The sequence below is a fragment of the Procambarus clarkii genome, chromosome 3 (assembly GCF_040958095.1).
Source record: "Procambarus clarkii isolate CNS0578487 chromosome 3, FALCON_Pclarkii_2.0, whole genome shotgun sequence".
Taxonomy (NCBI): Eukaryota; Metazoa; Arthropoda; class Malacostraca; order Decapoda; family Cambaridae; genus Procambarus; species Procambarus clarkii.
This window is the reverse complement of record NC_091152.1, coordinates 17,648,296-17,900,795: the sequence shown is the minus strand read 5'-3', so window position 1 is coordinate 17,900,795 and position 252,500 is coordinate 17,648,296. Positions and strand designations below refer to the sequence as shown.

Genomic DNA, 252,500 nt, shown 5'->3' with positions numbered 1-252,500 from the left:
AGTGATCTGCCTAATGTCTCTAACATTCTGAAACCTATTTTGTTTGCTGGTAATACTACCATCATCTACTCTAACCCCAACCCACATACACTAAATGGTGTTGTTAATAATGAACTAAAAAAAGTCCACTTATGGATGTCAACCAACAAACTATGTCAACAAGCAATTCAGCTTCAGATAGACAACATTAACATCAGTAATAAAAATGATGGCAAGTTTCTTGGCCTATTCCTAGACAAGAGACTCAACTTCAGTACCCACATACAACACATAAGTAAGAAAGTCTCTAAAACAGTTGGTATACTCTCCAAAATCAGATATTATGTACCTAACTCTGCTCTCATCTCTCTATATTATGCACTAATCTATCCCTATCTTAATTATGGTATCTGTGCATGGGGTTCAACCACTGCAAACCACCTCAAGTCCATCATTACCCAGCAAAAATCTGCTATCAGAATAATAACAAATTCTGCTTTCAGACAGCATTCAGCCCCCTTGTTTAACTCCCTAAACATGCTAAACATAATCTCACTCCATAAATTCTCTTGTGTCAACTACATTTACAAAACCCTGTTCTTAAATGCAAATCCTGCTCTGAAACTCTCCCTGGACAGATGTAATAGGACCCATTATCACCACACCAGAAATAAATATCTCTTTGATATCCCCAGGGTCAAACTTAATCTGTGTAAACACTCTATGCAAATAAAGGGACCCAGTCTATGGAACTCACTCCCTATTGAATTGAAAAGCTGTCCAACTTTTGCGTCATTCAAAAACAATACTAAAAAGTACCTAATTTCATCTTCATAGTTTTTTACCTTTTGCTTTAAAATTGCACTGTATCTATTGCTACCCAATCTCCCAATCTTTATGTACCCAATCTGAACATCTTTACCATTGTGATTATTGCTGTCTTCTTACATGTGCTGTCAATCTGCTGTATGGTGCCTATTAATCTTGTTTAAATTACCAATCAAGCTGTCAATGTAATCAATCAGAGCTTTAATATAACAATGTGCTTTAATATACTTACTAATCTCTCTCATCTCATTTTTTCTTGCAATGTATCTGTTATCATTTTATTAATTCTGCTAGAATTTACCTACTTAAAATTATCTGTTAGATTAAGGACCTGCCCGAAACGCTGCGCGTACTAGTGGCTTTACAAGAATGTAAATAATAATAATAATAATAATAATAATCTTTATTTAGGTAAAGGTACATACATAAAGAGATTTACAAAGTTTGTTGGCTTTATAGATAGAGCTAGTACATACAATGCCTAATACTATGCTATGTATTCTCTCTAACCCAATGTACCTTCTTGTATATAAATAAATAAATAAATATATAAATAAATAAATAAATAAATAAATAAATAAATAAATAAATAAATAAATAAATAAATAAATAAATAAATAAATAAATAATACACATGAGAGAATGTGCAGTGACTTAATATCTAACATATTCAGAGATTTGAGTAGGGGTACCGAGTGATGTCTGGGGCCAGAGTTGGATATTGTCCTAATAGCGGCTTTGTGTTGAGTAATTAGAGGACGTAAATGATTTTGGGTAGTAGAACCCCAAGCACAAATACCATAGTTGAGATAAGGATAGATAAGGGAGTAATAGAGAGTCACCAGGGTAGGGCGAGGTACATAATATCTGATCTTAGAAAGAATGCCCACAGTTTTTGAAACTTTTTTTGATATATTTAGAATGTGTCCCTGGAAATTCAGCTTGTGGTCAATGAGAATGCCAAGGAATTTGCCATCTAATTTGTTACAAATTTGGGTATTGTTTATTTTGAGATTTATTTGATTAGAGGATTTATTGCCAAACAGAATATAGAAAGTTTTGTCAATGTTAAGGGTGAGTTTGTTGGCAGTTAGCCAAAGATGGACTTTATTTAGCTCAGTATTTACTGTGGCATTTAGAGCAAGGGGGTCAGGACTGGAGTAAATGAAGGTTGTGTCGTCAGCAAATAGAATTGGTTTGAGGTATTGGGAGGCATTTGGAAGGTCATTAATGTAGATGAGAAAGAGGAGAGGGCCAAGTATGCTGCCCTGAGGAACACCAATGTTGATGGGTAGGGTGGGAGAAATTGAATTATTCACAGAAACATACTGGAGCCTGTCAGTAAGGTAAGATTTGAGGTATTGCAGGGAGTGTCCTCTGACTCCATAATGATGTAATTTAAGAAGAAGGTCTTGGTGGTTGACTGTCAAAGCCTTACGCAGGTCTCATATCAGATATAGACAAAAATACAAGTCACAGCTTCGTATCATCTTTTGCAGATGACACAAAAATCAGTATGAAAATTACCTCGGCAGAGGACATTGAAAAACTTCAAGCTGATATTAATAAAGTTTTCGACTGGGCATCAGGAAATAACATGATGTTTAACAGTGATAAATTCCAGGTACTCAGGTACGGTAAAAATGAGGACCTTAAACATAATACAGAGTACAAAACACAATCAAATGTACCCATAGTAGGAAAACAGCATGTAAAGGATTTGGGAATAATAATGTCTGACGACCTAACGTTTAAGGAGCATAACCAAGCAAATATTGCGACAGCCAGAAAAATGATAGGATGGATTACGAGAACTTTCAAATCCAGGGATCCCATCACAATGGTTGTACTCTTCAAGTCACTTGTGTTGTCCCGTCTTGAGTACTGCTCAGTACTCACTTCCCCCTTCAGAGCAGGAGATATTGCTGAAATAGAGGGAATACAGAGAACATATACGGCACGCATAGACGCAATAAAGCACCTAAATTATTGGGATCGTCTCAAAGCCCTCCAAATGTACTCACTAGAAAGAAGACGAGAGAGATATCAAATCATATACACCTGGAAGATACTGGAGGGCCAAGTACCAAATCTACACAGTAAAATAACAACGTACTGGAGTAAACGATATGGAAGAAAATGTAGAATAGAACCAGTGAAGAGCAGAGGTGCCATAGGCACAATCAGAGAACACTGTATAAACATCAGAGGTCCGCGGTTGTTCAACGTCCTCCCAGCAAGCATAAGAAATATTGCCGGAACAACCGTGGACATCTTCAAGAGGAATATTCCTCCAAGGAGTGCCGGACCAACCGGGCTGTGGTGGGTATGTGGGCCTGCAGGCCGCTCCAAGCAACAGCCTGGTGGACCAAACTCTCACAAGTCAAGCCTGGCCTCGGGCCGGGCTTGGGGAGTAGAAGAACTCCCAGAACCCCATCAACCAGGTATCAACCAGGTCCACAAATAACCCAACAGGGAACTCATTTTTATCAAGAGCTGCATGTATCAAGTTATTCATACTAATAAGTGCATCGTTAGTGCTTTTTTTGGGTCTGAAGCCATATTGACAAGAGCTAAGTGTATTGTGTTTGGCTAGATAAGAGTAAAGCTGCTTGTAGATTAGTTTGTCAAATATTTTTGACAAGTTTGGCAGGATTGATATAGGTCTGTAGTTGTTAACATCTGTGAGATCACCACATTTGTGGACAGGCGTTACTCTCGCGTTTTTTAGAATATCTGGAAAGGTTTGGAGTTCAAGTGACTTGTTGAAGAGCAATGCAATAGCCGGGGCTAAAGATCTGGAGGCTTTTTTGTAAATTAAAGTTGGTATCTCCTCGAGGGCACTAGACTTGGTTTTAAGTGAAAGGATTATCTCATTAACATCAGCGGAATTTGTAGGCTTTAGGTACAGAGACTGTGGATAGTTACTTGTAAGATAGTCCTGAACATCAGTTTTATAATGGAATATCATTTGCAAGGGATGACCCAATGGAAGCGAAGAACCTATTGAACTCAATAGCAGAATCAGAGGCTGAAAGCTGACCATCGTTATTGGACAGGAGTGTTGGTTTGTTATTTAAAATCTTCTTTGATCCCAATATTTGTGAAATTGTGCTCCATGTTTCTTAATGTTGCCCTTTGTTTGGTTAAATTTATCTTCGTACTATTTAGTTTTGGCTCTTCTAATTATTTTTGATAGCAATAACGAGTAATTCTTTGAGAATTCTTTGGAGACTGTTCCTAACCAATACTTCTTCTCAAGGTCATGTTTTTTATTAATGGATTTAAGTATTCCCTTTGTAAGCCAAGGATTGTTTAGCATTTTGAGATATTTTTTTTTTTTTTTTTTTTTTTTTTTTTTGAGATATATACAAGTGTTGTTACATTCTTGTAGAGCCACTAGTACGCGTAGCGTTTCGGGCAGGTCCCTGGAATACGATCCCCTGCCGCGAAGAATCGTTTTTTCATCCAAGTACACATTTTACTGTTGCGTTAAACAGAGGCTACAGTTAAGGAATTGCGCCCAGTAAATCCTCCCCGGCCAGGATACGAACCCATGACATAGCGCTCGCGGAACGCCAGGCGAGTGTCTTACCACTACACCACGGAGACTGTTTGGTTTGACTTTTTTTTGGTTGTGACTTGTTTCGTTAGCATATGACAGTGGGTGTTATAAAGGCTGAGAGTTTTTTAAAGAAAAGATTGCGCTGCTAGGTTGATGTCCCCTATGGTACCTAACTCGGACTCCCAGTTGACATTATCAGCAGCAGTTATAAAATTCCTATAACAGTTTCATTGTGCAGCCTAAAGCTTATCTCCCTTGTCTCTAGAGGTGGTTTGTTAATGTTAGGAGAAATGTGGGGTAATGGTCTGTAGTGCTATCGGTGATTATCCCTGAAGTAAGCGGAGAGATATATAAATGAGATTGGGTAGATATAAATAAGAGCTGCCTCGTATGGGCCAATAGGCCTTCTGCAGATACCTTCATTCTTATGTCCTGACCATTATTTAAAATTGAAGGCGCAAGAGACATAAAGATGTTTGAGAGTGAGGTACAGCCAAGCAACATGTACTGTAGTACACTCTACACACAAACAAGGTAAAATGTGCGAAACCTTCGTGAGAGCAACTTCCGAGTAGCTGACTCCACAACAACAACAGTCAGAGCAGCTTCCTGTTCTCCACAAGGCCACGATCTTGAGCTCCTGAGACACACACGTGCGCGTACACTCACACACTCGCGCGCGTCTGCACACACACACACACCGCCCTAGTGTGACCACACACTCACAACTAAGTGAGTACACACGCGCGCGAACACACACACACACACGCGCGTGCACACACAATATTCGCATGCACAGACATGAGTTGAGAAGACATATAGGAGGAGGGGGAGGCAGTGTAATGAGATGCGCACGTTGAGTGTGGCGGGACCTGCCCCTGGCCTACACCTGTAACAACCTCCTCACTACACAACACAACCCTCCCTACCTCTAAACACACACACACACACACACACACACACACACACACACACAACAATAAGACTAACACGACATGACTGAGTGTATACAGAGAGTGAGTGAGTGAGTGAGTGAGTGAGTGAGTGAGTGTGTTGAGTGTGGCGGGCGATGAGTGTGGCGAGCTCCGCCTGGCGATGGTGAACCCAACTACCACCTTGCCAAGTCTACACACTCACACCACCACAACACCTCTTCACACTGCCCACACCCTCACCCTACACCACCCAAACACCAGTTGAGCACTATGCCGTAGTTGGCGCCGCAAGTGTGGCGAGGTGAGGATATAGGGCAGCGGGAGTAGGGAGGAGAAGAGTGGCGACGGGGTAACCTTGGCACACCAGCAGCGGGTTAGTCCTAAAGATGGCGGCATGTCATCAGTGCTGTGCTGTGCTGAGGTAAGTTTTAAACCTTCCCCCGCCGCTGTAAACCCTGGCCCTGGCTCCCTCCTGCCTCACAGCCACGAGGGCGGCCCCTCCCGCACCCCGGGGAGGTGATTATGATGGAGGAGGAGGTGCGAGGAGCGTCTTAAGGAGGTGTTAAGCCAGACGTCCACCAAGACGATAGCAATGTTTTTGTGCTCATCTGCCCACAGGTCCCTGGCTGACATTTCTGAGACGCCAGGGGCGCCTTGCAGGGCCCTCCTCACCCTGCCCCTGGCTGCCAGGGCCTCGGGGACACACACACACACACATACACCAACCACCTAGCAAGATGGGAAGGTTCTAGGCCTACCAAGGTTAGGGAGGCTGGGGTAGTTACCTACACCATGGGGGGGCGGGGGGGGGGGGGTTAAGGGGGGGGGGGGGAGGTGTCTAGAAGGTGGTAGTTCCCGTGAACGTCTTGAGGACAACTTACTCCTCTTAAGACGTATTGGTCCTCCAGCCCTGGTGGTCCCTATTGTTCATATTGATTTTTTTTTATTGGTCATTAATGAGTTTTGTGGTGATGGGTTGTGGTGTAGCCGGTGGTGGGGGTTGTGGTGTAGCCGGTGGTGGGGGTTGTGGTGTAGCCGGTGGTGATGGGTTGTGGTGTAGCCGGTGGTGGGGGTTGTGGTGTAGCCGGTGGTGGGGGTTGTGGTGTAGCCGGTGGTGGGGGTTGTGGTGTAGCCGCTGGTGGGGGTTGTGGTGTAGCCGCTGGTGGGGGTTGTGGTGTAGCCGCTGGTGGGGGTTGTGGTGGGGGTTGTGGTGTAGCCGCTGGTGGGGGTTGTGGTGTAGCCGCTGGTGGGGGTTGTGGTGTAGCCGGTGGTGGGGGTTGTGGTGTAGCCGCTGGTGGGGGTTGTGGTGTAGCCGCTGGTGGGGGTTGTGGTGTAGCCGCTGGGGGGGGGTTGTGGTGTAGCCGCTGGGGGGGGTTGTGGTGTAGCCGCTGGTGGGGGTTGTGGTGTAGCCGCTGGTGGGGGTTGTGGTGTAGCCGGTGGTGATGGGTTGTGGTGTAGCCGGTGGTGGGGGTTGTGGTGTAGCCGCTGGTGGAGGGGTTGTGGTGTAGCCGCTGGTGGAGGGGTTGTGGTGTAGCCGCTGGTGGAGGGGTTGTGGTGTAGCCGCTGGTGGAGGGGTTGTGGTGTAGCCGCTGGTGGAGGGGTTGTGGTGTAGCCGCTGGTGGAGGGGTTGTGGTGTAGCCGCTGGTGGAGGGGTTGTGGTGTAGCCGCTGGTGGAGGGGTTGTGGTGTAGCCGCTGGTGGAGGGGTTGTGGTGTAGCCGCTGGTGGAGGGGTTGTGGTGTAGCCGCTGGTGGAGGGGTTGTGGTGTAGCCGCTGGTGGAGGGGTTGTGGTGTAGCCGCTGGTGGAGGGGTTGTGGTGTAGCCGCTGGTGGAGGGGTTGTGGTGTAGCCGCTGGTGGAGGGGTTGTGGTGTAGCCGCTGGTGGAGGGGTTGTGGTGTAGCCGCTGGTGGGGGTTGTGGTCGAGGTTGTGGTGTAGCCGCTGGTGGTGGTTGTGGTCGAGGTTGTGGTGTAGCCGCTGGTGGGGGTTGTGGTCGAGGTTGTGGTGTAGCCGCTGGTGGTGGTTGTGGTAGAGGTTGTGGTGTAGCCGCTGGTGGGGGTTGTGGTCGAGGTTGTGGTGTAGCTGTGGTGGTGGTTGTGGTCGAGGTTGTGGTGTAGCCGCTGGTGGGGGTTGTGGTCGAGGTTGTGGTGTAGCTGTGGTGGTGGTTGTGGTCGAGGTTGTGGTGTAGCCGCTGGTGGGGGTTGTGGTCGAGGTTGTGGTGTAGCCGCTGGTGGGGGTTGTGGTCGAGGTTGTGGTGTAGCCGCTGGTGGGGGTTGTGGTCGAGGTTGCGGTGCAGCCGCTGGTGGGGGTTGTGGTCGAGGTTGCGGTGCAGCCGCTGGTGGGGGTTGTGGTCGAGGTTGCGGTGTAGCCGCTGGTGGGGGTTGTGGTCGAGGTTGCGGTGTAGCCGCTGGTGGGGGTTGTGGTCGAGGTTGCGGTGTAGCCGCTGGTGGGGGTTGTGGTCGAGGTTGCGGTGTAGCCGCTGGTGGGGGTTGTGGTCGAGGTTGTGGTGTAGCCGCTGGTGGGGGTTGTGGTCGAGGTTGCGGTGTAGCCGCTGGTGGGAGTTGTGGTCGAGGTTGTGGTGTAGCTGTGGTGGTGGTTGTGGTCGAGGTTGTGGTGTAGCCGCTGGTGGGGTTGTGGTCGAGGTTGTGGTGTAGCCGCTGGTGGGGGTTGTGGACTAGGTTGTGGTGTAGCCGCTGATGGGAGTTGTGGTCGAGGTTGTACTACACTACTACAGAATAATGGTGAAGCTGGAGGCCCAAACAAGACATTATCTGATTTGGTTCAGTAATATCTATTACTGAATCATAGCATTTGATTTTGTGAAGTAAACAAATGTATGTTTGCATGCTGTGGTAGATACCCGTCAACAAAAAATATTTAATTTTTACCATACGAGAGACGTGCCATTATGCAGAAAGAATGTTATGTTTGATTATCTTACTCTTTAAGATAATTTAAGTTTAAAGCCATGAAATAAAAGTAAATATTCCAATGCTAAAAATGATTGTGGATTTCTTGATGGGCTTTGTTAGTAATGAGAGCAGTCTCCGTGGCACAGTGGTAAGACACTTCTCCATGCTAAATGGGGTGAGAATAGCTTGAGCTACCTTATCCCTTTGTGTATATTTTACCTCAATAAACTTATTTCAATTTCAATTTCTCCGTGCTATTTGAGCGATTTGGCCTGGGTTTGTATCCTCGCCGGGGAGGATTGACAGGGTGCCAATCCTTAACTGTACATCTCTATTGACACAGCAGTGAATGGGTACCTGGTTCAACGATTTGGTGGGTCATATTCCGGGGAAAATTAGAATTAACACTTTCGCGCTCTCCGCAAAGGTCACTCAGCCAACCGAATGTGCGCGCTGCGTTTTTATCGCTTAAGCGTAAAAACAAAAATGTGTATACTCTTTTTACTCTTCTGACCTTAGTTCTCATGCTACGTATTTCATTTTGGTACCAACGTGTTCGCAATAAAATTCTCTAGAAGAACATTAGTAAAATAAGTCACGAAACATATAGGGATACCAGCACCAAATAAATAACTACGTAGATGACTCGCCGTGAGCGCCCATCAGCAACAAAATGTTTTTACTCTTGGGATTGTAATCACCTCCACACTTGTTCTACAGCGTTAATTTTGGTATCAATGGACTCGCAATGAAATTCCCAACACGGTGATATGAATATAAGCGTAGAATAATGATGCAGCCCGCCCGCAAGAGTGTGGGAAGTGGTGAAATTGTTACCCGGTATCGGTGACGGGACGACGCACGGCGCTTTGAAAGTTTATACTTATTTCACTCTCATGACATTAATTTTCTATGTACGTCATTCATTTTTATGTCAATGTGTTCGCAATAGAATGTTCTATGTGCCCATAGGTAAAAAATATCAACAAAGCGTAAGTTAGAATAGCGACAAATATAAAACAACGCTGGAACATATCAGTGAGCGTCAAACACACACGAAATATTTTTACTTTTGTTATGTTTGTCAAGATTATACTTGTTGCACACAGTTATTTTTGGTTGTATATTGATCGGAATAAAATTCCCTAAACAGACATATGCATATAATACATGATATGGGGGAAGAATTACCAGTATAAACGGCTAAAGTCACCCACCTGCAACCCGTTTGGGACAAAATACCATTTGATCGAAGTTATCCACACCTTTCATGAACTTATTGTACCATGCAGCCTAGTGGTGAGAAAGAGAGCCTCATAGCGCGCAGTTTGAAACAAACCCAAAGTAAATCGGATAAAAATTGAATTTTATACAAATATTTTAAAAGTTGACATAACTTTATGTCCACTATGCGTTTACGTTAGACGAAACCGAACGCGCCGGCGCGTCCAGATAGCGCGAAAGTGTTAAGGGCCTGCCCGAAATGCTATGCATGCTTGTTACAAGAATGTAAGAACTCTTGTATATACAAATAAAAATTATTCGTCAAAGGTGCACAATGTTTCATTTTTTGTTTTTAATTTTGTGTGTGTTGTATGGAGGAGCAGATAATTATAATGTTAGATTGTTTGATAAAAATGCTTGATCAAGGAACCTGGCTGGTTGGTGCTTGTGTAGTATAACCCTTGAAGTTTACTACTACTTGACTGACCTCATCTAACTGGGGTTGTTGGGTGGGAACGTCACGGTGGTTCGTCTGCTGTCGTAGGATCAGGTGGTGCTGCTGCTGTAACCGTGGTCGTAAAGTGTATGACGGTGTCGGTGGATGTGCTTCTGGAGCAATATCTGGGGCAGCGTTGCAGTGTGCTAGTTTTAGGCAATCGATGCAGACATTTTCCTGCATGCCTTAGCACTTGATGGTAAAGTGTCAGTGTTTGAGAAACCACTTAAAATTGTCCCCTGTAAAGTTACTGTAGAGAATGGAGGACAGCATAGATTTTTACGAACACATGTTCAGCTGTGTGGAGAATGTGGGGCACATGTTGTTGGCTGGTGTGGTGGTGGTGGTGGAAGAATGTTTGTTTGCCATAGCCGCTTGTAATTTCTGGACAAAAGTGGGGTCCAGGTGTGTTAAAAGTAGTGTCGGCATTAAGAATATACCCAGAAGCCACAGGCTGGACCCCACATACCAAGTCTGCTGCCGAGAATCCACTGCCCTCCTTTGGCCGAATGGATGCCGAGCAGCACTAGGGGAAGATTGTTGAGCCAATCTTCAGGGCATGCTTGAGCTCTTAGGGCAGCTTTCAGTTGTCTATGGAAGAGTTCTACCATTCCTTTCGACTTGGTGGTAGGCTGTGGTTCAGTGTGTGGTACCGAGGAATTCCACGAGTTCCTTCAAATGATTTGATTCAGATTGGCATCCATGATCAGCGATAGGGACAGGGGTGACTGCCAAAATGGGTGACCTGTCCAGAGAGGAAAGCCATGACCACAGACTCCACTATGATGTTGACTAATGGAGTTGCCTTATGCCACCTTGAGAATTGATCGATGCAGGTGAGTAGAAAATAGTCTAACCCCTAGCCGACGGTAATGATTTGACCGTGTCCATGTGCACCACCTCAAAACAGTCAGTAGGTAACAGGAACTGTAAAAGAGGGCTCTGTGTTACAATGTTTTTTTGCCCTCTGGCACTGGAGACATGTCTCCATCGTCGAACATCTGCATTAATTCCTGGCCATACAACATTGCTCTTGTTATATTCTGGGAAGTGCGCCTACCCGGGTGTGCTAGGGAGTGAAATGCTGAGAATGTTTTCCCGTGAAACTAGGCAGGACTGTAGGGCCATAGTTTCCGTCTGGGAGGTGTCACAGGCTATTATACCGCCACCTTCCTTGGGAATATAGATGAAATGGAGGGCTGTATCAGATGTTCATATTTGCTGCAGCTCTGGGTCTTCCCATTGGGCCCTGGGGATTCCAAAATAGTCCACATAAGCAGAGTTTTGTAGGACCTGGCTTATGGTGGACAGAGACAGTGCATCTGCTATGATGATAGTTCCTTTGATATGGCGGATGTCAGAGGTAAATTTTGAGGTTAATCCCAGCTGGGGGGTGGCTACTAGAGGAGAGCAAGACTCGCCCTTGGCCGTTAGCACGTACACGGGGTTTGTGGTCTGTGAGGATGCAGAATTTTCATCCCTCGAGAAAGTGTTGGATGGCTGTGTAGATGGCGAGAAGTTCCCTATTGAAAGTGCTGTATGTCTCCTCTGAGGGTGACAGCTGGGTTGAAAGGAATGCAATTGGATTCCATTCTCATTCTATGAGCGTTTGTACTATGGCACCAGTACCTGTGTTGGAAGTGTCATTAGAGAAGTTGGTGGGAGCTTCAGACATTGGGTGTTAGAGTAAAATGAATTCTGCAAGCTTGAGTTTTACGTCGGTGAATGCTATCTTCAGTTGGGAAGTCCACACCAGTAACTACCTAAATGTAGTTACAGGATGAGAGCTACTCTTATGTTTTCCCATCTTCCCAACTCTGTCATACAGTATAATGCTTTGAAATTACTGATGGTTTTGGCCTCCTCCACCTTACCTAACTTGTTCCATCCGTCTATCACTGTTTGTGAAAGTTAATTTTCTTATATTTCTTCAGCAGCTTTGTTTAGTTAGTTTAAATTTGTTGACCTCTTGTTCTTGAAGTTCCAGGTCTCGGGCATTCTTCCCTATCAATTTTGTCAATTCTCATTACTATTTTGTACATAGTGATCATATCGCCTTTTTTTCTTTTATCTTCGTGTTGGCATATTGAATGCCTCTAACCTATTCTTGTAGCTTTTGTCCTTCTGTTCTGGGAACCATTTAGCTGCATGTCTTTGCACCTTTTCCAGTTTATTGATGTGCTTGTTAAGATATGGGCACCATACAACCGCTGCATATCCAGCTTTGGTCTAACAAAAGTCGTGAACAGTTTCTTTAGTACTTTGCCATCCATGTATTTAAAAGCAATTCTGAAGTTAGAACGTGTAGTACAGGCTCCTCGCACGGTGTTCTTTATGTGGTCCTCATGTGAGTTTTCAATCTAGAACCACCCCTAGATCTCTTTCTTTATCAGAATTCTTTAAAGATTTCTCACATAATTTATAGGTTGTGTGGGGTCTATGGTCTCCAATTCCACATTCCATAACATGGCATTTAGTCACATTAAATACCATTTGCCAAGTGGTGCTCCATGTACTTATTTTGTCCAGGTCTTCTTGAAGAGCATGACAATCATCTAAGTTTATCTTCCCTATTATCTTAGCATCATCAGCAAACATGTTCATATAATTCTGTATTCCATCTGGTTGATCGTTTATGTAGACGGTGAACTTTACCGGTGCATGAACTGAACCCTGTGGTACTCCACTCATGACATTTCTCCAGACCGATACATTGCCTCTGATTACTACCCCTCATTTTCTGTTTTTCATCCATATAAGCCTACCTGTCACTCCTCCAATATATTCTAGTTTCCAGAACAACCTCTTATGTGAAACTGTCAAGCTTTTTCAGGTCCAGATAGATGCAATTAACCCAATCATCTCTTTCCTGTAAAGTCTTTGTGGTTCGATCATAAAGAGTAAATTCGTTACACAGGATCTTCCAGATTGAAAACCATACTGTCTGTTATTATAGTGTTTCTCAGTTTTTCTCGGGTGTTCTACCCATATAGTTTTAGTTTTCCAATATTTTGACTAAACAATTGTCAGTGATGCATGTCTATAATTGTGGCGTAGGGGGGGGGGGGGTGTGTCTTCCCCACTGCCACTTTTGTAGATTGGAACTATGTTAGCCTTTTTCCACACATCTGCTCAAACTCCTGTACACAGGGATGTCTGAAAAATCCGTTGAAATGTAATGCTGAGCTCAGGTGCACATTCTCTCAGAACCCATGGTGACACTTTATCTGGGCCAACTGCTTTGTTCTTGCATAGCTCCTTGAGCATTTTTTTTTTTTTTTTTACTTTGTCCCTAGCCACCTCTAAGTGCTCTGTTGTTCTTTGGAAATCTTATTGTGTTTGTACAAAATAAAATCTTCAGAGAACCAAACACACTTCGGAACTTTTCGTCTAATGTTTCACACATTTCCTTTGCATGTTCCTAGAATCTGTTTCCCATTTTCAACCTCTGATTATTATTCTTTGCCTGCAATTTGTTGTTGTTGAATCTATAGAATAGGCCTGGTTCTATTTACATTTGTCCACTATCGCTCTCAAAATTTATTTCTGCCTTTCTCCTTACTGTGGTGTAGTTGTTTCTCGCATCTTTGTATCGCTGGTATGTTTGGGGGTTAGGCCTCTCCCTATATCGATTCCATTTTTGTGTCTTTTGGTGTATGGCTCTCGCAATGTCTGTTGAGCCAATCCTATTTCCTTGTTCTGCATCTCTACTTTGGTATAAATTTTGTTGTGCTTTATCATATACTGTATTTCACAAAACCTGACATACATCTCATTTACTTCCTTGCCTAATAGCAAGGTTTTTCCATCAAATTCCTTAAAGAAATTTCTAAGTTCCCCATAATGTCCTCTCCTGAAATCAGGTTTTTCAACTGCTTCAACCTACTCATTTTCTTCAAGATTATAATGTATTGCATACTTTATTCCCCAAAAGACATGGTCACTTTTACCCAAGGGAGGAAGGTACTGAATTTCAAATATCTCTTCCTCTTTCCTGGTAAATATCAGATCCAGCACGGAGGGAACATCCCCTTCCCTCATCCTCGTAGCTTGTTTAATGTGTTGATATTTGAATGTTTCCAGGATGGAGTTTACGAATTTACAGGTCCAAAAGTCCTCTGTTCTAGCTTCATATGCCTCCCAGTCTATGGATTTAAAGTTGTTCACCAACCACCACCAGTCGTGATCTATCTTTATCCGCTCTCGCTATAATCTCTCTCATTATTGTTATAAGACCTTCTCGTTTATTGTCCAGCTCCTTCCTCCTTTGTCCATGTGTTGCATGGCAGTGACTATGCATTTATGATTAAACTTATTCGTTTATCATCCTGATTGCAGATTTAAAGTGCTATTGTCAACTTCTAGTTGATTGACAATAATTATTTCGCTTACCTTTAGGCATTTTTACCAGCACAGCCACACCACTGCCTTTCCTAATTTTTCTGTCCCATTTCCAAACTGAGTAGCCCCTTGGGAATTTGACCTCGTTAAAAATATCAAGTAATTACCTAAGTAATTACCTAAGTGTAGTTACAGGATGAGAGCTACGCTCGTGGTGTCCCGTCTTCCCAGCACTCTTTGTCATATAACGCTTTGAAACTACTGACGGTCTTGGCCTCCACCACCTTCTCACTTAACTTGTTCCAACCGTCTACCACTCTATTTGCGAAGGTGAATTTTCTTATATTTCTTCGGCATCTGTGTTTAGCTAGTTTAAATCTATGACCTCTTGTTCTTGAAGTTCCAGGTCTCGGGAAGTCTTCCCTGTCGATTTTATCAATTCCTGTTACTATTTTGTACGTAGTGATCATATCGCCTCTTTTTCTTCTGTCTTCTAGTTTTGGCATATTTAATGCTTCTAACCTCTCCTCGTAGCTCTTGCCCTTCAGTTCTGGGAGCCACTTAGTAGCATGTCTTTGCACCTTTTCCAGTTTGTTGATGTGCTTCTTAAGATATGGGCACCACACAACAGCTGCATATTCCAGCTTTGGCCTAACAAAAGTCATGAACAATTTCTTTAGTATATCGCCATCCATGTATTTAAATGCAATTCTGAAGTTAGAAAGCATTGCATAGGCTCCTTGCACAATATTCTTTGTGGTCCTCAGGTGATAGTTTTCTATCTAGAACCACTCCTAGATCTCTTTATCAGAATTCTTTAAAGATTTCTCACATAATATATAGGTTGTGTGGGGTCTATGTTCTCCTATTCCACATTCCATAACATGACATTTATTAACATTAAATTCCATTTGCCAAGTGGTGCTCCATATACTTATTTTGTCCAGGTCATCTTGACGGGCATGACAATCGTCTAAATTTCTTATCCTTCCTATTATCTTAGCATCATCAGCAAACATGTTCATATAATTCTGTATACCAACTGGTAGATCATTTATGTAGACAATAAACATCACTGGTGCAAGAACTGAACCCTGTGGTACTCCACTTGTGACATTTCTCCATTCCGATACATTACCTCTGATTACTGCCCTCATTTTTCTATCAGTCAGAAAATTTATCATCCATGTTAGAGGCTTACCTGTCACCCCTCCAATATTTTCCAGTTTCCAGAACAACCTCTTATGTGGAACTCTGTCGAAAGCCTTTTTTAGGTCCAGATAGATGCAGTCAACCCAACCATCTCTTTCCTGTAATATCTCTGTGGCTCGATCATAGAAACTGAGTAAATTCGATACACAGGATCTTCCAGATCGAAAACCATACTGTCTGTCTGATATTATATCATTTCTCTCCAGGTGTTCTACCCATTTAGTTTTGATTAGTTTTTCCAATACTTTCACTATTACACTTGTCAATGATACAGGTCTATAATTGAGGGGGGTCTTCCCTGCTGCCATTTTTGTAGATTGGAACTATGTTAGCCTGTTTCCACACGTCTGCTACGATTCCTGTAGACAGGGATGCCTGAAAGATCAGGTGAATTGGAATGCTGAGCTCAGATGCACATTCTCTCAGAACCCATGGTGAAACTCCATCTGGGCCAGCTGCTTTGTTCTTACTGAGCTCCTTGAGCATATTTTCCACTTCATCTCTAGACACCTCTATCCGCTCTATGTTGTGCTCTGGAATTCCCATTGTGTCTGGTTCTCGGAAGATTTCATTTTGTACAAACACACTTTGGAACTTTTCATTTAATGTTTCACACATTTCCCTTTCATTTTCCGTGAATCTGTTTCCCATTTTCAACCTCTGGATATTATCCTTTACCAGCAATTACCTCCAAAAAGTTGGAGCCGGGACGTGTTTCTGACCCCATAAGAGGTCGTACAAGTGTCACTAGATGTCCAAGCAATGTGGGATAAATCTTGGAGTTCAATTGTAAGTCAGTCATGCAAAAGGGTAAGAAGTAGCCGGAGGTGTAGCAAATGTTTTGTCGGTGATTTACTGGCCACCAGAAGATCGTTGATGTAGGTGTAGCAAAAGGGAAGAGCCTTAATTACTTGATCGATGGTGTTACGTCGGTGTTGCATTACATAGACCGAAAGGCATACGGATGAGTTCAGACAGGCAACAAGGTGTTGTGATCCCTGTTTTCGATTTGTCTGCCGGTTCCACCAACATCTGGTGACAGGCCCTCACAAGGTCAGATTAAAAAAATAAATGATTGTTACTCAATCTCCGAGAGATATCAAAGAGTCCTCTCAAGGACGCCACTCCCCTGGAGGCTTTTATGGAACTATATGGAGAGATGAAACCCACTGACTGATTGAAGGGTGGAATATTCCTGCCTCCAGTAGTTTGTGGAATTCAGCATATGTTAACACAATCGTTCCTGTACCAGGCGGCATGATCTAGCAAAGGTAGGCGATATGACTCAATCACTGGAGGTAGGCGATTGAGTTATATCGCATCGCTTTGTTGTCTAAAGGGTTTGGGAAGGATGGGGGAGGTAGAGGGATGGGGAGGTGAAATTCTGGAAGAGGATGCGGCTGTAGAGAGAGGTGGGGTTTGAAGGTTTGGTGGCCTGTCCACCATGGGTTGGCATGTGTGTGTCATTTGTTTGGGTATGTGGTGTGTTGGGTTGTCAGTACATTGGCTGGGTGGCTAGTGTTTGTGTCCTAGCTGGTGTCTGGAAACCCTAAAGCTGTTGGAGTTGGCTAAAGGAGATTAATCTTGGCAACATCAAGGTAGTTACCCTTCTAGTAGCACAAAAGTTTTTTTGTTATCGTTGATTTGTATTTTTATTTTGCTGATTTTTTTATTAGGTATAAATCGGGTCTGAGATGGGCCACTTACCTGGGTCGTTTGGCAGATCACTTAGTATTTGAGGACTTGGGAAGGCCTGATCATGGATATGTCTGATCACTTTTTGCTGGAAAGTGATTCTTGTGGTTGTGTGCGGTGGTTCATGGATCTCGGAGTCACTGGTGGTGTTTACTGCTTCGTGGGGTTCTTCGGGGGTCTAGGACATACACGTGCTTCATGCGGTACTGCTGCCTTCTGGCCAGGTAGCCGAGCCTGTGTTCATTGATATGATGAGTGTCTCGTGGATCTGGTCTGTTCTTACCCTGTCTGCCAGCGACAGGCCCGCCGTGAAGCGAGGTGCTTTGGTTTGGACCCGTTGGATCTTTAACATGTTGGTTTTGTTGGCGATATTCAGGGGGGACGTACGGGTACTCAAGGCTAGGTCTTATAATCATTCTGTACAGATGGAAGTTGACGTGGGATTTTCATGGTGGATGATCTAGATTTTATTTATAATAGTACAGTACCTCAGTTTTGTAATCATATCTCCAGATTTGTAGAAAACTATGAACTTCACAACCCAGGTCAGCATGGATTTAGAGTAGGAAGATCCTGTCTTTCACAGGTACTCAACCACTATGACAAAATCATAAGCATTAGAAGAAAAACAATATGCAGATGTATACACAGACTTGGCAAGGGCATTGATAAGTGCGACCATGAAGTGATAGCCCATAAAACAGCTATTATTAAGGATTGTGACCCCCTCCATTTTTGGTGGGAAAAGTCAAATCTCAAAACGCCATTTTAAGGGTTTTTCATGAACTTCTCCATAAGTTTTGGTCAGTTTTTGATGAAATTTTCACACCATACACAATTCAGCAGACTATATAAATTGTTGGTTCCCCCCCCTTCTATTGTGAGGTTGGTGAGCTTCACCAACCTCCTTTGGTTACCTCCCCCAAAAATTGGGATGGGGGGGGAGGGGGGTTAAATTCTTTGACTTCAGCCGTCTTTGTTCTTTCTGGCAAAGAATGCAGCTTGGTTTCTTTGGCCAAGGTTTTTATTGTTCAGTTAGGAAGGTTTAAAGGTACAATACTTGCATACCACTCAGAGCCCTTGGTTACCTGGTTGATTGGTTACCTTGTTGATGGGGTTCTGGGAGTTGTTCTACTCCCCAAGCCTGGCCCGAGGCCAGGCTTGACTTGTGAGAGTTTGGTCCACCAGGCTGTTGCTTGGAGCGGCCCGCAGGCCCACATACCCACCACAGCCCGGTTGGTCCGGCACTCCTTGGAGGAAACAATCTAGTTTCCTCTTGAAGATGTCCACGGTTGTTCCTGTAAGTCTTCCCTTGGGAAGACTGTTTTTGTCAACCCAGTGAATTTGGCTCCTTGTTCCTGGGCCTGGTTGTTTCAGGTTGTTTGCAGGGTGGTTCAGTTAGTCAGCCTGCAGTCCATGCTGCCCATTCCCGCCTTGCTATTCTTGTGGTGGTTGTGTTTGTATTTTAAGTGTCGTGCATGTGATGGGGATGGCTGGCTGGGACCTGTTGGGTCCCTGGGGCCACCATCGGGAGGCGAATGAGTGTTCTTAACTAGGCGTTGGTCGTTGACAATCATTATGTACATAAAGTACTGTAGTTCACATTGAGGTTGCAATTGTTGGCACCTCTTTCCCCATCCCCCCTTCCACCCTCATCCCAGTTGTTTGTTTTGGTGCACAACCTTTCTGGTAGTCTTTCCTTCAGATTACTGTTATGATAATGTATCTGCCAACACTCCCTACCTACTAGAGTCTGGTCCTGTTCCTCAATAGGCAATTGTGGTACATAAGACACGAGGGGCTCAACAGAAAGGTGGGCTTCATTACAGTCAGAGAAAGTTACTTTCAAATATTAGAAAGTTCTCTTTTGCAAACAGAGTGGTAGATGGTTGGAACAAGCTAAGTGAGGTGGTGGTGGAGGCCAAAACTGTCAGTACAGTAGTTTCAAAGCATTATACGACGTACTGGAATTATACGGAAGCATTATATGGAATACGGAATTATTATACGGAAGTATATTATGGAATTATCAAAGCATTATACGACAGAGTACTGGAAAGGCAGGACAACATGAGCGTAGCTCTCCTCCAGTAACTACACTTTCATAATTTTAATAGTTAAACTTTTGTCTTCAGATGACAGCCTGTACTATGATGTTTATTTGCCATGACATGTCAAGGTCATGGCATGATTGTCTATCAATATATACAGGACACTTGTTTTTTGTTTTATGCAGTTTGACAAGTGTGTGTGTCTACTGAATTAAGATATCGTTTCCAAACATGAGTATTTTTACAGGTAAAGGGTTAATGGCATTTACTGTCGTTTTGTAGGCTCTGAGAATATGTTCTCTTTATTTCATTGAAAGTTCCTAATAATTTGTATTTTTGTTAAGATATTTTTTCTTGTATGCCGTATTTAGACTTTGTCTTATGTTTTTTCTCTTTATTTTTTCAGTAGAGTCTGAACATCTCAAGACTTGAATAATTAACATCAACTAAACAGCAGCCAAGCCAATTTAAATTAGTTTAGAAGTCCACAAGTTCCCAGTAATAAGTCAAGCCTACCTAGATGTAGCAATCTACAAGCAACCTCTGCAAGCCAACCCAAAGAAGCACAACTGCCAAGTCCTAGCATTCATTACGGTAGAAGGAAACTGCTACAATTCTTGTCAAGTTCCAACCCCAAGCCTGGCCTGCACCATTGGCACAGCGAAGCACGGCACAAGCAACTGAGTGACATCTGAGGACCACCACCCCCATACAAGCCAGTTATCACCGCCAAACTACTACAAAAGTCTTCTCTTACACAGCCTGGCACAAAAGAAGTGCTATTTTTCAAATGCCGCCCCCTTCTATTTATTGAGCATTTTGTAAACCGGTCTCGTCGCAAGAATCTGTGTTACGTAGAATCTTTGTTGACCAAAGTCAGTGTTTGTTAGATGTATTGTTTATCCTGAAAGTTGTCTTCTGGTCACGTATACCTTTTCTGTTTTTCTTTTTTCTTTTTTTTCTTTATCCAGTTATATCGGTGTGAAACTTATTTTGGACTATAAAGTTTTGTGAATCTGACAATACTCCTAATCTTATGCTTTTAAACCTATGTGAATCAAAGCAGTAATATAAAAAAAAAACTGACCAAGCGTCCTATGTAATGGTTCATCTCTGAAGCATTTTACGTAATCCTTGTTCCTAAAAAAGAAAGTGTGAAGATAACAGGAGCCAACATATTTTTTAAGTGTTCAAAAAGTACTGTTGTAGAAAACACCAACCATGGATCCTCAGTGGAATCTTTTCCAGCCGCCAATCTCTGAACCAGCAGTACTGGAATACAACGGGGGAAGCCTGCAACACCACAGTCGATACAATGGTTTTTATGATTCTCCACTCTCCAACCACCACCAGTCTCGCAGCAACATGGCTCCGCTCTCTCCTAGCTTTATATGTCCCACGCCACAACACAACGTATTTTCCTCCCATATGAATAATCACCAGTCGAGTCAACAGTCCAATCAGTCTGTTCACCAGTCAAACCACCAGTCAAATCATCAAGCTAATAACCATTCACAGCAGCATTCTCAGCAGCATTCACAGCAGCAGCAACAGTCACAGCAGCAGCAGCAACAACAGCAGCCACAGCAGCAGCAGCAGCAACAACAGCAGCAGCAGCAACAGCAGCAGCAGCAGCAGCAGCAGCAGCAACAGCAGCAACAGCAACAGCAACAATCACAGCAGCCACCACCACCACCATCTCAGGGTCCTCCACGTTCCCCACAGCTAACTTCTACATCCAATTACTATAACTCTAATTCAAGTTCACAATACACTCCTCCTGTTGCTGATTTCAAAATTGGAACTTTCACCCTCAATGCCAATGGGTTCCCATCAGAGTCAAATAGCCAAGACTCCAATAACTCTTACTCGCATAGTAATGGAATTTCTAGCAACAATAGCCAGAGTGTGCGAGAAACTGGCATCATTGAAAAATTGTTGGTAAGTGTTAAGTAAATGTAATGTCACTACTTTTGAAATATAATGTATATACTGTACTTAAGTTGACTTAAATATCTACATTTGAGGTGTTGGTAATGTATTAGCCATGGGTTGTGTTCCAAGGTAGGGGGGGGGGGGTGACTGATAGACGAGCTCTCTGCTGCCCTGTCTGAACGTATCATTCCTGTCTTGATATTGCCGTTCCATATCCACCGTCTTCCTCCACACCGTGCTCATGTTAATTAGGATTTAGACCTTGGGCAAGCTATTGGAACTCGTTAGATTATTCTATGCCTTATATTGAACACACAAATATACTTATTTCGTATATAAAAAATTAACATTAAATTCCCTTTTTAAAATTAGCATTCTTCCCCACCACTTCTCTGAGTACAGGATTATACCAGTCATGGAGAGTCGCAACTGTGGCGAACAATGTTTGAGGGAAAAGTTTGTTTGTTGAACTACCAGTCAGCTTGCGGCAAAATGGCTTGTATAAATAATGGCTAAAGACATTTACATCCATCTTGAAAAGCATAGATTATAAAAGATTTACAACACGGCTTTACTTTAGGGCTACTCATGCTTGAACTTTGGGTCAAATCCTAAGTCAAATAAAGACAAAGTTATTTCAAAGGACACAGCGTAAATAAACTGAAATCTGTATTGAAAAACATTGCAAGTGGAATGCCTCAGGGCTTTGTCTTGGGGCATATGTTAATTATCATATACAGTATAGAAATGTTTGACACAGGATTGACCAGCAACATTGGCAGTTTTAAAGATAATATAAATGTAGTGGTAAATGTATTCAGCAAACTCAAAATTCCAATAAAATGACATAGGCCTTTGAAATAAATGAAAGATTGGTAAATTCAGTTTAATAATGACAAATGTAAAGTTCAAACTTTAAGCCCAGATGATCTGAATAGAATAACCAAATATAAGCTTAGTCATCTTCTTGAGGTTATCTTGAGATGATTTCGGGGCTTTTTAGTGTCCCCGCGGCCCGGTCCTCGACCAGGCCTCCACCCCCAGGAAGCAGCCCGTGACAGCTGACTAACACCCAGGTACCTATTTTACTGCTAGGCAACAGGGGCATAGGGTGAAAGAAACTCTGCCCATTGTTTCTTGCCGGTGCCTGGGATCGAACCCAGGACCACAGGATCACAAGTCCAGCGTGCTGTCCGCTCAGCCGACCGGCTCCCTTACCCTCCCGTCATGATTACAAATGCAGTATAAAGTCATGATTAGTAGGGCCTGTGAGCCAAAAAGTCATTGTGCAGTTTAACTGTTGAAATTAAGACCTGGGTAAATACTTGTTTGGAGAATTGGGGTGTAGATTTATGAAACAAGTTACTGGGTAGTAATAGGCCTGGGATAGCTGAATTATTTCAAGTAAAAGTTAGACATGGGTGAGTTTGGTTGGATATAAATAGGAGCTGCCTTGTATGAGCTAGAGACCTGTAGTTTATACTTATGATCTTGTGTTCTTTATTTCAGCAAACGTATGGCTTTATTCAGTGCTGTGAGCGACAGGCAAGACTCTTCTTTCACTTCTCACAGTTTGATGGCAACACGGAGCATCTCCGCATTGGTGATCCTGTGGAGTTTGAGGTGACCTTTGATAGGCGTACAGGCAAACCTATTGCATCTGCAGTTACTAAGATTTCACCAGAAGTGGTAAGTTTTCAATCCCATAATATCTTGAATCTTGATTAAATGGTCATAAACAATCATCTTGAGCAATAATCGCTTAGCTTTTCACTAACGAGGTTAGTATATAATTCATTTTTTATTGTTATTGTGACATTTCTCACTTTTGGGACAATGGCGTATTGTCCTCCCAAAACAATATTAAGGCTTTTGAGCGAGCCAAAATCACTAGTATATTGTTATATACTAGTGATTGATGAAACCCCACTCGATTGCTGCCTTGGGCATTGTCTTAAAAGTACAAGACCTAGTGACAGCCAGAGCAGGGGCAACCTTTACTTCCCTAGGCAGCAGAGATCTATGCAAACGTCCTTACTTTGTAAGTGGGATTAGGAGGAGATTGGATATTTCCCCATCCCAATTGACCTTCATTGGGTTCGTTTATCTTCACTCCAAGACTACTTCTAGGAATGCTAGGAGAAATATTGCACTGTACTACACTACACTACACTACACTGCACAACAAACGGGTATTTCAGGTATTTCATACCTCCATTTCATGGAGGTATGAAATATGGATAGCAAAATTGGCCGATTCACTGGACAAACATTTCACGAGGCAATGAATCAGACTCCAAGGAGTGCCGACCAATCGGGCTGTGGTGGGTATGTGGGCCTGCGGGCCGCTCCAAGCGACAGCCTGGTGGACCAAACTCTCACAAGTCAAGCCTGGCCTCGGGCTGGGATTGGGGAGTAGAACCCCCAGAACCCCATCAACCAGGAATCAACCAGAGTTGACAAGAGGTGATGCCCCACCCAGCTGAAGGTGGTCTGGTGTTGACCACAAAATGAGGCAGGTGCAGAGAACTTCAATTACCAAGTGCCAACTGGAGCCAGTCACCACTGATACCTTGTGCTCGGTTGTATACAAGTGAAAGATGGAGTCAGGCCAAGAACTAGTTGAAGTTTTTCAAAGAATTCCAACTGGAATTTAAGTTAGTCAACTTAGTCTAAATATGGAAATGTCTCCAGTTTTGTTTTTGTCTTCTCTGTAATAATATTCAATAGTGTGTCTTTTGAGAAATTTGTGTATGGAATATTGGAATGCTTAAATATATTCATGTCGGTATTTAATGAAGATAAATTATCTTGCACTTTAGGAAAAAATGAAAAAATATAAACAGAAACCACATACAAAACGGTCAAATTATACCATAGAATGTAAGAGAAAGTAAAGAATTTGTGTGTGTAATCGTGGCAGAAGACATTACCTTTAATAAAGAACACAGTAAAGTAGCCGCCACAACTGCAAGAAAAATGACAGGTTGGATAACAAGGACCTTTCAAACAAGAGATGCTATACCAGTGATGTTACTTTTCAAGATGCTAATGTTCTCTAGAGTGGAATACTGTTGCACAATAACAGCCCCTTTCAAAGCTAAAGAAATTGCTGGCCTGGAGTGTGTGCAGAGATCCTTTCATGCTAGAATCTACTCAATAAACCACCTAAATTACTGGGAACATATTGGAGAAGACTGCAGCCAAAGTCACGTACTTGCGAACATCATGATCTAGAGGGTAGATCATGATTCTTGAGGTTATCTTGAGATGATTTCGGGGCTTTTAGTGTCCCCGCGGCCCGGTCCTCGACCAGGCCTCCACCCCCAGGAAGCAGCCCGTGACAGCTGACTAACACCCAGGTACCTATTTTACTGCTAGGTAACAGGGGCATAGGGTGAAAGAAACTCTGCCCATTGTTTCTCGCCGGCGCCTGGGATTGAACCCAGGACCACAGGATCACAAGACCAGCGTGCTGTCCGCTCGGCCGACCGGCTCCATGATGTTCGCAAGATAAGATTTAATGATACTACAGATTACCTGGCAAATGCTAGCCTTGGAAAGGGGCCAAGGTCAACCAAGAAGGCATCCACCAAGGAAGAACCAGCGACACACGGGTACCGGTAAAGAGCTGCCACCAGACAACAAATGACACACTCCCAGCATAAGCAACCGAGCATCAATCACTTCTGGAAGCCCACAGGCTCATTCTTTACGAGAAAAGAAGGCTGCAAACAACAGAACTCCTGTGACGGATGTGACCCCCCATTAAAGTGGGTCAATATTAGAGAGAGAGAACTTAAGGGAGCCACCGGGGCTCTACCAGAATGAAGACATTTTATTATATTCAATACTGGGTTTTTCACCTTGAGTCTGCTTATGTTCTTCCTGAGCCTTCTTGTCTATGGTTAAAGTTCTGGTTTTTCTGTCTTCAGTTCTGTCATCCCTTCAGTCCAGGATTACTTCTTTAATGCTGTGTTCTTATGGGCTATTGATGCTTGTGCGACGTTTTGGGTGACTTAATTTTTATCAATCAATCAGTGCTGTGTTTTTGCTGTCTTGCTTTTGAATATAGGTTTAGGGAGCTTTGTGCTCTCCTCTGAAAGCAGGGCTTCTATACTTTTGGCCTGAGCGGTAGTTTCCTTCATTTACGTCACCCTCCGTATTTTCTGGATAAGAATGAGACCATAAGTTTCTGGAGGGGCTCCTTTGGAGATTGACATTTGGTTGGTTTGGTTGCAGCCATTTTCCGTTATTGCTGCACCATGCTCTGTGGATCCGGTGTTCCTGGTCCCTTGTTCCAGGACCCATTTGTGTCAGCTTTTCCATGGTATTAAATTTAGCCAGCCTGCAGTTTACTCTCGTGCTCTGTTTTTTTTTTCTAATGTCGTGGGCAGATATTTGGGCTCTGAGGTATTAGCAATTCAACAGTGTTGGTGGCTTGATGACCATGCCTGGTCCTCAGTGGACTTGTGTGGATTTGCAACAGTAAACTTTGCTTATTCACTCTCTTGTGGGGATTACTGTCTGTAGTTCTCCTCTGCTCTGGGTGAATTCCCCTTATAATTTTGTTCTGTGTTGACATAGCACCAGGAAGCCTCCATAAGTGCCTTCCAAGAAAATCGGCATTGAATGTAATGAAATAATGGAAGTTCGTGGAGGCTCCCTGGGCCCCTTCCATATCTATTTCAGGCTTTGGTTCTACTTCTTTTTGGCTAAATGTCTTAACATGTCAGTTGGGGGGGCCAAGTAGCTAGCTGCACAGGCACCTGGTGGAATGCAGCTATTACTAAGAGTTTGTTGCCTCGCAATCTGATGAATCATTTCAGGGTCTCGATTTCCACGTTATGGTTTACCTTGCTGTTGTCTGTGTTCTCTCTACCTTTACGATGACCACCTCCTGATATGAGAGAGAGTTGGCCAAGTTATGGTTTCTGGTCCCCAATAGGTTTATAATGGGTCACAAGGGCCTGATGTTTCTCAAATTGGGTGGATATATCCAGGTAACCTCCAAGGTCTCACCAGAAAGAGACATTTTTATTACATGGACACTTTTTTTCTTTTTAATTTAGACAAATCCAATTTTATATCTATAAAAATGTTGGATAAATAAAATATTGGTTAACCTAGACATTATTGGGCCAATATTCTGCCACAAGGTGTATAAAATTGAGAAAATCTGCAGATTTTGATTAATTGACCCTAACCATTCTATTTTAAACTTCACTGTAGACTTCCTTAAGATACCATCAATTTTCAATTAGTGTAATCAAATTTAGCTTGTTTTATGTTAATTGTTAATGCAAATTTATTATTGTGATGGTGATCAGGTTCTGAGCGAGGAGAGAGTGATAGGCATCGTTACGACGGAGCTGCGTAGTGAATCAGGAGGAGAGCATCAGGGACGAATCACTTATGAGAATCGTGGAGAGTGTTTCTTCCTTCCGTATGGCAAGGAAGATGTTGAGGGCTATGTAACTCTTAAACCCGGAGATAAAGTCAGCTTCCAGATTGCTACCAACCAAAGGTATGACTTCAAGTTTGTGTGGTGTTTTAAAATGACTTTGTGAATGAAGTTCATTTATTAGCTATCTTGTCAAAAGATCTTGGACAGGGTCAAAATTTGTGACATTTTAATTTTGAAAAAAGTTGAAAACATTAGTAAAATAAGTTATAAAAAAAAAGATTTGGGAACTGATCTAGATACTGTTAAGGCATTTTGAATTTGGCCCCTGACAGCTATTGCAGCTGTTTTACAACATGGCTAAAAGTGGGTATTAATTATTTAACTGACTGACTATCCATCTAGAACAGTGGTTCTTAATCTTTTAAGTCTTGCACCCATTTGAAACCCTGATGCAAGCTTTGGACCCCTTCCCTAGAAAAAATGCACATATGATATCTTGTATATATATACTGTATTGACAAAAACAACAGCTTGATATCAAAATATAGTGACTAAATGTTAAATTTTTATTTGATTTTGCTGGACCTCCCTCAAACCCATCTATGGACCCCAGGGTAATAACCCCTGGTCTAGAAGGTGGATGTGAAGGCATTGTTTACCTGCTTTCTCTGCAGTAGTACCTGGGTGTTAGTCAGCTGTCACGGGCTGCTTCCTGGGGGTGGAGGCCTGGTCAAGGACCGGGCCGCGGGGACACTAAAAAGCCCCGAAATCATCTCAATGTAACCTCAAGGTAATCTATGCCAGGCCTGTTCACCTGGAGAACAAAGCACAATCAAATCTGCCCATACTAGTAAATCATCATCTAAAGGATCTGGGAATAATGATGTCTGATGACTAACGTTTACGGAACATAATCAAGCAAATATAGTGTTGGCTTGAAAAATGATAGGATGGATTAAGTGTCTTCATATCTAGAGATCCTATCACAATGCTCATACTATTCAAATCACTTGTGCTGTTCTGTTTTGAGTATTGCTCCATTCTCACTCCTTTCTTCACTGCAGGAGAGATTGCTGAAATAAAGGGAATAAAGAGAACATGCAGCATGCATAGACACGATAAACCCCTAAACTATTGGGATCGTGTCAAAGCTCTCAAAATGTACTCTCTAGAAAGAAGACAAGAGGTATCGAATATATACACTGTACATGGACATACTGGAGGGCTGCATGGTAAATTTGCTCGGTAAAATAACATACTGGAGTGAAAGATATGGAAGGAAATACAAAATTGAGCTAGTGAAGAGTAGAGATGACATTGGCACAATCAGAAAACACTATGAATATCAGAAAACCATGGTTGTTCAATATCCTCCCAACCAGTATAAGAAATGTTGCTGGAACAAAAGTGTACGTCTTTATTTAAAAAAAATTGGACAGGTTTCTGGGGGGAGCCCCTTTGGCTTCCTGGAGCTATCCAGGCTGATATGCTAATGTCAGACATTGGCATCAGTCATGTGTATGGAGCTCTGTGGGCCTACCGGGGACCACAAGCCAGAACCTGGCCGCCTCAGAAGAGGCACAAGGAGCAATGGCCTATAGAAACCCCCGTATGGTTGGAAGCATTCTATGTCTGCCATCGACCGGGTCAGGTACCCAGAAAGGTTAGCATCCCAAAACAAACCCCTATTGTGGTGAAAATTGCTACAAAAAGGCGAAAAAGTGTATAGAACTCCCCAAAAAGAAACAATCAAACGATCATGACGTCACTCGTCGCCACGCCGCTGTCTGCGCAGCTCCCTCCTCCCCGGGAGGGGGAAGGGGGAGCCCCAGACCCTTGCACCGGCCATCCACTCATCAGTATTAAGGCTGATGCTAGAGGGGGGCCTAGTTGGGTCCTGTGTCACTTTGGGTCGGCGGTTGCAGCCAGTTGTCTCGACTTCGTGTTGAGGAGTGAGCGCCGACTGCCTCCCGGGTAGGTTATCTTGAGATGATTTCGGGGCTTTTAGTGTCCCCGCGGCCCGGTCCTCGACCAGGCCTCCACCCCCAGGAAGCAGCCCGTGACAGCTGACTAACACCCAGGTACCTATTTTACTGCTAGGTAACAGGGGCATAGGGTGAAAGAAACTCTGCCCATTGTTTCTCGCCGGTGCCTGGGATCGAACCCAGGACCACAGGATCACAAGTCCAGCGTGCTGTCCGCTTGGCCGACCGGCTCCCCCGACCAGTAAGTCCCTCTAATTTTCCTCTGTGGGTAGTTTGCTCCTGGGAGCCGAAGGGGCTCTGTAGTTTGCTCCTGGGAGCCGAAGGGGCTCTCCTCCAAGAAAACCAGCGATGAATGTAATGAAACGCCATTTTCTGGGTGACGCTCGGAGGCTACCCGGCATCCCTCCCTCCCCACGGTCAGCAGTATTTCGTGTTTTGATGTCCAGCCTCAGAACTGAAGGGTGGATGGCCAGCACGGGGTCTGGGACTTCCCTTCGCCCTCCCAAGGAGGGGAGGAGCTGCACAGACAGCAGCGTGGCGACGTGTAATGTCATGATTGTTTGCTCGTTTCTTTTTGGGGAGTGTTATACACTTGTTCGCCTTTTTGTAGCAATTTTCACCAGAATAGAGGTTTGTTTTGGAACGCTTGCCTTTCTGGGTGCCTGACCCGGTCAATGGCAGACACAGAATGCTTCCAACCACACGGGGGTTTCTGAAGGCCCTTGCTGCTCATGCTTCTTCTGAGGGGGCCAGGTTCTGGCTCGTGGTCCCCGTTAGGCCCACAGAACTCCATACACATGACTGATGCCAAAGTCTGACATTAACCTGGATAGCTCCGGGGAGCCTCCGGGTTTCGCCCAGAAAATGGCGTTTCATTATATTAACGCTGGTTTTCTGCAAGAAAGGCTGGACCAACTGGACTGTGGTGGAATGTGGGCCGCTCCAAGCAACAACCTATTGGACCAAGCTTTCACAAGTAAAGCCTGGCCCTGGGTTGGGCTTGGAAAGTAGAACTCTCAGAACCCTATCCAGGTACAATCTAGGTAACTGACCTTCCAGCGCAGCACGGGGTCAGCTTTTATTGCTCAGGCACATAAGCAGAAACTCATCATGAAAATAAATGATGGCAGTTTGCAATATGGATTTAGAAAAGGACATGTGTACATGAGAAATATAAGAGGGACACATACCATGACTGGACTATGTATGCAGATTGCATCTTCCAAAGATGCCGAGTTGTGTATGTGATAAACTGTAGCAACATCTTCGATGAAGCACGGACCTGACATTCCTGACCACAAATGAGATGGCTTTAGTCGAGACTCAAAGTTGAAAATTATTAACCAGTAGTAGTTTGCATATAAATTCTGCAGAACAGTTAACACTATCGCTCACCGGGCAGGCGCGCGGTCGACTTAGGGGTCATGCACTGAGCGTGCGGGTAAGCGCGCGGTGACACTTAAATGTGTATACTCGTTTCAGCTTTCTCACCTTAATTCTCGTGCTATGTCGCTCGTTTTGGTATCATTGTGTTCACAATTAAATTCCCTACAGATGTGTATGAATATAATGTACAAAAGCCTGGAGTGCCTCCCCGCAGAAAAGCCTAAAGATACCCGTGAACGAGCACCAATTTGTACACTGCAACTTAATGTGTATACTCGTTCAATTTGATAACATCAAATTTCGTGTTACGTCTTTCATTTTGGTATCAAATTGTTCGCAATAAAAAGGCGCGTATTTTAAAACTAGTCCCATAATAATAGAACAATAACTGGAATTTTAACAAATATTTTAATTCTGGACGCTAATCATCACAAAATTATTTATATCTTTCCAGTGTTTTGACATAAATTTTTGTGTTACATCTTTCATTTTGGTATCAAATTGTTCGCGGCGTAAAGGGGCGCATTTTAAAACTAGTCCCAAGATAATAGGATAATAAATAGAATTTTAAAATATTTTAATATTTTGACCAAAAGCATATTTATAATCTTTCAAGTGTTCGGACATCGTTTCATTTTGTATTAAGTTGTGCGCAATCTAAAGGCACTTATTTTGATACTATCCCGAGGTCGATTGGATAAAAAATGAATTTTATACAAATATTTTTTGTAGTGGACGCAAGTCCGGTCCAAAGTTAGGACTCGGGAGAAAAATAATGGACGCATGTCCTGTCCAAAGTTACCGATAGTGTTAAGCACGTTGATAATGTCATTCGTTGCAAAAAAATGGTATTTGGAAACCCTCCTGCAATGACTACTAGCAAAGAAAAACTCCTAACTACTTCTGTGAAGAAAGACATTGGGTTCTACTTATGCCTGTACATTGGTTGCTTGTCATCATACCCTTTCCAAGTGCTATGTAGTCATTCCATTTCACCTGGGGTCTAGAGACTTGAACCATGGACCCCATGTGTGTGAGGCCGAAGCTCTATCGACCAGGCTGTTGAGTAGTCTTCATAAGGAAAGTTTCCCGAAGCAGCATTCTGCTGCCAAACTGCAATTTTTTTTACTTTTTCCATGTGGACTTTCCACACACGTAGGGCTACAGTTAGTCTCCTAGAGCCCAGTTATGTGGAATGTTTATTTCCACGGACATTCTGGATTTGTCCCATCTGAACACCTAGGTCTTTTGCACATCCTTTCGGATGACGACTGTCCCAGGTTCGGCTGCTTTTGGAGCTGGGCACCTGGATGGTGTCCCTGGATCTTCAGGACATGTATTGGCACGTCCCGATTGACAGGATGACAGGATTATTCGGTCCGGCCATCCTGTGGTCTATTCCCATGCCCGCGACGTTCATAAGTTCGCGGTTTTGGCTGATGTTTTTGGTAATATATCCTGGGCTGACATTCAGGCACAGGGCTTTTGGAGGTCAAACAGGGTTCTGGCCGCATGATACCTCGTTAATATTCCTGGACCCTCTCGGGTGTGTGTAACCTTGGGTCGAAGGTTGCAGCCAGTTGTCTCTACAGTACTTCGAGTTGAGGCGCGAGTGGCAGCCACCGCCCGGGTAAGTCCCTCTTTCCCGTTATCTTTGGTTAGGTAGCTCCGGGGTGCCGATGGGGCTCTCCACAGAAAACTAGCATTGAATGTAATGAGACGCCATTTTCTGGGTGAGACCGGAGGCTCCCCGGCCTCCCTCCCTCCCTCTGGTCAGTTTTTTCATGTTTTTTATATTCAGCCTCTGAACTCTGAACATATAATTGTGGTGATGATCATCATATTACATTTCACTAGACATCTCACTACGCAATCAATTACACTTGGGAGAGTTTTTATTGGAGTATTATGGCCTTTTAATTTCATGTGGGAATATGGTTCCCAAGATAAAGATGTCTTCCTCTGGCACCTGTAATGTGGGAAATGTGCCACTTATCTTCTCCGACTCTTAAGACCTGAGGACGTGTACAACTGGCAATATTGAATATTTTATTTATTCATTGAAAATCTGAACCTAATTGCTAATTTTGATCTCAATTTAAATTAGTTTGTTTTAATTGTTGTACCTTTTAAACAGGACAGGCAACCTAGCTGCTCGCCATGTTCGCTTGGAGAACCCTGCACAGCCAGTCAAGTACCAAGGTGTAGTTAGCACCATCAAAGATTCGTATGGCTTTATTGAGCGAGCAGACGTTGTCGACGAGATATTCTTCCACTTTTCTGAAGCTAAGAATATTCCTGGAGGGCTGAAGCTTGGCGATGATGTGGAGTTCTACATCCAGACGCGCAATGTAAGTTGTTTGTTTGTTTTAGTCCTCCATCACTACCACCGCCATTGTCACCCGATCTCTAGCACGGCCATTGTCACCCGATCTCTAGCACGGCCCTTGTCTCCCGATCTCTAGCACGGCCATTGTCACCCGATCTCTAGCACCGCCCTTGTCACCCGATCTCTAGCACGGCCCTTGTCACCCGATCTCTAGCACGGCCCTTGTCACCCGATCTCTAGCACGGCCCTTGTCACCCGATCTCTAGCACGGCCATTGTCACCCGATCTCTAGCACGGCCCTTGTCACCCGATCTCTAGCACCGCCATTGTCTCCCGATCTCTAGCACTGCCCTTGTCACCCGATCTCTAGCACGGCCATTGTCTCCCGATCTCTAGCACTGCCCTTGTCACCCGATCTCTAGCACTGCCCTTGCCACCCCTGTCTGCCACACCCTTGCCACACCCCATCCCTGCCACTGCCCTTGCCACCCCTGCCTCTGCCACCTGTTTTCTCTGAGCATTAGTGCATCTTGGTGCTGCTACATAGCAAACAGCAATTCGATCCACAACAAACCCTTGAAAGTCACTGTAAGCCTACTGGGGACCAGAGGCCAAAACCTGGCCCCCTGTTAAAAGGCAGAAGGAGCAAGGGTCATAGATCACCCTAACCAAGAAAATACCACCTGACAAGTGGGTGAAGCAAGGTAAACAAAGCATAGAAAACGAGTGAAGCTCTCCGAGAGGAACGAATCGCCTGGTTGTAAAGTGGTTCTTGTTGATGCCACCTGTGCACCACCAGGGGTATGTACATCTTTCTCTTCTATCATCTCGTCTCGGTGCTACTGTCTATGATGTTCTCTTGGGCATCATTTGCTGTCTAAATACCTTTCCAATTCTGGTTTTTTAGACGAGTATTGGCCATCCTGGACTCTTGTTTTGGTCACTTGGATGCTATTTGCTTGCATATTTCTTTGTTACTGCTTGCATCATGGTGTGTGTAAATTTATGCCTCACTCTGTTAAACTGTTCACCTTATTTTGTATGTGCTTAGTGATTGTCTGTAACTGTTTGTTGGTGTTATCTTGAGATGATTTCGGGGCTTTTTAGTGTCCCCGCGGCCCGGTCCTCGACCAGGCCTCCACCCCCAGGAAGCAGCCCGTGACAGCTGACTAACACCCAGGTACCTATTTTACTGCTAGGTAACAGGGGCATAGGGTGAAAGAAACTCTGCCCATTTTGTTTCTCGGCAGGAATCGAACCCGAGCCACAGGATTACGTGTCCAGCATGCTATGCACACAGCCATTGGTGCCCTATGTGCCCTACCTGTTAGGTAGGGGGAATACATTCCACCCCGAGTCCTGTGACGTGGTCATTAGTTCTCCGTTTTAGTGAAGCTGCCACCTATCAACTTGCCTTATCTGGTGCTTTATGGGCTGGGTTTGTCCGTATTCAGAGGTCGCAGCTTAATGCCTGGAGGCATGTGGTTGCCTCAGGGTCTGGGTTTGTGCATATTCAGAGGTCGCTGCTTAATGTCTGGAGGCATGTGGTTGCCTCAGGGTCTGGGTTTGTCCGTATTCAGAGGTCGCAGCTTAATGTCTGGAGGCATGTGGTTGCCTCAGGGTCTGGGTTTGTCCGTATTCAGAGGTCGCAGCTTAATGTCTGGAGGCATGTGGTTGCCTCAGGGTCTGGGTTTGTGCGTATTCAGAGGTCGCAGCTTAATGCCTGGAGGCATGTGGTTGCCTCAGGGTCTGGGTTTGTGCATATTCAGAGGTCGCAGCTTAATGTCTGGAGGCATGTGGTTGCCTCAGGGTCTGGGTTTGTCCGTATTCAGAGGTTGCAGCTTAATGCCTGGAGGCATGTGGTTGCCTCAGGGTCTGGGTTTGTCCGTATTCAGAGGTTGCAGCTTAATGCCTGGAGGCATGTGGTTGCCTCAGGGTCTGGGTTTGTGCGTATTCAGAGGTCGCAGCTTAATGTCTGGAGGCATGTGGTTGCCTCAGGGTCTGGGTTTGTCCGTATTCAGAGGTCGCAGCTTAATGTCTGGAGGCATGTGGTTGCCTCAGGGTCTGGGTTTGTGCGTATTCAGAGGTCGCAGCTTAATGTCTGGAGGCATGTGGTTGCCTCAGGGTCTGGGTTTGTCCGTATTCAGAGGTCGCAGCTTAATGTCTGGAGGCATGTGGTTGCCTCAGGGTCTGGGTTTGTCCGTATTCAGAGGTCGCAGCTTAATGCCTGGAGGCATGTGGTTGCCTCAGGGTCTGGGTTTGTGCGTATTCAGAGGTCGCAGCTTAATGTCTGGAGGCATGTGGTTGCCTCAGGGTCTGGGTTTGTCCGTATTCAGAGGTCGCAGCTTAATGTCTGGAGGCATGTGGTTGCCTCAGGGTCTGGGTTTGTCTGTATTCAGAGGTCGCAGCTTAATGTCTGGAGGCATGTGGTTGCCTCAGGGTCTGGGTTTGTCCGTATTCAGAGGTCGCAGCTTAATGTCTGGAGGCATGTGGTTGCCTCAGGGTCTGGGTTTGTCTGTATTCAGAGGTCGCAGCTTAATGTCTGGAGGCATGTGGTTGCCTCAGGGTCTGGGTTTGTCTGTATTCAGAGGTCGCAGCTTAATGTCTGGAGGCATGTGGTTGCCTCAGGGTCATCCTCTTTGTCTTTTCAGGATCTGGGCTTGGAGCAGTTGGTGTTTTCTACTTGCTCCAAATTTACATATCCATCCCTTTTCTCTATGTACCTGATTTTGTTTGGTGAGCCCATGGGCTTCCCCGTTTCTTTCTAGGTTAGAGATGTTTGAGGGTTTTGGAGTCTGGGGGTGATGATACTGTAGGTATGTTTAGCCCTTCTCTGGCATCTGTCCTTTCCACCTTGACAATTGAGATATTTGAACGGCTGCTTCACAATGAAAATCGACTGCCTTCTGTTTCTTGGGACTTTTATGGTCATGAATCATTCCCTGTGGTTAGAGATTTTCCTGTCTTCTATGTCAGGTGAGGATCTTAGATCCTCACCTGACACAGCTTCACTATAGGTGATTAGTTCCTTGCTTCACTATAGGTGATTAGTTCCTTGCTTCACTATAGGTGATTAGTTTTAGCTTCGCAGTCTCATTTTCCATGCTTCGTTTACCTCGGTGTTGGTATATTTTGGTTTGTCCACTTTCCTGGTGGCGTTTCCTGGGTTTGAGGGATGTTTTTCCCCCTGCTCCTTGCACTTATAGAGAGGGGGCCAAGTTTTGGGCCCCTGGAGCCCCAGTAGACTTACAATGACTCATGAGGACCTGATGTGGATTGAATTGGGTCAAGCTTGTCAGGTAGCAGCACAAAGGACCAACCAGAAAGGGATATTTCAGCACATTCAATGCTGTTTTTTTTTTTAAGGTACAGTATGTTTTGAATACATTTTAATTCATCTTGTCTTGTTTATCTTGTCTATTCCTATTTCGTTGCGATGCACAGTAGACAGAATTCAATCTTTTTCAGTATCAACTCAAAATAGAACACCAAGTGAGGGATATACATTGGATAAGTTTAGATTCAGGAAAGACCTGGATAAATACTGGTCGATTTGTTGCACAAATTACTGGGTAACATAATAGATGTGAGGATCCTGTGATTGTTTTGAGTGTAGGTTACACACAAATACTGTGTATAAATGAGTTTGGGTGGATATAAATAGGAACTGCCTTGTACAGGCCAATTGGCTCTCTGTGGTTTCCTATATTCCTGTGTTCCAATCCAATTTTCCATTTGATCTAGTTCCATTGGACCTTGATTTCACTAAATTCCAGCAATATAAATAGCTATCTGTATACTAGCTGCACAATATTATAATTGAACATTTTAGCAATCATGTTTAACACTAGTACTGTTTAGGGTAAATAATACTAAGAGTAATAATTATAATTATATATAATAATAATTATTTATAATATTTACAAAATAATAATAATTATTTTGTATTTCATATTTACAGGGTAAAGAAGTTGCAACTAACATGGTAAAATTAAATCCTGGAACAGTTGTTTTTGAGGATATCAATCAGGAGTTAATAAGGGGTCAGGTGCTGAAGCCAGTGGAGAGGAACCCCAGACATAACCAGAAGGACCCACTCACTGGTCGCATACGTTACAGGGGCAAGGACCGCTCGGAGGTACGTACACCTTGCTTGCTGTCTCCCAAGTTAGCTGTGATAACTTGAAAATATACGGTAATAGTGATAAAGTGATGCCTATGCATGAAATTGTAAAGGTGGCAGCACCAGTCTTGAGCAGCAGCAGCAGCCTGGGTGGCTGCTCACGCACCCTCGTGGAGCAAGACACCATACCTTCCTTGTCGGCCAATCGCAATATACTGTGTAAATCTAGATAATAGAGGTTTCCCCTACAGGCTACCCTGTTTCTGGTGTAACGTCTAGAGTCTATATGTTATTTTTAAAAATGAGAAATGAGTAAGTGATATAAAAATTATAAGAGTTTGAACAAGTTAATTTGTAATGACTGAGAATTGATAGGACAGACATCAAGAAATCATTGACATTTACAAATGTGTGCTACAATTTTGTAATTTTAACTTGCAGGTTGAAGTTAAGTTTGGAGAGCGAGACCAGAAAGGCGATTTCACATTGCGTCACGGAGACTGGGTGCAGTTCAACATAGCTACCGATCGTCGCGATCATTTGCAAAAAGCTACCAATATTTCCCTTTTGGATGACAGGTATAACATACATTGTGGTGATGGTAGCAAGTATATTTTACATGGTTTACAAAATTTATAAAACTGTTCCTTCAAAGCTTGATGTATATCACCAATTCCTTACTCCGTCATGTGAGCTCCCCGTCGCTGGGTGGCCACATGAGGAGTGGCTCCTGGCATCTTTTATAACCATGCAATTTTCACATTTTCACTTGTGCTGCTTCTCCACATTTGTATATATTGTTCCCCATTTCTTTACTCTGTCAAAGATCCACTAAACCTTGTCTGTCTTGCCTCTCTTTATAACAACAAGGTGAAATTTGTCAATAAATAGACAATTTTCTAGATGAAAGTTACCAGGGGGGGGGGAGAATGTCATAAAACTTGTGTAAGTGAAAGAAATATAAAGTATTTTGTAAACAGTATCAAGTAGAAATTGCTAAGATTCCAGTAAGTTTCCAGTGTCACTTCATTTGCAATTGCTGAGAAACATACTAGAATTGAGATGCCCACTCTTGCATGTGCAATAATACCTCTCAATCCATGGACTGGTGTGAAGTGTTCAAACATTCCTTGCACTCATTCCTGCTCGTCTTTTATGGCATCTAAGACCATGCCTTGTTGGTCTATTAGTTGTGAGAGGCCAACCCGTTCTCGCAAATTTAATAAGTCAATATTGACTTATTAGTTGCGTGTATAGGTGACATACTTAACATAATAGTTTCCCTTGAAAAGCTTCATAGAAAACACCGACCTTACCTAACCTACTTAGTATGTTAAAATAAGCATCTTATAGCTTCGTAATTACAATTGTTACTTAACCTATTATAGGTATAGGTTAGGTAATAATTGTAATTACGAAGCAATAAGATGCTTATCTTAACATACTAAGTAGGTTAGGTAAGGTCGGTGTTTTCTATGAAGCTTTTCAAGGGAAACTATTATGTTAAGTATGTCACCTACGCAAATATTGACTTATTAAATTTGCGAGAACGGGTTGGAGAGGCAGGAGTGTCCTGTTCTGAGCCCATGTTATCCAGGGTTACGGAGTCATTGTGTGAGAGGTAGGAGTGTCCTGTTCTGAACCCATGTTATCCAGGGTTATGTAGTCACGAGAGGCAGCTTGTAGGGTGCCATTAGCAAGCATTTCCTCGTGACACACCAAACTGTCATTGGGAGGAATCTGGGTGTCCAGACTTGCACTTCTTATGGCTCTTCTGGGTCTTCACAAGAATGTTTCCCAGACCCACTCGACCGTCTCTTCCGATACTGGTGGTCGTCCAGATCCTTTTGTCCTGCACAAACAACCTTCCTCTTGGAATTTGTTTGTGCGTTGTCCTAATCTGCATTGCAGTTGTTCTTTTTAACAAATTCTCTCGTGCATGCAGCACAGTCTTGTTCAACTGTGTTCGAGCATACTCTTAACACAAAGCCCTTTTTCTTTTCTAGCCTCAAGTCTACTTTCTATACCTGAAAAGTATTAATGTTTATAGATATGAAATTATATAAATTTTTCTGAAATGCCCCTGTTCAGTGTGGTTGAAAATCAAGAGAGTCCTCTGTCACAGTAATGATTAATTTGCTTTAAGTTTTTTGTTTAATATTGTTTGGTAACAAACAATGCACAAATTACTCTTTGTTTATATTCATCAGAATAAAGTGACTTAATTGTCATACTTGGGTAGGTTCCATTATTATTATTTCATGTTTGAAAGCCGAATATTTATTTCAGCTTTAATGTGTCTGGTGAGAAACGTGAACATGGCGTCATTGCTGCTCTGAAAGACGGTTACGGTTTCATCAAGTGTGCCGATCGTGATGCTCGTCTGTTTTTCCACTACAACGAATTGTTGGACCCAGAACATGAAATTGCCATTAATGATGAGGTCATGTTTACTGTTGCTCAGGTGGGTTCAAGCTTGCAATACTACATTCAAATGAATTTGTGATTCCTTGCTAATTTGCCCTGCTCATGAGTACCATGTATAGACAAGGTATCCATGGACACATCGTCCTACCAGTATTAACTCCTATAATCTTCTTTATCTTGAGTTATCTTAAGATGATTTTGGGGCTTTAGTGTCCCCGCGGCCCGGTCCTCGACCAGGCCTCCACCCCCAGGAAGCAGCCCGTGACAGCTGACTAACACCCAGGTACCTATTTTACTGCTAGGTAACAGGGGCATAGGGTGAAAGAAGCTCTGCCCATTGTTTCTCACCGGCACCCGGGATCGAACCCGGGACCACCGGATCACGCGTCCAGTGTTCTGTCCGCACGGCCGCCCGCTCATTTTAGGTGTGGGATTTAATGGTTGCATTCTGCACTGTGACTTGTTATAAACACACATTGTTTAGGTCTTGTGTGCAGGTATAGTTCCCAAGGTGATTGATTCTCCTTAATAAATCCCCAAGATAACATCTTTTCTACTCGCAAATAAAAAGGTATCCAAAGAAAAATTGATAAATTCCACAAGTAACGAGAGGTTGGGTTTGCTGTCAAACCCACCTGTCACATTTATAGTAGTACAGTACAGTCAATAACTTACCATTTTAATTTTGTTATTTTTTTGTTTGTAAAAGCAAAAGAAAATTAGATATGTGATTGGCCATGATTTTCCCCAGTCAGAACAAAAAAAAAGTTCAGTCCTCTCTTTCTGGACATTAATAATTAGTCCAGTAGTAAAATCTTTTCATATTTTTTAAAATTTTCTCTATAATAAAGAAGGGTTTTGAAGTCACGGTGCTGTTTCCCCATCCAAGTGTGTCAGTGCTTGTGAAACTAAGCTTTATTGTTAACTAATTATATATTATGAAATTCTTTAATTATAGGAATATAATTTGTGTAGAAAGTTAATACTGGTGGTACCAGCAGCCAGGAGGCATGGTCAGGGACCGGATCTACGAGACATTGATCCCAGAAGAGGTAGATTCTTGAAGAGGTAGTCAAGAAGTAAGGTAGTGGCTGAAGGACAAGTTACAACACTGGTTACGTTTGAGCTTTGGCATGTTGTTGTTGTTTTAGATTCGGCTACTTGGAACAAAAAGTTCCAAGTAGCACGGGCTATGGCGAGCCCGTAATGGACTTACCTGGAACAGAACCGGGGCTGTGGAGCTTAGGCAGGTGCATTATTTATGTTGCTTATACTTTATATTGTTTAAAATAATTTTTTTTTGTTATTGGCAGGATACAACAAATCAGTCGCCAAACCGGCAGAGTGCAATCCGTATTCACCGGGTAAACTCTGGCACAGTCAAGTTTGAAGTGCTCATTACAGAGGGTGTGAATGGTCAGGTGAGTTTTCTTCAGTTACAAAAGTAAGATACTCGGAGTAACAAGTAACATGCGAGATATTGTTTAACCACTGTACTGCACATTGTTTACTTTTGACAATTGCCTTGTGCGCATAACACAAAAAAATAATTTTCACATTTTTTATTCATTATAATAGTTAAAATGCATTCTCTGATCATGAGGAACTAAAACAGAATATATGGTATGTGCCATACTTTGACCGTGATGGGGGGGGGGGAATATATGGTATGTGACATACTTTGACCGTGATGGGGGGGGGATATATGGTATGTGACATACTTTGACCGTGATGGGGGGGGGATATATGGTATGTGACATACTTTGACCGTGATGGGGGGGGAATATATGGTATGTGACATACTTTGACCGTGATGGGGGGGGAATATATGGTATGTGACAAACTTTGACCGTGATGGGGGGGAAATATATGGTATGTGACGTACTTTGACCGTGATGGGGGGGGAATATATGGTATGTGACATACTTTGACCGTGATGGGTGGGGGATATATGGTATGTGACATACTTTGACCGTGATGGGGGGGGGATATATGGTATGTGACATACTTTGACCGTGATGGGGGGGGAATATATGGTATGTGACAAACTTTGACCGTGATGGGGGGGAATATATGGTATGTGACATACTTTGACCGTGATGGGGGGGGAATATATGGTATGTGACAAACTTTGACCGTGATGGGGGGGGAATATATGGTATGTGACGTACTTTGACCGTGATGGGGGGGGGAATATATGGTATGTGACATACTTTGACCGTGATGGGGGGGGAATATATGGTATGTGACGTACTTTGACCGTGATGGGGGGGAATATATGGTATGTGACATACTTTGACCGTGATGGGGGGAGGAAGTGTGGCAACATTCAGGGGTTGACAGAGTACTCGCCAGTGGCAGTGTGGTGGCAGTTGCCATAAGTACATTTTTACTTAATTATTTCAATATCTTTGAATATTTTTTTATCTAGTTATTTTTTATGGTAATATTATTTAATAGTGTTTAATATCTTAACTTTTAATTGCGATACAGTATCGAGATGAGATTCTCAAGGGAAATATTTGCATGTTTTCTTAACACATGAAATGAATGTTATTGAATAAGCTTCCTGTATGGCCTTATTATTATGCATTTCTGGACTTGAAGAAATTCATTACATTGGAGAAGCTAACTGGATGCTGCATTTAGATCTCTGCTTAGAATAGGTAATTACAGAAATCTTTAACCCATAAATGGCTCACATCGGCTCTTTAAATCGGCTATTTAAGCCTTGCATAAGGTGCACGTGACAAAAAAAAATAGTTTAAAAAATTAAATGTAAAAAATCACATATGGCAATTTGAGCACCGGAGGAAATTTTTAAATTGCAATTGGAGCTGTGAAAGGGTTATGGACTTGCCTGAAATGCTATGCTTACTAGTGGCCGTACAAGAATGAAAGAACTTTTGTGTATATAAATGAAAAAAAAAAAAAACCCGCGACTTGTATCATGTCGTGGTGCAGTCAATTAAGGCGCGTTTGGGATCATCCTGGACGTAAGTTCGAACCCTCATCACAGCCCTTGTGGATTTGTTAACAATTTCTTTATCGAACACACTTGACAACCATCATTTCACATTTATCTACCAATCTCGTATTTATATTGTAGTCGATGACACAATCTGCCATATACAATTTTCCGTCTTTTCCAAATCATGCTTTGCCACTGTCAAGCATTTCACCAGTGTGAATAGTTGTCAACGTACATTTAAATGTATAGCTTTCTCGTATTACACAGATCACAATATTACTGTACTGCAAAAATCTAGATTTAAAAAACATTCAAAGACATTGAAATAATTATGTAAACTTTTGTTTTTTCTGCACAGCAGTGACTTGTCATATTAAACTGCGGAGCAGTGCAGTGTTCAAGGGACCCCTGGGCTTATTTAGTACTTATTCTTGTGTTGAGTATGTTGCATTACTGCTGAATGGGATATTCCCTCTTGGCCAAGAGGCTAACCTACTCCCACAGACAGTTTTAATTTAAGCACATTTAATCTATAGATGTTTAATTTTACCAGATGACCTATTTCCTATTTTTTCATGTTTGTTTTGTAGTACAGTATTGTGTACCAATTATCTTGCTTTCATGGTTCCAGAGAAATGAATAAACTCCTTCCCTATGTCTTTGTTTACAGATAATGGTTGAAGCTCCAGCAAGTCCTCGAAGTCCAAACAAGAGTAATGGGCAGTCACCTGAAAAGACTGAAGAACCAGGGCTTATATCATATGTTCAGGATGGCGTGAAACAGTCAATCAACTACTATGCTAAAGGCTGTGATAGACCCCCACAGGTGGGGGATAAGGTACAGTATATTAGAGGCATCTCTTTAATGTATGGCATCTCTACAGTATGTTATGGCATCTCTATAATATGTTATGGCATCTCTATAGTATGCTATGGCATCTCTCTAGTATGTACTGTAATGTTTACTACTCATGAAACACGTTAATGTTCACATGCCGCCTAAAGAAAAAAGTATGCATCTATTCAGTTTTAAGAAATGGCATAAAGCTTCAACTCGTAGGTAAGTATTTTAATGTCATAAAAGACCAAGTTTATGGACTATCGGGCAGATGACACTGGAAGCCCTTTCCAACTCTTGCTTAGGCATCACCATTGATGTGAGGTGCACCTGACCAACATCAGGAAGAAGTTCGCAGTGCTTGGTAATTAGACTCGCTCATATTCAGAATGCCAGTTGTCCGTTTTAATATTTTGGCATTTTTTTCTACTATTTTCACTGAAGCAAGCATTCCTGATTTTCAAAGCCAAAGGGTTTAAGTATGTTGTGAAGTTTCTAAGTTTGCATCTATATTGTGATGTGATTAACGCATCCTCGGCCAGATTACTGTATCCTCTTGAACTAATATAATCTTGATTTACTAATGGTTTTAATGCACTAAACAAAGTCAATGATTACATTAATAAGATTGAAAACGTTCGTCTACACATTGTTGCTTTTGCTACAGACTTTGCAGTTAGTTGCATTTAGATAGTGATTGTATTGATGTATGGGGGAACCACAGCAATTTGGTTTACTGTATTGATGTATGGGAGAACCACAGCAATTTGGTTTACTGTATTGATGTATGGGAGAACCACAGCAATTTGGTTTACTGTATAATGTTCCAGACCCAATCCTGATTCCCTAATTTTTTTATATTTTTCCCCTGCCCCATTTATCATAAAAGTTTCTTGATTTTTCTTATGGCAAGTGATAAATAATTCTGCATACAGTATTAAGATAAACAAATTGTATAAACAATTATTTTGGTGAGGTGTATTATTTGTAATGTATAAATGTGCCCCCCCAAAAATTAGTGACAAATATTTCAGAGCAGAAACTGCAGTGGTAGCAGAATATAGTGTGTTAGCTCAGTATTAAAATCAAGGTTTGTATCAGGAGGTATTTTGGGATATTAGGTCGGTGGGAGAGATTTAGTGGGATATCGGGTTGGCAGGTGGTATGAAGGGATCGGGTGGGCTGGTGGAGGGATATCGGGTTGGCAGGTGGTATGAAGGGATCGGATGGGCTGGTGGAGGAATATCGGGTTGGCGAGTGAGAGGGATTTTGCTGGCAGGCAACAGGGATCAGGAGAGTTGGTGGCTGACTGACAAGTGGGAGGGATTAAGGATGGGAGAGGGATGAGGAAGTATTAGATATTGTATGTGAGATTGAGGACTATAAAGTTTGTAAATCTGTATTCAATAGAGTGCAGGTAGGAGAGATGCATAATAATTTACTTCTTGAAAATGTTGGAGGGACAGCTCCAAATCTGCACGGAAATAACACTACATGAGATCCAAAAGTCATGGCTGGAAATGCAAAATAGCCCTGTTAAAAAGCAGAGGTGCAATAGGTACACTTGAGAGAATGCTATCAACATTGAAGGCCCAAGACTTTTCAGCGCTCCCTCTAAATATAAGGGACATAACCGGCTGACCTCTCACATATTCAAAAGAGAAGTTGATAAATGCCTCCAAAGGATTCCTGATCAACCAGGCTATTATTCATATGTCAGCCTCTAAGCAGCCATGGTCCAAGAGCCTAGTTGACCAGACCAGCGTTCAACCTGTTCACGTCTTCGGATCGGCAAAAAATGGGAGAAATATTTTGCTGACCTGTTGACAGCTCAGACAGACATATAAACCAATGTAGATAGTATTTTATTTTTTAAATCTTAGTACTATAAATTTAAAAATATAATTAGTGCAATATCTGCTGCTGCTTCTTTGTTAGAAAATTACATATACTTGACTGCAGCATTGTTTCTGAGAGGTGAAGCATTAACATCCATTTCATTTCCCTATTTGGTTTTTATTACTACTTGGCTGAATAAGGCTTTTCACACAAATAGGAAGTCGAAAAAATGCCCAACAATTTGACGGCTTTATAACTGAGATGGATATTCTTTTTCGAGTGAAATCCAAAATTGAAACAATGATTGCATTTTATGTCTGGACACCAGATTGACATCAGAAGACAACTCGACCAATTTTTCTGTTTCGCGTGGATCAAGTGCGCATGATGTTATATGTTCCAAGAAGAAATGATTAATCTGGAGATTATATTTTCGAGGATCTTCATTTTCATGGAAATAATTACAGTATTAAAGTTTTCAGTAACACCCTTAAATGCTGACTTATTTTGTTGAATGACTTGCTGGTTAACATCAGCAGCAATCGGCAAATTTCCCAATAGTGGAAACGTTTCTGTATCTTCCTCTTGTACCCGACTATTACAGAAAACCAGCTTCAATTTGAACGCATACATTTTATTTCTGTGTAAAAATATTTTTACAAGACCCCTTAATATTTCTCTTAAGTTCATAAAGAAGGCTAAACATGACCTCCATATACGCAAGCTTAGCCATCCATTCCTCATTTAACCAAGGCTCTACTAGGTCGAATTTTTGCTCTCGCAGAAACTGCTGCACCTCTTCTCTCCTTTGGAAAAGGCATGCAAGAGCCCTTCCTCTGGGTAACCACCTTACTTCTGTATGATGATGGTGGTGTTGGCGAGTCCATGTAAACAGCCTGGAGTTCACAGCTCGACTGAATTCCATTAATCTTCGCTGCGTCAATCATCACAGTGCTTAGCTCAGTTGAAAGCTTCTTTGCAGCTGGGTGCTCCTGGTGGATCATACAGTGAGTGGACAGCTGGGTGCTCCTGGTGGATCATACAGTGAGTGGACAGCTGGGTGCTCCTGGTGGATCATACAGTGAGTGGACAGCTAGGTGCTCCTGGTGGATCATACAGTGAGTGGACAGCTGGGTGCTCCTGGTGGATCATACAGTGAGTGGACAGCTGGGTGCTCCCGGTGGATCATACAGTGAGTGGACAGCTAGGTGCTCCTGGTGGATCATACAGTGAGTGGACAGCTGGGTGCTCCTGGTGGATCATACAGTGAGTGGACAGCTGGGTGCTCCCAGTGGATCATACAGTGAGTGGACAGCTGGGTGCTCCCAGTGGATCATACAGTGAGTGGACAGCTGGGTGCTCCTGGTGGATCATACAGTGAGTGGACAGCTGGGTGCTCCCGGTGGATCATACAGTGAGTGGACAGCTGGGTGCTCCTGGTGGATCATACAGCGAGTGGACAGCTGGGTGCTCCTGGTGGATCATACAGTGAGTGGACAGCTGGGTGCTCCTGGTGGATCATACAGTGAGTGGACAGCTAGGTGCTCCCGGTGGATCATACAGTGAGTGGACAGCTGGGTGCTCCTGGTGGATCATACAGTGAGTGGACAGCTGGGTGCTCCCAGTGGATCATACAGTGAGTGGACAGCTGGGTGCTCCCAGTGGATCATACAGTGAGTGGACAGCTGGGTGCTCCTGGTGGATCATACAGTGAGTGGACAGCTGGGTGCTCCCGGTGGATCATAGTGAGTGGACAGCTGGGTGCTCCTGGTGGATCATACAGTGAGTGGACAGCTGGGTGCTCCTGGTGGATCATACAGTGAGTGGACAGCTGGGTGCTCCTGGTGGATCATACAGTGAGTGGACAGCTGGGTGCTCCTGGTGGATCATACAGTGAGTGGACAGCTGGGTGCTCCTGGTGGATCATACAGTGAGTGGACAGCTGGGTGCTCCTGGTGGATCATACAGTGAGTGGACAGCTGGGTGCTCCTGGTGGATCATACAGTGAGTGGACAGCTGGGTGCTCCTGGTGGATCATACAGTGAGTGGACAGCTGGGTGCTCCTGGTGGATCATACAGTGAGTGGACAGCTGGGTGCTCCCAGTGGATCATACAGTGAGTGGACAGCTGGGTGCTCCTGGTGGATCATACAGTGAGTGGACAGCTGGGTGCTCCTGGTGGATCATACAGTGAGTGGACAGCTGGGTGCTCCTGGTGGATCATACAGTGAGTGGACAGCTGGGTGCTCCTGGTGGATCATACAGTGAGTGGACAGCTGGGTGCTCCTGGTGGATCATACAGTGAGTGGATGGATCATACTCGGCTTTTGGATGCGTGACAATTTTCACAACTGCTCCTGAGCGACGATAAGTTATGCTCGCAGCACCATTTGTACACACCGACGCATTTGCTCCAGTCTAAACCCTGCGCTCTAATACTCGTCAAGAGTATTAAATATCTCTGAACTAGTGGCCCATCCAGGCAAGTCACGACAATAAAGAAAATCCTTCCCTCAAGTCTTCATCTTCACTATACCCCAGGAAGCAACATACAGTATATTGCTTCAGGAGGTATATACTGTATAACTTACAAAGCAAGATATACCTCACGCATTGCTATATGTCCCGAAGCAATGCGGGATGAGCATCATGTCCGCCCTGAATATTCAAATTATGTGAAAAGGCTTTAAGGAACTGGTAGAGGCTCTAGATAGAAAACAGTCACTTGACGACCAAGTAAACATTGTACGAGGATCCTATGCTGTGCTTTCCAACAAAGCTACCTACATGTTGGAGATTTCAGTGATCATTGTAGAGAATTTTATTGCGAGTTCAGTGATATAAAATTTAACGCTGTAGGACTAATGTGGAGCTGACAACAAACAAAAGAGTATGAACATTTTGTTGCTGTTTGGGCGTCACGGCGAGACGGCGAGTGATCTACATTTTTATTTATTTCGTGGTGGAATAGCTAATGCTTTGGTTACATTTTATACATATGGTCTTGTAGAGAATTTTATTGCCAACACATTGATACCAAAATGAAATACGTAGCTCGAGAATTGGTGTCAGGAGAGTGAAAAGATTACACACTGTTTGGTGTTTACGCTCAAGAGCCCAAAACGCCGCGCGCACAATGCGCAGTGTTTTTTTTTCATGGGGATCGCGCGCATTAAAGTGTTAAATTTTTAAAAACTAGAAGATAGAAAGAGGCATCATGATCCTTACATTCAAAATGAAAATAAGAGTCGACAAAACTGACAAGAATTCTTGACTCTGGCAACTTCAAGAACAAGGTTGTAGACTGAAGCTAAGAAAAGAAAGCTGCCATAAAACATTAGAAAGCTCACTTTTGCAAGTAGAGTGGTAGATGGTTGGAGCAAGTAAAGTGAGGTGGTGGTGGATGCCAAGACTCAGTAGTGTCAAAGCAACACATGACAGAGTTGCAGAAAGACGGAACACCACGAGTGTAGCTCTCCTCCTGTAACTACTTATGTAACTACATTCACACACCTATTTTATTTTTGTGCCCATCTGTTGAATATATTTAACATAGGAAGTAACTGCGTGTGGTTGTTTAGATGCGAGTTTTTGTTAATATGAAATACACCTGAGCAGAATATTTCTGCTTCAAATCCCTCCCGTCTCCTGTTGTACACTGATTAAATTATGTGGGGTGATACATGTTTGGGAACCTTGAGGTGTGTGTATATTCACCTAGTTGTGTTTGCGGGGGTTGAGCTCTGCTCTTTCGGCCTGCCTCTCGACTGTCAATGAATCAATGATAATTTTTTTTTATTTCTCCTCCCCCTCCTCCACCAGGAAGCAGCCTGTAACAGCTGTCTAAACTCCCAGGTACCTATTTACTGCTAGGTAACATGGGCATTAGGGTGAAAGAAACTGCCTATTTGCTTTCTGCCATCGCCGAGGATCGAACCCCGGTCCCCAGGATTACGTGACCCGAGTGCTGTGCACTCAGCCACCAGACGCCCTAATGTGTGTTGCTACCACTTTGTGCACTGGTGACCATATGAAAGGTTTTGGGAAGATATTAATCTTCATGAATGTGAATGTACAGTACCATCTGTTTGTCATTCTATGCCATTCTATGCTAGGTAGAGTTTTTGTAATGCTTACTTAGCCGTTTACTGCAGGCACATTTGAAAGGTTCCCTGTGGTGTAGGTGTCTAGTGCGTCAGTATTTCTGGGCATATGATACACCACATACCTGGCTTAGTGAACAGTGAAGTGAGAGTCAAGTTGCTTTTAATATTCTGAGCCTTACTTTTAGTAAGGCTCAGAACTTAGTAAATGATTTTTCTTTTGTAATTTTAAATAGGTGCCAAATTTAATTGTAGTAGCTTACCACTTAGAGATAACGGTATCTGAAAATTGTCACTTTTCAGGTGGAGTTTAATATCTACCAAGTTAAACGCACCAAAGAGCTCATAGCCATGGGAGTGCAAATACAGCATAGCCAAAGTTTTAGCCGTCGGCTGAAGTTTGTGATTCCTACTGCTGCAGGGTTCTCTGCACCAGCTGCCCTGCCAAACACTCCAAGGTTGGTGGCATCTTTTCAGTGTTTTTGATGTGCAACAATGTTTGAACCCGAACGTAAATGTTTGTGTCGTAGTAGAGTATAGTATGCAGAGATGTGTGGTTAGCACAAGCTTTATTATTAGATTTTAATAGATGTTAAATTTAATCTGTTCAATTAAGGAAAGTATTGGGGTCGGAAGATATTATAGTTCTTGTTTACTCTTGTGAATGAAATGTGTTCTGCCAGATGCGTTTATTTCCATTACAAAATTTGAGTCGACAGTGGACAGTTTTGTCAAATGTTTAGTATGAATTGACTCATGTTTTTTATAGATACCAGAACTTGTAGGATTTCCTGGTTTACTTAAAAGTGCTAATGTGTCATAATAGACTATAACTCCAAGTTGTTCATTTCTTCATTCATAACCATTACCCCTGTGTTCCATTTGGGTGGGGTAGAAATAGGCCAGATAAGTTAGAGAGGACAATGTTGTAAAAGAAGGAACTTGTATGTAAATCATAGGAAAATAGGTTCCCAGCCCAACTTCACTAGCTGTGATGCCGATTGCTTTGGGGAATTAGGTGTGAAATGGAGTTTGGAAACCATGTTGATCTGCCACAGTGTGTCTTGGTGATTTTAGGCAAGAAAATAAGTACAGTATATACTATTACACTCGTCAAAAATGTGTAGTCAGTAGGCCTGTATTGTTATTGTAATACTTAATTTTATCGTTAAAAGTGAGTTTCTTAATGCTTTTAATGTTGGATGTTAATAGTTTACTATTATCATAATTAGCTCAACTAGCAACAGCAACTCTACTGAGAGCAGCAGCGGTGGTGGTGGTATCAGCAGCAGCAGCAGCAGTGGTGGTGGTGGTGTCAGCAGCAGCAGCAACAGCAGCACCACCTCCACTAATACCACCACTACCAACACCAGTAACAACAACAGTAGTGGGACTGTCACCACTACAGTCACTATCAGTAATGGTTGCAACAGTAGCAGCAGTAGCAGCAACCATAACATCAGTATTAATGGTAACAGCAGCAACAGCAGCAGCAGTAGTAATATGAATGGGACTGGTTCTTCAGGACGACCATCAGCCACACTGCATCAGGGCTTCGTGGCTGCACTTAAGGATACGTTTGGCTTCATCGAGACTATTGCACACGACAAGGAGATTTTCTTTCACTTCAGGTAATGGAAGCACTAGTTAAAAAATAGTATGTAGCCATCTGTTTTTAATTATTATTCTAGATACTGTGAATAGAATATAAGATTTTATTGTAATTGGCTTTAGATAATTTTTTCTCCTTCCCCCACCCCTTGAGGTGCTTCCGGGGCTTAGCGTCCCCGCGGCCCGGTTGTCGACCAGGCCTCCTGGTTGCTGGCCTGATCAACCAGGCTGTTGGACGCGGCTGCTCGCAACCCCATGCTTAGTTGCCCACTTAGTGTTACATTTTTATTGTTATTTTGGTCAACTATAGTTCATGTGGAAATGTCTTGTGTTTTACAATAAAAAAGGGCTTCCTATATTTTGTCGTTTACATAGTGGAATAATTGGATGTGACCAAGGAGTGCTTCATGAACTTGAGTGGCTCCTTGCTCACTTCCTGTACCAGTATGTATAAACGGGTTTAGGTGGATATAAATAGGAGCGGCCTCGTATGGGCCAAAAGGGTTTCTGCCGTTTCCTTGGTTCTTGTTGTTTTTGATAACTACATACATTTATTCTTTCATTCATTATTAACAGGCACAATATAAATTTCTATAAATTCATTAAAAGCAAGCTGCATGTGAAGGATACAATCCAGAGATTGAGAACAGGGAACAGAACTTCTGAGAATGAAAAAGAAATGTGTGAAATGCTAAATGAACAGTTCCAAAGTGTGTTTGTACAAGATGATTTCAGAGAGCCGGACCCAATACAGATTCCAGAGTACATAGAATATATAAAGGTATCTCAAGACAAAATGGAAAAATTACTCGAGGGGTTAGGAAGAAATAAAGCAGTTGGACCTGATGGAGTTTCACCTTGGGTGCTGCGAGACTGTGCAGCCGAGCTGAGCATTCCACTACAATTAATATTCCAGACATCTTTGTTCACTGGAATCTTTGCAGATATATAGAAAAGACAAACATAGTACTGTACCAGTCTATAAAAAAAATGGTAGTCAAGAAGAACCGCACGAGGCAGAAACAAATGGGCAAAGTTTCTTTCACCCTGAATGCCCCTGTTACCTAGCAGTAAATAGGTACCTGGGAGTTAGTCAGCTGTCACGGGCTGCTTCCTGGGGGTGGAGGCCTGGTCGAGGACCGGGCCGCGGGGACACTAAAGCCCCGAAATCATCTCAAGATAACCTCTAAATTATAGACCTGTATCATTAATAAGCATGGTAGTCAAAATGGTAAAGATAGTGTTAACTTTAAAATAGTTAAAGCCAAATGGGTTGAACACCTGAGAGTAATGACATAATAACGGACAGACAGTATGGTTTTGACAGCAAGATTCTGCGTACCAAATCTGCTTAGTTTTCATGATAGTCAGAGATACTACAGGAAAGAGGTGGTTGAGTTGATTGTATATATCTGGACCTAAAAAAGAGGCGTTTGATAGTCCCACACAAGAAGCTGTTCTGGAAACTGGAACATGCTTCCAGCTTCTAATGTGGATTAAAAATGTTCTAACCAACAGACAGATGAAGGCAGTAATAAGAGTGTGTATATGACTGGAGGAGTGTTACTAGCGGAGTACCGCAGGGTTCAGTTCTTGCACCGGTAATGTTCATCATCTACATAAACCATGTACCAGAAAGAACACAGAATTATACGAACATGTTTGTGGATGATGCCAAGATACTGGAGAAGATAGGAGACAGACAATTGTGATGCCCTTCAAATTGATCTAGATAAAATAAGTGCTTGGAATATCAAGTGGCAAATGGAATTCAATGTGAATAAATGCCATGTTATAGAATGTGGAATCAGAGAAAATAGACCACACGCAACTTAAAAATTATGTGGAAAGGCATGACAGAACTGTAACAAACATCGAAACCTAGGGTGGTTTTGGATAATAAGCTGTTGCCAGATGAACACATAAAGACCATTGTGGGAGGAGCATATGCGTTGCTTTCCAACTTCAGACTTTTTAATTATTATGGATGGTGAAATACTAAAGAAACTGTTCATGGCTTTTGTGAGACCAAAATTGGAATTTGCAGCAGTTGTATGGTGCCCAAATTTCAAGAAACACACAAACTGGAAAAGATAAAACGGCATGCTACAAAATGGCTTCCAGAACTGGAAAAAAGTTACGAGGAGAGACTAGAGGCATTAGCATGCCAAAACTAGAAGATAGAAGAAAAAGAGGTGATGTGATCACTACTTACAAAATACTAACAGGAAGTGACCAAATTGACAAAAGGAGAATTCGTGAAACCAGCAACTTCACAAACAAGAGGACACAGATCCAAGATTTCATCCTGTAACTACACTTCAGTTACATTAAGGATTAATATGACTGACAGAAATCTATAGCCGTCTTGCCTAGCTACGCATTCCTGGAGTGTTTAAGGCAGGATGTCATATATTTCCACCATGTACTCTAGTTTGGAACTTGGAATAGAAAAGTGAGAGAAGTAGATTGTGGTCGTGGTTGCCATTAAGCCACAAGTCTGCGGAGCCTGTTAATGAATGACTGGTCCCACTGTACTGGTGTCTTGTGTTTGGGGAGCTGCTGAGGGACTGTACCCCCGGACAAGCTGCCAGGGAGCCGGTCGGCCGAGCGGACAGCACGCGGGACTTGTGATCCTGTGGTCCCGGGTTCGATCCCGGGCGCCGGCGAGAAACAATGGGCAGAGTTTCTTTCACCCTATGCCCCTGTTACCTAGCAGTAAATAGGTACCTGGGAGTTAGTCAGCTGTCACAGGGCTGCTTCCTGGGGGTGGTGGCCTGGACGAGGACTGGGCCATGGGGACACTAAAGGCCCGAAATCATCTCAAGATAACCTCCCGACCCCATAAAAAGTGAGGAATAAGAGGATAATGTTTGCATGCATATATATTAACCACTGCAATGTACAGCTATTAATATGACTGGCTCTCCATGCACAGAAAACAATTATTTCCCAAATTTTGTTTTACTTGTATTAAAATACATTTTTTTTATCGGGGTGGGGGGGGGGGAGCTGAACAAGATATTGTTTTGTGACATACTTTGGCCATAATGGGCCGAGAACGTCTGGCAATATAGTACAGTGCATTCACTTGGAGAGATACCTCGCCAGCAGTGGTGAACTTCGGCCAAGGAGAGTGGTGTGGGTTGCCGCAAATATAATTTTACGTAATTATTTCAATGTCTGAATGGTTTTATAAACTTTTTCTTTTTTCAGTAATATTATTCAAGAATGTGTAATTTGAGGAATTTATATAGTTTAATGTGTGGAACCTTGCTATGCTGAAAAATATGGTGCCTATATCTTATGACACACATTATATTATTAGATCAATGAAACAGTGCTTTTGCTGTTATTACACTCCATACACATGTTATATACACCTATCTATATTTCTGTAAAGTATTATGAACTAATAAGTAGTTCTGGTGTACATTGTGATGAAATCTTGTTCAGTATTGAGCTATACACTGTGTCCAGCTGACTAGCAGCCGGTGTCACCTAATGGCTAAATATCCTGAAATATACTATGCACATCACTATTATTACTTCAGCATTGCTATTATTATCAGGTTTCTATCACTAAGTTATGAATACGCATCATTTTCCGCAATATTATCCTCTAAAGGAAGATGAGGTCACGATGCATAGATTCACAAACCTCCGCTGTGAATGTCTGCCTCCTGCTGTAAACATAACTAGCAATGTGTTCACTGATATCTGAACCTTGTACAGAATTTTTATTACAATCAGGATTATCTATGATAATGGAAAATAATTGCAGTTACTTATTTTTTTCCTGATTATTAAATGGTGCTGTTGCCCCGACTTGCGCTGCTGTGCTGTGAGCTTGGTCACTCAGAGGCTCTCAAAACCAGGAGGGATGCAGACATTTTTTCATTATGGCTTCTGTTTACTGGAGTCTTGAGAAACAGGGTGTGGGGCCCCGTGTACCTTCGGGAGTTTTGAATCGTACTGTATGTGTATTAAGAAACGTCTTATGTAGGGCAGCCTATGATATCATGGTTTGCACAGTACAGTGGTTAAAAGGTTACTCATTGTGATTATATTTTTCATTCGTCATTTATGTTCATATGATTAATTTAAATAATTAAAGATTTATTTGGCCATTTTTTTTTTTTCTCAGTAATGTGGAAGGAGATGCAAGTAGTTTCGAGTTGGGTCAAGAAGTTGAATATACGCTGTCATCGCGCACTGGACCTGGAGGCAAGGTGTCTGCGGAGAATGTTCATGTACTCTCTAAGGGGACTCTTCCAATGCCCAAGGTAAGGTTATTTATTTATGGTAATAACAGTAATTTATAGATTGTTGATGCAGAAATTCTTAAGGGATAGTAACATTAGATATTAAATAATTTACATAAGTGCAGCAGTGGCTTATGTGGGGGTTACCTTACCTTGCGTTGATTTTGGGGCTCAACGTCCCCACAGCCAGGTCCATACCCCCGGCAGTAGGACTGACCAGGCCTACCTCCACGGGTAAATCAAATACCCTTGGCCTTTGCTCCTCTCGTCCCCTGGTATAGCCCATTTATTTTCTGTGTGGTTTGCTACAGGAAGCCATTGTAAGGGCTCTCTCCAGAAAACCAGAATTGAATGTGATGGAAATGCCTTTTAAAGTGGTGGGGGGGGGGGTGGCAGAGGGCCTAGTCTCATTCTGGACCCTCCCCCTTAATTCCAGGTGTGTTGGTAGAATTGTGAACATATGACTCTGTCATCTCTGGTGGTGCTGCCACCTGGTGGTGGTCAGCTGCTACTAGGGGGGTGTATCACCTAATTACTGGGAGGATAATTGACTTGCATTTTGTTTACTATCTATGAACATTCCACGTGTTTGTTTTGCATCCCATCCTTTCTCAAGATGTGTTTTTTGAAGAGTGTGATCATGATTTCCCTGCTCCCTGTGCCTCTGTAATGTAGGGGTCGGGGAAGCAGGTCTTGGTTTCTGATCTCTGGTAGGCTATTAAGGTCACACAAGGGCTCGTGTAACTTCCATGTGTTGAGCTATTTCAATGCAACTAGCTATAGGGAGCTGTTATTGAGGGCTGTCCATATAGTGATGCTTCATTACATTTGAAGTTGGGTTTTTTATATTAATTTGTTGATAATGCATTGTTTTGATGTATTTGCATATTGTGCACACTTGCAGTTTTGACCAAATTGCCCAAAGATTAGAGTTACTGAGGTCAGAATCAACGAGTTGTCGGTGTATTTAACATTCTTTAAATGTAAAACTTTCAAAACACGTAACGCTTAATTCTCATATCAAGAACCATCAAATCATGTTAATTTCACTTGTGTGTTGGAGCAAGTGCACCAAATAAAATTAAAAGCTAAGCATTATACATTTACCTTAACATTCCGATTTGGATTTCCTTTAGGCGATATATTAATGTATATGATGTCCCCTTTAATGTAAGTTTTTTTTTTGTGTATTCAAGGTCATGGCTGATATCTTTGAAGGGACTGTGCTTCGATCCATGCGCTCCATCAACCCAGACCAGCAAGAGTATTGTGGTCTAGTCTGTGTTGGCAACGAAAGTAAGTTTTCATGTGGTTGTGACATTATTAATACTCTAGATCAGTGCAGTACTTAAATTGTTTACATACAATATAGTTGAGTTTCTTAATAAAACTACAGTACAGTATCGAGTTTCTACATGGCTCATTCTTTTAAAGATGCTGCATTGCTTGAAGATGATAACATTCTCATTCTTTCTCTTGTCTTCTAGGGTATTATTTCCTGCCTCCTCCATCTTTTTTTGTACTTTGTTGTTCCTTTTATCTTGATTTATAATGTACTACTGTACCAATAACTCCCCCCTTGATTAGATGAAGGATTGCCTCAGTACGAGTTTGGCATCACTGGTATTGTCAACAAACGGGAACTGCTGCAGCCGGGAGATCAAGTCACCTTCCAGCTGGACGAGTCCCGGCGTGCAGTCCTCATTCGGGCCATCCGCAAGAAGCTTATTGCTACTGTTGATGCTGTTAAAGGCAAGTTTCAACGTGTGTTGAAGATGGGTTGTTAAGAGTTCTCTTCAAGCGAGAATATGATAGGGTACTAATATTTTAGTTGAGGTATGAATGCACACGCAATAACTGAGGTGGTGTCCAAGTGCCTATCTTGCATACTCTAGATAATGTTAGATAAGCACTGGATGTGTTATGCTGTCAGGTTATTGGATGGGAAGTAAGGAATTGCATAATTGAACTCTTGTTCAAAATCCAAGATGGTGCCAGCAAGAGTAAAACTCAACTCGGCTGGATTTTTGTGATGTTAACAAGGACAGTACGACATGTTGGCAACATTAGAGATTATTGTAAACTTTCATGTGGAAATAATCGGAAATTTGAAGGACAGTAATGAACACTTTAGTAGCCAAGTATCAAGTCTTGAGGAACAAATAATGGAATTATGCCACGACAAGACTCGCTGGAAGGCAAACGTAAAGGCCTGGAGGAGCAAAGTAAAGTATTGAAAATGGCTTTCGACGAAGTTAAAGCAAATCTAAACGCGAGTGAATAAAATAAGTTTAGTAAGGAAATTCAACAGGAAAGATATTTTGCCAGTAAAGATAGAGGAAGTCACACAGAGAATGAAACACTGCAAGAAGGATATACAACTTCACTATGCACAAGTGGCCAGCGAGTAGGAAATAATACAAGAAACAGTAAAGGAAGCCAGAAACAGCAGCAAGCGGGGAAAAATTACACTGGAAATTAGAAAGGAACCGGCATAAAACCCAAAATTGGTGCAAAACAGTTGATCAAAGTAAGTCCCTAATAATTGTGGGTTGCAAAGAAAAGGAGATAACATCTAGGTTATCTTGAGGTGATTTCGGGGCCTTAGCGTCCCTGCGGCCCGGTCCTCGACCAGGCCTCCTTTTTGTTACACACTCCCAGGAAGCAGCACGTAGCAGCTTTCTAACTCCCAGGTACCTATGTACTGATAGCTGAACTGGGGCATCAGGGTGAAAAAACTCTGCCCCCTTTTTTTCCACCTCCACCGGGGATCAAACCCGGAACCTTAGGAGTATGAATCCGAAGCGCTGTCCACTCGGCTGTCAGGCCCCCTGTCAGATCAGAAAGAGCCACAGAAGCAGCAAAAGTAGTGAATCCAGTTGTTAGGCTAGTGGAAGGTCTTACAACCAGTGTGTCTGTGACTACAGGAGAATTGTCAGGTACGAAAAAGGGAAAGATCGACCTTTGAGGATCCCCCCTAAACGGAGCTAAACAGATGGAAGAAGTACAGTACTCAAGAATGTTAGGAAATTAGTGATAAGGAAGGGGGAAATTATGGTCATTAAGACTAGATCTTTTAAAGAAAGCCAAAGAAGCTGAAACACAAATTTTTTGAAGCAAAATGACTAAATGAGAGCAGGTACGAAGAAGAAATCTATTTTTTTTTCTAGGTTATAAGGATAGATAAGCCTGTGAAATGGTATAAAAAGACAAACTGACAAAATCACTAGAGAAAAGGTAAGTAAAAGTTTCAAGGGAAGAGGGAACATGTTAAAAATTTTATCTACTTACATAGATGGAGGGAGATAAAAAACAAAATACTGTAGCTAAATGACCTAATGAAGCTTAAGATGCCAGATATTGTCAAATTAACAAAGATGAAACACAAAGATGGTATTTTACATGAGATTTCTAGGGGACTATTCAGTTTGGAGACGATACAGAAGAAATTAAGGAAGGTGGCGGCGGTGCCGTTCTGGTGAAAGAACACCTAAAGATTGACAGCCCACCGGAAGTTGACATGATGGCACTGGAGATTTTAATTAGGGTGACACTGATAATCATAAATACGTACAGTCCACTGGCATGCACCACACGGACATAGGTGGTGCTGGATGACAAACAAGAGGGGCCTCATAAGGATCTTGAGAGAGATTAAAGCAAGTGCAGACAGAGGTAGATGACGACTGTTGGTACTTGGTGACTTAAACTTGAAATCCATAGACTGGAAAATGTACACAGCAAGAATGGAGGCCTGTTCAACTGGTAGATTCGTAAACCTCATCCTGGAGGCGTGCATGTATCAACGCGTTAAACAAGCAACGATGATGAGGGAAGAGGCTGTTCCTTCAGTGCTGGATCTGATATTCACCAGGAAAAAGAGAGATGTGACATTCAGTACCTTCTCCCTTTGGGTAAGTGACCATGTCCTTTTGGCAATAAAGTTTGGAATGCATTATAATTGAGAAGAGAATGAGGAAAATGGAGCCGTGGAAAAACCTGATTTCAGGAAAGGACATTATGAGGAACTTAAAGTCCTTCAATGAATTTGAGTGGGAAGACATGCTGTTAGGCAAGGAAGTAAATGTGATGTGTGTAAAGTTTTGTGAAATATATGATGATGGCACAACAAAATTTATATCAAAATAGGGATGCAGAAGTAGGAAACTGGATTGGTTCAACACAAATTGTGAGAGCACCAGAGACCAAAAAACACACACATGTTATCAGTATAGGAAGAAGCCAAACCCTCAAACAGACCAGCAGTACAAAGAAGCAAGACACAACTACATGAAGATGAGGAGGAGTCAGAAAGAAATTTTTAGAAAGCAATAGTGGACAATTGAAAAGCAGAACCAGGCCTATTCTACAAATTCATTAAAAGAAAGTTGCAGGTAAGGATAAAGTTCAGAAGTTGAAAACGCGAAGCACATTTACGGAGAATAAAAAGGGAATGTGCGAGGCACTAAACGAACAGTTGCAGAGTGCATATGGGCAAAATGAAATTTCAGAGAACCAAACACAAGAATAATTCCAGAGATCATCATCCAGCACACAAGGGTGTCTATTTGCTGTCTATTTGCTAATATTACTAAGAAGTAATATTATAAATCACACGGAATCACAAGATTTACATAATCCTGGGCATCACTTGTTCAGAACAGGGTGCTCCTGCCTCTCACAGTTGCTAGATCACTGACACTTAGATGCCATGGAAGACGAGCAAAACACAAATGTAATATACTCAGACTTTGTAAAAGCTTACGACAAATGTGACCATGTTCAGAGAGCTGAGCGGACAGCACGCTGGACTTGTGATCCTGTGGTCCCAGGCGCCGGCGAGAAACAATGGGCAGAGTTTCTTTCACCCTATGCCCCTGTTACCTAGCAGTAAAATAGGTACCTGGGTGTTGGTCAGCTGTCACAGGCTGCTTCCTGGGGGGGGAGGCCTGGTCGAGGACCGGGCCGTGGGAACACTAAAGCCCCGAAATCATCTCAAGATAACCTCAAGATGTTGTTATTGAGCACAAAATGCATGCTAAAGGAATTTCTGGCAAAGTAGGGAGATGGATATTCAACTTCCTAACAAACAGAATCCAGAATGTAATACTCAACACAGTAAAATCTGGATCATCTACTGTGAAAAGCTCAGTTTCCTAAGGTACTGTACTTGCTCCAGTACTTTTTCTCATCCTCATATTCGGACATAGACTAGGACAAACTACAGTACTGTATCATCATTTGCAGATGACACTAGGATTTTCATGCAAGTAGATAGAGGACACGGCAAACCTCCAATCTGATGTAAATCAGGTCTTTCAGTGCGCCACAGATAATGTGATTAATGAAAATAAGTTCCAGCTCATGAGCCACAGAAAAAAAACGAAAATATAAAAATGGAAACCATATCTTAAACGGGATCAAATTATAGAACGAAAAGGCAGTGTAAAGGATCTAGAAGTAATCATATGAGAAGATCTTGCCTTTAAAGAACACAAGAAAGTAGCTGTCACGACTGTAAGATTGGATAACAAGGACCTTCTAAGCAAGAATGCAATACTATTGATGATAATTTTCAAGACACTAGTGCTCTCTAGGGTGAATATTGTTGCACACCTTCAGCCCCATTCAAAGCTGGATAAATTGCTGACTTAGAGAATTTGCAAGACCCTTAACTGCTGGAATCCACTCTATAAGTCAACTTAATTATTAGGACATTAAAACTTCTAAATCTGTACTCTCTAGAGCGCAGGCGAGAGAGGTATTGTACATAATAATCTACGTGAAAAATATTAGAGGGACTGGTTCCAAATCTGAACATGGAAATTACATCACATGAAACCAGTGAACATGGCAGGATGTGCTGAATAGCTCCATTGAAAAGCAGAGGTGCAATAGGTATGTTGAGGGAGAACTGTCAACATCAAGGACCCAAGACTTTTCAACACTTCCGCTACACATAAGAGGCATAACTGTCCGGTCTCATGGAGTTCAAGAGAGAACTCGGCAAACAACTCCAAAGAATACTTTATCAACCAGGCTGTGATACAGATGTCAAGATGTGAGCAGCCACATCCAACAGCCTGATTGACCAGACGGCCAACCAGGAGGCCTGATCGGAGACTCGGCCACAGGGCCATTGATCCCTGGAACTTTCACAAGGTAGCCTAGCCACAGAAGGCGCAATGCAGGTAGACGGAAACCTCTGAAAATATGACTAACTCAGAGGTGCCAAACAGGACCTGGGGTTGATCCCAAGAGAACAGCCAAGCAGTCATACTATTATATGGAATGGGGATCAGAGAAACTCTCCCCCAGACACTATTAAAGGCCCCTGTGCAAAGAGGACTCCAGTGTACAAAGGGCTAAAGGTCACTACAGAACTTTTGTGGCTGTTTTAAGGTGCCACCAAGGCGGGGGGGGGGCAGTTTTAAGGTGCCACCAAGGCGGGGGGGTCAGTTTTAAGGTGCCACCAAGGCAGGGGGGTCAGTTTTAAGGTGCCACCAAGGCGGGGGGGGGGGGGGCACTTTTAAGGTGCCACCAAGGCAGGGGGGGCAGTTTTAAGGTGCCACCAAGGCAGGGGGGTCAGTTTTAAGGTGCCACCAAGGCGGGGGGGGGGTCAGTTTTAAGGTGCCACCAAGGCAGGGGGGTCAGTTTTAACCCTTAAACTGCGCATGGCGTATATATACGCCCTGAGTAACATGTCCCATGGTGCGCATGGCGTATATATACGCCATAGGGTGCCAGGCCTGATTCAAATGGCCCGCGGCTACACGGGGTTCACAGTAGCTTCCTCAGGGCTCTTGTAAACAGATGCAATTTAAAAAAAAAATCGTGGGCAATATTCTCAGGTGTGAGAGGCACAGTACTGTTGGAGCAACCAAGGCCGGCGCACGCAGCATGAGCGAACAGCATTGATGTTCAGCTTGTGACCACAGCATCGCCGAAAAATGTCAAAATAAATATATAATTGTTATTATTTAGCGATGACAATATTACAGATGACCAATGACTGTGATATAAATAACCAGGGTTGTGATAATAGCAGGATTGTTGTAATAATTAGCGCTGTGGGAGGAGTGATGCTGAGAGACGGAGGGAGATTGCATCGTTTACTGACTGTGTGGTCACCTGTTATTGTCTGCATTCACCATACCAGCTCAGTGGTTCTCTATGGTGAACACAAATGTAGATACTTATATATAATGTGTGTATTAGTGTAATAACAGCAAAAGGATTATGCAGGGAGGAGCCATATGGGTGACGGAGGTGACGTCATCTGCACGATTTGTCTAGCTGTTTAGAGGGTGGCCACTATGCTCTTTGGGCGCACTACATGCTTACGTGTACAGTTACGGTGCATAAAACGTGTAGATATTTATATATAATATGTGTATATAGGGTAATAACACTGCAAAAGGTATTGTTGGGGGAGAAAGTTTAGTGCGTGTGACCTTGACAGAGTGAGGGAGCCGCCAGCCGCCATCTGTGTATAGCGACGACTCTTGGTGCCTGAACTAACTATATCAGCTTAGCTGTACAGTTGTGGTGAACAAAATATATACATACTTATATATAACGTCTGTATATAGTGTAATAACACCACAACTGGTATTGTTGGGGGAGAAAGTTAGTGCGTGTGTTGAGGGAGTGGCAGCAAGTGGCTGGCTGGTGTGTGGCGGTCACTCCTTGTTGCTTTTCGACTCTCAATACCAACTTAGTGGTTCATTATGGTGACCAAAACATGCCAATACTTATATATAACCTGTGTATAGAGTGTAATAGCAGCAAAACTATTTGTTTATAGTTTTATAAACATAATAATTGAATCACTAATATGCACATCATACTTTTGAGTATAGCGATTATTAACCACTTTTATTATATAAATATATTACAATACACACTATTGAATAATATTACTGCAAAAAAACTAAGAAAAAATCAATCGGAGACATTGAAACAATTGGGTAATAATATCTTTGTGGCAACTCCCATCTGTCAACGCGGGTGACGCTGACCGGGTCTGACGACCGCTCTGTCAACGCCCACTTTTTGCCAGACTTCCTCGGTCAATTGCGCCCAAAATATGTCACCTACGATTTTTTTTTATTTTTTCCGTGCTCAGGGGACACAAATTAACATGTTTAGAAGACGGAAAAAAAATTTTGAATTTTTTTTTTTTTCTTGCGCACTAAGGTATAAATGTCCCAAGGACCCCTGAGCAGTGTAAGGGTTAAGGTGCCATCAAGGCGGGGGGGGGGGGGGCAGTTTTAAGGTGCCACCAAGGGGGGGGGTCAGTTTTAAGGAGCCACCAGGGGGCACCACCAGAAAAACATTACATTTGCATTGCCATTTATGTTAAATTCAATATGAACAAATTATTAACAACTGTTGCTAAGTTTATTATATATATATAATGATAAATTGATGGAGAACCTTCACATCATCATCTGAATGTAACCAATATTTAAATAATTATATAAGAGCACGATGCTTCAGAGAATGCGGACATTCTCCGCCAGGGTTCACGTGGGCTGACTGCCTCGGGCAGTACACATGGTTCACCCAATTGATTTACTACTCAAATGCCATAATGCACCACATTCACACTATTGCAAGACAATAGTATGAAGACTGTTTACATATGGAGTCACTTCAATGTGTTATATTTTATATCTGTTCTTTTACCAGGTCAGTACGGATTCCTGAATTATGAAACAGAAGAAGGGAAGAAGCTCTTCTTCCACCAGTCAGAAGTGAAGGATGGGAACTCCTTGAGCCCAGGTGATGAGGTGGAGTTTGTCATTATCACCAATCAGAAGACAGGAAAATCCTCGGCTTGCAGCATCTCTCGCATTATGTAAGCTATATTTGACACGCATTATTTGTTGCATGTTGTGTACTGTACTTCTATTTCTAGTATTAATTATCATAACCTTACAGTGGCATTACTTTCAAAATTTCAATGTTTTGAATTGCATTTTGGTCTATATGGCAGGCTTTGATCACCTTTACTTTCCTCAGAAACAGCACTTGTGGAGTAGGTATACTCCAACTGATTTTGATTGAAACTTGGGTAGGGGGGGGGGGTTCTTAACGCCGTCCTCGGCACGGCCGCACTCGCTCGATTCCTTCCCGTACTGATGCATATTGAGCCTTGTTTGGTCCCGCTTTGTGGGCCAAATACTTCATGCTAACGTCTCTTGTGCTCGTGTGTTGCGCTCTCTCTCCTTGTCCTTCCCTCCATCCTCAGTCTCACAACTGTTTCCAGGCCTTAGACCCAGTCACGCCGCCTCCTCTGTTCCTTTGAGCTCTATCCCGAAAGGTCCCCCCCTCCCCATGGCTCTCTGTTTGGGGTTCCCTTCTTTCTACCCGGTCTGTCTTGTCTCCTGTGTCTTCTTCCTCGTCTCCCTCTGATCCTTCTTCTCCATCTCTTAGCTCTCCGCGCCGCCTGTCAGTGCAGGCTGATGTCCATAGCTTTCCCAATGGCCATCATGTTTGCTCTCGTTCTGCTTCTCCTGTTGAGATGCCTGAATCTGTTGCCCAGAACATTGTTGCTGAGGCTCCTAACTCTTCTGCTCTCTTGATTTGCTCTGATGCTCCCTTTGTTCCCTTACGTTTTCTATCACCTCTCCATTGTTCTGCTGCCCGTATCTTTGTGAGGAAACGGTACATTTGTTTGTTCCATGGTTAACGTTTGTCTGATGTTCTTGGAACACTATCACCACCTCTCCCCTTCTCATTTTGGTTTCCGCAAGTGCCGCAGCACAACAGATGTCCTGGTGAACTTGGAGGTCTATATTCGTACTGCTTCTGCTGCGAAGACTTCCGTTGTTGCTGTCATTTTTGACCTGGAAAAGGCTTAAGACACCACCTGGCGCTATCATATTCTGTCCCAACTTCATTCTTTTGGCCATCGTGGTAATCTCCCTCTTTCTCCAAAGCTTCCTCTCTCGTCGTTCCTTTCTGGTGAGGCTTGGTACCGCTCTCTCTGCCTCTTTTCAGCAATACGAAGGTGTACCCCAGGGTAGTGTTCTGAGCACTACTCTTTCTGGTTGCCCTAAATGGTCTTGTTTCCTCTCTTCCTTCTGGTGTCTTCTCCGCTCTCTATGTTGACAATCTTACCCTTTGCCGTCGGGGTGATGATTCACCTCTTCTTCAACGCCGGTTTCAACTTGCGATTGATGCCGTGTCGTCTTGGGCCACCGATCATGGCTCCAGGTTCTCTACGTCTAGGACTTGTGCTATGACTTACTCGAAAGCGTGTCGTTCTTCGTCCTTCTTGTCGTTTTATGGTGACCCCGTTGTGTACAAAGATTCTGCTAAGCTTTTGGGGTTGATTTTTGACACTCGTTTGTTGTCTTGGTCGCCCCATATCTCTTACCTCCGTGTTGAATGCTCTAAGGCCCTTACCCTCATTCAGGTGTTGTCCCATACTTCTTGGGGGGCGGATAGGCGCACACTCCTCGCTTTACATCCCTCTCTCTTCCTGTCTAAACTTGATTATGGTTGCCCTGCTTACTAGTCTGCTTCTCCTTCTACTCTTCGCCATCTTGATGCGTTGCACCATACTGGGTTGCACCTCGGATCTGGTGCCTTCTCGTTCGACTCCCGTCCTGAGCTTGTATGTTGACACTGGCTTCCTGTCTCTCCAGGACCGCTGTGATCACTACTGTCGTCGCTGTCTTGCGCGGTCCTTACAACATCCTTCCTCTCGCCTCTGTTGTGCTATAACTTTTATCCCTCCTGCGGTTCCTGTTCCTCTTCACCACCTCCCTCTTTCTGTCCGGTTATCTCACTTACAGGATTCTCTTTCAGTTCATATTTCTAATATTTCTCCTCGTGTTGTTCCTTCTTTGTCCCCGTGGAGAGTCCCCCTTCTGCAGTTTTGTACATCCTTAACCCGCATCACTAAAGCTTTTACCCCTCCTACGGTTCTGAAATGCCTTTTCCTTGAGCACTTTTCTTCACACTCCTGCTCCGTTTCCATCTTCACCGATGGGTCTAAGTCTGCGGACGGTGTAGGCTATTCCTTTGTTTTTCCTGACAGCACTTATGTGTCGCTTACCTCCAGAGACTGGCATCTTCAAAGAGAAACTTTATGCTATTCTCTCTATTCTTCATCTCCTGCTTTCTTGTCAATTTTCCTTTGTAGATGTCGTTGACTCTCGTAGTGCCCTCATAGCTCTCGGGTCCTTTAATCCAGTTCATTCAGTAGTTGTCGAGATACAGCATTGGCCGTTTCTTATTGACAGTAAATTTAAATCGGTTGAGTTTTGCTGGGTTCCCTGCCATATTGGTGTTTTTAAATGAGCGTGCGGATGCTGCCAATAGGGAAGCTGTTCGCTCTTGTCCCATCTCTCATAAAAGTATTCCTTATTCTGATTTTTACCCAGTTATTCATTCCTCCATCCTTGCCCGTTGGCAGAGTTGTTGGTCTTCTGTTACTGGAACAAACTGCGTATAGTACTTTCTTAAAGAGTTGTGTGTCCTCGTGGCCGTCCTCCTACCACTGTTACCGGCGATGGGAAACGGCTCGGGTGAGGATGCATATTGGCCGTACTTGCTTAACTCATGGTCACTTAATGGAGCGCCGCCCTGCTCCTTATTGTCCAAATTGCATTGTTCCTCTTACGGTCGTGCATATCCTTGTTGAATGTCCTGACTTCTGGGATGAGCGTGTCTCTTGTTTTCCGACCGTCCCCCGCGGTCGCTTGTCCCTTGGTAGAATTCTTGGTGAATCTGATACTTTTGATATCGTTCGCCTTATGGGTTTCTGTTCTCGTATTGGCATCCTTGGTAATATTTAGCGCCCTCTGATTATTCCGCACATTTGATGGTGCTACAGAGCCTTCTCGGTTTGGTGCCTTCTTTTGATAATTACTTACTTCTTTCCTTATGTTCTCAATACATGCCAATTCTGGGGCATACAAATGAGTATAAAGCCACAAATGTTCAATACAGGCAAACCTGGCCTGCAGTGCAGCAACGACCTGATAAACATTCACATTAGTTTTAGTTTATAAGCCAGATTGAATAAAATAGACTAAGGGCACAAGTACCACAGGACTCTGTCAACTACCCAACAGGCAGTAAGGTGGAGGTAGAAATAATGATTATCACCATACAGCAGGTGAACAAACTCGCCTCAAACATGTAAATAGTGAGAGCAGGTTTGATGGGCTAATCCGTGGGGAAGGCATGCTGAAACACTGCGCGGGAATTAACAGGAGCCTGAAGTTAATTCGCTATACGGGACACCTGGGCACGGGATACTTGCTGAAAGAACAATTTTCTTGCATAGCTACCAAAGTCAGGGCTACACAGGATGACTGCAGTGTGCCATATGGATAATCATGCCCAGTGTACCCAAACCCAGCCAAAAATGAATGCCCCCAACCGAGGGCCTAAACAAAGAAGCCAAAGACTTGAAATACTCAAGGTAAGGCCTGCTCCTGGGTAGCCTGGCACTCAAAAAGGCGAACACTCAAACTTACCAGAGAAATAACCAAGTGCAGGGAAAGCAGTAGTGGGCAGCCATGGAAGGAAACCCTGGGCTCGTGCAGCCTGAAGCACTAAAAAAGTCAAGCCCAAACAACAAGCCAGGTAGAGAACACTTGTGAAGCAAATGCCGAAAATTGAAATACATAAGGTAATGGTCCCTTACAGGACAAAGTACAAGGATGGCTGGCAATTGGCTTAAAAGCATAAGGACCTGCCTCTTCTGATGGCATCCTACACACACTACAACATTGTGTATAGTCCTCATCAGCTAAAGAACTGACTTTGGAGTATTGGCGGGGAAAAGGGGGGCACAGGCTCCTGGCCACCTAGGCAGGTTATTGGTTACCTTACCGTGCGATGATTAGCATGTGGCGTGACTTAGACATGCGTAGCTTAGCATCCCCATGGCCCGGTCCTCGACCAGGCCTTCTCATTGCTGGACTAGTCAACCATGCTGTTGGGACGCCGCTGCTCGCAGCCTGACGTATGAATCACAGCCTGGTTGATCAGGTATCCTTTGGAGGTGTTTACCTAGGTTCAAGGTAGGTACTAACAGGTTCAAAATTATTTTGAATGTATCAAATTGTTCTTTTGAATTGTTTGGAGAGGTGTTTGGTAGTTTCAAGATTTTTTTTTCTGTGATGCATGTAGTTGTCTAATGTTGTGGTGATTGGATGCTTTCCCATTGGGTTAGCAGAATGGCACGCACTCTGCGACTCCATGTGGGGGGCCAGGTTCTGGTTCCTGGTAGGTCAAACCCTTCCTCTTAGGAGCAATCTCTGCGAGATAGCTCAAGCAGTCACCAGGGGCCAGATTCACGAAAGCACTTGTGCAAGCACTTACGAACGTGTACATCTTTCCTCAATCTTTGACGGCTTTGGTTACATTTATTAAACAGTTTACAACCATGAAAACTTCCCATTCATCTGTTATTGTTATAAACAGCATCCTGGTGCTTCGGAGCTCATTAATTGTTTGATAATTGGAAACAAAGCCGCCAAAAATTGAGAAAAGATGTACAGGTTCGTAAGTGCTTGTGTAAGTGCTTTCGTGAATCTGGCCCTAGGGGGCTACCCCAGAAAATACGATCTTCAAAGCGTTAATGCTGTCATGTACAAGAATCTTTAAAGGCTGTATTAGCTGTTGACATTCTCACAATTCCTTTTACATCTTGATATACAATATCATTGTTTTATTTAAAGATATGAGATTCATTAGGTTCTCTGGTATTGTTCTAACAGTGCAGTCTCTCTCTCTCTCTCTCTGACTACTCATCTGTTTTCCAAATGTGTTGTGTGGAAATTACATTAACGGAATCTATATCCATCCACATTTAGTTTCTTAGTTTGAAAACTTTCCCTTGAATATACAAGGAAGAACATACACAGCAGAGATGTGCGTTAATGGAGAAGTACAGATGTTATGCTTTTGGTGAGAATAGTGTGTGTGTGTGTATGTAATATATATATATTTATATATATATATATATATATATATATATATATATATATATATATATATATATATATATATATATATATATATATATATATATATATATATATATATATATATATATATATATATATATATATATATATATATATATATATATATATATATATATATATATATATATATATATATATATATATATATATATATATATATATATATATATATATATATATATATATATATATATATATATATATATATATATATATATATATATATATATATATATATATATATATATATATATATATATATATATATATATATATATATATATATATATATATATATATATATATATATATATATATATATATATATATATATATATATATATATATATATATATATATATATATATATATATATATATATATATATATATATATATATATATATATATATATATATATATATATATATATATATATATATATATATATATATATATATATATATATATATATATATATATATATATATATATATATATATATATATATATAAAATACAGTTTTGAAGTTTGAATTTCACTTTACAGTATTCTAAGAAGCATGTTTAATTGAGTACTTATTTTTATTGTATAAATCTTATTTTATGTTCCATCTTATTTTAATGTGCCCCCTGCAAGTCGAAATGAATACAGCCATGTACAGTACTTAATTCTTTATGTAAACAATGCCTGTCCCCCTCCCTCACACATTACCTTGCCTTAACCAGCAGGCGTCCATACCATAATGTAAATAACAATAAATATATCTTATTTTCTCTCCTTTACTTGGGAATGGAGAATTATTGATAGATACAGCCACTAATAAATGTAGTGATGTATTTATTTATGATTGTTCATTATTAATGTAAAACTATTTTAAGGTTATTACTTTATGTACCAAAGTTTTTTTTTTATTTTTTTTTTTTTTTTACAGGTCTAAAACTGTTCCAACACAACGGCCTGATCGTCTCATCAGTAGACTCAAGAACTTGCAATGCGACAATAGTAAGCCACGCATGACTGTTTTACGCCAACCAAAAGGTCCCGATGGCACCAAGGGATTTATTTTAGAACGCACAATATCCGAAACTGTGCCCACTGAAGAACCTTAACTCCCTCCCTTTTCCCCTCCCTCCCCCTTCCCCAACCAGTTCCATCCTTCCCTCGCCTTCCTACCTTGATATATTATTACAAGACTATAGCAGAATGGAATCAAACATCCAATACAATTTTAAATTCTCATAACATTTTTGGTGAAGTCTGTCTGTCTGTCTCGTATTTGAAATGGAAGTTTGTAGTTTGTGTATGTATGCATGCATATGTATGTACATGTATATGCATATGTATGTTGGCTTTTCAAAAACTTTGCCAAGACCTTGAGGCAAACAGTTAAAGATCAATAGAGAATAAGTGGTGTGGAAGAAGGAGATTGAGTAAGAATGTGATTCATTCATTGAAGGAGAAGTAAGTAATGGCTGGGAGTTTGATGTTGGTGGTGGTGTGGTTGGTGCTGGAGCCGAGAGCACTTGCAATGTCACGTTGTAACCCAGTATTGCTGAATTTGTTGGAGTGAGTGTAACGAATGTGTTCGCAAAACGTTTTCCTACTGGAGGCCACTTAGGGTGATAATTTTTCCCTTGCTTTTGTTGCTTGTTCTGCATCTCCATGTAGTTTAGTGATGCTTAATAATAGAAAAAGGTCATCATACTTTGCAAACTTTACCTGCAGTGATTGTCCCCCAAGTGAGTGAATGATGTCAGGGAGAGTGAATGTTGTGTGAGCACTTGTTGTTTAACTACCTAGATTGTCACAACTTGGAGCTTAACAGTCTCATTTTCATTGTAGTTGTAGGTGATATTTTATGAGTGCAGAACAATCCCCAAATGACATTTGATTGTGTATATGACTTGCCAAAATTTCTTATTATGAATCATTATTGATGAATGTAAGCACTACTTAACCACTTTGCTTAAGATTTCAGTGTTATTAATTAATTGTAGGGTAGAGATTATAGCAGTCATCAAAAACATACAGGTATTGGCATATCTCGTTGTCCTTGGATATTTTGGCCAACTGATAAATGATGGTTTACTTTGATATGGTCGACAGTTGAAAATACCGTACTTTGGTTCAAGCAGGAGTGATGCAGCTGTCGGGTGGCCCCGCAACATTCTGCCTTGGTAGGCCATTTCTACCCATCATGTCAAAATTATATCGATTTAAGTCATTTAAATTTAAAGCTGTGAATTTTAATTTTAAATGACTTTGAGGCAGGATAGTGGAATTGTTACATGACATGGCATCATATATGCCTGTAATTGTGGCTTTCGAGTATATACTGTATGTATGTGTTATAAAAATACCTACATAATGTACATAATCACAAACCTATTATACAAGCAGGTAAAAATACAAAGCTTCCATTCATCCATCATATCCATGGGACGGCTACTGCTCAGCAGCCCTAACACAGTTATTGTTACCTGGTCAGGGGACCTGCCGTTATCCCTGCAAGGGCAATGCATGACTTGGTAAGAGGTTGTGTATGGTGTTGTGCAGTGTAGCACTTGATGAAATATTTATAAACTTAAGAAATTGATGCCATTATATCCAAGGAAAATGTGATAGTCTGTTTAAAGGTGAGAGCAACAGTTTTGAGCTCCTTGATTTCATTTAGGCTTTAAATATGCGTATAAAAACCTGCTTAAAATTTCAGCAATTGATAGACATGACAAATTTTATAATGACTAGATATACATCTATATTTCATAGTTGTTGAGTTGCAATGTTTTAAACTACTTGTGGTAGCAAAATTGGTTCATAGTTTTTTTGGGAAAGTGGTGTTAACTACCCGAACATGGCAGCTTCTTTTCAAAGAATCTGGAGAAAAAATCCTCAGATTCTGAATAAACATTGCCATTCTTTCTTCAGATTCTTTGGTGGTTAAAATCATTTTCTGTCGACTCAAATAAAAAAAAAGAAGGCTCAGAACTGATGTTCTTTCACAAAGGAAAATGATGATCTGCAAATGAGTTTCCATAATTATACCTCAACTATAAGGCTGTGTTAAAGTCTGTGATCCCACGCAACTAAGAGGGATAAATACGCAAAATAGACGTATTTATACATAATGCACTCGAAGGTACTGTTGTGTTGACAATGTTTAACCTTACCTGTGACACCACAAGTCTATGCCCAATAAATCTTCATACTGCTAGTTCTTTACCATTTGTCTGGCCTACTCAAAAGCATACGAAGTTTAACTACGTTGTGGACTGGTCAGTGTGTGGATGCCTGTGACCCATTTTGATACCGTTGTCGGTAGGTTATTGGCAGCAGGAGCCTTGAAACCTAAAGTACACTACCTTCCTGCTTCCAGTGACCTCACTTGCTGGCGTGTGTGGAGGATGGACAGTCAGTCATTGTGCTGGATGGCTCTTATTTTATTTACTTGACAACATGCTAACTTTGCTGATGATACAGAAATACTATTTCAGGGGACTGTTGTTATTATGTCATTTTTTTTTATTATTATTATTATTATTATTATTATTATATGTAAAATGTTTTAACACCTTATTTCCACATGTCATTGATGTTGACAATTTATTTTGTCATACTTGGCCATTTTGGTTATTGAGACAATTTGGAAATGTTTGGTCAATATACGGGTATGTCAAAAGAAATGTGTGGATTTTTTATATTTTGCCAAGTACAGTAATAATGCCAACCCTCCGCTTCATATGTAAAGATAAGTGTTTATTATTAACCATTGGACAAGAGGAACACTATTCTCTTATGAAAATTGAATTCAAATCTGAGCATTCCATCATGGCAGCTTAAAAACATTCTTTTCATAAAATTATATGTACTAATAGAGAACAATGTGTTGATATATTTGTTTGTGATATACTTTAGCCTTTACTGTTGGATGTGCCGAAGTCTTGACATCCTATGGATGATGTGAACAGAAAACCCAATATTAACACCAAATTTTCAATATTTTCAATTTCAATAGTATGCTCTTTGAGCTTGATTTATGGAGCATGTTTCTTTGAAATAGTTTGACAATTGGCACAGTTGTCATCTGTCTTGTCCATAATGAAAGCCAAGACTAATCTTCACTCTTGGAGAGGGTTGGGAGATACAATTATGGCTTCATAATTATCCTGAATAATGTAATTGTCAAAATTTTAAATCCCAGAACTTCTTTTGGCAGGCTCTGTATAAAGCTTTAGTTGGTAATTTTATTAAGAAAATCTGTTGTTACTTTTGAATATCCAAAAATTAGATGGTGGAAGATTATAGTGATATGGCTGGATATTTCATGAGGTCCACGGTTGTGTTCCTACTTGTTTAAGTCACTGATTATTGTGACTTAAAACATTGATCTTTATAAACCTATCATAACAGGTAGTCAAATGATCTTAATAGGTAAACATCATTAAGTTTGGCAATTTCCTCGATATATATTAAAGTTGATGGTATATACGAGTGAGAAGTAACGTGGCTGGTGTGAAGTGATCCCGCTCAGAGATCACTCTGTGTGGTAATGGGAGTTTATTAATGTGTGTCCATTTGTGTAAAGGTTGTTTATTTACAGTCAGCATCTTAAGAACTGATAATAACTTTGTATAGATAAATTGAATCAAAAATTTTAAAGTTCTATAGGTATTTTTTTTTATATATATAATTTCACTGTGAAATTGAGAGGCAAGTCCAGATGGATATGTATGGTAAATTAAAGAATGTAATGTCCAATAAAACTCGCTGTGTCTTCTTAATTGTGCCATGAATATACTCCTAATTATGTAAACCATTTAAGAAATTATGCTGTAAATTTCAAATTGAAGCACCCTCATCCTCCGAATGAAAATATTCACTGTTGCCTCAACATTTAACACTGCAATTGTGAATATTTATTGTTCGTGTGCCCCTCAGGAGTGGGTGCAAGCATTCATTTCCGCTCTCAATACCATGCAGACAAAGGTTGTGAGCCATTATAATTCTTGACAGTAATTTGAGATGTTCCCTGAAAGTGGGAAAAGTTGTGCTGAGTAGCCTTACTACATGCATATCAGGTCACTTGTGTGTACAAGGATGCACCCTTTTAATGGTCAGAAGCTTTGGATTAATGTTTTATCACCTGTTTTATTATTTTTTGTATTTTTAATGGTTTCCTAAATCAATTGACACTTCACAACTTTGCTCTTTAAATAGCTTACTACTTTGCACTGTTGGATATCTTGCTGCTACCTGTTCCCTCTTGTCACCATTTATTGCATGGCAAAGATTATGTATTATACATGTGCAATCAAACCATAAAATCAGTTTTGCTTGAAAAAAAAATTGATACTAAATTTTTTTTTATGTAAGGCCAACTAATTTTCTTGAGTACTGTACAGTACATTACTGACAATTTCCTGGATGTGTAGTGGTCATCCTCTGTACACAAATTTTTCTTCTTGCCTTAATTTTTATTTTTCATGTGGCATTTTATAACAAAAAACATACACCAAAGCTTTTGTATAGTCATAGTAGGCACCAGTGTGAATAAAGTGTAAAGGGATTGCTTTGCAAGACCGATATGCAAGTATTGCATTTTTTCCCCTGGATCATGTTCTGAGTGTAATGTAAAGTGTAAGTTTTCTCTCATATAGGCAATTCCTCTTAATATAAATTAGTAATGTTTTGGGTTATAAGTCAGCCAAATGTTCTGTAGGTTGGTGCAGACTGTGTGTTTAACAAATCCAAATGGAACAAAAAAAAGAAAATAGTGTAAAAGACTTTAAATCTTAAGGTAATTAGATTTTTTTTTTTTTTTTTAGCAGGTGTGAGGATGTTGAATTGTTCACCATTCAAATATCAGTTTAAATCTCCTTACATTTGTGGCATTAAACGTAAGTTGCCGAGTAACAAAAAATAAAGCTACTTGAAAAACTTTCCTTATCATGTTGACCATGATTGTTTTTTAAAGCTACTTGTAAAAAAAAATCTAAAATGACAAAATGCAAAAAACTAGTGTACGTGTGCTTAAATATACAACTTGATTTCATTTTTATATTACGCTAAGTGGCCTCATTGCTTATGGTAACAGGAATGGAGAATGATAAGTTTTGTATCAACTCGAAAAAGTAATAAAAATATGCAAATTTAGGTGTTTTTATCTAACTTTTAAGATAGTTACAATACTTTTTGAGTGGTATAAAGGCAAAGTGTATTATATACTGCTCCATATAGCTTGTGGTGCAGGGGCTTTGATGTGAAGGGCAGTCGAGGGCGGCTTATGATACTGCTCTGCTGGTCCAAGGTTAGCAGTGATATACAAATCCGACATGTTTCAAACGGCCAAGTCATTGAAGGAGGAAATAAAACAGACGCCAAAAATTATAGCCTGATAACACTAACTTCACACAAATTTTTGGAAACAAAAAAATGCTAATAAGTAAGAAAAAATGCATGGAATCACAGCAGCTACTTAACACGGGTTCACAACGGGATGGGAGGGGGTGGTTGTTGTTGCTCATAATTACTAGACCACTATGACATTGCCTTAATTGCCATGGAAGTCAGAAGATGAGCAAAACACTAATGTAATATACTAGGCGCTTCATGAAAGCTGTCAAATGTGACCATGATCACATGAAAGTCATGGTCACATTTGTTTAATTCCTGCACACGCAAGGAATTATTGATAAAGTAGGAAGATGTATCTTTAAGGTCCTAATGAAGAGAACCCAGTGTATAATAAAGTAGAATCTGAATCACCCACCATGAAAAGCTCAGTCCCCAGTCTGTGCTTACTGCAGTACTTTTTCTCATCTTCATTTTAGACATGAGCAAGGACACAAATTATAGTACATTTCATATTTTGTAGATGATACTAAGATTTGTACAAGTTGACAATATAGAGGACACAATCAGGTCATCAAAAAATGAGTAATGAAAATAAGTTCCAGCTCCTGCAGTATGGAAATATATAGAAATTGAAAGCACATTATCAAATGAAAGTATTATGAAGGGTTTGGGCGTAATCATGTTGGAATACAGCACTTGATTCTTAATGAGCACACTAAAGTAGCTGTCACAACAGCAAGAAAAATGACAGGTTGACAAGACGCTTTAAAACGGGATACCGTACCATTAATCTACGGCCAAGACACTAGTGTTCTCTAGGGTGGAATATTGTTGCACAATAACGGCGCCATTGAAAAGCTGGGGAAAGTGATGACCTGAGAACGGATAAAGCTCGTTTACTGCTAGAATCCACTTAATAAAACAATTTAAATTACAGTATTGGGAATGCTTAAAATGTTTAAATCTGAGTTCCCTAGAATGCGGGTGACAGATACATAATCATTTACGCTTGGACAGTATTACAGGGGCTGGTTCCAAATCTTTACACAAATTTGAAGGCATGGTAAAATGTGCAGACTAGCCCCCCATTGAAGAGCAGAGATGCAATTAGATATTCTGAGAATGAACTCTTATCTTGGAGTTGAATGGCGACCACCGGTCGGGTCGGACGCTCCTGAGGTGTCTCCGCTAGTATTTACGTTGGTCGATTGCTGGTTGGCCTGCTGGTAGTGGTTTGCCACTAACAGGGCGATATTTGGTTTTGCCATGGGGACTTCTCGACCTCCAGTGAAGAGGACATTGTCGGCTGGTCTGGCGTTTATGGTGCCGGTGGACCATCCGTTGGTTGAGGTCGTCCTAGTGGACGTGCTTCATGTGTAGCTGTTGGTCTTAGTGGGCATCCAGCTGCTTCAGGGCAACAGTGCTGTGGTCAAGTTCCACCTTCAAGCTGCCTTTCAGGCGTTTCTCGAGGGGCGTGTTTACCCTCTCCCTGATACTGCTGGTTCTGTTAAAGTGGTGAATCTTAGTGTCGCCTTGACGCATGTGGCGGTGCATGGTGCCCCTTCGAATTTCAGGACGAACTTTTAACCTCCTGTTTTGAATGATTTGGGACAGTGTTAAGTGTTCGTTGGTTGCCGGGCACTGTGCTGGGATGCTTGACGGCTCCCGCACTCTGACGATGTCGCTGAAGTGTAGTGTACCGTTGTTGATGTCCGTGTTGGGTTACACGCTCCGCTGCCTGTATCGGGGGGGGGGGAGAACCGCGCACCTGTTATCGGTGTGGTCACGAGGATCATCTGGCTGCAGCGTGCGACGTGGGAGCAACTGGTAAGGTGCATATTTTTCGTGAAGAGGATTTTCTGCCCCTGTCGCATTCGGGCGGTACTGAGGATGGAGTAGGTAGTGAGCCTGAGGCGCCTGATTGCCTGTCTGCTGTTTCGCCTGTTGCGGCGGGTTCTACGGCCTATGCGACACGTCTGGTGACTGCTGTGGCCCCTGGGGTTGTTGAGCCGGTGTGTGTGGGTGTTGGGCCGTCGCCTGCGCTGCGTGTAGTGAAGGATGTCCCAGTGAAGGTCCATGTCCCGCCCCCGCCTGTGTATGTGGTCCCGGCTCCCGGGGACGCGGGTTCTGCTGTTTTGGAGGGGGGTGCTTCGGCAGGGGGAGGTGCCTGCCGTGCCTGTGTGTGTCGGCAACTGTACTTCTGATGCTTTCATCCCTTTGCAGAAGCGTGCGCGCCGGTGTTCTGAGGCTGTTTCCCTGGATGATGTGGACAGTGCGGGCGATGTGGACAGTGCGGGCGATGTGGCCTCTGTGGACTCTTCGGACGGTGCGGGTGTGAAGATGGTGGCTGTGCCTGCGGAGGGGCCTGCTGGGAGTGGTGTGGTGCGGCCTGTCTCGAAGCGTTCGTGGCGGGCTCAGAGTGACTCCCCTTCGTGGTGTGCCTTGGGAGGCGGTGGGGGAGAATGGTGTTCTGACGCCCCCGCCGTAGATGACGGGAGTTGTGAGGGGGATCAGAGTTGCTTCCTCTGCCCCCCCCCCCCCCTGCTGCTGGATCCCCGCAGTGGGGAGTTGCCCCTGATGAATGGGGCCTCGTCTTGGTGCTGAAGAAAGATGTGCGCCAGGGGGCGTCGATGCCGCGCCTGCGTCCCCTGCGGTTCCCCCTCCTTCGTTGCCCCTGTCTGGGGGAAGCCTTATCCCGGCTGCCGGGGTCGTGACCTGTGAAGGTCCGGTGTTGGGCCGTTATCGGGATGCCCGGGGGCCTCCGATCCCGTGGTGCTCTTATACTATCTGGGGTGCCGCGGGTGAAGGAGTTTGTTTATAGGGTGCCAAATAGGATGTCTTAGCCAAAGGCGCCGCCTAGTGGCCGGGTGTCCTTTGACACGTGGATGATTTGGGAAGCGTACTGCTTGCGCTTTCCGATATACAAGTTCCAGGAAAAATATTAGTAGATGTCTTTCACACAACGCTACGCCATGGAACAGCTGTCGCCACGAACTCGACGTCCCGCTCTACGGTGCGCGCGGCAAGTCTCCCTCTTCCATCCATCTCTGTTTTAGTCGCCGCTCCTCTATCTACGGCACTTTCTAACTTCAGGCTTGCTGCCGGGCCATCAGCTGATCCCTTCGCTGTCAAAATGCTCTTCACCTTCTTCAAAAGGTCTCCAGACCTTTGGTGCGTGATCAAGAATCTTGTTGCACCACCTTTTGAGCTCAACTCGCCACTTATAACCCAAATCTGACGGATTTTCACGTGCGCGCCAAGATTAGGTCCTCCCCGTACGAAGTGTGACTAGATAGTGAGCCAAAGGAGCCCGGATGACGTTACAGGTTGCTGGTTGGCCGAGCACCTGAGCCACCACCACTCGCCCATCTCGTTGTGCGGCCCTAAGGCATATGTCATCGCCCTGCATGAGATCCCGGATGTCTTGCTCCCAGTCCGGGCGCCATTTTGCTTCACAAATTGTAACACTTTACCTCCTTTAGCTAAATGGATCCTAAAATTGTGCAAAAGACGGTTCATAATTAACTTAAACTAATGTTTTGGCCGTTTGCGATCTTCCTAGCTGGGAAAAATGACTCTTGAGGCCGTAGAGGACTTATTGGACGGCAATCATAACAGTATGTATTCATGGCCGAACATCTTCCAACCCTAGTTACCAGCCTGGATGTACTCACCTAGTTGTGCTTTTGAGTTTTGCTGGGTTCCCAGCCATATTGGTGTCACTTTAAATGAGCTTGCGGACGTTGCTGCTAAGGAAGCTATCCGCACTTGTCCCATCTCCCGTAAAGGTATTCTTATTCCGACTTTTACCCAGTTATTCATTCCTCCATCCTTGCCCGTTGGCAGGGTTGTTTGCCTTCTGTTACTGGTAACAAACAGCGCACTCTTAAGAGTAGTGTGTCCCTGTTGCCTTCCTCCTACCATCGTAACCGGCGGTGGGAAACGGCTCTGGCAAGGTTGCGTATTGACTATACACACTTAACTCACGGACACTTAATGAAGCGCCGCCAATCTCCTTATTGTCCCTCTTACTGTCGTGCATATCCTTGTTGAATTTCTGACTTCCAGGACGAGCTTGTGTCTTACTTTCCGACCGTCCCTCGCGGTCACTTGTCTCTCGATAGAATTCTTGGTGAATCGAATACTTTTGATATCGTTCGCCTTATGCGTTTCTGTTCTCATATTGGCATCCTTGGTGATATTTAGCGCCCTCTGATTATTCCGCACATTTGATGGTGCTACATAGCCTTCCCAGCTTGGTACCTTCTTTGATAATTACGTACTTACTTGCTCACCTAGTTGTGCTTGTAGGAGTTAAGCTTTGGCTCTTTGGTCCCGCCTCTCAACTGTCAATCAACTGGTGTACAGATTCTTGAGCCTACTGGGTTTTATCAAATCTACATTTGATACTGTGTATAGAGTATGCCTCCACCAAATCCCTGCTTAATGCATTCCACTTGCTAACTACTTTGATACTGAAAAAATTCTTTCTAATGTCTCTGTGGCTCATTTGGGTACTAAGTTTCCACCTCTGTCTCCTTGTTAGTGTTCCACCCGTGTTAAAGAGTTTGTCTTTAACCACCCTGTCAATTCCCTTGGGAATTTTGTAGGTAGCTATCATGTCTCCCCTTACTCTTCTATTTTCCAGGGACGTGAGGTTCAGCTTTCCTCGTAGCTCATACCTCTCAGTTTCGGGAATAGTCCTGGTGGTATACCTCCGAACCTTCTCTAACTTTGTCTTGTGTTTAACTAGGTATAGACTCCAGGCTAGAGCTGCATATTCCATAGGCGGTATACAAGGTCCTGAACGATTTCTTACAGAAGTTTCCAAAGGCAGTTCTTATGTTGGCCAATCTAGCATAAGCTGCTCATGGCATCCTTTTGATGTGGGCTTCTGGGAACAGGTTCGGTGTGATATCAACCCAGAGATCTTTCTCTCTATTTGACTCTTGCAGGATTTCACCTCCCAAATCGTATCTTGTGTTCAGCCTTCTGCTACCTTCGCCTGATTTCATTACACTTTCCTGTATGTACGTATGAATTTATACATAGCGGAATATCTTCCTACCTTAGTTACTGTTACGTCTTGTTCGACCCGCTCGTTGAACTACAGGGTCAATAAAATAGGGTGTTATCTAGGGGGGGTCATTGGGAGTTAACACCTGTATCAAAAAGGCGTTCAGCCAGGGTGCCTCATCAGTACGTCACACACAATAGTAATTTAAATGATTTCACCAGGTTATAAATCAATTCACATGTATACAAAACATTTGTATAATAATAAAAATGCATAAATCATAAATAATATTATCCTTCAGGTATAACAGTAATCAGATGGCCTATTAAATAGTATAATATAATAACGTTTTGCTCGCCAGATAATTGTAACTACTAAGACAAACACATAATGTAAAACAGACAACTTATCAGAATCAGACCAGTTGACTGGATGGCCGCTCTCAGCTACTAACTCAAACTGGCGTTGGAAGCCGCTCGCGATCCTCCACAACATAACGCATGGTAAATTTATATAAAATTATCTTACTTAAATGAGAAACATAACTGGGCTAAGGCAAGCATTAGAATAACTTAAATATGAATGATTAGATTGACATGCATCAACAGAGGTAATGTAGTTTATATAAAACAAATATATTTATTTAGAATAATAGAGGAAACTGCTGGCAGCTACACAACTGAACAGGATCAAAATTTATAATCATGAAATTCACAGGTCCTGGGGCCGGATTCAGGAAGGTACTTACGAAGGTTTTTCCTCTTAGCTAAGAACGTTTTCCCTCTTAGCGCCTTCGTGGCGGCTACGTCCGTATTCAAGTAGCTACACTAAGTGGAAAAACCTTCGTATAGTTCATTCCGGGATTTAAGTGCTGGACGTATGACTAGAGCAAACCCGCTCCTCTCAACTGTTGCCAAACTATACGACACATTATAAATATATATACATGCCTTCATGCAAGAACAAAACATAATTAATATTATATTTTTCATTAATGTGAGTATTCCTTAAATAGGAAAACGTAAGTTACCAGCTTGGCTGTATATAAGTATGAATGTTTACATAGCCGAATCTTCCTATATACCTTAGTTACCAGCCTGGCTGTATATACGTATGAATGTTTACATAGCCGAATATCTTCCTTCCTTAGTTACCAGCCTGGGGTATTCAGAGCCGAATATCTTCCTACCTTAGTTACGAGCCTAATGTATTAATGTATACATCGCTGCATATTCCTTAGTTACCAGCCGGATGTATATACGAATGCATATAAACATATCTGCATATTCCTATCTTACCGTTCTGATGTATACACGGATGAATGTATACACAGCCGTATAGTTACCAACCAGGGTTTCCGCTACAAGTTTCTTTTCGTCATTTAATCTCCCCTCAGCTGCTCTTGTATAGTTCATCATTGTAAACTTCAACATGAATGATCTTACACATGCCTTATCAAGTAAAACATCTGTAAATAAACCAAATATTTTAGGATTTTTATATAAAATAATACACAACTTTGGAGAAGTATTTTAGGATTTTAAATGAAACAATAATACACGACTTTGGCCAAAATTTTAATATTCCTATCTAGCACAAACATTGCAACATAATGCAAGCATATATAATAACACAGTTTTCCTTTAATATATTATTGATATCACATTAACTCAACCCAAATCAAATAGAACAAAATCGGTGAACAAAATGAACGTCTATCCCTAGGTCATTTATTAACATGAGAACACTGTCATTACAGACAATAATAACACTACTATAGATACCAGAACATGACCTGTTTCAGGCACTAGAAACAACTCAGCGTGACAAACATCAACTCCACATGTGACCTTTCATCAATGAACTAAAATTATATCAATAGGCTACTATTATCCTCTCATTTCAGCAATAAAAAGCTTTATTTACGAATTAATTATGTGGCTTTATATAATAAAGAGGTTCTTCAGTGTCTTCCAATATAAACAGACAAGGAACAAAATAGAAAAACAATTAATAAAGGAAAAAATATAACCCACACAGGTGATGTTGAGGCTAAGGAAAGCAGTAGACGGTGGTGATGAGCAGCGTCAATATTAGGCTCCCATAGACAAGTTTACTCGTAAGTCTTGTAGTACAGTGTAGTACCAACACCGGGTCTTGTAGTACAGTGTGGTACCAACACCAGGTCTTGTAGTACACGCACCGGGTCTTGTAGTACAGTGTAGTACCAACACCGGGTCTTGTAGTACAGTGTGGTACCAACACCAGGTCTTGTAGTACACGCACCGGGTCTTGTAGTACAGTGTAGTACCAACAGCGGGTCTTGTAGTACAGTGTAGTACCAGCAGCGGGTCTTGTAGTACAGTGTAGTACCAACAGCGGGTCTTGTAGTACAGTGTAGTACCAACACCGAGTCTTGTAGTACAGTGTAGTACCAACACCGGGTCTTGTAGTACAGTGTAGTACCAGCACCGGGTCTTGTAGTACAGTGTAGTACCAGCACCGGGTCTTGTAGTACAGTGTAGTACCAACACCGGGTCTTGTAGTACAGTGTGGTACCAACACCGGGTCTTGTAGTACAGTGTAGTACCAACACCGGGTCTTGTAGTACAGTGTAGTACCAACAGCGGGTCTTGTAGTACAGTGTAGTACCAACACCGGGTCTTGTAGTACAGTGTGGTACCAACACCGGGTCTTGTAGTACAGTGTAGTACCAGCACCGGGTCTTGTAGTACAGTGTAGCACCAGCACCGGGTCTTGTAGTACAGTGTAGTACCAACACCGGGTCTTGTAGTACAGTGTGGTACCAACACCGGGTCTTGTAGTACAGTGTAGTACCAGCACCGGGTCTTGTAGTACAGTGTAGTACCAACAGCGGGTCTTGTAGTACAGTGTGGTACCAACACCGGGTCTTGTAGTACAGTGTAGTACCAACACCGGGTCTTGTAGTACAGTGTAGTACCAGCACCGGGTCTTGTAGTACAGTGTAGTACCAGCACCGGGTCATGTAGTACAGTGTAGTACCAGCAGCGGGTCTTGTAGTACAGTGTGGTACCAGCACCGGGTCTTGTAGTACAGTGTAGTACCAGCACCGGGTCTTGTAGTACAGTGTAGTACCAACACCGGGTCTTGTAGTACAGTGTAGTACCAGCAGCGGGTCTTGTAGTACAGTGTGGTACCAGCACCGGGTCTTGTAGTACAGTGTAGCACCAGCACCGGGTCTTGTAGTACAGTGTAGTACCAGCACCGGGTCTTGTAGTACAGTGTAGTACCAACACCGGGTCTTGTAGTACAGTGTAGTATCAACACCGGGTCTTGTAGTACTGTATGGTATCAGCAGCGGGTATTGTAGTAGTGTAGTACCAGCAGCGGGTCTTGTAGTACTGTATGGTATCAGCAGCGGGTCTTAAAGTACAGTATAATACCAGCACCCGGGGCATCAGCAGCGGGTCTAGTTTCTGGTAAGCTGAGGCAGGTCCTATTTCCACCAGGTACTCTCCGCTTCTTGCTCAATTACGTCTTTGTCAGCAGAAAAGTTTCTCTCAACAAGTTCTGTAATTTCTTCACTTCTTCCAGTAGGTAACAAAATTCCATCCTGAAAAATAGATAAAAATCTTATATAAATACAGTATGTATGAATAAAGGCAGAATTATCTAAGTTGGCGATGCCAAGATATGGTTACCCGGCATTCTGCGTACATCAACGTGGTACCTTTTCCGTGATGCTATGTTCAAACTGTATGTGAGAGGATGGATTTTACCAATTGTCTTAATGTATGCAAAGTGAGTGCTCCGCGACAGTTGAACTCTCACGAATGCACAGTGTGTGTGCACGAGGTCGAGTTTGGTCAATTCAAGACTTAGCTATGCTTTGTTGGGTATCTGAGAAAAGTTCATGTCACCAGAAGGCCAATGTTACTGCGAGGGCCGTCGCGTACCTAGCCGTTTATTAATTACAGCGAGAAGTGATGTATATCAACTAGCTAACTTCAGTGATCCAGTATCCAGAAACAATGCCAGGGGGAAACTTTAAGAGTTTGCGATCATTCGGATGCCAGAAAGCCCAACTGACAACGTGAGCACTAGGCCCCCCCGCCATGACGTAGTTATGACATCACGACCTCTCGCCACCCGGAGGGAACTGTCCTGATTGGTGTAGGCCTCAGTGCCCAGTGCCTGATTGGGTAATTTCATATATTTAGCACCTGCCACCCTGTGTCAACTGTATTACTCGCATGTCACCACGTGCGGTCATTGCGTGAGTTGCACCTGCCACCCTGTGTCAACTGTCACTCGCATGTTATATTATTTTCTCATTGATTATTATGCTGCGTACATCGCAGTGTTGTACGTGTGTGTATTATCATACAGAGTTGAGCATAATTATTGATCTTGGTTTGAGTGACAGTGGGTTTAATGTTAAGTAATAATTAAATTGTTCAATGATTTGTTGCAGTCCTTAGTGACAAGTGTTAACTTAATTTGTTGTTTGGTTGAAGATTGTCCAAGTGACAAGTATCTCTTTGTGAGAAGTTGTTATTTTGTTATTGTTATGTGAGAAGTTGTTATTTTGTTATTGTTATGTGAGAAGTTGTTATTTTGTTATTGTTATGTGAGAAGTTGTTATTTTGTTGTTATATTACCATCATTGTTGATTGCCACTGCAAGGGTTGAGCCCAGTTGAGTTCGAGTGTTTACTAGTGTTCACTTAGTTGACTTTGTTTCTTTTGGCCGTGCCAGGGGGGGGGGGCTAGAGACTAGGTCTAGTGATTACCAGTCAGAGTTGTGGCACCGTGTCTTGCTCCAGCTGGTACTGTTTAGCTGTTGGAGTGACACTCTGGAATTAACGTAACGTAACTTTGTTATTACCGTGAATTAATAAGTAAGTTTGTTGAATAAATTGTTGTTATTGCAAAAGTGTCTTTTCGTCAACAATCTTTAATGAGTACTTCCCGTTATTATGTTCTGCTAAAGCTACTTCCGAATTCTTGAATTAACAGGTTTAAGCTCTGGGATCAAGCCCACAACTTCAAACACTAAATATTCAATTTTGGCTTAAGAAACCATTTGTTACCCTCTACATTGATTATTCAACTGAGGAGCTAACGACCCAGTGACAGGAGGAACAAGTAGTTGGAGCTCGGCGTTTGCTCTTGCCTCCTAAATCATCTTGCACCCAATCTGGGCCTAAGACTTGTGCAGGGAAAATTGGTACTATCACACTGCATAAATGTGCTCAAAGTGGTTTTGAAATGGGGATTAAATATCAAATAATGATGTCCGTAGCCCAGTCGGTTCATAATCAAAATACAGGTTGGGCAGAGATATTTGTCCATGTTTCCATACTTCCTGTTCACTTAGCAGTAATAGGTTACCTTACCTTACCTTGAGGTGCTTCCGGGGCTCAGCGTCCCCGCGGCCCGGTCGTCGACCAGGCCTCCTGGTTGCTGGACCCCGGAGTAGGTAGGTACCCAGGAGTTTGACAACTGCTGTGGGTTGCATCCTAGGGAAGATTAGTAGCTGGCCTAAGTGGACCTCGCTAAGCATGCCAGGCTTCCTATTCCCTGACATTGGGAAACCATTTAGTTCCTGGATAGATATAAGTTACTATCTGCTATTCTGTTACAATTTCAGCTGTTCCACTCAACGTGTAATAATTGTCATCCTTTTTTGGTCTACTTCAGTACAATTTCTTCAGTTCTCAATTAGTTTTAGGTCTTAGTTTAAAAAAATCTTACATCTTGCGGGAAACGTAGAGCGTATTAGGGGCTTTAGGCAGAGTACATATTAGTTCTTCTTCTTAAATAATAAATAAATAAATGTTTATTTAGGTAAGGTACATACATAAAGAGATTTTACAAAGTTTGTTGGATTAATAGATAAAGCTGGTACACACAATGCCTAAAGCCACTATTACGCAAAGCGTTTCGGGCAGGTTCTTCTTGATAGTAGGTGCAGTATACATGAAGGGTTAGTCCTCCCGATGACTGCACCAGTACAGATGTAGGGAGACGCGTGTATGTTGAGAATAAGAAGAGTGACAAAAGTGCCTGTTGCGTCGAGCCGTAAATAGAGGAGCGGCGACGAGAACACAGGCGTATTTGAGAGGGACTTTAGCCTCATTTAAGTAATTTATCTACTGGAAGCGAAATATGGGCACAGATCATGGATTTCAAATATTTTATATATCGTAATTAGATAGTTTGCCATTTCATGCAAGCTTGAACTTAAATTTATCTGTAAATAGCTAATATTTTTCATAGCCTAAGATATAATGCTTAGGTGTGTCCCCTGTCTTTGTCCATACACTTTACATTATCTAGGCCTCTGTACAAACCCAACTTTTTTTTTTTTTTTTTTTTTTTTTTTTTTTTGCGATATATACAAGAGTTGTTACATTCTTGTACAGCCACTAGTACGCGTAGCGTTTCGGGCAGGTCCCTGGAATACGATCCCCTGCCGCGAAGAATCGTTTTTTCATCCAAGTACACATTTTACTGTTGCGTTAAACAGAGGATACAGTTAAGAAATTGCGGCCAGTAAATCCTCTCCGGCCAGGATACGAAGCCATGACATAGCGCTCGCGGAACGCCAGGCGAGTGTCTTACCACTACACCACGGAGACTGTAAACTCTCACAGATACCTGTAGCCAAGTCGTATTCGAGCTGTGACAACGTCTGTTAGTCTGCTGATTTTGTTCCCTGCCCCCATACACATTACAGGCACATGGAATAAATGGAAGAATACTAACGAGCGCTATGTCATGGGTTCGTATCCTGGCCGGGAAGGATTTACTGGGCGCAATTCCTTAACTGTATCCTCTGTTTAACGCAACAGTAAAATGTGTACTTGGTTGTAACAAGGATTCTTCGCGGCGGGGATCGTATTCCAGGGACCTGCCTGAAACGCTACGCGTACTAGTGGCTCTACAAGAATGTAACAACTCTTGTATATATCTCCAAAAGAATGGCTAAAACAATGGTTAAAACAAAGAAAACAAAGTGACGTGCAAATGACAATGAATCTGACTGGAGAAATGTGGTGAAGTGGGGTACCACAGGGGGCCATTTTGGGGCCAACCCTTTTAGTCATATACATCCATGGCATAGATGGGAATATTACAAACCACATCATCAAATTTGCTGAGACACTAACGAAAAGATTTATGGTAAAGTGGGACATGATAATGACGTTGAAGCCTTTCAAAGAGATCTACATGAACTCCACAACTGGTCAGAAGACTATTTTTAATATTAACAAATGCAAGACTCTGCATGTGGGCCATAACTACCCAGGTTATCTTGAGATGATTTCGGGGCTTTAGTGTCCCCGCGGCCCGGTCCTCGACCAGGCCTCCACCCCCAGGAAGCATCCCGTGACAGCTGACTAACACCCAGGTACCTATTTTACTGCAGGTAACAGGGGCATAGGGTGAGAGAAACTCTGCCCATTGTTTCTCGCTGGCGCCCGGGATCGAACCCGGGACCACAAGATCGTGCAGTACAGCGTGCTGTCTGCTCGGCCGACCATCTCCCTCGCCACAATTACTAAATTAACAACATTACATTACATCAGATTGATGAAGAAAATAACCTTGGAGTCAAAATCCACCACTCAATGAAAGTTGCACAAGAGGTAGGGACAGCAGGCAAAAAAAGCTAGCCAAATCCATGGAATAATCAAGCGTACCTTCGACTTTAAGGAAAAGAAGATAATGATTTATTTGTATAAATCTATGGACTGGATTGCATTTGGATTACTGAATCCAAGCATGTAGACGACACCTTCAGGACATAGCTGCTCTGGAGAAGTGCAACACCGGGCAACACAAATCAGTCCAGAGCTGAGTCAACTCACGTATCTGGAACGGTTGAGGGCCACAGGGCTAACAACACTGCAAACCAGGCATGACGGAGCGGACCTCATTGAAAGGTTTAAAATACTGAACAATTTGGAGGATGTTGATCCGGAAAATTTCTTCACAACGTCAGATATAACAAACAAGAAGCAACGGTTTCAAGGTTTCAAGCTAAACAAGCCACAATGTAGAACTGAGAACAGGAGATGCTTTTTCACCCACAGGGTTATTAAACCACGGAACCGCTTACCCGCCGAAGCTGTAAATGCCAAAACTATGTTAACTTTTAAATTACAACTGGAAAAGGCCTTTATCAGCCAATACCTGCTAAAGGAACATATATCCAGAGCTGCATTATATCAATCCAGCAGATGCGAAGTTGTATATACTCACCTAGGTGTGCTTGCGGTGGTTGAGCTCTTGGTCAAGAGATGATCTATCTTGAGGTTATCTTGAGATGATTTCGGGGCTTTTTAGTGTCCCCGCGGCCCGGTCCTCGACCAGGCCTCCACCCCCAGGAAGCAGCCCGTGACAGCTGACTAACACCCAGGTACCTATTGTACTGCTAGGTAACAGGGGCATAGGGTGAAAGAAACTCTGCCCAGTGTTTCTCGCCGGCGCCTGGGATCGAACCCAGGACCACAGGATCACAAGTCCAGCGTGCTGTCCGCTCGGCCGACCGGCTCCCTGTGATGTGTGTGGATATCCAATGGGCCAGACATGTGCACCTGGACAATCAACAAATTAGTCAATCATTTTAAATTAACTAATAAATACATAAATAGCTATGTATGGCGCCTACCTTTTCGCTCCTACGATGATCATCTTGTTGACAAAGTTATCTAACTTGGATTCCTCGTCGTTTACCCTGTCGTCTGAGTCGCTCGAATATGTTGAATGGTTATCGACGGTGATGAGCATCCTAACGTTGACCTGGTCATCTGAAGCGGAATCCTCTTCACTCTGTCTCTGTAGAATTATTAAGGCAAAATATGAATACATGTGAAGCTGTATGTCAAATATTAACAATGAGTGAATGTTTGTGTTTGAAGGACAGAGAGAGGGAGAGAGCAACATTGCAAGTACCTTCAGCCAGGTATTTATATATTTATTGATTTATATATATACAAGAAGGTACATTGGGTTTGTGAGAATACATTGGATAGTACAGTATTTACATTCTTGTAAAGCCACTAGTACGCGCAGCGTTTCGGGCAGGTCCTTAATCTAACAGATAATTTTAAGTAGGTAATTTCTATCAGAATTGATAAATGATAAAGATACATTGCAAGAGAAAAATGAGATGAGAGAGCTTAGTAAGTATATTAAAGCACATACGGTATACATACGGCATAAGTAAGTATATTAAAGCACATACGGTATACATACGGCATACGTAAGTATATTAAAGCATGTACGGCATGGCGTGCAACACTAGATACACCTTAGCAGAGTTACTGCTATGTCTAAGGCCAATGTTCCCAAGATTCCCCACCTGGTCAGACTCCGTGGCCAACCACAAGTTTACAACAACAGCACAAGGAGCTCAGCCATCATCAGCCTCATACTGACTGTGTAAGTCTGAACAACATCTTTGCAAAAGCGATAATTCATTCTTGGGCTGACTTCCATCTGAATAATGTTCGCTTAACTCAAAGATATGCATTAAATTCTGTCAATCGACCACATGTAGACCTACAGTTGTCTACATGTGGTCGATTCAACTGTATATATATACAGTTGAATGCAACTTTTTGTCTAACACGACTTCAACTTTATATTAAAATATAATTTATTCCTAATAAGAAAACTAATAATATGGTAAATGTAAAGTTTCTAGAGGGGGGGGGGGGGTCAGGTTTCAAATGAGGTTAAATAAGATCGAAGCTCTTATATAGGTTACAGTGTCATGACGAACATCAGCACCATTCCTTATGAACCCATCATAGTTTGGAAAAAAAAGAGAATGAATTTTATGTAACGTGTTTCACAAAAATAATGGCTAGCGTCAAATTGTTGATGTTTAAAAAAATACTACCAATGTTATTCTATATTCTATTCATCCTGCTGTTTCTACCCGTGCTTTTTTGTATCACAAAATTAACACTAGCTGTACGAGCTTGCCGCGAGCTCAATACAAAGAACACACTTAGGTATACATACATACTTACATACTTATATACATACACACATACACAGGTATACATACTTAGAACATACATAATTACACTTAGGTAATTACACACGTAAATTTACAATCTGCGTGGTGTAGTGGTAAGACACTCGCCTGGCGTTCCGCGAGCGCTATGTCATGGGTTCGTATCCTGGCCGGGGAGGATTTACTGGGCGCAATTCCTTAACTGTAGCCTCTGTTTAACGCAACAGTAAAATGTGTACTTGGTTGTAACAACGATTCTTCGCGGCGGGGATCGTATTCCAGGGACCTGCCCGAAACGCTACGCGTACTAGTGGCTCTACAAAAATGTAACAACTCTTGTATATATCTCAAAAAAAAAAAAAAAACTATCAGAAGAAGACACCAAGCCGGGAGACTATGTAGCACCTTTAGTGCCGCTACATATTCAAAAGGCGCTACATATCACTGAGGATGCCAATACGAGAACAAAATCATATAAGGCGAGCGACATCACAGGATATTGCTTGGTGAATCCTTCATTTACCAAGGATTTTTTTCGAGGGACATTAGGAAAGCAAAACATACAATACTGCAGAAAAACTTGCACATTCCACAAGGAGATGTACGAGTGTAAGAGAGATAATTCAGTCTGGACAATAAGGAGCAGGGCGGCGTTCCATTAAATGTCCATGAGTTAATCGTGTATGACCAATACGGAACCTAGCCAAAGCCGTTTCCCATAGTCTTTTATAGAGGAAGGAGGAAGGCCAAGGGGACAGGTTACCATTAAGAGTGCATAGTTTGTTACCTGTAACCTCAGACCAACGCCCGTACCGGTGGTCTCATATTAAGGAATTAATGGCTGGGTAGAGATCTGAATAAGGAATGCCTTTTTGGGAAATAGTACAAGCGCGGATAACCTCTTTAGCGGCAGTGCCCACACGTTCATTTAAGGTAATACCAATATGGGTGAGACCCCAGCAAAACTCAACTGTCTTAAATCATCTGGAGATAAGAAACAGCTACTGATGATTTTCGACTACCACATGATGGATCAAATTCAATGACTCCTTGGCCATGCGAGAGTCAACCACTGACAACGGAACATTGACGTTGGGAAAACAGTTGACAAAGTGCATAAATATTGCATAAAGCTCTGCCGTGAGGATGTTAGTTCCCGGGGCAAGCGGCATATACAGGTGGGGTCAGGAAAGACAATGGAGCAGCCTATACACCATCGGCAAACTTAAGACCCATCTGAGAAGAGGACAATGGAGCATGAGTGCGAAGAAGTGTTCAAGGAAAAGGCGTTTCATAAGCGTAGGAGGAGGTAGAAGCCTCTACCATGTGGGTCAAGGTCTTGCAAAACTTTGCAAGTGGGACCCTCCATGGGGCAAGGATGGAACGACACAAGGATATTACTAACATGAACTGAGAAGGCATCTTGCAAGTGAGACATCCATACAGAAAGAAGGTGAAAGAGAACGGGGCCCACATAAGGGTAACAGTCAAAGCAGAGCATAAGCGAGAGTGAGGATGTTGCAAGGACCGTGCAAGGAAGCGAAGGCAGTAACGATCACGACAATCCTCTTGAGAAAGGACTGAGGTTTCAGCATACAGGCTCAGGGTAGGGGATGAACGAAAAGCACCAGAGCTGAGGCGTAACCCAATATGGTGAAGAGCATCAAGACTACGAAGAGTCGAAGCAGAGGCAGACGAGTGAGACAGCAATAATCGAGTACAGTGTTATGATCTCGGGCTGCCTGAGAAACGAGTCTACCCCCTTTGAGTTATTCAGCCAGACCAGACCTAACTGAAAGGTCGAAGAAATATGGACGTGGAAATATATATATTAAATATTTGATTATATTTGATGAATAGTTTAAAAGCATGGACAGTGAATAAAGTACACAAGCATATGACTTGACATGAGATATGGAGAGTTTGCTGGAGGTGTGAGGCTCGCTGGAGGCGTGAGGCTCGCTGGAGCTATGAGGCTCGCTGGAGGTATGAGGCTCGCTGCAGAGGGTCTTTACCTTACTCGAGTAGTGGAAGTCGTGGGAGCAAGATGCAGTGTGTTTAAGCTCCTGGTATCAGAGGAAGAATCTCTAGTTACATGCTCCGTCAAGAGGAGAATTAATCAGGCGTTCTTGTATGAAGCCTGAGGACGACTTAGTGCTCGAGTCAAGAAGGAGAAGAGCCTTGTGGAGCAGTTTAAACAGCGACTTTGTGGGCGAAGGAGCGTGCCACCGTCAGACGATGGGACCAAGACGCGCCCTGTGTACAACAAACTCTGTGGTTTGTCTGGAGGAAGGAGTTGCTGAGAGAACTTCGAGGCCAATAGAAGGAGTCAGTGGATGGAACTCCAAGGCTATTGAAGAAATACTGAGCTCTGTGGAAGAGCAGTCCCCACAGTGAGGAGCAGGTCCTCAAACTGTATGAGGAGAAGCAGTTGAGTGGAGTTTCACGTGTTTCTGTGGTACCAGTGGTGAAGCACCATTGCTCTTCAAGGAAAACTTCATGGTGTAGCAGCCGGAAGAACTGTGAAAGATGTTGACCAGACCACACACTAGAAGTTGAAGGGACGACGACGTTTCGGTCCGTCCTGGACCATTCTCAATCGACTTGAGAATGGTCCAGGACGGACCGAAACGTCGTCGTCCCTTCAACTTCTAGTGTGTGGTCTGGTCAACATACTTCAGCCACGTTATTGTGACTCATCGCCTGCAGCTGTGAAAGACCCTGGTAGACAATTCTGGGAGAACCTGAAGATGTTCAGGGGTAGTGAACCTCTAGATACAGGGAGGAGGTTCATATTGGTTACTCATAGAGTAACTATTTGCTTGAGTGTCATTTGGCGTGCAAGACGCAGTGAAAGGTGAGTGATTGGTCATTTTTGTATCAAGGAATATTTATATTGATGTTCATAGTGTTACAGCCTTAGGCTGCATTACCTGTATATGTATTTATATACATTCTAGGGCTGATTGTGCTATATTGTATTACAAGACTTAATCCACTTGGTGAGGTTGATTAAATAAGTGTTGAGCCAGGAGTTGGGCTGCCACTTGGTATAGACGGCAGATAGAGCCATAACGGTATTGGACTGTAACCAGGTTACAGTATCATAAAGTGTAGAGGTTTATATTCCTATGTATTGTATGTAAGTGTGTGTTGTGTATGTTCTTTGTTGTATTAAATGTTTATAATTAACAGGTGTTTACCCTTGTCCTAGTGAGGCTTCCCAGAAAGTAGAAAAGAGAAAGAGAGAAAGAACCACAGATGTGGACAGGATGGTACGGAATAATAATATTTCAGAAAAGGGGGATTGAGGAGATCATACCAACCAAGGAGAGTGGGGAGTCACGGCGGCTCGAGTTGAGTGTGTGCACAGGACAACGAGGCCAGTGTTGAAGGCGCACCCCTTATATGTGCGATGCTGAACCCCCTCTCCAAGATCAGGAAGCGTATAGGGTGATCTGGTCAAAACACAAGCACTCTACAGTTTTTGGTTGGTCGATCGTCGGTAGCGAGTGTGTGGCTGCCGAGGTCGTTTGTCTGTTCCGGCAGAGAGTGGTTGGGGGAACGTTGTTTACCTGTACGCAAGGAATAGCCTGGCGCAGTAGCCTCAGAGCTTTGGAGGTCTAAGCTCCATTAGCCCCCAACCCCCTCAGGTAGTCCGGGATCACGATAACAGACAACACGAGAGAAGAGTGCAGAAAGAGGAGGGTTCATCTATCAGCTCCCCAGGAAGCATGGGACTAGACTTAAAGTAAGGTTACCTTATTTACAAGGTAAAGTGACCTTAAAGCATTCAACTCAGAGGAAAGGCATATGAGGTGACCAAGACAAAAAAAAATTAAAGATCAGCCCCAAAAGCTTAGCAGAAGCTTTATACAGAAAGGGACTACCATTGAGCAACAATGAATGGTGGACAAGGAACGACCTGGTTCCAAGTAAAAGTCATAGTTGTAGAGAACTTAAAGCCATGTTTGGTGGCCCAGGATGACACGGCATCAATCACAAGTTGAAGCTCTTGTTAAGAGGAAAGGGGTCATCACCCCGACAGCAGAGCATCAACATTGAGGTCCGTCAAAATGTTAGAGGGAAGAGAGGAAGGCCATTTAGGACAATTAGGAAAAAAAGTAGTGCTCAGAACAATACGTTGAGGAACACCTTCATATTGACGAAAAGAATAAATAAAAGTGATACAAAATCTCACTTTAACGAACAACTAAAATGAAAGCTTTGAAGGAAGAGAGAGATTGCCACGAAGGCCAAAAGAGTACAGTTGGGACTTAATATTGTATTTCCCGGTGGTGCCACAAGCCTTTACCAGATCAAAAAGAACGGCAACAACGGAGGTCTTTGCAGCAAAGGTAGTACGAATTTAGACATCTAAGTCACTAAAACACCAGTCGTGCTGCGACACTCGCGAAAACCAAATTGAGAAGAGAAGAGGCGGTGATAGCGTTCTAAGAACAACCCACCAGATGGTCAATGACTATATGTTCGAAACGTTTGCAAGTGCAACTCGTCAAATCAATGGGGCGAAAATCTTCAGGGAGGAGGTCCTTTGAGTACCGGGTTTCCAAACAGGAAGAACAACAGCCTCAAGTCAGTCCTCGTGGACTGACGACGTCTCCCAAATACGGTTATAGATATTCAGTGACTACTGAAAAGTGCAATGAGGGAGATGACGGAGAATGTCATAACGAATGCCGTCTTAGCCTGCCACTGTAGAACTGCAGAGGGTCAGGGCAGACAGGATTTCTGAGAGGGAGAAGAGATAGATCTTCATAATGGGAGCTGTTGGAAAGTGAGAACCTGGTTCGTTGGCGACCAACACCGGATCTGCCACAACAGAACCATGGAGGTGAAGGACGCGCGAGATGTCGGGAACAAATTTAACCACAATCTTACAGATTTTCTTCCAGATCTGAGGGAGAGGGGGTGTCAGTCATCATGGTGGAGTTTGTTCTCACCGGGAGCAGCAACTTGTGAGTTAGGTTTACTGAAGGTGGACATGATACTGTACACTGTACTCAACTGAACTCACTGTACACTACACTCTAACGGTAGCTCATAGGAACTGCCTCGTATGTGCCAACAGGCCTTCTGCAGTTACCTTCATTCTTATGTTATGATAGGAAGATGTCCGGACAGGTTGTCACCATCAATGGTCTTATACCCACAGATGTGACCAGCTCCATCATCAATAAGAGTGATCAAAGTGACACCTTCCTCACCCATCCCATGACAGAAAGTTAGTTAATATGGAATTCATCATTGAAACCAGCATTATTGAAATTTTCTGCATCCATAATTAGGTATGCATTTTGTTGAGACACATCGGCGGTAATGTCTCCTACGACCATTATGATATGAATTAGCCAAATGGGATATTTCAGTTAGCACATCTGTATAGTCATACGCAGTTACTATTGCTGGTGAAACGAGTAATATTCACGCAGATGATCAAATACTGGCGCGCACCATTACAAATGTGCGCCCTCATATTTTACTCACAACATCAACTTTATACTGCATGTTATTATCATGTCCCAGGATAGCACTGGCCAGCGACCTATACCAATATGGTGATATCATATCTTACTCACAACATCAACTTTATACTGCATGTTATTATCATGTCCCAGGATAGTACTGGCCAGCGACCTATACCAATATGGTGATATCATATCTTACTCACAACATCAACTTTATACTGCATGTTATTATCATGTCCCAGGATAGCACTGGCCAGCAACCTATACCAATATGGTGATATCATATCTTACTCACAACATCAACTTTATACTGCATATTATCATCATGTCCCAGGATAGCACTGGCCAGCAACCTATACCAATATGGTGATATCATATCTTACTCACAACATCAACTTTATACTGCATATTATCATCATGTCCCAGGATAGCACTGGCCAGCGACCTATACCAATATGGTGATAATATACACCATTGTTAGTGTACAAGACAATTGCATACTTACAAAGGATGAATTTTCTTCAACTTCTACGTTCAATAGCGTGCAATTGTCCCCAGAAGTAACGTCACTGTTATAACGGTGATTTAAATATGTCTTGTAGAATGTTGGTGATGGTCTCTGGTCACTGTTGATCGCACCCTCCTCAATGTTATACAGATCTTCAATTATATTAACGAAGCGGCCAAAGTACTTCAATTCAGGATCGAACACTCCTGATTGTAAGAAATCACATAAAGCGCCATGAACGCTGTGTTGGACATTAGGTACGCTGAAGTCTTTCTTTGAGAGCTTCTCGTAGGCCTTGCGTATATGTCCCAGAGACTTCTCTAGTAAGTCTACTGCTTCTTTTGACATGAGATGCTGCTTCAACAACTCTTGTATTTCATCATGAAGCTTCAGCGACAGCTTCAGTCCAATTTTCATGTAAGTCATCATATTTTGTAAGTACTGAAACTCCAATCCAACCCTGAAAAACATGGATATTATACGTTATTTACACAAACGTGGAATACTCTACATCGCTCACATCAATTCAAAGGTGCCACTGTTCTCATGTGTTATACCTGTGCCGAAAGTAAAGCGCTAGATATAGGCCTCTGCCCAAACACCAGGGGCCAGATTCACGAAGTAGTTACGCAAGTACTTACGAACGTGTACACATCTTTCCTCAATCTTTGACGGCTTTGGTTACATTTATTAGACAGTTTACAAGCATGAAAACTTACCAATCAACTGTTGTTATTGTTATAAACAGCCTCCTGGTGCTTCGGAGATCATTAACTGTTTAATAATGGTAAACAAAGCCGTCAAAGATTGAGAAAACATGTACAGGTTTGTAAGTGCTTGCGTAACTGCTTCGTGAATCTGGCTCCAGGCTTATACAACCCTACCGGACCCCCTTCGCTACTCACCGTTCAAGTTCCCATCTTATAACACTGGCCAATCTGTTTCTGAACTTCTCTTAGAAAAGAATAATAGCATCAATTCACTGAATGCCTGCACTAGAAAGATCCAGAATGATGACAAATATTAAAACATATCAATTATCATCAGACTACTTTTGATAGTACAAGTTATATAGGATTTTAAGCGATTTTGCTAAGAGTAAAACTTTGGGCCTTATCTAGAATTTCTGAAGCTGTAAAGTACTTAAAGAGTCAACCCACTGTGGCCATTACGCATGCAGGCTAAGACTGTTTCCCTTTTACGGTTCTGAAGATGCGAAAAAAAAAAGTCGAGAGAAAATCGTCTTTTCTGAAGATTTGGAATTTATAATGGATTAAATTCGACCCCCCTCCCCTCCTCCCTTCTCCCAATCTCTCTCCATAGTGTAAATAAGGCTGAGTGAATTACTGAATAGTAATCTGTGAAAGGAGTAGGTATTTAAAACAGGGGTTTGTTTACCTAACAAAATTTAACTTTTTTTCCTTACTCAAAATTAAATATACATGATCCATGTATATTTTTACATATATACATGAAAGAAATATATGAAACTGTACATGAAACCTTACTCATGAAAATTACAGCAATTAATTATGAGTTAATTGCATATTAAATAGTTTTAATATGCAATTAACTAGTTTTTTATCGTTTTTATTAAAAACAAAATAGTTTTTTACAATTGAAATTGTTTTTACAACTTAACACTACTTTATTAATGGAAAATCAATTATATCCTACTCTAAAATATTATATATCTAAGAGGCAAGGTGTAGTGTTCTACAAGAATATGTAAACTAACAGGGCATCTACCTTCTGGAAGGTAAAAAGAAACTCTGGGAAGGGAGGGAAGAAACTCTGCAAACTTATCCTGCCTTGCTTTCTATTTCCCACTGAGCTGACCAACACCCATGACCCCACCCGGTCAAGCTCACACTGAGGAGTTAACTACAGATATGCCCAGGATGCTATGGAACTTCACCCCCTCAGGCTCTGAAGCCACACCTTTGGGCCTTCAAAAAGCCACTCAACAGAATTAGGCCTATCTTGAAGGACCAGAGGGTGTGGGTTTTTTTACATCGGCCTAGTGCCTCTAGGAAACTGTCCTTGCGGGAAAATTCATCAACCGTAAACGAGAGATTATTCTCGTCCTGTCATAAACCATAAACGTCTGGGAGAGAAGATAGACTTGGGAAGGAGAGAGGAGAAAAGGAGAGAGAGAGAGAGAGAGAGGGAAGAAAGGAAAAGAAAGATGGCATGAGGAGAATAATGTAGAAGGATAATACAGAGATTTCCTTAGCCGTTACATGAGTATGGGCCAAAGAACAATCTAACAGAATGGCCAGGTTCGCCACAGAAAGGATAAAAAGACATCACTACTACTGTACACCTGCAGATTCTATGCCCATATTTCCACCACTTATTGTAGAGGCAAGGAGAATGTACAGTGCATCTAGCACCAGAAAGAATTACTGAAGATAGGAGGCCTCCACTATTAAGTGATATTAACAACACTAAGGGGATTATGACGTTGACCGCTCGGGGGTCGAGTGAAAATTTAAACTAGAATAGAATATCTTTGGCTTCAAAGATGTATTAAATGCCTTCGTGGCATTCTTTAGGGTCCTTGTCCTCCTGTTGCACTATTAAGCAAGAGGATGAATGCCGACACCGGCTTAAAAATGCACAATTTTGGAGACCTGACCATTAGCAGGGAATTTCAAGTTTTGGGTCCCAGTTCTCGCTAACGCACCAGAGGTTTCAGGGAAAATGTTTTCAGTTTTAGTTCCCACTTTCCTGTCACAATGTTTCGGGCAAAATTATTTCAGTCTAGTTTTAGGGAAATATTTCAGAGTCCATTTTCAGAGAATAGTTTATTAGGAGTTTGTTAAAGAAACCGTATTAGGAAAATTTAGGAAAAATGTCATCACTGTGCTCTTAAGGAAATCTTATTGGGGGAAACTCGGCGTTGTCACACTGTTGCGAGCTGATTTTTTTCAGAGTTCATTTTCGGAGAATAGTTTGTTAGGAGTTTGTTAAAGAAATATTATTAGGGGTCAAAGTCGTCTATTTATATAATAAATATGCATAATAAATTATTTACATAATAAATATAACTTAGGAGTCCCTTGATGAACTTGAAGTAAAAATTGTACAAAGCGCTTTAACACATCTAACAAATATCACTTGAAATGCATAAATTCCCATTTGAACATTTAAGCCTTGAAATAAACAGAACACTTATATATTACTTCCTGTGAAATGCTTCAGTACTCCATCTTTAATAAATACCCCTTGACAAGCATTAACAACCCCCTTAAAACAATTAACCCCTGAAATTCTTAAACACCCCATCTTTAATAAATATTCCTTGAACTGAACAAATACAAATATATAACAATTCCTTTGAAATGCATAAATACCCTATCTTTAATAAATAGCCCTTACATTCATAGAACCCATTTGAGAAATAACCCCTAAAATGCATAAACCCGTAAATGAGTGAACTAAGTATTTGCATAAGTTTTGTAAAAGTGTGTGTGTTTGTTTTATGTGTGCAAGCTTATGCATTTTTGTACAAGTTTGAGAACTTGAGTAAGTTACTGAACAGAGAAGTAAGTAAGTAATTATCAAAAGAAGGCACCAAACCAGGAAGGCTATGTAGCACCATCAAATACGCAAAATAATCAGAGGGCGCTAAATATCACCAAGGATGCCAATACGAGAACAAAAACGCATAAGGCGAACGATATCAAAAGTATCCGAGTCACCAAGAATTCTATCGAGGGACAGGTGACCGCGAGGGGCGGTCGGAAAGCAAGACACACGCTCGTCCTGGAAGTCAGGACATTCAAGAAGGACATGCACGACCGTAAGAGGGACAATGCAACTAGGACAATAAGGAGCAGGGCGGCGCTCCATCAAGTGACCATGGGTTAAGCGAGTATGGCCAATACGCAACCTCGCTAGAGCTGTTTCCCACCGCCGGTTACGGTGGAAGGAGGACGGCCACGAGGAAACACAACATTTAAGAGTACGTAGCTTGTTACCAGTAACAGACAACCAAGAAGCCTGCCAACGGGTAAGGACTGAGGAATGGATAACCGGGTAAAAGTCGGAATACGGAATGCCTTTACGAGAGATGGGACAAGAGCGGACAGCTTCCTTAGCGGCAGCATCCGCACGCTCATTTAAAGACACGCCAATATGGCTGGGAACCCAACAAAACTCAACCGACTTAAATTTACTGTGAACGAGAAACAGCCAATGCTGGATCTCGACAACTACCGGATGAACTGGATTAAAGCACCCGAGAGCCATGAGGGCACTACGAGAGTCAACAACAACCACAAAGGAAGACTGACAACGAGAAAGCAGGAGACGAAGAGCATAGAGAATAGCATAAAGTTCCGCTGTAAAGATGCTAGTCTCCGGAGGCAAGCGACACATATAAGTGCGATCAGGAAAAACAACAGAGTAGCCAACACCGTCCGCTGACTTAGACCCATCGGTGAAGACAGAAACGGAGCGGGAGTGAGAAGAAAAGTGCTCGAGGAAAAGGCGTTTTAGAACTGTAGGAGGGGTAAAAGCTTTAGTGATACGAGTCAAGGATGTACAAAACCGCGGAAGAGGGACCCTCCACGGGGGCAAAGAAGGAACAACACGAGGAGAAACATCAGAAATACGAACGGAAAGAGAATCCTGCAGGCGAGATAACCGGACAGAAAGAGGGAGGTGGTGAAGAGGAACAGGAACCGCAGGAGGGGTAAAAGTTAAAGCACGACAGAGACGAGAGGAAGGATGTTGCAAGGACCGCGCAAGATAGCGAAGACAGTAGCGATCACGGCGGTCCTGGAGAGACAGGAAGCCAGTGTCAACATACAAGCTAAGGACGGGAGTCGAACGAAAGGCACCAGAACTGAGGCGCAACCCAGTATGGTGCAAAGCATCAAGACGGCGAAGAGTAGAAGGAGAAGCAGACGAGTAAGCAGGGCAACCATAATCGAGCTTAGACAGGACGAGAGAGGAATGTAAAGCAAGGAGAGTGCGCCTATCTGCCCCCCAAGAAGTATGGGACAAGACCCGAAGGAGGGTAAGGGACTTAGAGCACTCAACACGGAGGTAAGAGATATGGGAAGACCAAGACAAACGAGTGTCAAGGAATAACCCCAAAAGCTTCGCGGAATCTTTGTATTCAAGGGGATGACCATAAAGTGACAAAGAGGGACGAAGAACAACCCGTTTCCGCGTAAAAGTCATGGCACAAGTCTTAGAAGTAGAGAACTTGAAGCCATGACCTGTGGCCCAAGACGACACGGCATCAATCGCAAGTTGAAGCCGGCGTTGAAGGAGAGGCGAATCATCACCCTGACAACAAAGGGTAAGATCATCGACATAGAGAGCGGAGAAGACACCAGAAGGAAGAGAGGAAAGAAGACCATTGAGGGCAACCAGAAAAAGAGTAGTGCTCAGAACACTACCCTGGGGCACACCTTCGTATTGCTGAAAAGAGGGAGAGAGAGCGGTACCAAGGCGCACCCGAAAGGAACGACGAGAGAGGAAGCTGCGGAGAAAGAGAGGGAGATGACCACGAAGGCCAAAAGAATGAAGTTGAGATAGGATATGATAACGCCAAGTGGTGTCGTAAGCCTTTTCTAGGTCAAAAAGGACGGCAACAACGGAGGTCTTCGCAGCAAAAGCAGTACGTATATAGACCTCCAAGTTCACCAGGACATCTGTCGTGCTGCGGCACTTGCGGAAACCAAATTGAGAAGGGGAGAGGAGGTGATGGTGTTCCAGGAACCACATCAGACGAACGTTAACCATACGTTCAAAGAGTTTGCAGACACAACTTGTGAGAGCAATAGGGCGAAAGTCCTTAGGGGAAGTACCCAGAGACCCCGGTTTGCGAACAGGGAGGACAACGGCATCGAGCCAGTCCTCAGGGACTGACGACGACTCCCAGATCCGATTATACAGACTCAGTAAATACTGAGACGTGCTCGGAGGGAGATGGCGAAGCATCTCATAATGAATACCATCGGAGCCCGCCGCCGTAGAACCGCAGAGGGCCAGGGCAGAACGAAGTTCAGAGAGAGAGAAGGGATCATTATAGGGAAGCTGAAGATGAGTGCAGAAATCTAAAGGACGAGACTCAAGGACAGGTTTACGAAGAAGGAAAGATTGGGGAAGATGAAGACCAGAGCTAACAGAAGAAAAGTGGGAACCCAGTTCGGAAGCGACCTGCAACGGGTCCGCCACAAGAGTATCATGGAGGTGAAGGACCGGTGAAACATCGGGAACGAACTTACCCGCTATCTTGCGGATACGCTTCCAGATCTGGGCCAGAGGGGTTTCGGACGTAATTGTCGAGACATAAGATGCCCAACATTCACGTTTAGCCGTACGGATGGCCCTACGGGCCACCGCACTCGCTTTCCGAAAGAAAAGAAAAGAATCGGTCGTCTGCCTACGGCGGTGCTTCTTCCAGGCTGCACGCTTACAGCGGACAGCCCGAGCACAGTCCGCATTCCACCAGGGAACGCACTTCCGTGGACCCCGAGAGGAAGAGCGAGGAATAGAGCGGAGGGCAGCGTCGAAGACAGTGTCATGAAAAAGGAGGAGAGCGCGAGAGAGGGGCAGAAGGGAGAGGTCAGAGAGAGTAGCACTGAGGGAAAATAGGGTCCAGTCCGCCTTAGCAAACTGCCACCTAGGGAAAGAGAGGGAAGGGCGAAAAGAGAAAAAGGAAACAAGGATGGGGAAATGATCACTTCCATGGAGGTCATCAAGAACCTGCCATGTGAAATCTAAGTAAAGAGAAGAAGAGCAGAGAGAAAGATCAAGACAAGAAAGGGTACGAGTTCGAGAGTCCAAATGAGTGGGCTCACCAGAATTCAGAAGAGACAGGGAAGAAGAGAGGAGAAACGGCTCAAGGAGGCGACCCCGGGTATTCGTCAGAACGTCACCCCAAAGAGAATGACGACAATTGAAGTCACCCAGCAGGAGCACAGGCTCCGGCAAGGAGTCTAGGAGGTGTTTCAAATCAGGAAGAGAGAGCGGGACACTCGGGGGGAGATAAATGGAACAAACTGTGTACCATTTCCCCACAAAGATACGAGCAGCAGAACAATGGAGAGGCGAAGGAAAAAGTAAAGGAACAAAGGGAACATCAGCCCGAATCAAGAGAGCAGAAGAATTAGAAGCCCCAGCAATGGCTAAGGGGGGGGGAGAGAAAGGAATAGCCACGAAAACGACCAGGACGAGCACCAAGCATCGGCTCCTGGAGACAGACACAAAGGGGCGAAAACCGCGAAACCAGAAGTTGGAGTTCGAGGAAATTGGCGTAATAACCTCGAACGTTCCATTGAAGAATGGACAACGACGAGAAGAGAAAGGACAAAAACAGAGAACAAGGAAGAAACAAAGGCGAAAGACCAACAGAGCACGTTAAAGAATATCAGGGTCGGGATCAGGGTCAGCAAAGTCAGGATTAGGGGGCATGGGTAAACTGAGCAAAGACGGAGGGAAGGAAACGGGAGAACAGATCAGAGGTGGGCGGGCAGGGTCCGGAGGAGGAGGAGGAGGAGGAGGAGGAGGAGGAGGAGGAGACAACGGAGAGGAGCAGCCAAGGACAGCAGCAGGAAGAGGGGGAGTAGAAAGAGAGGAGCGCACCCCAGCAAGAGCAGCAACCGAAAGGGAAGCAGGGGCCAAAGAAACCTCCATAGCGGGAACAGGGGGCGCAAGCACTGAAACGGGAGTGGAAGGAGCAACAGAGCCAGAAGGAGGAGCTGAGGAAGAAAGCGAAGCCTTCTTACCCGCCGGGGAAGAGGAAGGAGAGGAGCCAGGCTTACGCTTCTGACTTAAAGAGACCGGTGTCCCAGCAACTACGTACCGGGCAACGGATTCCAGTGTCTCAACAGGAGAAGCCGAACGAGAGCACACACGACGGCCGTTAGGAGAGCGATGGACATCCGCCCGCACCGACAGGCGGCGGGGAGAGCCGATAGATGGAGGAAGAGGATGGGAAGGAGGATCGGAGGGGGACGAGGAAGGAGACACAGAAGACACGACAGACCGGGTAGAAGGAAGGGGAACCCCAGACAGAGGACCAGGAGGAGGATCCTTCGGGAGAGAACCCAAAGGGACAGAGGAGGGGGCAGTGGGCGCATCAGGGTCCAAGGCCTGGAAACGGTTGTGAGTCTGAGGAAGGCGGGAAGGACGAGGAGAGGAAGAGCGCAACACGCGAGCATAAGAGATATTAGCATAAGGCGGGAGCCGGCGAACCTGGCGCCTCGCCTCAGGAAAAGATAAACGCTCCCGGTGCTTCAAGTTGAGGACGGCTGCCTCAAGCTTGTAATGGACACACGCACGGGAGAAGGTAGGATGGGCCTCACCGCAGTTGAGGCAACGAGCCTGGGGAGAAGCGCACTCCGACTTAGAGTGACCTTCGCCACCACACAAAGGACAGAGAGAGACAGTCCCGGAGCAGCGGAGGGCACCATGCCCAAACCTCCAGCACTTGTTGCAGAGCCGAGGAGAAGGAATGTACTCCTGGACAGAGCACCTGGCACCAGCAAGAATGACCGAGGGTGGAAGGGTCCTACCATCAAAGGTAATCTTCACAACCCGGAGGGGTTGACGGCGACTACCACGAGGGGGACGAGTAAACGTGTCCACCTGGAGAATAGAATGGCCCTGGGCAGCGAGGATATGTTGAATATCGTCGTGGCAGTCGCGTAGGTCCCGAACACCGGTCGCAACATGGGGCGGGAGCAAAATAGTGCCAACACTGGCATTCAACTGAACGTTCTTCGAGACCCGAACGGGGGTCTCGCCAAGGCAGGATAAGGCAGCCAAGCGGGAAGCAGCATCCTGAGAAGGAGCAGCAACGACACGCGTACCGAGACGAGTGGGGTTAAAAGTAATGGAGGCATCCACGGAATCAATGAGATGTCGATGAAGGGAGAAATCGTCAGGAGGCGCAGAATCAAGAGGGAGGAGATCAAAATATTTGGCCCACGAAGCGGGACCAAACAAGGCTTGATAGGTAGCAGAACTGGAAGGAATCGAGCGAGGGCGGCCGTGACGAGAACTGCGGTGAGAACCCCCAGAGAGAGAGGGGTTAAAAGGCGCAGTAGTTACAACTAGAGAAGGAGCCGCGCCAGGGGACGAGGTAGTCACCACTGGGGGCTTGGGGCTCGACCCAACCACAGAGGAGGGAGGGGAGCCAGGGGAAGGAGTCAGAGAGGCCAAAGGAGGAGCAAGGTCGGGGCCCAATGCAGCGGAGGCTACAGAGCCCGGTCTTCCAATACGGACCGACTCGGGGGCTTGGTCGCCCACCCCACGAGCCTGAAAAGGTAAGCCAGAAGCAGCCGAAACAGGGGTTATCATCTTGACGAAATGACGAATTCACTCACGAATGTGCCCCCACACCCACCATGGAGCCACAATTAGAGGCAGGACACCCAACAAGAAGCTATCGCCGATCTTGTCGGGGCCTCCTAGGGGTGCGTCGTGAGTATACGCCCCACAAACGCCACCTTAAGAAACCGACAGTCCGTCGAGATCGGGTTCAGTGACGAAGTGGGGATTGACAATAAAAGGTTCCCCTCGCTCTCGACGTCGGGTACTGCAGTTCTACGGGTGCAAGAGTATGCCTCCTCAAGCACCCGGGCATCAAAGTAGAAGAAGTCCAAGGGAAGAACCAGAACGAGCAAAAGGTCGGCAGGAAACGGCAAGCAGATAGGAGAAGAGGGGGGAGAAAAACGAAACAGAAGGAAAAGGAAAAGATGCCCAGCAGAATTGGAGAGGACGGCAGCAGGAGCACAAGGCTAGAAAAGGACAGAGGACTGTCCCAAGGAGCATCACACTCCGGCAGCCGCCCACTAAGCCCCCAGACGGCGACAACGAGCTGAGCGGGGAGGGGGCTGAACAGAGAAAATGTGTGCATGTGCAAGTTTGTTTGAGTATTTTCTTATGTTGTATAAGTTTGTGAATTTATTTATAAGTTTGTGAGTGTTATTGTAATCATTTGTATATGTTTGAGAATGTGATATGTAAGTTCTGGTGTGTATATCTGTAAGTGTAACAGAGTGTTGTCTGGGAAATTAAATGAAGACTTGATATACCAGAGAGAATAAGACGATGCTTCAAGTAAGATATGTTACGTAAGTTAAGTTTGGTAAGTTATATGCGCCTTCGTATTAAGTTGATGGAAAGTTTTGTCAGAGGTCTAATATAATGTAACTAAAAGTTATTGTATAAACAAGTTTCATTACAAGATATGTCTTTGGTAAACGTTTGCCTTACTAATATACATGACAGTCAGTCAACAGCAGTCTCCGTGGTGTAGTGGTAAGACACTCGCCTGGCGTTCCGCGAGCGTTATGTCATGGGTTCGTATCCTGGCCGGGGAGGATTTACTGGGCGCAATTCCTTAACTGTAGCCTCTGTTTAATGCAACAGTAAAATGTGTATTTGGATGAAAAAACGATTCTTCGCGGCGGGGATCGTATTCCAGGGACCATAGGATTAAGGACTTGCCCGAAACGCTACGCGTACTAGTGGCTCTACAAGAATGTAACAACTCTTGTATATATCTCAAAAAAAAAAAAGACAGAGAAAACCTATTGTTTAATGGAAGTTGCGTAAAGTTGAAATTTGATGGAAATTGAAGTTGAAATGATGGAAATGTTACAGAGAACTGAAGTATTTTTGTGAGTGACATGTTAGAAGTTAATAACAAGTTTTGACTGTAAATGTTTTAGTAAACTGGTACTACTACATAAAAGAAAGTTATTTTACTCATTTTTACATGACGCCTAAGTTTATTAGTACATAAAGCCATGAATCGTTACAAAAAAAAAATTGTACATGTTTAGTTTGATATATTACTTAAAGTTGTTATGCGACTACAAAATATCTTGTCTTAGTAAGATTAACACAAACTATAGTTTACACATGTTACAAAACGATGCTAGTGACTAATTATTTATTGAATGAAGAACAATGTTCGTTACAGTGAGAGTATTATTTGATGTACAACAAAAGTTCTAAAGAGTGATCATTTTATATAAAGACAGGTTAAAGAGTGCAACTATTAATTAACTTATATCGTAACGTATTTTTGCGGTCTTTAAAAGAATCTTTAAATGTACGAAGATGTTTAGTTTCTTTGATGCTTGAAGATGTCTTAGAAAGTTTCTTTGATGCTCGAAGATGTCTTTAAAAAGTTTCTTTGATGCTCGAAGACGTCTTAAAAAGTTTCTTTGATGCTCAAAGACGTCTTAAAAAGTTTCTTTGATGCTCGAAGACGTCTTAGAGAATAACTTTGATGACTCTGAGTGTACCCTTGATGTCTCTGATAATAACTTTGATGACTCTAAGTATAACGTTTGATGGCATGAATAGTATTTTTAATGTCTTTGTGTGTATTCTTAATGACTCTCAGTGTGTCTTTGATCTCTTTGAGTGTGTTATTGATGTCTTAAAGAGTATCTCTGACTATTTTTCTTACTCCACGAAGTATTATTGCTATATACGAAAGTATTGAAAGACTATTTGACTATTTTGAGTTGAGAGAAGTGTTATTTAGTTAAGATCAATGTCGGAAAGAATCCTTTGGCAATATTTTTTTAAACGAACGAGTTATTTTATTTAAGTAAATTTAAAAAGTTACACTTGGCTATTTTCAGTTGACTGACGAATGATTTTAGTTAAGAAACGTTAGGAAAAGATTGTCCTAATAAATTTGATACTGAAAAAACATTTTTTTTAAACAGTGCCGGTAAGAAATATTAAGTTGAAAAAAAAAATACATTGACATAGTCGATTGTAAATAAACCTAAGTAAATAACTAAATAAATACTGTGTAACTAAATGATTTGTAAATCTCTAAATAAATTGTAACTAAATATTTGAAAACTAAATGAAATTGAACTATTTTGTTAGGAGGAACAGTAATGCGGATGATAATAACTGTCAGAGAACTAATTACTGAATGACAGAAACAATTGTACATTTGATTTTAAAGAATATGTAAGAGAATATGTATTATATGTATAAATGAATATGTATATGTATTATATGAATATGTATTATATCAAAATATAAAAGTATTATATGAATATGTATAAATATGTATCCTGGCCGGGGAGGATTTACTGGGCGCAATTCCTTAACTGTAGCCTCCGTTTAACGCAACAGTAAAATGTGTACTTGGATGAAAAAACGATTCTTCGCGGCGGGGATAGTATTCCAGGTACCTGCCCGAAACACTACGCGTACTAGTGGCTGTACAAGAATGTAACAACTCTTGTATATATCTCAAAAAAAAAATGTGATGAACACAGTGAACATGCGAGGAATATGAAAACATGAAAAAAATATGCAGTATATGAAGGATGAACAATGAACTTGTGAAGAACATTCTGATAACGTGGAGAACATGAGTGGAATTTATAGAGCACATGAAAGAGAATGGCTAGAAGGTGGAGAAACAGGTGAAAAATATGAATTGAACTTGCAGAGAGCATGCTGTGAACATTTGCAGAACATGGAGAGAACATATAATTATGGAATGACTATGACAAGAGTATAATTAAGGAATGATTATGAGGGGGAGCTGGGGGGTGTATGAGAAGAGTGAGCGTAAGGGTGTGGAGGCACGGAGGAGAGATAAGGTGAGTATGGCCATGTGATCATTACCTGGTAAGTGATTATTTACACAGCTGAGTAAACAAGCCTTTTGAAGGAGAGGTTATGTTGACCAGACCACACACTAGAAGTTGAAGGCACGACGCCGTTTCGGTCCGTCCTGGACCGAAACGTTAACCCGAAACCTGGTTCTAGTGTGTGGTCTGGTCAACATACTTCAGCCACGTTATTGTGACTCATCGCCTGCAGAGGTTATGTTTCCTTGATAAGGTGATAGATGGGAGCTGGTCTGATGTTCTGGAATAACTAAGTTTGATGAACATTGAACTAAGGTGGAGGACAGGAGTTGGAGCTCGGTAATTGCTTTGATTTATTTTACTATGTCTCAAATATAGTGGGTTTAAATTTTAGAGGATTTGGGTAGATACTAACAAAGATACGACAGGGAACTAAGGCAGAGGACAAGAGCTGAAACTTGGTATTTACTTTGACCATATTTACTATGTCAGAAATATGCGGTTTTAAATTTCAGGGAAATTGGACTGATAGTATTGAATTTGCGAGTGATCTAAGCCGTGAAAACAGGAGCTAGAATTCGGTAATTCTATTATCTTTTCTTACTACGTCTGAAATATGACTGTTTTAAAATGAGCTAAAATTAGGCTACTAGTAGCGAAATTACCCTTATAAACGTATAGAGCTGGGTCCAAGAACTAGCATCGGGTACTGGGAATTACTTAAGAAACTCTCAATAATCCTATTTTCTGAAAATAGGCTTTGACATTCTTTTTTTTAACAAAACTGGACTTGAAAAAAATCGGTCTTAAACTGGGCTCTGAAAAAATTCTGTCTTAAAATAGACTCTGAAGATATTTGAATTTCCCCCATAAGAACTCTTTAAGAACCCAGAGACAACTTTGACCCCTAATAAGATTTCTTTAACAAACTCCTAATAAACTATTCTCCGAAAATGAACTCTGAAAAAATCTGCTTGCAACAGTGTGACAGAGCATCGAATTTTCCCCCAAAAGATTTCAGCAAGTACAGTACACGTACAGCAGTGACGTTTGCCCTGAATTTTCCTAATAAGATTTCTTTAACAAACTCGTAATAAACTACTCTTTGAAAATGAACTCTGAAATATTTCCCTAAAACTAGACTCTGAAATAATTTTGCAAGCGGGAACTAAAACTGAATTTTTTTTCCCTGAAACTACTGACGCATTAGCGAGGACTGGAACGCAAAACTTGAAAATCCCTGCTAACACGCCAACACCACTACTCCTGTCTGGGTGAGACAGAGTGAATCTACTGATACAACAAGGTATTTACCCATGTGTAAATCATCGGTAGCAGTAGAATATCAGTTACAAATACAAAAGATCTTTTCCATATACATATACACTATAATGAGAGAAAATGACCTCATCAGGATACTAGTACTTGGGACTTACGTGTCTGAGGAGCTCTCAGCATCGTTACTCAAGGCGTGGTCAACTTCACTCCTAGTGTGATCACTTTCATCACTCATGGAGAGTTCATCATCACCATCACTCGTGGAGAGTTCATCATTACTTGCAGTGTGGTCAGTATAATCACTCATGGTGTGTTCATAATCCTTACTATTGGTATGTTCACAATCGTCATTCTTCTTGGTGTGTTTAGTATCATCACTCTTGTTATGTTCAGTATCATCAATCTTAGTGTATTTAGCATCACTTGTGGCGTGTTTAATATAATCACACTTGGGGTGTTCAGACTCATCACTCTCGTTAATGTGTTCAGACTCATCACTCGTCGTATGTTCAGTATCATCACTGATTATGTGTATAGTGTATTCATTCTTCCTATGCTCCGTATCATCATTCTTGGCGTGTTCACTATCACCACCAACCTTGGTGTGTTGAATATCATCACTCATCTTGTGTTCTGTATCATCACCCTTCTTGGTCTGTTCAGTATCATCGCCCACCTTGATGTGTTCCGTCTCATTGACCATTTTGGTGTGTTCAATATCATCACCCACCTTGGTGTGTTCAATATCATCACCCATCTTGGTGTGATCTGTATCATCACCCTTCATGGTGTGTTCTGTATCATCACCCTTCATGGTGTATTCAGTATCACTACCCACCTTGGTGTGTTCAATATCATCACCCACCTCGGTGTGTTTAGTATCAACAAGCTTGGTGTATTCAGTATCATCACTCGTACTGTAGTCAGAATCACCACTCATGGTGCATTCGGTATCATCACTAATGGTGTTTTCAGTAGCATCACTCGTGGTGTTTTCAGTATCATCACTTGTGGAGTGCTCAGTAGTATTCGTGAGTACAGAATCATCACTCGTGGTGTGTTCAGTATCATCACTCGTGGTGTGTTCATGTTCGTCACTCGTGGTGTGTTCAGTATCATCACTCGTATTGTGTTCAGTACCATCATTCTTGGTGTGCTCAGTATCATCACCGTTCTTGGCGTATTCAGAATCATAAGAATCATCACTTGAGGTATGTTCAGTATCATCACTCTCAGTGTGTTCGGAGTCATCATTCATGGAGTGTTCGGTATCATCATCCACCTTGGTGTGTTCAGTATCTTCACCCACTTCGATGTGTTCAGTATCTTCACCCACTTCGATGTGTTCAGTATCTTCACCCACTTCGATGTGTTCAGTATCTTCACCCACTTCGATGTGTTCAGTATCTTCACCCACTTCGATGTGTTCAGTATCTTCACCCAGTTCGATGTGTTCAGTATCTTCACCCACTTCGATGTGTTCAGTATCTTCACCCAGTTCGATGTGTTCAGTATCTTCACCCACTTCGATGTGTTCAGTATCTTCACCCACTTCGATGTGTTCAGTATCTTCACCCACTTCGATGTGTTCAGTATCTTCACCCACCTCGATGTGTTCAGTATCTTCACCCACCTCGATGTGTTCAGTATCTTCACCCACCTCGATGTGTTCAGTATCTTCACCCACCTCGATGTGTTCAGTATCTTCACCCACCTCGATGTGTTCAGTATCATCACCCTCCTTGGTGTGTTCAGTATGTTCACCCTCCTTGTAGTGTTTCTTTTCACTCTCGAAGAAATCATACCATTCCTTGAAATCCTCGTCTCCTTCCTTATCCAATTTTCTTTTCAGAAATTCCAAGTGACCTGTTTAAGTGTTCAAAATAGTAAATTATTAAATATTAAATGATAAATAGTAAAAATTAACATAAAGAGTTAATTAACAAGCCATCACACCACTTTTTCACTGAAAAACAATTTCAAAGCCTAAATACACACATGAGAGAATTTTCTGCCTGCCTCACGTGAATGTATAAATATAGGTGATGACAACATATAATGCTGGTGATTTTCCAAAATGTTCAAAAACATTTTCAACATTTATGAAGATGATTACTTTATAACATTAATCGTTGCATAGTAAACGGTAATCAGTTACCATAACAACCTCTTAAACCTCACCACCATGGAATCTGAGGCCTTGCTCTGAATTATATTCGATCTTATCTTAGTGACCGACACCAATATATAGCCACCAATGAGATAACCTCCTCCCACTACCATTAACCGTAGGGGTGCCACAGGGCTGGATCTTAGAATCTCTATTTCTTATATACATCAATGACTTGCCTAATGTCTCTAATATTGTTAAACCTATACTTTTTTTACTGACGATACTACCTTTATTTACTCAAACCCCAACCCCCACACACTACACCACAAATACCCAACCTACACACTACACACACACGTCTTGGAAAGACTTGCTGTTAGGACATGAAGTAAATGAGATGTATGTCAAGTTTTGTGAAATATATGATAAAGGCACAAAAAATTTATACCAAAGCAGAGATGCAGAACTATGGAACAGGATTAGTTCGACAGAAATTGCGAGAGGGCCAGAGACCAAAAGACACAAAAATGGAATCAATACAGGAAGAGGCCAAACCCCCAGACATACCAGCGATACAAAGATGCGAGAAACAACTACACGTCAGTGAGTAGAGAGGCAAAAAGAAATTTTGATAAAGGGATTGCAGACAAATGTAAAACAGAACCAGGTCTATTCTATAAATTCATAAACAACAAATTGCAGGTAAAGGATAATATTCAGAGGTTGAAAATGGGAAACAGATTCACGGAAAATGAAAAGGAAATGTGTGAAACATTAAACGAAAAGTTCCAGTGTGTTTGTACAAAATGAAATCTTCAGAGAACAAGACACAATAAGAATTCCAGAGAACAACATAGAATACATAGAACACATAGAGGTGTCTAGAGACAAAGTGGAAAAAATGCTCAAGGAGCTAAGTAAGAACAAGGCAGTTGGTCCAGATGGAGTTTCACCATGGGTTCTGAGAGAATGTGCACCTGAGCTCAGCATTCAACTTCAACTGATTTTTCAGGCATCCCTGTGTACAGGAGTCGTAGCAGATGTGTGGAAAAAGGCTAACAGTTCCAATCTACAACAGTGGCAGCAGGGAAGACCCCTCAGTTATAGACCTGTATCATTGACAAGTGTAATAGTCAAAATGTTGGAAACATAATTAAAACTAAATTGGTAGAACACCTGGCGAAAAACGATATAATATCAGATAGTATGGTTTTCGTTCTGGAAGATCCTGTGTAACGAATTTACTCTGTTTCTATGATCGAACCACAGAGATTTTACAGGAAAGAAATGGTTGGGTTGACTGCATCTATCTGGACTTAAAAAGGCTTTTGACAGAGTTCCACATAAGAGGTTGTTCTGGAAACTGGAACTTATTGGAGGGATGACAGGTAAGCTTCTAAAATGATGGATAAAAAATTTCCTAACTGACAGAAAATTGAGGGCCGTAATCAGAGGCAGTGTATCGGATTGGAGGAATGTCACAAGTGGAGTACCTCAGGGTTCAGTTCTTGCACCGGTAATGTGCATTGTCTACATAAACGATCTACCAGTTGGAATACAGAATTATATGAACATGTTTGCTGATGATGGTAAGATAATAGGGAAGATAAGAAACCTAGATGATTGTCATGCCCTTTAAGAAGACCTGGACAAAATAAGTAGATGGAACAACACTTGGCATATGGAATTTAATGTGAATAAATGCCATGTTATGGAATGTGGAATTGGAGAACATAAGACCCCACACAACCTATATATTATGTGAGAAATCTTTAAATAATTCTGACAAAGAAAGGGATCTAGGGATGGTTCTAGATAGAAAACTGTCACCTGAGGACCACATTCAGAATATTGTGCAAGGAGCCTGTGCTACACTTTCTAACTTCAGAATTGCTTTTAAGTACATGGATGGAGAAATACTAAAGAAATTGTTCACGACTTTTATTAGACCAAAGCTGGAATATGCAGCGGATGTATGGTGCCCATATCTTAAGAAGCACATCAACAAACTGGAAGAGGTGCAAAGACATGCCACTAAGTGGCTCCCAGAACTCAAGAACAACCACACCAGATATAAATATCTTTTAGATATCCCTAGTCAGATTAAAACTGTGCAAACACTCCATGCAAATAAAAGGACTTAGTTTATGGAACTCACTCCATAATGAATTAAAAAACTGTCCAACCTATACTTTATTTAAATGTAAAACCAAGAAGTGCCTAATTACCTCCACATAGTTTCCTACCTTGTTCTTCAAACTCACACTGTATCTTGTGCTACCCACTTCCCCAGTATTATTACAGTACTTAAGGCATGCAGCATCACCAGTATAACTCACACTGTATCTTGTGCTACCCACTTCCCCAGTATTATTACAGTACTTAAGGCATGCAGCATCAACAGTATAACTCACACTGTATCTTGTGCTACCCACTTCCCCAGTATTGTTACAGTACTTAAGGCATGCAGCATCACCAGTATAACTCACACTGTATCTTGTGCTACCCACTTCCCCAGTATTATTACAGTACTTAAGGCATGCAGCATCAACAGTATAACTCACACTGTATCTTGTGCTACCCACTTCCCCAGTATTGTTACAGTACTTAAGGCATGCAGCATCAACAGTATAACTCACACTGTATCTTGTGCTACCCACTTCCCCAGTATTATTACAGTACTTAAGGCATGCAGCATCAACAGTATAACTCACACTGTATCTTGTGCTACCCACTTCCCCAGTATTGTTACAGTACTTAAGGCATGCAGCATCACCAGTATAACTCACACTGTATCTTGTGCTACCCACTTCCCCAGTATTGTTACAGTACTTAAGGCATGCAGCATCAACAGTATAACTCACACTGTATCTTGTGCTACCCACTTCCCCAGTATTATTACAGTACTTAAGGCATGCAGCATCACCAGTATAACTCACACTGTATCTTGTGCTACCCACTTCCCCAGTATTATTACAGTACTTAAGGCATGCAGCATCAACAGTATAACTCACACTGTATCTTGTGCTACCCACTTCCCCAGTATTGTTACAGTACTTAAGGCATGCAGCATCACCAGTATAACTCACACTGTATCTTGTGCTACCCACTTCCCCAGTATTATTACAGTACTTAAGGCATGCAGCATCAACAGTATAACTCACACTGTATCTTGTGCTACCTACTTCCCCAGTATTATTACAGTACTTAAGGCATGCAGCATCAACAGTATAATTAATTCAATCAATTTTTAATGTATCTTATGTTGAAATAAAAATTCTGCTACAATCTACCTTCTAATTACTCTTACTTTATATCTGTTAGGTTAAGTGCCTGCCCAAAACGCTGTGCCTGTTAATGGCTGTGCAAGACTGTAATAACACCAATGTTTTGTACTCTCAACCCAATGTACCTTCTTGTATATAAATAAATAAATAAATAAATAGGTATATAAATAAATAAATTAATAAAAGTTACTGATATAGCTATTAAGTAGCTGTGATGTAGATGTAGCTCTTTCCTTTAAACCCACTAACACCTCTTACAAAGAAAACTATAAGTAAATAAATAACCATTTACCTGTTGTAATAGTTATGCCCTTCATGGTGACATCATAATACTTCTTTAAAAAATCAACTCTGACAGATAATTTTCTGAGATCCTGTCTGCTGGACTCAAGGCATAACTCGAGGTCTTTCATCTGCAGAAAATAAGACAATGTGTCAACAACAAACAATGTATTATAGTCAGGGAGCCGGTCGGCCGAGCGGACAGCACACTGGACTTGTGATCCTGTCGTCCTGGGTTCGATCCCAGGCGTCGGCTAGAAACAATAGGCAGAGTTTCTTTCACCCTATGCCCTGTTACCTAGCAGTAAAATAGGTACCTGGGTGTTAGTCAGCTGTCACGGGCTGCTTCCTGGGGGTGGAGGCCTGGTCGAAGACCGGGCCGCGGGGACACTAAAGCCCCGAAATCATCTCAAGATAACCTCAAGAAGAAGATGGAAACGTATCGTGCGTAGACTTTATTTAAGCTATACTTTTTGGAGAAAATCATGCATAGTGCTCGCCAGGCAGTCTATGGGGCGTGAGATGAATTGGATCTAGCCTGAAAATGTTAGATTTCTTAGGGATTTCTATAATGAACGATCTATAAATATCTAAGGCAAAATTTAGCATATCAAGCTCATAAGCGGTATGAAGTGGAATATGGAGCCTGCTGTACCGGTATCTGAATCCAGTACTAGGCAGATGTAGTTAATTATGTTAGGAGGAAGTTAAAGGGAAGTCACATTGTGGCAAATTGTAACATTTAACCAATGCTGTACATGTGTCTAGTCCAGAGAAAAACATAAGACTGGCACCCAAGTGTTATGTCCTCTTTACGATATAATAACCATTGGTCTTATGTATGACCCTCTGTCCTGCGTGACAGTGAATACCAGCATTATCCTCACTGTAATAAGACTTAATCGAAATCCTCAGATTAGGCAAAATTGTAATTAATTTTGTCAATAAAGATGTTAATAATAATAATAACCCATTCTTGAGGTTATCTTGAGATGATTTCGGGGCTTTTTTTTTAGTGTCCCCGCGGCCCGGTCCTCGACCAGGCCTCCACCCCCAGGAAGCAGCCCGTGACAGCTGACTAACACCCAGGTACCTATTTTACTGCTAGGTAACAGGGGCATAGGGTGAAAGAAACTCTGCCCATTGTTTCTCGCCGGCGCCTGGGATCGAACCCAGGACCACAGGATCACAAGTCCAGCGTGCTATCCGCTCGGCCGACCGGCATTGACAGATAATTATCAGGAGAAAGTGCTAAGCCAATATGACTATAGAACATGGTAGGGATATGAGGGCAGGATACGAGCTGGGATATAATGACGGAGTGAGGGATATGAGGGCAGGATACGAGCTGGGATATAATGACGGAGTGGAGGAATGTTGTCTAACCTCTTGGACCGTCGAGATACGTACGCCAACCAGCAAAACGCGAGGTCGTCGCTGTACCGACCAGTCCAAGTGGTTAGCGTAGTGATCTGGGAATATATACAAGATTTTATTCTGAAATGCTTTGATGGCGAGGACTGTGAATATATCGATAGTTTTTGAATGCGAAGTTTTAGTATACAGTACACTGAAGAGCAGCAAGTATAGCAGAGTTAAACGGTTAATACTGTTGAATTCAAGTTCAAGTATGTTTGAGACAAGAAAAAAATACATCTCAAAGGGATTTAGTAACTTAGGCTATTTCTACCCCCAACTGTTGAATTGACTGGAATTAAGAATTACAACTGCAAAATCCACACCTGAAAATTTGAGTCGTCTTTATATAATTTTAATTCCACGCATACACTAATCCTAATACATCGTACAACTATGTGCTTCCTATTTGTGGATATTTTGTTCAAGTGTTCGTACTTAGTTTGGTATCATTTGAATGCAATTTTTTTTAATAAATTTGAAAAAAAAAATGAATACAATTTTTAAACAGGGTGACATTATTTTTGTTTAGACCTCTGTATGGGATAACAGATTTATCAACACTACAGGCTATCATATAATCCTGTTTCACTTCCTTATTAACTCATGGATATCCTTTGCAATGACTGAATAATTAATCTTCAATAACCTGAAAAATGAAAGCAAATATTTCGAGGATGGAACACAGCCTCCACTGAAGCAGTAATTATTAAGTACAGAGCAGACGGATGATTATACCTCTTTAGGAGATTCATCGCTGGCCTGTAGTCTTAATTGGCACTTTACGACTTGGTAAGATGAGATGCAAATAAAAATAACAAAGTAGCAGTTTAACGATAACTAGGGCGTGCAAAAGTCAGACATCTACCTACCAGTGAATGGTTCAAGGGACTGCTACCGCAGCGGGCCATGTCTGATAAAAAGTTTCCCGAACCCTGAAGCATCAGGTTTGGGGCCTGACAGCTGAGTGGACAGCGCTCGGGGTTCATAGTCCTAAGGTTCCGGGAAATAGGTACCTGGGAGTTAAGACAGCTGCTACGGGCTGCTTCCTGGGGATGTGTAACAAAAAGTAGGCCTGGTCGAGGACCGGGCCGCGGGGACATTAAGCCCCGAAATCATCTCAAGATAACCTTTAGTTATCCCAGGTAACGATGCCGTTGCTCACTCGTAGGACAAGGACCGGGTGAGGTATAATGTCTTCCAAACAGATTGCAACAAATGTTTTTTTTAACTTAACACTAAGCGACCAATCTGTTTAATCATATTCGTTTCTGCACTGATGACTATTATAAATTGTCAAAGTCAAGCAGGTAACCAGTTCCTTATGTTTTGTAAAGTGGCTACTATAACTCAGCATTATGCAGTTAATAATTTCTATTTTGCATCGAAAGGCTATTATTAACTTAACATCAAGCAGTCAACATGTTTTGCTAGATTTTATAGAGGCTATTACAACTGGTCAATATTTAGTCAACATACTTTAATTATTTTTGTATTGTGGGGTTATGCGTACGATACTTGTAGTTGTATACTTCATATTAATTTTATAGTTAAAAAAGAACAATTAATATAATTTCAAGAAAACATACTTCTGATGGACATATTAGCTATATTATTTAGTTATTAATCTACGATAGGGTAATTATTATGAGAAAGCGCTAAGCCAGACTTATATAGGACTTGAAAGAGATATAAGGGCCGAATAAGAGCTGGGATATGAAGACAATTAAGGAGCAGTGTCCATCTGTTTGGACCAACAGGAATTCTACATAGGCCCTGCAAGTAGAGTGGTTGTCGCAGTACACTACATACATACATACATACATACATATATCCTCATAAGATAGTACTTAAATGAACTGTTTGGTCAAATGCATGAAATGACTGCACCATTAAAAGTTCACATTTTATATTACTGAATTAGCCCAAATGGTAAACTAAAAAAAATGGAAACTGAACAGTCAAGCCTCACCTTACTTGTCCAAACAGCACTAGGCTTAATATACCCTACCCTAGGCCTAATACTGGACATATATATGCCATACTAGGCCTAGAAGGTTTTGTTTATGCCCCTCTACACTCTACAGAATTAGTAGTACAAAACGTGAACAGTGTTAGCCGCAACAGTCCAATTTTGGACGTTCGTCCAAGTAGTTTCAATAGGTACTTCATTAGGATGGGTTGGGATATCCCATCCCCCACAAATGACAGTACCTATTGCTACTGTGGACGGAGTGTTGAAAACATTCTACGTTTTGAGCTTTTCATATATTCCAAAAGTTCATAACAAAAACTGAAACTAGGTCGACACCTAACAGTTTACAGGCCGAAATAAAGAATCCTACGCCAAATAAAAGTTTGTCTTATCTTAAAAATCTTATCTTATCTATAAGATCTTAAATAAATCTTAAATAAAAACCTTGTCTTATCTTAAAATCTTAGGCCAAAATTAGAACATACATGTACTATACTAGGCCCTATACTAAGAGTTAGATTTGGATATTGCCTTTTATTAGGGTCATCTATAAAAATTAATACAAAATATGGAATTCATTATTATTTTTGGTGTGCGAAAATCCGTATTTTGTAGAATGCATTCACAGTCGCAATAGGTACTATATTTGAATGACAAGTTGGGGCACCCTGACAGTTACTCACCAAACACCAAAAGTGATGAGGCGTTAAGGGCGTGTATTACTCATCAAACACCACGAGTAAGGAGGCGCGTGTTACTCACCAAACTCTATGAGTAAGGAAGCGTTAAGAGCGTGTAGTACTCACCCAACACCATGAGTAAGGAGGAAGTACTCAGCCAACACCATGAATAAGGAGGTAGTACTCACCAACACCACGAGTAAGGAGGAAGTACTCACCAAGGCCAGGAGTAAGGAGGCAGTACTCACCAAGGCCATGAGTAAGGAGGCAGTACTCACCAAGGCCATGAGTCAGGAGGCAGTACTCACCAAGGCCATGAGTAAGGAGGTAGTACTCACCAAGGCCATGAGTAAGGAGGCAGTACTCACCAAGGCCATGAGTAAGGAGGAAGTACTCACCAAGGCCATGAGTAAGGAGGCAGTACTCACCAAGGCCATGAGTAAGGAGGCAGTACTCACCAAGGCCATGAGTAAGGAGGAAGTACTCACCAAGGCCATGAGTAAGGAGGAAGTACTCACCAAGGCCATGAGTAAGGAGGCAGTACTCACCAAGGCCATGAGTAAGGAGGAAGTACTCACCAAGGCCATGAGTAAGGAGGTAGTACTCACCAAGGCCATGAGTAAGGAGGCAGTACTCACCAAGGCCATGAGTAAGGAGGCAGTACTCACCAAGGCCATGAGTAAGGAGGAAGTACTCACCAAGGCCATGAGTAAGGAGGCAGTACTCACCAAGGCCAGGAGTAAGGAGGTAGTACTCACCAAGGCCATGAGTAAGGAGGCAGTACTCACCAAGGCCAGGAGTAAGGAGGTAGTACTCACCAAGGCCAGGAGTAAGGAGGTAGTACTCACCAAGGCCATGAGTAAGGAGGCAGTGCTCACCAAGGCCAGGAGTAAGGAGGTAGTACTCACCAAGGCCATGAGTAAGGAGGCAGTACTCACCAAGGCCAGGAGTAAGGAGGCAGTACTCACCAAGGCCATGAGTAAGGAGGCAGTGCTCACCAAGGCCATGAGTAAGGAGGTAGTACTCACCAAGGCCATGAGTAAGGAGGTAGTACTCACCAAGGCCATGAGTAAGGAGGTAGTACTCACCAAGGCCATGAGTAAGGAGGCAGTACTCACCAAGGCCAGGAGTAAGGAGGCAGTACTCACCAAGGCCATGAGTAAGGAGGCAGTGCTCACCAAGGCCATGAGTAAGGAGGCAGTGCTCACCAAGGCCAGGAGTAAGGAGGTAGTACTCACCAAGGCCAGGAGTAAGGAGGTAGTACTCACCAAGGCCAGGAGTAAGGAGGTAGTACTCACCAAGGCCATGAGTAAGGAGGCAGTGCTCACCAAGGCCAGGAGTAAGGAGGCAGTACTCACCAAGGCCATGAGTAAGGAGGAAGTACTCACCAAGGCCATGAGTAAGGAGGAAGTACTCACCAAGGCCATGAGTAAGGAGGCAGTACTCACCAAGGCCATGAGTAAGGAGGCAGTACTCACCAAGGCCATGAGTAAGGAGGAAGTACTCACCAAGGCCATGAGTAAGGAGGCAGTACTCACCAAGGCCATGAGTAAGGAGGCAGTACTCACCAAGGCCATGAGTAAGGAGGCAGTACTCACCAAGGCCATGAGTAAGGAGGCAGTACTCACCAAGGCCATGAGTAAGGAGGCAGTACTCACCAAGGCCATGAGTAACTGGCCCACACGGGCCTGGCCCAGCTCCTCCACGTTCTCCTGCTTCATCTCTACCTCGGTCCTGCTTTTGGAGGGAAATAACCCCATTGTGAAGTGACGACGTGGGCGTGGGCGTGACGTGGGCGGCGTGGGCGTGACGAGGGCGTGACGTGGGCGGCGTGGGCGTGACGTGGGCGGCGTGGGCGTGACGAGGGCGTGACGTGGGCGTGACGAGGGCGGGACGGAGCCCGACGCGGTGTGGTCGCGACGGCGGCCGTTGTGTCACTGAGGCGCCAATTTCTTGACTCCTCAAATTCTTTATAATTATTTTCAAAGTTAAGTAAGATGATTTATTTTTATTGCAATACACTTGAAATTTAGCGCTAATAGTATGGGAAATATATAATTGTGTGTCTTATGTAGTTAAGATCTGTTATTTCCTTTTTTTTATGTATTTTCAGTTCAATACAAATGTTTCCGGACGCAAAATGGTGGCAAATATTTAAATATAAAATTTCTTTGGGAACTGCTGTTGTGTGTTAGTATATCCACAGGTTGTCACTGCTTAAACTGTATAAAAACATTTATAAATATATTTAAATAAATAAACACTTCAAAGTTCAAACGATAATTACAGTTTGACGATTTGGATATTAATTTAATATATTGAATACTATAAGCACATAAATATTTCGTCACATTAAATAATCACTCTTTAGTGTTGATTATATAGTGAGAAATCAGTTGTATATTGCTCAAAATAATTACAGAATATGCTAGAAACCCGCCGTATCATATATCTGTAATTGTTTGAAGAGTTTGTCATTACCCGCAGGGATTAAAGGAGACTTGATTGATTTGCGTTTATTTGTTTCTTTAATCAATGATTGCACTGAGGATTAAAGGAAGATGTTTGTGACATATTGGCGGCAAAGCCATGAGCTCTAATATTTTTACTCTTGTCTCCTAACGTCAGTTTTTAATACTAGGCTATCTGTTACATATCTCTTAAGGCGAGTCAACCCTTGGTTGGTTTCTCATTAAGGAGAGTCAACCCTTGGTTGGTTTCTCATTAAGGCGAGTCAACCCTTGGTTGGTTTCTCATTAAGGCGAGTCAACCCTTGGTTGGTTTACCATTAAGGAGAGTCAACCCTTGGTTGGTTTACCATTAAGGCAAGTCAACCCTTGGTTGGTTTCTCATTAAGGGGAGTCAACCCTTGGTTGGTTTCTCATTAAGGCGAGTCAACCCTTGGTTGGTTTCTCATTCAGATGAAAATGTCGGCAACAGCACTGAAGGATGCTCCTTAGACTAGCTTACCACAGACAAATGTAGAAACCTGTGTAAGTTATGCCTTGAAGAAGGTGTCACCCCACAACACAAGCTTGAAAAGCGCCTTAGATCATAGTTTAAGACAGCGTTACTACAGAAGCTTGGAAAGCTTTCCAAACTTTCTAAGCTTGGAAAGCGGCTTAGGTTAGGTTACAGTTTAAAACAGAGTTACCACAGCATACAAACTTGAAAAGTAGCATTTCAAGCTTACACCGTATCCTAAGTCCCGGTTACATGTGTCTCCTCAAGAATCTGAGTAAAAATATGATTGATTTTGTATGGTTACTCACAGTACGCTGGGTATATGTGAGTGACAGCCCATGGTAGTTGGTTAGCCTCACGCACGATGTGTGGGGGCATGGCATGTCTGCGTGAGGTCATATATCATAGGGAAGTATAGTTAACATTTTATGATGTCATATGTCGTAGTGTCGTGTGATTTACTGTAGGTGTCATAAGTCGTGTAGGTGTCGTATGATGTAGGTGTTGTATGATGTACATGTCATATGATGTTGTATGATGTACATGTCATATGATGTAGGTTGTAGGTGTCATATACAGTAGGGGTTGTATGATGTAGATGTCATATGGTATAGGTTTTATACGATTTAGGTGTTATAAGCCGTAAGTATTATGTTGTCATCATATACTGTACGTGCTGTACGTAATGTGTGCCTTGTGCTGTATGTGTTATTTGCTATAGGCCTTAAATATTATTAATGACAGCTATAAAAAAATGTGGTAGAAGCAGAACTTGGCGTTAAATATAAATTATCTCTTCGAAGACTACTATTAATAATATTTTAGGGGGGATTCATAGCCTAGTAACCCCATCCAGTCCTGTCGCAATAATGGATGGAACTATCCATCAGTGACAGTACCTATTGCAACAATGGGTGGCCTGTACACAATATACACAGTTATATCCAAAATAAGTCCATTTTGTCCCCATTAATTTTGTTGAGGGCCTGAGAAAAAGGCAACAAAGTTAATTCTTCCAAGGTCTAATAGAGTACAGATAGGTACTAATTTGGGCCTAAGATTGCGTATGTTAGCCGAGGAAATTTTTGGTTAGATTTATGTTAGGCCATTTCAGTGTTTGTTATACGCCCTTTTGAATCACAGTCTTACGACACATTAACTTTGTTGCGTACGATAGTACATATTTTGTACGTTAGAGGAACGTACGTTCCCTACCAGAGGACCTGAAACAGAAAACGGGACAGTATACCACTTTCGCGAGTCGCTTGCATTTTCTAGCACAACAATTTTTGGCATTATTTAACGCATACGATCGGAAAGCGACGTTCTTTGCAGGACAGGTTGCTAAATATTATTCAAGTATTCATAAAAACACGGAGAGGTGACCCCGCTTCTTGGTCTATATACATTATTTTCCTTTTGTCCAGGACTAAAGTATACTTGACGACTGGTCACTAAGCCATTGTGAAGGCTTTAATAATCCTTCAAGAGGATGATAGGCCTTATAACCAACACAGCACCATGTTTGGGTGCTACGCTATCTCATTAGACACTGAAATAGAAAATGACAGCGGTCTGTGTGTTCAGCCAGGCTATCCGAGGTCGTGGGTCGCAATTTTACGATTATAATTTACCTGAATTTGTCTAAGGGCAACTAAAACTAGTGGCCTCGACGAGAACAGGAAGCCGGCGGCTTGTCGAAGGTCCCCCCCATATGCCTTGATAATGATCAAGGCTTTCATTACCTATTAATCTTTAATTTGTTTCTGTGTAAATAGTGTGCTTGAAACTTTGAAAGTTAAGTCATTATTGATTCAACTATCTATATAAATACAAATATTAAAGTTCGTTTGTTCAAAATCGCTAATCTCAGAAAGTTCTTCACCAATTGTTTTGAAATTTTCACACAAAGTTCATTTCGCATCCGAGCGGGTTTATATATACATATATAGATGTCACGTCTGTTATGGGAAAATACATGATTTTTTTTTAAATTGTATTTTTTCATGTGATTTTTCATGGGAGGGAAATCTTTGAAACCTCTTTACCGATTGCTTTGAAATTTTGACACAGCGTTGCATTCGAATAGGCGCGTGTTTTTATTTGATATACCTCCTATATGCATGCCACACCTGTGACATACCTCCTATATGCATGCCACACCTGTGACATACCTCCTATATGCATGCCACACCTGTGACATACCTCCTATATGCATGCCACACCTGTGATAGAAAAAAACATGTTTAAACAAAAAAAACAGCGCCATCTGTTGGACGTAAAAGCAACACACGCTGAAATCTCCGAAAGTTCTTCATCGATTGCTTTGAAAATTTGATGCAACGTTCCATTCGAATACGCGTGTGTTTTTATATACCGACTATATAGGTGCCACACCTGTAACATGTAAAAACATGTTTTTTTTTTTTTTAAACAGCGCCATCTGTTGAACGTAATAGCAACACACGCTATACTAAATATGTTACGATTTCATTTCAATGTTTCCGATTGCATTGATAAACTTAATTTTCATAAATTTCGATTTATTTTCATTTTGATTTACTTTATTTTGTGTGACATTGCATTGAAATTGAGCTGTGTTGTTTACCATACCGTTCATTTCCTGAGTATAGTTTATTTTTGTATTTTTTCATTGTTTTTCATTTCATTTTTTATGTTTTTCTTATATTTCAGGTGATGGGAACATTAGATCATTTGATGTTCTTAATTTTCTGATGAGGTCATTGGATCATTTGGGAATGCATCGAACGAGGGAGTGGGGAATGGTTGGGAGGACAAGGGGACGGGAGTGGGAGAGTTTCGGGAGGACGAGGAGACAGGGGGAAGGTTACTGACCCACAGCAACGCGTGGGCGGGTACAGCTAGTTTATGAATAAAAGCTTTTAGCTTGAAACTTAATTTACATTCATGAATATTGCATTGATACTAATGGGCTAATTGCAAACAAACATTCATGTTTCTCCTGTTCAGTTTAACACGTTACACATGCATACTATAATGTTTGGCATAACTGTGATGGCTAGCATACACCGTGGCTGGAGGTCAGGCCTCGTGTTGGTCGGGCAGGCCTCGTGTTGGTCGTACAGGCCTCGTGTTGGTCGGGTAGGCCTCGTGTTGGTCGGGCAGGCCTCGTGTTGGTCGGGCAGGCCTCGTGTTGGTCGGGCAGGCCTCGTGCTGGTCAGGCAGGCCTCGCGTTGGTCGGGCAGGCTTCCTTGTACTTGGTCGAGTAAGCCGCTGCACTGGCTGGGCCGCGTATTTTTTTCTACCACAGACGTGGCCACACATTTACAATACTAACCAACATATATACATTTTCGTCTGTCCTCCATGGACAGGGTTAGAGATGTGTTAAACATATAGTTCAGTGATTTATTGAACAATCAACCACAGAAGGTGATTGCAGTGCTTATAAAATGCGAATCTACCCTACATACAGAAATATATATATTCACAAATTTACGTCTGTCGTACATAAACAGTCCTTTGATGAGTCTTTATTACATAATGTGCGTTTACAGAGATTTAATGCAATTCTGACCAGCTTCCACATATCCTGTATATACACATTCATACACACATATATTTACCAATATACACATATATATACATGTGTGTAAATCACGAAAATTAACACGTGATGGAAAATGTGAGTGTCAGACCACGAAGGACGAATTGAAACAGGAATTTCCTCAAGTACTTTCGTATAGTTATATTAACATCGGCTGTCGGTGGAAACGAACGCGTTTTGAGGCAAATAAACTCACTGATAGCCTGACGTATGGGAGCCCAAAGAGTCCCTCGGGGATGCAAAAATTAACGGCCCCCATCCCACAAAGAGATCAGTGGGAAAGTAAACAAAGTCAGTGCAAAAGGAAGGTCCTCCTTAAATCATGCCCAGAAAAAGTAAAAATGCAAAAACCGCTTCCAGTGACCTCGGTAAAACTGGAGCCAGCAGCCCACCAACCACATAATAATAATAATAATAATATTAATAGTAATAATAATAATTATTATATTTCATTCAGGAAAAGTACTAACATAGATACAGAGTTACAAACATAATGTTGGATTTATAGATAGAGCTTGTACATACAATACCTAAAGCTACTAATACGCATAGAGCTTCGATCAATGGGGGTTTCATGGGCTTGTGAATACGCATAACAAGCCATTATTGCACTATGCTGTTGTTATTATTGGGCTACTGACTAATACATCATTAAGATATTGTTGATAATGAACATTTATCCACGATTGTACAGCCTATTTTACCAGAATTGTATTAAAGTACGTTGAATTTCCCCATTCATACTATGTAACACATGACGGATTATCATATCATTCTAACAGATAACAGGAGTTGGGTTATGTAAAGCATATATACTTATGTACATATCTAAACACATAAAGCTATATAGCAAAACATATTGCAGCACAATTAGAGGAGAATATTGAATATCGAATACCTAGAATATTCAATATCGTAACCATGATATATATGTGCTTCAGCCTACAGTTTATTAGACCTATTGTCTTATGTATGACCCTCTGTCCTGCGTGACAATGAATACCACCATTATCCTCACTTTAATAAGACTTAATCGAAATCCTCAGTCAGGTAGACTACCCTCTCACTGTTTTTTGGAACCATTCCATGTAGTCTCATGAAATATTTATGCCAGATCTATAATGAATAATGTCTACAACAAACCTAGTTTGTTACATGACCAATATACACTAGTCACAAGACAATGACCACTAGTAGTAGTAGGGATGGCGGCTTAGCGTCCCCTTTTTTGTTTTTAGAAAAGGAGATGCTCCGTTTTTAAAGGATTCTTATGGGGGAAATTCGAGGCTAAAAGAGACGCTGCATTCTTAAAGGATTCTTATGGGGAAAATTCTTTTTTTTTCAGAGTTCAGTTTTATGAAAATATTTCAAGAGTTCATATAATCATAGAAGTTTCTTAAAAAAAGAAATTGTTATAGAAAAAAATCAGGAGAGGCCAGATTTACGAAGCAGTTACTTACGTACTTACGAACGTTTTCCTTCTTAGCAGTTACGTCGGTATTCAGGTAGGCGTCTAAGTATGAAAATCTTCGTAAGTACACAGCGTTGCGCTAAGGTCGCTCTCGACCACTCGTAGCTTTACGTAAACCGGATATAACTAAATTTTTCTCTTCTACACAACACAGATTGATTTTATTATAAACAAACATTTTAGCTGGCGAGTCTCTTCAAGGAGTCCTTCGTGTTAGCTATACTGTATATGTATTCTCTGCTTGAATCTTGTAGTAAATATGTCTTTTTATGATATTAGAATTAGTTTCGTAATAGCAAGATATTATACCAGTAGTTATTAAGTAAATAAACACTGGTGAACATGAAATATGAGAGGTGATGATCCCGGGCTAGTGGGAGCATTTACTATCACCAAATGCCCCTGTTCACCTAGCAATTAGTATAGCTAGGGGGTGTACCTTAGCTATACATACCCATTTTTAATTTATTTTGTTTGGTTTTATTTTGAAATTAAATCTGGGTGAGACATAAAAGAAAAATATGCTGCACAAATGATGTTAGGTAAGAAGGGTAAAAACTTTAAAAACTTTTGTCATTGAATACTTAGGCCTATAATTATGACTTTATGGACTATTATGGCCTGTTAAAAAAGAGAGGGAGGAGCAGGGGTCCAAGACCTCTTCAATTACACAATTTAGCTGTGTGTAACAATAAGTAATTATCAAAAGAAGGCACCAAGCCGGGAAGGCTATGTAGCCAACCCGTTCTCGCAAATTTAATAAGTCAATATTGACTTATTAGTTGCGTGCATAGGTGACATACTAAACATAATAGTTTCCCTTGAAAAGCTTCATAGAAAACACCGACCTTACCTAACCTACTTAGTATGTTAAAATAAGCATCTTATAGCTTCGTAATTACAATTGTTACTTAACCTATTATAGGTATAGGTTAGGTAATAATTGTAATTACGAAGCAATAAGATGCTTATCTTAACATACTAAGTAGGTTAGGTAAGGTCGGTGTTTTCTATGAAGCTTTTCAAGGGAAACTATTATGTTAAGTATGTCACCTATGCACATATTTAATAAGTCAATATTGACTTATTAAATTTGCGAGAACGGGTTGCAGTAGCAGTGAGGTGAGGCAGCTACTTATTTGAGGAATGCTTATTTTATTTACCTTATAAGCTGAGGCAGTTTATTTTATTTGAAGAATACTCAGCTAATTCCTCTACATTTAGCATGGAACAAATTTGTGTCCAAGATCTCTTCCTGTTACACAATTTAGCTGTGTATAACAATAAGTAATTAACAAAAGAAGGCACCAAGCCGGGAAGGCTATGTAGCAGCATTGAGTGTAACACTAAGCCTAATTATTTTATTTTAACAGATAATGCACCTGTGAGTAAAACAAATGCTGTCAGCTGTAAATATATTGATCCAGTTATTTAAATAAAAAATATGATGCAACAAATATTTAATTGGTTACTATCATTTCTACTGTATATCCAAAGAAGTGAAAAATTGAGACACTGCACAATTTAATGATTTGAGATATATACAAGAGTTGTTACATTCTTGTAGAGCCACTAGTACGCGTAGCGTTTCGGGCAGGTCCCTGGAATACGATCCCCGCCGCGAAGAATCGTTTTTTCATCCAAGTACACATTTTACTGTTGCGTTAAACAGAGGATACAGTTAAGGAATTGCGCCCAGTAAATCCTCCCCGGCCAGGATACGAACCCATGACATAGCGCTCGCGGAACGCCAGGCGAGTGTCTTACCACTACACCACGGAGACTGTTCAAAAGAAACACAGTATTAATAGCATTGTCGTCGTCTTTTCATCTCCTAGTGTGTGGTTTGGTCAACATTACATATCAATATGAAATCTTAATGATCCATGGTTAACATTTATGATTTAATAACCATAATACTGGTAATAATAGATATTAGCCTCCAATAGCAAAATCTGGGTACAGCACAAGAATATCTTCCAATATTCCTGAGTGAAGTAATTACAGAGTTCAAAGTATCTCATTCTATTAGGTCTGAAGTCACTGATAACAGGACAATCACAGATGAGAATGTACAATGAATGTAACAACTCTTGTATATATCTCAAAAAAAAAAAAAATAGTGTTGGAGAGTAAGTCTTCTCAAGTAGGACTGACAACAGATGTTTTTTCACCCAGAGGGTTATAAACCCGTGGAACTGCCTACCCTCTGAAGCCGTAATCCAGCTAGAAAATATCATTAGGACAATTGGCAGGGCCTTTAACAAGCCGCTGGCTTTCTGTCCTCGTCGAGGCCACTAGATAATTAGTGGCCCTTGGGTAAATTTAGGTAAGTATACTTAAGGCAGTGTCTGGGATGCTCCCGGACGCAGGTTCAAATCCTCGTCACAGCCCTTGTGGATTTGTTCATTTTCAGGGTTTTATTCAGTCACATCCGTTCAAGACCAAAAGTATTTCAAAGAGTTCATATAATCATAGATGTTTAAGACAAAATTTTGAAGAGACCATTTTCATTGAATATTGTCATATAAGTTTTGTTAAGGAAAATAGACATCTTATCAGTAAGTTTTTACTTATATCCATTTACTGCTGTGTCACACTCGTTTAAGATCTAAATTATTCAGAGACCAGTTGAAGACCAAAATTAGTCAGAGATCATGTAGTTGTACTACATTGAACAACCTAGCCCCATTAATTAATGGTGCAGACCCTATTTTGGGTGTGAATTATACCAGTTCGAGTTGAATTGTGAGTCTATGATTTACCTAATTTATAATTGTTTACCTATAATCATTGCACCTTTGAGTGATTAATTAGTGTCTACACCAACCAGGGGTGATTTTGATGAGCTAACCTGATGGTTCTACCAATATTGACACTGGATTAGCACTCAAATTGATTGTATGATTATATATAATGTAAATTAATTATTAAGTGCTAACCTCTAGAATAGGTAGGATTTTAGCCTAGGACTGCAAATGCTTACCCTAGGCTACTACCATCAGTACTCGTTCAGCATTATGAGCTAAACAAGTACAAGCCCTGTAAATACCAATCAAACAGCCAGTATGGATACTGCAGGAAGAATGAAAAGGACCCTTATAGGTCTTAAGGGTCACTTAACCAGACAGATAAAGAAATGTGAGGATTTGTCACAACAATCTCCAGTTGATTATGCTGACCTGGAAAGATATTATCAAGCAGCTGCATTTTTTTTTTTTTTGAAGGGATATTCTTGCGCGGGGCCCTAAGCCTCTGCCATGACTGGCCCACTAAGTGTTGCTTGTTCCAGAACCTGTAAGCCTATTTTCCATGCACATGGGTATCCAAGCCTGATGCGATGTAAGTGTACTTCTGTTGTTCTACTGCTCCCTTTCATCAAACTAAGTGGTTCGTAGTTGGTTGAATTCTTGTACCAACCCGCAGATCCTGATATTGCAACTGCTGTGTTGTGGTCAATGCACATCTTTTGCATTATTGTTTCTAATTACTTTCTTAATCTGTGATTACTGCAGTATGTGGTACCTCTGTGGTATGTAAATGTCTACATTTCTTCTCTTTGTTGCAGGTAAATTTAACTAGCCTTACTAGGTAACTAGCTGCAGGTAAATTTGAGCAAGTCAAATGCCACATAGCGACATATGTGGCTGAACTTGCCAACACCAGTTTATCAGAAACAGAAATAGACGAAGTTATGGTTGATCTAGCGAGTTATGAAGATCACACTCAGGCAATGTTACAGCCTTTTGTCAAAATAATTGCCCAGAACAAGGCAACATCAATAGTTTCATCTAATACGAGTAAAGCTGAAACTCGACTCCCTCCAATTAATTTACCCTTTCTCAGGAAAAGATGAGGAGATTGGGACAAATATTGGAACAAATTCGTAGATCTTGTGGACACACAAAAAAATCTTTACCCAAGAGTAGTAAATTCTCTTATCTACAAGGTCAATCAGGTGAAGCTAAATCAGTAGTATCCAATCTGAGGTTAAATAACAACGGTTATGACTTCCCAGTACAGTTCCTCAAGGATAATTATGCTAATCCAGAAGAAAGAACATCACACTTAGTTCATGAGCTGTTACATTGCGAGAGAATGTCTCTCAAGATTCTCCCACAGCTGACTGGAATGGCTCATTGCTGTGCACAGTGCACTGATCTTCGTGCACAAGCCTATCTCTGTTAACCCTGGATAGTGACCTGGCATGTTGGGTATCTCCAGAATGCCCACTTAACCAGGAACACTTTCATAATACGGAGGCCACCGTATGTCCAGGCAGGAAGTAGATACAGGGAGTTAAGCATACTTGCCACCGAAGGGTCAGTGAGTACATGGCTGGTGCCCGCGTGAGAGACAGAGGGTAGACGCCAGACCGTCTGACCTCTGGGGTCAACCGGCGCGATGGACAATAACAGCTGACATGTTCATGACGTCACTCCAGTCTTTAAGTTGGAGGCAGAGTTCATGATCAAGGCCCTCAGCCTAACAGCCAATACAACCAAAGCCGAGTGAGTCTTGAAAATAATTGTCTAGAAAATACCTAGGGACATATTGAGACAAATGAGTGCTCATTACAATAAAAGTATTTTATCCTTAAGTCAAATATCAGAGGGTAATTCAACATTACTGAACAATTAATGTTCAGTAATTCAACAACAAACACATGACAAATTAAAACCAAGTAAGTAATTATCAAAAGAAGGCACCAAACCGGGAATTAAAACCAAGTCAATCTTCAGGAACTAATATTAGTAAACCAGAGTACCAAAGGTACTCCAGATAATTTTAAATCAATCTATTTCCACACCAAAGTGGAACCAAGGCAATGTGGGCACATATGCATTGCGACCCTCCAAGCCTATAGTTACTGTCACCCAAGACCGTGACTCTAAAGGGTACTGTAAGCTATGGATCATGTTTGTTGTCATGAGAAACATTCATTGTACCACTGCACCAATTTTTCACGATTGTGACACCCGTGTTGAACGACTCGAAGATTTGCAACGTTGCACAAGGTGCCTCAGGAAACACAACCTCCCCCCCCCCACTCGAATGTGAGACCCAATTACACACCTGTAATAGATTAACAAGGGTCAGCACCATGCAACATTGTGTGGAGACACCAAAACAAAGTCTCCAAACCCTAAGGTGGAAGATAACATTCCTACCACAGTACAGTACTGCAAGGTGCAACAAAGTCAGTGCCCTATTGACAAACACCAAAAATGCTATGCCTTTGCCTACTGCCCAAATTACCATCCAGAATAAGAGGGCCAGGGTCCACACCCTTGGGTTGTTTGACCAAGGGTCCCCGGGGAGCGTCACTAAAAAGGTGGCAGATGACCTACAATTAAGGCCTGTAAGACAGGCGACATTAAATATTTTGGGGTTTCTTGTAGATGCAGGACCTCAAGTCTACCAGGTGGTACAAACATCAGTACAATTAGACAGCTATGTCTGTCAAGTACAAACCATTGTGGTGGACACAATTCCAATAGACCTACATGTACAAGATCTAGGAGCTACTGCCAAATTCCTGAGAAATAGAGGAATAAAACTGGCAGATAAAATTAAGTCTGATCACCTCACCGACATTGGAATCCTTGTCGGTACAGACTACTACCGATTCATCAGTAGCCCTAGTAAATATCAGGGCATAAACATGTCAAATTCTGCAGTAGGCAAATAAATTACTTACAGGCCCAGTATTAAACCTGAGGAGACCTATGCCAATAGGTCTCTACCAATACCAATAGAAATCTAAATTTGTCAGCTGATTATACAACTCCAGTAGCATTATACTAAGGAGAATACAGCCGACTACAACATCAGAGGTTGATCTTGATATCATTTAAAGCTGAAGAGGAGTTCATTAGACCTCAGTGGCAAATCAGTGAACAGTAGCCAAAAACAGCTACAAGTCACTGAACCCACTGCAGTCTCAGAACCATACTTGACTTTAATGATTGATTATTCAATCTTCTGAATCAACTAACTAAATTAAACCAGATTTGTCAGCCAAATAGACTAGCAAATAAGCACAAGGGAGCATGACTGACTATATAAATCCGACGACTAATTTTGATACATTTATTATTTAATCAAGATGTATTCCATGGGCCTCAGTGTTTATATATCAGTGACCAGTTACCTGAACAATCTGTATGCAGAAAAATCAAAGAAACAATTTTAGGAATGGAACAGTAAAGACACATTCAATAAAAGGATACATATTTATTACAAAAGAGTAAACTGAACATGTACACAGGCTGTACATTGATGTAAGAGCTATTCATTAATAAACTGATATAGTTAATTTTAAAGATATTTTAGCATCAAATACACATGAAAAGCAATTCAGCTAACACTTTGCAATAAATGGTTGAAACTCTACAAGCCACTGAAAACTTGAGGGAACATTTTTATACCTGTATTTAATTTGTTGTGACATACGCACCTTGTTAAAATAGGTCATCAGCTTTAGCAATAGACGCTAGAAAGCCCCTAAAGTTGGCTACTGGAAAACAAAATCAAATGTTGTCAGTTACTGAGCATTCGGCATGAAATCTTTGAGGCGTGAAAGAGGCGACAAGTATACTCAGTGGCCTGTAGATGCCTTACCAAGCAAATTTCCTTTTATAGCTGGTACATACTTTCAAGCTGCAAGTTCCTGGGACACCTGGTTCAAGCAACCTTACGTACATACATACAAATCAATATAAAAAACACACTTAGAATACGAAACACTGAATCTTATGTGATGTATTTTATCTATTAACAGTCAAGAGCTTGATAATTTTGGTTGATGTTCAAAGAGAAAGCAGTCTGTATAATTCAAAATAATTTCCAAGTAGAAAATCTAACTACACATGGCAAAAAGTATTTCCTTTCTTGGCAGATGATTCATGCACTTCAAGGACACTGCTCTAAACACGACTTACTGGTGGAGCCACTTGTCTAGTTCACCAAATGAAGAAGAAACACTCACTTGGTATTGGTCATGCTGCGCTCACCAAACAGGTCATTTATGCAGCTAGGAAAGGAAATTTCTCTACAAAATATGTCAAATATTTAAGTCAATAATAAGCTTGAATTACATTTCATCTTTTGACTACTGTATATGAAAAAAGTGATATACTAGAACAAAAAGAGTACAAGAACAACTTATATTAACAAATAATTATACAGTAGTAATAAGTATTATCAATGGGACACCACGATCAATTTTGCTAGTCCAACGCAGTCTAGATTTAGCTGGCCCATACCCTATATATAAGAGCCTAATTCATTATACAAAAGCTTTACTCTAAATAATGAATAGATATTACATCAAGTCTGTGCAATATCTATCATCGCAATAAGTAATGAACATCTTTGCATCCAACCCACCTGGAAACCCCCGCCCAACATCATCAATTGAAGTGACACACAAAGACGCCACAACTCTAGTTCTCAGACTATGCCGCATTTACAATATCATTTACTGTGCTCATTGGCACAAGGTGGCAGCTTACTCTATAAACCATATGGGTTGGTCACGGTTGTGTGAAGCAACCAATGAATGCTCTATGCAGACATGATATATATATTTATGTTGCTCTTAACTATACACCTGGGGTGGTATTTCTCCCCCCATCCATATACGTATAAACAAAACCAGTTTGTGTACTAAAGTTTCGTAATTTCTTGTCTGGACTGAAACGCCCTCTCCTCGACCTGATCCCTTTACTGGATAATGAACACACAAGGAATAGCAATAACTAATTTTAATATAATTTACATTATTATTATCTGCTTTCCAAGGTGTTCAAGATTCCCAGAACTAAGTAAAAACTGAACTCTTAAATCGTGGGGACTTCCACTTCTAAACTGTCAATACAGTAATATTGTTATGCTGCCGACCTGGCATGCAGATGTTGTGCAACCGAATGGGAGAAAACTGCACATGGCCGTTGGTCACTCTGGATCCCAGGAAGACTGACCAAGCCAAGGCACAATAAAGGAAGGTGAGGCGAGGAGAGCCAGTACCAGCATTGGCCTACAAATGACACTCTGGCAGACTGCGTTGTACACTCCTTTCTCATTTCATCACTAATAATCTGCAAAGATAGAAAGACAAGGCTGAGGTGAAAAATATGTTGGAATTTCTTTGTATGCAAAGCAAGTTACACAAGAAGGGAGGACACCAAATAGTTTGAAGCTACACTGTAATATACTGTACTGACCAGCCTGCCACCCACAGTTCTACTGATGTTACACTGTAGTACAATGGAACCTCGGTTCTCGCAGTTTTCGGTTGTCGTAGTAAATTTCTAGATTAGGTTGTCGTAGTTTGCCTCAGGGAGGGGGGGGGGGGGGGTTTCCACAGTTTGTTTATACACGTACAGGTCCACTGCGAGCATGGCCTCGTAGCCTGGTGGATAGCGCGCAGGACTCGTAATTCTGTGGCGCGGGTTCGATTCCCGCACGAGGCAGAAATAAATGGGCAAAGTTTCTTTCATCCTGAATGCCCCTGTTACCTAGCAGTAAAATAGGTACCTGGGTGTTAGTCAGCTGTCACGGGCTGCTTCCTGGGGGTGGAGGCCTGGTCGAGGACCGGGCCGCGGGGACACTAAAGCCCCGAAATCATCTCAAGATAACCTCAAGAAGATGGCGCTTTAGTTTACCAGTGTCTCCTGCCTAGTGATGATCGCACTTCGATTCTTTGTGAAGAATTTCATTGTTTTAATGCCTATTTGGTTTCTGAACATAAAAGTTTTTAATACATATCATGCCATGGGTTCCAAGAATGTCAGTGGTAATGTTTTTTTTTTTTTTGTTTGTTTTTTTTTGTTTTGTTTTTTTTGAGATATATACAAGAGTTGTTACATGGTTGTAGAGCCACTAGTACGCGTAGCGTTTCGGGCAGGTCCCTGGAATACGATCCCCGCCGCGAAGAATCGTTTTTTCATCCAAGTACACATTTTACTGTTGCGTTAAACAGAGGCTACAGTTAAGGAATTGCGCCCAGTAAATCCTCCCCGGCCAGGATACGAACCCATGACATAGCGCTCGCGGAACACCAGGCGAGTGTCTTACCACTACACCACGGAGACTGCTCAACCTAAGTTCAACCTAAGAAAATAGTTGTGGGGATGACGATAGAGGCAAAACGAAATCATTCATAGTGAAAATACGTATGATGTCTCACAACAAACAAGTATTAAAACATAGGGAAAACAAGTGTCTATAGACAGTCTCAGTAAGAGAAGCAAGCAGTGAGCCACAACCAGGTCCTAGTGGTGTGCCTGCAAAACGTAAGAGAGGCCAGGTAAGAGTACCCCAGAAATGATACTGCTGTTATAATGGAAGTGGGGACTCCCCCCATCTAAACACTAACACCTCTACTCCTCCCCCCCCTTCCTCACTGTCTTCCATACGTCAGTAAGAGTACTCCATAAAAGGTTATCTTGTTATCTTGAGGTTATCTTGAGATGATTTCGGGGCTTTTTAGTGTCCCCGCGGCCCGGTCCTCGACCAGGCCTCCACCCCCAGGAAGCAGCCCGTGACAGCTGACTAACACCCAGGTACCTATTTTACTGCTAGGTAACAGGGGCATAGGGTGAAAGAAACTCTGCCCATTGTTTCTCGCCGGCGCCTGGGATCGAACCCAGGACCACAGGATCACAAGTCCAGCGTGCTGTCCGCTCGGCCGACCGGCTCCCGGCCGCGCCAAACCAGGTAAGGTACCAAAGAGTATTATTTTGTATAAAATGTATTTTTTAGTTAATACTTTTGGGGGGTGTGGAACGGATTAATTCAATATGCATTATTTCTTAGAGGAAAATTTGTTTTGGTTTTCATGGTTTCAGTTTTCGTACTGTCTCTGGGAACGGATTAACTATGACAACGAAGGTATCACTGTACACTGATCAGCCTGACACTCACAGGAAGAATACTTTATGACAGCCATAACTTTTCATATAATTTTGAAAATGTCAATTTGCTATACAAGGAAACAAAAATACTTGTTTGATTATTCATATACTAACCTTTACAAAAGAGTGCATTTAGTCTTCTTCTTAATCCTAACAGAGAGTGCGGCCTTGGTAGCAGTTTCAAACACTTCTCGAACTCCTTCCTTAGTCTTGGCAGAGCACTCCAAGTAAGCAAAGGCGTTGATTTTCTCAGCCATGTTGCGTCCCTCCTCAGGTTTCACAGGCTCTTGCTTCATCTTCTGCAGCTCTTTAATAGTTGTGGCATCATTTCGTAGATCCTGCAATGACAAAGTACATCATTATACTTCTGATGAAGGGGGAAAAACAAGGCTTTGATAAAATTTAATTACAATTTTTTTTTAGTTTAGATGGCAAAAATAAATCAATTAAACAAAACACATTCTGACATGTTTAGTATACATTTGTCATAAGGTAAGAAAGCACTTGTAGGAAAAGAAAATACTTGAAATATTATGCAAGGACAAAATTAAACTATATTTCATGAAATCGAACAAAACAGTTATATGTTTATTAACCCTTAGAGTGCGCAATACATACATATATGATTTGACAAAAAATAGTTTTAAAATAACTTTTAAAAACTTGCACAAATACTTTCCAATTTTTTGTGCATAATCAACTAGACAAATGCTCCAACTTTGTCTTAATGATCACAGCGTAACTTGAAAAACAAGAGAATCAAAATTAATTTTAAAATTGGATATTGAAAACTTCCGATTTTCAATTCAGAATAAAAAAATACGAACTATCATTAATTGTTCATTTAATGTTATTACTCTCTCAAAATAGCATATGATCTTTATTTTCATCAAATTAGAATATAGGTTTTCAGTATAGTTTACGGCAAAAAAATCGTCATTAGGGCATTTGAAATATGCGGCAAATTTAGACCAAAAAAATTATAACTCCAAGTGTATAAAGTTTATGAAAAATCCATTCTGATGGGATTGTAGAACAGACAGCTGAGCACACAATACATCAAAATAGTGAGAATCGATTAATAACTGGAATTTTAGAAGCCACTCAAAGTTGAAACTCTAGTTTCAGAGATGATGGAAGTTGAAGTTATCAACAATGAATAAAGGTAGTTTTAATTCACTAATTTAATTGAATGTTTTAATAAACATTGTTTGGCATTCGTACTCAAATAGTATGTGAAAGTTGTAGGTCAATATGTGTTGAAATGAAGTCAAGGAAAAATAACTCCCCAAAAACATAAAATATAGGGATAATTATAATGATTTAGGGGACATATTTAGGGGATACTCTATATTGAAAAAGCCCTAATATGGTCCCTAATCATCAAAAAACCTAGAGACAAAGAAAATAGTTTGAGTCCCAAGTTTTGCAAGTTGTTACTGATATATTTGTAGACCCATTTCATTCCATCTTCACATAGTTATGAAAACATTTACATTCTCCAGGATGTAAACGTTACAACAAAATCAGATAATAAACAAGGGAGAAAAAAATCTTATATAAAAAAAAAAAAAAAAAAATGGGGGGGGGGGGACATTGATGAAAGTAAAATATATTACCATTGGACAATGTATTTATATGATATATAACAAACTAGAGCATATTAACATAGTTATTCATTATTATTTGTGTTATTATGTATTACTCAGCAATGATATAAAGGCACCAACTGCATATCCACTTTGTGGACACTTCTTACTACTACTGTTCTTCTTCTTTGTGCGTCGGGCAGGTGCTTGTATCTCTTTATTACTGCATTACCCTTCAGTTCCAGTTATTAGGAGCTGTTCTCCTTATCAACAAAACGTTTTTATTTTTAACAAATTCGTCTAAAATCAATTTCTGAAAATATTTTGATGAAAGTTTCACGACACTGAAGCCAATAAGTTTGAGATTTGTTTAACATTTTTAAGTTATTTTTACATAATTCAAATATTTTTCGCAATTATGGCCCCTATATTTGCAGTAATATGAGCAGTCTAAGGGTTAAATGCACTTTGATTTAAGCTTCATAAAGTGTTGAAATTTGTGAAAAATTTGATACAGTAAGAAAAAAAGCGTTGAATGTAATGAAACGCCATTTTCTGGGCGAGACCCGGAGGCTCCCCGGAGCTATCCAGGCTGATATGTATATTATTAGACTTTGGCATCAGTCAGTGTGAATGGAGTTCTAAGTCTACCAGGGACCATGAGCCAGAACCTGGCTCCCTCAGATAGGTACCAGGAGCAATGTCCTATACAAATGCATGTGTGTAATTACCTAAGTGTAGTTACAGGATGAGAGCTGTGCTCGTGGTGTCCCGTATACTCGGCACTCTGTCATATAACGCTTTGAAACAACTGACGGTATTGGCCTCCACCACCTTCCCACTTAACTTGTTCCAACCGTCAACCACTCTGTTTGCAAAAGTGAATTTTCTTATAATTATTCGGCATCTTTGTTTAGTTAGTTTAAATCTATGACCTCTTGTTCTTGAAGTTCCAGGCCTCAGGAAATCTTCCCTATCGATTTTATCAATTCCTGTTACTATTTTGTATGTAGATCATATCACCTCTTTCTCTTGTCTTCTAGTTTTGGCATATTTAATGCCTCTAACCTTTCCTCGTAGCTCTTGCCCTTCAGTTCTGGGAGCCACTTAGTAGCATGTCTTTGCACCTTTTCCAGTTTGTTGATGTGCTTTGCTTCTTAAGATATGGGCACCATACAACTGCTGCATATTCTAGCTTTGGCCTAACAAAAGTCGTGAACAATTTCTTTAGTATTTCGCCATCCATGTATTTAAAAGCAATTCTGAAGTTACAAAGTGTGGCATAGGCTCCTCGCACAATATTCTTTATGTGGTCCTCAGGTGATAGTTTAATATCTAGAACCACCCCTAGATCTCTCTCTATCAGAATTCTTTAAAGATTTCTCACATAATATATAGGTTGTGTGGGGTCTATGTTCTCCTATTCCACATTGCCATAACATGGCATTTATTCACATTAAATTCCATTTGCCAAGTGGTGCTCCATATACTAATTTTTGTTCAGTGTCTTCTTGCAGGGCACGACAATCATCTAAGTTTCTTATCCTTCCTATTATCTTAGCATCATCAGCAAACAGGTTAATATAATTCTGTATTCCATCTGGTAGATCATTTACGTAGACAATGAACATCACCGATACAAGAACTGAACCCTGTCATACTCCACTTGTGACACTTCTCCAGTCCGATACATTGCCTCTGATTACTGCCCTCATTTTTCTATGTGAGAAAATTTTTCATCCATGTTAGAACCTTACCTGTCACCCCTCCAATATTTTCCAGTTTCCAGAACAACCTCTTATATGGAACTCTGTCGAAAGTTTTTTTTTAGATCTAGATCGATGCAGCCAACCCAACCATCTCTTTCCTGTAAAATCTTTGTGGCTCGATCATAGAAATTGAGTAAATTCGATACACAGGATCTTCCAGATCGACGTATGAGTCGCAGCCTGGTTGATCAGGAATCCTTTAGAGGTGTTTGTCAAGTTCTCTCTTGAACACTGTGAGGGGTCGGCCAGTTATGCCCCTTATGTGAAGTGGAAGCATGATGAACAGTCTCGGACCTCTGATGTTAATAGAGTTCTCTCTCAGAGTACCTGTTGCCCCTTTGCTTTTCAATGGGGGGTATTCTGCACATCCTGCCATCCCTTCTAGTCTTATGTGATGTTATTTCTGTGTGCAGGTTTGGGACCAGCCCCTCAACTATTTTCCATGTGTAAATTATTACATATCTCTCACGCCTGCGCTCAAGAGAATACAGATTTAGGCTCTTTAGTCTGTTCCAATAATTTAGATACTTTACTGAGTGGATTCTAACAGTAAAGGATCTCTGCATGTTCTCCGGGTCAGCAATTTCTCCAGCTTTGAAAGGGGCTGTCATTGTGCAGCAGTATTCCACTCTAGAGAGCATTAGCGTCTTGAAAGTATCATCATTGATATAGCGTCTAGTGTGAAAGGTTCTCGTTATCCAACCTGTCATTTTTTTGCTGTTGTGACGGCTACTTTATTGTGTTCTTTAAATGTAAAGTCTTCCGACATGAGTACACACAAAATCCTTTTCATTGCCTTTTCGTTCTGTTATGATTCGACTGCGTTTTGTACGTGGTTTCCGTTTTTACGTTTTCCTTTTTTCCGTAGTGCACGAGCTGGAACTTATCTTCGTTAAACACCATATTATTTTCTGTAGCCCAAAGCATGACCCGATTTACATCTGATTGGAGGTTTGCCGTGTCCTCTATGTTGTCTACTCTCATAAAAATCCTAGTGTCATCTGGAAAGTAGGTAGCTAGGTAGCCGGCACTTGGAGATTTGGGACTCCCCCCCTCTCTCAGGAAGGGGAGAGCTGCATGGATGAGCGACACAGCCGTGGAGTGTAATGTATGTTTGTTTCCTTGGGATTGGAGGGAGTTCTGCCTCTCTTTTCTATTTTTAGTTGTAATTTTCTTACCATACCTGCTTGATGGGGTTCTGGGAGTTGTTCTACTCCAAGCCCAGCCCAAGGCCAGGCTTGACTTGTGAGAGCTTGGTGGAGCCATGTGGAGTTTGTTTTGTTATGTCTACCTTTCTAGGCGCCTAACCCCAGTCGATGGTAGATAAGGAAAACCCTAACCATAGGGGGGTTTTCCAGGGCCACTACTCCCTGCAACTTCTAAGGGACGGGGGAAGGGGGGCAGGTTCTGGCTATGGTTATGGGCAGGTTTAAGGGAGCCAGTCGGCTGAGCGGACAGCATGCTGGACTTGTGATCCTGTGGCCCTGGGTTCGATCCCGGGCGCCGGCGAGAAACAACAGGCAGAGTTTCTTTCACCCTATGCCCCTGTTACCTAGCCGTAAAATAGGTACCTGGGTGTTAGTCAGCTGTCACGGGCTGCTTCCTGGGGGTGGAGGCCTGGCTGAGGACCGGGCCGCGGGGACACTAAAGCCCCGAAATCATATCAAAATAACCTCAAGATGGTCCCCAGTACCTGCTTGATGGTGTTCTGGGAGTTCTTCTACTCCCCAAGCCCGGCCCGAGGCCAGGCTTGACTTGTGAGAGTTTGGTCCACCAGGCTGTTGCTTGGAGCGGCCCGCAGGCCCACATATACCTGGTTGATGGGGTTCTGGGAGTTCTTCTACTGCCCAAGCCCGGCCCGAGGCCAGGCTTGACTTGTGAGAGTTTGGTCCACCAGGCTGTTGCTTGGAGTGGCCCACAGGCTCACATACCCACCACAGCCCGGCTGATCCAGAACTTCTCTTAGAAAACAGTCCAGTTTTCTCTTGAAGATGTCCACGGTTGTTCCGGCAATATTTGTTATAGTCGATGGGAGGACGTTGAACAACTGTGGACCTCTGATGTTTATACAGTGTTCTCTGATTGTGCCTATGGCACCTCTGCTCTTCACTGGTTCAATCCTATATTTTCTTCCATATCGTTCACTCCAGTACATTATTATTTTACTGTGTAGATTTGGGACCTGGCCCTCCAGTATTTTCCATGTGTATATTCGGTATCTCTCTCATCTCCTTTCTAGAGAGTACATTTGGAGAGCTTTGAGACGATCCCAATAATTTAGGTGTTTTATCTCGTCTATGCGTGCCGTACAGTAGGCTGAACTCCACAGACTAATGTCCTGGTGTAATAAATCACACATTAGCCCAATAGCTCTAAGGAGTCATATGGGCTCCCCACAGAAAAATCACTACTCTGGCCAAAAAAGTGAACATTGAAGAAACGCAGACTTAACATCAACTAGAAGAGCATCAGACGTGATCCCTGATTCATTTATTTCATCTGTGGAGGGTACCCAATTGTTATCAGCAGCAAAACTACCCCCCAAGAGACTAGTACAAAGCAGTCGCAACCGTGGTTGCCAGGATCGGGTTGAGCTACCATTACCTGTGGCCTGTGACTACATGTCCCCAGCCACACACTGTATGCCAACTAAACAAGAACTGGGGTCACGATCTCTTGCATTACATTATTGAATCATTAGTCTAGTCATTAGGCCCTTCAGATCTGCCAGAATGAGGTACCTGGAGCTTTGCAATTACTTATTCACTCATTGTGTTCACACATGGCCCTGCATGACTTAACCATCCTGCGAGAGGGGGATATTTTAGTATCACACAACCTAGGGTAGCTGCACAAATGCAGATGTACCTGTTTAAAAACATTAAATAATTAGAAACTAAGGACTGTAATGAAGTTTAAATACTGCCGGTTACATACCTTTTTGTTTCCTACTAGAATAATTGGGACATTTGGACAAAAATGTTTGACTTCTGGAGTCCATTTTTCTGGTATATTTTCTAAGGAGTCTGGTGAATCAATGGAGAAGCACATTAGTATGACATCTGTGTCTGGATAAGAGAGAGGACGAAGTCTGTCGTAGTCCTCTTGACCTGCTGTGTCCCATAGGGCCAACTCCACCTGTAATGGTTTCAGTGGGAGAAGCAATTAAATAAATACAATAATTCGGGAATAACAACATATATTGATAATTAAAAGACTAGCTAATTATTATACAAGTTTTTATATAAAACGTTTTTAAAATAAGTCACTACTGCAGAGGAAAAAGTAAAGCATTACAAGTAAAAACTTGAATTCATTAATATGCAATTGTTTTCTAAAATGGATGAAGCTCTGAACACATATTTGACTTTAATTTTTTTTTTAGAGTATATTCAGGGTTTGCAAACACTCCACTATTGCAAGACTGACCTTCCAAGATGCTCAAGTTTAAAAAAAAAAAAACAGGTATCTCAGGTCCCTGTAAGGCACATTTCAAAACAAACTACAATAAATAAATATACATTTATCACATTATTACCCAACCCTGTTTACATTGCTGTACTTTGGCTTTAAACTATTTAATTTTTAAACTCTCAAGACATCAGCTCAATATGTCGTGAAGCTCTTGGTTAGTGGAGTAATAAGCACCCCATTTGCTATGTTACATTTAATTCCTTTAAATATTAATTTACCAAGTGAATGACTACAATACTGTCCAGTACTGTTTGACATGATCATTCCCCCGTCTTAAGTCTCCACTCTGCTACCGTTTTATATAACTCTTGGAACCTATTGTCTGTTCGTTTGTTCAGTGTTCTGTCTGTCACTCCACAAGGATGTTCCTTTGTCTTCTTTGCCAGAATACATACCAGCATTCTGTTAAGCTGTGTGTGGCCAGGTAAGTGAATTTGCTGCTTCTTTGCTTTTGCTACTGTTGCTTTTAAACTGTTGCGCTGTTGATAGGAGTTCCTTTCTGTGACTATCAAACCCCCTGCTGACTTTTGTGCCCTGCTCCCTGTATATTACTGGCACTGCTTTTTCTTTGTGTTCTTGGTTTAATCTTCGTTATCCTTGGCTCAACAGTCAATGCAAGACATACTCGTGAACTTTCATCCTTAAGAGGGATTAATTGTTCGGGCTGCAAACTACATCGTATTTTGCAACTTCCCATTAGTTTTTCTCCCCATCAAAATTACTGCAGGTTGGCCCTTGGCCTCCTGGAGTCCCATTGTCAGTATCAGGCATTCTTCACTCTGCTTCTTGGCGTCATCCCATATCTTAGCTCTACTACGTAATCGAACACAAACATGAGTCACTGCAGCAGGCCAGTTGACCCATTCTGGGTAGTGCCCATCTAGGTCTAAAACCTCTCTTCTATTAAGCCTATTTCAAAAGCTAGATATGCCGTTTGCCTCAATAATGACGTCAGGAAACCTATTCCACTTGTCTACCACCCTGCTGCCAAACCAATCCTTCCTGAAATTGTAATGTCTCCAGCTTATAGCCATTGTCACAGGTTCTGATAGTTTAGTGTTTCACAACATCTAGCTCCTATCTCCCATTGATACACTTCATCCATTTGACCTCTCTCACATCTTCCATCCCCCTCCAACTCTACAGGGAGCGTAGACTAAGATCCTTTAACCTCTTCGTGTGCAGCACAGTGTAAGTGGGACCTGATCAGGGCCAAATATAATTAGAGAGCAGTATTCGTACATTTATTGGTGATGCATCCATTATAAACCCAAGCAGTCTATTTGCTTTGTTTTGCATATTCAAACACTGGTCACTAGGTCCTATGCCTCAGATTACAGATTTTGCTACAAAACTGCATCATTCAGCTGGTACATAGGGGTGTCCTTGTCACTTCCCAAGTACTTTGCCCTTATTAACACTGAACTTTTATCTACCACTTTTCTGGCCGTTCCTGCAATGTGATGGTCTTTTCCTTGCGATGCAATCCTCATTCAAGTAAGTTTACTATTAGTTCCTGGTTGATACCTGGTTGATGGGGTTTTGGGAGTTCTTCTACTCCCCAAGCCCGGCCCGAGGCCAGGCTTGACTTGTGAGTCAAACTAGGTCCTATGCCTCATTTGTTCCATTTGTGTCATCTCCAAACGTATTATAATTCACTGTGTCAGGAGACAGGCAGCCAGTTTATACACAGTACATGTTAGGCTTATATCAAATTACTGACCCTCCCCAGGACTCAACCCCACAACAAGCCGACGAATGCCTGGGTGCCTACTTACTACTAGGTGGAAAGGGGTATTAGGTGATAGGAAACACACCCAACCACATCTGTCCTGCCTGGGATTCAAACCAAGAATTCTCGATTGTGAGTCGAGAACGAACCCGACTGTACTACTGGGTAGACTGTACTACTGGGTAGACTGTACTACTGGGGAGACTGTACTACTGGGTAGACTGTACTACTGGGTAGACTGTACTACCTACCTCAAGGTAGGTAGGTACTACTGGGGACCCAAGACTAATACCAAGACTTCCTGATATTACTGTTCCCCATCAACATCTAGGCCATTAACATGTATTACAAACAACAATGGCCTCAATACAAGCTCTGGAGAACACCATTTAAGTAATTCTTTCCATTCAGACTTTGCCTTGTCAATGGGCTAACTCTGCTTCGTATACTTCAGCCAGACTGAGTCAACTGAGAACACACACTCCAATCCCGAGGGCCTCAACCTTCCTGATCAACTTCGTTGGATAGACTGCCTCACATACATTCCTGTAGATCATTCTGAAAGGACTGGCTTCCATCCAGAGGTCTATGTGTCAAAAATATTTGAAAACTATGTAGCTTACATTGAAATTGACGGAAAACAGAATATTGTGCCACAATACTCAAGCTTGACTAGCAACCAGTATCTGGATACTGGTCAAGCTTTGCAACCTTTTTTAATCTCCCACTATGGCCAGCCACTGAATCAACACCCACACGGTTCAGTGGTCATATACCAGCATTTGGATTACCATGGCACTGGTGTCCAGCCACTACACATCTGCCAGAAAACAAAAGCCTTTAATAGGCTACACGTATCAAGGGGGTTGTTTCATTAAATAAGCTATTATCGCAATGGTTGTCGACTCCTAGAAGTAAACTCGCTTATTTTTTCCTATTACCTTATTTTTGGAAAATGTCAGGTCTTGTGTTACTGGATAGTCTTCACTTGCTCAGCGATATGCTGCCTTAAGAAGTGTGTGCTGTATCTACCAGTTTAACTCAGTGTTTAATTACTGTCATGAGGGTTCCTTCATTTCCCCAGTACATTTCCATGTGGTTAAAATCTCAATGTATTATAATCTTAGCCCTCACTTCCCATGCCAATATGGGCACTTATTCTTTACCTTGCAGAAGTTTTCATTGTTTGTGCCTGTCTTCCCTGGGTCTTATAACCCTTCTCTCACTCTTTTGTCTCCACTGTTACCATCCTAAATTATGTTCCTCAAGATGCCCGTGTAACTGTAGCAGTGTTCAACAGGCACTCCTTGTGTTTTATATGTAATTCTTGATGAAGGGGTTAAGAGTTTGTGCCTGCTTTTCCTGCCATAGCAAGCAAGCTCATCACTGGTGACGAATTCAATTTCAACTCCACTGTTTTCTTAATTGAAGGGTCAAGACTATTATAGGAAAAGCATTGGTCTGCTTAACGGACAAGTTAATAGATCGTGACGTGACTATCAGTAACCACGGGGCAGTCAGTTACGTTGCTCTAGCAGCAGTTAAAGAGAGACATCGCTAAATTATGATAGAATAAAATGCACAACTACAAATGACTGTTGACTGCTATCTTTGAAGCATTCACTATACAATATAAAACTATAAATACTCACCTGTTTTCCATCAACTTCTATGTCAGCTACATAGTTTTCAAATACTGTTGGCACATAGACCTCTGGAAACTGGTCCTTTGAGAATACTATAAGGAGGCATGTCTTACCACATGCACCATCCCCGACTATCACCAGCTTTTTCCGGATGGCCGCCATGAATTCTGAAAGAAATGACATTAACCAATATGTATATTTAAGACCCAGAATATGTATAAAATTCATTAGGTACAATTTCATTATCAAGTGGCAAACAGACATTTATAATTTGGAAATACAGCTGACTAACAGATGTAGATTCAACCGCCCAAAAATTTTAAATATTCAATATATTTTTTTATACAAAGAGCTTGATAACTTATAAAATACAGGTACGACCTTTTAGAAGCTAAATGTAACACAAACGAATTTTTATTAATGAACTATAAATGCAAAACAAATTTAAGTCCTCGGCAAATTTTCTACACAGTTATCTTGCGGTTATCTTGAGATGATTTTGGGGCTTAGCGTCCCCGTGGTCCGGTTCTCGACCAGGCCTCCTTTTAGTTACACCCCCCCCCCCAAGAAAGCAGCCCGTAGCACCTGTCTAACTCCCAGGTACCTATTTACTGATAGGTAACAGGGGCATCAGGGTGAAAGAAACTTTGCCCTCTTGCTTCCGCCTTCACCGGGGATCGAACCCAGAACTTCAGGTCTATGAATCCGAAGTGCTGTCCACTCAGCTGTCAGGCCCCCTTCATCACAGTATTATGAACCATCTTTTCAAAGAAAATTACATATAATAAAACTACAACTGAGTATCTTAATTTGGACTGGCCAACCCCTACATTACATTAATATGTAAAGGAATTTCACGAGTTTCACTGGGACCATCGGACCCTCAAACCCACTTTCACCATAGCGGAATTCTGTAATCCTACTAACTGTATTATGAGCGCCCACAATGAATGAAATTACCTACAGTATTATGGTCTGCAACTTACATGAACTTCAGCAGTATAAACATTCAATGATGGTGCATCAGCACAGTATTTTTCAGTAGTGTTTTACTCGAGCTTTGCAACCTTTTTTACTCTCCCACTATGGCCAGTCACTGAATCAACACCCACACAGTTCAGTGGTTTGTTCCTTGGGAACCAATGAGCATTGTGACCCAATATTATTGTGCAAGGTAGCACGATGTGCCAGCATGCTATCAAGATGTTTTTAATTGCGTTGAAAATTCTTTGCTTCAGTACCCATATATCAGCATTTGGATTACCATGGCACTGATGTACAGCCACTACACATCTGCCAGAAAACAGAAGCAAAAACCAACCACTTATGTGAGATAATTCCACCGTCGTTGAAAACCGATTTATCTAACTTCTTTCTTTTAAGGTTCTATGTATATACCAACATATTCTTGGGGAATGTTTGAAGAATTCTTAGCATTTTTGTGGTTTAGTCATGTCCTAAAATGAAGGTGCTATGTTTATTTTAAAATACAGTTTAACGGTCACTCCGTCTGGTCAGACGCATACGAGCTTATCCTATCAAAAATTATTGATAAACAGCAAATATATCTTAAAAGTAACACATTTTTTATCCAACAAAAATTTGTGATGCCTATTTTTGGGTTCCATTCTAGGAAAATGTCCCATATCCCAGGGAACACTAGTTGGGTTCCATTCTAGGAAAATGTCCCATATCCCAGGGAACACTAGTTGGGTTCCATTCTAGGAAAATGTCCCATATCCCAGGGAACACTAGTTCGGTTCCATTCTAGGAAAATGTCCCATATCCCAGGGAACACTAGTTGGGTTCCAAAATGTTCCTTTAAGAAACCCAATGTACTAAGGAATGAAAAGTTGTTTAACAAAGTTGGTGCAGGGAAACCTTCCTGCACACACACACACAAGAGGCGGGACCAAAGAGCCAGAGCTCAACCCCCGCAAACACAACTAGGTGAGTACACTGCTAAATCATAAATTAATTACACATCTCGGTGATTATCAAGCCAATGTCAAGCAACTAAAGTGTACCGAGTCTCGTTTTAAACTCCTGTTCAAGGCAGACTACTTTGCCGAACAGACGATCTGGAATTTTCTCAGTATTTAAGATATTGAATACTTGCTAAGATAAGGATTAGATTGTGATAAATGTCCATATCTATGAATCACTTAAAATGGCCTCACTAGCATAAACACTAGCACTCACAACCAATAAGAGGCCTCGTAGCCTGGTGGATAGCGCGCAGGACTCGTAATTCTGTGGCGCGGGTTCGATTCCCGCACGAGGCAGAAACAAATGGGCAAAGTTTCTTTCACCCTGAATGCCCCTGTTACCTAGCAGTAAATAGGTACCTGGGTGTTAGTCAGCTGTCACGGGCTGCTTCCTGGGGGTGGAGGCCTGGTCGAGGACCGGGCCGCGGGGACACTAAAGCCCCGAAATCATCTCAAGATAACCTCAAGATAATAAATGCATTCCAACACCATGTAGAGTTTGTATCTTTTAAATAACAATGATTAATTATTGTGTTTTGGGGGACATCTCACTATTTTGCAGTAAAACTCTCACATTTTTTCCTATAAATCATAGTGAATCTTTAAATTTGAAAATTTAGTTAAATAAATGCTGATGTATTGATTTGATGCTCAAACTCGTTTAAAGAAAATATTCCAATACGAAAGTTAAAAACTTAATAATTAAGTGCTGGACAAACCAGGCTGTTTATGATATGTGGGCCTGCGGGCCACCCCCCCCCCCCCAAGCAACAGCCTGCTGGACCAAGTTATCACACGTCGAGCCTGGCCTCAGGCCTGGCCTCGGGGAGAACAACTCCCAGAACCCACTCCCGGTATGCACCAGGTAACTGACCTATTATAGCAGCATAGCCTTTATGATACCAACAATCTAGGTTATCAATCAACAATTTCAGTTTGGTTGAAATATGATACGTGACATCAGTGAAGGCATTTAGTGTGTGTAGTTTTATTATGATTTCCATCAAGTGTATGTTAAAGCAATTAAAAACAAAGCTGTCCTATGTAACCAACAATAGATATAGATAACCAAATTTAACCATTAAAAAAGTGCAGGAAAAATTTTACCAAGATAGCACATTATACCAATACAGTAAATACCATTATGTTGTGAGGAATAAGTGTCAGTTTCTCAACATTACCAAATAGCATTAATTCAATGCAAATTCAGTGAAATTAATGCTTGATGAAGTACGTTTTGGTCACACTTGCGCATCTAGAAAGATATCTCTGGGGAAACATAACTCCAGATGCAAAGTTGTGTAACAAGTAGAGAGTAGTGCAGATTATGGCGTGTATGATGTATTCAGTGAACACAATGAACACAATACAGTGTAGTCTTGTGACTAAATGTAGCGGAGTTGTAAGTAATTATGAGTAAGTGGTTATAGCTTCATGTCGTCAGGGGGCAGGGGGGGGGGGGAGGGGACAAGCCCTCAAGGCTTATCAAGGTCCCCCGGGCCAACAATTGACCATCCTTAAGGATGCAAACCCCACAACTGTTGCCTAACTCCTAGCTACTGTAATTTAACTGCTAGGTCGACAAAGGTGTCGCTATAGTAGTCGAGGTATTTGTAGGTGGTTAGATATGTCGGTCTTGGTGGTTGAGGTTGTATTGATGGATCTTGTAATTATCTAAGTGTAATTACCTAAGTGTAGTTACAGGATGAGAGCTACGCTCGTGGTGTCCCGTCTCCCCAGCACACTGTCATATAACACTGAAATTACTGACTGTTTTGGCCTCCTCCACCTTCTTGTGTGGCTTTCTTTGTAATGTTACTAATGTTAGAAGTTATAGTTGCAGTTTTTGCAGTGAAGTTTAGTGGGGATTGTGGTTGAAATGTTTCTAATAGTTGTGGTGTTAGTATTTATAGGAGTGGTGATTGTGATTGTTGATGCAATACCAGTCTAATTTGTAATGGTACCATAGTGTTGCCAGTTCTTTGCCCACGCAGTTTGCCATTCAAAACAACATATTGCCAAACAAATTGTAACCACCACCAATGCATACTAACATACTGTACTGTGCAATGCTATCTTGCACACTAATATCAGACCTTTATGCTCATAATTTGTCCGCTAGAGGTCATACCAGTGGTCGGCTATTTATAAGAAATTCCCTTTTTTTGTGGTGATATTTTGCTTTTTGAACATAAAACTAATTATTATACATCATGCCATGAGTTCCAAGAAAGTCAGTGGTAAGGTTCAACATATGAAAACCCATGTAAGGATGACCATAGAGCAAACACAAGAGATCATTCGTAAATATGAAGATGGTGTGCGGGTTGTTGAACTAGCTAGGCAGTACATATAACAAATCTCAGTCAACGATATCCACCATACTGGCTAAGAAAAAGGACATTATGAGTGCTAAGGTGGCAAAAGGCGTATCAATAATCACGAAACATAGAACACAAACACGATGTCGAACAGTTGTTATTAATTTAGATACACACCAAGGAGTTAAAGTTAGCAAATGTTAAAATGAAGGGAAAAACAAGTCTCTAGACAAATTTTTAGTGAGAAAAGCAAGCAGTGAACTACAACCAGGTCCTCGACCAGACCTCCACCTGCAGGAAGCAGCCTATAGCAGCTGTCTAACTCCCAGATACCTATTTACTACTAGGTAACAGGGGCATTAAGGTGAAAGAAACATTTTGCCCATTTGTCTCCGCCTCCACCGGGGATCGAACCCGGAACCTCAGGACTACGAATCCGAAGCGCTGTCCACCCAGCTGTCAGGCGTCAGGCGTGGCATGCAGGCAAAACGTAGGAGAGAGTGTACCCCAGAGAAAATATCACTGCCTGATGTGATAATGGAAGGGGACTTGCCTTCCAAACAGTAACATCTCTCCTCCTCCCCCCTCATCACCATACACCATCAAGAGTCCTCCATAAAGGTAAGATAAACATATGTACTGTATTGTAGTTAGAGAAAAAAATTGTATTCGGTATAAAATGTACTTGTAAGTTAATATTTTGGAGGGTGGGGAACGGATTAACTCTATTCCCTTTATTTCTTATGGGAAAAATCACTTCGACTTATGATACGTCTCTAGGAACGGATTACCATCATAAATCGAGGCCCCACTGTATCTATAACTAGAGTTTCAACTTACTTCAGTATCCAAAAATCTAGTTTTTGATCGATTCTCACCATTTTTGCATATAGTGTGCACAGCTGTCTGTTCTACAATTCCTAGAGAATTGATTTTTCATAAGCTCTAAACATTTGGAGTTATAAATTTTTGTTTCTAAATTTGCACACGGTACAATATTTCAAATGTCATATTGACGATTTCTTTTACAGTAAACTATACTGAAAACCTATATTCTAAATATATGAAAATGAAGATCATATGCTATTCCAAGTAATACAATTGGTGATATTTTATATTTTTGCAGCCGATTTCAAAACCTAAGTTTTCAATATTCAATTTTATAATTATTTTTTTATTTTCTTGTTTTTCAAGTTACGATGGTATCATTTGGACAAAGTTGGAGCATTTGCCTAGTAGTTTATACACAAAACATTTGAAAGAGTTTCAGCAAATTTTAAAAACTGAGCTCTATGTCTGACTTCATATGACATTTTGTGCACCTTAATTAAGGGTTAAATCACCAGACATGGCTCAAGGTAGGAAGTAAAATATTTTATAGACCAGTTGCACTATGTCCCATATGATAAAAGTATTTGAGAGTAATCAGGAGTCAGGTCACCAGTTTCATGGAGACCAATGAAGTTCACAACCTCATGGATTTAGAGTGGGAAGATCGTGCCTCTCAAGAGTTACTTGAGGTTATCTTGAGATGATTTCGGAGATTTTTAGTGTCCCCGCGGCCCGGTCCTTGACCAGGCCTCCACCCCCAGGAAGCAGCCCGTGACAGCTGACTAACACCCAGATACCTATTTACTGCTAGGTAACAGGGGCATAGGGTGAAAGAAACTCTGCCCATTGTTTCTCGCCGGCACCTGGGATCGAGCCCAGGACCACAGGATCACAAGTCCAGCGTGCTGTCTGCTCGGCCGACCGGCTCCCTAAATATTATTGCCAACAGCATTTGGTGTTCCCAGGCGGTCACCCATCCAAGTACTAACCAAACCCAACGTTGCTTAACTTCGCTGATCGGACGAGAAGCGGTGTTCTCAACGTAGTATGGCCGTTGGCCGGCCACTACTTGACCACTATGACAATCACCAAGGCAATAAAAGAAAAACAGAATGCAGATGTGGTACGGTATACAAGGAGATTGCAAAAGCATTCGATAAATGTGACTCTGGAGTAATACCACGCAAAATGAGGTCAATGGGAATAACAGGAAGAATGGGACAGTGGATATTCAAATTTTCTGTCGAACAGAACACAAAGAATAACAATCAACCAAATAATATCGAGTCCAAGAGCAGTTAAAAACCCTGTACCTCAGGGTACAGTCCTTGCACCACTGCTTTTCTTTATTCTCATATCAGATACAGTATAGACAAAAATACAAGTCACAGCTTTGTATCATCCTTTGCAATTGAGACAAAAATCACCATGATAATTACCTCGGCTACTTCCTCATCACAATTACTGTCTATCATCCTTTGCAATCGAGACAAAAATCAGCATAATAATTACCTCGGCTATTTCCTCATCACAATTACTGTCTCTACTTCCTCATCACAATCGACTTGAGAATGGTCCAGGACGGACCGAAACGTCGTCGTCCCTTCACCTAGTGTGTGGTCTGGTCAACAGAATGACTATTGCTCGTGTTATGTATTAAAATATTTGTAAAAAATTCAAATGTTATCTGATCAATCTGGGAGTGGTTTCAAAATGAGCACCTTTAGATTGAGCACAATTTGATACCAAAATGAAAGACCTAACATGAAAATTGACGTGAGAACACTGGAAAGATATAAATAATTTTGTGGCGATGAGTGTCCAAAAGTTATAATATTTGTTAAAATTCCATTTATTGTTCTATTATTATGGGACTAGTTTAAAAATAAGCGTCTTTATATTGCGAACAATTTGATACCAAAATGAAGGACGTGACACTCAAATTGATGTCAAAGATAATAAATACTTTTGTGGTCCAAATTTTAAAATATTTGCTAAAATTCCATTTATTGTTCTATTACTATGGGACTAGTTTTAAAATACGCGCCTTTATATTGCGAACAATTTTATACCAAAATGAGACGTAACACGAAAATTGGTGTCAGAACACTGGAAATATATAAATAATTTTGTGGTGATGAGTGTCCAAAAGTGTCCAAAAGTTAAAATATTTGTTAAAATTCCATTTATTGTTCTATTATTATGGGATTAGTTTTAAAATACGTGCCTTTATTTTGCGAACAATTTGATACCAATATGAAAAACGCAACCCAAAAATTTATGTTATCAAACTGAACGAGTATATACAGTCTGAAAGTATGCCAATTTGTGCTCATTCACGGGTAACTTGGACGACTTTAGGCTTTGCTGTGGGGACTCACGCTGGGCATTTAGACATTATATGCATATACCCCTATAGAGAATTCTATTGCAAATACTGTACAATGATACCAAAACGAACAGCGTAGCACAAGAAATAAGGTGAGAAAACTGAAAAGAGTATGCACATTTTACTGATTTTGTGCGCTCACGGGTAACTTTGCCGACTTTAGGCTTTGCTGTGAGAAGCCACGGTGGGCTTTTTGACCTTATATGCATATACCCCTGTAGGGAAGTCTACTGCGAACACAATGATACCAAAATGAACGACGTAGCACGAGAATTAAGGTTAGAAAACTGAAACAGGTATACAATTTTTCGGTGTCGTCACACGCTCGCCCACACCGAACAGCGCAAGACGTCATTTCTGCGGTGTGCACGAACGACACGCGATAGTGTTAATTGTTCAATAAATCCATTCGGTGCCTTTCTGAAAGCTTGACAGCCACTTAAAATATTCACAGTACAAAATTAATCGTTAACCTATTTAACCTCTTCAAATTTGGTGCATTTATCTCGTCAAATAATGAATCTCAAAATTAAGAGCAGACCTTTACACAATCCAGTCGCTGACCTGTGACTGATGTTTCTATAGCTGAAGTACATATTTACTATGATTTGTTAGCCCACAAAAAAATGTCAAGCAATATTTTTATAACAAACCTTTAATTCAAAAGAAATTTTCAGCTCAAACATATCTAATTCCCTCTTGAAAAGTTCAACAATTGCACTGGCAACATTTCTTAAATTAGCTGAAAATATGGTTGGAAACTTCCACCTTGGTAAATGTGTTCTAAATGAATTAATGACAACTTACACTTCATACTACAGTATATAGTATATTTTACCTTGGTGAGGTAAAATGAAGACGCTTTACATGCAGTGCTGCCCAGTTCTGTTGGCTCAAGTTGGAACTGCCTAGTGTCAACCTATGCACGCAACGGTCAGCACCCGCCAAAACTACGACGTTGGTACAACGTTCGAACAAGTTTTAACACTTCCTAACCAATTATAACAACCAATATAGCAAGTTGTAACATTCTAATACGCCATAAACACGTTAAGCCAAGATGTAATAACTTTATTACAAGGTGTAACAAGCAGAAAATAGAAACAGTTTCGGTTTGTGTTTCCAGAGCAATAGAGTCTGCTTGAAATCAATCACATCATGGCAATGGAAAACCCAGTACAGTACCTGAATTAAAAGTATCTGATGACTGCCTGCAAACTGCTGTTCAAATTACGTCAACAGCATCATATGTGACACTACACAGAAAAATAGGACCATCGGAGAAGTCAATTTTGAAAACTCCCATTGTAACCACTTTGCATATCTGCCCTATACAATGTGCTTCACACATTAATACTGAGAAAATATGATGTGCATCCTAACACAAAGCCTATGCCTTAGGCTCATCACTAAGTTGCGAAGGGCATGAATATTGACTGGGTACAAGTACCTCATCAGAAAAGGTGACTTCTTACAAAGAATTTAATACCTAACCAAACACGATGCATGTTACAATGTGAAGCACATTTTAGAAGGTGGAGGTATGAACATTATAACTTGAAATCAACAGTCAACACAAAATTTATGAACAAAAAGTCTGTGTACACCGTGACTGTTAGTACTATGGACTATTGTGTACACCGTGACTGTTAGTACTATGGAGTACTGTGTACACCGTGACTGTTAGTACTATGGACTATTGTGTACACCGTGACTGTTAGTACTATGGAGTACTGTGTACACCGTGACTGTTAGTACTATGGACTATTGTGTACACCGTGACTGTTAGTACTATGGAGTACTGTGTACACCGTGACTGCTAGTACTACGGAATACTGTACTCTGTACACCATGACTGCTAGTACTATGGACTATTGTGTACACTGTGACAGCTAGTACTACGAACTACTGTGTACACCGTGACTGCTAGTACTACGGACTACTCTGTACACCATGACTGCTAGTACTACGGACTACTCTGTACACTGTGACTGCTAGTACTACGGACTACTCTGTACACTGTGACTGCTAGTACTACGGACTACTCTGTACACCCTGACTGCTAGTACTATGGACTATTGTGTACACCGTGACTGCTAGTACTATGGACTACTCTGTACACCGTGACTGCTAGTACTACGGACTACCCTGTACACCCTGACTGCTAGTACTATGGACTACTCTGTACACCCTGACTGCTAGTACTATGGACTATTGTGTACACCGTGACTGCTAGTACTATGGACTACTCTGTACACCCTGACTGCTAGTACTATGGACTACTCTGTACACCCTGACTGCTAGTACTACGGACTACCCTGTACACCCTGACTGCTAGTACTATGGACTATTGTGTACACCGTGACTGCTAGTACTACGGACTACTGTGTACACCGTGACTGCTAGTACTACGGACTACTGTGTACACCGTGACTGCTAGTACTACGGACTACTGTGTACACCCTGACTGCTAGTACTACGGACTACCCTGTACACCCTGACTGCTAGTACTATGGACTATTGTGTACACTGTGACTGCTAGTACTATGGACTACTGTGTACACCGTGACTGCTAGTACTACGGACTACTGTGTGCACCCTGACTGCTAGTACTACGGACTACTCTGTATACCGTGACTGCTAGTACTACGGACTACTCTGTACACCGTGACTGCTAGTACTACGGACTACTCTGTACACCGTGACTGCTAGTACTACGGACTACTCTGTACACTGTGACTGCTAGTACTACTAACTACTCTGTACACCGTGACTGCTAGTACTAAGGACTACTCTGTACACCGTGACTGCTAGTACTAAGGACTATTGTGTACACCGTGACTGCTAGTACTAAGGACTACTCTGTACACCGTGACTGCTAGTACTATGGACTACTCTGTACACCGTGACTGCTAGTACTATGGACTACTCTGTACACCGTGACTGCTAGTACTACGGACTACTCTGTACACTGCGACTGCTAGTACTATGGACTACTCTGTACACCGTGACTGCTAGTACTATGGACTACTCTGTACACCGTGACTGCTAGTACTATGGACTACTCTGTACACCGTGACTGCTAGTACTATGGACTACTCTGTACACCGTGACTGCTAGTACTACGGACTACTCTGTACACCGTGACTGCTAGTACTACGGACTACTCTGTACACCGTGACTGCTAGTACTATGGACTACTCTGTACACTGCGACTGCTAGTACTATGCACTATTATGTACACCGTGGGTGCTAGTACTAAGGACTACTGTGAACACCATCCATTTACCGGTGACTTTGCACCAAGAACACAAAGTCTTTCACTCGAGCACCATCAATGCCCCGAACCATCAACATGCACCACCAACACTACCACAATCACGCACCACCACACCAACACCACTGCACTAACAACACGCACGAACACCACTGCACCAACACCACCACCACACCCCCAACACGCACCACCACACCAACACCACCACCACACCCCCAACACGCACCACCACTGCACCAACACGCACCACCACACCCCCAACACGCACCACCACAACCCCACTACCACACCAACACACCACCACTACCACACCAACACGCACCACCACAACCCCACTACCACACCAACACGCACCACCACACCCCCAACACGCACCACCACAACCCCACTACCACACCACCACTACCACACCAACACGCACCACCACAACCCCACTACCACACCAACACAACCCCACTACCACACCAACACGCACCACCACAACCCCACTACCACACCAACACACCACCACACCAACACGCACCACCACAACCCCACTACCACACCAACACAACCCCACTACCACACCAACACGCACCACCACAACCCCACTACCACACCAACACGCACCACCACAACCCCACTACCACACCAACACGCACCACCACAACCCCACTACCACACCAACACACCAACACGCACCACCACAACCCCACTACCACACCAACACACCACCACACCAACACGCACCACCACAACCCCACTACCACACCCCCACCACAAACTATGACAACAGCAGAGGGCCATAGGCCTATAGGCTGGTACAAGTGATCAAACCATGAGACCAAATCTTGCTAAATAATATTGTTGACCCACTAGACGTTGTGAGGCAGCCTCAGGGTCAAGCTTCAGCTCCTGGTCCCACGGGCGAGCCTCGGCCCCCACACACACACTCTTATTGACGTAAATCACAACAAAAGCGAGTTAATGAATTAAGATGTTGGGGGGGGGGTGTGGGGGGGACACAACACTAGGAACAAGACGAGGGGTGACTTAGAGAGTACTGTGACACCGTAGAAGGCGACGGTCACTGTCTTGAGAGACTGTGGTGGCGGCCCCGCCCAACACTACCCCTCACACACACCCTTCCTTCCCTCACAACGTCTGCCTCCTGCTGCCTCACACCACACCTCTGGGCCCCTCACACGCCCCCCACCGCCCCTCACACGCCCCTCACCGCCCCTCACACACCCCTCACAGTCCAACAGGCCACTGGCAGCCACCAACTCTCTTTGACTTTTCAAGTCTCGTATTTCACTTGCACTTTGTACGAGTGGTGGCGGGGGTGTGGGCGTGGTGGGCGGCGAGGCGGGTGCGGCGCCCCCTGCAGCGTGCCCCTGCCCCGCCCAGGGCAGCGGGCGAGGGCACGGGCGCCGGTATACCTCGGGAAAGACGGGTAGGGCGACGCGGCCGGGATCCAATATGGCTGCTGAGCCACACCTTCGGGTCCCGGGCGTGAGGGAGCAGGAATGTGTGACGTCACTCCCACAATGCTCGCCCGACAAGTGACGCGCGCCTCCCGCGCCTCATGCTCCTCTATGCTCGCCCCCTCACTCATGATCCTCTATGTTGGCCCTTCGTGATCCTCTATGCTCGCCCCCTCACTCATGATCCTCTATGCTCGCCCCCTCACTCATGATCCTCTATGCTCGCCCCCTCACTCATGATCCTCTATGTTGGCTCCTCACGCTCCTCTATGCTCGCCCCCTGCCCACTTCACACTCCTCTATGCTCGCCCCCTGCCCACTTCACACTCCTCTATGCTCGCCCCTCACTCATGCTCCTCTATGTTCGCCCCCTCAACACCTCACACTCCTCTATGCTCGCCCCTCACGCTCCCCCCCTGGCCCCCTAACGCTCCCCCCCCCTTGCCCCCTCACGCTTCCCCTCCCTCTATGCTCCCCCCCTCACGCTTCCCCTCCCTCTATGCCCCCCCCTCACGCTTCCCCTCCCTCTATGCTCCCCCCCCTCACGCTTCCCTCCACCCCTCACGCTCCTCTATGCTCGCCCCTCACATTCCTATGTGCTCGCCCCTCACGCTCCTGTGTGCTCACCCCTCACACTCCTCTATGCTCTCCCTCACGCTCCTCTCCTCATTTTAATCTGACATATAATTTTAAGAAGGTAATTTCTAGCAAAATTGAAAAACTTTTTACAGGTACATTGTAAGAAAGTATAAAAATACTTTGTAAGAAGGTATAAAGATGTATTGTAATAAAGTATAAACAAATACATTGTATAAGAAATTTGTCAGGATTAGTAGTAGTAAAAATGAGTTCCCTGTTGGGTTATTTGTGGACCTGCGTAAGGCTTTTGACATTGTCAACCACCAAAACCTTCTTCTTAAATTACATCATTATGGAGTCAGAGGACACTCCCTGCAATACCTCAAATCTTACCTTAGTGACAGGTTTCAGTATGTTTCTGTGAATAACACAATTTCTCCCACCCTACCCATCAACATTGGTGTTCCTCAGGGCAGCATACTTGGCCCTCTCCTCTTTCTCATCTACATTAATGACCTTCCAAATGCCTCTCAACACCTCAAACCAATTCTAATTGCTGACGTCACAGCCTTCATTTATTCCAGTCCTGACCCCCTTGCTCTAAATGTCACAGTGAATAATGAGCTAAATAAAGTCCCTCTTTGGCTAACTGCCAACAAACTCACCCCTCAACATTGACAAAACTTTCTATATTTTGTTTGGCAATAAATCCTCAAATCAAATAAATCTCAGGATAAATAATACCCAAATTTGTAAGAAAGTAGATGGCAAATTCCTTGGCGTTCTCATTGACCACAAGCTGAATTTCTAGGGACACATTCTAAATATATAAAAAAAAGTTTCAAAAACTGTTGGCATTCTTTCTAAGATCAGATATTATGTATCTCGCCCTGCCCTGGTGACGCTCTATTACTCTCTCATCTATGAACAAATCCACAAGGGCCGTGACGAGGATTCGCATCAATTAATGCATCACGCTATTGTGATTTCTGTGTGTCTCTCATCTATCCTTATCTCAATTATGGTATTTGTGTTTGGGGTTCTACTACCCAAAATCATTTATGTCCTCTAATTACTCAACACAAAGCTGCTATTAGGACAATATCCAACTCTGGCCCCAGACATCACTCGGTACCCCTACTCAAATCTCTGAGTATTTTAGATATTAAGTCACTGCACATCCTCTCATGCGTGTATATATATATATATATATATATATATATATATATATATATATATATATATATATATATATATATATATATATATATATATATATATATATATATATCAACTATGGTATTTGTGCTTGGGGCTCTACTACCCAAAATCATTTACGTCCTCTAATTACTCAACACAAAGCTGCTATTAGGACAATATCCAATTCTGGCCCCAGACATCACTCGGTACCCCTATTCAAATTCCTGAATATGTTAGACATTAAGTCACTGCACATTCTCTCATGTGTACTATACATATACAAAACGCTAAATTGTAATGCCAATCCTGATCTCAAAAGCTTCATAGAAGGTTGTAACAGAACCCATGAGCATCAAACCAGAAATAAATACAGTTTTGATATTCCTAGAGTACGACTTAATCAAACCAGAAATGCTCTGCAAATCAAGGGACCCAGAATGTGGAATGACCTTCCCAACCATGTTAAAGACTGTACCTCTCTCAACCAGTTTAAGATAAAAACTAAACACTACCTAATAAATTCCCTGTAACCTACCTCACTCCTCTATTGTCAACCCATGTCCGTTATTTTCTTTTTTTTTAATCAACACTGTTTGTCAACCTATTGTATTTGTGCTGCTTTTTCAGTCATGTTCCCCCTTTTTTTATCTTTATTTGTATTTGTTCTCAACACTTTTTATTCTTTATGCTCAATTAGTATTAAGTTCTAGATATTAATGTTTTTCTTGCCCGAAACGCATTGCGTAATAGTGGCTTTAGGCATTGTATGTACTAGCTGTATCTATATATCAATCCATTAATGTAACATCACTTGTATGTATGTACCTTACCTGAATAAACATCTGAATCTGAATCTGAATCTGAATATATATATATATATATATATATTGGTAGCAGTCTTTCCTGTAGACATATATTATTAAATATGACCGAAAAAGTAAGATTAATAATTCTAACACGAATTTTCTCAATCTTTCGTACATTTCTTTTCACTGTTGGAGGTAAATCAAAAATCAATTCTCCAAAATTCATTTTTATTTCTAGTCTGACGCGACACGAGCGCGTTTCGTAAAACTTATTACATTTTCAAAGACTTTAGTTTACAAATACACAACTGAATAGAACTTACGCATCTCCGATTTTATAACTACATTTGAGTGAGGTGGAAGGGGTGATGTGGCATTAATCAACACAAGACAGAACAAGAGGTGGCATTAATAGGGTATTAATTTCATCAACACAAGACAGAACAAGGGGTGGCATTAATAAGGTATTAATTTCATCAACACAAGACAGAACACGAAACAATGGGTATTGAATAGAAGTGTTTGTAGAAAGCCTATTGGTCCATATTTCTTGATGCTTCTATATTGGAGCGGAGTCTTGAGGTGGGTAGAATATAGTTGTGCAATAATTGGCTGTTGATTGCTGGTGTTGACTTCTTGATGTGTAGTGCCTCGCAAACGTCAAGCCGCCTGCTATCGCTGTATCTCGATAGATATCTCGATAGATACAGCGATAGCAGGCGGCTTGACGTTTGCGAGGCACTACACATCAAGAAGTCAACACCAGCAATCAACAGCCAATTATTGCACAACTATATTCTACCCACCTCAAGACTCCGCTCCAATATAGAAGCATCAAGAAATATGGACCAATAGGCTTTCCCAACCAACAGGATAGACCAATAGGACCAATAGGACCAATAGACCAATAGGACCAATAGATATCTCGATAGATACAGCGATAGCAGGCGGCTTGACGTTTGCGAGGCACTACACATCAAGAAGTCAACACCAGCAATCAACAGCCAATTATTGCACAACTATATTCTACCCACCTCAAGACTCCGCTCCAATATAGAAGCATCAAGAAATATGGACCAATAGGCTTTCTACAAACACTTCTATTCAATACCCATTGTTTCGTGTTCTGTCTTGTGTTGATGAAATTAATACCCTATTAATGCCACCCCTTGTTCTGTCTTGTGTTGATGAAATTAATACCCTATTAATGCCACCTCTTGTTCTGTCTTGTGTTGATTAATGCCACATCACCCCTTCCACCTCACTCAAATGTAGATATAAAATCGGAGATGCGTAAGTTCTATTCAGTTGTGTATTTGTAAACTAAAGTCTTTGAAAATGTAATAAGTTTTACGAAACGCGCTCGTGTCGCGTCAGACTAGAAATAAAAATGAATTTTGGAGAATTGATTTTTGATTTACCTCCAACAGTGAAAAGAAATGTACGAAAGATTGAGAAAATTCGTGTTAGAATTATTAATCTTACTTTTTCGGTCATATTTAATAATATATGTCTACAGGAAAGACTGCTACCAAAATATACATATATATATATATATATATATATATATATATATATATATATATATATATTAGTATATTTTGGTAGCAGTCTTTCCTGTAGACATATTTTATTAAATATGACCGAAAAAGTAAGATTAATAATTCTAACACGAATTTTCTCAATCTTTCGTACATTATGCTTCACTGTTGGAGGTAAATCAAAAATCACTTCTCCAAAATTCATTTTTATTTCTAGTCTGACGCGACACGGGCGCGTTTCGTAAAACTTATTACATTTTCAAAGACTTCACAAATACACAACTGATTAGAACTTGCGTTTCCCTGATTTTATATCTACATTTGAGTGAGGTGGGAAGGGTGATGTGGCATTACATTTGAGTAAGGTGGGAAGGATGATGTGGCATTAGAGGATATTAATAGGGTATTAAAAGTATCAACACAAGACAGAACACGAAACAATGGATATTGAATAGAAGTGTTTGTAGAAAGCCTATTGGTCCATATTTCTTGATGCTTCTATATTGGAGCGGAGTCTTGAGGTGGGTAGAATATAGTTGTGCAATAATTGGCTGTTGATTGCTGGTGTTGACTTCTTGATGTGTAGTGCCTCGCAAACGTCGAGCCGCCTGCTATCGCTGTATCTATCGATGATTTCTGTGTTGTTTACTAGGATTTCTCTGGCGATGGTTTGGTTATGGGAAGAGATTATATGTTCCTTAATGGAGCCCTGTTGTTTATGCATCGTTAAACGCCTAGAAAGAGATGTTGTTGTCTTGCCTATATACTGGGTTTTTTGGAGCTTACAGTCCCCAAGTGGGCATTTGAAGGCATAGACGACGTTAGTCTCTTTTAAAGCGTTCTGTTTCGTGTCTGGAGAGTTTCTCATGAGTAGGCTGGCCGTTTTTCTGGTTTTATAGTAAATCGTCAGTTGTATCCTCTGATTTTTGTCTGTAGGGATAACGTTTCTATTAACAATATCTTTCAGGACCCTTTCCTCTGTTTTATGAGCTGTGGAAAAGAAGTTCCTGTAAAATAGTCTAATAGGGGGTATAGGTGTTGTGTTAGTTGTCTCTTCGGAGGTTGCATGGCTTTTCACTTTCCTTCTTATGATGTCTTCGATGAAACCATTGGAGAAGCCGTTATTGACTAGAACCTGCCTTACCCTACAGAGTTCTTCGTCGACTTGCTTCCATTCTGAGCTGTGGCTGAGAGCACGGTCGACGTATGCGTTAACAACACTCCTCTTGTACCTGTCAGGGCAGTCGCTGTTGGCATTTAGGCACATTCCTATGTTTGTTTCCTTTGTGTAGACTGCAGTGTGGAAACCTCCGCCCTTTTCCATGACTGTTACATCTAGAAAAGGCAGCTTCCCATCCTTTTCCGTCTCGTAAGTGAAACGCAGCACGGAACTCTGCTCAAATGCCTCCTTCAGCTCCTGCAGATGTCTGACATCAGGTACCTGTGTAAAAATGTCGTCAACATACCTGCAGTATATGGCCGGTTTCAAGTTCACACTTGAAACTTGAAACTTGAACTTGAAACCGGCCATATACTGCAGGTATGTTGACGACATTTTTACACAGGTACCTGATGTCAGACATCTGCAGGAGCTGAAGGAGGCATTTGAGCAGAGTTCCGTGCTGCGTTTCACTTACGAGACGGAAAAGGATGGGAAGCTGCCTTTTCTAGATGTAACAGTCATGGAAAAGGGCGGAGGTTTCCACACTGCAGTCTACACAAAGGAAACAAACATAGGAATGTGCCTAAATGCCAACAGCGACTGCCCTGACAGGTACAAGAGGAGTGTTGTTAACGCATACGTCGACCGTGCTCTCAGCCACAGCTCAGAATGGAAGCAAGTCGACGAAGAACTCTGTAGGGTAAGGCAGGTTCTAGTCAATAACGGCTTCTCCAATGGTTTCATCGAAGACATCATAAGAAGGAAAGTGAAAAGCCATGCAACCTCCGAAGAGACAACTAACACAACACCTATACCCCCTATTAGACTATTTTACAGGAACTTCTTTTCCACAGCTCATAAAACAGAGGAAAGGGTCCTGAAAGATATTGTTAATAGAAACGTTATCCCTACAGACAAAAATCAGAGGATACAACTGACGATTTACTATAAAACCAGAAAAACGGCCAGCCTACTCATGAGAAACTCTCCAGACACGAAACAGAACGCTTTAAAAGAGACTAACGTCGTCTATGCCTTCAAATGCCCACTTGGGGACTGTAAGCTCCAAAAAACCCAGTATATAGGCAAGACAACAACATCTCTTTCTAGGCGTTTAACGATGCATAAACAACAGGGCTCCATTAAGGAACATATAATCTCTTCCCATAACCAAACCATCGCCAGAGAAATCCTAGTAAACAACACAGAAATCATCGATAGATACAGCGATAGCAGGCGGCTCGACGTTTGCGAGGCACTACACATCAAGAAGTCAACACCAGCAATCAACAGCCAATTATTGCACAACTATATTCTACCCACCTCAAGACTCCGCTCCAATATAGAAGCATCAAGAAATATGGACCAATAGGCTTTCTACAAACACTTCTATTCAATATCCATTGTTTCGTGTTCTGTCTTGTGTTGATACTTTTAATACCCTATTAATATCCTCTAATGCCACATCATCCTTCCCACCTTACTCAAATGTAATGCCACATCACCCTTCCCACCTCACTCAAATGTAGATATAAAATCAGGGAAACGCAAGTTCTAATCAGTTGTGTATTTGTGAAGTCTTTGAAAATGTAATAAGTTTTACGAAACGCGCCCGTGTCGCGTCAGACTAGAAATAAAAATGAATTTTGGAGAAGTGATTTTTGATTTACCTCCAACAGTGAAGCATAATGTACGAAAGATTGAGAAAATTCGTGTTAGAATTATTAATCTTACTTTTTCGGTCATATTTAATAAAATATATATATATATATATATATATATATATATATATATATATATATATATATATATATATATATATATATATATATATATATATATATAAGGTATTGTGTTATGTGCTTATGTGCCTTTCACAGGAAACTATGAGCAGCTGAGGTTATAGCATTTTCTTTCCTCGAGTGAGGCTTCGTACATGTCAGGATGGAAAAACATACATGACGATCCAAAGCGACATTTTCCTTTCTTAAGTATATTTAGATATTTTCTGGGATGGTGGTAGCTGCATTATAATCCCTTTATGTTTCCATAATATCTGTCTGCAAATGCTATTTACACAGAATTTGCAAATGTCTGTCCTTCTGGTCTGTCTCTCTATCGAGGACTGTTGTAGTGTCTGTACCTATCGAACTGTCTGTTACACTTTCTAATCTACTGTCATCTGTACCCGGCCATATTTAATCACAAGTTACAACTTCTTGAATTTATAATTCAGTTTCTTCCCTGTCTACAGCCTCGGCTCCTGTTCCATTATTCTGTATTGCCCACTCTCCATGGACGCCTGGTAGGCTTTCAGTAAATTACAATTATCGATCATGAATCGTTGTATCTAGAAGTTGTCTTAATATATTGGACGTTGGTAAATCATTATTGCATACTCAGAGTAAAGGGCCAGCGTTCAGGTCAGTGGTACTGTTCACCTCTGTACTCACAGTTCCACACTGGGACAACACTTGTAAAGGAAAATATTATACAGTTCAAGTAGAGGATTTCCTGGTACTAAGGGAAGCAAGCATGCAGAGGATGCCCTTGTTCAGGGTTTCTTGTGGAACTTGAAGTTAATGATTATTTTTCTATTATCGTATGCGGTATTTAATCTTTATTGTGTGTTGAGGGAAGACAGATAAAGCTAGAGATGGTTGCTACAAGCACCTGCCAACTTGCTTGCTTTGTGTATAGAGTGAGGGTCGCACACTTGGCCTATCTTATCGCCTTTCATTATTACCATATCCTTCCGTGCCTGGCTGAGGAGAGGGGAGGGTGAAGAGTTGAGACTTGTATCAAATGTTTCCCCAGTTATCTTGCCTTTCCCAGTTTTCCATCATGCGCTCCCTCGTCGTGGCTAGAGCTCTGTGAAAGAGCTAGAGCATCTCTGGTGTATGGGTTTCCCTCCATGCAAGTCCAAGTATTGTGGCAGTGGGTTTCAAAGTACGCAGTTTGGGGGTCATTGTAATAGGCCTGGTGTTTATTGTCACAAAGTTGTGGCTATCGGGTGGTGCGGGGGCCGGAGTGAAGGGTCGGCGAACATCTCAGTGTTAGGTACTAGATCATTGTTAAATGTGTGCACTGTGGAGGGACCATAGGTGCTCTACCTCTCTCACACACCAGCAACATTTTTTTTTTATTTTTTTTTTATTTTTACATGCAGAGCATGCAAATTAAATACAATAAAATTACAGAATACATAAAGGAAAACAATAGACCACCGGCCAGAAGGGCCGACAGCATAGCACAACAAAACACATACACAAGAAAAACACGAAAAATACAGCATACATCAAAGCACAAAACAGAATACAATGACAATCCAACAATCACAGTACAAAACAACACCTCCAGAAACAAAACATACAACAAGAGGCATAGCAGGAAACAGAACAGTGCAAACACAAGACTGTCCAAACACGTACAACTGGTAAAGCAACATAAAATCAATACATTAATAAAAAAAACACACACCAAGCCATCCGCCCCGTAAACAAAAGGCGAGGCCAAAACAAACAATAACAAACACGCACACCTGAAAACAAACCAGGCAGAAACACAACAACTAGCCTGAAGGACCAAGAATGCAACAACAAAGTACATCAAGAAACAAACAAATCATTACACAACCATATAGTCACTAAACACGGGCCTGAAGGGCCGACATCAAAAACACAAGAAAACAAGCGAAAAATACAACAAAACACCACAACACCACACCAAACACACACCAAACACACAGCAAACACACACCAAACACACACCAAACACACAGACTACGAAAAAATCTCATACTTGTCCGGCCACTCTTCCGCCGGGAAGCGAATACAATACGCCTCCCAAAGTAGCATAATGTCCTCCGAAACATGGTCACTATTGAGCGTACGAGGATCAGGCATTAACTCTGGCACACTCTGGCACACCACTATTGAGCGTACGAGGATCAGGCATTAACTCTGGCACACTCTGGCACACCACTATTGAGCGTACGAGGATCAGGCATTAACTCTGGCACACTCTGGCACACCACTATTGAGCGTACGAGGATCAGGCATTAACTCTGGCACACCTACAGTACACCAGCAACATGGTCGTCACGTCGACCACTGAGCCATGTGCATCCCTCCTCACCCCCCCGCACCCACGAGGCGGATGGTATTTCCGATACGTACAGCAGCCAATCTCGGTGATTATCTCATGATTCATGTGTTATAGGAGACGATGCGCACCATATGTGAGAGACGATGACGCCAACACATAGGTGTAGAATGCCTCAATATGCGAGGCTTCAAGGTCGCCCCATACTCTGTGCATCACTATGACTATTTAGGAGCGACACCAGTAGTTGTGTAGTCCTGTTAATGGGGCGAGAATTACCATGTCCTTGTGCTTGACACAGTAGCCACCTAGACTACCTAGAACACAGAGTGCAGGGTCCATATAATTAACCGCATCAGATTGTACACATAGATAAAATACTTTTTTTATTTTTAGTTTAGTTAATTTATTATGCACCCCATACCCATGCTGTGGGGCGGTAGTGTAAAGGGGTTACAAAGGTACATAATGGGCTCAGGGACTGAATGTCACAATTAATTTAGCTAAGTTGTAGTTTTGATGAGCTAGTTACAGCCTATTAATTTTGTTGACACAGTTTACATTTGGTCAGGTCTACATCAGCAGGTCGTGAAAATACCCAGAGATACCTATAGCAGAGTCTAAGCCGAGCAGTAGTAACATATAGCAGCCAACTGATGTTATTGGATGATTCATATATGTGTGGCTTCTCTTGCTTGACAGTATGATGATGATTGGAATTACTGGTGTCGATTTCCTTTGCCTCATACAAGGTTTTGTTGAAGTTCTTGGTGTACTATTGTTCTCACACTACTTACAGATAATCCAAAGTTATACTCAACTCCTTCGACGGCAGATTCTTTGGCTAACTTTGATTCTTTGAAGCCAAGTTTCCCGCGTAAATCCTCACTCCGTGATGTTGTTCCTCAGACTGTGTTACCCGAAGTGGCGGGGGGGGGGGGGGGGGGCAGAGTCTTATCTTGAGGTTATCTTGAGATGATTTCGGGGCTTTTTAGTGCCCCCAGGCCTCCAGGCCTCCACCCCCAAGAAGGAAGCAGCCCGTGACAGCTGACTAACACCCAGGTATCTATTTTACTGCTAGGTAACAGAAGGTGAAAGAAACATAGGCATAGCATAGGGTGAAAGAAACTCTGCCCATTGTTTCTCGCCGGCGCCCGGGATCGAACCCGGGACCACAGGATCACAAGTACAGTGTGCTGTCCGCTCGGCCGACCGGCTCCTTGACGTATACAGTTCAAGAGCTACCGTATGTATGCAGTACAAGAGTTACCATATGTATACAGTTCAAGAGCTACCGTATGTATACAGTACAAGAGCTACTGTATGTATACTATGCAAGAGCTACCATATGTATACAATGCTAAAGCTACCGTATGTATACAACACAATAACTACCGTATGTATACTGTGCAAGACCAACCATATGTATACAATGCTAAAACAACCAAAGCTACCGCATGTATACAATACAAGAGTTACCATATGTATACAATGCAAGAGCTACCGTATGTATACAGTACATGTAAGTAAGTAATTATCAAAAGTAGCCACCAAGCCGAGAAGGTTATGTAGCACCATCAAATGTGCGGAATAATCAGAGGGCGCTAAATATCACCAAGGATGCCAATACGAGAACAGAAACGCATAAGGCGAACGATATCAAAAGTATCTGATTCACCAAGAATTCTACCGAGGGACAAGTGACCGCGAGGGACGGTCAGAAAGCAAGACACACGCTCGTCCTGGAAGTCAGGACATTCATCAAGGATATGCACGACCGTAAGAGGGACAAGGCAGTTTGGACAATAAGGAGCAGGGCGGCGCTCCATTAAGTGTCCACGAGTTAAGCGCGTATGGCCAATACGCAACCTTGCCAGAGCTGTTTCCCACCGCCGGTTACGATGGTAGGAGGAAGGCAACAGGGACACACTACTCTTAAGAGTACGCTGTTTGTTACCAGTAACAGAAGGCAAACAACCCTGCCAATGGGCAAGGATGGAGGAATGAATAACTGGGTAAAAGTCAGAATAAGGAATACCTTTAAGGGAGATGGGACAAGAGCGGACAGCTTCCTTAGCGGCAGCGTCTGCACGATCATTTAAAGACACCAACATGGCTGGGAACCCAGCAAATTGGGTTGCAGTCAATGTTGAATCTCGACTACCACTGGATGGACTGAATTAAAGGACTCCAGAGCCATGAAGACACTACGAGAGTCAACTACCACCACAAAGGAGGATTGACAATGAGAAAGCAGTAGACGAAGAGCATAGAGAATAGCATAAAGTTCTGCCGAGAAGATGCTGGTCTCCGGAGGCAGGCAACACATATAGGTGTGGTCAGGAAAAACAACAGAGTAGCCAACACCGTCTACAGACTTAGACCCATCGGTGAAGATGGAAATGGAGCGAGAGTGTGAAGAAAAGTGTTCAAGGAAAAGGCATTTCAGAACTGTAAGAGGGGTAAAAGCTTTTGTGAAGTGGGTCAGGGATTTACAAAATTTAGGAAGGGGGGACCTTCCATGGGGGCAAGTACGGGACAACACGAGGAGAAATATTAGTAATACTAACCGAAAGAGAATTTTGCAGGTGAGACAATCGGACAGAAAGAGGGAGGTGATGAAGAGAAACAGGAGGGGTAAAAGTCAAAGCATGACATAGGTGAGAGTGAGGGTGTTGTAAGGACCGCGCAGGGTAGTGAAGACAGTAGCGATCACGGCGGTACTGGAGAGACAGGAAGCCAGTGTTTACATACAAGCTGAGGGTAGGAGTCGAGCGAAAGGCATCAGAGCCGAGGTGCAACCCAGTTTGGTGCAAAGCATCAAGACGGCGAAGAGTAGAAGGAAAAGCAGATGAGTAAGCAGGACAACCATAATCGAGTTTAGACAGGACGAGAGAGGAATGTAAAGAGAGGAGTGTGCACCTATCTACTCCCCAAGAAATATGGGACAAAACCTTAAATAGGTTAAGGGCCTTAGAGCATTCAACCCGGAGGTAAGAAACACGGGGTGACCAAGACAAACGAGTGTCAAAGATTAACCCCAAAAGCTTAGTGAAATTTTTGTACACAAGGGGATGACCATAAAATGACAAAAAGGGACGAAGAACAACTTGCTTACGAGTAACAGTCATGGCACAAGTCTTAGTTGCAGATGACTTGAAGCCATGATTGGTGGCCCAAGACGACACGGCATCAATTGTAAGTTGAAGCCGCCATTGAAGGAGAGGGTAATCATCACCTCGACAGCAATTGGTAAGATCGCCGACATAGAGAGCGGAGAAGATGCCAGAAGGAAGGGAGGAAAGAAGACCATTGAGGGTAACCAGAAAAAGAGTAGTGCTCAGAACACTACCTTAGGGAGCATCTTCATATTGCCGGAAAGAGGCAGAGAGAGTGGCACCAAGCCTTGCTCTAAAGGAATGATGAGAGAGGAAGCTTTAGAGGAAGAGAGAGGCCCTCGAAGGCCAAAAAAGAAGTTGGGACAGAATATGGTATCTCCAGGTGGTGTCGTAAGCCTTTTCCAGGTCAAAAAGGACGGCAACAACGGAGGTCTTCGCAGCAAAAGCAGTACGAATATAGACCTCCAAGTTCACCAGGACATCAGCTGTGCTGCGGCACTTCTGAAAACCGAATTGAGAAGGGGAGAGGTGGTTATAGTGTTCTAAGAATCACATCAGACGGACATTGACCATGCGTTCAAAGAGTTTGCAGACACAACTCGTGAGGGCAATAGGGCGGAAGTCCTTAGGGGATATCCCGGGAGACCCCAGTTTCCAAATAAAGAGTACAACGGCATCGAGCCAGTTCTCAGGGATCGACGACGACTCCGAAACCTGGTTATACAGATTCAGTAAAAACTGAGACGTGCATGGAGGGAGATGGCGAAGCATCTCATAATGAATGTCATCTGTGTTTGCTGCCATAGAACCGCTGAGGGCCAGGGCAGACTGAAGTTCAGAGAGAGAAGAGATCGTTATAGGTAAGTCAGAGATGAGTGCAGAAATCTAAGGGATGAGAATCAAGAATGGGGTTACAAAGAAGGAAGGATTGAGGAAGATGAGAACCGGAGCTAACAGTCGAAAAGTGGGAACCCAGTTTGGTCGTGACCAGCACTGGTCCGCCACAACAGTACCACAGAGGTGAAGGACTGGCGAGACATCTGGAATAAACTTACCCGCTATCTTGCACATTTTCTTCTAGATCTGTGACAGAGGAGTATCGGACGTAATGGTGGAAACATAAGATTTCCAGCTCTCATGTTTAGCTGTACGGATGGTCCTACAGGCCACCGCACTTACCTTCCTAAACAAAATGAAAGAATCAGCCATCTGCCGGTGTCGGAGTTTCTTCCAGGCTATCCAGGCTTCCGGGCTATCCACTTACAGCGGATAGCCCGAATGCAGTTTGCCTTCCACCAGGGAATGCACTTCCGTGTGCCCCAGGAGGTAGAGTAAGGAATAGAACGAAGGGCAGCGTCGAAGACAGTGTCATGAAAAAGGTGGAGGTCGCAAGGGAGAGGCAGAGTGGAGAGATTAGAGAGAGTAGCACGGAGGGTGAATAGGTTCCAGTCAGCCTTGGCAAACTGCCACTTAGGGGAGGGTGAAGAGAAAAAAAGGCAACAAGGATGGGGAAATGGTCACTGTTATGGAGGTCATCAAGAACCCGCCACGTGAAATCTAAGTAAAGAGTCGACGAGCAGAGAGACAGATTAAGACAGGAAAGGGTGCGAATCCGAGAGTACAAATGAGTGGGCTCACTAGAATTCAGAAGAGACAGGGAAGAAGAGAGGACGAACTGTTCGAGAAAGCGACCCCGGGTGTTTGTCAGAACATCACATCAGAGGGTATGCCGACAGTTGAAATCACCCAACAGGAGCACAGGCTCTGGCAAGGAGTCCAGTCTTAAGATCAGGAAGAGAAAGCAGGACATTTGCGGGGAGATAAATGGAACAGACTGTATACCATTTACTCACAAAGACACGGGCAGCAGAACATTGGATAAGTGACTGAAAACGTAGGAGGACGAAGGGAATATCAGTGCGAATCAAGAGAGCAGTAGAGTTATGGGCCCCAGCAAAAGGGGGAGAGAAAGTAATAACCACGAAAGTGACCAGGACGAGCACCAAGCATTGGTTCCTGGAGACAAACACAAAGTGGTGTAAACTGTGTAATTAGAAGTTGGAGTTCATGGAACTTGGCATAAAATCCACGAATATTCCATTGAAGAATAGACATTATCAAAAAGAGAAGGGACAGCAACAGAGAACAATTTAAAAATAAAGGTAAAGAAGAACACAGCACATTAAATAAGCTCAGGATCAGGTTCAGCGATATCAAGGTTAGGGGGCATGGGAAAACTTAGTAAGAATGGAGTGAAGGGAGCAGGAGGACAGACTAGAGGTAAACGGACGGGGTCCAGAGGAGGAGACAACAGAGAGGGGCAGTCAAGGACAGCAGGAGGACAGACTAGAGGTAAACGGACGGGGTCCGGAGGAGGAGACAACAGAGAGGGGCAGTCAAGGAGAGCAGGAGGACAGACTAGAGGTAAACGGACGGGGTCCGGAGGAGGAGACAACAGAGAGGGGCAGTCAAGGACAGCAGGAGGACAGACTAGAGGTAAACGGACGGGGTCCGGAGGAGGAGACAACAGAGAGGGGCAGTCAAGGACAGCAGGAGGACAGACTAGAGGTAAACGGACGGGGTCCAGAGGAGGAGACAACAGAGAGGGGCAGTCAAGGACAGCAGGAGGACAGACTAGAGGTAAACGGACGGGGTCCGGAGGAGGAGACAACAGAGAGGGGCAGTCAAGGACAGCAGGAGGACAGACTAGAGGTAAACGGACGGGGTCCAGAGGAGGAGACAACAGAGAGGGGCAGTCAAGGACAGCAGGAGGAGGGGGGGGGGCAGAAACCAGGGAGTGCACCACAGGAAGGGCAGCAACCAAGAGGGAATCAGGGGCTAAAGAAACCTCCATAGCTGGGACAGGGGCCTGACCACCGAAATAGGAGGGGACGTAGCGACAGAATTAGAGGTGGGGGGGGGGGCAAGGAAGGAACCGATGCCTTCATAGCCACCGGGGAGGATGAAGAAGAGGAGCCAGGCTTATGTTTCTGACTTAAAGAGACAGGCGTTCCAGCAACAACGAATTGGGCGACAGACTCAGTTGTCTCAACAGGAGAAGAAGAACAGAAGCGAACAACAGACTCAATTGTCTCAACAGGAGAAGAGGAACAGGAGCGAACAACAGACTCAATTGTCTCAACAGGAGAAGAGGAGCGAACAACATGAAGATTGCTGGGAGGACGATGGACAACAGCCTGGACAGACAGACGGCGTGGAGGGCCAAGAGACTGGGGGCAGGGTTGGAAAGAAGGATCAGGGCAAGATGGGAAAGAAGACACAGGAGACATGACAGACTGGGCAGGAAGGTGGGGATAATTGCTGAAATTGGTAATGTTTATATTATGGTTTGTGCTGATCAATGTGATGATTGTAATTTTATTAGATAGAGCACCTTTTTGATAGAGGTATGGGTTTATCGATTGTATACGTAAGGGTTTTGATACTAAGCCTCATTTTTTCATGGTATTAAAAACAAGCTTTATTAATTTACTTGTGCAGGGGGGGGGGGGTTAAAACTAAGTTTGTTGTAGAAATTATTTAAACATTTATAGAATCCCAGATCACATGGTCTGGCAAACTTTGAGTTTTAGAGAGTTAGAGTTTTAGTGATGGGTCATCACCCCAGAGATTAAGCACCATAGTACACATTCACAATATACAAGCTGAAAACAACATTGCACAGACAATATACACTGACGGATCACTCAATACAGCTACAGGGAGGGCAGGAAGTGCTGTTATTGCTCATCAGCCCGATGGCAGCACAATTCAAAGGAATATAAGAATTAGTAACTGGGCATCCACAATGCAACCTGAGTTGGTAGCAATACTGGTAGCACTCGAAATTATTGACAACACTGAAGTAGACAGATTAATTATTTCTGACTTCTTTTTCTTCACTGCTGGCAATAAATAGTTTGCAATCAAGTAATAACGTGCTTGTCTCAGACGCCTGGCATGGATATATAAGCATACTTAACAAGGGGGTAAATATATGAATATTTTCTCAACCTATTCTCACAGAATGAGTATGGGGTGCACAATACACTACCACTCACACGATGAGTATGGGGTGCACAATACACTACCACTCACAGGATGAGTATGGGGTGCACAATACACTACCACTCACAGAATGAGTATGGGGTGCACAATACACTACCACTCACAGAATGAGTATGGGGTGCACAATACACTACCACTCACAGGATGAGTATGGGGTGCACAATACACTACCACTCACAGAATGAGTATGGGGTGCACAATACACTACCACTCACAGAATGAGTATGGGGTGCACAATACACTACCACTCACAGGATGAGTATGGGGTGCACAATACACTACCACTCACAGGATGAGTATGGGGTGCACAATACACTACCACTCACAGGATGAGTATGGGGTGCACAATACACTACCACTCCTAGGATGAGTATGGGGTGCACAATACACTACCACTCCCAGGATGAGTATGGGGTGCACAATACACTACCACTCACAGGATGAGTATGGGGTGCACAATAAACTACCACTCATAGGATGAGTATGGGGTGCACAATACACTACCACTCCCAGCGTCCGCCTCAAGTTCAGTTTAATTATGGAGATGAGTGAGACGAAGGTCAAATGGGTGTGTTTGTGGGAGTAAGTGAACAGGATGATGAGTCACCTCGGATGTTACACTCACCAGGGGTGAGTCACCCCCCTGGTGTTATGGTTACTAGGGGTGAGTCACCCCGCTGGTGTTATGGTTACTAGGGGTGAGTCACCCTGCTGGTGTTATGGTCACTAGGGGTGAGTCACCCTGCTGGTGTTATGGTCACTAGAGGTGAGTCACCCCGCTGGTGTTATGGTTACTAGGGGTGAGTCACCCTGCTGGTGTTATAGTTACTAGGGGTGAGTCACCCCCCTGGTGTTATGGTTACTAGGGGTGAGTCACCCTGCTGGTGTTATGGTCACTAGGGGTGAGTCACCCCGCTGGTGTTATGGTTACTAGGGGTGAGTCACCCTGCTGGTGTTATGGTCACTAGGGGTGAGTCACCCCGCTGGTGTTATGGTTACTAGGGGTGAGTCACCCCCCTGGTGTTATGGTCACTAGGGGTGAGTCACCCCGCTGGTGTTATGGTTACTAGGGGTGAGTCACCCCCCTGGTGTTATAGTCACTAGGGGTGAGTCACCCCGCTGGTGTTATAGTTACTAGGGGTGAGTCACCCCGCTGGTGTTATAGTCACTAGGAGTGAGTCACCCCGCTGGTGTTATAGTTACTAGGGGTGAGTCACCCCGCTGGTGTTATAGTCACTAGGGGTGAGTCACCCCCCTGGTGTTATAGTTACTAGGGGTGAGTCACCCCGCTGGTGTTATAGTCACTAGGGGTGAGTCACCCCCCTGGTGTTATAGTTACTAGGGGTGAGTCACCCCGCTGGTGTTATAGTTACTAGGGGTGAGTCACCCCCCTGGTGTTATGGTTACTAGGGGTGAGTCACCCCCCTGGTGTTATGGTTACTAGGGGTGAGTCACCCCGCTGGTGTTATAGTCACTAAGGGTGAGTCACCCCGGGCGTTATGTATACTGGAGTGTCACCCTGGGCGTTATGTATACCGGAGCGTACCCCAGGCGTTATGTATACTGGAGTGTCACCCTGGGCGTTATGTATACTGGAGTGTCACCCTGGGCGTTATGTATACTGGAGTGTCACCCTGGGCATTATGTATACTGGAGTGTCACCCCGGGCGTTATGTATACTGGAGTGTCACCCTGGGCGTTATGTATACCGGAGCGTACCCCAGGCGTTATGTATACTGGAGTGTCACCCTGGGCGTTATGTATACTGGAGTGTCACCCTGGGCATTATGTATACTGGAGTGTCACCCCGGGCGTTATGTATACTGGAGTGTCACCCTGGGCGTTATGTATACTGGAGTGTCACCCCGGGCGTTATGTATACTGGAGTGTCACCCTGGGCGTTTTGTATACTGGAGTGTCACCCTGGGCGTTATGTATACTGGAGCATCACCCTGGGCGTTATGTATACTGGAGCGTACCCAAGGCGTTATGTATACTGGAGTGTCACCCTGGGCGTTATGTATACTGGAGCATCACCCTGGGCGTTATGTATACTGGAGCGTACCCAAGGCGTTATGTATACTGGAGTGTCACCCTGGGCGTTATGTATACTGGAGCATCACCCTGGGCGTTATGTATACTGGAGTGTCACCCTGGGCGTTATGTATACTGGAGCATCACCCTGGGCGTTATGTATACTGGAGTGTCACCCTGGGCGTTATGTATACTGGAGCGTCACCCTGGGCGTTATGTATACTGGAGCATCACCCTGGGCGTTATGTATACTGGAGTGTCACCCTGGGCGTTATGTATACTGGAGCATCACCCTGGGCGTTATGTATACTGGAGTGTCACCCTGGGCGTTATGTATACTGGAGCATCACCCTGGGCGTTATGTATACTGGAGTGTCACCCTGGGCGTTATGTATACTGGAGCGTCACCCTGGGCGTTATGTATACTGGAGTGTCACCCTGGGCGTTATGTATACTGGAGTGTCACCCTGGGCGTTATGTATACTGGAGTGTCACCCTGGGCGTTATGTATACTGGAGTGTCACCCTGGGCATTATGTATACTGGAGTGTCACCCTGGGCGTTATGTATACTGGAGTGTCACCTGGGCGTTATGTATACTGGAGTGTCACCCTGGGCGTTATGTATACTGGAGTGTCAGCATTGTCGGAAATCCGACACACAAAATAACATAAGTTACCCCTATAAAGAAAGAAAAGAGTGGGTTATCCTGTGCCGTCATCCAACAAGTCCTATATTTATACATCTCATCTCTTTTTAAACAACTGTTAAGTGTTTAAACTTAATAAAAAAGTGTTCACTAGGACTGAATATAATTTCCAACAGCAAAAGTACAGCTTGACTCCTTTGCTACTGCTAAATAAAATCAGAAGTAGAACCAAAACTTTGGCTAGAGGCGTCAGCATGTACACCCCACAACTTGTAAACAAACCAACGTGAGAGTACTGTTGAAGAACAGCTAACCCATATATCCCCCGCTTCCCAACCTTTCACTCGCAACCTTTCCTCACACGGGCTACAAATAACCTCAATATAGACCTCTCCCTACTTCAAAACTGTGAAACCCAACCTCCTGTTCCCCCTATTCCACCTTGGCTTTATACAACTCCTAATACAGCAATACAACTCGAAGACAACATTCTAAAGTCTGCACCAAACTCAGCCATAGCCTCAGTCTTTGTCTCAACAATGAAAAATTGCTACCCAAATACCACAGAGATTTACACAGATGGGTCTCGCATCTTCACGAACAACGTACCCTCGGTCACTAGCGCTGTATGGATACCGAAATACCATCTCAAGCAGGGATGGCGGTTACCAAACCAACTATCTATTATCACAGCGGAATTATATGCCTTGTATCAAGCTCTCCAAATCATCACAACATTATCAGTTGGGATATATACAATCTGTAGTGACTCCAAGAGCGCGATTCAAGCAATTTCGTACTCTTCGAAAACATGCAAGGAGATTGTCTACCCATGCCTTCAACTTCTTCACAAACATCAATTGAACGGTTATGACACCTCTATCCAATGGGTCCCTGCACATTGTGGTATTCTCCATAATGAACTAGTAGACCAACTAGCCAAAGCGATGCACGACACGCCTCACCTCACCCGTCATCCAATTCCCCATGTTGCACGTAAAGGAGCCTTCAAAGATACCATCTCCCAGGATTTTGCAACAAACTGGAGAACGTTATGCTCACCTTTGCACTATGGGTCCATTAAAAAGAAATGGGAAACTTGGAAACATGTCCGATATAAAAGCAGAGAAATTGATATAGCGATGACCAGATTAAGGCTGGGACACACCAAACTGGCAGCACACAGCTCTAAGTACAGAACAGACATCAACGAACTCTGTACTCACTGTCAGGTGCCTGAAACAGTCGACCACTATCTCCTACACTGCTTCCGACACTATAGTGCCAGAGTAAATCTCAAACAAGTCTTTATCGCACTTAAAATACCCTTCACCATCGAGCATATATTAGGAGGCGGTGACCACTCGTCACAAGAAAAATACCAAATAGTCAAAGCACTGGCTAAATATCTCCAGTCGACCAACAAATTGGGTCACATCTGACCCGCGCCACATTTATACCTGGCGCCACCAACAGCTAAACACAGAAAACAACTACCTCGTCGCAACACCAAGGATCAGCTGACGCCATAAACACAACACACCGCCCTACAGTGCGGCAAGTCTCCCTCTAACACACACCTCTGTTTTAGTCGCCGCTCCTCTATCTACAGCACAAAGCAACAAGCACCTTGGTAGCTCCGATCATCTTCAACATAAACGGGTCCAACAACATCAGTACTGGTGCAGTCATCGGGAGGACAAACCCTTCATGCAAACTGCACCTACTATCAACAAGAAGAAGAAGAAGTGTGACTCGAGTCTCCCACGACAGACACTTTACTCTGTCCTAAGGGGACCACCACAGTAGTTCTACCACCCAACAGAACACTAGAGTATCCGACTGCCTTATAACTTTTTATTGGGAATGTGTACTTGTCAATATTAGTTAGGTAGCCGGTTATAAGAGAGGTTTAAAGCTGAACCAAGTATGTACTGAACATTATACTTCCCTCTTATTCTTGTCATACCTGTGCCTTAATATGTTGGTGTGCTTTTACTAATGTTAAACATCCCAAACAGGTAATTGTGTGGGAAGTTACTGAAGCAGACAGTTGGCTCCAAACATAATTATAGAAATTTGTAACTCTGCGCTACATCATGCCTTGCAGGTCTCCAGATAGCCGCCATTACGTGGCACTCTGAGGCACAGGGCCACACCCTAATCTGATGCTACATAGTCAGCCTTAGCAGGCCCCATCTACAGTATCAGCTAAGGCCCCCCTTTTATTTTATCCTGAAGATAGATTAACTATAAGTATAATTACAGACACTCGCCTGGCGATCCGCGAGCGCTATGTCATGGGTTCGTATCCTGGCCGGGGAGGATTTACTGGGCGCAATTCCTTAACTGTAGCCTCTGTTTAACGCAACAGTAAAATGTGTACTTGGTTGTAACAACGATTCTTCGCGGCAGGGGATCGTATTCCAGGGACCATAGGATTAAGGACTTGCCCGAAACGCTACGCGTACTAGTGGCTCTACAACCATGTAACAACTCTTGTATGTAGTAGATTATTCCACCATATGTGGTATGATTTATAATTTATATTAAAGACTAGGTAAAAAATTTGTGGTTTATGAAGGATCTGCTTCAAAAGTGGTTTAAGCCACAAATTGTCCCCCCAATTATGTGTGCAGAAATATTTTAGCAGGTTCAATCAGAATATACAGTCCACTAACTAACTAAGAACTAACTCAGAAGAAAAGTAATATCATATTAAACTCAACTGAAAAATAAATTAAAGTAAATATTTGAATAAAAAATAGAATAAAAGAATTAAAGCCTGCTAGGATTTTCCCCACAACCATGGGTGTTATGTATACTGAAGCGTCACCCCAGGCGTTATGAATACTGGAACGTCACCCTGGGCATTATGTATACTGCAGCATCACCCCGGGCATTATGTACAGTAGACACAATACCACCAAATGAGACGCCCCACTCCCACAGCTGGTGGTCCAAGATGAGACACCCCACTCCCACAGCTGGTGGCCCAAGATGAGACGCCCCACTCCTACAGCTGGTGGCCCAAGATCAGACGCCCCACTCCCACAGCTGGTGGTTCAAGATGAGACGCCCCACTCCCACAGCTGGTGGCCCAAGATGAGACACCCCACTAGCACAGCTGGTGGCCCAAGATGAGACGCCCCACTCCCACAGCTGGTGGCCCAAGATGAGACGCCCCACTCCCACAGCTGGTGGCCCAAGATGAGACGCCCCACTCCCACAGCTGGTGGCCCAAGATGAGACACCCCACTCCCACAGCTGGTGGTCCAAGATGAGACGCCCCACTCCCACAGCTGGTGGTCCAAGATGAGACGCCCCACTCCCACAGCTGGTGGTCCAAGATGAGACGCCCCACTCCCACAGCTGGTGGTCCAAGATGAGACGCCCCACTCCCACAGCTGGTGGTCCAAGATGAGACGCCCCACTCCCACAGCTGGTGGTCCAAGATGAGACGCCCCACTCCCACAGCTGGTGGCCCAAGATGAGACGCCCCACTCCCACAGCTGGTGGCCCAAGATGAGACGCCCCACTCCCACAGCTGGTGGCCCAAGATGAGACGCCCCACTCCCACAGCTGGTGGTTCAAGATGAGACGCCCCACTCCCACAGCTGGTGGCCCAAGATGAGACGCCCCACTCCCACAGCTGGTGGTCCAAGATGAGACGCCCCACTCCCACAGCTGGTGGTCCAAGATGAGACGCCCCACTCCCACAGCTGGTGGTCCAAGATGAGACGCCCCACTCCCACAGCTGGTGGCCCAAGATGAGACGCCCCACTCCCACAGCTGGTGGTTCAAGATGAGACGCCCCACTCCCACAGCTGGTGGCCCAAGATGAGACGCCCCACTCCCACAGCTGGTGGCCCAAGATGAGACGCCCCACTCCCACAGCTGGTGGTTCAAGATGAGACGCCCCACTCCCACAGCTGGTGGCCCAAGATGAGACGCCCCACTCCCACAGCTGGTGGTCCAAGATGAGACGCCCCACTCCCACAGCTGGTGGTCCAAGATGAGACGCCCCACTCCCACAGCTGGTGGTCCAAGATGAGACGCCCCACTCCCACAGCTGGTGGCCCAAGATGAGACGCCCCACTCCCACAGCTGGTGGTTCAAGATGAGACGCCCCACTCCCACAGCTGGTGGCCCAAGATGAGACGCCCCACTCCCACAGCTGGTGGCCCAAGATGAGACGCCCCACTCCCACAGCTGGTGGCCCAAGATGAGACGCCCCACTCCCACAGCTGGTGGTCCAAGATGAGACGCCCCACTCCCACAGCTGGTGGCCCAAGATGAGACGCCCCACTCCCACAGCTGGTGGCCCAAGATGAGACGCCCCACTCCCACAGCTGGTGGCCCAAGATGAGACGCCCCACTCCCACAGCTGGTGGCCCAAGATGAGACGCCCCACTCCCACAGCTGGTGGCCCAAGATGAGACGCCCCACTCCCACAGCTGGTGGCCCAAGAGTCTCGATCTACTCAATGAAAACACAGTCCCACAATATGTATTCCTAGATGAAATACTGATCAGAAATACTTCCCCTTCTTGGAAAAAAATATAAAAACAAAATTTATAAATTTAAAATAATAATAAATAAGTAAATAAATAAATAAATAAATAAATAATAGAATAAAGATTCTTGATCAGAACATCAACATTGTGGGGGTTGAGCTCTGGCTCTTTGGTCCCGCCTCTCAACTGTCAATCAACAGGTGTACAGGTTCCTGAGCCTATTGGGCTCTATCATATCTACACTTGAAACTGTGTATGGAGTCAGCCTCCACCACATCACTGCCTAATGCATTCCATTTGTCAACCACTCTGACACTGAAAAAGTTCTTTCTAATATCTCTGTGGCTCATTTGGGTATTCCGTTTCCACCTGTGTCCCCTTGTTCATGTCCCACCCGTACTAAATAGTTTAGCTTTGTTCACTATCAATTTCGCTCAAAATTTTGTAGGTAGTAATCATGTCTTCCCTAACTCTTCTGTTTTCCAGGGACGTGAGGTTTAATTTTCGTAGCCTTTCCTCGTAACTCATATCTGTTAGCACTGGGACTAGTCTGGTGGCATTCCTCTGATCTTCTCTAATTTTGTATTGTATTTTCTAAGTATGGACTCTAGGCTGGAGCTGCATACTCCAGGATTAGTCTGACATATGTGGTATACAAGGTTCTGAATGTTTCCTTACACGAGTTTAATAAAGGTAGTTCTTATGTTGGCCAATCTAGCATATGCCGCTGATGATATTCTTTTGATGTGGGCCTCTGGGGACAGTTTCGGTATGATATCGACCCCCAGATCTTTCTCTCGATTTGATTCTTGCAGGTTTTCACCTCCCTGATGGTAGCTTGTATTCAGCCTTCTGCTTCCTTCGCCTAATTTCATTACTTTACACTTTCCTGAGTTAAACTATAGCAGCCATTTTCTAGACCATTCCTCCAGTTTGTCCAGGTCGTCCTGTAGTCTCTGTCTATCTTCATCTGTCTTGATTCTTTTCACATTTTTGGCATCATCAGCAAATATTGAGAGGAATGAGTCTATACCCTCTGGAAGATCGTTTACATATGTCAGAAACAGGATGGGTCCAAGTACTGAGCCCTGTGGGACTCCGCTGGTGACATCTCGCCACTCTGATGTCTCTCCCCTCACAGTTACTCGCTATTTCCTGTTGCTTAGATACTCCCTTATCCACTGGAGCACCTTACCTTTTACTCCTGCCTGTTTCTCCAACTTTTGTAACAGTCTTTTATGGGGATACGGTGTCAAAGACTTTCTGACAATTTAAGAAAATGCAGTCTGCCTACCCTTCTCTTTCCTACCTAATTTTTGTCGCCTAGTCATAGAATTCTATTTAGCCAGTGAGGCACAATTTACCACCATTGAACCCATGCTGGTGTTGTGTTATAAAGTTCCTTCGCTCCAGATGCTCTACGAGCCTTTTCCTCGCGATCTTCTCCATCACCTTGCATGGTATACAAGTTAAGGACACTAGCCTGTAGTTCAGTGCCTCTTGCCTGTCACCCTTTTTGTATATTGGGACTACATTAGCTGTCTTCCAACTTTCCGGTAGGTCTCCTGTTTCCAGTGACCTGTTATACACCATAGAGAGTGGCACACTTAGTGCTTCTGCACCTTCTTTTAGTATCCACGATGAGATTCTGTCAGGCCCAGCAGCCTTTGTCACATTCAGCTCCAACAGATTCCTTTTGATCTCATCACTGGTGAGGTCAAATTTCTCCAAGGTTGCTCGGTTTGCCTCCTCATTTAGTGCAGGGACCTCTCATTGTTCTATTGTGAAGACCTCCTGGAATCTCTTGTTAAGTTCTTCACACACCACCTTGTCATTCTCTATGTATCTGTTCTCCCCTTTTCTTAGTTTCATAACTCGTTCCTTCACTGCTGCTTTCCTCCTGATGTGGCTGTGGAGCAGCTTTGGTTGGGTCTTGGCTTTACTTGCTATGTCATTTTCAAACTGTCTCTCTGCTTCCCTCCTCACTCTGAGGTACTCATTTCTGGCCCTCTGGTATCTCTCCCTGCTCTCTGGTGTTCTGTTATTTCTGTAGTTTCTCCATGTTCTTTTACTCAGTTGCTTTGTTTCCTTACCTGCCTGATTGAACCATGGATTCTTCTTTTGCTTTTATTTTTTTTTCTTTTGAGCCTGGATAAACCTGTCTGCAGCTTCCTGGCACTTCTGGGTGACATAGTCCATCATATCCTGTACAGACTTTTCTCTGAGTTCTGTTTCCTATGGTATTCCCATTAGGAAGTTCCTCATCTCGTCATATTTTCCTCTTCGGTAGTTTAGTCTTTTCCCCTCCGCTCCCATCCTTGGATAGGTTATCCCTACCTCCACCAAGTACTCAAAGGTCAGTACACTGTGGTCACTCATTCCTATGGGGGCTTCAAATTTGACTTCCCTTATTTCTGACTCATTCAGGGTGAATATCAGGTTGAGTCTAGCTCGTTTGTCATTGCCTCTCATTCTAGTACTCACCTAGTTGTGCTTGTGGGGGTTAAGCTTTGGCTCCTTCGTCCTGCCTCTCGACTCTCAATTAACTGGTGTACACAGATTCTGGAGCCTATTGGGCTCTTGTGGGGTCCCTTGTCGTGTTGTCTCAGAATGTTTCTTGTTGTCACGTCCAAGAGTTTAGCTCTCCATGTATCTATGTATCTGCAGTTCCATGTGTTCTCCATTTCCCAGTCTATCTTTCCGTGGTTGAAGTTGCCCATGATTAAGAGTCTGGATCCATTCCTGCAGGCAACTGAAGCTGCTCTCTCAATTATATCAATGGTTGCCATGTTGTGTCTATTGAACCTCTGTCTGGGTCATCTGTCATTTAATGGAAGGTTGTAAATGACTGCTACTATTATCTTAGGTCCAGCTATTGTCATAGTTCCTGTAATGTAATCTGTGAATCCTTCACAGACCGGGATATCCATCTCTTCAAAACCCCAATCCTTTCTTATCAGCAGGACACTTTTTCTCTGCCTTCCCTCTCTTTCCTTACTATATAGTAGTCCTGCAGCAGCACTGCATTTGTTATGATGCCTGCCAATATTGTTTCTGTGAGTCCTATTACATCTGAGTTTTTTCTTGTGCCCTTTGGTCCAGCTCACTTGCTTTATTTGTAATCCCATCAGTGTTTGAGTACATTACCTAGAAGCTCACTTTCCTATGTCCTTTATCACATACTCTCCTCACTGGCGTAGGAAGCTGTTCCATAGGTAAGGCTATTTGGGTAGATCTGTCCTCCTGTGGGGTAAATACCAGGGGGTTTGGGGAGAGGTGGGGTGGGGAATGGAGAGCTTAGATCTTGTCTGGGCCTGCTTGGGACAGGAGGAAGACCTGGGGATAAGGAGGCAAGAGGTGCTCGGGGTGATGAGGGAATTTGGGTACCATGGTGGGCATTGTGTAGGGGGAAAGTTCAAGCATGGGGAGGGGACTCATATTGGGTGGCAGGTGGTGGTAGTGGGAGGTGCCTATTAAGTCGCAGATGGAGGGGAGGGGGCTCTTATGAGGAGGCAGGTGGGGGGGGGGGTTGCAGTTCTGTCTGGGGTTACTAAATTACTGGTTGTGGGTTCCCTACTCCCCCTCTGGGATTGTTGGGTTGGGGGACTGTTGTTCCCTGGTTCCCTTCCCTCTCCCTGTACCTCTTCTATGCATCTACTGCCTGGATTATCTCGTCCCTGGTCATGTCCCTCTGAAGGAACATCTCTGTAAACAAATCCGCAAAGGCCGTGACGAGGATTCGAACCTGCGCCCGAGAGCATCCCAGACGCTGCCTTAATCGACTGAGCTACGACATGGTCAAAAGGAGATGAAACCGAAGTTCTACTGAACTTACTGGATCCTGCAGCCTCTCTGAGGCACAAACCAGGGTTTTACACAACTCCCCCCATGCACTCGAGCTATGTCAACAGGGCGTTCTCCCTCTTCGCCCTTACTTCATTACACACGGAAATCACAATTGCATGATGCATCAAATGAACAAATCCACAAGAGTCGTGACGAGAATTCGAACCTGCGTCCGGGAGCATCCCAGACGCTGCCTTAATCGACTGAGCTACGACATGGTCAAAAGGAGTTACTTACCTAATTGTGCTTGCGGGGGTTGAGCTCTGGCTCTTTGGTCCCACCTCTCAACTGTCAATCAACTGATGTACAGATTCCTGAGCCTATTGGGGTCTGTCATATCTACATTTGAAACTGTGTATGGAATCAGCCTCCACCACATCACTGCCTAATGCATTCCACCTGTTAACTACTCTGACACTGAAAAAGTTCTTTCTAAAGTTCCTGTGGCTCACTTGGGTACTCAGTTTCCACCTGTGTCCCCTTGTTCGTGTACCACCCGTGTTAAACAGTTTATCTTTACCCTGTCAATTCCTCTGAGAATTTTGTAGGTAGTGATCATGTCTCCCCTTACTCTTCTGTCTTCTAGTGTCGTGAGGGGCATTTCTCGCAGCCTTTCCTCGTAACTCATGCCTCTTAGTTCTGGGACTAGTCTAGTGGCATATCTCTGAACTTTTTCAAGCTTTGCCTTGTGTTTGACAAGGTACGGGCTCCATGCTGGGGCCGCATACTCCAGGATTGGTCTTACATATGTGGTGTACATGGATCTGAATGATTCCTTATACAGGTTCCTGAACGCTGTTCTGATGTTAGCCAGCCTCGCATATGCCGCAGATGTTATTCTCTTTATGTGGGCTTCAGGAGACAGGTTTAGTGTGATATCAACTCCTAGATCTTTCTCTCTGTCTATTTCATTAAGTACTTCATCTCCTATTCTGTATCCTGTGTCTGGCCTCCTGTTTCCACTGCCTAGTTTCATTACCTTACATTTACTCGGGTTGAACTTTAGTAGCCATTTGTTGGACCATTAACTCAGTCTGTCTAGGTCATCTTGTAGTCTCATGCTGTTTTCCTCCTGTGTGTGTGTGTGTGTGTGTGTGTGTGTGTGTGTGTGTGTGTGTGTGTGTGTGTGTGTGTGTGTGTGTGTGTGTTTACTAGTTGTGTATTTGCGGGGGTTGAGCTTTGCTCTTTCGGCCCGCCTCTCAACTGTCAATCAACTGTTTACTAACTACACTAACTAATATTTTTTTTTTCACACCACACACACACACACACACACACCAGGAAGTAGCCCGTGACAGCTGACTAACTCCCAGGTACCTATTTACTGCTAGGTAACAGGGGCATTCAGGGTGAAAGAAACTTTGCCCATTTGTTTCTGCCTCGTGCGGGAATCGAACCCGCGCCACAGAATTACGAATCCTGCGCGCTATCCACCGGGCTACGAGGCCCCCGTATGTGTGTGTGTGTGTGTGTGTGTGTGTGTGTATAGATGTTATGCCACAATAGAGGTCATCCCAGGGTCAAATTAATAACCCTCCCCAGGATGTATCCCAACATCTGATTTACTCCTGGGTATCTATTTACTGCAAGGTGGACAGGGGCAATAGGTGATAGGAAACGCACCCAACCATTTGTGTCCCGCCCGGGATTCGAATCTGGAATTCTTGAGTGTGTGGTCGTGAACGCACCGGATGTGTGATTCCAGCACAGTTTCACCAGACGCATTGAGGCATATACATCAACATGTATGAATGATAAAGAATACATTGATGCAATAATGTAGACACGGAGGACGTGAGTGCGCGCATGCGTGCAAGACGACAGGGAGGGTGTGAGTGCGCGCATGCGTGCAAGACGTCAGGGAGGACGTGAGTGCGCGCATGCGTGCAAGACGACACGGAGGGCGTGAATACGCGCATGCGTGCAAGACGTCAGGGAGGGCATGAGTGCGCGCATGCGTGCAAGACGACACGGAGGGCGTGAATACGCGCATGCGTGCAAGACGACACGGAGGGCGTGAATACGCGCATGCGTGCAAGACGTCAGGGAGGGCGTGAGTGCGCGCATGCGTGCAAGACGTCAGGGAGGACGTGAGTGCGCGCATGCGTGCAAGACGACACGGAGGGCGTAAATACGCGCATGCGTGCAAGACGTCAGGGAGGACGTGAGTGCGCGCATGCGTGCAAGACGACACGGAGGGCGTGAGTGCGCGCATGCGTGCAAGACGTCAGGGAGGACGTGAGTGCGCGCATGCGTGCAAGACGACACGGAGGGCGTGAGTGCGCGCATGCGTACAAGACGACACAGAGGGCGTGAGTGCGCGCATGCGTATAAGACGACACAAAGGGCGTGAGTGCGCGCATGCGTGCAGGTGAGTGCCTGAGGCATGATAGTGGTCACTTGTTGGCGCCATGCTTGCTGCTCTTGCCATACGCCTCCCCGCCAATTTCTTGTACTGGGATTCACATACAGATATGACTAACCACGTGAGAGCCCGGACGGGTTTCATTAGGCAAGACTACTGATTGTTGCAAGGTGGGGGCCCAGGAGCTCAATATGTACTCGGATAAGTAGGTGAGCACACGGTGAAAGAACTAAGACACTTAGTGTCTTAGTTAAGTCACCTAGAACACTTAGAACTTCTAAGTGCAAATCCTGTTCTGAAACTCTCCCTGGACAGATGTAATAGGACCCATTATCACCACACCAGACATAGATATCTCTTTGATATCCCCAGAGTCAAACTTAATCTGTGTAAACACTCTATGCAAATAAAGGGACCCAGTCTATGGAACTCACTCGCTAATGATTCGAAAAGCTGTCCAACTTTTACCTTATTCAAAAATAAAACCAAAAAGTACCTAATTTCATCTTCATAGTTTTCTACCATGGCCTTTATCTTCACACTGTATCTAGCGCTACTCAATCCCCAAATATTTGTACCTAAGCCGGTCGGCCGAGCGGACAGCACGCGGGATTTGTGATCCTGTGGTCCTGGGTTCGATCCCAGGCGCCGGCGAGAAACAATGGGCAGAGTTTCTTTCACACTATGCCCCTGTTACCTAGCAGTAAAATAGGTACCTGGGTGTTAGTCAGCTGTCACGGGCTGCTTCCTGGGGGTCGAGGCCTGGTCGAGGACCGGGCCGCGGGGACACTAAAAAAGCCCCGAAATCATCTCAAGATAACCTCAAGAAGTCATATTACTTTACCATTGTAATCTTAGATATCATCTGATATCATGGTTGTTGTATTGAGTGCATTTTCTACTCCAGTATTCCTTGAAAATTTTGATCCTCGAAATGATTCTCATATTGTACTTCAGTGAACCAATGTATAACCCTGAAATGTTATCCTCATGTACCTAGTAATCCTTGCTTCTTTATTGTGTATTGTATTATTGTGTATTATTCTAATCTGCTTTTGTGTCAAAATTTCTTCAAATTACCTGTTAACATTTTTTGTCAATTTTACTGTTAATTTATCAAAAAATATTCTGTTAGTTTAAGGACTTGCCCGAAACGCTATGCGTGTTAGTGGCTTTACAAGAATGTTAATTCAACTTATTTTCTATATTCTCTGTTAACCCCCAATGTAACTTCTTATATATAAATAAATAAATAACTCCTGAGGTGGAATTACACAAGTTGGCACCCATGTCGCCTGATGACGTCATTGTAGTCTTGACGTCACGAGGAAATAAAAGAAAGGCGAGCTGCGTGAGTGACACACACACACACACACACACACACAAGGCTTTCGACAGAGTTCCACATAAGAGGTTGTTCTGGAAACTTGAAAATATTGGAGGGGGTGACAGGTAAGCTTCTATCATGGATGAAAAATTTTCTGACTGTTAGAAAAATGAGGGCAGTGATCAGAGGCAATGTATCGGACTGGAGAAATGTCACAAGTGGAGTACCACAGGGTTCAGTTCTTGCACCAGTGATGTTTATTGTGTACATAAATGATCTACCAGTTGGTATACAGAATTATATGAACATGTTTGCTGATGATGCTAAGATAATAGGAAGGATAAGAAACTTAGATGATTGTCGTGCCCTTCAAGATGACCTGGACAAAATAAGTATATGGAGCACCACTTGGCAAATGGAATTTAATGTTAATAAATGCCATGTTATGGAATGTGGAATAGGAGAACATAGACCACACACAACCTATATATTATGTGAGAAATCTTTAAAGAATTCTGATAAAGAAAGAGATCTAGGGGTGGTTCTAGATAGAAAACTATCACCTGAGGACCACATAAAGAATATTGTGCGAGGAGCCTATGCCACCCTTTTTAACTTCAGAATTGCTTTTAAATACATGGATGGCGATATACTAAAGAAATTGTTCACGACTTTTGTTAGGCCAAAGCTAGAATATGCAGCGGTTGTGTGGTGCCCATATCTTAAGAAGCACATCAACAAACTGGAAAAGGTGCAAAGACATGCTACTAAGTGGCTCCCAGAACTGAAGGGCAAGAGCTATGAGGAGAGGTTAGAGGCATTAAATATGCCAAAACTAGAAGACAGAAACTAGAAGACAGAAGAAAAAGAGGTGATATGATCACTACGTATAAAATAGTAACAGGAACTGATAAAATCGATAGGGAAGATTTCCTGAGACCTGGAACTTTAAGAAGAAGAGGTCATAGATTTAAACTAGCTAAACACAGATGCCGAAGAAATATAAGAAAATTCACTTAAGCAAACAGAGTGGTAGACGGTTGTAACAAGTTAGGTGAGAAAGTGGTGGAGGCCAAGACCGTCAGTAGTTTCAAAGCGTTATATGACAAAGAGTGCTGGGAAGACGGGACACCACGAGCGTAGCTCTCATCCTGTAACTACACTTAGGTAATTACACACACGCACACACACAAATGGAGGTTGACAAATGGAATGCATTAGGAAGTGATGTGGTGGAGGCTGACTCCATACACAGTTTCAAGTGTAGATATGATAGAGCCCAATAGGCTCAGGAATCTGTACGCCTGTTGATTGACGGTTGAGAGGCGGGACCAAAGAGCCAGAGCTCAACCCCCGCAAACACAACTAGGTGAGTACACACACACACACACACACACAGATATTAGTGAAAAGATGAAAAGACTCACCTGTCTTTTCGCCAGCGCAGCAACAGATGGCGTTGAAATTAGGGATGGGGATGCGTATGTTTATCTCCCTGTTGGCCATGGCTGGCGTGTGGGCCCTCTCTCTCTCCGTCGCACCTCTCCCACTGTCCCAGCTCCGTGCCACACTCCCAGGGGAGGCAGGTGTGTACACAGACAGCAGCTCCTCACAGTGTGGCAGAGGGGTCGGTGGAGCGAGGTGTGACTGACCACGACGCACACCCTCCGCCTGCAGGATGATAACATATCATTATGACACCAAACGTTTGCCACCACTATATTGGTTTCTTCACACCATTGTCTACCGTATTATTGGCTTCTTCACACCATGGTCAAGGCCCAGGTCATGGCCGGGACAAGGCCGGGTCATGGGCCGGGTCATGGCCGGGACAAGGCCGGGTCATGGGCCGGGTCATGGCCAGGGACAAGGCCAGGCCAAGGCCGGGTCATGGGCCGGGTCATGGCCAGGTCATGGGCCAGGTCATGGCCGGGTCATGGGCCAGGTCATGGCCGGGTCATGGCCGGGACAAGGCCGGGTCATGGGCCGGGTCATGGCCAGGGACAAGGCCAGGCCAAGGCCGGGTCATGGGCCGGGTCATGGGCCAGGTCATGGCCGGGTCATGGGCCAGGTCATGGCCGGGTCAAAATTAAAAAGTAAAAATATTTGGCTCTAGAACTGAAGGAGAAATCAATCGTCTTCCTAATATACAAAATAATAACAGTAGCTAAATGTTAATTCAAATAACGACAATGACAATAATAATACTAATAATAAGAGCAATAATCATAATAATATTATTAATAATACCAATAACACAGATCAATCACACTAAGGTGATATATATCAATGAGTTCATCACCTTGAGCTTTAAGGTGAGTGGACGCCACGACACAGAACACGCCAGCCGGCCAGTGATGCTGCCTGGCGTCCGGTGATGAAGCATCCCGAGGTTAACAAAACCAACTTCATTACTATTAATGGAGTTGGTTTTGTTATGTGACGATGTCAACGCCATCTGTTGAGCGCACCTGACCTTTTTTTTTTTTGCTCCCCGGTGGAAGGCGGTGATATTATTGACACCTGTGTAGGTTTCTTCTTACTATTCATTTTTTACTCTTTAGAATTGATGTGGAAGATCCCTTGGCCGACGAGAGTCAGTTCACTCAGGGCAGTCCTCAAGACTTGTTCCAGTGAGAACAACCGAGTCAGTGTTGACTCTGATTTCAGCCCGTCCTCCAAAGACCCAAAAGTGATTCCATGCACCCGCCAAACCCCATTTATGAGTAAAAACGGTTTACACACGACTCACAACTGATTTCGTTCAAACACTTCCGGAACAAGTGCTTCACTGACGACTTTTGTTCGAACCACAACGCTGTAAATGCTTCACCCACGTACTACAAATACAAATAGTCGGCAACAGAACCTAAACACCTAACCTATGATTATATATGCGCAATATGCTAATATATTATAGTACTAGCTGTACCCGGCCACGCGTTGCTGAGCCACAGCAACCTTCCCCCTGTCTTTGTCCTCCCCACCATTCCCCACTCCCCCGTCTCCTCGTCCTCCCCACCATTCCCCACTCCCCCGTCCCCTCGCTCTCCTCACCATTCCCCACTCCCCCGTCCCCTCGTCCTCCCCACTCCCCCGTCCCCTCGTCCTCCCCACCATTCCCCACTCCCCCGTCCCCTCGCCCTCCCCACCATTCCCCACTCCCCCGTCCCCTCGTCCTCCCCACTCCCTCGTCCCCTCGTCCTCCCCACCATTCCTCACTTCTTTTGTCCTCCCCACCGTCCCCCACTCCTGCATCCCCTCGTCCTAACCATTCCTCACTCCACCGTTCCCTGGATACCATCACATGTTGGCATCTCAAGGCATGACACTGTTGATATGCTTGCTAAGACAGCCTGCAGAAACCCAGTGGTAGAAATTGATATGGGTGTTTCATTAGCAGTGACAAAGAGAATACTTAAATAAATATCTAATGAAGATCTCACAGACCTAACAAATTCACAAAGACCTGAAAGTTGTAGCATTAAATATTATGATAGATATAGTGAGGAGATATTCACATATGGGACCAATAGAACAAGAACCCGGCAATGTGATGTTATAGTGGCCAGAATACGCCTGGGATATAGACGTATCTGGCAGCTTTCTCAAAACCCAAATGTCGAGTACACAATGTGTCAACTTTGTGAAAGAGAAAACATGTACTCTCTTGAACATTATATTGTAGAATGTCCCATATTGTCTGACTTTCGCCCTCCTGGGCTAAGGTATGCTGAACTCTGTAATTACTATATGAGTACTGGAACACTTGATGATATATTGGACTTGTACCCAAGATTGACCATGTACTATATCAATCATACAATGCATATATATGATGTAACTATATAACCTGAGCTTGTAAAAACACTTAATCACCATCAGTGATTAAGTACTTAATTGCACACTAGTTTCTCTATCAGCTATCTCACCCTGTCAGAGTAAAAGAGACAAATGTATGTGAATGCATGTGTGTGTATATATTTATGTATATATGTATATGTACGTATATGTGTGTGTGTGAATGCATGTGTATAAAGTATACATGGAAGCTGATCAGAATTACATTTCACCTTTGTAAATGCACATTAATGACACTATGTAAAAGACACATCGAACACTTTATGTAGGGCATACGTAAATCTGTGTATCTATGTATTTACGTATGTAGGTTAGCTTAGCATTTTAAAAGCACCGAATCACCTTCTGTGGTTGATTGTTCAATAAACCCTTGAACTATATGTTTAACACATCTAACCCTGTCCATGGAGGACAGAAGAAAATGTATATATGCTGGTTAGCATTGTAAATGTCTGGCCACGTCTGTGGTAGAAAATAATAATAAAAAAAAATCCCCCGTCCCCTCGTCCTCCCTACTATTCCCCCCCTCCCCTGTCCCCTCGTCCCCACCATCCCCAACTTCCGTCCCCTTGTTCTCCCCACCATTCCCCACTCCCTCGTCTGATGCATTCCCAAATGATCTGATGTTCCCATCAGAAAACTGGGAACATCAAATGATCTGATGTTTCCATCAGAAAATTGGGAACATCAAATGATCTGATGTTTCCATCAGAAAATTGGGAACATCAAATGATCTGATGTTTCCATCAGAAAATTGGGAACATCAAATGATCTGATGTTCCCATCACTGAAATATAAGAACTACAGTTAAAAGAACGAAATGAAAAAAAAAAACCTATACTCAGGAAATGAACGGTATGGTAAACACCACAGCTCAATTCCAATGCATTTGTCACACAAAATAATTAAATCAAAATGAAAATAAATTGAAATCTATGAAAATTCAATTTATCAATGCAATCGGAAACATTGAAATTGAATCGTAACATATTTAGCATAGCGTGTGTTGCTATTACGTGCAGCAGATGGCGCTGTTTTAACTAAAAAGCAAGTTTTAACCTGTTACATATGTGGCATGTATATAGTAAGTATATAAAACGTGCGTGTATTCGAATGGAAAGTTGTGTTAAAATTCCAAAGCAATCCATGAAGAACTTTCGGAGATTACAGCGTGTGTTGCTCTTACGTTCAACAGATGGCGCTGTTTTTTCAAAAAAAGCATGTCTTCCTGTCACAGGTGAGGCATGTATATAGTAGGTATATAAAAACACGCGCCTATTTGAATGCAACGTTGTGTCAAAATTTCAAATCAATCGGTAAAGTGGTTTTGAAGATTTATCTCACATGAAAAAACATGAAAAAACTTAAAAAAGTAAAACACTTTTTTTTCACAAAAAAGCATGTTTATTCCCGCCACAGACGTGACATCTATATAGCATGTTTATTCCCGCCACAGACGTGACATCTATATAGCATGTTTATTCCCGCCACAGACGTGACATCTATATAGCATGTTTATTCCCGCCACAGACGTGACATCTATATAGCATGTTTATTCCCGCCACAGACGTGACATCTATATAGCATGTTTATTCCCGCCACAGACGTGACATCTATATAGCATGTTTATTCCCGCCACAGACGTGACATCTATATAGCATGTTTATTCCCGCCACAGACGTGACATCTATATAGCATGTTTATTCCCGCCACAGACGTGACATCTATATAGCATGTTTATTCCCGCCACAGACGTGACATCTATATAGCATGTTTATTCCCGCCACAGACGTGACAGCTATACAGTATGTATATAAAAACCCGCTCGGATGCAAATAGAACATTGTATCAAAATGTCAAAGCAATCGGTGAAGAACTTTTGGAGATTAGCGATTTTGAACAAAAGTAAATTTCCATTTTTATTTATATAGATTAATTTACATTGGAGAAAATTCCCATTTTGAATGAACAGCATGTAAAAATTTTATGAATGCTTCTGTGGGGTCGACCGCTGGATGTAATGGACAACCCGTCCTCGACTCAAGTCCATTACATCCAGCGGTCGACCCCACGGACGCATTCATAAATTTTAACTTGCTGTTCATTCAAAACGGGAATTTTCTCAAGTATAAATTAATATTATAATATATTAGCATATTGTGCATATATAGGCATAGGTTAGGTTAGGTGTTTAGGTTCTGTTGGCGATTATTTGTATTTGTAGTACGTGGGTGAAGCATTTACAGCGTTGTGGTTCGAACAAAATTCGAACCACAATAGTTTGGCCAATGGGGATATTACAGAGTCATAGGGTAGCATCTCTTTATTATTAGTCTTCACAATACACTACTTGTTTCTGAATCTCATATGTCGTTCATCTACTGGAAGAGAAATATGGATACAGTGCAAGGATTTCAGGTAATTTATCCATGGTAATAAGATAGGTTGCCATATCGTACAGAGTAAGCTTAGATTTATCTCTAAAAGGCTCAATTTTACAACAATCCAAGATATAGTGTTCGAGTGTGTGTCCCTGCCTATGTCCACACACTTTACACTTTACTTCATCTAGATCCCTATACAAGCCGAGCTGCCAGAGATACTTGTAGCCAAGTCTTATACGAGCTGTGACAACATCTGTTAGTCTACTGACTTTGTTACTTGCCCCATACACATGTTTTACTTCACACATTTCATTGTGATGAACAATAGACCTGCTAGTTCCAGTTTGCACTGTTCTACTTTCTTCAAATCCATCCAGGAGTTCTCGTCTAATGACACTTAATTTTAAGGGATTTGATAACTATTTGATAACTCAAGATTCCTTTCAATACTGTCTTTATTTACTGCAGCCTTAGCAAGGGCGTCAACTTTGCCATGTTTCTGCAGGCCAATGTGAGAAGGAATCCACAACATTTTTATATTTACCCTCTTGCTAAGTATTCTTATATATCTACGTCTAGCTTCCAAGACAAGCACGTTATTACTTAATTGGAAACTGTTTATTGCTCGTAGTGAGGATAGGGAGTCAGAAATAATTAAGCTGTCTACTTCAGTGTTGTCAATAATTTCGAGTGCTACCAATATTGCTACCAACTTGGCTTGCATTGTGGACGCCCAGTTACTAATTCGGATAGTCCTTTGAATTGTGCTGCCATCGGGCTGATGAGCAATAACAGCACTTCCTGCCCTCCCTGTAGCTGTATTGAGTGATCCGTCAGTGTATATGGTCTGTGCCATGTTGTTTTCAGCTTGTATATTGTGAATGTGCTCTATGGTGCTTAATTTAGCAGCAAACTGAGCATGAGGGTTGCTTGTGATTAGTTTCTTGGTGGGGTATGCAGGGGTCAGGATGTCAAAAGGTACTATCTGCCAGGGTGGAAGGAAGTGCTGTACTCTTTCATCTGTATATACACCGTGCAGTCCCATCATTTTAATATGAGTGGCTGTTCTTTGAATCCATTTAGACTCGCTAGTTCCATTTCGTATGTGTTGTAACAGTTCAATTGACACAATGTTGCTTTTGTTATCACGCAGCAGCTTTAGTCCCATCATAAGATTAATTTCAAATATTCTGTCTCTAATGCTAAGTATATATATTTCTTTCTGCATGTTGAGAAGTTTAGTAGTTATAGGACAGCCAAGTATAATTCTGAGTGCTTCATTTTGCATTTTTTCCAGTCTATTAATACTTTTGCCATTTTGCAGGACCAAAGCTGGTGCATGATAGTCTATCAGAGACCTTATATACGCTAAATACATAATTTTTGCTATTCTAATATTAACACCGTACTTAGGGCTGTACCCCACTACAGTTCTGAGAGCCTTGAGTCTGTCTCTACATTGTTGATGTAACTTATTGACTGCAGTTGAGGTACAAGGGACAGAGACTCCAAGGTATTTGAAAGAAGAGACATAGTCTATTGGTATGTTATCTATCTTAAGTTTTCGTGGTCCACTTTTGCGGTTGCCAATTTGTCTGTTAATTTAAATACCTTAGTTTTAGCGGCGTTGATTACAAGACCTGTATGTACAACTATATGATTGTAAGACTATTGTATATGATTAAAAGACCTTCTCACAAGCTGTCTGTATACAGTTTAAGACTGTTTGCATTTCGCGGTGGGTTTTAGTATGCACAAGGATGTCATCTGCATAGCTGATAGTGATGTTTGCCGGACTAGTTGGGATTGATTTTAGTAAAGCATTAATTAGAACATTAAACAAGGTAGGACTGAGTACTCCTCCTTGTGGGGTGCCTAGTTGCATTACTTTAGTTTCACTCTTGTAGCCTTGGAACAGTGCAGAGGACTTCCGGTTGGTAAGATAGCCCCATATCCATTGTAATAATTGTCCACCTATATCCATTCTCGCTAATTCATACATAATCACTTTCCTATTAGTAATATCAAAGGCATTTTTTAAATCAAGAAATGTTGTGTACTTGTGCCTTTTATCTCCATGAACAGTAAGAAAGGTTGTGATACAGTTGTGTACACTTTTACCATGTGTGAAACCATTGATATCAGGTGACATGTGCTCTTTAACTCTATACAATAATCTATTAAGCACCATTCTCTCAAAGGTTTTGCACATGCAACTGGTCAGTGAGATGGGACGGAAAGCATCAGGTTGGCCAGGCTTTGGTACAGGTACCGTAAGACTGGGCCAGACTTTGGTACAGGTACCGTAAGACTGGGCCAGACTTTGGTACAGGTACCGTAAGACTGGTGGTCCATGATACTTGCAGCCGCCCAGTGACATAACTCACATTGGAGGGATCTGGTCCCGTGACTCGCGGTGGGATCCGGCTTCTAGCTAAGTTACCCCTAACATGATACTTCTGATGTAAATGACTTACATAATCTCCATTTTCTTTTATTAAATGACGCACATGTGTACACAAGTGCTGGCTGGTGTACACGTGTAGTGCTGGCTGGTGTACACGTGTAGCACGGGCTGGTGTACTTGTGTGTACCTTACACCAATATGAGCCCTTTTGATGACGTCACGCGCGTTTCCTCCAATAGCGTCATCCATCCTGGCTTGTCGATGACATCACCGGCGAGCTCTCAGCCACAATGACGTCACCGGAAATGATAACATCACTAGCGAGCTCTCAGCCACAATGACGTCACCGGAAGTGATGACGTCAATCGCCTTCCCCCACCCCTGATTGTCGTACCGATGACGTCACTGGGATCACAATGGATGTTTTAGCGGCAAAACTGAGCTTCCATTCCTCTCAGCACCTGAGCATTTTGGTCGCTCAGAGCGCGAGGCTGTTGACATGCTCGCAGACACCGCCTGCAGCGCTCCACTAAACTGTTGTGGTGTTCAGTGTTCACTAACCCTCTAAACTGTTGTGGTTGTGGTGTTCACTAACCCACTAAACTGTTGCGGTGTTCAGTGCTCACTATCCCACTAAACTGTTGTGGTGTTCAGTGTTCACTAACCCACTAAACTGTTGTGGTGTTCAGTGCTCACTAACTCACTAAACTGTTGTGTTCAGTGCTCACTAACCCACTAAACTGTTGTGGTGTTCAGTGTTCACTAACCCACTAAACTGTTGTGGTGTTCAGTGTTCACCAACCCACTAAACTGTTGTGGTGTTCAGTGTTCACTAACCCACTAAACTGTTGTGGTGTTCAGTGTTCACTAACCCACTAAACTGTTGTGGTGTTCAGTGTTCACTATCCCTCTAAACTGTTGTGGTGTTCAGTGTTCACTAACCCACTAAACTGTTGTGGTGTTCAGTGCTCACTAACCCACTAAACTGTTGTGGTGTTCAGTGTTCACTAACCAACTAAACTGTTGTGGTGTTCAGTGTTCACTATCCCTCTAAACTGTTGTGGTGTTCAGTGTTCACTAACCCACTAAACTGTTGTGGTGTTCAGTGTTCACTATCCCTCTAAACTGTTGTGGTGTTCAGTGTTCACTAACTCACTAAACTGTTGTGGTGTTCAGTGCTCACTATCCCTCTAAACTGTTGTGGTGTTCAGTGCTCACTAACTCACTAAACTGTTGTGGTGTTCAGTGCTCACTAACTCACTAAACTGTTGTGGTGTTCAGTGCTCACTATCCCTCTAAACTGTTGTGGTGTTCAGTGCTCACTAACCCACTAAACTGTTGTGGTGTTCAGTGTTCACTATCCCTCTAAACTGTTGTGGTGTTCAGTGTTCACTATCCCTCTAAACTGTTGTGGTGTTCACTGTTCACTAACCCACTAAACTATGCGTTATCTTGAGATGATTTCGGGGCTTTTAGTGTCCCCGCGGCCCGGTCCTCGACCTGGCCTCCACCCCCCAGGAAGCAGCCCGTGACAGCTGACTAACACCCAGGTACCTATTTTACTGCTAGGTAACAGGGGCATAGGGTGAAAGAAACTCTGCCCATTGTTTCTCGCCGGCGCCTGGGATCGAACCCGGGACCACAGGATCACAAGTCCCGCGTGCTGTCCGCTCGGCCGACCGGCTCCCCGTGGCGTAACACACTTCAAACTGACACAGTCTGTGAAGATATGTGTGTGGTAATTAACGTTGTGAACGAGTGGTCACTTCTGTAGTGTAAACTGTACTCGACAACGACTGTGGCTGGACCAATCAGACTGGTGCGTCCACAGTCTGAGTGGTCTGGCTCCCTTGACAAGGTCTGTCCCCAACCTGTCTCCCTCCTGGTGACAAGCTGTGACAATTGGCAAGACACTAAAGTGAAGACCAGGGGCCAGATTCACGAAGCAGTTACGCAAGTACTTACGAACGTGTACACCTTTCCTCAATCTTTGACGGCTTTGTTTACATTTATTAAACAGTTTACAAGCGTGAAAACTTGCCAGTCAACTGTTGTTATTGTTATAAACAGCCTCCTGGTGCTTCGGAGCTCATTAATTGTTTAATAATTGTAAACAAAGCCGCCAAAGATTGAGAAAAGATGTACAGGTTCGTAAATGCTTGCGTAACTGCTTCGTGAATCTAGTCCCAGGAGACAAAGCCACAGTCAGAGGCGAGGTCACCAGGACCTATTAAAGGAAGGGGGGTGTTCCAAGGCCCGCTTCTAGGATCACTCTTCCTAACATATGTTAATGATCTTCCCGAGGGAGTGAGCTCGTTCATATGTATCGGCAGCATATGGAACGCTGCCAAACATCGTTCAGAAGCCTAAGTTAACAGTAGAACATCGTTCAGAAGCCTAAGTTAACATTAGAACATCGTTCAGAAGCCTAAGTTAACATTAGAACATCGTTCAGAAGCCTAAGTTAACATTAGAACATCGTTCACAAGCCTAAGTTAACATTAGAACATCGTTCAGAAGCCTAAGTTAACATTAGAACATCGTTCACAAGCCTAAGTTAACATTAGAACATCGTTCAGAAGCCTAAGTTAACATTAGAACATCGTTCACAAGCCTAAGTTAACATTAGAACATCGTTCAGAAGCCTACGTTAACATTAGAACATCGTTCACAAGCCTAAGTTAACATTAGAACATCGTTCACAAGCCTAAGTTAACATTAGAACATCGTTCAGAAGCCTAAGTTAACATTAGAACATCGTTCACAAGCCTAAGTTAACATTAGAACATCGTTAAGAAGCCTAAGTTAACATTAGAACATCGTTCACAAGCCTAAGTTAACATTAGAACATCGTTCACAAGCCTAAGTTAACATTAGAACATCGTTCAGAAGCCTAAGTTAACATTAGAACATCGTTCAAAAGCCTAAGTTAACATTAGAACATCGTTCAGAAGCCTAAGTTAACATTAGAACATCGCTCACAAGCCTAAGTTAACATTAGAACATCGTTCACAAGCCTAAGTTAACATTAGAACATCGTTCACAAGCCTAAGTTAACATTAGAACATCGTTCACAAGCCTAAGTTAACATTAGAACATCGTTCACAAGCCTACATCAGGATTTTTTTTTTAATTTTGCCCCGAGGAGCGAATTTACTTGTGCTTCATTCCTTGTGGTAACATATTGGACTTTTTCGTTGTCATTCCGTTGATGATAATCCTACATGAGTCATCCTCCCAGGGAGGTGACCTCTCTACAGGCAGGAGCTGACGGGCTTGCTCAAGATGGTGAGGTTCTTGGAGGTAGCAGACTGATCTGTGATGACATTTTTGCTTCTGTTTCCTCGTGTTAGTAGCACAGAGCTCAGTTGTTTTTTCAATATCATTGTAATAGCGATCTCTGGCTATCTTAATTGCAAGCTAGCATTCATTTCCTTAATTCTGCTTTTAACACTGGGAAGGGACAACTCCTCTCGTACATTAAACGTTTTGGCAGTTCTTGGAACTCCAAGAATGATTGTCATGGCTTTATTTTGCATATTTTCAAGCCTTTTCATATCGCTTTGGGAGTAGGTGCACAGAACTGGTGCGGCATAGTCTATGACGGAGCGCACATAGGCTGTGTACATCATTTTAAGCACGGCAATAGAGGCTCCATGTCCATTCCAGGTCATGGCTTTCAGTGCCCTGAGTCGACTTTTGCATGTTCCTATGAGTTGATTGAGCTCCTCTTTCTTTCCCTTGTTAGAGCCGACAGTGACGCCAAGGTCCCGATAGTGGTCAACCCATTCAAGTGTTACACCATTAATTTGTAGTTCTTAATTTGACCCCCCCCCTGCTTGTAATGGGAGAGTGCTTTTGTCTTGTTTGTAGAGTGAAACCGAACTCAATACATATCCTTCCAAGGAGTTCAACGGACTGTTTAATATATATATATATATATATATATATATATATATATATATATATATATATATATATATATATATATATATATATATTACAATTGCGGTTGTCACAACATGCTTATAGTATTAGAACTGCCCAAACATCTAATGCATTGTATCTACATACGAGTTTATGCGATCACAATATTAACTGGAATGGGGCAAAAAGCATTACCAATTGTGGGGATTTCGTGGAACGGAATTTGATTGAGTCTGCTCTAATCAGTCAGTGTCCAAATCTTCTTAATGTTAGTACTGGTATGTACAAACTTGATCCATTTTTAAGTTATAATATTGCACAACAGTTTAAGAAACAACTCTGATAGAGAGGCTTACAATGTCTCATTATAATTGTATATTCATTTATTGTGTGTTCATGAGGCTTTTATTTAATCTTTCATCCTTATTCTCTGACCGCTTAATCCTCTTTGACCATTCTAAGCTTAGCTATTCCTGTTTTTGGTTAATTCTTTCCCTAGGGATGGGTTGGTCAGGTGTCGGCCTATATATCCTCCCCCTTCTCCCTTCTCCTTAGTCAGTCTGGTGTTGACAAAGGCTTTGACAAGCCGAAACGTTCACCTCATTTCATATTTCTCTGTGGATTTTCCGCATAAAATGATCAGTGTTTTGTGATTGTCAATTGCATATATATACAAGAGTTGTCACATTCTTGTACAGCCACTAGTACGCGTAGCGTTTCGGGCAAGTCCCTGGAATACGATCCCCGCCGCGAAGAATCGTTTTTTCATCCAAGTACACATTTTACTGTTGCGTTAAACAGAGGCTACAGTTAAGGAATTGCGCCCAGTAAATCCTCCCCGGCCAGGATACGAACCCATGACATAGCGCTCGCGGAACCCCAGGCGACTGTCTTACCACTTCTGATGAAGACAATTTAAGTGTACCTTTTATTGCATCTTTACTCTACTAAGTCGAGTGTTTCTTCCCACGACCGATAGGCGTAAACACAATATTACATAATTACACAGACGAGCTCATGAAGAACTCATGAAATGAAGCTTTTCTGGTAAATAGATTTAGATGTAGTTTACCCCTCATTTAGCTGCGGAGCTCAACGTTTTCTTTCAAACAAAGTTTTCTTTGTTTCGGTACACATTAACCGGATACTCTGCTGTTTTCTCTATTCCGAGATGATGATGATGATGATGATAATATATTATTTACAAGAAGGTACACTGGGTTGATAAGATTATATTAGAGTGATAGTTTTATATTCATGCAAAGTCACTAACACACATTACGTTTCGGGCAGGTCCTTAATCTAACATACCAGTTAAAATTTGTTATACCAGTTTGACAGTCTCCGTGGTGTAGTGGTAAGACACTCGCCTGGGGTTCCGCGAGCGCTATGTCATGGGTTCGTATCCTGGCCGGGGAGGATTTACTGGGCGCAATTCCTTAACTGTAGCCTCTGTTTAACGCAACAGTAAAATGTGTACTTGGTTGTAACAACGATTCTTCGCGGCGGGGGTCGTATTCCAGGGACCTGCCCGAAACGCTACGCGTACTAGTGGCTCTACAAGAATGTAACAACTCTTGTATATATCTCAAAAAAAAAAAAAAAAAATGAAAAAGAACATCGTAGCAAGGTTTTATATCAACAATATGAATTGACAGGTGATTATACCAGTAAAGATGAAGTACTTAATTAGTCTTAATTATTAATATTAGTACTATATTTATTTATTTATTTATATATATACAAGAAGGTACATTGGGATTGTGAGGATACATAATATAGTAATTACAATCTTGTAAAGCCACTAGTACGCGCAGCGTTTCGGGCAGGTCCTTAATCTAAGAAAAGTATATATATAAGCCAGAAACAACACCAGTTGTCACCGGTAACGGACCCTCAACATTGGTAAAGACCCACACGCCCTTTGACGAGATCTACCTGGTGAACGTCGAGAACCGCGACCCCAGATTGACGACCTTCTACCTCGGACTGAGGGACCCGACTGAGGGACCCAACGTACACCGACGCAGATGGAAATATTACTATGTCTACATTCGACCAAGAATCCTTTCAGCTCTGCACAACACAAGGAACGGCCACCCCCGGAGAATGCTACTGTCTAGCGGCGATGAGAAACCTGCGATGTTGATGGATGTGAAGACGAGCCACTTCTTCCGCTTGCAGCCGGATGGCGGTGTTCATGAAAGCTACAACAGGGAAAGTAACAGGGAAAGTAAAGAAAGAAACAGGGAAAACAGGGCTCGTCCCACGGGCATCTTCTCCTGTATTTTCAGATTCAGATTCAGATCAGTATTAATAATGGAGAAGTGGGTAGTCCAAGATACAGTGTGAGTTTGATGCATAAGGTAGGAAACTATGAGAATGAAATTAAGTACTTTTTGGTTTTACATTTGAACAAAAGGGAGAATACACCCTTTCCAGTTTTAATCCCTCCATTTCCACCCAAGAAGCAAATTAGAGATCAGCCCAAGCTTCGTCTTGAGGCAAAGCTCAACGCCTTAAGCCATATTGATGCTCTGTCCACAGAGCATTCTCTCTCTCAACTCATATACACTGATGGTTCCCTACACCGCACCACGGGTGCAGCTGGAAGTGCAGTTGTTCTGACAATGGGCGATGGCTTGTACTTTGAGTGGGGAGTCCGTATAAACAACTGGGCCTCTACCCTTCAGACTGAACTATTTGCCTTGATCCTTGCACTGAAATGTGTACAAGTCTCCAAACTTGATACATTAATTGTAAGTGACTCTTTATCATCCTTAAATGCTCTCAACTCTTTAAGACATATCTGTAACATGCTCGTGTCCGAAGCTAGACACAAATACAACAAAATTATTAAGGATGGTAACAGAGTCCATTTCATGTGGTCTCCATCTCATGTTGGCCTCCGAATGCATGATAGAGCTGATAAGTTAGCCAAAGAATCTGCCTTTAAAGGAGCCGTTGAGTGTAACCTTGGATTGTCAATGAGCAATCTGAGAGCAGCAGTACACCGAGAACTTCAACAAGATCTTGTAGATCTGAGGCAAAGTGAAATTGACACCAGTAATTCCATCTATCATCATACTATCATGCAAGAGGAGCCACACATCTATGGATCATCCAATAAAATCAGCAGACTTCTAGATGTTACTACTGCTCGGCTTAGACTCGGTTACAAGTATCTCTGGGAATTCTCATTATCTGCTGATGTAGACCTGACCAAATGTAAACTGTGTCAACAAAATTATTCGCACACCCTCCGTCACTATGTGATGGAGTGCGAAAAGATACGTGAATTTAGAGACAATTCTATAACCAATGTTCCAGCGATGTGTCAATATTTCATTCAAAATGATCTGCTACCAGAAATTTTAGCCAAATATCCCCAGTTTGCTAACTGTAGGTAGTAACTGAGTGATTGTAACCTATCCACCGCTGCCCACTGGATGGGGGGCGGTGTGCAGGACAAACATATCAATTGTGACACTAGCTCTCCACATATGTCAGTTGCTTAATTTAGAACCTGTACTTGAGGTCGATCTCGAACTCATTGTTGATGTGACGACTTATATTGAATTTTGTAACTAGCTCATCAAGATTGTAACTTGCTTAGCTAAATGAATTGTGGGGTTCAGTCCCTGAGCCCATTATGTGCCTCTGTAACCCTTTCCACTACCGCCCACAACATGGGTATGGGGTGCATAATAAATGAACTAAACTAAAACTAACTCATCAAACAGTATAGCAATACATGGGTTGACATTTAGGTGGTAAGGTAGGTTACAGGGAGTTAATTAGGTGGTACTTAGTTTTCCTCTTAAACTGGATGAGAGAGGTACAGTCTTTAACATGGTTGGGAAGGTCATTCCACATTCTGGGTCCCTTGATTTGTAGAGCATTTCTAGTTTGATTAAGTCGTACTCTTGGAATATCAAATAGGTATTTGTTTCTGGTGTGGTGCCCACAGGTCAGGATTGGCATTACAGTTCAGAGTTTTAAATATATAATACACATGAGAGAATGTGCAGTGACTTAATATCTAACATATTCAGAGATTTGAGTAGGGGTACCGAGTGATGTCTGGGGCCAGAGTTAGATATTGTTCTAATAGCAGCTTTGTGTTGAGTAATTAGAGGACGTAAATGATTTTGGGTAGTAGAGCCCCAAGCACAAATACCATAATTGAGATAAGGATAGATGAAGGAGTAATAGAGCATCACCTGGGCAGGACGAGGTACATAATATCTGATCTTAGAAAGAATCTTAATGTCTTATCAGTCTTAGAAACTTTTTTTGCTATATTTAGAATGTGTCCCTGGAAATTCATCTTGTTATCGATGAGGACACCAAGGAATTTTCCATCTACTTTGCTACTTATTTGGATATTGTTTATTCTTTGATTAATTTGATCTGAGGAATTATTACCAGACAAAATATAGAAGGTTTTGTTAGTGTTAATCAGAGATGTAGGCTAGCTAAGCAGCAAAGTAAAAGGGCATGGAGAAACTATAGGAATAACAGGACACTGGAGAGCAGAGAAAGATACCAGAGTGCCAGGAATGAATATGTCAGGATGAGAAGAGAGGCAGAAGGGCAATACGAAAATGACATCGCAAGCAAGGCAAAGACTCAGCCTAAGCTGCTGCATAGCCACATCAGGAGAAAAACAACAGTAAAGGAACAGGTAATGAAATTAAGGATAGGGGCGGAAGGATTCACTACAAATGACAAGAAAGTGTGTGAGGAACTGAATAGGAAATTCCAGGAGGTCTTCACTGTAGAGCAAGGAAAAGCTCCAGAGATAAGAGAGGGAGTAATTAACCATGATCCACTAGAAGAGTTTGAGATTACCAGTGGGGGAAGTAAGGAAGCTTTTACTAGAGTTGGATGTGACAAAGGCTATAGGCCCCACATAGAATCTTCCTAGAATAGTAGCCATTTGTTGGACTATTCCTTCAGTCTGTCCAGGTCGTCTTGTAGCCTCTTGCTGTCCTCCTCTGTCTTAATCCTTCCCATAATTTAGCATCAGAGTAAACATTGAGAGGAATGAGTCTATACCTTCAAGAAGATCATTCACGTATATCAGAAACAGGAGAGGTCTCAGAACAGAACCCTGCGGGACTCCGCTGGTGACATCACGCCAATATGAGGTCTCATCCCTCACAGAAACTCTCTGCTTCCTGTTGTTTAGGTACTCCCTTATCCACTGGAGCCGCCAGCCACTTACAGCCCGCCTAGTGTCAGCAAGGTGGACTGTCCGCCTCCTATCATAACTCACACGACACTTCCCATTTTCTAAACCTTCCCTTTCCCTGTGCCTCTCCTGCTCCTCACTCCCAGAGACAGCAGGCGAAGCGAGAAGGAGAAGGAAAAGGAGTAAACAAAATTGTTAATAAAGGACAAAACAACAGTGAGGGAAGGAGAGAAGAGGTGAGGAGGTAGAGAGGGAGGGAGGGGGGCGAGGGTAGGTATTCCTGGAGTGCCAGCTCACCAGCCGGCACTCACTGTAACACTGTGGCACTGTTTTGGTGTCGTTACTGGCGGGGGAAGGCTCCGGCTCTACTGTGTTCACATTTTGAACACGCGGGAGAGTTTATTGGGCAGCGTCACTCGTCCTGGGGGTGAACACACAGCTATAGTGACAGTATTGGGCAGCGTCACTCATCCTGTGAGTGGACACACCGCCATAGTGACAGTATTGGGCAGCGCCACTCATCCAATGAGTGGACACACCGCCATAGTGACAGTATTGGGCAGCGCCACTCATCCTGTGAGTGGACACACCGCTATAGTGACAGTATTGGGCAGCGTCACTCACCCTGTGAGTGGACACACCGCCATAGTGACAGTATTGAGCAGCGTCACTCGTCCTGTGAGTGGACACACCGCCATAGTGACAGTATTGGGCAGCGTCACTCGTCCTGTGAGTGGACACACCGCCATAGTGACAGTATTGGGCAGCGTCACTCATCCTGTGAGTGGACACACCGCCATAGTGACAGTATTGAGCAGCGTCACTCGTCCTGTGAGTGGACACACCGCCATAGTGACAGTATTGGGCAGCGTCACTCGTCCTGTGAGTGGACACACCGCCATAGTGACAGTATTGGGCAGCGTCACTCATCCTGTGAGTGAACACACCGCCATAGTGACAGTATTGGGCAGCGTCACTCATCCTGTGAGTGGACACACCGCCATAGTGACAGTATTGGGCAGCGTCACTCATCCTGTGAGTGGACACACCGCCATAGTGACAGTATTGGGCAGCACCACTCATCCTGTGAGTGGACACACCGCCATAGTGACAGTATTGGGCAGCGTCACTCATCCTGTGAGTGGACACACCGCCATAGTGACAGTATTGGGCAGCGTCACTCATCCTGTGAGTGGACACACCGCCATAGTGACAGTATTGGGCAGCGTCACTCGTCCTGTGAGTGGACACACCGCCATAGTGACAGTATTGAGCAGCGTCACTCATCCTGTGAGTGGACACATCGCCATAGTGAGAGTATTGGGCAGCGCCACTCATCCTGTGAGTGGACACATCGCCATAGTGACAGTATTGGGCAGCGCCACTCATCTTGTGAGTGGACACACCGCCATAGTGACAGTATTGGGCAGCACCACTCATCCTGTGAGTGGACACACCGCCATAGTGACAGTATTGGGCAGCGCCACTCATCCTGTGAGTGGACACACCGCCATAGTGACAGTATTGGGCAGCGCCACTCATCCTGTGAGTGGACACACCGCCATAGTGACAGTATTGGGCAGCGCCACTCGTCCTGTGAGTTGACACACCGCCATAGTGACAGTATTGGGCAGCGCCACTCGTCCTGTGAGTGGACACACCGCCATAGTGACAGTATTGGGCAGCGGAACTCATCCTGTGAGTGGACACACCGCCATAGTGACAGTATTGGGCAGCACCACTCATCCTGTGAGTGGACACACCGCCATAGTGACAGTATTGGGCAGCGCCACTCATCCTGTGAGTGGACACACCGCCATAGTGACAGTATTTTGCAGCGCCACTCATCCTGTGAGTGGACACACCGCCATAGTGACAGTATTGGGCAGCGCCACTCGTCCTGTGAGTGGACACACCGCCATAGTGACAGTATTGGGCAGCGCCACTCATCCTGTGAGTGGACACACCGCCATAGTGACAGTATTGGGCAGCGTCACTCATCCTGTGAGTGGACACACCGCCATAGTGACAGTATTGGGCAGCGTCACTCATCTTGTGAGTGGACACACCGCCATAGTGACAGTATTGGTCAGCGCCACTCATCTTGTGAGTGGACACGCCGCCATAGTGACAGTATTGGGCAGCGCCACTCATCCTGTGAGTGAACACACCGCCATAGTGACAGTATTGGGCAGCGTCACTCATCCTGTGAGTGGACACACCGCCATAGTGACAGTATTGGGCAGCGGAACTCATCCTGTGAGTGGACACACCGCCATAGTGACAGTATTGGGCAGCGCCACTCATCCTGTGAGTGGACACACCGCCATAGTGACAGTATTGGGCAGCGCCACTCATCCTGTGAGTGGACACACCGCCATAGTGACAGTATTGGGCAGCGCCACTCATCCTGTGAGTGGACACATCGCCATAGTGACAGTACTGGGCAGCGCCACTCATCCTGTGAGTGGACACACCGCCATAGTGACAGTACTGGGCAGCGCCACTCATCCTGTGAGTAGACACACCGCCATAGTGACAGTATTGGGCAGCGCCACTCATCCTGTGAGTGGACACACCGCCATAGTGACAGTATTAGGCAGCGCCACTCATCCTGTGAGTGGACACACCGCCATAGTGACAGTATTGGGCAGCGCCACTCATCCTGTGAGTGGACACACCGCCATAGTGACAGTATTGGGCAGCGCCACTCATCCTGTGAGTGGACACACCGCCATAGTGACAGTATTTTGCAGCACCACTCATCCTGTGAGTGGACACACCGCCATAGTGACAGTATTGGGCAGCGCCACTCATCCTGGGGGGTGAACACACCGCCATAGTGACAGTATTGGGCAGCGCCACTCATCCTGTGAGTGGACAAACCGCCATAGTGACAGTATTGGGCAGCGCCACTCATCCTGTGAGTGGACACACCGCCATAGTGACAGTATTGGGCAGCACCACTCATCCTGTGAGTGGACACACCGCCATAGTGACAGTATTGGGCAGCGCCACTCATCCTGTGAGTGGACACACCGCCATAGTGACAGTATTGGGCAGCGCCACTCATCCTGTGAGTGGACACACCGCCATAGTGACAGTATTGGGCAGCGCCACTCGTCCTGTGAGTTGACACACCGCCATAGTGACAGTATTGGGCAGCGCCACTCGTCCTGTGAGTGGACACACCGCCATAGTGACAGTATTGGGCAGCGTCACTCATCCTGTGAGTGGACACACCGCCATAGTGACAGTATTGGGCAGCACCACTCATCCTGTGAGTGGACACACCGCCATAGTGACAGTATTGGGCAGCGCCACTCATCCTGTGAGTGGACACACCGCCATAGTGACAGTATTGGGCAGCGCCACTCATCCTGTGAGTGGACACACCGCCATAGTGACAGTATTTTGCAGCGCCACTCATCCTGTGAGTGGACACACCGCCATAGTGACAGTATTGGGCAGCGCCACTCGTCCTGTGAGTGGACACACCGCCATAGTGACAGTATTGGGCAGCGCCACTCATCCTGTGAGTGGACACACCGCCATAGTGACAGTATTGGGCAGCGTCACTCATCCTGTGAGTGGACACACCGCCATAGTGACAGTATTGGGCAGCGTCACTCATCTTGTGAGTGGACACACCGCCATTGTGACAGTATTGGTCAGCGCCACTCATCTTGTGAGTGGACACACCGCCATAGTGACAGTATTGGGCAGCGCCACTCATCCTGTGAGTGGACACACCGCCATAGTGACAGTATTGGGCAGCGTCACTCATCCTGTGAGTGGACACACCGCCATAGTGACAGTATTGGGCAGCGGAACTCATCCTGTGAGTGGACACACCGCCATAGTGACAGTATTGGGCAGCGCCAGTCATCCTGTGAGTGGACACACCGCCATAGTGACAGTATTGGGCAGCGCCACTCATCCTGTGAGTGGACACACCGCCATAGTGACAGTATTGGCAGCGCCACTCATCCTGTGAGTGGACACATCGCCATAGTGACAGTACTGGGCAGCGCCACTCATCCTGTGAGTGGACACACCGCCATAGTGACAGTACTGGGCAGCGCCACTCATCATGTGAGTAGACACACCGCCATAGTGACAGTATTGGGCAGCGCCACTCATCCTGTGAGTGGACACACCGCCATAGTGACAGTATTAGGCAGCGCCACTCATCCTGTGAGTGGACACACCGCCATAGTGACAGTATTGGGCAGCGCCACTCATCCTGTGAGTGGACACACCGCCATAGTGACAGTATTGGGCAGCGCCACTCATCCTGTGAGTGGACACACCGCCATAGTGACAGTATTGGGCAGCGCCACTCATCCTGGGGGTGAACACACCACCATAGTGACAGTATTGGGCAGCGCCACTCATCCTGTGAGTGGACACACCGCCATAGTGACAGTATTGGGCAGCGCCACACATCCTGTGAGTGGACACACCGCCATAGTGACAGTATTGGGCAGCGCCACACATCCTGTGAGTGGACACACCGCCATAGTGACAGTATTGGGCAGCGCCACTCATCCTGTGAGTGGACACACCACCATAGTGACAGTATTGGGCAGCGCCACTCATCCTGGGGGTGAACACACCGCCATAGTGACAGTATTGGGCAGCGCCACTCATCCTGTGAGTGGACACACCGCCATAGCGACAGTACTGGGCAGCGTCTCTCATGCTGTGAGTGGACACACCGCCATAGTGACAGTATTGGGCAGCGCCACACATCCTGTGAGTGGACACACCGCCATAGTGACAGTATTGGGCAGCGCCACTCATCCTATGAGTGGACACACCGCCATAGTGACAGTATTGGGCAGCGCCACTCATCCTGTGAGTGGACACACCGCCATAGTGACAGTATTGGGCAGCGCCACTCATCCTGTGAGTGAACACACCGCCATAGTGACAGTATTGGGCAGCGTCACTCATCCTGTGAGTGGACACACCGCCATAGTGACAGTATTGGGCAGCGCCACACATCCTGTGAGTGGACACACCGCCATAGTGACAGTATTGGGCAGCGTCACTCATCCTGCGAGTGAACACACCGCCATAGTGACAGTATTGGGCAGCGCCACTCATCCTGGGGGTGAACACACCGCCATAGTGACAGTATTGGGCAGCGCCACTCATCCTGGGGGTGAACACACCGCCATAGTGACAGTATTGGGCAGCGCCACTCATCCTGTGAGTGGACACACCACCATAGTGACAGTATTGGGCAGCGCCACTCATCTTGTGAGTGGACACACCGCCATAGTGACAGTATTGGGCAGCGCCACTCATCCTGTGAGTGGACACACCGCCATAGTGACAGTATTGGGCAGCGCCACTCATCCTGGGGGTGAACACACCGCCATAGTGACAGTATTGGGCAGCGTCACTCATCCTGTGAGTGGACACACCACCATAGTGACAGTATTGGGCAGCGTCACTCATCCTGTGAGTGGACACACCGCCATAGTGACAGTATTGGGCAGCACCACTCATCCTGTGAGTGGACACACTGCCATAGTGACAGTATTGGGCTGCGCCACTCATCCTGTGAGTGAACACACCGCCATAGTGACAGTATTGGGCAGCGTCACTCATCCTGTGAGTGAACACACCGCCATAGTGACAGTATTGGGCAGCGTCACTCATCCTGTGAGTGGACACACCGCCATAGTGACAGTATTGGGCAGCGTCACTCATCCTGTGAGTGAACACACCGCCATAGTGACAGTATTGGGCAGCGTCACTCATCCTGTGAGTGGACACACCGCCATAGTGACAGTATTGGCCAGCACCACTCATCCTGTGAGTGGACACACCGCCATAGTGACAGTATTGGGCAGCACCACTCATCCTGTGAGTGGACACACCGCCATAGTGACAGTATTGGGGAGCGCCACTCATCCTGTGAGTGGACACACCGCCATAGTGACAGTATTGGGCAGCGCCACTCATCCTGTGAGTGAACACACCGCCATAGTGACAGTATTGGGCAGCGCCACTCATCCTGTGAGTGGACACACCGCCATAGTGACAGTATTGGGCAGCGCCACTCATCCTGTGAGTGGACACACCGCCATAGTGACAGTATTGGGCAGCGTCACTCATCCTGTGAGTGGACACACCGCCATAGTGACAGTATTGGGCAGCGTCACTCATCCTGTGAGTGAACACACCGCCATAGTGACAGTATTGGGCAGCGCCACTCATCCTGTGAGTGGACACACCGCCATAGTGACAGTATTGGGCCGCGCCACTCATCCTGTGAGTGGACACACCGCCATAGTGACAGTATTGGGCAGCGCCACTCATCCTGTGAGTGGACACACCGCCATAGTGACAGTATTGGGCAGCGCCACTCATCCTGTGAGTGGACACACCGCCATAGTGACAGTATTGGGCAGCGCCACTCATCCTGTGAGTGGACACACCGCCATAGTGACAGTATTGGGCAGCGTCACTCATCCTGTGAGTGGACACACCGCCATAGTGACAGTATTGGGCAGCGCCACTCATCCTGTGAGTGGACACACCGCCATAGTGACAGTATTGGGCAGCGCCACTCATCCTGTGAGTGGACACACCGCCATAGTGACAGTATTGGGCAGCTCCACTCATCCAGTGAGTGAACACACCGCCATAGTGACAGTATTGGGCAGCGTCACTCATCCTGTGAGTGGACACACCGCCATAGTGACAGTATTGGGCAGCGCCACTCATCCTGTGAGTGGACACACCGCCATAGTGACAGTATTGGGCAGCGCCACTCATCCTGTGAGTGGACACACCGCCATAGTGACAGTATTGGGCAGCGCCACTCATCCAGTGAGTGATCACACCGCCATAGTGACAGTATTGGGCAGCGCCACTCATCCTGGGGGTGAACACAACGCCATAGTGACAGTATTGGGCAGCGCCACTCATCCTGTGAGTGAACACACCGCCATAGTGACAGTATTGGGCACCGGCACTCATCCTGGGGGTGAACACACCGCCATAGTGACAGTATTGGGCAGCGCCACTCATCCTGTGAGTGAACACACCGCCATAGTGACAGTATTGGGCACCGGCACTCATCCTGGGGGTGAACACACCGCCATAGTGACAGTATTGGGCAGCGCCACTCATCCTGGGGGTGAACACAACGCCATAGTGACAGTATTGGGCAGCGTCACTCATCCTGTGAGTGGACGCACCGCCATAGTGACAGTATTGGGCAGCGCCACTCATCCTGGGGGTGAACACAACGCTATAGGAACAGTTGCATGAACACTGGTGTATGACGAGGTCGGTGGGTGTATACATGGTCTGGGAGGTGTATGAACGTGGTGTGTATGAGGAGGGGGTGGGGTGGGGGGTGGTGGGAACACTCACAGTGGAATCTTTGAATGTTTTCACATTTACGTGAAGGTAACGGAGTCACCGGAAGTTGCCCGCGTCTGGCCGGAAGCCGTTTATGACACCCTGTGTAGGGGGTGTGGCCGGTGAGGGTGTGGCTGGTGAGGGTGCGGCTGGTGAGGGTGTGGCCGGTGAGGGTGTGGCTGGTGAGGGTGTGGCTGGTGAGGGTGTGGCTGGTGAGGGTGTGGCCGGTGAGGGTGTAGCTGGTGAGGGTGTGGCTGGTGAGGGTGTGGCTGGTGAGGGTGTGGCTGGTGAGGGTGTGGCTGGTGAGGGTGTGGCTGGTGAGGGTGTAGCTGGTGAGGGTGTAGCTGGTGAGGGTGTGGCTGGTGAGGGTGTGGCTGGTGAGGGTGTGGCTGGTGAGGGTGCGGCTGGTGAGGGTGCGGCTGGTGAGGGTGCGGCTGGTGAGGGTGTAGCTGGTGAGGGTGTGGCTGGTGAGGGTGTGGCTGGTGAGGGTGTGGCTGGTGAGGGTGTAGCTGGTGAGGGTGTAGCTGGTGAGGGTGTAGCTGGTGAGGGTGTGGCTGGTGAGGGTGTGGCTGGTGAGGGTGCGGCTGGTGAGGGTGTAGCTGGTGAGGGTGTGGCTGGTGAGGGTGCGGCTGGTGAGGGTGTGGCTGGTGAGGGTGTGGCTGGTGAGGGTGTGGCTGGTGAGGGTGTGGCTGGTGAGGGTGTGGCTGGTGAGGGTGTGGCTGGTGAGGGTGCGGCTGGTGAGGGTGTGGCTGGTGAGGGTGTAGCTGGTGAGGGTGTGGCCGGTGAGGGTGTAGCTGGTGAGGGTGCGGCTGGTGAGGGTGTGGCTGGTGAGGGTGTGGCTGGTGAGGGTGCGGCTGGTGAGGGTGTAGCTGGTGAGGGTGTGGCTGGTGAGGGTGTAGCTGGTGAGGGTGTAGCTGGTGAGGGTGTAGCTGGTGAGGGTGCGGCTGGTGAGGGTGTAGCTGGTGAGGGTGTAGCTGGTGAGGGCGTAGCTGGTGAGGGTGTAGCTGGTGAGGGTGTAGCTGGTGAGGGTGTGGCTGGTGAGGGTGTGGCTGGTGAGGGTGTGGCTGGTGAGGGTGTAGCTGGTGAGGGTGTGGCTGGTGAGGGTGTGGCTGGTGAGGGTGTAGCTGGTGAGGGTGTGGCTGGTGAGGGTGTGGCTGGTGAGGGTGTAGCTGGTGAGGGTGTAGCTGGTGAGGGTGTGGCTGGTGAGGGTGCGGCTGGTGAGGGTGTAGCTGGTGAGGGTGTAGCTGGTGAGGGTGTGGCTGGTGAGGGTGTGGCTGGTGAGGGTGTGGCTGGTGAGGGTGTGGCTGGTGAGGGTGCGGCTGGTGAGGGTGTGGCTGGTGAGGGTGTAGCTGGTGAGGGTGTGGCTGGTGAGGGTGTGGCTGGTGAGGGTGTGGCCGGTGAGGGTGTGGCTGGTGAGGGTGTGGCTGGTGAGGGTGTGGCTGGTGAGGGTGTGGCTGGTGAGGGTGTGGCTGGTGAGGGTGTGGCTGGTGAGGGTGTGGCTGGTGAGGGTGTGGCCAGTGAGGGTGTAGCTGGTGAGGGTGTAGCTGGTGAGGGTGTGGCCGGTGAGGGTGTGGCCGGTGAGGGTGTGGCCGGTGAGGGTGTAGCTGGTGAGGGTGTGGCCGGTGAGGGTGTGGCTGGTGAGGGTGTGGCCGGTGAGGGTGTAGCTGGTAAGGGTGTGGCTGGTGAGGGTGTGGCCGGTGAGGGTGTGGCCGGTGAGGGTGTAGCTGGTGAGGGTGTGGCTGGTGAGGGTGTAGCTGGTGAGGGTGTAGCTGGTGAGGGTGTAGCTGGTGAGGGTGTGGCTGGTGAGGGTGTAGCTGGTGAGGGTGTAGCTGGTGAGGGTGTGGCCGGTGAGGGTGTGGCCGGTGAGGGTGTAGCTGGTGAGGGTGTGGCTGGTGAGGGTGTAGCTGGTGAGGGTGTAGCTGGTGAGGGTGTGGCTGGTGAGGGTGTGGCTGGTGAGGGTGTGGCTGGTGAGGGTGTGGCTGGTGAGGGAGTAGCAGGTGAGGGTGTGGCTGGTGAGGGTGTGGCTGGTGAGGGTGTAGCCGGTGAGGGTGTGGCTGGTGAGGGTGTGGCTGGTGAGGGTGTGGCTGGTGAGGGTGTGGCTGGTGAGGGTGTGGCTGGTGAGGGTGTGGCTGGTGAGGGTGTGGCCGGTGAGGGTGTGGCTGGTGAGGGTGTGGCTGGTGAGGGTGTGGCTGGTGAGGGTGTGGCTGGTGAGGGTGTGGCTGGTGAGGGTGTAGCCGGTGAGGGTGTGGCTGGTGAGGGTGTGGCTGGTGAGGGTGTGGCCGGTGAGGGTGTGGCCGGTGAGGGTGTAGCTGGTGAGGGTGTGGCCGGTGAGGGTGTGGCCGGTGAGGGTGTGGCTGGTGAGGGTGTGGCTGGTGAGGGTGTAGCTGGTGAGGGTGTGGCTGGTGAGGGTGTAGCTGGTGAGGGTGTGGCCGGTGAGGGTGTAGCTGGTGAGGGTGTGGCTGGTGAGGGTGTGGCTGGTGAGGGTGTGGCTGGTGAGGGTGTGGCTGGTGAGGGTGTAGCCGGTGAGGGTGTGGCTGGTGAGGGTGTGGCTGGTGAGGGTGTAGCCGGTGAGGGTGTGGCTGGTGAGGGTGTGGCTGGTGAGGGTGTAGCCGGTGAGGGTGTGTCTGGTGAGGGTGTACCTGGTGAGGGTGTGGCTGGTGAGGGTGTGTTACGGACTCGTCACCCTTATCAGAGGGTAGAGTGGCCGTTCCAGCGCCATCTACGAGTCAGCACCCGAACTGCCCGGGAATCGTGCGCAATATGGACAATGCCATCTGGTGGTGGCTATATAAAACCTGTAAATGGTTCAAGATTCCTGCCTTGGTCAGTCAGAGGGGTCGTGGTGAGTGACCTTTGGTGAGGTGACGCACCAAGACCAGCGCCACCTAGTGTGTGCTACAGAGCACAATGTCAACTCCCCAGTGAGTTAGTGGTATTTCCTAGTTCACCAGTACCGGCTAGGTCATTGATGACGTTTTTGTGTCAACAGAGGTGACGTCTGAGGCCAGCGGTCATCTTGGGCAGGCCACAGTCTCCCTACATGGTCCTGGAAGCGACCAAGGAAGCCGCCGCCGGTGAAGCAGTGTGGTAGCTGCTAGTGCTTTAGTGTTGACAAAGATCGGCGTACCTTTGGGACTGGCTTAGGGGAGAGACTGACGCTAGGGAGGTGTCTGTTGAGTAGTGCTGCTAGCTGGTCGCTAGAGACTGCTGCCAGGGGATCGCTGCCCCTGTATTGTGACCCGCTCAGCGTGTGGCTGAGGTACTCCGCCAGCGAGTGGCTGGAGAGCGGTCGTGGGGGTACAGGCACCTCATGACACTGTCAGTGGGCTGGCCCATGTACAGGTGAACTACCCGGTGTTCTTCCCAGTAAGGTTGGATACGCTACTGGACAGTGAAGAACTACTGGGGATTGATGAACTCTGCACGTGAGCACGTTTGATATCCTGAGCGAAAGGATTGTACATTGGCGTAGTAATAGCCTCTGTTCTTTATATATTATTTATGGTGACGGTGTACACATATATACTTAACGGTGGTAAGAAGATATTTAATACATTGACGAAAGGAACAGTGTTTTGTTCACCCCCTCCTTTTTTATGCACTACACAGCCATTTTCTTGAAAGCTTACTACCCGCTTGGGGTCGGATACTACCATCTTGGTTCTACCATCAAAGAACCCGGTTGTGACCCATAGTGGCCGTAACAGGGTGTACCTGGTGAGGGTTACCTGGTTGATGGGGTTCTGGGAGTTCTTCTACTGCCCAAGCCCGGCCCGAGGCCAGGCTTGACTTGTGAGAGTTTGGTCCACCAGGCTGTTGCTTGGAGCGGCCCGCAGGCCCACATATACCTGGTTGATGGGGTTCTGGGAGTTCTTCTACTCCCCAAGCCCGGCCCGAGGCCAGGCTTGACTTGTGAGAGTTTGGTCCACCAGGCTGTTGCTTGGAGCGGCCCGCAGGCCCACATATACCTGGTTGATGGGGTTCTGGGAGTTCTTCTACTCCCCAAGCCCGGCCCGAGGCCAGGCTTGACTTGGGAGAGTTTGGTCCACCAGGCTGTTGCTTGGAGCGGCCCGCAGGCCCACATACACACCACAGCCCGGTTGGTCCAGAACGTCTTTTAGAAAACAGTCTAGTTTTTTCTTGAAGATGTCCACGGTTGTTCCGGCAATATTTCTTATGCTCGCTGGGAGGACGTTGAACAACCGCGGACCTCTGATGTTTATACAGTGTTCTCTGATTGTGCCTATGGCACCTCTGCTCTTCACTGGTTCTATTCTGCATTTTCTTCCATATCGTTCACTCCAGTACGTTGTTATTTTACTGTGTAGATTTGAAACCTGTCCCTCCAGTATTTTCCATGTGTATATTATTTGGTGTCTCTCTCGTCTCCTTTCTAGTGAGTACATTTGGAGATCTTTGAAACGATCCCAATAATTTAGGTGCTTTATCTCGTCTATGCGTGCCGTATATGTTCTCTGTATTCCCTCTATTTCAGCAATCTCTCCTGCTCTGAAGGGGGAAGTGAGTACTGAGCAGTACTCGAGACGGGACAACACAAGTGACTTGAGTACAACCATTGTAATGGGATCCCTGGATTTGGAAGTTCTCGTAATCCATCCTATCATTTTTCTGGCTGACGCAATATTTGCTTGGTTATGCTCCCTAAACGTTAGGTCGTCGGACATCATTATTCCCAAATCCTTGACATGCTGTTTACCTATTATGGGCAGATTCGATTGTGTTTTGTACCCTGTATTATGTTTCAGATCCTCATTTTTGCCGTACCTGAGTACCTGGAATTTATCGCTGTTAAACATCATGTTATTTTCTGCTGCCCAATCGAAAACTTTGTTGATATCTGCTTGTAATTTTTCCATGTCCTCAGCAGAGGTAATTTTCATGCTGATTTTTGTGTCATCTGCAAATAATGACACGAAGCTGTGACTTGTATTTTTATCTATATCTGATATGAGAATAAGGAACAGCAGTGGTGCAAGGATTGTACCTTAAGGTACAGAGCTTTTAACATCGCTTGAACTTGATTTGACTTGATTGACTGTTACTCTTTGTGTTCTGCTCGACAGAAAATTGAGTATCCAGCGTCCTACTTTACCAGTTATTCCCATTGACCTCATCTTGTGTGCTATCACCCCATGGTCACATTTGTCGAACGTCTTTGCAAAGTCTGTGTATACAACATCTGCATTTTGTTTTTCTTCTAGGGCTTCTGCGATTTTGTCATAGTGGTTGAGTAACTGTGACAGACAGGATCTTCCCGCTCGAAATCCATGTTGTCCTGGGTTGTGTAACTCGGTATATTCCAGAAAACTAGAAAGGGTGAGGGTGTAGCCTGTCGATCAGTGGTGGGGTCGACCAGTGGTGGGGTCGATCAGTGGTGGGGTCGACCAGTGGTGGGGTCGACCAGTGGTGGGGTCGACCAGTGGTGGGGTCGACCAGTGGTGGGGTCGACCAGTGGTGGGGTCGACCAGTGGTGGGGTCGACCAGTGGTGGGGTCGACCAGTGGTGGGGTCGACCAGTGGTGGGGTCGACCAGTGGTGGGGTCGACCAGTGGTGGGGTCGACCAGTGGTGGGAACAACCAATGGTGGGTCCGTGTGTGTGGACCGGGTTAAAGAGTTCAGGTGTTCGACCCGGAATGGTCCAGGAATGTGGTAACCGGCCGTGGTACTCAGCCAGGTTGAGATTTTTGTAATGATGTGAAGGTGTGACATTTATATATTAATACAAATGTGTTATACTCAATTTATTTTGTATTAAATTTACAGTTGGTTTGAGCAAGGTGTCCCCCTGGTGAAGACATAAGACATAAGACTGTAGGTCTGAGAGAGAGACTGGTGGAGGGTTTAGTCTTTGATATTCATAATTCTTTTATTTTAATTCGTGATCACCTCTGAAGTTTTCATTACATCATCTGGTGACAGCGTTCACAACAAATTGGCAGCAGTGAGTTCATTCACAGGTAATCTGGTGAGGTGCTGTTACAGCAGTACACAACAAGATGACAAATCAAACTTGAGAGAGTAGAATTGGCAGACTGCATATTTCTTGACTGGCAGAAGGTATTTGATATGGTCCTGCACGAAAGACTCCTATTCAAGCTAGTGAAGCAGGCGGGTGTATCAGGAAGAGTCCTAAGGTCGGACAGAGAGTACCTCTCAGGAAGGATGCAACAGGTTACAGTGAGGGCAGAAACCTCAGAGTGGAGAGGGGTTACGAGGGGGTACCACAAGGGTCGGCTCTGGGGCCGGTACGGTTTCTTATAAATGTCGGTGACCTGACAGGAAATGGGCTCCTTCAAATCATTATTTCCAAATGATGCAAAACTGATGAGAAGCGTCAGGAAGGGGAGTGATTGTGAGGCATTGCAAACGAATTTGGACAAGTGCCAGATGTGGTCTGAAAAGTGGCTTCTAGAGTTTAACCGAGCCAAATGCAAAGGTATGAAGATTGAAGTAGGAGTGATAAGACCAATGCAGCAGCATAGGATAAAGGGAAGACATTCTCCAATCAGAAAAAGAGAAAGACCTGGGAGTGGACGTAACCCCAATTTTAATTTTTTAATTTTGCCCGGAGGGGCGAGTTTATTAGGCAGCGCCACTCATCCTGTGAGTGGAGACACCGCCATAGTGACAGTATTGGGCAGCGTCACTCATCCTGTGAGTGGACACACCGCCATAGTGACAGTATTGGGCAGCGTCACTCATCCTGTGAGTGGACACACCGCCATAGCAGCATGTACAACACTCCCCAATAGGAAGAAAACCCGCTGGGTTGTTCATCCTGTCACTTGTACCCAGACACAGCTGGGACTTGCTTAACTGTTTCAAGTGAACAGCTTATCAAACAAGAAGATTAACATCTATCAACCCTTTAAATCTTACGTTATCTTGCGGGTGCAAAATGGGGGAATCTTTTAAGAATAGTATCTATATTTGACAGATAGTGTTTTCCTAACTCAAACAATGTGGGGTTTATTATTCTACACATATTTCTGATGTCTCTCATGTGTTCACATTCACGTAGATAGTGGTCAAGGTGGTGTCCATCACTCTCACCATAGATTCTGCAACTTCGCTGACCAACTGTTGTTTCCATTCCATATCTCCATGGATATTTATGTCCAAGACGGATTCTCGCTATTACTGATTCTCTCCCTCGTCCTCCTCCTCTTCGTCCATAATGATTGGGATTGCCAGCTGCAACCATGTTGTACCATCGTACAGATTCACTGGTTTGTGCTTCTATCCTCCTTTCCTCAGTTACCTTGTCACGGTGATGTTGCCTGACAATACCTCTAATTTGTAGTAGTCTTGGGTATGAAGTATTCAATATGGTCTCCTTCAGCGCCTTCAGCAGCCAGCACATCTGCTCGTTCATTCCCACATATTCCAACATGGGAGGGGATCCACAGGAACTTGACGACTCTTCCCTGATTGGTAAGTACTCTCACAGCTCTCTTAATTTCAGCGACTATTGCAAAATTTTCTGTCCGATTTTTAGTAAGGCTATTTAACGCTGCTTTTGAATCAGTGCAGATCACTGCACCATTAGTGTTCCGTTCAAGGAATCTTAACGCCATGACAATGGCAGTTAGCTCTACTTGCGTTGAAAAGGCATAGTTCTTAATACGTGTTTTCCCCTTCATGTCCGCGTTGTAAGGCATTATTCCTAATTATAGTATATGCTGCACCAGCCCTGCTATTGACAAGGTCAGATGATCCATCAGTGTAGAATTGATCCAACTCATTTCCGGCTTATTTATAGATTTCCTCGAGATAATTGACTCACATAACCCCCAATCTGAAGCCAGAAGCCCACATTAGCAGAATAGCAACAGTTGTATATGGCATACTGGCCAACATCCGTGTATCCTTCAGAAATCTGGAGAAAGGGATTTTTCGGGCCCTATATACAGCGAAGGTGAGACCCACACTTGAATATGCATCCCCGGCATGAAACCCTGACCAGAAAAAGACCAGGGGCCAGATTCACGAAAGCACTTACGCAAGCACTTACGAATCTGTACATCTTTCCTCAATCTTTGGCGGCTGTGTTTACAATTATTAAACGGTTAATGAGCTCCGAAGCACCAGGAGGCTGTTTATAACAATAACAACAGTTGATTGGGAAGTTTTCATGCTTGTAAACTGTTTAATAAATGTAACCAAAGCCGTCAAAGATTGAGGAAAGATGTGCACGTTCGTAACTGCTTGCGTAAGTGCTTTCGTGAATCTGGCCCCTGGAGAACCTAGAAAGTGATCAAAGATATGCAACAAGACTCGTGCCTGAATTGAAGGGCTTAAGCTGTGAGGAAAGACTGAGAGAACTGGACCTTACCACACCAGAGGAAAGAAGAGATACGGGGAGATATGATAACAATATTTAAGATTCTATGGAGAAATTGATGAGGTAGACAAAACAGGGTTGTTCAAAGCTAGCAGCAGGAGAACGAGGGGTCATGCTGTAACAGTCTCTGTAGACAATCGCTTTCCCCCCTTCCTCTTCCTCCCCCCTTCCCCTCCCATTTCCCCCCCCCCTCTTCCACTGACGACCCATTGTCTCGAGGGGGCAGGATGGAAGACCTGGCGTTTCTTCCATTAATCTTCGAAGTGGGGGTGGCCCGCTTGTGGTGGGTAGCCCACTCTCTTTGCCCTCTTCCTTCCCACTTCCCTCTATTACCCGCTCATCCCCTCTCTTACCACTCTTTTTCCACTCTCCTCTTACCCCCCCCCTCCCGTAGCCATGACAGGGGGAGTAATAAAACTCTCCGGCACCATAACATAACACACTCGAGGTGCCCTTCTGGCCCAGCAGGTGTAGCAGTCTTCCTGTCTGGCTCTTGTAAATGTCGAGAGAACACACGAGGCCAGGTCAACACACGAGGCCAGGTCAACACACGAGGCCTGGTCAACACACGAGGCCTGGTCAACACACGAGGCCAGGTCAACACACGAGGCCAGTTCAACACACGAGGCCAGTTCAACACACGAGGCCAGTTCAACACACGAGGCCTCTTCCACACACGAGGCCTCTTCCACACACGAGGCCAGTTCAACACACGAGGCCAGTTCAACACACGAGGCCAGTTCAACACACATTTTAGATTTTTTTTTATTAATACATGAGGTACATCTGCATGTGTGCAGCTACCCTAGACTGTCTAAAGGGGAGTACAGTGTCAAAACGTGATGCTAAAACATACCCATTACCCAGGATGGTTAGTCATACAGAGGCATGTGATCAGTAGTCTACACTGGCAGACTCTGGGTGCGTTATGAGGATATCATCAACACAAGAGTGAATAAGGTAGCAGTGATACTAAAAGTCTCCATCTCGCAGGATGGTTAGTCATACAGGGCCATGTGTTTAATAGCCTGCACTGGCAAATTTTGCGTGTACTATGAGGGTATCTTCAAGAATACGAGAGTGAATAAAGTAATTGCAAAGCTGCAGGTACCTCATGCCAACTGGTCTGAAAGGTCTAATAACTGGACATTCGGTGGTGTAGTGTGGGAGATCATGCCACAGTTCCTGCTCACAGAGTTTGCACCTGGAGTGCTCAGGATTGGGAGATCCGTCACCTGCAGCCACCTGCCACAGGTAACGATAGCCACCTGTCACAGGTAACGGTAACCCAACCTGATCCTGGCAACCACTGTGTCGCACAGTCTGGTGGACGTTTTGTGCTGCCCATAGATGTAGGTTTCAGATCTGAACAAATCATAGCTTTTTATACTAGTGCTTTCAGGTCGTTGGGAGTCAGTAAGTTCTTTCCAGGGGATCCAGTTTTTACGTGCCAACCTACGGAAGGAAAACACAGGTTTCCAGGCTGTCCCCGGCCTGGCCTGGGGGTATTATTGGTCTGAGATAAGGAGGTCCCCAGGCGCTCGCCGCTGATTGCTTGCAGAACCTGGGAAAATAGGGGGTGCCTGGCACCCATAGGCGCAGAGTGCCAGACCCCAGACCTAGTTTAGAATGGTTGGGTGTAGGCCACTAAATGGGTGGAGCTTAGAAAACTAGAATAGATTGTAGGTAGAGTCATTCTTCACTTGTAGGTTGTTGAATTAAATTCACTTGTAGGTTGTTGAATAAGTCATTCTTCACTTCTAGTTTAATTAGTGTAGACTTGGGAGTGTTCTGGGACGGTTCTCCTGGGACGGGAGAGGGCCATCCACTGCAGTATTCCACCCATTTGCCTCTAGGTAGAAATTATTAGTTTTGAACGCAGTAATATCCCATCTGTATTATTTAGAAAATAAAGGTGAGAATCATTTTTCTGAGTTTAGTGAAATTTCCCTCCATATTAATTCTGAGTCATTTAATTCTTATCACATGGTGTTTGAAACCTTTCCTTGTGTTCTTGTATTCATCTGTTTGGGTTGTAAGTGTCCCATGATTCTCAGTAAGTAAATTAAAGAGTGTTCCATAATTATTTCCCAAGTAATTAAATTCCAATATTCCTATTCGTTGTCGGTTACTTGACCCTGTCTTCCCCCGGGCGTGTAGTGCGTCCGTTCAGCCACACTCAACTTGGGGAAGTGGTGGCCGCGAAAATTAAGGAATAACAACAGATTGGTTTTCCCTTGTAAGAAAACAGTTACCATTGCGTCAGATGCCCACTTTTGGGCCAAATTGGGCATTGTAAGCTGTGGTTAAGCTGGGGCACAATCTTGTACAATAATCTGGTACACGATTGTTACAATACAAGGGAAACTCGAGACGCAAATGAGTCACAGGGACGTCAGAAAGAACTTGTTCAGTGTTGTCAATAAGCGGAAGAAGTTAGACTTAAAGGTTGTTGAAGCAAATTGGATTCAAAGTTTTAAAGGCAAATATGATAAAATCATGAGACATTACATTAATCTAAGAAAGTTCGAAAGGCGGAGCCAGGTAGGGCCGAGCGGACAGCACGCTGGACTTGTGATCCTGTGGTCCTGGGTTCGATCCCAGGCGCAGGCGAGAAACAATGGGCAGAGTTTCTTTCACCCTATGCCCCTGTTACCTAGCAGTAAAATAGGTACCTGGGTGTTAGTCTGCTGTCACTTGCTGCTTCCTGGGGGTGGAGGCCTGGTCGAGGACCGGGCCGCGGGGACACTAAAGCCCCGAAATCATCTCAAGATAACCTCAAGATAGGGCGTGCTCGACCCTGCAAGCCCCTCTAGGTGAGTGTAGTTCACTACACCACCTGCACAACTTCCTCCCCATTAAACTGTCAGGTTTTGCTTGTAAATCATGACGATAATTTCAGCCCTAACAGCACAGGTCACTGACCAGACAAGATGGCGGCGGCCAGCTGGTGCGGCTCCCTCGTTACCGCTCGCGCGCTTAACTGCCTTACCACTCAATTACCTTCTGCACCGCCCTCTATCATTGCTTGACGATGTTGTTGCTGTTCCAGTGCTTTTTGATAGAATTTGCGACGACACAGACATTGTAATTAATTAATAGTAACAGTGATTAGATGGACGGATGATGTTATGAGTCTTATATTAAGACATCCTGTTGAGTCTTATTGGGTCCTGGTGTGTCCTGGTGGGTCCTGGTGAGTCCTGGTGTGTCCTGGTGAGTCCTGGTGTGTCTTGGTGTCTCTTGGTGTGTGCTGGTGGATCCTGGTGTGTCCTGGTGTGTACTGGTATGTACTGGTGTGTTCTGGTGTGTACTGGTGTGTCCTGGTGGGTCCTGGTGGGTCCTGGTGTGTACTGGTGGGTACTGGTGGATACTGGTGGGTACTGGTGTGTCTTGGTGGGTCCTGGTGTGTCCTGGTGTGTCCTGGTGGGTCCTGGTGTGTCCTGGTGGGTCCTGGTGTGTCCTGGTGGGTCCTGGTGTGTCTTGGTGTGTCCTGGTGGGTCCTGGTGTATACTTGTGTGTCCTGGTGGGTCCTGGTGTGTCCTGGTGGGTCCTGGTGTGTCCTGGTGGGTCCTGGTGGGTCCTGGTGTGTCCTGGTGGGTCCTGGTGTGTCCTGGTGTGTCTTGGTGTCTCTTGGTGTGTCCTGGTGTGTACTGGTGTGTCCTGGTGTGTCTTGGTGTCTCTTGGTGTGTCCTGGTGTGTACTGGTATGTACTGGTGGGTCCTGGTGTGTACTGGTGTGTCCTGGTGGGTCCTGGTGGGTCCTGGTGTGTCCTGGTGTGTCCTGGTGGGTCCTGGTGTGTTCTGGTGTGTCCTGGTGGGTCCTGGTGTGTCCTGGTGTGTCCTGGTGTGTCCTGGTGTGTCCTGGTGTGTCCTGGTGGGTCCTGGTGTGTTCTGTTGGGTCCTGGTGGGTCCTGGTGGGTCCTGGTGTGTGCTAGTGGGTCCTGGTGGGTCCTGGTGTGTTCTGGTGGGTCCTGGTGTGTCCTGGTATGTCCTGGTGTGTCCTGGTGTGTTCTGGTGGGTCCTGGTGTGTCCTGGTATGTCCTGGTGTGTCCTGGTGGGTCCTGGTGGGTCCTAGTGGGAACTGGTGGGTCCGGGTGGGTCCTGATGGGTCCTGGTGGGTCCTGGTGGGTCTTGGTGTGTCCTGGTGTGTACTGGTGGGTCCTGGTGGGTCCCGGTGTGTCCTGGTGGGTCCTGGTGTGTCCTGGTGTGTACTGGTGGGTACTGGTGGGTCCTGGCTGTTCCTGGTGGGTCCTGGTGTGTACTGGTGGGTCCTGGTGGGTCCTGGTGGGTCCTGGTGCGTCCTGGTGGGTACTGGGGGGTCCTGGTGGGTCCTGGTGTGTCCTGGTGGGTCCTGGTGTGTCCTGGTGGGTTCTGGTGTGTCTTGGTGGGTCCTGGTGTGTCCTGGTGTGTACTGGTGTGTCCTGGTGTGTCCTGGTGTGTACTGGTGGGTCCTGGTGTGTCCTGGTGGGTCCTGGTGTGTCCTGGTGGGTCCTGGTGTATCCTGGTGGGTCCTGGTGCGTCCTGGTGTGTCCTGGTGTGTCCTGGTGTGTCCTGGTGTGTACTGGTGGGTCCTGGTGTGTCCTGGTGTGTCCTGGTGGGTCCTGGTGTGTCCTGGTAGGTCCTGGTGGGTCCTGGTGGGTCCTGGTGTGTCCTGGTGTGTCCTGGTGTGTCCTGGTGGGTCCAGGTGTGTCCTGGTGGGTCCTGGTGGGTCCTGGTGTGTCCTGGTGTGTCCTGGTGGGTACTGGTGGGTCCTGGTGTGTCCTGGTGTGTCCTGGTGTGTCCTGGTGGGTCCTGGTGGGTCCTGGTGGGTCCTGGTGTGTCCTGGTGTGTCCTGGTGTGTTCTGGTGTGTCCTGGTGTGTCCTGGTGGGTCCTGGTGGGTCCTGGTGGGTCCTGGTGTGTACTGGTGGGTCCTGGTGTGTCCTGGTGTGTCCTGGTGGGTCCTGGTGGGTCCTGGTGTGTCCTGGTGTGTCCTGGTGTGTCCTGGTGGGTCCTGGTGGGTCCTGGTGGGTCCTTGTGTGTTCTGATGGCTCCTGGTGGGTCCTGGTGGGTCCTGGTGGGTCCTGGTGGGTCCTTACCTGCCTTAAGGTAACAGAACACCGTTACCTGCCTTAAGGTAACAGAACACCGTCACCTGCCTTAAGGTAACAGAACACCGTCACCTGCCTTAAGGTAACAGAACACCGTCACCTGCCTTAAGGTAACAGAACACCGTCACCTGCCTTAAGGTAACAGAGCACTGTCACCTGCCTTAAGGTAACAGAACACCGTCACCTGCCTTAAGGTAACAGAACACCGTCACCTGCCTTAAGGTAACAGAACACCGTCACCTGCCTTAAGGTAACAGAACACCGTCACCTGCCTTAAGGTAACAGAACACCGTCACCTGCCTTAAGGTAACAGAACACTGTCACCTGCCTTAAGGTAACAGAACACCGTTACTTGCCTTAAGGTAACAGAACACCGTTACTTGCCTTAAGGTAACAGAACACCGTTACTTGCCTTAAGGTAACAGAACACCGTCGAGGGTGTTTAAGCACTGTGTTGGAGGAGTCGAACCATCGGGTTCTGGCACCAGTAACAGAACTTCCGGTTCTACTTACCTAGACAGGTCTTGGCTCAGCAGTCATCATGTCGCCGTGTGATACGACTCTCGTCGGTTCGAGGCCCTTCTCACGATTCTGAAAAAATATAAAATTCTTTGAAATAAAAATATCTAAAAATCTGTCGCTGAGTTTGTTCCATCAGTGCCTATCCCACTGGCTGGGGGCTCCTAGCCCTCAGTTAGTGGTTGTCCGTTCCACCACCGTCTATCCCACTGGCTGGGGGGCTCCTAGCCCTCAGTTAGTGGTTGTCCGTTCCACCACCGTCTATCCCACTGGCTGGGGGGCTCCTAGCCCTCAGTTAGTGGTTGTCCGTTCAACCAGCGTCTATCCCACTGGCTGGGGGGCTCCTAGCCCTCAGTTAGTGGTTGTCCGTTCCACCACCGTCTATCCCACTGGCTGGGGGGCTCCTAGCCCTCAGTTAGTGGTTGTCCGTTCTACCACCGTCTATCCCACTGGCTGGGGGGCTCCTAGCCCTCAGTTAGTGGTTGTCCGTTCCACCACCGTCTATCCCACTGGCTGGGGGGCTCCTAGCCCTCAGTTAGTGGTTGTCCATTCCACCACCGTCTATCCCACTGGCTGGGGGGCTCCTAGCCCTCAGTTAGTGGTTGTCCGTTCCACCACCGTCTATCCCACTGGCTGGGGGGCTCCTAGCCCTCAGTTAGTGGTTGTCCGTTCCACCACCGTCTATCCCACTGGCTGGGGGGCTCCTAGCCCTCAGTTAGTGGTTGTCCGTTCCACCACCGTCTATCCCACTGGCTGGGGGGCTCCTAGCCCTCAGTTAGTGGTTGTCCGTTCAACCAGCGTCTATCCCACTGGCTTGGGGGCTCCTAGCCCTCAGCCAGTGGTTGTCCGCTCCACTACCGTCTATCCCACTGGCTGGGGGGCTCCTAGCCCTCAGCCAGCGGTTGACCGTTCCACCACCGTCTATCCCACTGGCTGGGGGGCTCCTAGCCCTCAGCCAGCGGTTGTCCGTTCCACTACCGTCTATCCCACTGGCTGGGGGGCTCCTAGCCCTCAGCCAGCGGTTGTCCGTTCCACTACCGTCTATCCCACTGGCTGGGGGGCTCCTAGCCCTCAGCCAGTGGTTGTCCGTTCCACTACCGTCTATCCCACTGGCTGGGGGGCTCCTAGCCCTCAGCCAGTGGTTGACCGTTCCACCACCGTCTATCCCACTGGCTGGGGGGCTCCTAGCCCTCAGCCAGTGGTTGTCCGTTCCACTACCGTCTATCCCACTGGCTGGGGGGCTCCTAGCCCTCAGCCAGTGGTTGACCGTTCCACCACCGTCTATCCCACTGGCTGGGGGGCTCCTAGCCCTCAGCCAATGGTTGTCCGTTCCACCTGCGTGTGTACATATGTACACACGCTAGTGTACATACACACGATATGTGTAGATATGTACATATCTATCACAATATAATTTTTGTACTATATTAGGGTGTAGTTAACATCTGTGTATGTCCCAGAGACTTGTGATATATTTCTTGTTATCTTATTTCTTGACTCCATGTGGAGGTGGATATATTGTTGCAGTGTTGGTACTTGTGTGGGTGAGTCAGGTGTCAACAGGCAGGTATGAGTCAGGTGTCAGCAGGTAGGTATGAGCCAGGTGTCAGCAGGTAGGTATGAGTCAGGTGTCAGCAGGCAGGTATGAGTCAGGTGTCAGCAGGCAGGTATGAGTCAGGTGTCAGCAGGTAGGTATGAGCCAGGTGTCAGCAGGTAGGTATGAGCCAGGTGTCAGCAGGTAGGTATGAGTCAGGTGTCAGCAGGTAGGTATGAGTCAGGTGTCAGCAGGTAGGTATGAGTCAGGTGTCAGCAGGTAGGTATGAGTCAGGTGTCAGCAGGTAGGTATGAGTCAGGTGTCAGCAGGTAGGTATGAGTCAGGTGTCAGCAGGTAGGTATGAGTCAGGTGTCAGCAGGTAGGTATGAGTCAGGTGTCAGCAGGTAGGTATGAGTCAGGTGTCAGCAGGCAGGTATGAGTCAGGTGTCAGCAGGCAGGTATGAGTCAGGTGTCAGCAGGCAGGTATGAGCCAGGTGTCAGCAGGTAGGTATGAGTCAGGTGTCAGCAGGCAGGTATGAGTCAGGTGTCAGCAGGCAGGTATGAGCCAGGTGTCAGCAGGTAGGTATGAGTCAGGTGTCAGCAGGTAGGGACGAGTCAGGTGTCAGCAGGTAGGTATGAGTCAGGTGTCAGCAGGCAGGTATGAGTCAGGTGTCAGCAGGTAGGTATGAGCCAGGTGTCAGCAGGTAGGTATGAGTCAGGTGTCAGCAGGCAGGTATGAGTCAGGTGTCAGCAGGCAGGTATGAGTCAGGTGTCAGCAGGTAGGTATGAGTCAGGTGTCAGCAGGCAGGTATGAGTCAGGTGTCAGCAGGCAGGTATGAGCCAGGTGTCAGCAGGTAGGTATGAGTCAGGTGTCAGCAGGTAGGTATGAGTCAGGTGTCAGCAGGTAGGTATGAGTCAGGTGTCAGCAGGTAGGTATGAGCCAGGTGTCAGCAGGTAGGGACGAGTCAGGTGTCAGCAGGCAGGTATGAGTCAGGTGTCAGCAGGCAGGTATGAGCCAGGTGTCAGCAGGTAGGGACGAGTCAGGTGTCAGCAGGTAGGTATGAGTCAGGTGTCAGCAGGTAGGTATGAGTCAGGTGTCAGCAGGTAGGTATGAGTCAGGTGTCAGCAGGTAGGTATGAGTCAGGTGTCAGCAGGTAGGTATGAGTCAGGTGTCAGCAGGTAGGTATGAGTCAGGTGTCAGCAGGTAGGTATGAGTCAGGTGTCAGCAGGTAGGTATGAGCCAGGTGTCAGCAGCTAGGGACGAGTCAGGTGTCAACAGGTAGGTATGAGTCAGGTGTCAGCAGGCAGGTATGAGTCAGGTGTCAGCAGGTAGGTATGAGTCAGGTGTCAGCAGGTAGGTATGAGTCAGGTGTCAGCAGGTAGGTATGAGTCAGGTGTCAGCAGGTAGGTATGAGTCAGGTGTCAGCAGGTAGGTATGAGTCAGGTGTCAGCAGGTAGGTATGAGCCAGGTGTCAGCAGGTAGGTATGAGCCAGGTGTCAGCAGGTAGGTATGAGCCAGGTGTCAGCAGGTAGATACGAGTCAGGTGTCAACAGGCAGGTATGAGTCAGGTGTCAGCAGGTAGGTATGAGTCAGGTGTCAGCAGGTAGGTATGAGCCAGGTGTCAGCAGGTAGGTATGAGCCAGGTGTCAGCAGGTAGATACGAGTCAGGTGTCAGCAGGTAGGTATGAGTCAGGTGTCAGCAGGTAGGTATGAGTCAGGTGTCAGCAGGTAGGTATGAGCCAGGTGTCAGCAGGTAGGTATGAGCCAGGTGTCAGCAGGTAGATACGAGTCAGGTGTCAGCAGGTAGGTACGAGTCAGGTGTCAGCAGGTAGGTATGAGCCAGGTGTCAGCAGGTAGATACGAGTCAGGTGTCAGCAGGTAGGTATGAGTCAGGTGTCAGCAGGTAGGTATGAGCCAGGTGTCAGCAGGTAGGTATGAGCCAGGTGTCAGCAGGTAGATACGAGTCAGGTGTCAGCAGGTAGGTACGAGTCAGGTGTCAGCAGGTAGGTATGAGTCAGGTGTCAGCAGGTAGGTATGAGCCAGGTGTCAGCAGGTAGGTATGAGCCAGGTGTCAGCAGGTAGGTATGAGCCAGGTGTCAGCAGGTAGGTATGAGCCAGGTGTCAGCAGGTAGGTATGAGTCAGGTGTCAGCAGGTAGGTATGAGCCAGGTGTCAGCAGGTAGGTATGAGCCAGGTGTCAGCAGGTAGGTATGAGTCAGGTGTCAGCAGGTAGGTATGAGCCAGGTGTCAGCAGGTAGGTATGAGCCAGGTGTCAGCAGGTAGGTATGAGCCAGGTGTCAGCAGGTAGGTATGAGCCAGGTGTCAACAGGCAGGTATGAGCCAGGTGTCAGCAGGTAGGTATGAGCCAGGTCTCTGGGTGGCGGAGCTCTACTCAGGTGTGTGTGATCCTGGGTTTTGTATATAATTGTTTCTATCGACATCTTACTGCAAGTAAGAGGGAGGATGATTGTGGAGGATCAGTTGATCTTAGTGTATTCACAAGTATACACTTGTGAGGCCCTGTTGCCTAGTAGTAAATAGGTACCTGGGAGTTAGTAAGCTGTCACGGGCTGCTTCCTGGGGTGTGTGTGTGGTGTGGAAAAAAAAGTAGTTAGTAAACAGTTGATTGACAGTTGAGAGGCGGGCCGAAAGAGCAAAGCTCAACCCCCCAACTAGGTGAATACTTATAACTTTGTGGTAGGTGACATGTTGGTATTGGAACAGTGTTGGAACTGTCATTTTTGTGATTGTGTTGGACACGGTCTCTGGGGAGCAGTTGGTGGACTTTGACAAATTTCATGGTTTTTTGGATTTGGTCAAATTTTCCTGGTTTGTGGACAGCCGAATTTCCTCGTTCATGGACTTAGTCAAATTCCTGGTTTGGAGACTTGGACTTTTGAGAGGAAATTCTGACCCTGCCACATTTCCAGACATTGTAACTCTAACGTTTGGAAGACAAGTAATTGACTTTGCCATTTGTCAGTCCAGTTGGGACTTGGTGATATTGATGCCCATACTGTACTCTACCCCACTGTGGTATTGTATGTCCCTACCCACCATGTTCATAACTCTATAGCCAGTCTTAAGTTAGCTAGTGTACCACTGTTGTTGGGTGAGTGTGGCCTAGTAACAGTTAGCTCCTTGACTTGTGCATGGATTAATTAAGTTACTCGTTGGGAATATGTGAATAGCTTGTTGTATATAGAGCGGTGTTATGTACACCGAGGGGGCCTCGTAGCCTGGTGGATAGCGCGCAGGACTCGTAATTCTGTGGCGCGGGTTCGATTCCCGCACGAGGCAGAAACAAATGGGCAAAGTTTCTTTCACCCTGAATGCCCCTGTTACCTAGCAGTAAATAGGTACCTGGGTGTTAGTCAGCTGTCACGGGCTGCTTCCTGGGGGTGGAGGCCTGGTCGAGGACCGGGCCGCGGGGACACTAAAGCCCCGAAATCATCTCAAGATAACCTCAAGAAGATGTATATAAGTTAACCCCAGTAAACTGGTGGAGTTTACCTAGACTTTCACTTTACCCTAGATATTACTTTTTGAGGCCAGGAGGCTTTTTGATGATTTATGGAAAGTTCTATGCTACCAGCGATGCTGTGGGACATCATGACACGACAGCATACCTCTGAACTTTCTCCAGCTTCGTCTTGTGCATGACAAGGTTATTGACTCCATGCTGGGGCTGCATACTTCAAGATTAGTCTTACGTATGTAGTATACAAGGCTCTGAATGATTCCTTAAACTTTCTAAAGGCAGTTCTGATGTTAGCCAGCCTCGCAGACGCCGCTGATGATATTCATGTGTGTAGGATCGAGCTCTAGGTCTTGGATCCCGCTTTTCTACCCATTGGTTGTCTAATGCAATGACTCCTGACCGAGCTCCCTATCATACTTGCTTTTAAAATATGATTGGAGTAAGCCGCTACACCCTGCTCCTTTAGGTCATTCCATTTACTGACCTCACGCTAAAGGAAATCTTTCTACCACCTCTATGACACATCTGAGTCTCAAGCTTCCACCCGTGTCCCCTTGTAACGTTGGTGTTCCTTGTAACTCATGATAATGGCCTTCGTGTGTGTGTGTGTGTGTGTGTGTGTGTGTGTGTGTGTGTGTGTGTGTGTGTGTGTGTGTGTGTGTGTGTGTGTGTGTATGTGTACTCACCAAGTTGTGCTTGCGGGGGTTGAGCTCTGGCTCTTTGGTCCCGCCTCTCAACTGTCAATCAACAGGTGTACAGATTCCTGAGCCTATTGGGCTCTATCATATCTACACTTGAAACTGTGTATGGAGTCAGCCTCCACCACATCACTTCCTAATGTTAACCACTCTGACACTGAAAAAGTTCTTTCTAATATCTCTGTGGCTCATTTGGGCACTCAGTTTCCACCTGTGTCCCCTAGTGCGTGTGCCCCTTGTGTTAAATAGCCTGTCTTTATCTACCCTATCAATTCCCTTGAGAATCTAGAATGTAGTGATCATGTCCCCCCTAACTCTTCTGTCTTCCAGCGAAGTGAGGTTTAATTCCCGTAGTCTCTCCTCGTAGTTCATACCTCTCAGCTCGGGTACTAGTCTGGTAGCAAACCTTTGAACCTTTTCCAGTTTAGTCTTATCCTTGACTAGATATGGACTCCATGCTGGGGCTGCATACTCCAGGATTGGCCTGACATATGTGGTATACAAAGTTCTGAATGATTCTTTACACAAGTTTCTGAATGCCGTTCGTATGTTGGCCAGCCTGGCATATGCCGCTGATGTTATCCGCTTGATATGTGCTGCAGGAGACAGGTCTGGCGTGATATCAACTCCCAAGTCATTTTCATTCTCTGACTCCTGAAGAATTTCCTCTCCCAGATGATACCTTGTATCTGGCCTCCTGCTCCCTACACCTATCTTCATTACATTACATTTACTTGGGTTAAACTCTAACAACCATTTGTTCGACTATTCCTTCAGCTTGTCCAGATCTTCTTGAAGCCTCAAACAGTCCTTTTCTGTTTTAATCCTTCTCATAATTTTAGCATCGTCCGCAAACATTGAGAGAAATGAATCGATACCCTCCAGGAGATCATTTACATATATCAGAAACAAGGTAGGACCGAGTACAGAGCCCTGTGGGACTCCACTGGTGACTTCACGCCAATCGGAGGTCTCACCCCTCACCGTAACTCTATGCTTCCTATTGCTTAGATACTCCCTTATCCACTGGAGCACCTTACCAGCTACACCTGCCTGTCTCTCCAGCTTATGTACCAGCCTCTTATGCGGTACTGTGTCAAAGGCTTTCCGACAATCCAAGAAAATGCAGTCCGCCCAGCCCTCTCTTTCTTGCTTAATCTTTGTCACCTGGTCGTAGAATTCTATCAAGCCTGTAAGGCAAGATTTACCCTCCCTGAACCAATGTTGGCGATTTGTCACGAAGTCCCTTCTCTCCAGATGTGTTACCAGGTTTTTTCTCACAATCTTCTCTATCACCTTGCATGGTATACACGTCAAGGACACTGGCCTGTAGTTCAGTGCCTCTTGCCTGTCGCCCTTTTTGTATATTGGGACCACATTCGCCGTCTTCCATATTTCTGGTAGGTCTCCCGTCTCCAGTGACCTATTATACACTATGGAGAGTAGCAAGCAAAGTGCTTCTGCACACTCTTTCAGTACCCATGGCGAGATCCCATCTGGACCAACAGCCTTTCTAACATCCAGATCCAACAGGTGTCTCTTGACCTCCTTTCTCGTAATTTCGAACCCTTCCAAGGCCGCCTGGTTCAATTCCCTTTCTCCTAGCACAGTGACCTCACCTTGTTTTATTGTGAAGACCTCCTGGAACCTCTTGTTGAGTTCTTCACGCACCTCTTTGTCATTCTCTGTATACCTGTCCTCGCCTGTTCTAAGTTTCATTACCTGTTCTTTCACTGTTGTTTTCCTTCTGATGTGACTGTGGAGTAGCTTTGGTTCGGTCTTGGCTTTGTTTGCTATATCATTTTCATAACTTTTCTCTGCTTCTCTTCTCACCCTGACATACTCATTCCTGGTTCTCTGGTATCTCTCTCTGCTTTCTGGTGTTCTGTTATTCCGGAAGTTCCTCCACGCTCTTTTGTTCAGTTTCTTCGCTTCCATACATGCCCTATTATACCATGGATTCTTATTTTGCTTCTCGGATTTTTCCCTTTGGGCCGGGATGAACCTGTTTACTGCCTCCTGACACTTTTGGGTAACATAGTCCATCATACCCTGTACAGACTTGTCTCTGAGGTCTGTGTCCCAAGGTATTTCCCTTAGGAAACTTCTTGTCTCCTCATAATTTCCCTTTCGGTATGCCAGCCTTTTGTTTCCTAGTTCTTTTTTGGGGGAGATAATTCCTAGCTCTACCAGGTACTCAAAGATCAATACACTATGATCACTCATTCCCAAGGGCGCTTCCATCTTAACTTCCCTTATATCCCACTCATTTAGGGTAAATATCAAATCAAGCACAGCTGGTTCATCCTCTTCTCTCATTCTTGTCGGTCCATGGATGTTGGCTTACAAAGTTTCTTGTTGCTACACCCAGGAGCTTAGCTCTCCTTTTGTCCGGTCCTCCATGTGGGTCTCTGTTCTCCTAATATATCTTCCCATGGTAGAAGTCTTCCTTGATTAGAAGTCTGGATCCATTCCTGCTAGCTACAGAAGCTCCTCTCTCTGTTATATTGATGGTGGCCATGTTGTTTCTATCATATTCCTGTCTGGGTCTTCTGTCATTTGGTGGTGGGCTATATATGACTACGACTATAATTTTTTGTCCTCCAGTTGTTATAGTACCTGCTATGTAGTCACTGAAACCTTCACAGCCCTGAATACCCATCTCCTCAAAATCCCAGCCTTTTCTTACCAGCAGAGCTACACCACCACCACCACCTCTTCCTTTTCTCTCTTTCCTCATAACATAATAGTCCTGTAGGAACACTGCATTTGTTATGGTTATTTAGCTTTGTTTCTGTGAGTGCTATTATGTCTGGGTTTTCTTCTAGTACCCCATTCTCCAAGTTCATTTGCTTTATTTTTAATTCCATCTATGTTAGAGTACATTACCTTGAGGCTCACTTTCTTCTGTCCCTTCTCAAATCTCCTCCTTGGTGAATGTTCTGCTGGTGGAGGAAGCTGTGCCATGGGTGTGAGGATTTGTGATTTATTTTGGATAACAGGGTCTCAGAGGATACTGAGGTGAGGGGTGGGGGTCAAGTGAAGGTGGGGGGGGCAGGGAGGGTATGGGATGAAGGGGGAGGGAAGACAGGAAGGAAGAGGGGGAAGGGGGGACATGGCAGGAGGAGGGGAGGGGTAGCAGGGTGGGAATGGGGTGTTGGGGAAGGGAGATTTGGCTGAGCATTTGAGTGGGAGCAGGGAGGGTTTGGGGTAGGGGGGTTTTCTATGCAGAGGAGGGTGGCGGGTTTGTCCTCCCCTCTGGTGTTACTGGGTAGCTGGTTGTGGGTTCCCCCCTCACCTCTGGGGATATTGTGTTGGGAGCTGTGATTTCCTGGTTTTCCCCTCTCACCCTGTGCTTCCTCCTTGCTTCTGCCGCCACGGCTCTCTCCTCCAACGTCATGTCCCTCTGGAGGAATACTTTTGTGTGCCGGAGAGTGTGTACTCACCTAATTGTACTCACCTAATTGTGCTTGCAGGGGTTGAGCTCTGGCTTTTTGGTCCCGCCTCTCAACTGTCAATCAACTGGTGTACAGATTCCTGAGCCTACTGGGCTCTATCATATCTACATTTGAAACTGTGTATGGAGTCAGCCTCCACCACATCACTTCCTAATGCATTCCACCTGTTAACTACTCTGACACTGAAAAAGTTCTTTCTAACGTCTCTGTGGCTCATTTGGGTACTCAGCTTCCACCTCCTCCATGTGTGCGTGTGCGTGTGTGTGTGTGTGTGTGTGTGTGTGTGTGTGTGTGTGTGTGTGTGTGTGTGTGTGTGTGTGCGTGCGTGCGTGCGTGAGTTTTGTTACCTCAGTTCTCTCTGTGTTTGATTTTCTTACTTGTTGTTGTTGTTGTTCATAATCTTCTCGTTGCAATTGTTGTTAAGTTGTTGAAGTTGTTAAGATAGTTGTTGAGTGTTAGTGTTGTTGTTGTGGGAGCCTCAAGAGCAACAAACACACGGGTGCCACAACTCGGTGCCAGAGTGCCAGGCGGCCCATGGTGCCAACACGGCCCCTCCCTTGACTAAAAATACTCTGACTTTGGCAACTCGTCGTGGCAACCCATGCTGGCAACTCGTCGTGGCAACCCATGCTGGCAACTCGTCGTGGCAACTCATTCTGGCAACTCATTCTGGCAACTCGTTGTGACAACCCATTCTGGCAACTCATTCTGGCAACTCATTGTGGCAACTCGTTGTGGGAACTCATTGTGGCAACTCATTGTGGCAACTCATTGTGGCAACTCGTTGTGGCAACTCGTTGTGGGAACTCGTTGTGGCAACTCATTGTGGCAACTCGTTGTGGCAACTCATTGTGGCAACTCGTTGTGGCAACTCATTGTGGCAACTCATTGTGGCAACTCGTTGTGGCAACTCATTGTGGGAACTCATTGTGGAAACTCATTGTGGCAACTCATTGTGGCAACTCATTGTGGCAACTCATTGTGGCAACTCATTGTGGCAACTCGTTGTGGCAACTCATTGTGGCAACTCGTTGTGGCAACTCATTGTGGCAACTCATTGTGGCAACTCATTGTGGCAACTCATTGTGGCAACTCATTGTGGCAACTCATTGTGGCAACTCATTCTGCCAACCCATTCTGGCAACTCATTCTGGCAATCCATTTGTGGGGAAATTCTTCCATATATATATATATATAAATGAATTTTGGAGAATTGATTTTTGAATTACCACCAACAGTGAAAAGAAATGTACGAAAGATTGAGAAAATTCGTGTTAGAATTATTAATCTTACTTTTTCGGTCATATTTAATAATATATGTCTACAGGAAAGACTGCTACCTATATATATATATATATATATATATATATATATATATATATATATATATATATATATATATATATATATATATATATATATGTCGTACCTAGTAGCCAGAACTCACTTCTCAGTCTACTATTCAAGGCTCGATTTGCCTAATAAGCCAAGTTTTCCTGAATTAATATATTTTCTCTAATTGTTTTCTTATGAAATGATAAAGCTACCCATTTCATTATGTATGAGGTCAATTTTTTTTTATTGGAGTTAAAATTAACGTAGATATATGACCGAACCTAACCAACCCTACCTAACCTAACCTAACCTATATTTATAGGTAAGGTTGGGTTAGGTAGCCAAAAAAAGCTAGGTTAGGTTAGGTTAGGTAGGTTAGGTAGACGAAAAAACATTAATTCATGAAAACTTGGCTTATTAGGCAAATCGGGCCTTGAATAGTAGGCTGAGAAGTGCGTTCTGGCTATTAGGTACGACATATATATATATATATATATATATATATATATATATATATATATATATATATATATATATATATATATATATATATATATATATATATATATATATATATAAGAAGGTACATTGGGATTGTGAGGATACATAGTATAGTATTTACAATCTTGTAAAGCCACTAGTACGCGCAGCGTTTCGGGCAGGTCCTTAATCTAAGAAATTGAAATTGAAATAAGTTTATTGAGGTAAAATCCACACAAAGGGATGAGGCAGCTCTAGCTATTCTCACCCCGTTCAGTACATCGTGTTAATATATACATAGACACACATCACAAACAATAAACATATTACCAAACATTCTGAGAGAGAAACATATACATTTCCTCCTTCACACAAGTAGTATGGTATCAGACGTACACATGAATACTTTTATGATCTATGTATACTGTATAATCTAAGAAAATCTATTTTTTGTATAATTTACCTATTAGAATAATCTATATACATCAAGAAAATAATTTCTGTTGTGTATAATTATTAAAATTAATATTTTTGCATAATAGAATTATAATTAGAGAATTAGTATATACTTCCTCACTTATTAATGAGAAATGCGACTGCTCTTTCACCCCAAAACATTGAGGAACTGCTAATTTACGTCTGTCTGTCTATAAACATTTAATGTGTACAGTCTTGGGACTGATTAATGCATATATATATATATATATATATATATATATATATATATATATATATATATATATATATATATATATATATATATCAGATAAATTGAACTTAAACTTATCATAAAGAATTTCAAATTAATATTCACTCCTTCCCTAAATGTATAAATTATAACATATAGAAAACGGGTCACCGGGCAGGAGAAGCCGCCATTACAACTCCATGGACGGGACACATGGACGGAACACATGGACGGGACACATGGACGGAACACATGGACGGGACACATGGACGGGACACATGGACGGGACACATGGACGGGACACATGGACGGAACACATGGACGGGACACATGGACTGAACACATGGACGGGACACATGGCCGGGACACATGGACGGGACACATGGACGGGACACATGGACTGAACACATGGACGGGACACATGGCCGGGACACATGGACGGGACACATGGACGGGACACATGGACTGAACACATGGACGGGACACATGGACTGAACACATGGACGGGACACATGGCCGGGACACATGGACGGGACACATGGACGGGACACATGGACGGGACACATGGACGGGACACATGAACGGGACACATGGACGGAACACATGGACGGAACACATGGACTGAACACATGGACGGGACACATGGCCGGGACACATGGACGGAACACATGGACGGGACACATGGACTGAACACATGGACGGGACACATGGACGGGACACATGGACGGGACACATGGACGGGACACATGGACGGGACACATGGACGGGACACATGGACTGAACACATGGACGGGACACATGGACTGAACACATGGACGGGACACATGGACGGGACACATGGACTGAACACATGGACGGAACACATGGACGGGACACATGGACGGAACACATGGACGGGACACATGGACGGGACACATGGACGGGACACATGGACGGGACACATGGACGGAACACATGGACGGAACACATGGACGGGACACATGGACGGAACACATGGACGGGACACATGGACGGGACACATGGTAAATGACTTTAATTCGTGATTAATAATTCTAAAATCACAAAATAATTAATTCAAATTAATTAATTAATTAATTAATTAATTAATTAAATTAATTAAATTAATTAATTAATTAATTAATTCACAAAATAATAATTAAAAATCACAAAGGACTTTAATGTTCCATATTAATTGAGCTAATTAATTTATTACTTAGGGTAAATCATATACTTAACAAAATTATTGATTAATTTGTAGTTGCTTAACCTTTTGTGAGATGTTATCCATTCCTAAAGGGGAGCCGGTCGGCCGAGCGGACAGCACGCTGGACTTGTGATCCTGTGGTTCTGGGTTCGATCCCAGGCGCCGGCGAGAAACAATGGGCAGAGTTTCTTTCACCCTATGCCCCTGTTACCTAGCAGTAAAATAGGTACCTGGGTGTTAGTCAGCTGTCACGGGCTGCTTCCTGGGGGTGGAGGCCTGGTCGAAGACCGGGCCGCGGGGACACTAAAAAGCCCCGAAATCATCTCAAGATAATGACCACACCTGAGGATGAGGAGGAGACCGCCACGTTCGTCTTGATCCGTTAATATCAAGTCTTTATTCATATTGGTGGTATTTTATTTTCGCGAAATTGTAGCCAATAAATATATATTAAACCTCAAGTTTTTTTGTCCAACCACTTGGGCTGGACGGTAGAGCGACGGTCTCGCTTCATGCAGATCAGAGTTCAATCCCCAACAGTCCAAGTGGGTGGGCACCATTCCTTACCCTCATCACGTCCCAAATCCTTATCCTGAGCCCTTCCCAGTGCCAATATAGTCGTAATGGCCTGGCGCTTTCTCCAAGATAATTCTCTCCCCCAACTTTGTGTGGATATATTTGTGTGGACTTTAATCATACAGTCCACTGTGTTTAAAATTAAAACCGATACAGTCCGCTTCAATTACTAAATAAACATAATTGCTAAATCAATTAAAACCATTTATCAAATTTCCTCCCACAAGTAAAGTACCACTTTTTTGGGGGTCACTACGAACCAGATAAGATTCTTTTGGACCTTCATACCAAGATGGTCTTTTAGTCCATGACCTGGACCACCTAGACCATTCTTACGGACCACTCAAATTAAATACTGTATAATTGTTTTAGCCCGTCGAAAATATTTCGACGGGTTTTGCTCAAAATGGCCTCAACACACACACGTCAGTGCACGAGGCTACTGGAACTATTATATAACTACAGCAACAGTAATTGTTCTGAACCTCATCACAAGGAAGTAACCGACGCCAGGAACATACGCAGTTCAGATACGTGCATATTTAGTATAGCGTGTGTTGCTCCTACAGATGGCGCTGTTTTTCAAAACAAGCATGTGTTTACCTGTCACAGGTCAACCCATTCTTGCACTTTCGTATAGTCAATATTGACTTATTAAATACGTGTATATGTGACATACTTAACATACTAGTTTACCTTGAAAAGCTTCATAGAAAACACCGACCTTACCTAACCTTCTTAGTATGTTAAGATAACATCTTATTGCTTCTTAATTACAATTATTACTTAACCTATTATAGGTATAGGTTAAGTAATAATTGTAATTACGAAGCAATAAGATGCTTAACATACTAAGAAGGTTAGGTAAGGTCGGTGTTTTCTATGAAGCTTTTCAAGGTAAACTAGTATGTTAAGTATGTCACATATACACGTATTTAATAAGTCAATATTGACTGTAAGAAAGTGCGAGAATGGGTTGCACAGGTGTGGCATCTAAATTTATTCTCATGAAATAAACGGTATGGTAAAAACACAGCTCAATTCCAACACAATGTCACATAAAATATTTAAATCAAAATGAAAATAAATCGAAATCTATGAAAATTCAATTTATCAATGCAATCAGAAACATTGAAATGGAATCATAACATATTTAGTGTAGCGTGTGTTGCTATTAGGTGCAACAGATGGCGCTCCTTTAAAAAAAAGCATGTTAATACCTGTCACAGGTATGATCTCTATATATTAGGTTTTTAAAAACACGTGCATAATCGAGTGGAAAGTTGTGTCAAAATTTCAAAGAAATCGGTGAAAAACTTTTGGAGATAACAGTGTGTGTTGCTCTTACGTCCAACAGATGGCGCTGTTTTTCAAAAAAGCATGTTTTTTCCTGTCACAGGTGAGGCGTGTATATAGTAGGTATATAAAAACACGCGCCTATTCGAATGCAACGTTGTGTTAAAATTTCAAAGCAATTGGTAAAGAGGTTTCGAAGATTTCCTCTCGTGAAAAACACATGAAAAAAAATAATTTGTCAAAAAAGCATGTTTTTCCCGTCACAGACTCGACACCTCTATATTATGTATAAGAAAAACCCGCTCGGATGCGAATGGAACGTTGTGTGAAAATTTCAAAGCAATCGATGAAGAACTTTCGGAGATTAGCGATTTGAACAAACAAACGAACATTGGTGAACTTACAGGTACAGATTGCTATCACATATACATCACTGGACAAATTTAATTGCAGGGAATGAACCTGCAACAGTTCGCTGGGGGTAAAGTACTTACAGGCCAAGTATTGAGTCTTAAGAGGCCACATCTGTGGACCATAAACAAATAAATTAAGTGACGGTTGCGTGACTAGGCGAACAGCGGTAGCCACAAACTTTGAGAGACATGACTGAGGATAAGCTTGATTCCTCTGTACACAAATTATGGGACCAAGCGACAATAGGCTTCGTCCCTGAACAACCAAGTCCTGATGATGATTGGAATTATCACCGTGTTTGAATTCCTATAAAGATTGGGTATTAAGCAGAGCTTTCTGTGTACTCTTAAGTACTGGGTCAAACAAGCCCAAGTACAAACCTATAGTGAGGACTATGAAAACTTCGTACCGAAAAACATAAATGACTTAAGTTGACCAAACCACACTCTAAACATTTAAGAGACGACGATTTTATATTGTTGCCGCGAGAGGCGGCTAGTTTATTGTGCACCCCATACTCATCCTGTGAGCGGTAGCGCAAAAAGCATTACAGAGGGCACAAAAGGTCTTTATCAGACCTCATCTTAGATTATTACATAAACAATTTCATCTATCCTTCACACCTTATAGTTACAATGTCAGCTAGTTACAGAGAAAGTGCTATTACAAGAGCTACATATTTACAGTAAGTCATCATACATTAATGGTAGGTCTTATCGCTAATACATAATAGTTTGACCAATGGGGATATTACAGAGTCATAGGGGAGCTTCTGTTTATTATTAGTCCTCACAATACACTACTTGTTTCTGAATCTCATATGTCGTTTATCTACTGGAAGCGAAATATGGATACAGTGCAAGGATTTCAGGTAATTTATCCATGGTAATAAGATAGGTTGCCATATCATACAACGTGAGCTTAGATTTATCTCTAAATGGCTCAATTTTACTACAATCCAAGATATAGTGTTCGAGTGTGTGTCCCTGCCTATGTCCACACACTTTACACTTTACTTCATCTACGTTTCGGTCCGTCCTGGACTATTTATTATCAAGCCGATTGTGATGAGACGAGGGAGGCATGGGAATCTAATTGCCTCATTTCTTTTCCTGATTTTCACGTTCACAGCTCTGTGTCCGGGTTCTCTTTCTCTGTCTACCGTAAACCCATGCATAGTGGCATGTACATTCACTTATTTTCCTACCATCCTCCTTCTGTTAAGAAAAGTGTCCTCGTCTCTCTCTTCCTCCGCGCTCTACGCCTCAGCGACCCTCAGTTTCTTGATTCTGAAATTTTCTTTATCTACAAATCATTCTCTCGCCTTGGTTATCCTTTGCATTTCATCAACTGTGCCCACTCTCAAGCTAAACGAAATTTCTTTCATCCTAAACCTGCTTCCAACACTAGTAGCACTGTACTAACCCTTCCCTTCATATCTGAACTCAAAACTTTTACCAATACCTTTCGTCCTCTTGACATTAAACTCGCCTTTCGACAAACTAACACACTTCGTAGCAATCTAGTTCACACTGCTCCTCCTGCTTCTAATGCTGCTGGTGTCTACTCTATTTCCTGTTCGTCTTGTCCTCTCCAATACTTTGGCGAAGCTGGCCGTACACTGAATGACAGACTTAAAGAACACAAGAGAAGTGTTAAGTCTGCAGACACTAACAATGCTCTCTTCTGTCATGTGAGGGATTCCAATCATCCTATTGATTGGTCTTCTAAAATAATCTTTCCTGCCTCTACTCTACACAGACGCCGTCTTGCTGACTCTGCTCTGATACACAACCTTGTCAACATGAACTTGAGTCCTGGCTTTGTTGCTGTGGACTCTTCCCTTTCACAGTATATACTCAAATGCTTTAATCTTTCTAACAAACGTGACCTAACATAAGCTTACCCTTCCTTTTATCTTTCTTGTTCTGTCTCTGGTTTCTTGTACGTTCCCTTTTGCCATCTCTGACATCAAAACTATTGATTTTTTGTCAAAACTTTAATGAAAATTATCAATATTTTGCCGCCTTTGTCATGAATATTCACCACCACCTTGCCACCCGTGTCATGACCCCTGGGGAGGTGTGGCCACCTCGGGCTGGTGGCTGGGGGTTATCCACCCACCACCACCACCACCACAACCATCACCACCACCACCACCACAACCACCACCACAACCATCACCACCACCACAACCACCACCACAACCACCACCACAACCACCACCACAACCATCACCACCACCACAACCACCACCACAACAACCACCCACCACAACCACCCACCACAACCACCCACCACCACAACAACCACCCACCACAACCACCCTCCACCACAACAACCACCCTCCACCACAACCACCCACCACCACAACCACCCACCACCACAACCACCCACCACCACAACCACCCACCACCACAACCATCCACCACCACAACCATCCACCACAACCACCCAACACCACCACCACAACCACCACCACCACAACCACCCACCACCACAACAACCACCCTCCACCACAACCACCCACCACCACAACCACCCACCACCACAACCACCCACCACCACAACCACCCACCACCACAACCATCCACCACCACAACCACCCACCACCACAACCATCCACCACCACAACCATCCACCACCACAACCATCCACCACCGCAACCACCCACCACTACAACCACCCACCACCACAACAACCACCCACCACCACAACCACCACCACCACAACCATCCACCACCACAACCATCCACCACCACAACCACCCACCACCACAACCACCCACCACCACCACAACCACCCACCACCACAACCACCACCAACACAACCATCCACCACCACAACCATCCACCACCACAACCATCCACCACAACAACCACCCACCACAACAACCACCCACCACCACCACCACAACCACCCAACACCACAACCACCCACCACCACAACCACCCTCCACCACAACCACCCACCACAACAACCACCCACCACCACCACCACAACCACCACCACCACAACCACCCACCACCACAACAACCCACCACCACCACAACCATCCACCACCACAACCATCCACCACCACAACCATCCACCACCACCACAACTACCCACCACCACAACCACCCACCACCACCACAACCATCCACCACCACCACAACCACCACCACCACCACCACAACCACCACCACCACAACCACCCACCACCACAACCACCCACCACCACAACCACCCACCACCACCACAACCACCCACCACCACAACCACCCACCACCACCACAACCATCCACCACCACCACAACCACCACCACCAACCACCCACCACCACCACAACCATCCACCACCACCACAACCACCCACCACCACCACAACCACCCACCACCACCACAACCACCCACCACCACAACCATCCACCACCACAACCACCCACCACCACAATCACCCACCACCACAGCAACCATCCACCACCACCACAACCACCACCACCACAACCACCAACCACCCACCACCACCACAACCATCCACCACCACCACAACCACCCACCACCACCACAACCACCCACCACCACAACCATCCACCACCACAACCACCCACCACCACAACCACCCACCACCACAACAACCACCCTCCACCACAACCATCCACCACCACAACCACCCACCACCACAACCACCCACCACCACAACCACCCACCACCACAACCACCCACCACCACAACCACCCACCACCACAACCACCCACCACCACCACAACCACCCACCACCACAACCACCCACCACCACAACCATCCACCACCACAACCATCCACCACCACAACCACCCACCACCCCAACCATCCACCACCACAACCATCCACCACCACAACCACCCACCACCACAACCACCCACCACCACAACAACCACCCACCACCACAACCACCCACCACCACAACCACCCACCACCACAACCACCCACCACCACAACCACCCACCACCACAACCATCCAGCACCACAACCATCCACCACCACAACCATCCACCACCACAACTACCCACCACCACAACCACCCACCACCACAACCACCCACCACCACAACCATCCACCACCACAACCACCCACCACCACAACCACCCACCACCACAACCACCCACCACCACAACCACCCACCACCACAACCACCCACCACCACAACCACCCACCACCACAACCACCACCACCACAACCACCTACCACCACAACCACCCACCACCACAACCACCCACCACCACAACCACCCACCACCACAACCATCCACCACCACAACCACCCACCACCACAACCACCCACCACCACAACCACCCACCACCACAACCACCCACCACCACAACCATCCACCACCACAACCATCCACCACCACAACCACCCATCACAACAACCACCCACCACCACAACCACCACAACCACCACAACCATCCACCACCACAACCACCCACCACCACAACCTCCCACCACCACAACCACCCACCACCACAACCACCCACCACAACCACCACAACCATCCACCACAACAACCACCACCACCACAACCACCCAGCACCACAACCACCCAGCACCACAACCATCCACCACCACAACCACCCACCATCACAACCACCCACCACCACAACCACCCACCACCACAACCACCCACCACAACCACCACAACCATCCACCACAACAACCACCACCACTACAACCACCCACCACCACAACCACCCACCACCACAACCACCCAGCACCACAACCATCCACCACCACAACCACCCACCACCACAACCATCCACCACCACAACCATCCACCACCACAACCACCCACCACCACAACCTCCCACCACCACAACCACCCACCACCACAACCACCCACCACCACCACCACAACCTCCCACCACCACAACCACCCACCACCACAACCATCCACCACCACAACCATCCACCACAACAACCACCCACCACCACAACCATCCACCACCACAACCACCCACCACCACAACCACCCACCACCACAACCACCCAGCACCACAACCATCCACCACCACAACCATCCTCCACCATAACCACCCACCACCACAACCATCCACCACCACAACCACCCACCACCACAACCACCCACCACCACAACCATCCACCACCACAACCACCCACCACCACAACCACCCACCACCACAACCACCCACCACCACAACCATCCACCACCACAACCATTCACCACCACAACCACCCACCACCACAACCATCCTCCACCACAACCACCCACCACCACAACCATCCACCACCACAACCACCCACCACCACAACCACCCAGCACCACAACCACCCACCACCACAACCATCCACCACCACAACCACCCACCACCACAACCACCCACCACCACAACCACCCACCACCACAACCACCAACCACCACAACCACCCACCACCTCAACCACCCACCACCACAACCACCACCACCACCACAACCACCCAGAACCACAACCATCCACCACCACAATCATCCACCACCACAACCTCCCACCACCACAACCATCCACCACCACAACCATCCTCCACCACAACCACACCCACCACAACAACCACCCACCACCACAACCACCCAGCACCACAACCACCCAGCACCACAACCACCCACCACCCCAACAACCCACCACCACAACCATCCACCACCACAACCACCCACCACCACAACCACCCACCACCACAACCACCCAGCACAACAACCACCACCACCACAACCACCACCACCACAACAACCACCACAACAACCACCCAGCACCACAACCACCCACCACCACAACCACCACCACCACAACCACCCAGCACCACAACCACCCACCACCACAACCACCCACCACCACAACAACCACCCACCACCACAACCACCCACCACCACAACCACCCACCACCACAACCACCCACCACCACAACCACCCACCACCACAACCACCCAGCACAACAACCACCCAGCACCACAACCACCACCACCACAACCATCCACCACCACAACCACCCAGCACCACAACCACCCACCACCACAACCACCCACCACCACAACCACCCACCACCACAACCACCACCACCACAACCACCACCACCACAACCACCACCACCACAACCACCCACCACCACAACCACCCACCATTACAACCACCCACCACCACAACCACCACCACCACAACCATCCACCACCACAACCACCCAGCACCACAACCACCCAGCACCACAACCACCCAGCACCACAACCACCCAGCACCACAACCATCCACCACCACAACCACCCACCACCCCAACAACCCACCACCACAACCACCACCACCACAACCACCCACCACCCCAACCACCCACCACCACAACCACCACCACCACAACCACCACCACCACAACCACCCACCACCACAACCACCACCACCACAACCACCACCACCACAACCACCCACCACCACAACCATCCAACACCACAACCACCCACCACCCCAACAACCCACCACCACAACCACCCAGCACCACAACCACCCAGCACCACAACCACCACCACCACAACCACCCACCACCACAACCACCCACCACAACAACCACCCACCACCACAACCACCCACCACCACAACCACCCACCACCACAACCACCACCACCAGAACCATCCACCACCACAACCACCCAGCACCACAACCACCCAGCACCACAACCACCACCACCACAACCACCCACCACAACAACCACCCACCACCACAACCACCCACCACCACAACCACCCACCACCACAACCACCCAGCACCACAACCACCCTCCACCACAACCACCCACCACCACAACCACCCACCACCACAACCATCCAGCACCACAACCACCCTCCACCACAACCACCCTCCACCACAACCACCCTCCACCACAACCACCCACCACCACAACCACCCACCACAACAACCACCCAGCACCACAACCACCACCACCACAACCACCCACCACAACAACCA

At 44.1% G+C, this 252,500-nt stretch overlaps 3 protein-coding genes and 1 non-coding gene across 12 annotated transcripts; 1 reads left to right on the top strand and 3 right to left on the bottom strand.

Moving 5' to 3' along the window:
• The first annotated feature begins 5,588 nt into the window (after positions 1–5,588).
• Unr (cold shock domain-containing Unr) lies at positions 5,589–71,486 on the top strand. Of its 2 annotated transcripts, none has more exons than XM_045746647.2 (17): positions 5,589–5,728; positions 19,641–21,175; positions 22,679–22,858; positions 26,500–26,696; positions 32,085–32,298; positions 36,238–36,414; positions 36,841–36,977; positions 38,689–38,863; positions 40,140–40,247; positions 42,468–42,635; positions 48,880–49,034; positions 49,809–50,207; positions 54,335–54,473; positions 55,649–55,748; positions 56,040–56,204; positions 63,147–63,315; positions 69,404–71,486. In XM_045746647.2, the coding sequence occupies exons 2-17, from the start codon at positions 20,456–20,458 to the stop codon at positions 69,579–69,581; spliced, it is 3,381 nt and encodes a 1,126-aa protein (XP_045602603.2). In that variant the 5' UTR covers positions 5,589–5,728; positions 19,641–20,455; the 3' UTR covers positions 69,582–71,486. The 2 variants fall into 2 exon arrangements, with proteins under 2 accessions (XP_045602603.2, XP_045602602.2); XM_045746646.2 differs by having other exon boundaries at positions 5,599–5,728; positions 19,644–21,175.
• Positions 71,487–81,401: 9,915 nt separating this feature from the next.
• Positions 81,402–121,438, bottom strand: LOC123760917 (protein starmaker). The gene is made up of 6 exons (XM_045746740.2): positions 121,155–121,438; positions 115,436–115,556; positions 109,902–111,609; positions 95,855–96,317; positions 88,505–88,671; positions 81,402–83,438 (listed from the first exon to the last, which is right to left on the bottom strand). The coding sequence occupies exons 1-6, from the start codon at positions 121,254–121,256 to the stop codon at positions 83,357–83,359; spliced, it is 2,643 nt and encodes an 880-aa protein (XP_045602696.2). The 5' UTR covers positions 121,257–121,438; the 3' UTR covers positions 81,402–83,356.
• A 12,304-nt stretch (positions 121,439–133,742) lies between these two features.
• On the bottom strand, positions 133,743–230,446 carry Rho1 (ras-like GTP-binding protein Rho1). Of its 8 annotated transcripts, XM_045746652.2 has the most exons (6): positions 230,369–230,446; positions 192,666–192,909; positions 147,657–147,817; positions 143,736–143,936; positions 137,555–137,778; positions 133,743–135,622 (listed from the first exon to the last, which is right to left on the bottom strand). In XM_045746652.2, the coding sequence occupies exons 2-5, from the start codon at positions 192,742–192,744 to the stop codon at positions 137,557–137,559; spliced, it is 663 nt and encodes a 220-aa protein (XP_045602608.1). In that variant the 5' UTR covers positions 192,745–192,909; positions 230,369–230,446; the 3' UTR covers positions 133,743–135,622; positions 137,555–137,556. The 8 variants fall into 8 exon arrangements, with proteins under 8 accessions (XP_045602608.1, XP_069185699.1, XP_069185697.1 ...); XM_069329598.1 differs by lacking the exons at positions 192,666–192,909; positions 230,369–230,446 and adding an exon at positions 170,136–170,237; XM_069329596.1 differs by lacking the exons at positions 192,666–192,909; positions 230,369–230,446 and adding an exon at positions 170,112–170,236.
• Positions 153,731–153,849, bottom strand: LOC123760970 (5S ribosomal RNA). Its single transcript, XR_006773186.1, has one exon. It is a non-coding gene; the product is annotated as a 5S ribosomal RNA (ribosomal RNA).
• Positions 230,447–252,500: the final 22,054 nt, after the last annotated feature.

Bases quoted from the DNA above. Each gene is read 5' to 3' on its own strand.
- Unr (XM_045746647.2), top strand. From the start codon at position 20,456: ATGGATCCTCAGTGGAATCTTTTCCAGCCGCCAATCTCTGAACCAGCA. The intron at 49,035-49,808 runs GTTGGTGGCATC...TATCATAATTAG, and splicing joins GCCCTGCCAAACACTCCAAG to CTCAACTAGCAACAGCAACT. The intron at 63,316-69,403 runs GTAAGCTATATT...TTTTTTTTACAG, and splicing joins TGCAGCATCTCTCGCATTAT to GTCTAAAACTGTTCCAACAC.
- LOC123760917 (XM_045746740.2), bottom strand. From the start codon at position 121,256: ATGGGGTTATTTCCCTCCAAAAGCAGGACCGAGGTAGAGATGAAGCAG. The intron at 115,557-121,154 runs GTGAGTACTGCC...TATTTTCTGCAG, and splicing joins GCCAGTTACTCATGGCCTTG to ATGAAAGACCTCGAGTTATG. The intron at 111,610-115,435 runs GTAAATGGTTAT...ACACTTAAACAG, and splicing joins GGGCATAACTATTACAACAG to GTCACTTGGAATTTCTGAAA.
- Rho1 (XM_045746652.2), bottom strand. From the start codon at position 192,744: ATGGCCAACAGGGAGATAAACATACGCATCCCCATCCCTAATTTCAAC. The intron at 143,937-147,656 runs GTGAGTATTTAT...AAACCATTACAG, and splicing joins TAGAAGTTGATGGAAAACAG to GTGGAGTTGGCCCTATGGGA. The intron at 137,779-143,735 runs GTATGTAACCGG...TTGTCATTGCAG, and splicing joins TTCTAGTAGGAAACAAAAAG to GATCTACGAAATGATGCCAC.